General features: G+C 43.6%; 3 protein-coding genes across 4 annotated transcripts; all 3 read left to right on the top strand.

Moving 5' to 3' along the window:
* Positions 1–55226: 55226 nt before the first annotated feature.
* Positions 55227–85999, top strand: SLC22A16 (solute carrier family 22 member 16). The gene is made up of 9 exons (XM_056125451.1): positions 55227–55579; positions 63836–64309; positions 65066–65183; positions 77352–77883; positions 79350–79474; positions 80464–80573; positions 81571–81670; positions 85534–85681; positions 85974–85999. The coding sequence occupies exons 1-9, from the start codon at positions 55227–55229 to the stop codon at positions 85997–85999; spliced, it is 1986 nt and encodes a 661-aa protein (XP_055981426.1).
* A 1876-nt stretch (positions 86000–87875) lies between these two features.
* Positions 87876–117072, top strand: DDO (D-aspartate oxidase). Its single transcript, XM_056125239.1, has 5 exons — positions 87876–88004; positions 90840–91015; positions 97047–97155; positions 102682–102858; positions 115874–117072. The coding sequence occupies exons 2-5, from the start codon at positions 90844–90846 to the stop codon at positions 116439–116441; spliced, it is 1026 nt and encodes a 341-aa protein (XP_055981214.1). The 5' UTR covers positions 87876–88004; positions 90840–90843; the 3' UTR covers positions 116442–117072.
* Positions 117073–154548: 37476 nt separating this feature from the next.
* METTL24 (methyltransferase like 24) lies at positions 154549–280518 on the top strand. Of its 2 annotated transcripts, XM_056125322.1 has the most exons (5): positions 154549–154925; positions 198241–198339; positions 207864–208003; positions 216648–216876; positions 280166–280518. In XM_056125322.1, the coding sequence occupies exons 1-5, from the start codon at positions 154620–154622 to the stop codon at positions 280502–280504; spliced, it is 1113 nt and encodes a 370-aa protein (XP_055981297.1). In that variant the 5' UTR covers positions 154549–154619; the 3' UTR covers positions 280505–280518. The 2 variants fall into 2 exon arrangements, with proteins under 2 accessions (XP_055981297.1, XP_055981298.1); XM_056125323.1 differs by lacking the exons at positions 154549–154925; positions 207864–208003.
* Positions 280519–288358: the final 7840 nt, after the last annotated feature.

The raw sequence follows: 288358 nt of genomic DNA, 5'->3' as shown, positions 1-288358 counted from the left end.
CCCTTTTGTTCTCTCTTTCCTTTTGGGTGTTGTAGTTTGCACTAGAGTGGCCATTGTGTTCAATCTATAGTTTACATTTGGCACGCTTCTCCCAACCCAAGCTGGTCCTCCAAATACCCTTAACGTGCTGTTGCCTTCTCTATCTGACTGCCATTTCCCCCCAGCATTTGAGGCCGGCTTCCAAGTCAGGACCCACTAATTTTATTTTTATAAAAAAAAATGATTGTTGGGCCAGACAGATAGCTCAAGTAGTGAAGAACATTCCCGTATGTACTAGACTCTGAGTTTCATCCCACACATGGTACTACAAGCACCACTGGGCTGTCCCTGGTAGCCCCTGAATTCTGTGTCTCAGTGCTGGAGCAGTGAACCATCTGTCAGCTGAGCATCACCAAGAGTTACCCTGACCCACCTCACCACCTGCAGGTGTGATCCCATTAAACAACAACAAGAAGAAGACTACATAATTTAATATTTGAAAATAACTGTCACATGGGGCTGGAGTAATAGCACAGCGGGTAGGGCGTTTGCCTTGCACACGGCCAACCCGGGTTCGATTCCCAGCATCCTGTAGGGTCCCCTGAGCACCTTCAGGGGTAATTCCTGAGTGCAGAACCAGGGGTAACCTCTGTGCTTCGCCGGGTGTGACCCAAAAAGGGAAAAAAAAGAAAATAACTGTCACAGACAGGGGAGATACTACAGTGAGTAGAGAAGGCCCTTGCCTTGCATGTAGCCAATTCCCCAGATCTCACTATTCCATAACACTGAGCATGTCCAGGGGTCACTCCTGAGCTCAGAGCCAGGAACAGCTACCAAGCAGCCTCAGCTGTGGCTCTAAACCCCAAAAATAAACCAATAATAACTACTTAGGATCTGGATAGCTTATGGGAGCAATTTATCTTTACAAATGGCAATATTTACATCTTCATCATCTAAAACATAAGCTTCTTTCACAAATCACAAATCACAAATCATCCTGTTAATTGTCGATTGCCTCAAGCAGGCCCCAGTAACGTCTCCTTCATCCTAACCCTGAGATTATATTCAAGGCTCTTTAGGAGAATGAGACCCATCATTGTTACTGGTATTTGGCATATTGGGTACGCCACAGGGAGTTTGTCAGACTCTGCCATGTGGGCAGGCTACATTCAGTAGCCTGCCAGTTTGTCCAAAGTAGGAATGAGATAATAAAATGTTATAATAGGATGTTGCGCGGCCGCATTTGCGGCTGCGCAGTTCCGAGAGCTGGTTTTTATAGTCTCAGAGTCTTGGCCGTTGATGGGATTACACGGCGCCAGGGGACCAGTTGGTAGGTGTGACCCCCGCCTACTGGAATTTGGAGGATCTGGGTGGAGGATGCTCGGCCCAAATCCGAGTAGGCTTGGAGATCTCGGCCCCGGAACCCACGTGACTTTGTCCCTCTGCTAGTACCTTCATGTGTGCAGAGAGTGGTCTCAGCATGGTGGTGGCTGGTCCTGGAGGTCTTTGGCTGCCGGAGTCCTGGTCGGGGCGGGGAGGAAAGCTCAACCCGCTCCCCTCCAAGCTTCTTTAATTGATGAAATGAAATTTTTAAAAACTCAGCCCCGTTCCTCAATTTCAATCATCATATTTCAGTGATTCAACCTGCCCAACTGACTAAGATTATGCAGATTATGACCCTCCTCTTCTCTTTTGCTAGTAGAAAGTTCTGGCAGCACTGTTATATGTTTTATATCACAGGACTTCATGGATAGCAGCCTTATACTCAGTGCTATGATACACAGGGGTATCAAAGGGGTGAATTGAGTCACCCACGGGGTGAAGTTGGTGTCTGATGTTATCCCTAGTGTGGGGCCATGCACAGCCACATCTGAGGCTTTCATCTCTTTTTAAAAATTTCTTTAAAATGTCATTTCTATGAATTACAAAGTTACAAAGTGATTTATGATTGGATTTCAGGTATCCAATGTTTCAACACCAGTCCTTTCCACCAGTGTACACTTCAATCCACCAAGTCTTCCATCTCTTTATCTCCAAGGGTCTCTTTGATTGTGACTCTGTTCTCTGGACCCACACCCATTTCACAGGAAACTGCTTTGTTGGTTAATAATTGGCTTTCCCTCCCACTTTTGTTAACCAGTGCTATTCATAAAGACCAGCAGAAACCTCTGATAAACCTAAGTTTGACAGAATAGTTATATCAAGTTCAAGTAATTCAGCCCCAAATGTAATAATAGAATATTGTGATTAGCTTGGTCTTATCTCTGATCATTGCATGAGTTCCTGGCTTCTGAAATACTGAAAATAACGTGAGCCTTTTCTCCCTGTCTCTGTTATTGCCACTCTTAGGACTGAAGGCGTCCAAGTTAGGTATCTCTTGACTACGTTATAACTTGAGTATTTCTTTGGGTTTCAAAATGAATTTTAGGTCAGATAAAGCAATAATTACAAAAGTCTGTAAATTTAAGAAAGCAGTGGAAAGAAGCCATACTATTTATCATAAAAGTCAAACTTAAAATCCAGGACAAACTTTCAGCATAGGAAATCGGATGTGCAGTTGATTGTATTTTTCCCCAGCCTTTTTTGGGGGGTGGGTAATGGGGGAAGCGGGTGTGCTTCCTCATCTGTTCTCAGAGCTTACTCTTGCATCCTGTGATCAGGGATCTCAAGGAACCATATATGATGCCAAGAATCAAACACCAGTCAGCTATGGGCAAGGTAAACATCTTGACACTGAACTATCTTTCTGGCCCTGTGATTACATTTTAAAAGTATATATTTGTGTGAAACAGGTAAAAACTCTCAAACTCTCTCTCTCTCTCTCTCTCTCTCTCTCTCTCTCTCTCTCTCACACACACACACACACACACACACACACACACATACACACACACATTCCCAGAAATTATAAAACTGGGCAAACTAATTTTTTACAAAAGAGCAAACAAATATTAAGGCCTTGAAATCAACCTAAAGGGAGAAAAGAATTAAGAAGCATTTGATTGTGAAAAGCTGTTACATTTACATTTAAAATGAGGGTCTTTGGCCCTGTGCTGGGCCAACCCCTTCCCTATGCCCTGTTGGTATCTCCAGGGCCGGGTGGCTGTTGGGGATGAACTGAAAAGGAAGGAGGAGTTTCCCACTTCTCCCCACCCCACAGTGCTGTTGTCCCTAAAAGTAACAAACTCAGCAGGAATTGAAAATAAAAACTCAGCTCCTTTAGCCTGAGATCCCAGTCCTGGCTGGAGTGAGCAGCTGACCAGCCACAAATTTAATGGGGGAAATCCCAGAAGCTAGAGAGATGAAGAAAAGCTGTGTAAGCTCTTCACACAGCCCTGGTTGGCCAGAAAACTGCACATGGAGAGAGGAGCAAGAAAGCCTGGAAGAAAAATCTCAGGTGGACTTGACAATTGACAGAAATGCAATGTGTACCTCAGAGCACACACCGTTTCTCAGCAGATGGGCCCTGGAGGTGTCCAAGTGTGAAGTTGTGTTTGATTACAAATACTGTCCCATACCAGACTGATCGCTAAACTATGTGGGCAGGAAGATGATCTTTTGCCAATCCAGCTAAAGATCGAACAGAAGAAGGAAAAAACAGAAAAAAATATGAGCCATCAATGGTCATAACCATAGCACTGTAGCACTGTCCTCCTGTTGTTCACCGATTTGCTCGAGCAGGCACCAGAAACATCTCACAACAAATTGTGAGACTTGTTGTTACTGTTTTTGGCATATCAAATACGTCACGGGTAGCCTGCCAGGCTCTACCGTGCAGGCGAGATTCTCTTGGTAGCTTGCCGGGCTCTCCGAGAGGGACGGAGGAGTCAAACTCGGATCGGCCATGTTGGCTGCATGCAAGGCAAACGCCCTACCTGCTGTGCTATCGCTCCAGCCCGGTCATGACCATATATGGCAGGAAACACAAAATCTGCAGATTAAATACCAACAAGTTAATAAAAACAATTACCACTTAATGAAAAGAAATCAGACTCCAGAGATTATTATATAAAATGTCATTCTTCAGGTCAGGAAGATAGTACAGAGGTTAAGGTGCTTGACTTGTATCTGACTGATCCTGATTTGAATCCCTGGCACCAAATATGGTCCCTCTGAGTGACCCTTGAGCACAGAGCCAGGAGTAATCCCTGAGTACCACGGGTGTGGCCCCAAAACCCAGAACACAACAAAAACAGCAACAAAAAAGCATGATTTTCTCAAAAAAGGTTTTAGTGCCATACCTGGCAATGCTCAGGGTTACTCCTGGCTCTACACTCAAGAATCACTCTTGGCAGTGCTCTGGGGGCCATATAGGATGCTGAGGATTGAATCCCAGGTCAGTCACTTGCAAGGCAAGTGCCCTAACTTCTGTACTATTACTCCGACCATCAGAAGCATGATTTTAAACAATAACATTAGTTTATAACAGGTGTTAGGTTTCTGATGTATGGACAGTACTAGAAATCAGCGCCACACACAATGCATCCTGCTCCTCACTGAAAACAGAAGAGTCAGCAGTCACATCATCTGATGGGAAATAGAAGATGCCAAATAGTTAATTTTCTTCTAGTCTTCCAAGGAGCTATGGTATTTGTTCTTCGGTAACTTTAATGGAACAAGTGACGAAAACAAAAAGTTGAGGAATTACATTTTATTCTTTCACTTAACAAAAACATGCCGGGCACTGTTTGAGCACTGGGAATACCACATTGAACAGACCAATTTCTTTCCTGGGGCTGAAGAGATAGCAGAGGGGGGAGGGCATTTGCCTTGCATGTGGCTGAGATACTGATTTAACTCCCAGCACCACATATGGTCTCCGGAGCACTGCCAGGAATGATCCTGAGCATAGAACAGGAATAAGTCCTGAGTGTAGGTACCCCTACTCCAGAAACATATCACCATTTTTTTTCTTTTTCTCATTAAGTTTAAATTTGGGAGTTTAGGGCAAATTAGCTGTTTGGCTTTAAGATTTTTGAATTTCACTTTCCCATATTTAAAATTGGGGCTGAACAAGATCTTATTTCTATTGATTCTGACTCTAACAGATCAATAGTATGTGTGCATTTATGTGTGTGTGTATATGTATGTATATATAGATACATACTTTTGCTTTGAGGGCCACACCCAGTAGTGCTCAAGGGCTATTCCTGGCTCTGTGCTTTATGAGTAACTTTTAGTGGCGTGGTGTTGGGGATTGAACCAGGATTGGTCATGTGCAAGACACATGCCTTCACCCCTGTACTCCAGGTCCTGACTGGCAATCTTAATTCTCTCTATAACCTTAATTTTATTTTGCCATGTAATATATTTAGAGATTCTGGATATTTAGACATGCATATGTGTTAATCTTTTTTTTAAAAAAATGTAATTGTGCTCAGAAGACTATTTGATAATCAATATCATTTCAAATCATTTCAAATCAGATGTTGGAGGCCAGAGTGATAGTATAGCAAGTTACCTTGCTCCAGCTGGTGTGAGTTTAATCCCCAGCACCGGTTCTCTGAGCCAGCTAGGAATGAACCCTGAGTGCAGCTGGGTATGATCCAAAAAACAAAATCAAAGCAAAAATATTGATAATATAGCAGCGTGATAATTGTCAAAAGAGTCATTGAGATAAATAATTGACTGACATAATGAATATGAATAACGATCTAAATATGCATAGATAACCAGATGTCAACATTATTATGTTTATCATATTAATATTAGGGAATATTCAGGTACTACTAGAGGTATAGGACAAGAAATAGGATAAAATTATTAATGGTGAATGGTGCTGGAGACATCGTGCAGGAGGTCTTGAATGCAGCTGACCTGAGTTTCCTCTCCAGCATCCTATACAGTCTCCTGAGCCCTGCCAGGAGTGATCCCTGAGTGCAGCACCAGGAGTAAGCCCTGAGAACTGCTGGATATGGTCCCAAATAAAACAAAAAGTACTAATGGTGGCAATTAACGCATAATTGATATTTAAATGTAATTTGATTAATAATAAGGAACTAATGATGCATGTGGCACAGTATAACCCCTAGGTATGAGGATAGGGAGCTCCCCAGCTTTCTCTTCTTCACCCCCAAAGGAAGCCATGCACACTCAATTTCAAAGTGGCCTCACCACTGAGATCTGCCCATCCTTGGTGTTCCGGACATTGCCTCTTCCAGCTCTGTCCTCTTGTCCCCGGGTAATGCCATCTGTTTGTCTAAGTCCCCTGTTCCTCGTATGTGGCCAAGATCCTGGAGAGATTCCTGAGCACAGAGTCAGGAGTAAGCTCAAAGCACCCCTGGGTGCAGGCACCCTCACCCCATACACACACCACCAACCTTTTGTTTTTCTTTTTCTCATAGAGATTAAATTTTGAAGTCCAGGGTATGTTGACCCCTTTCAACCAGAAAGTGGAAAGAACAAATGGCAGTTCATTAAGTGGGTAAATTTGAGCTTTCTGGAGCACTCTCTGTGCCCTACTTGTTTTTCTCATTTTATCACTAGAAAACCAGGGCAAGGAGCAGGCATGAAGATGGGCTGTGGGATACCCTCCGGCTGAGACCCAGCACCTCTGGGGTTCAGACTTGTGTCCACTGCCGCCCCCTCGGCCTGGGTTGTGGCCAGATTCTCATGCCTCAGCCCCCCCCACCCCCCCGCCTTCCTTACTCAGTGCCCAGTGCCAAAGGGCTCAGGGGCAGAAGGATCTGTCTGTGGTCTGGGCTCTGCCTTGGGGCGGCTGTGATGGGGCTTTTCCTGGCAGGACCTGGCTCTCCGGCCCGAACTTGGGCTTCTTCCAATGTGGCTTTTGCTCTGTGGGCTGCACGTTCTGACTCTACAGGCCTGGACATGGCAGTGAGAGGTTGGCTGGAGGCGATGGGAAGCCTGCCCACCTGGCTGGCCTTTTCAGGGTCCTGGGGCTGGGGGCTTTTCACCAATTACAGCATCTCTTGAATCCTACGGGGCCTCTGGGTCCCACAATGAGAAAGTCTTGCTTCATCAACAAGGACCCTTTACTTATTCTCCGAACATCGGAGAGAAACGCTATTTCTATGCTTCACCCTTAGCCAGGCAGGGAAGAATCCAGGATCCAGGATCAATGTGACAGTTCTTGAAAGGGTGAATGGGAGTTCTTTTGTTTTTGCTTTTCATTTGTTTGTTTCTTGGAGAGTTTGGGGGCCACATGCGGCTGTGCTAGGGGCTTACTCCTGACTCGGTACTCAGGGATCATTCCCTAAGGTGTTCAGTGTGGTATTGAAAATGGAATATGTAAAGCAAACGCCTTACTACTATCTCTCCAAACCCTATTTTTGTTATTTATTTTTGTTTTGGGGTCACACTATTGCCCAGGGCTTACTCCTGGCTCTGTTTGATGGTCACTTCCAACAGAGCTCAGAAGCTATATGTGGTAACTGAGATTGAACCAGGGTCAGCTGTGCAAGACAAGTGTCTAAAGCCCCTCCAGCCCTAGGGTAACTTGTGTTCTAAGAGAGACTCACCTGTTCACAATCAGCTGTTCAGATGCTGGAATCAAGTCCTCCCTCCCTTCCTCCTCTTCCCTCCGTCCCTCCTTCTCTCCCTTCCTTCCTTCCTTCCTTCCTTTCTTCCTTCCTTCCTTCTTCCTTCCTCTCTTCCTCCTTCCCTCTGTCCCTTCCTTCCTTCCTTCCTTTCTTTCTTTCTTTCTTTCTTTCTTTCTTTCTTTCTTTCTTTCTTTCTCTTTCCTCCTCCCTCCCTCCCACCCTTCCTCCCTCCCTCCCTTCCTCCCTCTCTCTTTCTTTCTCTTTCTTTCTTTCTTTCTTTCTTTCTTTCTTTCTTTCTTTCTCTCTCCCTTCCTTCCTTCCTTCTTTCCTTCTTTCTTTATCTCTTTCTTCCCCTTCCTTCCTTCCTTCCTTCCTTCCTTCCTTCCTTCCTTCCTTCCTTCCTTCCTTTCTGTCTTTCTGTCTCACTCTAACACTGAGTTACTTGTCCAGCTGGAGGACGAGTTCCTTGTATCTTTCACCTGCTAAAAGAAGCACTTTCGAGGGGTAGAGTTGGATCACAGGATCTTGTTCCAGCCAGTGAGACCCACCCCTCTGGGCACCTATTGTCTCCAAGGCCACTGTATTTTGTGGAAGCGGATTCAGCTTCCATTCCACTTTCACTCCATCAGTGTCAGAGAGGAACATTTCTAAAATTCTTGCTGGGGAGGGTGGAGTCAGTGTCTATTGTTCCCCCCTCCTCCTTTTAGCTCAAAAATTTCCTGTGAGAGAAAGGACCTCAGAATAGACTTTGTGTTGCTGAGGGTGTGGTGGGAGTACATGGAATCGTCCAGTCACAAGACGCACGGTTTTTAAATGCCAGGTGTGATGGGGTTGAGTGCCGGAGATGGGGGCACCCTCCACATCCACCCGTGCACCTCAGAAACCAGGTCTGCTGCAGGAAGCCCTTTGCCTGCAATTAGCACAAAGAGCTAATTCAACAGCCCGCAAAGCTCATCCTCCATAATAGTCCTAATTAGAAACATTATCCATAAGGAGGAGGAACAATTTACACAGACTCCAGCATGAGCTCATGGCAATAGAGTTGTTTGTTTTTCAACCCTGAGGCTATAGACACACATGTCTCGGAAATAATGCGCCTGGATCGGAGAGGCTGATATTTGCAGACACTCAGGGAAGCGCAGTCTGTACTCCACGTGCTCCCTCACTCCACCTTGCCTTTTGCCTCTGTGGTCTGGGGTGGGAGTGGGGGAGCGATGTGATGATTTTGTTAGGAGCTTCATATTTCAGAACAGAGAACCTGTTCTTTCTTCTCTGCTCTCCTATCGACTTGCAATGAAAACGTCTTTCCATCTGCGTTTAGTCTGTTTCCACCCGGCAGACACCGATGATGTTTCCCTTGCTTAATGGAGCAAAAATCAGCATGCGCTTCTATTTAGCACAGAGAAGAGATGCTGCGTCTGGAGGAACAGTCAAATCAGCATGCCACATGTGTGGGGCGGGGGAGCTTTTGATTTACTTAACTACTGCTAGTGGAGCCTGGGAGAAAAGACAGACCATACACTAGGGTCTCGCTGAGTTTTGGTTTTGCTTTTTGGATCATACCCGGCAGTAATCAGGGCTTCCTCCTGCGTGCGTGCTCAGGGATCACTCCTGGTGGTGCGTGGGGGAACTATCACCAGGTGCCAGGGATTGAACTAGGATTGTCTGCGTTCGAGGCAAGCACCTTAACCTCCCCCCCATAGTATTTCTCTGCGCCCCTCCCCCAAGATGTTTAGTTACCAGCACTCCTCACCTCTCTAATGTGGAGCAGGATCTGTTTCACCCTCTCCAGTCTAAAGAAGATTCCTCCATTCTGGCTTTGGGAGATTCACAGAGAGTGTCCTCTCAGCCACGCTTTCCGTGCACACCCATCCCCCAGTTTTCCCAAGAGAGAGTCCTGAGCACAGAGCTAGGAGTGAGCCCTGATCAAGCCAGGTCACCAAAGTAAAGAAGTAAATAAACATGTCATCATATGTATGAATGGAATCAACCTAAATGCCCATCATCAGATAAACAGGGTCAGGAAGCTGTGGCCCACTCAATGGAATTTGCTGTCAAAAAGAGGAAAGGAAAAGGAGCACTGCTCCCCCCTTTTCCTGCCTCTGTCCTTGGTTCCCACAATAGCTAGTGGGCAGAGTCTGGTCTGTGAATGCGCGTCACCTAGGCTTGCATTCTGCCTCCAACTGTGTGATCTTGAGCCTGTTCTCCAACCTCTCTGAGCCCGTTTCCTCCTCTGTAAGAGCAGGGGTAGGAGAACCCCCTCCTTCTGATACTGTTTTCAGGATGAATAAGATATTTCTCATTACTGAAATAATTCAGTTAATGAGCTATTGCATTTGCAAAGTTCAGAGCCAGAGTTTCAGTATTTGACACTAATATCCTCATAGCTTTCCAGATATCTTTGATCTTCAGGGAAATTGTGATCATGAGAATTTTGCACATAGTAATGTTCAATACACACTATCTGATAAGTACCATCTTCACCATTATCCCCACCCCCCAATCCTCTGCCAAACGGGTGTGCTGAAAGCAATGAGTTACAGGTGGTTTGAAAATTCCTTAGGACCATGCTGGTTTGGGAAGGTACTGTTTTAAGAAGACAGGGTTAGTGTGTTATGGCTCTCACTAAGGTGACGACTTAGCAATGGAAAGGATCCAACCCCAGCCCCACTCTCCCCTGCTTCTCCCTTCTCACCTATATTGAGGCCCTTCCCAGGGAGATAAAAAGTTCCTGGAGGTACTGTCCAATGTTTTAGGAGGTAGTGTGGGGAGAATGGAGTAACTTTTATTAAATTTGCAGGTTTAATACTTTAATAGGGTTGCAGAGTGTACAGTGCTTTGCATGCGGCTATCTTAGGTTTAATCCCCAGCACTGAATATGGTCTCCTCAATCTTCCCAGGAATAAGCCCTAATCACAGCCAAGTATGACCCAGCACTAAAATAAATAAACGTGTCATTATAATATATGGATGGAATCAACCCAAATGCCCATCATCAGATAAACAGGGTCAGGAAACTGTGGCACACAGAATTCAGTGGAATTCTCCTCTGCTGTATTCTAACATCATTCTAGATGAGGGGCCAGAGAGATAGTATAATGGGTAGGGCACACTTGCCTTGCATGGGAATGACCTGGATTCAATCCCAGATTCCACATTTGGTCCCTTTATCTCTCCAGGAGTGATACGTAAATACAGAACCAGGAGTAAGCACTAAAGCGTCCCTGGGTGTGGCCCTTCCCCACCCACCAAAAAATGGATTGTTCCCTTTGGAAAGCCAGTGGGTGGAACTGGAGGTGATGATGCTAAGAGAAATAAGGACATGGCAATCATCTGATGGTCGCATGCACATGTGAATATAAATAACTACCGAAGACAAACTAGCAGGAACAACAAAACTAACTCCAAGATTCAGTGAAAACTGCAGTGGCTCCCAGAGGGGCAGGCAGGAGGTGAGAGGGAGGGACAGAGGGGTCTTCTGCAGGTGGGATAATACTAAACCTTGGAGGATGGGATGGAAGCACACACACACACACACACACACACACACACACACACACACACACACACACCCCGAGGTTGGAAATTGATCTTTCAGCATTTGGATACAAGGTGTGTTTTTTACCATTCCTGGGGAGCCTGTGCCCCGTTCATCTCCCTCACTCTTAGATTCACAGAAGAATGAACCACTTTCAGACTCTGCTTTATTTCATTCTCTCTGAAAATTTACAAGTTCCCGAAAGAAGTTAAAATACTGATGACCCTCATCTGTACTCAGGGGTGTTTCTGGACTTTGAGTGTTACCCCAGCTGACCTTGGCCTTGGCTTGCATTATCCTCTGTCTGGGGAGCCTGACCTTGGCTCTGGCCACTGAGAGCCGCAGGGGTGTAGGAGAGGCGGAGAGAGGTGCCTGAAGTGGCTTGATCGTTGCCCAAGCTCTGAACCCTGGGGCGCTCGCAAGTCACTACAAAACACTAACCCCGTGCTCCAGCACAAAGACTAGTTCCGCTCCTTTGTGCTGTTCCCAAGCCTGTGCCAGCTCTCTGGTCACGTTGCCCGGAACCGTGGGCTCCTGCAGTGAAAGGGCCCATTGTGATGACTGGTCAACAAACAACCAACTTTGCCCAGTGCCTTGCCGACCTGGCCTCTCCTGCCTTCCTCCGTGCAGACAGGGTCAGGCATGAACTTCTTATTGTAGCTGAATGGATGGGCAGCAGGCAATTCTCATCGAAGCCCCTGAAACAAACAAAAAAAAGGAAGTCTGTGCAATGTCCCAAATCAAAGCCTTCAAAAATGACGAGAGAAATGGTCTTCTGGTGGGAAGAGAAGGTGTGGGGGTCATACTTTGTGGTACTCAGGGCTTACTTTTGTCTTTGTGATGCTCAGGGTATCATATGGGGTGTTGGGGAATGTTGCTGCATACAAGGCAAGTGCCTGAACCTCTGTACTAGCTCTCTGGCCCAAGGTGGAAATGGTCTTATTGCTTTCATACCTCCCTTCCTTTCTTTCTCCTCCTCCTCCTCCTCCTCCTCCTCCTCCTCCTCCTCCTCCTCTTCCTCCTCCTCCTCCTCTTCCTCCTCCTCCTCCTCCTCCTCCTCCTCCTCCTCTTCCTCCTCCTCCTCCTCCTCCTCCTCCTCCTCCCTGATACTTCTCCTCTCTAGAAATTTCCTCTCAAAGAGTCCTTAGATTTCTGTTGTGTGGATTTTTTTTAATGAATCATCGTGAGATACAGTTACAGACTTACAAATTTTAGTGATTACGTTTCAATCAAACAATGTTCGAGTTCCCATCCTTCCACCAGTGCCCATTCTTGACCACCAATGTTTCCAGTGTCCCTCCTGCCACCCCACCCCCTCCCACCCCCTGCCTCTGTGGCAGACACATTCTCAAAGAGAATAGTTGAACTAATCAGCAGAGTGTCTGGCAGAGAAAGGCGGCTAGGTTCAAAACTGGGGTCTCAATTCTTCCTGGGTGGGAGAGTGAACCTGTCAGGTGCCACTTTCCTTGTTTCCAGCATGCTGATTGGTCCTAATGATCTTCATGTTTTCTTGGGCGATTATTGGAGTATGAGGTCAAATCACAGCACCATGACCTGGTATCCTGAGATCCTCTATTATACTTTATTTATCCCAAAGGATTCACTTTGTGGAGGACATACTGGGGAAGGAGAGTCTCTGCCTTGTCAGAAATTGAAGTTAGGGACTGACATCAGTGAAAGCACCAATATGGCAAATGCTGAAATGAGAAAGCGAGAAACAGAGCAATGGACCTGCTTACTCTTTGGCACAAAGAAGATGTGATAGGAAGTGTATGCGTTTTTGCTGGAAGCTCCCTTCTGTCAAACAGCTTTGTCTGAAGTCCAGAGCCAGGAGCCCCAGGCCCAGTTTATCACCTGCTACAGACTCAGGCAGTTTTTTCTTTAGTAAATGGAAGGCATGGGCAAAGTCGAGTTTTTCTGTTTGCTTGCTTGTTTGTTTTTAGAGCACACCCAGCAGTGCTCAAGGCCAACTCCTCGTTCTGTGCTGAGGTATCACTCCTGGCAGGGCTCAGAGAATCTTATGGGGATCACATAGTTGGCTATGTGCAAGGCCTGTTTCTCTACCTGCTGTACTATCTGTACAACTTGATGGGTGAGTTCAATTTGAAAGCCCATATAAGAGCTGACATTCATGATTCTGGTAATTCCATGAACCACATGCTAACAGCAGGTTTCTGAAATTAGTATTAGGTGAAAGACCTCAATTGAGGCTCTTCACACATGGACCCAGCCAGTGCATGGATTGGGAACAAACCAGTGGGGTTAGATTGCCTTCCTCCACCTCAGTCAGTGCTGGAAAGACTTTCCAGCCTCTGGAAGCATAGGATTATCTGAGTAAAAGAGATGCACGTGGCATCACAGGGAAATGCAAGGGGCTGGAATTCACAGAGGGGAACTCTTGAGAGAAGAGAGTTGAAAGGAGAAAGAGCTCTGGAGTTCAGGAGAGCATCCCTTCAGCTGAGAAGTGACTGGCACAGGCATGGAATGGAACAACAGTGATGCAGAGAAAGTGCCTCCCGAGGATCAGCGGTAACACCCCTTGGAGCTCACACAGGATAGGAAAGAGCTTCCCCTCCCACTCATCAGAAATCTTATTGATGGAGCACTGAGTAAACTACTTGGAAACCTTATCCCTCAGTAATAGTGTTTAATTAATCCCAGACTCAAGGATGTTCCTAACAGGATTTAAAAGCAAGTCTTGAAAGTTACAAACTATTTCCAAGTTTATTTTAAGTTGGAATTGTGCCCCAATTTGATCCCTGAGCACAAAGCCAGAAGTAAGCCCTGAGTATTTTGGGTTTGGCTCTCAAAAAGAAAAAAGAAAAATACACACACACACACAGAGTAAAATTCAAGCCAGCAAAACACAAAAAGTGATCCAAAACACAAAACATCAGAATCAAATCGCTCAAAAAGTGATCATTAAGATTTGCAAAATTAGTCAGAAGGAAAAAAATTGTTGTTTTGTGAAGAGAGGAATAAAATTAAGGATAAAAGCAGAGTTCTGGTCAGAAAACAAAGCTAGCAACTAGACAAAGAAACACTAGTATTCATTGATATCTGACCATAAACTGTAAGGTACATTGAGGAAAATATAGGTAGAACAGTTCAAGATTTGGACCTCAAAGGGGCCTTCAATGATCTGATACCACTGGCAAAGACAACAAAATTAAAAAAAAATGAGACTATATGAGGTAAAAGAGCTTCATCATGGCAAACAAACAAACTAACAAACAAAACTCATGGACTAAAACTAAAAGACAGTTAACTGAATGAGAAAAAGTATTTGTATTCAACACACCAGATAAATGTTTGATGTCCAGGATATATAAAATACTCACAAAAATTAACAAAAAGAAATTCAAAAATCCTATCAATAATGGGGAGAGGAAATTAATAGATACTTCTCAGAGGAAGACAGGCGGATGGCCAGTGGATACATGAAAAAATGCTCAATATCACTTATCATCAGAGAAATCCAAATCAAGATGACAATGAGATATCATCTCACACCAATGAGAATGACACATATCAAAAATAGAAGGAACAATCTGTATTGGCAGGGATGTGGTGAAAAAAGAACTTTCATTCACTGTTGGTGAGAATATTGTCTGATACAACCCCTTTGAAAACCAGTATGGAGAATTCTCAGGAAACTTAGAATTGAACTGCCATATCACCCAGCAATTCCACTTTTGGGCATCTATACTCAGGACATTAAAGCATTCTCTCAAAAAGACACATGCACACCATTATTCGTTGCTGCACTCAGTACAATAGGTAAGGTATAAAATCAGCCTAGGTGTCCAATGACAAGTAAATGGATTATGAAGATATGGTACATATACACAATGGAATACTATGTAGCTGCAAGGAATGATGGAATCATACAATTTGCAGCAACGGTTGGAACTGGAAGATATCATGTTGAGTGAAGTAAGCCAGAAGAAGAAACACAAACACAAGATGATCTCACTTATCTGTGGAATATAGAATACTGGATGAGGAAATATATTGTAGTAAGAGGGGAATGCTTAGATCATCCTTGATCCCAGTGTTTAGAGAGGAAACAGAGAAGGAAATAAATCAAGGAGGGAAAGAAAAGAACAAAAAGTAATGGGTTAACAGGCATCAGGACTTCAGTTATATCAGTGATATGAATGAGGGGTACAACCATCTACCCAAAACACAGATTCAACAGAACTGAAAACATGGAATCTAAGTGGCAACCACTGAAACTTTGTAATGTGCCTGTCAAGTTGACAGGTGAGGGTGGAGTGGGGGTTAGGATATGGAGGGAACCACAGAATACTGATGGAGGGAAGCTGACACTGGTGGAGGGATTGGTGTTGAATTATTGTATGCCTAAAATATACCTATCAGTAACTATGTAAATCATAGTTTAATAAAATTTAATAAATTTTTAATAAAAATTTTAAAAAAGAAAGTTTTCAATTGACTAGAAGTAAAGCAGCCTAACATTTTTTATATGTGGCAAAAATTCTTCCAGAAAAAAATAAATGGAGAATAAATGCTTTTTAGAGCTGGAGAGATAGTACAGAAGGGAGGAAATTTGCCTTGCATGCAACTGACCCGGGTTCAATCTCTGGCAACCCATATGGTCTTCTGAGCACTGCCAGAAGTAATTCTTGAGTGAAGAGCCAGGAATAGGCCCTGAGTATTGCCAGGTGTGTCCCCCAAACAACAAAACAAAACAAGGCAAAGAAATACTTTCTTGGTTACACAAAAATGGGGTCAGAGAGACAGTACAGTGAAGAGGGCACTTACCTTGAACGTGGCCAACTTTGGGTCTATTCCTGGCACCTCATTTGATTCCCAGGCCCCATCAGGAGTAATTTCTAAGCATAGAGCCAGGAATAATCCCTGAATGATGTTGGTTTCATCCCCAAACCAAAAACTTGAAAAATAAAGTACACAAAAATGAAAAGAATTGATACATAGCAGAACTGTGCTACAAGGAATTCTTAAAACCCTTAAGGCAGAAGGAAATTATACCAAATAAAATTCTGGCACTTCACAAAGGAATGATGAGCTCTGGAAATGGAACTTAATGTAATTTAAAAAAATTAACAAGTCATGCAATGGGACTCTTACTTTTTTTTTTTTTTTTTTTTGCTTTTTGGGTCACACCTGGCGATACTCAGTGGTTACTCCTGGCTTTGCACTCAGGAATCACTCCTGGCAGTGCTCAGGGGACCACATGGGATGCTGGGAATCGAACCCGGGACGGCCGCGCGCAAGGCAAATGCCCTACCCGCTGTGCCATTACTCCAGCCCCATGGAACTCTTACTTTTGACCTCAGATGAGCTACAAGAATTCAGAAGTGAGGACAGAGAAGTTCTCAAACCAATGTCTATAGGAGCCAGAGAACTAAAATTCTTTTGGGGTGAGGTTGAGAGCACCCCAAGTTGTGCTTTGGTAACCCGGTCCTCCTCCCCACCCCCTCGGGTGATTTTTATTTGTCTTTCAGTGCAAGTGCCGGAGGATGCTGTGCTACTCAGGACCTGGGCTACTGACGATACCCAGAGAGCCCCTGCAGTGCTCGAGCCCTAGAGGGTGACTCCCAGTGATGTTGGGGGAACACTTGATGCTGGGACCTACCTACTATCTCCTGGCCCCAAGAACTAAGAATCTATAAGAGGAGACAAATGTGACCCTGTTACTACCAACCACTAACTTTTTAACCAGCAAGCCTAGGTTATTTACATGGTTGTTTACGTAGTTGTTTATGATACATTTGTTATAGGCATTTAATATTCCAACCAGTTCCTCCATCTGAGTAACCTCCCCTCCACCATTATTCCAAATTACCCAACCATACCCCAAGCCTTCCTGCTTAGCAGCCATAAAATAATTTCTTTTATATTTCTTGTTACAATTAAGTGGCTAATGGAATTGTAGCACTGTAGCATGGACCTCCTGATGTTCATCGATTTGCTTGAGCGGGCACCACTAACATCTCCATCATGAGACTTGTTACTGTTTTTGGCATATCGAATACCCCATGGGGAACTTGCCAGGTTCTGCTGTGCCGGAGGGATACTCTGGGTAGCTTATTGGGCTCTCCGAGAGGGATGGAGGAATTGAACCTGGGTCAGCTGCATGCAAGACAAATGCCCTATCCGCTGTACTACCACTCCAGCCCGACTAATGGAATTATCAAAAAATAATTTAGTAAAAATTTTTTGAAAATTGTTCTATCTCACCATAGGGTCATTAAGTCCTTGTTTGAGGGTTTGCTAAACTGTTGTTGCCAGCTGAGGCTTCTGTGCTAATGTTTTTGTTTATTGGGCTTAGTTGGCTTCTGTGTATTTTCCCATCTAATTTGGTATGTTCCTTCTGGGATGGCAGTATTACGGAATTTGAAAGTGTCGCAAGGCCACAAATGCAGCCATATGCTCCAGCAACTCCAGGATACTTAACTGGGCCATAAGTTTACATGGCAGTGGTTGTGGGATGTGGGTGTGGCTGCCAAGGCTTCCGAAAGTACAGGGGGTGGGAGGAGGAGGCTTCCCACCCTCACTCCTAGAAGACCCCAGAATTTGCAACCTGTAGACTGGTGTACCTGGAATTCTCTGCAGCTGGGCCTTTCTGCAGAACTCAGTGGTGAGGCAGTAGAGTTGGGCCATTGGTGTGGTGGCAGTTGTGGAGCATGAGTGCAGCTGCTGGGCATGTTGGGGACACAGCTTGCTTCCCTCCTGAAGGCTCCCCAGAATTCTGAGTGGGAGATCAGATACCTGTGAATTTTTTGATGTTGCAGATTTCAGAAGTGGTTATTACTCCCCTTCCTGAGAAGACTGGAATGGAGGTCGCTGCACTTATTCCTCTAGTGAGAGATTCTAAGAAAACCATTTGTAAAGATTGGGGTATAAATGGTTCCCTGGGTGGACATTTAATTAGGAGAAAGGTTTACTGACTGACCAGGACATCACATAGAGAAGAGAAAGAAAAGGAGAAGGAAAATGAGCAGAAAGAAGGAACTCAGTTGTTCAGGACCAGGTACAGCCACCTGTGGTTCAAGAGATACTACTTGGAGAGTAGCTGAATTTATTCCATTCCCATCCCGAGGTATATTCTATACAACACGGAGTTTGAGCTATATATAAAAAAAAATCTAGATGTCTTGTGATTGGGACCAGACGGACTTACCTGAGATAAAGACCAGGTTCCTGAAAGGCTTTTGTTGTTGTTGTTAGGGTTTTTGTTTTGTTTTTGAGTCACACCTTGATTGTGCTCAGGGCTTTCTCATGGCTCTGCTCTTGGAGATCACTCCTGGTGGGCTCAATGGAGATTCAACCTGGGAAGGGTGCATGCAAGGCCACCTCCTTACCTGCTGTACTATCACCTGTCCCCTTCATTCCCTAAAAAGTCTTTTTAAAGAACTCACAGCCTACCCCGAAAAAGCAGCATAGGATTGGTCACCAGCCACCTAGAGGGCATTGCCAGTACAGTCTGTCCCCAGAAACACCGGGAAACACTAGACTCCCACAGAGTTCTGTTGTCTACAAAACGGTTGCCCTTCCAATCCTACCACTTAGCCCCAAACTTTGGAGGAACTAGTACTTTAACCCTTAGTTCTGAAAGAGAAAAATTAGGGCAGGCGGTTGTTTTGAATCAATTATCCAGGACCCAGGCACCAAGTTCAAATTGCATGATATGAAGAAAAAGAGGACAGGAGAACAAAATCAAGTTTGGAATTTATGTTTTAAATGGCCCAAATCAACATAATGGGAGAAGTGGCCCATACAATTGAATTGGAGGAAATGAAAAGCAGGGGTGTTGGAGTCCTTGGGGTGGGAGATATGTGCACTGGTGAAGGGGGTGGAATTAAAATTATGTACACGAGAAACTATTATTAATAGTATTGTAAATCATAGACTCTCAATTAAAAAAATTCAGACGGGGCCAAGTTTTATTGGATTACTTTAATTCTTAGTTCTGGCACTGATCCAGAAGCTGCATTACTGGGGCCTTTCTGCCTTCTTTGCTGTTCTAAGGGCTGGGGGCACCAGCAGGCGCTGTGATAGAACCAGATGAGTACACTGTGTCCTTAAAGGCAACACCCTGCTCGCAATTCAACACCTTCTGCTTTAACAGAGGAAGATGTTTCTTATGTTTCCTGTGTTCTTTCTGTTGCCGGTGGCTCAGCGAAGTGGAGGGAGAAAGGAGGTTGGCTGGAGAAAAGAGTGTTTCTACCTTTCTGACCCACCTCAACCACCAGCACTGAGGAAATGCCTGACCATTCTATCAGATCAGTCCCAATCTCAGCACAGGGGTTCTGGATCTGTCGCCTTCCCTCACAGGAAACAATTTCGGGTGAAGGCAAAATGGTGAAGCAAGGTAGTTTTTTGTTGTTGTTGTTTTAATTACTCTAGGAGGTGCTGGAGGACCATATGGGATGCCGGGGATCAAACTCGGGCAAAGCAAATGCCCTACCCTCTGTACTATCGCTCCAGCTCCAAGCAAGATAGTTTTTGTTGAAACTTATTTAGAATGATGTGAAGAGAGAGAGAAAAAAAAGTAGTACATGGCTCAAGAGAGAACACGGGCTTTCGCAGAGCAGAAATAAGCAAGCAAATGAGAAACAAACAAGCAAATGAGACATGTTCAAGGGAGAACGCAGGCTTGAAGAGCAAGCCTCAATTTAAAATATTTAAAATATATACATACTGAGGTTCAAAACTTACTTTATTTAAAAACTATGAATCTTCCTACTATGGTAGTAGGCACTTCACCACACCATATTTAAAAAAAAAAACTGGGGGTGTGCAGGGGGTGCCACACTTGCTGTGCCCAGGGCTTACTTACTTGTGTCAGAGCTCAGGGATGAATTCGGATTGTGTGCAAAGCAAGCACCTTCACCCATGTACTATTCCTCTGACCCCTCATTGCAAATTTTATGTCAATATTTTTGCTTTGGAAAAATGTGGGGTGTAGGAACTCCACAATTGCTGCCATGCTTCTGTCTGGAACCCACTGCTTGGATGAGCCTCATCCAGAAATTAATTTGTTGAAAAGTTCAGGTATGCAGGCTTTGTGATTGAAATCTCCAGCTTCCAAGGGATCAGGGATGGGCTACTTCCCCCCATCTCCCTGTACCTCCGGAAGCCCAGCAGTCATGCCCATGCCCCCAAGCTGTCAGTCAGTTAAGATTTTAACTCCAGCTGTATCATCCTGTTAGAAATTTTGAACACCCTGGAGTGCGCAGCTGTGATTTTGGCAGTGTGACATTTAAAACTTTGTAACACTAATAAACCAAGAGTAGCACACCATATGGGATGGGATGTAATGGAGAAGACAATCAATCTTGATTAACAAAATGTAAACACAGAAGGCTTAATCTGTAACAATTTTAGTAATCTCTTACACAAAGGCTTAAAGGCTCCATGGTGAGATGCAACAATCTTCACTAACTTCTAAGGAAACAATTTTTTGATCATTCTTTTAAAAATCATTTATAACAAACAATGTAAAATAAATTATTGCAGGCCTGCTATGGAAACGGGCTCAAGGGTTGTTGGAAAAATTAGAAATAATGGCGGTGAAAAGATACAATGGTGATGGGATTGGTGTTGGAATATTGATTGTCTATAGCTAAACTAATGACTTAATAAAGTTATTTTAAAAGAAGTGGGGCATAACCATTACATGTAGTTTTATAAAAACTAATGTACAGGTATTCTGTAAAAACAAAGTGCAAAAACAAACAACGAAGCAATGATTATGTGGTAAAATGATAGTAGAGTACATTTGGGATGTCTGTTTAAGAAAAATAAAATGGGGGCTGGGGAGATAGCACAACAGTTAGGACACTTGCCTTGCACATATTGGACTCGGACTCAGGTTCAATCCCCAGCGTCCAATATGGTTCCCCAAGCACTGCTGGGAGTAATTCTTGAGTACAGAGCCAGGAGTAACTCCCAAACATTGCTAGATATTGCCTCAACCCCCTATCCCCCCCCCCCACTCCCAAAGAAAATCCTTTCTGTATTAAAGGAAAAGAAAGAAAAAACGTTGTCTTTCTCCCACCATCTCAGACATAATTCCCTTTGTGAATCATTTTAGCATCTGGCCTCCAGCAGGCAGTGAGGTGCTAATGAGATCAAGAGAGGCTCTGAGAAGCTCCACCTCTCCCAGCCTCTCTGAACTCGCAGTGTGCCTGCTCCTGGAGTCACAGGTTCAAAAAAATTTCAAATATGGTCTGACCTCTGGAAAGGAAGGAGGCAAGAACCATGATAGGGTCCAGCACAGTTCCTGGGGGCCATGTGTCTCTTTCAGCAGAGGAGGGATTTGAGTGCCAAGCCAGATTTGGGGCAATCACTGGCTGCTGCTGCTTGGGTTGGTCCCACGGGAGGGCCACAGGCGCCTCAGGCTGAGGGTGGGGGTCAGGATGTGTCCTGGCTACCTCCGGGGAAGAGCCCTAGATTACTGGTTGGCAGCCCTGAACCCCACCCAGATGAAGCTTTGGATATTTCATTTCCTTTTTACACTACAACTGTCTATGTGCTTTGTAGAACCAATTAGAGTCCACATGCATGGATAATACCTCCTGTCATCCCACCAATACAGCCACTTATTTGTAATAGTTTTGTGTACTGCCTTTCAGATTAGGTGAGCAGAGTCTATATGCAAACATAGAGTTTGTAGATTATGTAAACATTATAACATGTTTACTTAAATTTTTTCACACTATACACTTAGTCGCACGCAAAATGGATTAATACTGTCTAAACATGTTATGGGCTGGAGCGATAGCACAGCGGGTAGGGTGTTTGCCTTGCACGCAGCTGACCCAGGTTCGATTCCATCATCCCTCTCAGAGAGCCCGGCAAACTACCAAGCGTATCTCGCATGGCAGAGCCTGGCAAGCTCCCTGTGGCGTGTTCGATATGCCAAAAACAGTAACAAGTCTCACAATGGAGACATTACTGGTGCCCACTCAAGCAAATCGATGAACAATGGGAGGACAGTGCTACAGTGCTACACATGTTATGGGACATTTCTTTTGTTTACAGCTCACTGTCATTTTAGATGACAACAGATGCCCTCACAGGAACTCTCCAAGTACATACTGTATCATTGCCTTCCCAGAAAATAGGGGGAGGAGCTGGTGCCCTGGTGGGAGGACTGGCAGCCTTTGATCTTTTTCTCCAACTGTTTCCCTGTTCAACCCCTTCCTCCCTTCTCTCTCAGGCGCCCCTTTTTACTTTCATTCCTTCATTCTTTGACCCTTCCGCCGTATTGCACCCAGGTTTTAGTTCTCAAGTCTCACCCTGAGAGCTGGGAGATAGCACAGCAGGTGAATGGGTTCCTTCACCTTGCTGAATGGGTTCCATCCCCAGCACCGTGAATGCTTCCTGAGCAGCACAGGGAGTGACCCCTGAGCACAGAACCAGGAGTAGTTCCTGGTGTAGGAAAGAAAGGGAAGGGAGAAAGAGAGAAAGAGAAGAAAAGGAGAGGAAAGGAGTGAAGGGGAAGGGAGAAGAGAGAAGCCCGCCGCCTTGACTACTTCCTCCCACAAGCGCACTGTGAGATATTGCAACAGATTTTGCAGGGAGATCAGCTCCCGCCCACTCCCGCCCTCTCCCCAGACCCACCATCAGCGGTTCTCATCAGTGCAGTTAGATCACGTGCTCTCTCTGCACCGGGGCCTGTGGCAGAAGCGTGTAACGTGATTAGGGCCTTTGGGCCATGTACTGGGGCCCTGGGGTTGGGGCGGGGCGGGACCTCAGTCAATCTACGGAAACTAAACAGAGTTGGATCCTGCCTTGAAAAAGAAAGGAGCTTCGGACACGCAAAACCCAACCACAGACTCATCTCTGGGTGGGGGTGGGCACAACTGGCTGTGTGCTCAGGGGCCACTCTTGGCGCTCAGGGGTATCAGTCGCCATAAGTTGCATGCAAAGAAAGCACATTTATCCCTATACTTTCTCTTCTGCTCAGCACTATCTTCTATTCCATGTTTTATACACTGTCTCAGTTCCCATAACTTGGCACACAACTTCTGTGTGGAGTTGAGCTGCAATTGCTTTTTGTATTTGGTGGAGGTTGGAGTGGGGGTGGGGTGAGTAAAATGAATTCAGTTTGGGGAATAATGGGTCAATCTTAGAAAAAGTGTGAGATGTTCCTTGCCAAGGACAATACAGAATGTGAAGATTTAGTTTTTATTAAAAAAAGCAAAAAGTGTTGAAGATATGCCCCAGGAGGGACTGAGGGAATATTGCATAAATAAGAAGAGTTAATGGACACAAATTCAAGGGGTTTGCACTCATTTAAAAGAAAAATCTCTCAGGTGTCCTGTAAGCACAGAGAGAACTCCAAATGAAGGAGACTTAGTCATCTAATTTACCCATATTTCATGTTGAAAGTAATTTTGTTCCCCTGAGTACCTCTGCGGTGGGCCTGGTGGTCTTGGCATGGAACCACACAAGGACCAAACCCCACATCCTCCACTGAGTGCCGGAACCACAGGAGAGTCATGCACACAAAGTGGCCCCTGGACTTCACTTGATGCCTCCCCCCAGTCCTCCCTCCACCAATCTGCTCCTCCTCTTCCTCCTCCTCCTCTTTCTCCTCCTCCTCCTTCTTCTTCCTCCTCCTCTTCCTCTTCCTCTTCTCCCTCCTGCTCTCCTCCTCCTCCTTCTCCTTCTCTCCTCCTCCTCCTTTTCCTCTCCTCCTCCTCCTCCTCTTCCTCCTTCTCCTCCTCTTCCTCTTCCTCCTCCTCCATCTTCCTCCTCCTCCTATTCCTCTTCCTCCTCCACCCCCTCCTACACCTCCTCCTCCTCCTCTTCCTCCTTCTTCTTCCTCCTCCTCCTCCTCCTCCTCCTCCTTTTTCTTCCTCCTCCTTCTCCTTCTCCTCCTCCTCCGCCGCCTCCTCCTCCTCCTCCTCCTCTGCACTCAGGGATTACTCCTGGAGAGTCATATTGCCAGGAGTGCCAGGGGTGCCAGGGATTGAACCCACGTCAGATGTATGCAAGGCAAGTGCCCTAGGGACCTGCTCTACTATCTTTCCAACCTGCCTGCCAATATTTACTTTTAGTGGCGCCTTTTCATTGCCGGATGGTGAACTGAGTTCTTTACAGTATTTATTTTCTTCTTTCGTTTTTCTGTTGTTGATTCTGGGACCATACCCACTAAGGGCTTACTCCTATATCTGTGCTCAGAAATCACTCCTAGCTGGGCTCAGGGATGGAACCAGGGTCAGTCGCATGCTTGGCAAGAGCACTCCCTGCAGTACTGTCTTTCCAGCCCCCATATTCTCATTTTCATCTTTATAACAACTCCCACTGCACACTTGTGGAAACAGAGGCTGGCAGAGGTTAAATACTGTTTTCTTTGTGGCATAACAGGTAGCTCTGACGAAAGGATTAAAATTCAGGTTGCCTATACAAAAATACATTTATCTGCTAGAAAAGCATAAAATCTCTCTCTCTTCCCTCCCCCAACACATACACAGGGTATTTGGTTAAATTCCCTCAGACTTGTAGTGCTCAAAGAGCTATTGCAACTTCAGAAGTTGCACTTCAATTGCTTTTGAATGTGTCAGTGGCTGCTGGGTCAGAAACTGCACTCCATGGAGATTTATGGAGAAATGATCCAAAAGATAAATGTGAAGTTGGGGATATGAAGCAAACAAAAGGGTAAAGCTACTTGGATCTTTTCAAATGGATCAAAGGATGGCACACCTCATTTTCCCCAAAGAACTCTTTCCTCCTGTGTGGCCGGGCTGGGAATGTATGCGATTTTCGGACAGTATCCTGATACCATCTGGTGAGGTCAAGGGTGAGGGCTAAAATGCACAGAAAATAAGTACTCAGTGAAGGGGCTTACAGCTTCTGTTCCTTGCATCTCCAGTTCTTTCTGTTGGATGGCACTTTCCCCTCTTTCTTTCTTTCTTTCTTTCTTTCTTTCTTTCTTTCTTTCTTTCTTTCTCTGCATCATATTCTTGGTGCTGTATGGGTTCTTGCAATGCTGACACATGAGATTTGGGGTATGAAGGGTGTGAATATTTGATTGCCATTCTAGTTGTGAGCAGAGTCCTTTTTACCGTTACAGAAATTCAGAGCAGAAAAGTTGATTCTCGGCCTGCCAGGTGAGTTACCAAGGATAGGTCTGACTTCTCAAAAGGGGAATGGTTCCAGGCCAACTTTGTGAATTCCCTGAGTGAACGAAGCCCTGTTTTGTAACTCTGACAGGTAAGAGAGGTGAGTGGAGGGTTAGGGGGGCTTGCTTTCTATTCGGTATGGGGAATCAGAAGTGGGTGATTTTGCTGTGTGGAATTTGGCCAATCTCCTCTTTAGTTAATAGATGCTATATTGTTATGCCTAGCTTAACAGAAAAAAAAATCTTTTAAAAGACTCTCTGAGGGGCTGGAGTGATAGCACAGCGGGTAGGGCATTTGCCTCGCACACGGCCGACCCAGGTTCGATTCCCAGAATCCCATATGGTCCCCTGAGCACCGTCAGTGATAATTCCTGAATGCAGAGCCAGGAGTGACCCCTGTGCATTGCCTTGTGTGGCCCAAAAAGCAAACTGATAATAATAATAAATAAAAATAAAAGACTCTCTGAAACCCCTGTTTGAGGTGGTACTATAAGGAAGAAAGCCTGGAGGAAGGTCTGGCTGAGTCACAGACTTTCTTCTCAAAGGGTGGGCGCCTCTGACAGTGGGTGGTAAGGGAAGAGCAGAACTGGGCTTTAGGGAGAACAATTTCTTTCTCTTTTTTTGGCAATGGGGTTCACCGTGCATTCCCAAGGGTCCCCACCTCTGTACCCCTTTTCAAGTGGTCCCTTTTGTAAGCAGCCTTGTGTGTAGTGAGCCATCTCCATCCCCTGAACCCTCACTTGCTGCAGGAGGAAGAGCCTGTCCCAGGAAGAAGCAAGAAGGGGGAATCGCCTTAAGTACTCAAGGACCAGAGAGACTGCCACACACTCTGGAGCCCAGCTCCATCTCTTGCTTTTATGGCTACGTAAGAAAACTCTTTTTATTTTAAATGACACTTGGCAGGGCTCAGGGTCTTTTCTTGGCTCTGTGCTCTAGAGTGACCCCCTGGTGGTGCTTGGGGGAACCATATAGAGTGGCAGGGATGGGGGGTGGAGGGGGGGTTGAACCAGGCTTGCCTGTGCGCAAGATTAAGTGCTCTGACCTCTCACTCTCCTCTCCTCAGAAGCAGAACTCTTTTTAAATGAGCCCATTTGCCACTCTTTTCCCCCAGGGAGGGCCCATTTCAGCATTGCAAGATTAACAAGGCAATTAAAAAAAATTTTACCCCCAAAAGTATGCTTTGCTGAAGAGAATCTAAGACCTTTGCATCTGTACCCTAGGGGGCTGCAGGGCAGGACTCCAGCGGGCTGATGTCAGACTGGCTGAGTCCTGACGTGGGTGGCGGTTGCTAGAACAGGGACTGTTTCATTTCATGAACAGAGCAAAGCATGCTGTTAGCAGGCAGGCACAGCCATGTGACAAGATATAACCAGAATCTGACTTAGAAATCTCAGGTCCTAGCCACAACAGAAAAAAATCCCTCCCCCACCCTGTTTAGGGGTTCACCAGGAGAAAGATGTAAGAGGTGAGGAGAGTGCTCCTTGAGAAGAATTAGGTTGAAGTCCATCTAATGTGTTTTGAAAATTATTCATCCTAAAACTACCCAGGGCAGTGCCGGTTGCAGAGCAGAATCCACTGTCCAGAGGCGTTATCTTGGACCAGAGATTTTGGCTTTTGAAGCACCTACAGGATTCCCGGCATTGCCGGAGGGTGAGGGGAGGTCTCCGGGTTCTGACACTCAAACTGTCTGAGCATGCTCTGCGCCCAGCTCAGCTCAAACCTAACTGAAATACAAAAGCATTCGGTGGGAGTCGATATATCTCAGAAGCAAACCTTTATTATAAGCCCCACCAATGCGCAACCTCCATCCACAACTGGATTCAATTACCTTGTGGACAGAAAGGCATTTTCTCATAAACTCACTCCGTTTCCGTGCCTGGCTGCGAGCTGGGTCAGCCGTGACAAAGACAAGTCTGTGCGTTGTTTTTGGTTGTTTTTCTTTTCAGGCTCTCCCACTGGCACTGCCAGGCCCGGAGCTGTTTGGATCCATTCTGTGGGGGCCAGCGTGCTTGTTTTTGGCTTTGGGCTCTTTGGTTCAGCACTGGGGCTCTGAGAGGAAGCTGGAGGCCCTGCTGTGGTCACACTGTGTCCACATGTCCATTTGGGCCCGAGAAGCTGTGTTTGGGAGGAAGGTCATCTCCACGGAGGAAGGGGGCACAGAAGGGGCTGTAGAGAACTTGAGAGGTGCCTAGTTTACATGGGCCCGGTCATTACTGTTCTCAACAACACCGAACATAGAGGGCTTCCTCTGCATCGTCTTGTCCTAAGCACTTAGTACATATCATTTACTTAGTCCTCTGAAACAGGTCTGTAGGGAGAAGAGGGAAGTGGAGAACTTTGCAGATGGGGAAATTACCCATGTCATAAGAGGCATGTAATGTGGATAGAAGCTATATAGAGCTCATATTCTGCGTCTGTCTAGTTCAACAAATTTTTACTTAAGCTCTACCTGATGTGTAGCAGACTAGTTCTTCAGGTGGACAGTATAATGATGATATATATATATATATATATATATATATATATATATATATATCTGAGGAAGATCCCCAAGCAGAATTATAAAATTTCTTTTTGTGTTAAAAAGTTTTGCTATTTTTTTTTTTTGGTAACCTTCAAATGTATAAGATACGCGGTGCCAGGGATAAAACCTGGGCCAGCTATGTGCAAGGTAAACCCTTTAACCCCTGTACTATCTCTCCACCCCCACAACACAATATTATTAACTATGACCACAATGCTGTATATTGCCTTCCTATGATGTATTTATTTTAGAAAAAGGAAGTTTTTAACCTTCATTTTTATGCCCGCTTCCTCCACATCTGGCAACCACCATTCTGTTCTTTGTACCTATCAATGAGCTCAATTTGTTGTTCTTAGGATTCCACGTATAAATGAGATCAGATGGTATTTGTCTTTCTCTGCTTCCTTTATTTCATTTATAACAAAACTTTCAAGTTCCCTTCATTTTGCAAATGGCAAATTTTCTCTCTTTTTTTGACGAGTAATCTTTCAAAATGCGTGTGTATCATATTTTCATTATCCTTCATCTGTGAGTACTTAGATTGCTTCTTTTTCTTTTTTGTTTTTTGTGGTCATACCTAGTAATGCTCAGGAGTTACTCCTGGCTCTGCACTCGGGAATTACTACTGGCATTGCTTGGGGACCATATGGGATGCCAGGGATTGAACCCAGGTCAGCTGCGTGCAAGGCAAATGCCTTATCCACTGTACTATCTATCACTCCAGCCTGGTTGCTTCTTTATCTTTATTATTTAGAGTAATGCTGCAATAAACGTATAGTGGTCTAAACATTTCTCAGTTGCTTTTATTTTTTATTTATTTTTATTTATTTATTGAATAACCGTGAGAGCAATTACAAAGCTTTCGGGTTTAAGGCTCGGTCATACAATAATGAAACACCCATCTTTTCACCAGTGCCCATTTCCCACCACCACCAACCCCAGTATACCCCCCATTCTACACCCTCCTGCTACCTGTGTGGCAGATGATGTCCACATTACTCTCTCTCTACTTTGATTACAGTCTATATTTTTTTCCCTTTATTTTATTTTATTTATTTTTTACAGTTGTAGATTTACAATTTTTTGTGCTTTGGTTTCAATTATACAATGATCAGATACCCATCCCTCCACCAGTGCCCATTTTCCACCACCATGGATAATATCCCTCCCACCCCATCCCCCCATCCCCCCTGTCTCTGTGGCAGGGCAATCCCCTGTGTTCTCTCTCTCCTTTTGGGTGTTGTGGTCTGCAAAAGAGGCATTGAGTGGCAAACATGTTCAGTCCATAGTCTACTTTCGCACAGTCTATATTTTGACACCAGCCCCACCATTGTTATTTGAGATTTTCCCCCCAAGACTTAGATCTGCTGAAAAAGGCAGCATTAGACATAGTTTTCTATTGCTGATTATGAATAGCATACGATTTTGGAATTCTGGGATTTTAATAATTAAATCCGAAGGGATTTCTGCCCAAAGCCTCTGGATTCCGAGATTTGTTTCTGAGTCCCTGGGATCATGGCCATTCAGGAGCCAGAGAGGCCCATCATGGGCGGCAACTCAGGGTCTCATTTGAGTGAGAAGAGGGGGAAGAGCTGGTCCCATCCCCATCCCATGAGGCCCCTGGCGCCTCCTCACTGTGAGCCCAAACCTGTCTGCCCATTGGCCTCTGGAAGATGGCAGTTTCTGAGGTGCCAGGGGGAAAAGGTGGTGGATGGGCACCTTTTCCCAAGTGAGGTGGCCTGGGGCTGAAAACCTAATTCAGAGTCCAGATGCATTTCTGCCAAAAGCCATGAGATTCTGAGATTTGTTTCTGAGTCTCTGGGATCATGGCCATTCAGCAACTCAATCAGGAGTCAGAGAGCTGCTTTTATTTTCTCTGGATAAATATCCAGAAATGGAAATGCTGAATCTCATGGTAGCTCTGTTTTTTATTTTTGAGGAATTTTAAATTTTACATTTTCCTAGAGCTTATTCTTTTTTTGGTAAAGTTCTGGAGTCACACCAGTCTGTGCTCAGTGCTTACTCCTGAATTTGTGCTCAAGTGTCACTTCTGGTGCTGCTTAGGGGACCATATATGGTGCAGGGGCCAGCCACATAAAAGGCAAGTGCCTTAATCCCTGTAGTAGCTCTCTAACTCATTATTTCTTATAATTTTCTTAAAATATTAGCCATTTCAGCATCTATGAGGTGCTGCCTTGTGGTGTTTTAAGGAGAATGTTTAACTTGCAGTTCCATGATATTTCATGATCTTAGGCATTTTCAGTGTCAGTGCTCTGTATGTCTTCTTTGGAAAAGAGTCTGATCAGATATTCTGCCCATTTCTTTAATTGGATTTTTTTCTTTTTTTTTTTGTTTGTTTGAGTTGTATGGATTTTTTTTTTATGTATTTCAGAGATTGACCCCCTTATTTAGCTCTATGCTTTTCAACTACTTTCTTCCCATCAGATCCTGGGCTCTAGATATACCCAATAAGAATAAACCAAATCAGCTAAATTCATCACAGTGATGATCAGTTTGTTGCCTCTCAACACTACATTCATCTTCATTACCTGTGGTTGAGTCTACGTTTTGTAAGCAGAGGGTCCTGTGGAGTGACATTGGGAGGGGAACATACTTCTCCTCATGGTCCAGCAGGCTTGCTTCGCTCAGCTGATGAGCCCAGTATTTCCTGCAGTGCTCAGCACCAGCAGTTCTGCTATCTTCCCCGGCAGCGTTCCCTGGCCTCTTCCTGCATGTGTCTTCTTCTGAAACCCCCGCAGGAGATGCCTACACTGCACTCCTTGCTTTGCCTGGCTTCCCTGGCACACTGTTGAGTAGTGCGGCAGCAAATTCTGGAGCATGGTGCCCACCCACTGCGTGTTCCTCAGCACTCCAGAGTGGGTTTCTAGACACTTCTGCCTGTTTAAAACCATCTGAAGTTTAATCCCACTAACCAGTGAGCCATGACTGTATCACCTTCAGTGAGTTCTCAGCCCTGGGACAAGGCGGCCTCTTCCTGAATGTTCTGTCTCAGTGCTGGGCGTGACGAACACTTTTGTTTTCTTTAGTGCTCTTTTAGCTTCTTATTAGCCAATGTCTTGTTATTGCTAGTCTCTGCTGATAACTCTTTACAGTTAGCATTCCTTGTGGGATTTTCCGTGTCCTCTTTGGACTCTAAGAATCCATGGAAGTAAGAAAAACAACATTAAGACACTTTCACCATAAGTTTACTAATGAGTAATGTATTTGCTAGTATGTTGAAAGACTAAATCCTCTTTCAATGCTTAACTCTATACCTCCACCTGCATGGTTCTTGTATAACTGTTATCTTGTGCAAAAATGTCTGGGCTCCAGTTGATCCATTCGACATTAGTTTACATGGTTTGATGTTGCCCCCATAATCCACATGTGATCCGTATCTACAGTTTCGTATTAATCTAATCTTGGCAATGTAAAATGCCACAGAAATCCATTTTTTCATATGCTAAAGTTTGTTTGGCTAGTTGCTAATTGTTGGTTAGTTTCTGCTTTTTGACATTATAAAAAAGCACAGTTTAAAACATATTCAAGTTGCACCTTCTCACCTAGTCTTACTCTTGTCTCACCCTCTTTCTGAGTTCTCTATCCCAGGGCTCACACAGGAAAGAAGAGGTTATAGGAAAAGAGCTGGGAAGTGCAGGAGGACAGGGGCCCAAGAAGGAGAAGGAAAAGGAAAAGGAAAGATGTCAAGAAGCAGGGAGTCCAGGGAACAGAAAGATAGTACAAGGATAAGGTACTTATACTTGCATAGAATTGACCCTGGGTTGATCCCTGGCACTACTAGATCTGTTTCAAACTCCACCCCCCCCCCCCCCCATCCCCAGGCGCCATCACCTAAAAAGAAGAAGAAGGATTAGGGGAAGAAGGAGGAGGAGGAGGAGGAGGAGGAGAAGGACGTTCTACTCAGCAAGTGCTTCCTGTCTAGGAGAGATTCATTGTTGGAGGCAAGGGGGTAATAATTGGCTGGTTGTAAGAGAACCAGGCATTGGGAAGAAAGTCATTCCAGAGACCAAAACAGTTTTCTTGAATTTCTCATATTGTAACTCGTGACTAATGCATGAGTCATACAGTGCACGTGGAAACTTCACAATATATACTAGAAAAACATTTTAGTTCTCAAGAATAGTCTCCATATCACACAATGCTTGAAGTAATTGAGAGTAGGAAGCCCATTGTGATTATTGCTCTCTGACATTTTAAACCCCCAATAACCCAATTGTTTCCTGAATTCCCAGAGATTTGGGGAACACGAAAAACCCTCTTTGTCAGTCAGCTAAGTAAATGATAAGCTCATACTTAAATCATTTTTTCACACACACTGATAAAGGGTTCCTGGTAAGATGCCAAGAAAGAAGCTTAAGCTTCATATTATTCTTTTGTTGTGTTTCCTATCTAGGTAATGCTTACAGATTTCCCTCACTATCTGAAAGTAGTAGAACATTTTTATTTGGTTTGATTTAATAGGTTTGGTTTCTGGTCTAGGACGGCTGTTTTAAGAACGCATCCTTCCCTTTTTATGTGTGCTCTCTGTGTTCATCAATTCTGAACATTGTAAGTCATTGCCTTGTTAAATATTGCCTTGTCAGCTGTTCTCTCTAATCTTATCTGGGTCTCCTATGATCAGTGAATCAATCTTCTCATTGTGTCCTCAATGTCTCAACTCCTTCACATCTTCTATTATCCTGCCTTTCTATGATGTTTCATGGGGAATTTTTAATTTTTATTTGTTTATTTATTTATTATTTTTTGCTTTTTTGGGGGGGGGTCACACCTGGCAATGCACAGGGGTTACTTCTGGCTCTGCACTCAGGAATTACTCCTGGTGGTGCTCAGGGGACAATATGGGATGCTGGAAATCGAACCCGGTAGGCCACGTGCAAGGCAAACGCCCTACCCGCTGTGCTATTGCTCCAGCCCCAGGGGCAATTTAAAAAAAAAAAAAACACTAGTTCAACAGTTCTTTCCAACTGTGTCTGTTTACTATCTAACTTAGCCACTGATTTCTTAATTTTAACAATGATATATTTCATATATGACTGTTCTCTTTTGGCTCTTTTTCACATCTACCTGGCCATACGTCATAGTCTCCTGGGACTTGAACACACTATTTCCTCTTGGATTAAGTTAAATATTTCCAATATAATAGTTAAACTCTTGCTATTTTATAATTCCACTACTGATGTCATATGAATATAAATATATCACTTGTTATTTGTGCTTACTCTTACACATGGGGGATGGTTTTCTTAAAGTTCTGTGATTTGCTTGATGCTGGAAAACTAATGTTAAGTTGTTTACTTTAAGAAGATGTGCTTTTGAGGGTTGCTTGTTGGACCAAAAGGGTTGATTTCACCTCCTTCAAGGGTGAGAACTGAAAGCTGAAGACTCGAGTTTGTATTTGTGGTTTGCAGCAGGCACCAAGTTTGATTCTGTTATGCCCTGACCCCTTCAGGCTTGGATTTTAGCTCACTGATCATTTATTTGGAAGTTTCTTTGCTATCTCAAACCCCAGATCCATTAAAAATCATGTTGTTTCAGATCTTTCAGATGCATGGCAGGAGGTCCTTCAGAGATGCAGCTCTGATGTGATGCCGGAAATGGATGTCCTAGGCTCTTAATGCTCTGAGCATATGGACACAGCAGTGAGACAGATGTATGTAAAGGGAAATGTAGCTTGTATTTCCAAATTTTAAAAAGAAGGAAATAGACTTGAGCGATAGTACAGTGTGTAGGGCATTTGCCTTGCATGTGGTCAACCGGGTTCCATCCTTGACATCCCATATGGTCCCCAGAACACTTCCAGGAATAATTCCTGAGTGCAGAGCCAGGAATAACCCCTGTGCTACCCCCCCCCCCCATAAAAAACCTCAGTAAAAGAAGGAAACAAAGGTAAAAAAAATTAGAAAAATTTGCACAACTCTTTCTGCTTCTTTAGCGACATATTTGTGTGTCTCTATGTGTTTAGGGCTTTTTTTTTTCTTTCTTGAAGAGGGGGAAATGGTTGGGCCACACCCTGTGGTGCTCAGGGGCTATTTATGGGCTCTCTGCTCAGGAGTGGCCCCTGGCAGTGCTCAAGGCACCATATGTGGCATCAGGGATCAAACCACGGTCAGCCACATACAAGACAAGTGTCTTACCCCTGTCTTGTCTCTCCAGCCTGTGTGTTTATTTTCATATCTATATTTAAAAGGTTAGAGATGGGTGAAGAGCTGATATTTGAAATAAGTAGGGGATTTTAAGCGGGCAAAGCTGGTATTCAGGGTGAGTGAATGACATTAATAGAGGCAGGAAGGAGTAAGTAAGGGCTTATCTTTGAGTTTCTGTTTATAGCGAACCTTGCCTCACTGTTAATTTCTCCCTCTGCCTTCATAATTATAGTGCTGCAGGTAGTCATTTTTCATACGGATATTACTTTGGAAAGTCCTCTGTAATTTCCTTATTTACAAGATGGGTTATCATTAGAGTCTTCCTGCTTCCATCAAGTGACTTTATACGCGGACAATGAATGAATTTATTCTTCTTGATGATCTTGTAGTTTATAGCACTGAACTCAGAACCTGGTACCAGAGAGGCACACCGTGTTTCCCATTATTGCATGAAGAGGGGTTTCCCCTACTCATATCTGCTTGTTGAAGAAGAGTTTGATAATGCCAGTTTTGAGGTTGGGTTTTATTTTTCATGCTAAAATCTTGTCTGATGTATAGGCACCCCCAGCTCTACCTCTCCCCCGCAACCATGGCATCTTACCTCCTGCAGTCCAGATTGTAGAGTTCATCTAAACAGAGTCATATTCATTAGTCTTCAAAACAAACCCATCCCAAACTGCAGCTAAAACTAGAGCACTGAAAACTAACCACATTGGAAAGAATATGAATTTTATTCTTCTTAAAAAAATTTTTTTTTCTCTAACCACATCGGAGTTAAAAAAAAAAAAAGCACAGGCTGAAAAAAAACAGCTCTTAGCTGTTTGTACAGTATTTTTGTTTGTTTGTTTAAATGCTAAACAATAGCTGTTTTCTTCTCCACTTAGAAGGACATGTTTTTCCCAGGGCCCTGTGAGTCTCTTTCTCTGTGTTCACAAGTATTGATATGTATACCTCCTCGGTCTCCCTAGGCTTCTGGAGAAGAGTAAGGAATTTCCCCCATCTTTCTTTCATTTATGGGTTTATTTGGTGTTTTTGTTTTGTTATTTTTTGGTTTGTTTTGGTCTGAGGCACACTCAGGTTTCTCAGAACAGATGGCTGAGTTTGCTATGAGGTCAGAACCTTGCAGGAATTTTTTGGGCCAGCTTGACACAGCTATCACACAGCCCTCCGGGGGAAGTGTCCACAGAGGTATTGCTCACGTGAACAGAATTAAGATGGGCCATGGTTCATGTCATCTCTGTGGGGCACTGACTAGTGATGGTTTCCTGTTTGACATTCAGAAGGTAATTCATCCCTCAGATCTACTACAAAGACACCCTTCATAGTCACTCACTGTCCAGAGCAAAGCAAAATCATCAGGGAAGTCTGCTAGGCAGGCGAAAATACACTCCAGAGACTTCACAAGGACCAGTCAGAACATTTTCTCGCATCTATCAAGTATTCCATAGCAATTCATATTACGCAGGATAGCAGTACTAATACCAAGTGTGAATATAGGCTTTCCTGGGACTTTACTTGTCCACAACATGGTACCTTTGAATCAACGTAATTACTTTGAGGTCATCAATTTACCCTGGCTTATATGTGGGGGACCAACCTTCTAGAAATTGAAATGTCATATATCTGTCCAAGAGTACATAACTGCTGGATCTGTGGCCCTGATATCAACATTCATAGTCTTCCAAAGTGAGTGCTAAGCTGTGTTTAATCTTTCAGCACACCTTATACCAGGCCACCTCTAAACCAGTATTCTTCAAACTTTACACTTTTTACACCAATCTGTCTACAGGTAGTAGAACAGTGGTTTCTAACTTTCCTGCACCAGTGGACAAGCACTAGTCTATAGACTCCTGGTTGAGAATCACTGTTCTAAACCAGTTTCTAGAACTTGGAAATTCTTAAAAGGTGATATCTGAGAGAAATAAAGACACAAGATTATTTTTGAGTCTATCCCTAATGGTGCTCAAACTTATTATTATTTTTTGCTCACACGTAATTTTTTATTTGATAAGAAACACTACAGAGTGATTTTGTTGTTGTTGTTGTTCTTTAATTACTGATTCAAATGAGATGATTAGAAACACAAATCTCACACATGGGACTCAGAACACAGTTCTGAATGATCTTATTTCAAGAATAGAGTTTGTGATAACATAATGTCTGCCTTTGGAAGATGCACATAATGTCTCCTAGAGGTCCTATAGCAAAGAAACTTGGTCAAATTCTATTTTTACATCTCCTAGCCTCTCAGAACAATCACTGGTGGTGGTGGTGGTGGTGGTGGTGGTGGTGGTGGGAATGGTCCTGCCCCTATGCTGTATGGAGGGGGAACCACAAAGACCCACCTGTGACTTTGCTAGAGTAGAAAGTAGACAGGGACTTTGATCCCTGAGCCACACCGCATAGCGACCAGCTTAGGACTGCAAAGCGTCTGTTCTTCAGCTCTGTGAAGAGGACGCTTTGTAAGACAGAGAGCAAGGTTCTTCCCACGGGGTATCCAGGGGCAGAGAAAGCAGGGGGCTGGGGTGGGGGACTGGCATGTTCTGCCAGTAATTCTCTTGAGCAGGGGCCAGTGGAACTCCTCCAAGGAAGGAGGTTTTCACTTGTCGATAAACTCAGCCTGCATGTCTCACCCTTGCTATGCATGCCGTAGATTGCGTGTGATTTGGGGGCAACAAGTTTATTTGATTGAGTTCATGCCCACACCCACTGTGCGGGCAGTGTCTCTGCAAAACAGAAAATACATGGCTAGAAGAGGGTTGCATAGCAATCCTTAGTTTCATAGCTGAGTAAGCTAGGTACAATGGTGCTTTTAGCTATTTTCTTACTAGTCTACCCCCAGGAGCAAGATGAAGCAGATAAAATGTTTATGGGCTAGTAAAATTTTTTCTGCTAGTTTGCAAGGCTATAATAAAACCTATGAACTTGATGGCCTACAGGAAAACATAACAAGAACTGGGAATCAACTGTCATTTGGAGCCAAAAAGCCTCTTTAAGACCCTACAGGAAATGACTCCCAGAAAGGAGATGAATCAGTATTTGATTTATTTACCTTGGGTTTTTAGGGCTGTCCTGGCATTGCTTGGGAACTATTCCCAGCTCTGTGCTAGGGAAAACCTCCAGTGGCTCTTGGGGGACTATGAGTCCTGGATGGAATGGAGTGGGGCCTAGGGGGTGGGAAGACACATGCGAAGCAAAAGCCTTAACCCTTGTATGTATTTATCTTGCCAATTCATAAATCAGGGTTCTAGTTTCTTTTTTTTTGGGGGGGGGATGGTGCTCAGTGGTGCTCAGGGATTACTCATGTACATCTCCCTGGCATTAATCAGTATTTTAATTATTATTATTATGTATTATTAAATCACTGTGAATTATAAAGTTAAATATATATAAAATTGAGTTTCATACACATATTTTTCCAACACTAATTCCTTCACCAGTGCCCACCACCCTCCACCAAGATCCCCAGTTTCCCTCCCAGCCCCCAGCCTGCCTCTGCGGCAAGCACTTTTCCCTTCCCCCATTGTCCTAGTGTTCTTTCCCAAGTTATTTCCTCCCCACACCCCTCAGCACCAGAGGAATGCTGCAAAGTTTGTCCCTGACCAGTGACCACTGCCTGATAAAAATTAATTCTATGGACCTGGAAGGATAGTACAGCAGGTAGGGAGCTCGCCTTATATGTGGCAGACTTAAGTTTGATCATCAACATCCCATATAGTCCCCTGACATGCCCTCTGTGTATTGCTGGGTGTAGCCCCAAAGCAAGAAAACAAACAAAAGTTCATTTTAGAGGAAAATAGAAGGAATTTCATGCTTTTATTTGCTTTAAAGAATAAAATTAATACAAGTATGCAGAAGTCACTTTAAGGGAAAAATCACAGGAGCATATTTTTTAAAAAACTTTAAAATTGAATCACTGTGAGAAAAAACGTTTACAAAACTATTCATGATTAGGTTTCAGTCATACAGTATTCCAATACCCATCCCTCCACCAGTGTGCATTTCCCACCAGTGTCCCTGGGTTCGCTCCCAGCACCCCCCCATAGTTGTTGTTGTTGTTGTTGTTGTTGTTGTTGTTGTTGTTCTTCTTCTTCTTCTTCTTCTTCTTCTTCTTCTTCTTCTTCTTCTTCTTCTTCTTCTTCTTTTCTTCTTTCTTCTTCTTCTTCTTCTTCTTCTTCTTCTTCTTCTTCCTCTTCCTCTTCTTCCTCTTCTTCTTCCTCTTCTTCCTCCTCCTCCTCTTCCTCTTCTTCTCTTTCTCCTCCTTCTCCTCCTTCTTCTCCTCCTCCTCTTCCTCCTCCTCTTCCTTCTCCTCCTCCCCCTCTTCTCTTCCTCCTCCTCCTCCTCCTCCTCCTCCTCCTCCTCACCCTTATCTCTTTGTGAGAGCATTGTGCTTTGCAATATTGATACTGAAAAGTTATCAAGAATATCTCATAATCTACTTTTAACCCCAGCATGATCATTTCTAGCTCTTATTGTCATACTGGTCTCTTCTCTATCTTACCTAACCTCAGCTCCACACACATTTGTGGTTAGTTCCAACTATTCACAAGTCATCCAAACCCTTGTTTTCCCTGGCCATAGATATTAGCCTTCTAATATATATAATTATATAATATACCACAAATGAATGCAGTCATTCTATTCACAGGAGCATTTTAAGTTGGCTTTAGGAATGGTGGTTTTGCATAGTATTACAGTCACATTGCGCCCTCTACTGTCAAAAATATTAGTTACGAGTTAGAATTCCGTACCTTCTGGTGGATTTTTTTTTTTTTTAATTTTTATTAGTGAGACATCATGAGGTACAGTTGTAGACTTACACATTTTTGTGCTTGGATTTCAATTATACAATGATCAAATACCCATCCCTCCACCAGTGCCCATTTCCCACCACCACGGATCCCAGTATCCCTCCCACCCCCCCATCCCCCCCAGCCCACCCTGCCTCTGTGGCAGGGCATTCCCTTTTGTTCTCTCTCTCTCTCTTATTGGGTGTTGTGGTTTGCAAAAGAGGCAATGGGTGACAATCATGTTTGGTCTATAGTCTACTTTCAGCATGCTTCTCCCATCCTGGGAGGATCCTCCCAACACCCTTTATTTGGTGCTCCTTTCTCTATCTGAGCTCCCTTTTCCCCTAGCATGTGTGGCTGGCCTCCAAGCCATGGAGTAAAATTCCTGGTACTAATCTAGGCCATTCTTGGGTGTTAGTCTCCTATTTTGTTACTTTATGTTCCCTAGATGAATGCAATCTTTCTATGTCAATCCCTTTCTTTCTGAGTCATTTCGCTTAACATGATACTTTCCATGTAGTACCACTTGTATGTAAATTTCATGACTTCATCTTTTCTAACAGCTACATAGTACTCCATTGTGTAAATGTACCAAAGTTTCTTTAACCAGTCATCTGTTCTCGGGCATTCAGGTTTTTTCCAGATTCTGGCTATTGTAAAGAGTGCTGCAATGAACAAATAATTGCAAATGTCACTTCGACTATACTTTTTTGCCTCTCTGGGTTATATTCCTAGGAGTGGTATTGCTGGGTCAAATGGAAGCTCAATTTCTAATTTTTTGAGAATCGTCCATACTGTTTTCCAGAAGGGCTGAACCATCGGCATTCCCACCAGCAGTGAAGGAGGGTCCCTTTCTCGCCATCTGCGCCAGACCGGTTGCTTTTGTTCTTGTTGATATGGGCCAGTCTCTGTGATGTGAAATGATATCTCATTGTGGTTTTGATCTGCATCTCCCTGATGATTAATGATGTGGAGCATTTTCTCATGTGCCTTTTAGCCATTAGGATTTCTTCTTTGTGAAAGTTTCTGTTCATTTCATCGCCCCAGTTTTTGATGAGGTTGGATGTTTTCTTCTTGTGGAGTTCAACCAGTACTTTGTATATCCTTGATATCAACCCCTTATTGGATGTGTATTTGGCGAATATCCTTTCCCATTCTGTAGACTGTCTTTGTATTTTGGTCACTGTTTCTTTTGAGGTGCAGAAGCTTCTTAGTTTAAGATAGTCCCATTTGTCTATCTCTGATTTCACTTGCTTGGCCGGTGGCGTGACATCTTTGAAGATTCTGGTGGATTTTAAATGTGACATTCTTTTGGAAAAGGAACTGCAGATGTGAAGAGAACCTACAGTTAAAACCCCTGGCCTTAGTTTCCCTAAAATACTCATGTTTTGAGATCAAATGTAATGTGTATAAACTGTCTGATAGTCACTAATGACTGAAACCACTATTATAGATGTGGGTCACTCTGAGATGTGACACATGAGCAAGTTTTCATACTAATCACACAATTAAAGCTCTAGTTTTCTGTCATAGCTACTTTTTTTTTTTGCATCGGTGAGAACATCAGAATTCCTTCTGACTACCTCTCCTGCTGTGTTAGACGAGGCCCAGACACAGGTTCCAGCAACATGATGTTCCGGCAACTGGCCTTGGCCAACCTCTGTTGCAAACCAGTTTTCCCCGGAATGTGTTTTCCCCATATGCAATTGGTCAAGGAGACCATGCCTGGTCATCCTTCCCACACTGTGTGGATTACAAGCAGGTGTTGTTTTAAACCACAAAGTTGGTGGTAATCTTTTCACTCAGCCTGAGAAAAATAAGTACTGTCATCTTTTAGAATTTTAGCTATTACATTTAGGTCTTTGGTTTATTTCAAGTTAAATTTGAGGGTGGGAGTATAGGAGGGTTTGGGTTAAACTTGGCAGTTGCTCTGAGGATTATAGGCAGTGCCAAGTGACTTAACTCCTGCACCATCTCTCAGATAAATCTCACAAATAAATTTTTTCAAAGGTTAATTTTATATGTAGTATGAGGTAGAGATCTGGATTGGTTTTTTTCCCTCTATTTTCAGTTTGGGGGCCTCACCCAGAAGTGGTCATCTTGGTGCTCGGGGGTCATTCTTGGTGGTGCTGGGGGACAATGCAGTGCTCTAACAAACATGGGTCACATGCACAGCATATGCTCAGGCTCTCTCTCTGCTTATTTCTTGTTTCCAGTCTCTCCATAATCAATACAGCGAGCGAATTATGTCAGTGCTAATTGTTGAAAAATATCCTTTGCTTATTGAATTGCTTCCTGATCTTTGTCACAAGACAATCCATGAGTCCATCTATGGACTTTATTGAATTGCATGTCAGTGTACACTATCTCAATTACTATATTTGTTTATCCTTTTTGGGTCACACCCAGTGATGTACAGGGGTTACTCTTGGCTCTGTACTCAGTAATTACTCCTGGCAGTGGCTTGGGGGTCCATATGAGATATAGGGACCCCTATATCCATATGGGAATAGAACCCAGGTCAGCCGTGTGCAAGGCAAATACTTTACAGGCTGTACTATCACTCCAGCCACTACTATAGTTTTTAACTCTTGTTTTTATTGGATTTTTTTTTGATTTGGGGGATTAGGGACTACTTGTGGCTCAGTGCTCAGGGACCACTTCTGGTGGTACTCAGGGAACCATGTGGTGCTGGGAGGTGATATCCAGGCCTCTTGCAGATTTGCATGCAAAGCATGTGCTCAGCCCATAGAGCACATGATTAATTACATAATTAATCTAGCCCCAGGTTTTCAATTGGAATTGGAATTTAATTGGAATCAGATATCACAGGTCCCCCAACTCTCATTTTTCCTGGCAGTTGTTTGCTTCTTGCTTCGTTTCTTTTGCCCACTCTGGGAGTGCTCAGGGAATGCATAGCACTGGAAAGTGCTCAGGGATCACTCCTTGAGATGCTTGGTGGGGGCACCATGGGGTGCCAGGGATTCCCCCAAGCCTCCTGCATGCAGCGTACATGTGGCAGTCCATGGAGCTGCCTCTGGTCCTGACAAAGGGTTTTAACATTCTAGATACTTCGCTCTTCCACATAAAGTTTAGCATGCAGAGTCCTTAAAAGGTAAGATTTCCCACTCTGCTTTCTGCTCTGATGCCCCAGGCCAAAACCATGAAGCTCATTCTTAGCCTTTTCATCCCCAAATCACCCCTCCTCAGAATATCAAAATTTCAGGGAGTAGACGTTAAGCTGTGTAGTAGGTGGAAGCCCTTGTCATAGGCCACGGGCCAGTTGCTGGTGTGTAGAAAAGTTGCAAATCACTGGTCTACTGCATTGCTCTAATTGCTGGTTCTCCTCGGACCTGAGCTCAGACAGGTGCTGTTGGCGGGTGTAAAAGGTTGAAGAATGCTGCTCTAGGCAGTTAACACAATTGGTCACTTAAAATCTCCCCTATTGGTGGGGTCAGAGATATAGTACAGCGAGCAGGTAAGGTGTTTGCCTTGCATGTGATTGATCCAGGTTTGATCCCCTGCATCCCATATAGTCCCCTGAGCCTGCCAGGAGAAATTGCTAAGCGCCAAGCCAGGAGCAGCCTCTGAGCACCACCAATGTGCCCAAAAACTGGAAGAAAAGAATAAGGGGGCAGAGGAGGAGGAGAAGAACGAGAAGAAGAAGGAGGAGGAGGAGGAGGAAGAGGAGGAGGAGGAGAAGGAGAAGGAGGAGAAGGAGAAGAAGAAAGAGGAGGAGGAGGAAGGGGAGGAGGAGGAGGAGGAAGAGGAGGAGCAGCCAGTCATGTATTAGAAATAAGCAACATATACAAGAGAAGCATAGGTCAGTCAGTTTCCCCGTGGACCCCTCAGCCACACCTGGGCAGATGGCAGGAAGACAGTTCCTACTCACATGCATACGATAGGAAAACAAAGTCAAAGGGACAATGATCAGTGACCCCCCCCCCCCTTCTCCGTTCCTGTCCCCTTCTGGAGAGGCAGGAACACAGAAGAGGACAGGACATGTGATACTAATCTGCTGAATATAAAGAAAGAGGCCTGGACCTGGGTGGAAGGTGGACCTAGAACTACCTACTTAAACTGTATAACAAGGAAACTTTAATATGAACATTGGGAGGTTTGCATGCATACATCCAGTGCTCAAGGAACCACATTGGAACTAGACCAGTTTCACATTAACAGTTTCATCCGGACTTTTCAGTTATCTCATAGAAGGAGGATTTGTTCAGATAGTCAAGTCTGCAATAGGACCAGAAAGAGGAATCTGCAGTTACTTACTTTCTAGTCTGTGAGGGTGCATCACTTCCTATCACCATTATCGTTTTAGATCATTTGCACGGGCTGTACAAATTGTTTCTCTGCTTTGCAGTTGCAGCAGAGTCTGGGAAGAGAATCTGCCTGTTTGGAGGGGCAAGAATCTTGCCACGAGAGGTGGTGGTAGTGGAGAGGACAGCTAGGATAGAGAAGGGACCACAAAGACAATGATAGTTGGAAATGACCACTCTGGACAAGGAATGCATGCTGAAAGGAGGTAAAGGGATAAAGAAGATAACCTTTCAGTGGTTGCATTGCAAACCATAATGCCCCAAAGGTGGGGGGAGGAGAGAGAGAGAGAGAGAGAGAGAGATTGGAAAAGTGCCTGTCATAGAAGCAGATGTGGGGTGGTAGCGTTGGCAGGAGGGAAGCTGGGATATTGGTGATGGGAAATGCACACTGGCAAAAGGATGGGTATTGGAACACTGTAGCACTGACCTCCGGTTGTTCATCGATTTGCTCGAGCAAGCACCAGTAACGTCTCCATTGTGAGACTTATTGTTACTGTTTTTGGCATATCAAATACACCACAGGGAGCTTGCCAGGCTCTGCCAAGCAGGCGGATGAGATACTCTAGGTAGCTTGCCTGGCTCTCTGAGAGGGATGGAGGAATCGAACTCGGGTGGGCAAGGCAAACACCCTACCTGCTGTGCTGTAACTCCCAATCATGAACAGCTTTGTAGCTGTGTATCTTAGTGTGATCCTATTTTTAAAAATCAATTAATTTTTTAAAAAGAGAGAGATACAGGAAAACCTTTTTGTCCTCGGCATATGTCATAGAGAAGAGAGGTGCTGTGAACTCACTTAAGCCTGACTTTTTCCACAGGTGGCTCCGTTCTTACGCGCAGCTCTGGTGAGCACAAGCCCATCTCCAGCTGGGGAGTGTCATGCAGCTGCATTGAGATGGGAGCCGAGCGGTTTTAATCCCACACTGACTCCAAGGCAGTTTCCTGGAGAATGACTACATAAATCCAGGTGAGTGCTTGTTAAACACACAATTATATACCCACAGAGCTGGACTAAAAGCACGGAGCAGGCAATAGCCTGGTGGATACAGTTCTCAGAATTAATAACATGCCTATAAAAAAAATAGAGTCTGTCTCTGACTTCTTTAAGGGAAGAAGTCAATATGGTGCCAGGAATTGAACCCAGGTGTGCCATGTATCCAGATATCATTCCAGTTTGAGAAACATTTTTATTAAAAGATTTTTATTTAAACAAATGCATTATTGAGATGATGTATTGACAACATGTACCTTGATTTTTGTTCTTCACCCCCTCCTCCGCACAGACACTTTTAAAAAAGAATACAATAGCATAAACCAAAGAAGAAAATGATTTTAGGCCTCCTAAACAGTGCTAGATGACTTGAGGACCACTCATGGATATCCTCAGCCAAAGGGGTTGATCACTGTCACTGTCACTGTCCTCCCATTGTTTATCGATTTGCTCGAGTGGGCCCAATAACATTATGAGACTTGTTACTGTGTTTGGCATATCGAATACGCCATGGGGAGCTTGCCAGGCTTTGCCATGTGGGCGAGATACTCTTGGTAGCTTGCTGGGTCTCCGAAAGGGGCGGGGTTTGATGGTGAACCAGAATTCTGTGGCCTTCTCCTCTCTTTCTTGCATCCAGAGGAAAAGATTTTTACTACTCAAGGATTTTCTTGGATTTTTTTTTAACCTGCTCAGAGGGGCTGGAAAGAAAGTAAAGGGGTAGGGCGCTTGCTTTGCACACAACTGACCCAAGTTAGATCCCTGGCACCACCCCTGAGCCTGCCAGGGGTGATCCCTGACCAACACTTGGTATGTCCCAACACACCAAACCAAAGGCCTGCTCCAAGCCGGCCAGAGAGTATAGTAGGTAGAACACTTGCCTTGTACTCAGCTGATTCTGGTTAAATCCATATCACTGCAGGTTTTCTGCTGATCTCGACCAGGATTGACCCCAGAGCACACAGCCAACTGTTAGACCTGACAACTGCTTGATATAGCTCAAAAACTGTACTCAGGGTGGAGAGATAATATAGGCATTTAGGTGCATATCTTCAATGTGGCTGACCTTGGTTTGGTCCCCTGCACCACCAGATTCTTTAAACACTGTTGGTTGTATCCAGATATGTAAATTAAAAAAAAATTCTCTCCTTCACCTAACCCCTATATATTCCACACCCCCCCCCCCGAGAAACCAATTAATCAGTTTCTCATATAGCCTTTAAAAAATATTGTGTATATATTTAAGCATAAGTAAAGTAAAGTAAAGTAAAGGCCCTCCCGTTGATCATTGATTTGCTCAAGCGGGCCCAGTAACATCTCCATTGGAGACTTTGTTGTTACTGTGTTTGGCATATCGAATACGTCACGGGGAGCTTGCCAGGCTCTGCCGTGCGGGCGAGATACTCTCGGTAGCTTGCCGGGCTCTCCGAGAGGGGCGGAGGAATCGAACTCGGGTCGGCCATGTTGGCTGCGTGCAAGGCAAACGCCCTACCCGCTGTGCTATCGCTCCAGCCCATATTTAAGCATAGGGACCTTTTATAAAAAAAATTTCTACTAGGCAATAGTATTGTTCTATTTACTTTTCATAACATACTTTAAGCATATTTCTATTTAGAACTTTTAATACTACTATTTAATCACTATCATTATACAGTTGTACCATATTTTCCTTAAACAATTTTATTAATTTTTTTAATATAGTAATATGTTTTTGAGATATTCCTGCATCTTCCATATGGTTCTGGGACACTTCCCCCCTGTTACATGATATTTCACTACAGGAATAGGCTACAATTTATTATCCATTGTTTTTTTTTAACAAATTTCCTCTGTTTATAAAACAATACAATTTCTAGAACATGTTATCTTGTGAGAGTTCCTATATGGTAGCAGTCTTCATATTTTCATATTCCTCCTTAGGCTCAGCTACAGAATCTTTAGTTAGTTGCTACCAGTTTGTTATCATTGGGTGCAGGAACTGACAATGTAGAACTCATTGATGTGGCTGGACTTAAGAGAATTGGAGAAGAATTGAAGACTGATTTTTATGCTTGCACCCTTTTTTTTTGTAACTGAATCATCATGAAATACAGTTACAAAACTTTCCTGTTTGAATTTCAGTCATACAATGAACACCCAACCCTCTACCAGTGCACATCTTCTACTACCAAGGTCCGCAGTATCCATCCCCCCTCCCATCCCAGTCATCCCCCTGCCTCTATGGCAGACAACCTTCCCCATACTCTCTTTTGTATTGCTTATTATGCACAATAGTGGCTGTGCACTCCTGGCATTCTAAAATTTTAGATAATAAGGGTCTGAGGCACCCCAGTGAAGTCTGCCTGGCTTAAAGTCCAGAGGCATCTCTGCAGCAAGCTGCTCGGTTCTGAGATTCTTTTGTGTGTTTCTTGATCATGACCTATAAAGATCTTAAGGAGCAGCCAGAGGAATTTGTGGACTTGACCTCCAGGGTCCCATGGAGACGGGGGGGGAGGGGATGAGAAGGACCAGCCTACCCCCCATGTCTTGAGGCCTGGATCTTGCTGTCGTTGAACCTGTGTGCCTGCACTTCTCATTGGGTTCTAGAGTTGGTGGCCACTGGGTTATTAGGGAGCAGGTGGAGGAATGACTCCTGCCCCCATTTGAGGCACCCCGGTGAAGTCAGCTTGGCTTTAAGTCTGGAGGCATCTGCAGTGATGCTGCTTGGTTTGGAGATTCTTTTATGTGTGCTTGTAACTGTTTTGAGTTGTTCTTTGCAACTGTGTGGGCCTCGACAGGTCCCTTTACTTGCATGCAAAGTGTATCCTGGATAACATGCTCCATGATCCCCATGAAGCTATGGTTCTGCCACACCACCTGCTTTCTCATTTTGAGCAGAAAATAGAGAAGTTATTTTGTCAAATTGCTGGGGAAAAAATCCATCTCCAATATGAATGGTTTTTGTAAGCCACTAAAGCACTCTCCTCCCCTCCATCATTTTTATTTGTATGGTTCCGGGTAAATCCAAGATAGTCATTATTAATGAGCAACAATTTTAGAAGATATGCCAAGACTTGGTGCTTGTCCTCTGGTCTCAAACAGGAAGTACCAATCAATGAACTCCAGCAGGAATTTGTTCAAATCATATCCTGCAATCACTTTGACTCCTTTCTCAGATTACTCCAAACAGATTCACATTGAGTTCAGACACTTTCAATGTGGCCATTTTTTCTTATTTCAGAAATTTGTGCAGAATACCTATCTTACTTCTGTTGCTCTTTCCCCATGGTACATTTATGTCTCAAAACTATATTATTTAAGACTTGTTCTTGTTATGATTTCTATTTGCTTCTTTTAAAAGCCTCTACTTAATGAATTTTTAGTCGATTAACATTTCACTACTATTTTTCTCCTCATCTTTACATATATTATTTCTTTAGTCAACTGAAAGCAAAGTTGTTCTGGGTAATGTTTATTTGTATGGGCCGTATCAAAAGAGCCACTTGGGCCAGAGCAATAATACAGTGAGTAGGGTGTTTGCCTTGCACGCAGATGACCTGGGTTCAATCCCCGGTGTCCCATATGGTTCCCCAAGCACCGCCAGGAGTAATTCCTGAGTGCAGAGCCAGGAGTAACCCCTGAGCATCGCTGGGTGTAACCCAAAAAGAAAAAACAAACAAACAAAAAAGACATATCAAAGGAACCACTTAACCATTTTTCATCAAGGGCTTAGTCTAATATTTGGTAAGGCAAAATACTCTTTTGGGGGGCATTATTCTGATTTTACACGTTTTCATTTTCCCCACTTATCTCCTTGGCAGTTTAATTATTACACAGTACTAGAAACTTAATGAGTCTAAATTCCTTCTAACATCAGAGGGGATTAGAATGTGACTACATATAAGCAACAAACACTTATTTTATGAGACATGATACTATTTTCACCTAAGCATTTCCTTGTTTATTTCTGAAGAGAATGGCAATTACCAAACTTGTATGCTAGAGATTGAACTCAGGGCCTCATATTCATGCAAGCAACTGCATACTGCTGAGCTACATCAGCAACTCCTTCCACTTTTATAGTTTGCAAACTGAGATAATTCTTTAAGTGCTTTTCTTTATGAGCCCATCTATCCTGAAGACTTATTAAAAGTTTTTTTCTTTCTTTTTGGGTCACACCCAGGGATGCTCAGGGGTTACTCCTGGCTCTGAACTCAGGAATTACTCCTACCTGTGCTTGGGGGACCACATGGGATGTTGGGAATGGAACCTGGGTTGGCTGCGTGCAATGCAAATGCCCTACCCGCTGTACTATTGCTCCAGCCCTTATCAAAAGTTTTACATATAGGGGCCAGAGCAGTAGTACAACGTGTATGGAACTTGCCTTGTATGTAGCTAACCCTGCGGTTTGATCTGCTCTGCACCCCATAGGGTTCACTAAACCCTACTTGGAGTGATCCTTTAGCACAAAGCCAGGAGTAAGCCCTGAGCATCTCAGAGTGTGGCTCACCCCCCAGATCGTTTTATATATAGGTTTGTATGAATTAAGTATCCTGTGTGTAAATAATTCCAAAGTATCCTGAACAATAAAGATGAATATTGACTTATGTAACAGAAAAATTAAGAGATGATGAAATTTGGTTAAGATTTAAGCCGGAAAAAAGTATAATTCAGGAGAAAAATATTACATTGTCAGAATATTCAGTAAAAAAATATTCGTTTTCAAGACAGTGGTATCTTTTATTTTGTTATATTCATTCCTAAAACCCTTAGAGTTAAAGGTATTGGTTTTAAAATTAGAAGCATAGATTTTAAATCATTGGTTAACTTCAAAATTTTATAATGTACTGTGTTTTTGAAAATGCTATGATTAAATCATAATTTTTGTCTTTTGAAGTGGTTTGTGTAATTTATATAAACTTCACCTTCACAAAACTTGGATTTGTTAGCTAAAGACAGGGTAGATAATTTCTCCCCAAAGAAAGTATTTTATGAATATAAGAGTTAAAGGACACTGAATGGCAAAAACAAGACATTACCAGTAATGTTGTTTTTATTTTTTAAACATTTTTGTTGTTTTTATTTTTTAAACATTTTAAACTTTCTTTGTATTCAATTCTGAGTCAGATCAATGTTTTACATTAGCAATAAGCTTGTTTACTTTTTAATGAAATAGCTTTCTCTCTCTCTCTCTATATATATATATACATATATATGTAGATATATTAGCTTTTGGACCATACCTGGTGATGCTCAGAGATTACTCCTGGCTCTAAACACAGGAATTACTCCTAGTGGTGCTCAGAGCACTATATAGGAATGCTAGGGATGGATCTTGTGTCAGCTGTGTGCAAGGAAAGTACTGTGCCTGCTCTACTATTGTTCTGGTCCTGATTATTGTAATTTTTAAGAATTTTGAATTGTCAGAACATCCTGACCCTGCGCCATGCTGTCTTCACTGGGGCAACTTGGAGGGAGACAGGTTGAGTTTCCCTCCCTGCCCCAGCAGAATCCCGCAGCCGAAAACCTCCAGAACCCAACCAGGCAGCCATGCTCAAGGCCACTCTCCACAGGCTCGGACAAGCCTCACCTATGAGGGAATCTGCAAAAAAAAAAAAAAACTAGGTATGCAGGACCCATGACTGGTATCTCCAAGCTTGCTCAGAAAAGGATTGGGCCTCTTCCCCCAGCTCCCCAGTTTTCCAGTAGCTTGACAGTCACACTGCCCCACCGCCATATAACCTCATCAACAACCAAGATCCAGAGACTATGAAATAAAGCTCTTGGAAGAGAGTGACACGGAACATCCTGGAGCTTGTGGCTGCACTTGCGGCCATGCAACCTCTTATACTCTAGCCCACTGATGTACCAAAAGTAGCACACATTTGTTTGAGTTTAACATACATGCTTATAATCTCTTATATAAGGGCTTAAATGGCTCCAGGATGAAATATGACAATCTTCACATGCTTTCCTCTTATGGTGGTGGAAAAGTGCACAGTGGTGGGACTGGTGTTTGAATATTATCTGTGATGAACTATTGTGAACAACTTTATAAAAATAAAATTAAATTTTAAAAGAATTTTGAATTATTTTTATATTTATAGAATAATTTAAAAATTGTAGTAGTAGTACTGTTGTCCCATTGTTCATCAGTTTGCTCGAGTGGGCACCAGTAATGTCTCACAACAAATTGTGAGACTTGTTGTTACTGTTTTTGGCATATCAAATATGTCACAGGTAGCTTGCCAGGCTTTGCCGTGTGGGTGAGATACTCTCAGTAGCTTGCAGGGCTCTCTGAGATTTAAGAATTAGTAAAAATAATTCTCATAATTTCACCCCAAAGTGCTAATTGTTAACATTTATCATATTTTCTTCTTCTCTGTCTTATATACACACATATAGATACATACATGACCCATTCATTCAAGCACTTATTTATGGTTTTGCCTTCAAGCACTTAATTTATAGTTTCACCTAAGTATTTTATTATTACTTTCTGGAGAGCAGAACATGCTATTATATAACAAGACTAGTATCAAAATTAGAAATGGAGATGAATTTAGTACAAAAATCTACTTTTCAGACTTTGTTAAAATTTTTTCAATTGTCTATTAATGTGGATAGCACAGCGGTAGGGCATTTGCCTTGCACGCAGCCAGCCTGGCCGAGCCAGGTTCGATTCCTCCGCCCCTCCCGGAGAGCCCGGCAAGCTACCGAGAGTATCTCGCCCGCACGGCAGAGCCTGGCAAGCTCCCCGTGACGTATTCGATATGCCAAACACAGTAACCACAAAGTCTCCAGTGGAGACGTTACTGGGCCTGCTCGAGCAATAAAAAAGGAAAAATCTTTTTTTCTTTCTGATCTTCATACATGTTTGCACATATGCTCACTGGGGGGTACACTCCTTGAACTGTACTCCCAAACATGCTGGCCTGGTGGGATGCCTGTTAGTTGTGTTGCTCACACATATCTGTGGCACTCCAGAGACTGCACACTCTGTTGTGGTGCTTAGCGGTTCCAAACAACAGAGCCAATGAGATCTTGATCAGTGCACAGGAACCAAACTAGGGATTAAACTCCTGGCCTCACACTTGCAAGCATGTATGCCATGGAACTCTTCCCAGACCTTAGGCTACCACTGAAGACCAAGAACTATTCATTGAACTTTCCTCACTTCCTTAGCAATGAAATAATTTGTTTTAAAAATTTTGTTGTGTGTGTTTTTGCTTGCTTTTCTTTTGGGGCCACATCTGGCAGTGCCCAGGGCTTACTCCCTGCAGTACTCTTGGGGACCATTTGTGGTATCAGGGATTGAACATGGGTTGACTGCATGCAAGGGCAGTGCCTTGTCTGCTGTAATTTATCTTTGGCAAAAAGTAAAATAATTTGTATATAAAACACACTGATTTGCTAATGCTAATAGTACTTTGGTTCTAAGATATTATGCTTACTTTTCACTTGAATATTCATGAAGAAAGGGGGGAATAAGTGATCCATGAATTATGCAGAAATATTTTATCTAAAAATAATATTACTACAGCAGAAAAACACGTTTATAGAACAACAACAACAAACACTGACCTAAGCCATAGCCACTGACACATTTATTTCAAATAATTATCTATTGGAAATGGCCTTGGCCCATTAAAAATAAGAAATCTTTCCTGATGGAAGGGGTTATTAATTTAAGACTCGTTAAATGAAAGTCAATATTTCCTAATGTCCCTGAAGATTTTAAAGGTTTATCTAGAATATAAATTTTAGTAAAGAATTAATGTGACTCTTGAGAGGGAAATTTTTATTCAGATTTTGGTCCACACCTGGCAATGTTCAGGGGTTACTCCTGGCTCTGCACTCAGGGATCACTCCTGGTGGTACTGGGGGAACTATATGGGATGCTAGAGATTGAACCTGGATTAACCACATGCAAGGCAAGCACCCTACCCACTGTACTATCTCTCTGGCCCAGGAAGGACATATGTATATTTACAATACTCTCTTCATTCTAGCTTTTCCAGTATTGGGATTCATATCGTGTTGTGTCACTAATTGTAATTCATTCTCAGTGAAAAAGATTGTAGAAAGAATTTGGTTAGGATTATTTAGAGACTTCTGTCATTGGTCTGGAGAACCAAAGATATCACCCCCTAGAACCTTTGACTTCTTTTAGATCATTTTCATTTTGTACTTTAAAAATTATTTATTTAGCTTTTGGGGCAAACTAGTGATGTTCAGGGATAACTCTTGGCTCTGCATTTAGGATACACTTCCGTTGGTTCTAAGGGGACCATATGGGATGCCAGGGATTGAACCCAGTTGGCTGCAAGCAAGACAAGTTCCCTACCCACTGTACTGTGTCTGTGGTCCTCTTTATTTTGTCTTACGGTGATTCTTAGTAATTATAGTTTAGGGCCTCTTGGCAACAAATATATAAAAATTAGCATCCACCTTGAGTGTGCTTTGCCAAGCCAACTCTGTTAAGAATATATCGGTTTTGGGCCAGAATGATAGTACAGGAGGTAGGGCATTTGCATTGCACACAGCTGACTTGAATTCAATTCCCGGCACCCCATATGGTCCCCCAAGCACTGCCAGGAATAATTCCTGAGTGCAGAGCCAGGAGTAACCCCTGTGCATCACCGGTGTGACCACAAAAGACAAAAAAGAATACATCGGTTTTATAAAACCTGAAGGGGGTTCCATAATGATCTCGAAGGTCTAAGTACTTATTCCATTGTTATTTTAGGATTCTGCTGCACATATGCTCATAAAAATATTTAAAGGCATAGTTAACATGGGAAATAGTTCTCTTACATTCAGGAATCTTTCCCAACTTATTGTGAAGATACCGACTTTAAACATGTCTCAAAATTTTTTGGGAACAAGAAAAGTATTGTTTTCTTCAATGACTGAGAATGGGGACCAGCTCAGTTTGATCTCCATATAGTGTCCCCTGAATTTCAGGGTGACTCATCATTGAGTTTAGGCTTTTACTTTTGTTGTTATTGTCACCAGGGATCTGTGCTCAGGGATCACTTCTGGCAGGACTGGGGGACACACAAGGGGCCAGGGATGGAACCTAGGCCGGCTGCATTAGTTGTTAAGCACCCTACCCTCTGTAATCCAGCCCTTATTCTACTCCTTGGCATCCAAAATAGAGCCCCAACACATTAATTCAAGAAGATATTTGCACTCCTATGCAACACTATTCACAATAGTCCAGATCAGAAAGTAACCCCAAGCCCAATAACAGAGGAATTATCCACGATGGAATCCTACTCAGCTATAAGAAAACTATGGAGTGCTATAGTTATGGTGTTATTCACAATGGAATACTACTCCAACTAGAAGAAAGTTATGAGAAAAAAAAGATGAAATCCTGCAATTCACTGATGTGGATGGAACTAGAGGGTATTATATTGAGCAAAATGAGTAAAAAGGAGAGGGACAAATACTAGATGAGTTCTCTTAGATGTGGAGCAAATAGTGGTTAATGGCAGCAGGCCCTGAGTGTCTGCCTAGAGAGCAGAGTTTGCTGAGAGAGTGGGAGGGTGGTTAGGGGAGAGGAAAACTAGAGAAAGGGGTAGAGGGGTCCTGACACTCTGGTGGTGGTTGTGGTGTAGTAACATTGCATGCCCGAAGCATTTCTATCAGCAGTATTGTAAATCACTGTGTCTAAATAAAAAGTTGAAAAGTTCAAGATAAAGTTGCCATATAATCCAGCAGTTACACTTTTGGATTTCTATTCATAGAAAACAAAAGCATTAACAATAAACTGTTCTTGTGACTATGGTCATGAAGTATTTTATGTCATTACCCTCTGATTTGCCTGGTGTGTTAGACCTATAACACAAATTGAAAGGAATTCTCACTGCTCTTTTATTTTTTTTCTTTTGATGGTGTTTGAGCAGGATTAGTATTCTTTCCTTCCTTAAACGTTTGGGCCCTGGCTTTTCAAACTATACAGCCCATTACATATCCTATTTCTGGTTTTCTTTTTTCTTTCTCTTGAGTAGGTATTGGTAATTTGCATCTTTCAAGGAATTTATTTGGCCTCCGTTGTGGCATTACTGATAGATATAACTTGAACAATAGATGAAAGTTCCAAAATTCTCCATTTCTTTTCCAGGCAACTCTCCCTTTGGAGAATTCTCCCTTCAGGAACGTTGCATCTGGCCAGTTTCCTCCCTGTGGCTGCCACCTGTCCTCCTAAGCTTAAAACTAGGCCAACGTTACTTCTGGGTCCTCTAACCACTCCTGCCCTAATTTTTTCTTTTCTTTCCTTTTTAAAAAACAGACATTCCAACTAGTTTATCACTGAATAGATGAATCATTCCGGAGTATCTGCCTTTCAAAAGAAAAAGGAAAATCATGCCTATGAAACTTAAATCCATTTTCAATGGTGTTATTTTAGGATGTGTGAGAAGCTGTGAGGGAAGGAGTCTGGGCGGAGAACTTGCTTCCCTCTTCCAAATTCTATTGGCGGACACTCTTGTCACACTGTGCTGAAGAATGTCTCTGTCCCTGGAATTTCCTTTGCTCTTGGTAAATATGAAATCTTGTCCAGGAGGCTGATCCGGACAGGTCTCAAGGTCATCAAAATTCTCCTTTCCTCTCTCCTCTCCCCTTTCTTCTCTTTCCTCCTCTTCTTCCTCCACTCCCCTCCCCCCACCACATACACACCTGGCAATGCTGGGGTGGGGAGGTTCCCTTCCTGGGGTGCCTGAAGGGAAGCAAATGGTGCAGGGCTACAATACAAACACAAACACGGGCCCCACCCGTCTGCCTGCAGAGAATCCCACGCTCATCCCTTTGAACTATCTCTGGGCTCCGAGAATTCACTCACTCCGCTCTGCTCTTGTGGATGCCCCCCCTCCCCACCCCGAGCCTGACTTTAAACCTGCCGGACTGCTGTCGAGAAAGCCATCCCCGTGTTCCTCAAGACCCACACGTGGCCCTGCACCCCTCGCTCCTCCCCCTGGGTGGAAGAAAAAAGGCAAGAGGGTGCTGCTTTGCACGCAGCGGACCCTGTTCCACGACCCCTAGCCAGCAGCTACGGAGCCAGGAGCCCCCCAAACTCAACTCAACGCGCTCCCAAGTACAAATCAGGCCCTGGCCTAGACACCTGGGTAGCCAAAGGGCAGGTAGGTGGCCGCGAGGGCGTTGTGACCCCACATTCTCGCCCCCGCCCCTCCCCCACCCGGAGAAGCCACTGGGCAGTTCTGCCGGTGGGCGCGTGCGCGCGGGGGCGAGGGGGCGAGGGGTCGCATCCCGAGAGACGGCGGCGGCTAGACGTGGCGGGGCGCCGCGGGGCCATGGCCGAGGTTATCGAGGTGGCCGAGCGCTGGGGCCGGGAGCGCGCCCAAAGCAAGCTCGAAGGCGCACCGGGGTCCCCGCACAGCTCCTCTCCCTTCGCGATTTCCGAGGGCCGGAGCCACCTGAGCGGGCAGCAGTCGTCCAAGATCAGGTTTGGTTCCTGGGTGTCGCAGTACGGGAAGTTCCCGAGCTGGGACCCCAGCGGCCGGCGGCAAGCAGGCGCCGAGCAGGCCGCAACTGGCGCCGGCCCCGGCCCCGGAGTTTGGGACACTCCGACCCCCGACGGCGCCAAGGACCACCCTCGCACTCCAAACGTGGAGCTGATCTTTGACCACGTGGGCCACTTCGGGAGGTAAGGGAGTTAGTTGGGACGCTGGTGGTCGCGCGCACCGGTGCCCGTTGCTGGCCGCCTCTCCTCGCGCCCGGCCTCTGGGTGAGGGGGTGCGGGGAGTCCCGCACCAGCCCAGTGCCGGGGTGGTGCCCTCAGACAACGGACACCAGCCACCAGCGACGTGGACCTCCCTCCCGCGGGCAGAGCGCGTTCCGGGCCGCCTCTTGCTCACCCAGGGCATCCTCAGGATCCACTTTTGGACAGGCACGGTCCAGGAGAGGAGTGTCTGTCCCTGGGCTGCATGGTTCTCTATTCCTGCCCACTGGCTCCTTAAAAAACAAACAAACAAACAAACAAACAAGCAAACTAACAAAAACCTCTCTGGTGTTGGAATAGTGAATGGCTTATAACAAATTATCATGACCCACTTTGTAAACTACAGTGTTTAAATAAAGTGTAAGGGGGAAGAACCTATCCCCTCCCCAACCAGGGCAGCTGCCACGTCCCACCCCTCTAAGCTGCAGAGTGCCCCGGGTTGATATGGCCCCAGGAGTAACCGTTAGATTGATGTCATTTGTGGAAGGGGACATGCAGAGCTAGTGTTGAGGCATCGTACTTTATTCGACGCCCCCAATAATATTGCAAAGACGCTGGACTCTTTAACAGACTTAATGACTGGGGAAGGAAACAGATTGCCCGTTCCTCTCCCCCCCCCCCCACCCCACCCTCCCAACCAAGGATACACAGCTACAAACTGGGTGGGACCACAGAATCGCTGTAGAATCGTGGTGCACCTGCACCCTCCTTTGCTTTATTAAATTTTAAAATGTTGAATTCTTGCATGTAGGCGTTCACATATGGAGAAAGGTCTCTCTGGCCCAGAGTGTTTGGGGCAGAGTTGGCTGGGTGAGGGTGTCTCATATCTTTCTTTATTTTTTTTTATTGAATTGCTGTAGATACAGTTATAAAACTTTCATGATTGAGTATCAGTCATACAATGATCGAGCACCCATTCCTCCACCAGTGCACATTTTCCACTATCAATGTCCTCAGTATCCCTCCTGCCACCCCTACCCCATGCCACCCCCTGCCTCTGTGGCAGGCACCTTTATTTTTATTCTTTCTCTACTTTGGGCATCATAGTTTGCAATACAGATACTGAGAAGCCATCATGTTTTGTTCTTTATCTACTTTCTGCACATATCTCCCATCCAGAGTGATTCCATCAACTGTCATTGACTTAGTGGTCCCTTCTCCATCCCAACTGCCTTCTCCCCCAGCTCATGAGGCAGGTTTCCAACCATGGAACAATCCTCCTGGCCCTTGTCTCTATTCTCCTTGGGTGTTAGTATCTTATTATGTTATTTTATTCCACAAATGAGTACAGTCATTCTATGTCTGGACATGGAGAGTATCATGCTTAATAGAGGGACACTTATAAGCAAATTTCGTGGCATCATATTTTCTAATAGCTGCGTAGTACTCCATTGTGTAGATGAACCAAAGTTTCTTTAACCAGTTGTCTGTTCTTGGGCACTCGGGTTGTTTCCAGATTCTGGCTATTGTGAACAGTGCTGCAATAAACATACAAGTGCAGGTGTCATTTCCACTGTGCTTTATTGCATCTCTGGCATATATCCCCAGAAGTGCTATTGCGGGGTCATATGGAAGCTCAATTTGTAGTTTTCTGAGTAATGTCCAGATTATTTACCAAAAGGGCTGGACCATTCAGCATCCCCACCAACAATGAATGAGAATCCCTTTCACGCCCCCCTCCGCACATCCGCACTAGCACTGGTTGTTCTTATTCCTTTTTTTTTAAAGTGTAGGAGTACTGCTATTGATTGTTCTTGTTCTTTTTGATGTGTGCCAGTTTCTGTGGTGTAAGATGATATCTTATTGTTGTTTTAATTTTAATCTCCCTGATGATTAGTGATGTAGAGCATTTTTTCACATGCCTTTTGGCCATTTGCATTTCTTTTTTGAGGAAGTTTCTGTTCATTTCTTCTCCCCATTTTCTGATGGGGTTGGAGGAGTTTTTCTTGTAAAGTTCTAACATTGTCTTATATATCCTGGATATTAACCCTTTATCAGATGGGTATTAGGTAAATAATTCTTCCAATTCAGTGGGCTCTCTCTGTATTTGGGTTACTATTTCTTTTGAGGTGCAGAAGCTTCTTAGTTTAATGTAGCCTCATTTATCTTTGTTTCCACTTGTTTGGTCAGTGGTGTTTCATCCTTAAGGGCACCTTTAGCTTCAATATCATGGAAGGTTCTGCCTACATTTTCCTCCCTGTGCCTCATAGATTCAGGACTGATATTGAGGTCTTTAATCCATTTTTATTGACTTTCGTGCTTGACATTAGACAGAGGTCTGAATTCACTTTTTTTTTCCATGTTGCTGTCCAGTTTTCCCAGCAGAGGGTGCCTTATATCTTACTGAGATTTTAAGCTTAGTCTGAAGTCCAATTGGACCTGTAAGGAGAGGGAATGGGGGGGGCCTCCCTCCTCCCCCTGCCAGGTCTGGACACCTTCATTTGTTTTTCTTTTATAAATTGAATCACTGTGAGATACACAGTTGCAAAGCTGTTTATGATTGGGTTTCGGTCATACAATGTCCCATCACTAGTAGATTCATCAGTGTACATTTCTAACCACTAATGTCCCCAGTTTTCCTCCCATCACCCCTCTGTCCCAACCCTCCCCGCCCTGCCTGCCTCAATGACAGACACTTCTCCTCTCTCTTTCTTTCTCTCTCTCAGACACACTGTGTTGTTGTGATGGGCTCTGTCATAAGAGATTTGGGTGTTATCTCTGTTGATATTCACTGCAGCTCTGACACTACAGTGGTGCCACTCATTTCACAGAGTTCTAGCCTGTAGACTGCATAGGTTGCTGGGTACCCAGCGATGCCATTCCTGCCCTGACTTGACATCCTTTGTCATGTGGGTACAAGTGCTGTATTCTCTCAGGAGAGCACAATTAGAGAACAACGCTGGGACTCAGCTGAATCACTGATAACCTGTGTCTGCTGGCAGAATAGCATGGAGGACAGCTGGGCTTGGATGCTGCAGTTTTAGTCATGGCTCTTAAAGTCTCACAGTATTTGTTTTACCCCCACTTTCTTGTCTGTAAAACAGGGGATAATGGTAAGATTAAAGACTCCACATGAAGCCTCTCATCTTCACATTAACCCTGTGAGGTAGGAGGCAATAATAACATTCCTTCTCCAATATGGGTTTCCATGATTGACTGAGATTGACAGAAGGTGGTCGGTTGGCCTAGACTAGATACCTCTGAATAGGGTTGTTAGCTATACACCTGTTGTTCCTTTACTAGAAGTTTGTTTGTCTCCAATAACAATTCACGGTCAGCTCTGTTTAATGGTGGGAGTAACCACGAACCAGGGGGTGAGGCAACCTTACCATCTTGGGACTTTCTTCCTGTGCTTGGAACATTTGCTTCCTTTTCCTTGCCCACATGGCTGCATGTAGCCAACCATAGCCTACTTTGGTGGATGATAGGGAGGATAGAATTGGGGAGACAGCTCATTTAGACATAGTATCTGCAAAAGTCTTTTTCTTCTCTGTCTCTCTTTGTCTCTCTTTTGGTTTTGGTTTTTGGGCAACACCTGGTGAGACTTAGGGGTTACTCCTGGCTCTGTATCCAAGAATTACTCCTGGTAGTGCTCGCGGGATGCCAGGGTCATCTGCATGCAAGGCAAACACCCTACCCTCATACTATTCCTCTGACCTCCAAAGTCTTATTATTCAGTAAATTTTCAGTAAAGCATGGCTGCTCTAGTGGATTCCCACCTCAGCTAGATGTGCTTCATGTGAGAGCAGCTTGGAGGAAAGCCATGGGTAATGAGCCAGTGCTTATAGGTGGAAATGGTGTGATCCTAGCAAAATACTCTGGCGTTTCACTGGTATTTGCTTGGTCTCTTCTCTGTGTTCATAAATAGGAGTATGAAGTATTATTTAGTTTTAATAAAATCTCATGAAAATATTAAAGAGAGCCCTAATTATTATTTCTCACTTCCCAATAGTCATTCTGGGCAAGGAAACACTATCCTAATCTTTAAGCGAGGAAAACAGAGCAATGTCAAGGATTTAATCCCGTGACTGCTCACAAGCCCCATAGACATACTAGGGCTGACGCAAGAAAGATGCCTTCTTTCCCAAGGTCTACCCCTGAAGCCATCTTCTTCATTTTATTATAAAATCTTTGCCCCCTTTTGGGACACAGTTAGCATGGGATACAAATATCCTTTCCTCTTTTTGTTGAGGGCCAAACCCCAGCAGTGCTCAGGGCTCACTCCTGGTTCTGCATTCAGGAATCACTCCTAGCTGGGTTCAGAGGACAATATAGGGTACTGGGGATTGAACTTGGGTTAGCTATATGTGGGTAAAATGCCCTACCTTCTGTGCTATTGCTCAGAGTCCCCTTTCTGTCCCTTCCTCTTTTTTTTTTTTTAAAAAAAACATACTCAAGTTTATTCATAGTCCATTCCCCACATTTCTTTGTCAATGAAGTTGCTTTCAAATTGCTGAGCAGACAGATCAATGGCTGCCACTCATGAATAGGCATATATAATCACATGTCTCATTATTTCTCCTGCCAATCAAGGGGCACAACCAGGTACCCTGCACAAGGTTCAGCTCACTGGGAGGGCATCTACCATTATCTCTCAGAGTATCCCAGAAGGAGACTGAAGGGTTGCAGGGATCTGCTTTTGCATATCATACAGGACATGGCTGGAGTTTTCCCTCTGTCCACTGATTATAGGGAACTCCCAGGGGGGCTATTGGTCAGATTGAAGTAGATGATAAGAGTGCAGTAGAAGATACTCACAAATCTCGAGAGAGATCAGCAAGCTGCAGAGATGCTTCAGACCCCACGCCAGGCTGAACTTCATATCCAGGGAACCCCAGGGAGGGAGAGAGTTTCCCCACCTGCCCTAACAGAGTCCCAGCAGCCAAAAACCTCCAGAACCCAATCACTGCCATTCTCATAGCCAACATCCACAGGCTCAGATTAGCCTCATCTATGAATGAATTTGTTGAAAACCTCAGGTATGTGGGTTTTGTGAATGAAATCTCCGGGTTCTTATGGAATTGGGGATGAGCGACCTTCCCCACCATCACCCTGTTCTTCAGGAACCTGGCATCATGCCCAAGAACTACTTTTGGTTCCATATAAGCTCCATAACTGCCCATGATCCAGAGGCTTATAAATAAATCTCGGGAGAATCAGCAAACTGCAGAGACGCCTCAGACCCCAAAGTCACCACCGAGTTAAAAGTTTAACTCTAGCTGTATCTTCTTATCTAAAATTTTAGAATTCTTGGAGCAACATTTCATACTCTATATCATTGAGGTACCAGGAGTAGCACACATTGAATAGGATTCAAGGTAGAAGTCAACGAATTAGAAAAATATTAGAACACAAGGCTCAGCCTGTGACAGTATGTTAACAGTCTCTTACACAAGGGCTCCAGGGTGAGATACAACAACCTTCACACACTTTGTTCTAAGGATTTTTTAAATCATTTTTAGAGATTTATTCATAACAAGCTATACAAAATAAATTATTTAGGGCCTGCTATTGGGCCCGGCTTGGGTGGTGGTTGAGAAAATTCAAAATAATGCTAGTGGATAAGGTGTAATGGTGGTGGGACTGGTGTTGGAAAATTGAGTGTTTGAATATTGAATTATTGCAAACAACCTTATAAAAATAAAATAAAAATGCAAAATGCAAACGAATAAAAGAATGCAGTGGAGAAGACTTAAATGTGAGCCCTGAAACTATAAAACTCTAAATATCAAAAGAGAGGAAAGCTTCATGACGCTGATCTTAGAAATGAGCTCATGAATAATAGGACACCAAAAGTGTAAGCAACGTGCTCCAAAGTAAACAAGTAGAACTGCATAGTCCAAACTAAAAAGCATTTCCATAGCAAGGAATCAACAGAGTGGAAAGATAACCTATGGGAGAGGAGAAAATATTTGGGAACATGTATATCTAAAAGGGGCCATTCATAATTGAAGGGAAGCATGTAAGTCAACAGCAATCTAATAACCAGATTAAAAATGAGTTGATGTTGGGGCTGGAGCAATAGCACAGCGGGTAGGGTGTTTGCCTTGCATGCGGCCAACCCGGGTTCGGTTCCCAGCATCCCATATGGTCCCCTGAGCACCACCAGGGGTAATTCCTGAACGCAGAGTCAGGAGTAACCCCTGTGCATTGCCGGGTGTGACCCAAAAAGCAAAAAAAAAAAAAAATGAGTTGATGTTTTGTTTTGTTTTGTTTGGGGGGCACACTCAGCAATGGTCAGAAGTTACTCCTGGCTCTACACTCAGGAATTACTACAGGAGGGGTTTGGGGGACCATATAGGGTGCCAGGGACCAAACCCTGGTGGGCCACATGCAAAGCAAATGCCCTACCCTCTGCATCATCACTCCAGCCTATGAGTTGACGGTTAAATGGGCATTTCTACAAAGAAAATATACAAATGGTCCTTGGATGTGTGAAAAATATTCTTCATCACTCATTGTCAGGAAAATGCAAGTCAAAACCACAATAAGGTAGCGCCTTCTACCTGACAGGGCGGTTGCTGCCCAAAACACAAATGACAATGTATTTGTGAGAAAGCAGAGAAATTGGGACACTTAATTTCTGTCAGGGTGGGGCCCAGAATATGATACAAGAGGTCAAGCACATGACCTGTATACCTGAGGCCCTGGGTTTGATGCTGCATGCTGCACCCCCACCCCACCAGGTGTGGCACTCTGCCTGGTGTACCCACCACAAAATTCTGTTCCTTGAGAATCTTTCTTGATTCAGAAAAAAAATCTGTATTCATCAGGGTCTCTAGAGTGAACCTTTTGAAATAGTGTATGTATACACTGTAGCACTATAGTACTACACTATAGTACTACACTATAGTACTCCCATTGTTCATCCATTTGCTCTAGCAGGCATCAGTAACGTCTCCATTGTGAGACTCGTGACTGTTTTTGGCATATCGAATATGCCACGGGGAGCTTGCCAGGCTCTGCCGTGTGGGTGGGATGCTCTCGGTTGGTTGCGGGGCTTTCCAAGAGGGACAGGGGAATCGAACCCAGGTCAGCCTTGTGCAAGGCAAACACCCTACCCACTGTGCTATCGCTCCAGCCTGTATGTATACACACGTGTATATATCATATAGACATTTATTATATGTATATATAGTGAATGTTTATAGTAGTGCTAGAAATTAGTACACATGGCTGTGGAATCTGAGAAGAGCCACACAGAGACATTGAGGAGCTGGAGACACAGGAAAGCTGATGGTAGACATGGGAGGTCCATATCTGAAGGAGAATCGGGGCACTGATAGTGCTCTAAGTCCAAAAGCCCAGAAGCTAGGAGTGCCCAGGCTCAAAGGCGGGGTCAGATGGGTGATTCTGCCAAGGCAGGGAGCTCCAATTTGCCTTTGCCTTCCCTTATCCTACTCTAGCCCTCAATAGGGTGGATGCTGTACACCCCTACTAGAGGGATACAATCACCTGTACCCACACAGATCATGTTTTACCAGCTAGATGGGCCTTTTTTAACCCAGAATAGCTGGCACATAAAATGGACCATCACAGAATAAACCCATATCTTTATTTTATACATTGGAAAATACAGTACTGTTCATTTTCTTCAAATTGTCACAACTTTGAACTTTGGGGGCTCTTTCTTATTGAGTCCTGTGTCCCTTTGGTATGCCCTCATCTTTTGGCATTTTAAATAATCCTGGCTTTGCCATGCTCCAAGATGCTTCAGACAGGTTTTGTGTTCTTGTCTTGGTCTTAGATCAGCCATTGTTCCTTGCTTCCTTATACTGAAGAATATTTAGAAGGCAAAAATACAACATCTGCACATGCCTGTTGATAAATAGGAAGCCGTAACTTTTAAGCCTTTTCCACATACAGAGATATATAATATACACATGCACACATAAACACACTAACCTACATGTACTCATTTCATTCTCTATTAACCTAAACATGATAGTAGCTGGAGCCATAGCATGGCGGTAGGGCACTTTCCTTGCATGTGGCTCCATATCCCCAAGTACTGCGAAGGAGTAATTCCTGAGTGCAGAGTCTGGAGTAAGCCCTGAGCACTGCTGGGTATGGTCCGAAACCCAAAACTAAATAATAAACTTAATGATAGAGATCCAGCATGTTTGCTTGTTTCCAGTTTATAGAACCCCATGTATTAACTAACTTTTCTTCCTTTTGCAGATTCCAGAAAGTCCTCTATTTCATTTGTGCCTTCCAGAACACCTCTTGTGGTATCCATTTGTTGGCTTCTGTGTTCATCATATCAACCCCTTCATTTACCTGCAAACCTCCAGGAAACGTGTCTCGGATTCTTTACCAAAATACTTCTGGTGACATGTTGAAGAACATATTCTCACAAAACACAGATGACTTCATAATAGTGCAACTAGAGAATGGTGAAATCTGGGAGCTCTCCAATTGTGGGAGAGTTCATAGGACTGACTTGGAGTTGGGTATGAAGTTTTTTCATAGAGACTCTAAGATTAGTTCAGCTTGCCCGAATGGTTTTTTCTACAACCAGTCCAATGAGAAATTCTCTGTAGTGACTGAGTGGAACCTGGTGTGTGATCGAAAACATTTAGCGCAAATGATTCAGCCTGTATTTGTATTTGGAGTCATGGTAGGATCAATGATATCTGGCTACCTTGCTGACAGGTGAGATGAAATATTTATGACTGTTACATTTGTGTGGAGGTTCTTTTTCCTCTCTGATATTTTCTTTCTTTTCTATGGGGGTTTGGGGGTGAGGGTTGGGCCACGCCCAGTAGTGTTCAGGACTTACTCCTGGTTCTGCACTCAGAGATCACTCCTGGAAGTGCTCAGGGGACTATATCAGGTGCCAAGGATCAAATCCAGGTCGGTCGTGTGCAAGGCAAGTGCCTTACCTGCTATACTATCGCCCTATCCCCTCTGATAGTGTTCTTTTACTTAGAGGACATGGAGTTGTGTTCAAAACCTTAGTCATTTCACACCTATTATTGAGATAAATGCCTCTTTGAAGATCTGTTATATAGGGACACAAAATAACCCAGGGGTAAGAAAATGGGTCCTGAAGATAGTTTGCCTTCTTAATGCTGTGTGAGTTATTTTGGGGGAAGAGGATTGAAGAGATATCAAAAAGTACTTAGGGTCCATGGCTGTGTGCTCAGGCGTCACTCCTGACAGTGCTCTGATCATATGTAGTGTTGGTGATGGAATCAATGTCAACTTCCTAGTCACATGCAAGGCAATTTTCACACCCAACAATGCTCAGAGCCTACTTCTGGCTCTACACTCAGGAATTACTCCTGACAGTGCTCAGGAGACTATATATATGGGATGGTTTTGTGCAACCCAGTTGGCCTTGTGCAAGTCAAATGCCCTCCCCAGAGTACTATCATTCCACCTCCTCATGTGTTTCTTATGTTTCAGGTTGGGGAGACGACTTATTATGTGGCCTACAAGCATAGCCATGATTCTGTTTGGTGTATTAACTACTTTCTCGGTGGACATTATCAACTTCTTTATTGTGTACTTTTTTCTTGCTATGGTAAGTTGTGTTTTTTACTTTTTTTGTGGGAGGGCTTATTTTTGGCTCTGTGCCCAAGGATCACTACAGGTGTGGCTTGGGGACCATATGCAAGGCAAGTACCCTACTCACTATACTATACTATACTATACTATACTATTAGTATGCTATAGTATTAGTATACTATATAGTATGCTACTATATTATGTAGTGTACTGTATAGTGTAGGATGACATTGGTTTGTCCTTCCTCCCTTGCCATAAGGAACTCAGGTTTATTACAGTGCTCCTGAGGCACTTCCATTCCATTGTGTTTAGCTGTAAACTCTTCCCTATGCTCTCCTCCCCAACCAGTTAATCAGCTTTTCCCCTAATCAGTATCTGTTAATTAGTAAGGTCAGATCCTTCTAGGACACTGAAATTGTATTGTAAGTTAATATTGCCTTTCTCCTCTTCTTATATCTTTTGAATAGTTTACTTTAATGCAATGTCCTTTTTGTATAGATACAGGAAGACAGTTAATATTATGCTTTGTAACTTAGGATTTAATTGGCTTTGAAAATTATTCACTTCCAGGCATCTGCTTTCTCGACTTAAGCCTCAGTTGCCCTTGGTTCCTAGCCCACCAAAAGCAGGGTCCCGATGAGGGACTGAATAGACCCAGGGCAAGCAGTGAGCTACTCTGGCATCAAAATGGGCCAGGCCAAAGTGCCACGATTCTTAACTATAAGTTAAGAGCTTGATCATAGACAAATGTTGTCATGATCCAAAAATAACGACAAGACTAGGACCCTACTAGGGATAGGAAAGACTATCTGGCCTGAGCACTGTAATCTGAGATCGAGATGGCCCTAGGAGAGCAATTCTATAAGCTTAAGGTATTTCTTACTGTATCCTTACAAAATGATTTATATTATGAATGCTTATATGTTTGTTAGACAAGGAGAGGAGAAACACACCCATGGGATTCCACTCTTGGGTGGGTCGTCCTACTGGAGGGTATCTGTTCTAGAAGAAGTACCCCCTGAGGGAAAGAACTTTATCCCTATTGATTGTGACCACACCTATGTGTAAGCCCCAACCCCTCATTCATTGGGATATAACTAGACTGTAAGAGTGGGCTGGGGGATCAGGATCCAGACTTCAGAAGGAGAAGGAGAAAGGGGGATCCAGATCCAGATTCCAGAGCCAAAAGGAGAATGAAGGGGGATTGAGGAGGAGAATGAAGTTGCATGGGGGAGGAAGAAGCAGGAGGAGAGTCAGAGGAGAATGGAGATGTGAATGGAATAAACCGCAACTAAGACCAACCAGCCTGGCCCTCGTTCCTTCCTTTGCCTACCAATCACCATTGACCTCCCCGGGGTGGGGGAACCGGCGTGAGACTACGGAACGCGGGCGGCAGGAGAGATAGAGTCACTACTGTCTTTTTGAGTTTACACATATAGTATTAGTATACTATATAGTATACTTTTACTACTATACTATACTATTACTATACTATACTATACTATACTTGATCACTTGATCACTTGACTTCCCGTTAATCGTCGATTTGCTCGAGTGGGCGCCAGTAATATCTTCGTTTGTCCCTGTCACATCGTTCTAGTGTAGCCCAAAGGCATCTGTTCGTTCTAGGAACACGAAGAGCCTCAAACCAGTTGTTCATGATCTTGATGAAGAAATCTGACCATCTGGTAGGTGGGCGGCCACGCGGTCTTTTGACATCCTGTGGAATCCAGTCAGTAACAGCTCTAGTCCAGCGATCGTCTCTAAATCTCATTACGTGACCAGCCCATCTGATTTTTGACACCTTGGCAAACAAGACAGCGTCCCTGATTCTTGATCGTCGACGGATGTCAGAACTCCGGATTCATTCTCTCATTTGAGTGAAACGTGATATTCCAAGCATAGCTCTTTCAGTTCCTCTTTGGGAGACCCGAATAGCATTCTCATCCTGTTTGCTAGGGCCCAGGTCTCTGAGGCGTATGTTAATGCAGGAAGAACAGTGGAATCAAAGAGATGTGCCCGGAGCCGGAGGTTCTTCATCCTCTTAGCTATTTCTTTGACACTCTTGAAGGCGTTCCAAGCTGCTCTCTTCCTCCTGCGCAGCTCGGGTGCCAGGTCATTTGTCATGTTGACTTCTCGACCTAGGTACACATAGCTGTTGCATTCGGAGATGGTCATTCCATTGAGAGCAAATGGGGCATCAGGAACGAGGCTGTTTCTCATAAACATTGTCTTCATAAGATTCAGCTGTGGACCGACCTTTCCACACTCACGGTCGAAGTCGGCCAGCATTTGTGCCGCTTGGCTAATATTTGGTGTTGTTAAAACAATGTCAGCAGCAAAGCGGAGATGGTGTAGTTGCTGACCTTCTATCTTCACTCCCATTCCTTCCCATTCCAGTCGTCGCATAATCTTCTTAATGCCATTTCACCGAAACTCTTCAGTGCCACTATACTATACTATACTCTTCTATACTATACTATACTATACTATACTATACTATACTATACTATACAATACTATGAGTCTCCTGCCCCCGTGCCTGGCTATCCTCACCGGGGCCCCTTGGAGGGGGGGAGGGTTGAGTTTCTCTCCCCCAGCCCCCGCCCTGAGCAGAGCCCCAGCAGCTGAGGACCTCCGGAGCCAGCCATGGCCATGCTGGGACCACTCTCCACACGTCCGGATGGGCCTCATGCATGAAAGAACTGGCAGAGGAACACAGGCATGCGGATCCCGGGGCTGAGGTCTCCAAGCCTACTCGGATTGGGACTGGGTCTTCTTCAACGAGACCCCCCCATCTTCCAGTAGGTAGGCGTCACACCCACCAGCTACCACCAGCGCCAGGTTGGTTCCATCAACGGCTAAGACGCAGAGACTATAAAACCCAGCTCCTGGAAGCACGCGGCTGCGGCATCTTATTATCTTATTTTTCCTTTGGAGAACCTGGCAGGCTACCAAAAGTATCCTGCCCGCATGGCAGAGTCTGGCAAACTTTCTGTGTCGTACTCAGTATGCCAAATACTAGTAACAATGATGGGTCTCATTCTCCTAATCCTGAAAGAGCATTGAAATGGCTCTTTTAAAATCTCAGGGCTAGGAAGAAGGAGATGTTACTGGTGCCTGCTCGAGGAAATCAACGAACAACAGGATGATGGTGATCATGATCGTGACTATTAGTATACTATATATACTATACTATATACTATACTATATAATATATATACTATATATACTATACTATATACTATATACTAATACTATACTATAGTATTGCTCCAGCCTACCTTTTTTATCTCTTTAATTTGACTGCAGTATTTACATATGAAATATTCTCTAATCTTCATTTTTCTCATTGAGAAACTACTGAGATATCAAGCACTAAATGCTGTTCACCCCACTCCAGAAGTCTCTCTGCAGACTACTGGTGTCTATATTTGAGAATGGAACTCATTACATTGAAAAATCATTACTTACTAGGCAGAACCTGTCTTTGGTTCACTCTGTGCACATGACCCAGTTACACAAAGAATATTGTGTTTCTGAGCAGTTGCATTGGTATCCTGAGGCCCTGCATGCAGGAGCCGAGCAGATGGTTAAAGTATGTGTCACGGAGAGTGAGAATGAAATCAAGGCATCAGGTGTTCTTTTGGACGAGCAGGAGAGTCCCATGTAAATAGACCTGACTAATATGCCAGCTTTGTTTTACCTTGGCTTCTTACCTCGGTAACTCTGGGCAAATATATTGTCTTCCTTGAACCTCAGTTTCTAATGTGCGAACTACAGAAAAGGGTCCCCACCTGGCTGCTTGCCAGGAGGATTCAGTGATGAAAGTGAACATCATGAGTGCAGTGCCCGGCACAGAATAGGCACTCTCCGGCTCATGGGCGGTGGGTGGACTGGCCAGTGAGGACGCTCTCTCCACCTCCAGGCCGGTGCCAAGTCCCCAGCGGTGGCAGCAGTGTGATTCTGTTTGGCGCTCTTTCGTCAAGGGCACTAGAAAAAGGATTAGGTTTTTATCTGTGTGTAGAACTGCTGGTATTGCTGAGTGCAAGGCAGGGCCTGCATCCCTCTCACTCCTCTTCCAGGCCCAGACAGGTCAGTCGCAGCAGAGGCCTCTCTCAGTGAGCAAGGAGGTGTGCTCCTCTGTGGAGTCTCCATTGATGGTTAAAGGAGAGTGTCTGGCCAAGGATGCACATAAAATCTTTTGAAAAAAATAATTGAGGTGGTTGCACCTAAAAAAAGAAGGGGAGGAGAGAGAGAGAGAGAGAGAGAGAGAAGTAAATGATGTGTATAGGATATATCCCATGTGCACTTGGGAAGGGAAATTTTTTCTTTTTTGTTTTGTTTGTGGGCCACAACCAGTGATGCTCAGGGATTTCTCCTGGCAGTGCTCAGGGGACTATACATGGGGCCAGGGATTTAACCCAGGCCAGCCACATACAAGGCAAGTGCCCTACTAGCTGTGCTATCTTTCTAGCTCAAGAATGTAAAAGATTTTTTTTTTTTTTTGCTTTTTGGGTCACACCTGATGATGCACAGGGGTTACTCCTGACGATGCATTCAGGATTCACTCCTGGCGATGCTCAGGGGGAGCATATGGGATGCTGGGAATCAAACCTGGGTCGGCCGCGTGCCAGGCAAATGCCCTATCCGCTGTGCTATCACTCCAGCCTCATAGAATGTAAAAGATTTTTTAATACAAAACAAAACCAGAAATGTTGTCTCCACTGGGAACATTTGGCTCTGCAATCGAAGAATGAGGTTTGATTTTAAAAAAGGAAGAAGAAGAAGCTGAAAAGCCCCTGATGGTGCAATCTGTGGTTTTATAGGTATCAAGAGAGCATGGAGGTCCTCTTTTTGAAGGCTTAAGAGAGTTCTGAAAATATGTTTTAGTTTTACAAACTACCCTCTGTCAGGTATCAGAAGCAAGAAAGTAAGGCATGGAATGCATCTATGAAGTGTGGCCTCAGGTTTCTGCGACACTTTCCCATGTTCCCCCTGGGAAATGTTATGTGTGGTAGAGTTCTGTGTCTGGAAGATGTCAAGGAGGCAGATTTGTACATTCAGCACATCTACCGCTTTGCCCCTGTGGGCAGAGTAAATCCGGTTGGCTGAGTAAGCCAAGTAAATCAGCCCAGACCATTTGAACAGTTTTATAGTGTAGTGGGAAGGCAAGAAATTGATTGGCCGTCTGCAAAATTCTGTACAATATTGATAACGGAGGCAGAACAGTGAAGGGCAGATCTCAATAGTCAGGAGGATTTTCAGTTCTGAGGGATGCATAATAGAATATTCCAGCTGGAGGGTGCTGCAGTGTGAAGGCCTCTGAGGTGAGAAAGAATCAAAGGGCCAGATGTCAGAAGCCTGGAGGGGAGGTAAAATATATGAATAAGACTGGGGGGGGCAGGGGATGATTCTGGAAGACTTGATAGAATGATAAAGGCATTGTTTGATGTTTTAAAGACAGTGGAATCCATCAAAATGATCATTTGACTGCTACATGGGAGTTACAAGTGTGATGGGTTCAAGGAGTCTTTTGAAATTATTTAGGAAATTGTGTTTGGATTGTCTGAACCTAATTCTAAAAGTAAGTAATAAGAGGTGAAGGTAGACTCAGAATTAGCATTAGATAAAAAAAAAAAACCATGACAGGGACTGATGTTTCAACTTTATCTAATGGGTAAATTTATGGTATTTTAAGACTAATTTGTTTTGCTGTCACTGTCACTGTTACTGTCCTCCCATTGTTCATCGATTTGCTCCAGTGGGCCCAGTAACATCTCCATTTTGAGACTTGTTGTTACTGTGTTTGGCATATCGAATACATCATGGGTAGCTTGCCAGGCTTTGCCGTGCAGGCAAAATACTCTTGGTAGCTTGCCGGGCTCTCCGAGAGGGGTGGAGGAATTGAACTCAGCTCGGCCGGGCTGGCTGCAAGGCAAACACCCTACCGCTCTGCTATTGCTCCAGCAGCAAATATTTACCAAATAACTAGATTCTTTAATTCAGGATTTCCCAGGATCCAGCTTCAGTATATGAATCTTGCAATTACAAGACTGCATAAGGAAATAAAAGCTGTTGTCACAAAAATGTTAAACTGATTCGTAGAGTAGCCTCCAAAGCATCTCCTCACGTGCTATCATGTCAGTTCTGTCTTATCATGGGAATTTCCTTACTGGCCAGCCTCTTTGTGAATCTCAGAGACAAGGTGAAATATAGAAAATGCTTGATTTTATTAAAAAAATGTCTTTGGGTAGTGGGAGAGAAGGAATGCCTGAATTCTACATGGAACAGTTGTCCAAGTGGCAGAGATAGAGCAGTTTACTTTGGAAGATATTAGCATTCCCCCATACGGATAAAGACATGATGATCTTAAAGTTTGATTTAATTGCCAAAGGATTTAGAGAGAAAATTTAGATTTTAGGGCACCTAATAATCACTTAATCACTTAACTTCCCATTAGTCGTCGATTTGCTCGAGCGGGCGCCAGTAACGTCTCCATTTGTCCCTGTCGCGTGCTAGTGTAGCCCAATGGCATCTCTTCGCTCCGGGAACATGGAGGGCCTCAAACCGATCGTTCATGATCTTGACAAAGAAGTCTGACCATCTGGTAGGTGGGCGGCCACGCGGTCTCTTGACATCCCGTGGAATCCAATCAGTAACAGCTCTAGTCCAATGGTCGTCTTTAAATCTCATTACGTGACCAGCCCATCTGATTTTCGACACCTTGGCATATGAGACAGCGTCCCTGATCCTTGATCGACGGATGTCAGAACTCCGGATTCGTTCTCTCATTTGAGTGAAACGTGATATTCCAAGCATAGCTCTTTCTATTCTTCTTTGGGAGACCTGAATGGCGTTCTCATCTTGTTTGCGTAGGGCCCAGGTCTCTGAGGCATATGTTAATGCAGGAAGAACAGTGGAATCAAAGAGATGTGCCCGGAGCCAGAGTTTCTTCGTCCTCTTAGCTATTTCTTCGACGTTCTTGAAGGCGTTCCAAGCCGCTCTCTTCCTCCTGCGCAGCTCGGGTGCCAGGTCATTTGTCATGTTGACCTCTCGACCTAGGTACACATAGCTGTTGCATTCGGAGATGGTCGTTCCATTGAGAGCAAATGGGGCGTCAGGAACAAGGCTGTTTCTCATAAACATTGTCTTCGTAAGATTCAGCTGTAGTCCTACCTTTCCACACTCACGGTCAAAGTCGGCCAGCATTTGTGCCGCTTGGCTGATGTTTGGTGTTATTAAAACAATGTCATCAGCAAAGCGGAGGTGGTGTAGTTGCCGACCATCTATCTTCACTCCCATTCCTTCCCATTCCAGTCGTCGCATGATGTTCTCGAGGGTGGCACTGAAGAGTTTCGGTGAAATGGTATCACCCTGCCGCACCCCTCTCTTGACATCAACGATCACTTCTTTGTAGAATGGTGAGATCCTGGTAGTGAATCCGCAATACAGCTCACGGAGGATCCTGATGTATTGGGCTTGAATGCCCTGATTGGCTAGGGCTTCAATGACCGCTTCCGTCTCAACAGAATCAAAGGCCTTCTTTAAATCAATGAACGTTAAGCAGAGCGGCATCTTGAACTCCCGAGAAACCTCAATGAGCTTGGTTACCGTGTGGATATGGTCGATGGTGCTGAATCCTTTGCGGAACCCTGCTTGCTCGCATGGTTGTCCTTCATCTAGTGTTCTGCCAATCCTATTCAGGATGACTCGAGTGAACAGCTTGTAGATGACAGACAATAGGCAGATCGGGCGATAGTTGCCAATGTCATGGATGTCTCCCTTCTTGAACAGTAGTACGGTCCTGCTGGTTTTCCATTGGGACGGAACCTTGCATTCAGACAGGTAGCGAGTGAAGAGCCGAGCCAGTGTATTGATGAGTACTGACGGCAGGTTCTTCAGGTGTTCAGGTCTGACCTTGTCTGGGCCGGGTGCTGTTTGCTTCTTTGGTATTCGATATGCCAAAACCAGTAACTACAACTGGTCTCATTCACCTGACCCTGAAGGCTTCACCGACATGGCAGCACTGAGAAGGATGAGAAAGGAGAGGCCGACAAAATCTCAAGGCCGACCTAGGCTGCCACAACGAAGGAAGACAAAAATGATCGTCTGTACTTTCAATGCACGTACACTAGCATCAGATGCATCCATCGAGGACCTGATGGTACAAGCGCGAATGATCAAGTACGACATCATTGGTCTGACCGAGACAAGAAGGCACGAATCTCACCATGCCGTTTTCGACACCGGAGAAGAATTGTTCCTCGGAACATGCGATAAAAGAGGTGTTGGAGGCGTCGGTGTCCTTGTCAACACAAACTTGGTCAAGAGCATTGATTCATTCGAATGCCTAACAACCCGAATCGGACGTTTACATTTGAATAGATGTGGCTCACTGCCTGCAGTTTCTATCTTCGTTGTCTATGCACCAACATCTCATTATGATGAAAGAGAAATCGAGAAGTTCTACATGGAGCTAGAGAAGTTCTATAAAGAAGACCACACCTTCTACAAGATCATTGTGGGTGATTTTAATGCCAAGATAGGACCGAGAAGATCAGCTGAAGAACTTCACATCGGGACCCATGGCCTAGAATGGAAAGAACAGGGTGAGAGACTGTCTGAGTTCATCATGTCGACCAAGACCATTCATGGTAACTCACAGTTCCAGAAGGCAGAATCTAAACGATGGATATGGGAGTCTCCCGGTGGACGATTCCACAACGAAATAGACCACATCATATTCAATCGACGGTTTTGCCTGACTGATGTCGCTGTTGTCCCAAAATTTCGAATGGGATCGGACCACCGTCTCCTTCGTGCAAAATTCTACTTCACAGAGCGGGGAGAAAGGGCTGCAAAGTTCAAAAAGAGAACTCCCAGAATGACCACCAACTGGGAACTCTTTGGTACTATTGCGGCAACATGGGAAGATGCCATTGTTGACAACATTGACGAGGAATACGATCGACTGGTTCAGCACCTCCATGAATGTGCGAGGAACGCCAAGAGAGAGATAGCCATAAAAAGTCGCCTATCTTCGAAAACTCTTGAGCTAATTCGCCAGCGTGGTTTGGCGCATGCCTCAGGCAACCACAAGCTAACGTCCGAGCTCGCAAAGCAGTGCAGAGATGCGATCAAGGAAGACCTCAAAGAGAGAAGAGCAGAAGTACTGGTAGATGCGGCAGAAGCCGGGAAAAGTATTCGTAACGCCCGCCTGTCCTTCGCCAACTATAAGACCAAGATGACTGCCCTCCGACGTCCTGATGGATCCATCACATCCTCCAGAATGGCAATGGAGAAGATTATCCATGACTTCTACTCAAATCTCTTCGATAGCCATGTCCACTTGCCGACATACCAAATTCCACAGGATGGGTATGTCGTTCCTAACGTTCTCCCTTCCGAAATCCGACACGCCATTTCGTTGGTAAAGGGCACCTAATATAAATTCTAAATTTTAGGGCACCTCTGGGAAAATCAGTAGTGCCCTAAAATATCTTTGCAAAAAAATAACTTTATGATTTGTGTTATACAAGTAAAATGTGAGATAATTGTGTAGGAATAACTCTGATTATTTCACTGTCCCCCATCACTATCATTGAATTATTTGTTTGTTTATTCCAAGAATGATAACTATTTTATTTTTAAATTTTTATTAGTGAAACACCATGAGGTACAGTTGTAGACTTACAAATTTTTGTGCATGTGTTTCAGTTATACAATGATTGAGTACCCATCCCTCCACCAGTGCCCATTCTCCACCACCAAAGATGCCAGTATCCCTCCCACCCCCCCAACCCCCCATCCCACCCCGCCTCTGTGGCAGGGCATTCCCTTTTGTTCTCTCTCTCTCCTTTTGGGTGCTGTGGTTTACAAAAGAGGCATTGAGTGGAAATCATGAAATCATGTTCGGTCTATAGCCTACTTTCAGCATGTATCACCCATCCTGGGAGGATCCTCCCAACACCCTTTGCTTGGTGCTCCCTTCTCTATCTGAGCTGCCTTTTCCCTTAGCATGTGCGGCTGGCCTCCAAGCCATGGAGTGAACCTCCTGGTACTTATCTTGGCTAGGGAATGATAACATATTTTTATAATCTACTTTTCAAAAAATAAGCTAATTTTCAAAATAAAATTTTCTTCAAAAATTGTTTTGGTAGTAAATACACATAATACAGAATTAAAATTTGTAAGCATGAGTTCAATGAGTTTTTTATTTAAAAAATATTCATTTTCTTTCTAAAATTTATTTTTTGTTTGTTTGCAGGCCACACATAGCAGTGTCCAGAGCTTACTCCTGACTCTTCACTCAGGGTTCAATCCTGGTGGAAACTTGGGTACCATAGTGAGGTTCTGGGGTTGAAACTGGGTCAACTGCATGCAAGGCAAACACTCTGCCCACTATACTATCTTTCTTACCTCTAATTACATCATTTTTAATTTAGTATAAGAGAATGTAGGAATAATAAATTAAAATAAAGTTATACATTTACTTGGATTGTTTTTGTATCATTTACCTGCATATGGGCTAGAGAGATAGCACAGCAGGTAGGGTGTTTGCCTTGCATGCAGCTGACTCAGATTTGATTCCTCCCGGGTTCGATTCCTTTGTCCCTCTCGGAGAGCCCAGCAAGCTACTGAGAGTATCCCGCCCACAGGGCAGAGCCTGGCAAGGTCCCCATGGCATATTCGATATGCCAAAAACAGTAACAAAAGTCTCACAATGAAGATGTTACTGGTGCCCACTCAAGCAAATCGATGGACAATGGGAGGACAATGCTACAGTGCTACAGAGCTCAATGAGACTGGTTCCTTTCATATTTGGGTGTAACTGCCACTACCATACATTTCCAAAACTTCTTACTCATTAAATATTCACTTTCCATTCTCTCTTACCTACAGCTACTAGTAACCCCTGTTATACTTGCTTATGACTTTGACAATTCTGTATAAGTGAATCCTGTCATCCAGTATTTGTCTTTTTGTGATTAATCTATTTCACTTAGCACAATGTACTCAAACTTTATCCCTGTGGGGCTCCGTGTCAGACTCTCCTTCCTTTTTAAAGGCTGACTATTCTTCCATCTTATGTCACAGTCACGGTCCTCCTGTTGTTCATCGATTTGCTTAAGCGGGCCCAGTAACGTCTCCATCGTGAGACTTGTTGTTACTGTGTTTGGCATATTGAATACGTCACGGGTAGCTTGCCAGACTCTCCGAGGGGGCAGAGGAATCGAACCCAGCTCAGCCAGGCCTGCTGCATGCAAGCCAAACGCCCTACCGCTGTGCTATTGCTCCAGCCCTACATTTTATGTATCTGTTACAATTTGCTTTTTTCCATGATCTGTCTACTGTTGGCTGTTTGAGTTGCTTCCACATTTTAGCTGTTGTGAACATGGATGTACCACTGTCTCATTAAGACTTTCCAATTTTGGGGGGTGTTTGGCCAGAGCAGGATAGTTGGAGCTTGTGGTAGTTATGCACCTACCACAGAGTTCTCTTGCCATGATATGATCAAAACGACCCTCTGTGTAGTCTCCTACTTGCCTGCGCTTTCCCTTTGGTAACCATAATAGTTTTCAGGGTCTAAAAGTTACTTCTGTATGTAAAATTAAGTTTTAGTCAGAATTTCTTTTTCTTCCAATTACTTTTAGAAGAAATGGGAACTACTTGCTGCTGTTTAACCATTATGGATTTAATGAGGACATTCTATAATTAATATGGAGAATTGCAAAGAACTAAAACACGAATTTCCACTAAAAAGGGCATATAAGCAAAACAAAGGACAAGAGTCTAATATTTGATAAACCTTCCAGTGTTTCCCATGGGCAAAGACTGGGAAAGATCAAAGGATTTGTTTTTTACCCTTTTTTAAGGGAGAAGTGGGGTGCTGGGGCCACACTATGGTGCTCAGGGACTACCTGTGGCTGTGTGATCAGAAGTGACCCCTGGCAGTGCTCAAGGGATTGTATGTGGTTCTGGAGTTTTTAATGGGGTTGATGGGATGCAAGGCTAGCACCTTAATCCTTGTACTAGTCTCTTGGGCCCTAAGGATGATAGGAGTTTGAGGGAACAACTCTACTTCCTCTTGGGCGTTGGTGTGCTGTCCAGGGAGATGAGGCCTCTCAAAAGTTAGGAACATGACCTTAACCCTGGCCCCCTCTCCTGCTCTGTCTCTCAGGTTACTGGTGGCTTCCTTATAGTGGCCTTCGTCTACATGGTGGAGATCATCGGCCTAAAGTACCGAGCCACAGCGGCCATCTTCCTGCACATCTCCTTTGCACTGGGGGTCATGATCGTGACTTTGGTTGGCTACCTGGTGAAGACTTGGTGGCTCTATCAGATAATCTTGTCCTTGGTGACATCTCCCTTCATCCTGTGCTGTTGGATCCTCCCAGAGACACCCTTCTGGCTTCTCTCAGAGGGAAGATACAAAGAAGCACAAGAAGTAGTTGATAAAATGGCAAAGTGGAACGGAAACTCCCCCTGTCAACTGTCAGAAGTGTTTTTATTGGATCTAAATAATCCCGTTAATTATTGCTTCATTAAGAAGAAGACTCACAGTATTCTGTATCTGTTTTATGACTGGAATGTGGGACTAATAACAGCGATTACTTGGTTGATTTGGTTCACAGCATCTTTGGGATTCTACTGCTTCTCCTTGATAACTCTTAGTTTAAGTGAAAATAAATATTTACATTTATTCCTTGCAGGTAAGTTGAAAAATTCTATGTGATTGTTGCAATGAAGTGAAATGTCTGCCATGTTTTAATTTTATTTATTTTAATTTTGGGGGGGTGATATTTATTGGGAGCACAGAATCTCGGTGGGGATGTCGTGGGAAACTTCCATTTTAAAATTTGTGGGATCGGGTTGGAATGTTTTCTTTTTCTTGGAGCCACTTTCTTTTTCTGTAGCTGAGTTGAATTTTTGATGCTCTACTAAAAATATTATTTACTCAGAAAACATGTATTTATCACTGAGATGTGTTCCAGAAGTTCAGGGAGACCTGTTGATCCAGGTTTGCCTCTGCAGGTGTATGTTTTATCCAGCCATCCCAGGGTAGGAGGGAAGAAAATGCCCTTTTCTTAGCAGATGAGGTAGGCAGTGTCTTGTAGCTGGACCAGCTGTAGCAAAAGGATGGAACACATTATAATAAATTACAATTCATGTGAAGATTTGGACTGACCAAAGCTTCCCAGAGGACACTGTAAAGTTTGCTGAGTGTGGCTGAGATTGCTCCCTGTTTGTTTCTGGCTGATATAAAGCTCCATGTTCCAGACCTAAGATTCCAATTTTGGTTCTTCAAGGGCTGGAGCGATAGCATAGTGGTTAGGGCATTTGTTTTGCACGCGGCTGACCCAGGTTTGATTCCTCCGCCCCTCTCGGAGAGCCTGGCTAGCTACCGAGAGTATATTGCCCGCACAGCAAGACCTGGCAAGCTCCCTGTGATGTATTTGATATGCCAAAAACAGTAACAAGTCTTACAATGGAGATGTTACTGGTGCCCACTCGAGCAAATCGATGAACAATGGGAGGACAGTGCTACAGTGCTACAAGAATAGGACTTCTAAGTCCTTCTAAATCATGGAACTTCTGTTTTGCTTTTCACTGGGGCAGTGGGCGGTGAGGTGGGGAGAGGCAGGTAAAAAGAGGTGCAAGGCAGGATTGAGATTGGTTTTAAAATGTTGATCTGTGGGTTTAAAGCCTAGACAGTTGTTATTTGTTTCCTTGAATTTCCAGGGTGGAAGGCCTGGATATAAAGATTTCACCTTGTTTTGTCAGGCATATGAAACCCAAATTCAGAAATGACCAATGTCCTCTCTTAGTTTACTTGTTTATGGGTTCCACAGTCAGCCTGTCCAGACACCAAGTTGCATCCTGGAGCTCTGGAGCCTGCTCAGAGCTGAGCGTCCTAGCACAGTGGGGGTGGGGAGGTGGAGGGAAGGGCATCAATACAGACTAGATTCTCTGCGCTTTAGAGCCTTTCACAGCACGTGTCCTCCTCACCTCTGTGTGGCTTCCAAGTGGTAAGACTTTCTCCTTTTCAGGCAGTCCTTAGCTTTCTTATAGGTCCCTGGAAGGAGGGGGAAAGCTGATCATTCCTTTGGGGATTGGGTTTGAAGACGTACAAAATTTGATGCCGTGGCTTATTGAATGTTCATTTGCTCCATGACAGGTATTGTGGAAATACCTGCCTACATCCTCGTGGCCCTGGGAATGCAGACTATGGGGTCAAAAAAACTTCTGTCTCTTTTTCTCTGGTTAAGTTCAGTGACCTGTGGTATACTGATCATCCCCACGGTGAGTTACTTTATGTTGCTTTATTTGTGATCAGAGAATTTTGGGGTTATTTCTGAATTCAAGATCAATTCAGATATGGACAGAAGATATACATAAAACTTTTAAAGTGCCAGAAAAAGAGTCAGGGGTAAATCACTTGCCTTGCACATGGCCAACAGCGATTAGTTCCCCGACACCACATATGTTCTCTCCTGAGCACACAGCTAGGAGTAGCCCCTGAATATCACTGTATGTGGCCCAATCCCTGTCAAGTAAACAGAAACTCTAGACAATTTTTGGGCTTGTTTTTTGACCACTTCCAGTAGTGCTGGGAGATGGCTGGTGCTGGAGATTGAACCCACGTCTCCACCTTGTTGAGCTGTCTCCTTGGCCCAGAAAAGAGAAAGAACTTTTGTTGTTGTTGTCGTTTTTGTTATTTTTCAGAAAATTGAAAAGTTTATCGGAGAGTAGAAGGGAAAGGAAAAGAAAAACTCCCCAGCTGGGGAGGAACTTTAGTACAGGACTAAATTCAGAAAAAAATGCTTTTAGCGCCTGAGAACACATGACTGATTAAAGAAACTATGGTACACCTACATACATAATGAAATACTCTGCAGTTGTTAGTGAAATAAGTTAGAAGGAAAGGGACAGATATAGAATGACTATATTCATTTGTGGGATATGAAAAAAAAAACATAGCATGAGACTAACACCCAAGGAGAGTAGAAACAAGAACCAGGGGAATTGGTCCATGCTTGGAAGCCTGCCTCAAGGACTGGGGAAGAGGGCGGTTGGAATAGAGGAGGCATAGTGTAACGTACATCTAAATTTCCGAAGGAGGCAGAGTTTCTGCAGACTATGAAAAGAGCTTACACAAAAATGCAAACAGAAAAAAATAACTCTTCATTGTTCAGAAAAGTACTGGAGAATCAAAGTATTAGATGATAATTTTAAGATACGTTTATTTTAAAATACTCATTGTAATGTTGATTTGCTATTATTTTTTCCAGGGCTACTATTATACTAAAATGCTGATAGTTTTGGTCACAAAAATATTCATATCGGCAGTTTTTAACCTCATTTTCTTTCATACTGCTAACTTCTATCCAACCACTGTAAGGTAAGAGGGACATGTTTTTCTGCTGTTTCCTATCTCTTCTGCATGATTTCATTACATCAGACCTTTGAGTATAAATTTTCCTCCAATCAATGCTACATTGGGCTCTGAAACAAGGGAAGTTGAATTTTGGATTCTGATTCTGAGACTTTGGCTCTAGTGAGCATATTAAAGAAATTTCTTTGAAAGAACACTCTATTATCTGAAAGCGGTTTTCAATCTCAGATACAATTAACTTACACTGATTCTCCATAGAACATATAGGCTGATCTTCTCAGGCTTGATTCTGATTTCAGTTTGTTAGGGTTCCTATCACAGAATCCCAAAGTTAGGGTACCTCAAGCCATGGAAATAGACTTTCTCACTACCCTGGAGGTGGAAAGGGTTGTCAGGTCTGATTTTTTCCTGGGATCTCTCTCTCCCTCCCTCCCTCCCTCCCTCCCTCCCTCTCTCTCTCTCTCTCTCTCTCCCCCTCCCCCTCCCTCCCTCTCCCCCTCCCTCTCTCCCTCTTTCTCTCTTTCCCTCTCTTTCTCTCTCCCTCTCTCTTTTTCTCCCTTCCCCCCCTGAGATGTTTAGTCTCCAAAGTAACCACATTCTTTCCTGCCTGTCAGACATGCTACTAGGTTTCTTTAACTTTGAAAGAAAAAGCATATTAAAGTATTGCTTGACTTTCTCAAATTTCTGCTCAAGAACACTGATGCTATCCTTAACATCAGAGTCTTGCACAGAAGGGCCTTGTCTGCATAGCCATGGAGGCACAGTGACCCTACCCTCCTCATTAAAAAAAATAATAATAATAATCTTCATGCTGGTCTATATCCCCTGCTTCATAATTTGTGAGTGTGAACACAAGTGATTCTTGAACCGATGGAGATTATTTCCAACTATGTTAAGGAGAGTCTAGTCATTTATCCTCTGGTGGGAGGCTGGGCAAGCCCTATGTTGCTGCTCAGAGCTGGTTGCCTTTATCCTCCTTGGTCTCATTCTTCCTTCTCTCCAGGGCGCTGGCTGTAGGCAGTGGCTGCATGGTGAGCCGCCTGGGAAGCCTGGTAGCTCCATTCTACCAAAGTTTTTCCACCTTTTCGCAGTTGGTACCACAGGTATTAATCAGTTTCTAGAATCTTATGGAACTGGTGGAGGGACAGACCGGCTCACTACTTCCTCTCTGTTTTCCTATATTGAGAGCCAATTTAGAATTCAGTTTTTATTTAATTTTTTTTTTCTGTTTACTTTGGGTCCATCCTGGCAGTGCTCAGGGCTTACTCCTGTCTTTGTGATCAAGGATGACTCCTAGAGGGCCTCAGGGGACCCAATGGAATGCCAGGAATGAAACCCTGATCAGCAAAGCAAATACCTCACCCAATGTGCTATCTCTCTGACCCTAGAATTCGGTCTTTTTCAATTTTGTTTTGAGACCACACCCAGCCTTTCAACACTTAGCATTGCCCTAAGCAGTCCTATTGGTGAAATCAAGGGTAAGTGCTAGTGATTTGTCTTTCTACAATACATGAAAGCATCTCAGAAGGAACAAAGGCAGCAATGCTTGGTGTGCCTTACAATCCCGACACACAGAGGTGGCATGCATCTGCTCTATAGGAATTGTTCACCCAGATGGCTCCTTGGTCCCAGGACTGGCCACTCAGCACATTTGCTTCTTGTGGGTATTGGGGTCCCCGCTTCTTCCACAGGTGAGATACGGGACATGGGAGGAAAGTGGAGAAATCCCACGTGGACCTGGGAGAAGAAGCACGGCCTATAGTAGGCATCCTGTGGAGAGTTCTCTTCCTCTAGCACCGTCCCTAAAAGAGCCCAAACAGTCTAACGATAGTCAAGCCCCGCTGGATAGATGTGCTATCTTAAGTGTGCTCTGAAAATTTTGTTTCTGGAAAATGCATGTCTTGTTTATGGCTGTCTCCCTTTTAGGGATGCCTGAGGAGTAGACTTCTAAGTCATATACTTTCTGTATTGCTGAACTAACCTTTTTAGGTGCTAGGCAAGCAGCACCTTCTGGAGAGGAAGGAAGGTTGGTTTCTTCCCCTTTCCCCAGTCTGCTGGTAAGGCACAAGTGCAGAGGGTGAGAACTCCGGAGGGGATACCGAGTTACAGGGTGAGGCACTATCCTGTGGGGAGCTTCTCGAGGAGAGGGGATCCAACAGGGGAGTGGAGGAGAAGAAAAGGGAATTACAGGTAGAGAGCAGAGAAAGACAGGGAAAGGCCAGTTTGGGTCTGAGAGCTGTATTATTGCTACTATCCAGCTGGACTGTGGGAATCTAGAGATAAGACCGGAAGATGGAGGCAGAGTCTCAAGGCAGGAAGAGTGGCAGAGGAATGGGACTGAAGGTGGGCTGGTGGCCAGATGGGTGTTGGTGAGAGCTGGGAGCAGGAGGATTGCAGTTGTTAGACAGTTCGGGTGGAAGCACAGCATGGGGCTCAGCCAGGCCTTCCCTGTGGCCAACCCCAGTCTGGTCCCCAGCATCACCTGGTTCCCCAAGCATCACTGGACTGCCACTCCCAGGCAAGGAATCCCATCTTAGCAAGGCCCAAGCAAGCAGCATCACAGCCTCGGGCTCCCATGCTGAGCCATGGGCCAGATTGGCCAAGAATCACCTGGATGGGCCCCTGGTTGTTTGGTGGTTGTTACAAAGCTGGAGAGAGACCTGGGAGAGGGGGTGGAGGGATAGAGATGAGGAAGGACAGTGTGCTTGGAATTAGGATGTGGGAAGGATTTAGGATGGCCTGTGAGAGTTGGGGGAATAGGAAGGAGTTGGGGGAGGGGAAACATCTTGAGGAGGTGGATGCCTTCAGGAGTCTGGACCTAGGGGACAGCACGCACACAGTGAGAGAAGGTTCAGGAAGAAGGGAAGTGTGAGGGAGGTCAAAGTGCAGAATCCCAGGAGCAGCAGCATGGAAGGGGGTGGAAGGAAGAGCAGCCGCTGGGGCAGGAGGAGACCCATTGGGTCGGGCAGAAGAACCCGTGGGCTGGAAAAGAGCAAGGCAGCAGCAGTGGCTGCCAAAGCAGAGGCGAAGCAGAAACAGGGGTGTGGGGGTGGGGGAGGGGACATGCGGGGTGGGGGGTGCGCATGGCACCTGGGCCAGGGGCTGCGTGCACATGGGCTCCTCTTAGGCTTGTTTCAAAGCTCTAACGGGACCACGGATGTGGCTTCACGATAAAGCTCATGCTGCACACATGCGTGGGCCCCAGGTTCCCTCCCTGACACTGCCCCAGTGAAGGTAGGAATGAACGACAAGATCAGACAGTGGACTGATTGCAGACAGGGGCTGGTGTCCATGTTCTTCACTGAGCAGGGTGGTGCATCCTTCCACAGTCCCTGGAGACAGGTGCTGTTCGTGTTTCCTCCACACAGATACAGGTACAGTCCACGCCACACAAAGAGCCACAGCCAGTTCCTGAGCAAAGCAGAGAAACTGCAGCAGAGAATGACAGGGAGGAGGCAGAGGGGAGGAGGGGACTGTCCCAGGTGCCAGGACTCCAGTGAGGAGGCAGAGAGAAGGGTTGTAGATTTATTTCCTGCCTCAGGGGCCTTCTTGCTACCTACCATAGTAGGATGAATAACAGGACTGTCCATTTGACTCTCCTTCACCATGAGACTTAGTCAGACCCTGCACTGGGGACTCTTCTGGGGTCTCCACGGCAAGTTTCCAGGAGCCTGAAAAGGTCTCTCTACATCCTCAGGAGTGTCACTTTAAATTCGGCAGCTTCTTCTAGGTCTGCCCATATACTTCTACATAATAGGTTCTTAGCCACCTACAAAGCAAAACAACAAACAAAAAAACAAAAACAAAAAACAACAATCTGCCTTCCTATCAATGTTTTTCCTTGATGTGACCTCACCTCATCTTCCACTTGCTCTGGGTTTGTTTCATGGTGCTCATTCTCAGAAGCTAAAACATACCAAGTCTCTATGGCTCAGAGAGTTAGGACAGTGGACAGGGTTTGCCTCGCATGCTGCCAACCTGAGTTCGAGCCCCAGGCACTGCCAGGAGTGATCCTTGAGTTCCCAGCCAGGAGTGAGCCTTGAGCACCACCCGGTGTGGTCCCAAAATCAAAACAAAAAATGCAAGATCTCTAGACTCTATCAAGAAATCACACCTTCATTGATTTTTTTTAGGTGTTTTTTCAGGCAGTGGTTGCTTGTCATTTTGGTTTTTTTGCCACAGGAATTCAAATTAAGTGAAGAGAGAGTATATTCTTTGACATTATGTAGAGATTTAGATCTAAAATCCACCTGGTAGTTCTGGAAACAGTTACTTAGACTTTTATTTTTAAAGTGATTTGCAATTTTTAGAAGTAGACACTTAGGTGGTTGTCAAAAAGGTTGGCTTTAAGGAATCAAAATTGGAAAGTAGAGGAGTCCTGACTTTTCATAGCCAAAGCAGAAATTAGTTTCCATGACTTTTATGTATGTTTCCCCCTAAATTCTGTTGCTTTGGGTTCAGCGAAGCACTGGTCAGCATGTCCCTGTCCAAGGCACAGTTCCTCCAGATTCTTAGGCTGGGAGGGTCTTTGTGTGCCGGTAGCCCTGAAGACAGCAGGGGCTGCACTGGGATTTATGTAGAAGGTTCTCAGCAGCGGTTCATGACAGAATGAATGAGTGATCAGATGAAACCTCACCTATGAACTCAAGAACTCCCAATCTAGTGTAAGTAACCAAAAGTCTCACTGAGGAATAAAAGTAACAGCATTTGGGGCCAGAGAGATGGTTCAATGGTCTGTGCTCAACTGTACCCTTTCTGGGTTTGATCCCCAGCAATGCATGATCTCCTAAGCACCGCTGGGAGCCACTTCTGAGCACTGAACTGGGAGTAGCCCCTGAGTGCTGTCAGGTGTGGCTCAAAAACCATGAGAAATTACAAAACAGGTGAAACTCAATGGTACTAAGAATCTTTCACTGGGACACATTTATTTGGTATGTCACTTACTGTTTTTTAACCTTCCTTATAGTTCTTAGTGATGGTCTTGGTCTTACTGAGTGGAGTACTAACACTCGTGCTTCCAGAAACCTTCAAAATGCCTCTGGCAAATACTTGGGAGGATTCTTTCATACTGAAGAAAGGACAGAAAACCAACTCAAAGGATACACTTCCCATAGGCAATAAAAGTCTGTTGGAAGAGAGAGATAATCAATTAGAGCATCCTGGGGCTCATGAATAAATATGCCCTATGTGCTACATGGTACCTCAGATATTGTTCATTTTAGTGCTTTTGTATTATTCTCATCTACTGTATGTTGTATTTATATGTATTTAAAAAAATTGGAATAAAATTTTGGAGCAGCTGCTTTGTAAAAGTAAATGAAATAAAAACCAAGATGAGAATTCTTATCTTTACCTGATTTCTTATTGCTGCCAAATATGTTTCTCTGTTATGTCAATGATTCTTAGCCATTACCTGCATCATGAAAGCCTAAGAGATGACCACATACTTTCAGAGGACCTTAGCTTTGCGCCCCTTCCCCAAGTGAATGTCTGCTGGGGTAAGGTTGTAAGTGGCGAGTTGTTCCTTTTGACAAAGCCCTTTGAATATACTTCTTCCTCTCTTAGGAGAATCAACACTCTCTATTTTTTTGGGTGAGGAAGGGGCACCCCCAGTTGTGCTACGGAGACTGCTCCTGGTTCAGTACTCCAGGGGAGGCTTATGACAGTGTTCTAAGGACCAAAGATTCTTGGAATCAAACTCAGGGCCTCATACATGACAGGCAAGTGTTTAACCACTGAGCCATATTTTCACCCCAATGCTACTGAATTGTTTTTTTTTTTTTTTTTTTTTTTTTTTTGCTGTTTTGAGGGGACCACATTTGCTGTACTTGGGGACTGATTCTGTTTCTGTGCATAGGAGTCCAGTGCTTAGGGGACCATGTGATGCCAGGGCTTGAACCCCAGCCTCCAGAATGCAGAGCATGCACTTAGCCCACTGAACTCTCTTTTTTAGTCCTCCTCTAGCATTTCTTTATTTTTTTTCTTTTTCTTCTTTTTAGTTTTTGGGCTACACCCAACAGTGCTCAGGGTTTACTACTGGCTCTGTACTCCTGGATCATTTCCAGTGGGGCTTAGGGGACCATATGGGGTGTCACTATTAAAACTGGGTTGTCAACGTGCAAGGCAAGTGCCTTACCTTACTATTTGCCTCCTTCTCCGGCATTTAATATTTTAGCACAGGCTTCTGACTTCACACTTGAAACCAGTAATATAATGTCTATAATATTTGGAACAAAGTTATAGCCTGGGGCTGGAGTGATAGCACAGCGGTAGGGCGTAGGGCGTTTGCCTTGCACGCATCCAACATGGCCGACCCGAGTTCGATTCCTCCGCCCCTCTCGGAGAGCCCAGCAAGCTACCAAGAGTATCTCGCCAGCGCAGCAGAGCCTGGCAAGCTCCCCGTGACGTATTCAATACGCCAAACACAGTAACAACAAAGTCTCCAATGGAGACGTTACTGGGCCTGCTCGAGCAAATCGATGAACAATGGGAGGACAGTGATACAGTTATAGCCATCAGATAGCTCTGTTTGTATTTCATAAAGTGCTTTATCTGGGGGCTGGAATGATAATATAGTGGGTAGGACATTTGGCTTGTATGAGGCCTGGTGTCCCATATGGTCCCCTAAGCCCCACCAGGAATAATTCCTAAGCACAGAGCCAGGAACAAGTCCTGAGCACTGCTGAGTATAACCCACCCATCCCCCGCACCCCCCAAAAAAAGTTTTATTAAAGCATTGGTGAGCTCAGTGAATAAGCCATATAGAGTGTGTGTATAAAGGTAGACACAGTGGATGCAGCAAATACAAATATTGGTTCCCTTCTTTGAATATGTGATCTAAAGCATCATTTGTATTTTAGCCTAGTTCATCTCCCCAGTGTCCCCCCCCACCCCTGCCCTGACCCCAACTGCTGTTAAAGCGGTTTTTAGAGACCAGTGACATTTTTCTCCCCTCATTCCTCCCTCCTCCCTAGCCCTAGGCCTTACCAGTAGACCCAGCAGAGCCAGGCACCAATGCAAGGCAGCTGCTAACTCTGGGCAGCGGAAGATAGAAAATAGGTCTTTGCTTTTGGAATTTGCTGGAAGTCAAACAAGTTTGCCAATGAGTCACATCACCCAGTCAGCTAGAGAAAACCCAGTCCGGTAGAAAATGAAGCTGGTCATTTAAAGAGGCGAGAACAGGTCTGGGAGCTGGCAGGGAGCTGCCCTTTGCAACCAGGGCAATGGCTCAATTCTCCAGGGGACTGAACAACAGCCGCAGGCTGGCGGGCCAATGGGGAGGACGCTTAGAGGGAAAAGCCTCCTCGAATTCCCCAATGGGAAGCAGCTTTGCTCTCTCTGCCTCTCAGGGCACTGCACCAACAAGTCGGTCTCTGGGAAAACAAGTGTCCGAGTCAGCGCCGGGTGTCGCTTCCACAGCTGTTTTTTCAAAGGCAGGTACTGAATCCTCCGGCTTGTAGCTCAGGGATTCTCCTGGGCTTCCTCTCGGAGTTTAAGGTGTATCTTCATGGAAGCAACTGACAGTGCTCAACAGGTCCCCGGGGACAGGCTGTGCCCACTGGGCCGTCTCTCTCCTAGAGCTGGTTATCCTTAACTACCGCTTACTTTCCTCCTCTCCTTTCATGGGGAGAGTCTGGAGAAAGCTGTTGGGCAGGGGAGGGTGATGGGAAACTTGAAAGGGGACCAGTGGTCGCCTTCCTTCCCTTCAGGAGGCCCTCAGACTTGTCCCCTGGGGCTGATGCATCCCTCCCTTCTACCCCGAGCCCCCAACTCCCGCTCAACTAGCCAGTGGCCTCAGAACAGGCAGAGGAACTAAAGGGTGAGGAAAGACACAGGCTGCTTGAGAAACAGAAAGTCTGCAGATTCTTTGGTTTTTGTTTGGGGGCCTCACCCGACAGTGCTCAGGGATCACTCTTGGCAAGCTCAGAGGACCATATGGGGGGGGGGCGGGCATCAAACCCGGATTAGCTGTGCAAGGTACTCTACCTGCTGTACTATGACTTTGGCCCCAACACCCAGATTCTCATCTCAGCAGGATGTGTGGGTGGCTATGATTATGCCCCATGTCCCTGCACTCATTCTGTTGCTGACCACCCAGGGAGGGCCAGTGTGCCAAGAACAGTTAACATTGTGCCCTAGGAATGTCTGTGCTCATGACCAAAGGATTAACTACCCTCCTCTTTCTATGAAGTGTCAGCATGAGATCTATACACACACAGAGAGAGAGAGAGAGCGAGCGCTAAGGTGGCAGGAGGAGTGGACATGCTGCAGGACTGCCACTGTGGGCAGGGACACTGACCTTGGAGTTGGGACTCCTGCTGTTCAGTAGGCATCATTCCTGCCCCAGGAGCCTGCCTAATGAGTATCTGCTTCTGGCAATTCTACAGAATTCTTGGCAAGAGCATCCTTTTGGAGACTACCTCAGGGGGTTTCTCCATCAAAACTGACCTACTAATGAGGAAATTGAGGCTTGCAGACCCCAGGCAATTCTCCAGGTTAGAGTATTAGTACCTGATGCAGCTACAAAGGAATCCAGGTTCCTCTGTCCCTGCTCTGGGAGGAGGGTAAGAGGTCTCAGGCACATGGTTGTGTGGTATGGGGGGCGGAGGGGGGTTGATGGGCACATAACTGAGAGGGAGAGGTCTGGGGATACAAAGCTGGTTTCCAATTAGAGTGAGAAAGGAGAGTAAGGTTAAGTTCAGTCCTTCAAACTTCTTGTCACTGTCTTAAAATAGTTATCATTAATTTTTTTCTATCTCTTTATATTTCTATATGGCTTACTAGGAGCCCAGCTCAGGCTCTGACACTGCATATTTCCCTGAGCACTGCTAGGAGAGACTCCCAAGCACAGAGTTGGGAGTAGCCCTTAGGTGCTGCCAGGTATGATGCAAAAAAAAATAATAATAAATGTACAAAGAAAAAAATTTACATTGACCATTAGTTTACAGAAGTTCAGTGGTCTAGTGTAATACTACAGACTGGGTATAGGGTGCACTGTACCCACCATCAGAGTTTCAGTGCCATACCACCACCAAAAGGACTCCTCCATACATTGCTCCTGGCAACCACCTCCCCTTGACTTAGGGCCACCTCCATGGTTTTCATTGAGCTTAGGGTTCTTTTTGCCAATTCATGTGCTTTCGTCACCTTGTAGTTAAAAACCAGTTTAGAGGGCCAGAGGGGTAGTACATCAGGTAAAGGGTTTGACTTGCAATCAGCTGAGGCTGGTTTAATTTTCAGTACCCAGAACCTCATCAAGAGCAATTCTGGAGGGGCTGGAGCAATAGTACAGCGGGTAGGGCATTTGCCTTGCACGCAGCTGACCCAAGTTTGATTCCCAGATTCCCAGCATCCCATATAGTCCCCTGAGCACCGCCAGGAGTAATTCCGAGAGTGCAGAGCCAGGAGTAACCCCTTGCATTTCCAGGTATGACCCAAAAAGAAAAAAAAAAAAGCAATTCTGGAGCTCAGATTCAGGAGTAAGCTCTGAGCATTGTCAGGTGTGGCTGAAAAACAAAACCTAAACCCAAACACCTGTCTGTAACAGAATGGGGGTCTCTCAAAAGCTACCTCTGAGGTGGTTTCTGGAAGCCAAGACGGGGCTCCCTTACCTGCCTCATGAACCTTCCGTAGGTGATGACCACAGTTAAGATGGCTTTGCAAAGGGAGTGTCATAGTAAATGTCACCCCCGAAATATACTGTGTATTCTAAAAGCAACCCCAGGGGCCAAAGAGATAGTACTGTGGGTAGGCACTTTCCTTGCATGTGGTCGTCCGGGGTTCAATTCCCAGCACCACAATTGGTCTCCTGAGACTGGCTAGAAGTGACCCCTGAGCACTGCCAAGTGTGACCCAAAACAAAAACAACCAAATACATAATAAAAATAAAAGCAGCTCCAGTCCAGTATTGTGCTGCGGTCTAAAACTCCCTCAAATGCATCACCCAGAGCCCAACTCATTGCTGACATCTCAACAATTGGGAAAGTCTTGCGTTTTGGGGGGGTGTGGGGTGAGGACACAGCCAATGCTACTCATGGCTTCCTCCTGGCTCTGTGCTCAGGGATCACTCCTGATGGGGCTTGGGGGATCATATGTGGTGCCAGGGTGGGCCATGCAAAAGTATCCTATCCACAGTACTATCATTGCGACCCCAGGAAAGGTCTTGTTTTGAGAGACTGGGAGCCTTAGGAGAGAATGCTAAGGTCTAGCCCTGCCCTGTCTGGACCAATTGCACGCCAGGCTCACGCCCCCACCCCCTTTCCCTCCGCACAGGCGCATGGAGACAGTACGGATTGCAGTGGTGGGCGCTGGCGTGGTGGGGCTCTCCACTGCGCTGTGCATTTCCAGGATGGTTCCGCGATGCTCCGTCACGGTCATTTCAGACAAGTTCACTCCCCATACCACGAGCGATGTGGCCGCTGGAATGCTTATTCCTCACGCCTACTCAGGTGAGAGAGGGATAGCCGCTTGGGGCCAGCTAGCACGGACGCTGGACATAAAGACGCGGCTGCGCCACGCCTGACAGCTGGGTGGGTGATTAGGTGGGGTGCAAACCTCACATCCCGATAATGTATCTGAGAAAGGGCCGGTGATGCCATGGGACACTTTAAAACCAAGGTTTGTTTCTTGCGTGCATTATAGATTGATTGAGTGAATGTTCTGCTAGTCACCCAGTGTAGTCGGGAATATCATTAAGTGTGCTTGGAGAAAGGGGAGCTTGGAGGTTCTTACTAATACAACAAAAAGCACTAGCTAAGAAACCACATCCGGGGCTGGAGCGATAGTACAGTGGGTAGGGTTAACTGGGTTCGATTCTCAGCATCCCATATGGTCCCCCCAAGCACTTCCAGTAGTAATTCCTGAGTGCAAAGCCAGAAGTAACCCATGTGCACCGCCTGGTGTGATCCAAAAAGAAAAAAAAAACAACCCCACATACTTCACTTCAGACCACAGCTCGTTGGCCAGAGCTGGTCTCATGCTCTCACCCATCAGAAGAAGCGAGAAGTGCCTTTCTACAAGAAGGTTGATAGCCTGAAGAATTTGGTTAATCAGCACCAATAGCTACCAAAATTGGTAACTGTAAGTCTTTTCATGGATACTATTAAGGGCAGAGTCAAGTAAGAAATCATTTGTAATGGGGTTGAAATTGTATTCCAAATCAGTATAAATGTAGGTAGGCCTGAAAAATGCATTGGTGGTTGTTATTATTAGGGCCAGGCATACCCTCAGTGCTCAGGGGCTAGTCCTAGCTCTGTGCTCAGGAGACCATAAAGTTTTAGAGATTGACCTGAAAAGCCTCCAGCTTTTTGAACTTTCACCCCAGCCCACTCTATTTTTTTTTCAATTTTAACACAATTCTGCATCCTTTTCATTCTGTAATCACATGAAATGGGTGAAGGAGTAACTAAAAACTCAAGGTACTTTGCAGTTACTGAAGTTTGTCTTTGCCACCTCCATTCATTAACCCTCTCATTTTCCCCGTTTTAATGTTTACTGATTCATCAAAGTTGTATGTGCACTTAAAAAGTCAAACGGATGCAAGATTTATTATAAACCTCAGCAGTCTGGGCTGAGAGAATTGCCTGGCTATTTAATCCATAGCCTACATTCTTCCCCTAAGCAGCCTCAGAGCAGCTCAGGGGTCGATGCTCCCTTTCAAGTCTCTGAAAGGGAGCATCGACCCCTGAGCTGCTCTGAGGTTGCTTAGGCAGTGCTATTAATTAGGCTGGGCCTCCGGAACTTCTCCACCAAATCCTTTAGCCTTTTCCAACCCTTCCTAGTATTCTCTCTCTCTCTCTCTCTCTCTCTCTCTCTCTCTCTCTCCTTCTGGGAAATTTCTCCATCTTGTCTTTCACCTTGTAACATTTTCTTTTCACATCTAAAAGTGTGAAATGCTTAAAATGATAAACAAAAAAGATAATAGCATGTTGACTGTTCCAAAGCTCTTTTTTTCTAACTGAATTTTCCTTTGTTAGCATGATTGTGTCCTGCAGTTGCAATGGCTTTTCTTATCTTTCACTTTTTTTGAAAGTGACTGATGATAGTTTTTGGGTCTCTGCTCCCTCTCTCCAGCAGTTTCTGTTCTCTCCCAGTTGTTTTGGGGCTGATGTTTTCATTTCCCTCGGTTTTCTTTGGCCATGTGTAAGACTATGGGGAACAGCTGGTGGGAATTTCTGAGTGCTGGAGCAAGGCTTGTTGATTTGAACTCACCAAAGTTTATTTAGTTAGGGAGCCTCTGATGTTATGTTTGAGTTTGGGGCTGTTATGTTCTTCCTGATTCCAGTTCCTGGCCAGGGAGGCCATTGACCTGGTAAGTAACACTCTAGACCTTGGGGGCAAGAGGCCTGGGGCCTTAGTATTTTGTTTGCTTCTTAAATCCTCTTGTGCTCAGAAAGATATTCCTATCTCTGCCTGGGTGGTATTTCCCAGTCCAGGCCCCACTGTTTTTTCTTGGTTTGGGGCCACATCCAATGTTTCTCAGGGCTTACTCCTGCCTCTGCACTCAGGGATCAAGCCCTGCACTCCTGGCAGGGCTTGAGGGAACATATACAGTGGTGGGGATGAAGTCCCTTTTGGCTGTCTGCAGCTCTTACCTGCTGTACTAGCTCTCCAACCTCCAGAACACTCCTGTTTTGTCTTTTTGCTGGGATGCGAAACACATTGGCTGTGGCATTCTGGAACCAGGAACTTGGCTGTGCCAGCACTCAGGGTGCCAGCTGACCACCTGGGAGAGGCGTGATAAGTATAGAAGCCCAGCACTGTTGCAGAATACTGACTCACATGGGTCTTCTGGGTTTTTGTCCTACCACAAAGGAAAGAACTTCAGGGGGAGACACAGTCAAGTAAAAAACAGATTTTATCTGAAGGCTTTAGGAAGGGGAAAGAGGGAGAGAAAGAAAGTGAGAGTAACTCAAAAGAGAACACGGACTTTTCCAAGGATGGAAAGAGCCCCAGTACACATCTCAAGAAGGGAGATGCAGGTGGACGCCACATGTGCTTGCCCACAAGGGCACAAGTGATGTAGTGGACCCCATGGGTGGTTTATGTGAAGCAGGGAGGAGAAAGAAAACCACTTTCTCCTGGTCTGCTTCTGCCACCCGGGACCCAGGGTTACTGGGTTCTTGTCTCACTTTGCAGAAAAGAATTTCAGGAGTAGGTGAGCAGTTAAGTAAAACGGATTTTCTTTGGAGGTTTTTGAAGAGGAGGAGGGAAAGAAAAGTGGGAGGGGGAACGAGAGAGAGATAGAGAGAGAGACAGAGAAAAGAAAAAAGAGAGGAGAAAAAAGAGAGAAAGAGAAAGAGAAAGAAACGTGCTCAAGACGGAACCCAGGCTTTTCCAAGGTTGGAGAGAGCCCCTACACACATCCCAGCATTAGACATGGAACCATGGAAGTACACATCTAAAGAGGAGAGATGCGGGTGACACATGTGCTCAGGCATCCCATGTACTCTGCTACATGGGCACACGCAGCTCATGGTCTTGGGCACCATATGTGCACCCTTCCTTTGTTCGAGGTGTCTTTTACAGGGTTTTTCCAAACTGCCCCCAAGTGGGGCTTCTACCTAGGTAACTTTAGGGCTATTACCTCCCAGGAATTTCATTGTAAATCCTGGTGGCCTTCATCCCTAGAAGTTTCATTGCCACGGGGCCCTTCCCTGGCTATCTGCCTACCTACATCCACAAGCAGCACTTGAGCTGGGGCAGCATATGCTGGAGCTTCATTTGTTCAAGGTGGCTTTTATAGTTTCTCTCAAGCAGCCCTATGTGGGGCTTCTAGCTAGGTAAAAGTCCATTGTGAGGGCAGTTGCCAAAGGGGTAGTTGAAAGTGGTTGATGGTCCTCTTTGAAATTCCTGGCCTTTGCTCCTGCTGAGAGAGAGGGTGGTCCATCCTCTTTCGGTCTGTTGGCTCATATGAAGTCTTATTGGGCCTTAGTTTCTATACTCACTGGTGGGCTTTTTGCAGCCTCTCGGGCTATTATTCCCCAGGAATTCCATTGCCATGGGGGGGCTCTTCCAATGGTACAGGCATAAAGACAACAGCACAAACCCTTGACGAAGATAAACATGTACTGGCTCTTTAAAGAGAGCATTGTTTTAATAGCCCTGTTACTAGAATGGCCTTCTTGACACAAAAACTTGACGTTGGAAAGCCTACCTGCCTACATCATAAGGCTACTGAGGCCTGAACTCACCTGCTGGGCCAGCTTCTGGGGGGTTGGGGTCTCTCTGGTGCTGCTAGTCTGTCCCTGGGTTTCTTTTATGGATCAACCCCATGGCAAATATCTCCTGTGCTTAAACATGGCCATTCTTCATTCATTAGGGGTGTGGAGAGGACTAAGTGAGCGAATGGATGTAAAATATTTAGAAGTACCTAGGACATAAGAGATACTTCTGCTATTGTTATCTTAATGCCGCCCCAGCTACAATTTTCTTTTACTATTACTTGAATATACATCAGGTTTGCTCAGCCCACTGTGAAATTGGCATGCTCTATTCTTTTGAGATGACGTCTGCATTGTGTAAATATCAGCACCCGTTGTTTTTTTTTTTCTTTCTTTCTTTTTAATTTTTTTTTCTTTTTGGGTCACACCCAGCAATGCACAGGGTTTACTCCTGGCTCTGCACTCAGGAATTACTCCTGGCAGTGCTCAGAGGAACATATGGGAAGCTGGGAATCGAACCTGGGGGGCCGCATGCAAGGCAAACGCCCTACCTGCTGTACTATTGCTACGGCCCTCTTTTTAAAAAATGTTAAAGGGATAAATGGGGTCTCAGACTCTAGAGATGCTGGGGTGGGAGCTGCGGCTTTCAAAGCATGTTCTTAATCCATTCAGTTATCCCTCTGCCTCCCCATCTGTTTTGTGTTTAATGTCTGACATACCAAGAGTATGATATATTTAATCTGGTCCTGTATATGTGACCTAGGTTGTTGGGGGTGTTATCCATATGATGTGTATTTTGTTTTGTTTTGGGGGCTAAACCCAGCAGGGATTATTACTCCAGGCTCTGCACTCAGGAATTTCTCCTGGTGTTGCTTGGGGGACCATATAGAATGCTGGGGATCCAAACTAAGTCATCTATATGCAAGCCAAATACCCTACCTGGTACACTGTTGCTTCAGCCCCTGAAGTCAATTTTTTGTCTCTTTTCCTGCAACTTGCTGCTGAGTTCTTTTTCTAAACCACTGGCCTCAGCTTGCAATTTTGGAATACAATGTAGGGTTCACAATGGTACGGACATTCAGACAATGGCACAAACTCATGACAAAAATAAACATCTATTGGCTCTTTAAGGAGAGCATTGTTTTAAAAGCCCTGTTACTAGAATGGTCTTCTTGACACAAAAACTTGACTTTGGGAAGCAGAATACCTCTACTTCCCTTTCCTCTGGACCATAAGTTCCAGGGATATGTCCACAAACTAAGCTGATCATCATCCTCTCTGCCTCTGTTCCTTGTCTCTGTGGTTTCCCCAGTAGAAGCCTCTCAGGGTGACCGTTCCCCAGTCCCTCACCTGACCCTGGAATCTCCTTCCTTCATGACCCTCCAACAGGGATCAGTTGTCCAGATCCTTCACTCATTCACTGTTGAATTTGTCTGTGCCAAGATGTGGGTCATACTTGTAGCTGTGTTATGCTAAATACTTATGGGGGGTGGGGGCTTGAATTTTGCCTATTTCCTCCCTGACAAACCTTCTGGAAGCTGTGTTTAGGTTCTGTCTTTTGTGCTCTGGTAGGGATTCCTGGAAAAATAGGAACCTTGAAAGACTGGACTGACAGGGAGGTGATGCTGGGGTGCTGTCCCATGACGACAATGTCATTGTAGGCTGCCCTTTACTGCATGGAGTGGAGGGAAAGGGAATAATGGCATACTCCACTGGTTAGTGCTTCTGGGGGCACCTTTGGGGAAACAGGGGGGTTGGAATCATCTCCTTAGTGTAGTCCATGCTTCTTTGAGTCAGGAGGCTGAACCCCTGAACCCCCCATTGATGTGCATTTAGTGTCTTTCCTGGTTGGCCCAGGTTCGCTGATTGCCCAAGCCACTCTCCATGTTTTCAGTCCCCAAGGAAGAGGCGCAGCGTTTTTTCTCCTGTCCTTTGTGACTAGCTGCACACTGCAGCTCCTGCCAGCTTCTGTTCAGATTGGTCATGGACCCTTTAAGATCCATGGAATATGCTCAGTGCCTAAGGCCCCTTAGGCACTGATCACCCCTTGGGAGCACTTGCCTGCGGCTCACTCCCATTCCCAGATTTTCGTCAGTAGGTGCCTTTCTCTGTGGATGAACAATTTTGTTAACAGCAGCATGCAACAACGTCCAAAACTCTAATCACTGATGGACCCTCTGGCATGAGGTGAACTTTCTCCCATTTTTCCTCCTGGTATCCTTTTGGTGGCCCCGGTTCCCAGAATGGAGTTGACTAGAAGCTCAGTCACTGTCATTGATTCCCTTTATTCCCACTTTGCTTTTCTCGGTGATTACAGACATCCCCATGCCCAGGCAGAAGCAGTGGTTCCGAGAGACCTTTGATCACCTGTTTGCAATCGCCAGTTCTGCAGAAGCTGGAGATGCTGGCGTTCACCTGGTGTCCGGGTAAGAGCAGAAGCTTTGCGTTATTTGAGAATTTAAAGCTCTCATCACAGGCTTCTGCGTTCTGCATAAAATATTCTTGAGTGATTGCTGAGAGAAAAGAGCTGACTAGAGGCAGGAGGATTTAGAGGCACTCCAAAGAGAACTCAAAAATAAATGTTATAATATACATTTGACTTTGTGGCAGTATTTCTTTTTAAAAATAGGTGCCACCCTTATCAGTGGCCCCCATCAGTGCCTGCCCACCCCCATCAGTGCTTGCCCCATTAGTCTGTAAGTTTTTCACATCTTTTGGGTGTTGTTTTGATTTGGTGGTGCTCCCAAGGGGTGATCAGGAGACCCCTTGGACCCCTTCCAGCAATTCTTGGCCAACTGGGCCAGAGGTGCGTGGGTGAGTCGCATGCAAGGCAAATGCCTTAACCCCTCAACTAACTCTCCTACCCCTGAGCTACGCTTTCCAGAAATACTTTTCCCAAAGGGCACATCAAGAAAATAACTTTAGAGACCTATACAATTTGCTTTTCTTGACCAGTTTATACACCAAGGTAAATTGATTTCTCCTAGTTCTGGGAGTTCTAATCAGGCCAGGACCCTTTGTTGTCCATCACCCAAATCATACCTGCTTCAGGTGTTCTGGGTTTTTGTTTGTTGTTGTTATTTTTTTCTTTTTTGAGGGGGAAGGGGGACCACTTCCAGAAATTCTCAGCCAACCAAGTAGGTCCCTCAGTGCAAGGACCTGAGAACGCTGTGCTGCTGGGGCCCTGAGTGCCCACCCCCATCAGTGACTGCCCTCACCCACAGTGACTGCCTCCACCCAGGAGTAACTGCCACCCCCATCAGTGACAAACTTACACACTTCTATTCAAAGCTTCACATTCTATTTTATTTCAGGAGGAATATACCAGTAAGCTAAGGAATTTGGAGTAAATGATAGCAGTACCTCAGGCTTGTGTCTAAGATCATGTGCAATATCTGATTTTGTCAGTTGAAAATAAATCCTATGTGACATTTATAATATAAATTAGTACATAAGCTATGACAATAATTTCTATCTTCTTAAATAGAGATTGCTAACCATTCTGTCTTAACTTATGCCTTTATCATTAGATGTCATCATTTGACATAATACATGTTGATGGTGTTATGTATTTGATAGCAAGAGTTATGCCCAACAATCCTTTAAAGAGTAGAGATATGTTTGTCTTTTTTTTTTTTTTTTTGCTTTTTGGGTCACATCCGGGGATCCACAGGGATTACTCCTGGCTCATGTACTCAGGAATTGCTCCTGGCGGTGCTCGGGGGACTGTATGGGATGCTGAGACTCAAACCCGGGTCAGCTGCATGCAAGGCAAATGCCCTACTCATTTTGCTATTGTTCCAGCCCTGAGATGTTTGTCTTTTTTGAGTTCTCAAAACCACCATTTTGGTTGCTGTTTTTTTTAAAAAATGTTCTTCCTAGTTTTTGTTTTATTTATTAATTTTTCAGATTTGGGATTCACACCCAGTGGCACATAGGGGCTACTCCTGGCAGTGCTCAGGAAACTTGGGATCAGGAATCAAACCCCAGGTTTTCTACATGCAAAGCATATACTCCAACCCTTTGAGCTCCTCTCCATTCATCTTTACTCTTTTTTTTCCTTTTTGCCTTTTTGGGTCACACCTAGCATTGCTCAGGGGTTACTCCTGGCTCTGCACTCAGGAATTACTCCCGGTGGTGCTTGGGGAACCATATGGGATGCTGGAGATCGAACCCAGAGCAGCTGTGTGCAAGGCAAATGCCCTATCTGCTGCACTGTCACCCTGGCCCCATATCTTTACTCTTTTTAAAAACAGTCATTTCTGGGGACCATACTTGCTGGTGCTTGAAGGCTACCAAGGATATTCCTAGTGTGCTGCAGGGAGAGAGAGAGAGAGGGCGGGGGGGGGGGGGGGGCTGAGGGTGTGGGTGTGGGTGAGTGCAGGGTTTCACACAGCACGTGCTCTACGACATGAACTATGTCCCTGTCCCTCACCCCCACCCGCCCGTCAACTGTATTTATTGAGAGCAGGCTGTCTGCTGACAATTTTCTGCTGGAGTAAAACCCTGAATCTGACAGATTCTTACCCTAATCCTCTTGTCCTTCCTCACTAGCACAAACCTGAAATGATGTTCACACTACTAAACCCCAAAGGTTCCATTCAAGACAGCAGTTCCTTTCCCTCTTCAGGGGAGTGGAGAGTTTTCTCCAGGACCAGTTGATGAACTTCATAGATAAATGGTTCTTATTAGCCTATGGCTGTACTTGGATTTTTGTTCAAATCCAACACAAATCACTCTAATTCACTGCTTTTGGTTTTGAAAAATATTTTGAAACAGCTGTGTCTGAAATTCAAATGTCCCTTCAAGAGTAAGGCTTTGTCACCATTGAGCTGAGAGTGATTTTTAATCTTACCTGGTTCCAAGAAGGATTTGAATCTGTCAAGCAAAGACAAGGGCATGAAATCTTCTGAATCTTTAATATGCATCTTTAGATTCCGTCATTATTCACTGACTCATTCTTCCAAAATAATGTAGATAGCATTCAATAGTATCAGGTATTAAGGGCCTGATACTATTAGGCCCTTAATACCTGAAACTGTTCGTGCATACAGTTTAATGCATACAAACTGACATACAGTAGATATACTATAGATACTTAGATACTTGTAAAGTGATTTTGTTCCTTTTGTTACAATTAGGGGCTGTTTATCACCAGAATCACACAACGTGAGGGTTGGTTGGGGTACTGGGATTAAACCTGAGGCCTGAAGGAAACATCTATAAATTTCTCCTTTTTACAACACACACTTTATTTAAACACCATGATTTACAAAGTTGTTCATGATAATTTATTACAGGCATTCAGTATTCTAACACTGATCTTACCACAGCTGTCACCTTCCATCAGCCATTGTCTCCATTTTCCCAACCCCCATTCAAGCCTGCCTGCGTAGCAGGTGCACAGTAATTCATTTTATATTGTTTTTACCACGAAGCATCTGCTGGAATGAAGATCTATAATTGAGACACATCCCTAGGTCTGTTGAGTGAATTTTTAAGATAGGTAGACATAGCTCTGTCTTCATGTAACTTATGGTCTGTGGGGAATGTCTTAAATCCAATGAGCTACACATGAGACACGAAGTATCAAGGGAGAAGTACAGGTATATCTATTTAGAAGGTAAACTTACTCTGAGAATTCATGAGAAGCCATCCAGAGACAAAAGTGATTCTCATGGAGATCTGTTAGATGGGTGTAGGCCTACTCCAGATGGAATCCTGGTGACCAAGAGCTTCCATAAGCAAGCCCCATCCCCCCACCCCCCAATCCCCAGTATGCGGGTTCCAGGACTAAATCTCCAGGCTGCATGACAGCAGAGGACCTGGACTTTCCCTCTCTGGGGCCCTGCCTGCCCAGCTGGCTGGCTGACATGCCCACAATTTGCCTCCAGGTGCCATCTTAGCACACCAACAGCCCTGGCCCAGAGATTCCCAATTGAATCCCAAAATAGATTAGGTGCCATACAGAGATGTCTCTGGAACCCAACCATTTACAATCTAAAGATTTACATTTATAATCACAATCACAAGGTCAGACCCAAACACCTGAAGAACCTTCCGTCACTACTCATCAATACACTGGCTTGGCTCTTCACACGCTACCTGTCTGAATGCATCCCAATGGAAAACCAGCAGGACTGTACTACTGTACAAGAAGGGGGACATCCACGACATTGGGAACTATTGCCTGATCTGCCTGTTGTCTGTAGTCTACGAGCTGTTCACTTGAGTCATCCTGAATAGAATTGGCAGAACACTAGATGGATAACCATGCGAGCAAGCTGGGTGGTGTACTCAATATGCCAAAAATAGTAACGAGTCTCACAATGAGATGTTTCTGGTGCTCGCTCGAGTAAATCGATGAACAACAGGAGGACAGTGGTACAGTGGTACTTGAACGTATACATTCTGGCACGTAATGACCACATCATTGGCAGATCATGTGTAGCACTCAAATGATTTCCATTGTTAACCTAAAGCAGCCATTATTTACAATATTATTTCCTATTGATAAGAACAATACAATACTTAGAGATTAGCAGCACAGTCACAGGCTTGTTAATGGGCATTATTATTCCAATTTTGACTCTGACTTAACAACTGAAAGCAGGTGTCCTCTTTCAGGAGGCTGTGGATCCCTGGTCTGTCATAGAGAGTCTGTCAAGATATATATCTTCACTCAGCACTTATATGCCTTCTTTCTGCATACCCACTATTGCTTATTCTCATACAGACATTTTCAGATGTCTACATGAGACATTGTTCAAAATTGAGGCTACCCTTTAAGTAAGATGGTTTGCTTCCAATTTATCTAAAGCGTTAGGCAAAACAGAACAGCGGTTTCTCAAAGATTTCATAGTCAAAGGGAGTGAGTATACTGGTGATGGGTATGGTGTTAGAATTATATACAGGAAAACCATTGTTAACAGTACTGAAAATCATAGAACCTAACAAAAAAAATTAAAAAAAATTCACAGTCATGGGGCCACAAGAAACAGTACATGGGTTAAGGCATTAATTTTCATGTAGCTAACCTGGGTTCAATCCCCAGAACCCCATATGATCCCCACCTCCCCAAGTCCCACCAGGAGTGAACCCTGAACACAGAACCAGGAGTAAGCACTGAGCACAGCTGGGTGTGCCCCCCCAAAAAACAAACAAACAAAAAAAACAGGATTTCACTGTCACAAGTAAAGAAAATCTGGCAAATAGCTCTTTTTTTTTTTCTTTTTGGGTCACACCCGGCGATGCACAGGAGTTACTCCTGGTTCAGGCACTCAGGAATTACTCCTGGCAGTGCTCGGGGGGGGGGGGAGCATATGGGATGCAGGGAATCAAACCCGGGTCGGCTGCGTGCAAGGCAAATGCCCTATCCGCTGTGCTATCGCTCCAGCCCCGCAAAAAGCTCTTTAGAAAAAAAGAGAATTAAATACACTTTTAAAAGATACACTGCTTTTTAAATGTCTTGGCTCTCCCATGATGATGATGATCAGAAATTTAGCTACAACATATCTGATCCCAAGGGAATAAAAGAATAGATCTTTATGGGAAATTCAATAGCCAAAAAAAAAAAATGCTTTCCAGGGCAGGGAGATGGCTCAGTGGTTCAGGGTAAATGCTTTGCCTCTGCAGGGACTGGAGTTCAGACCTGGGTCTTGCATAGCCCTACAGCATCACCAGGGTAGCCCTGGTGGCCCCTGGGTGCCACCAGTGTGAGCCTGGTGTCCCCCAGCACAGCAGGGTCCAAGCAGCACTGCATCCTGGGGCCCTCCTATTGCACTGCTGGTGTGGTAGGCTGAGTAGTGTCAGGAGCTGCCCCTGGGCTTCCTGAGTGCCCCTTGGGAGCCCACTCCCAGCCTAAACATGCTTTCCAGTTAATTGCATAGAAGTCTTTAGAAACTTGCTGTTTCATGAAATTTTAGCAAGTTTTTCCATCAAATGTGTTTGAGTTGGCAGATATTTCAGAGCATTCCTGCTGAAGAAGTGCCGTTCTGGGCAGACGTGGTTCTGGGTTTCCGGAAGATGAGCGAAGCTGAGCTGAAGAAATTCCCCCAACACGTGTTTGGTCAGGCTTTCACCACTCTGAAATGTGAGGGTCCATCCTACCTTCCCTGGTTGGAAAAGAGGTAGGTTGAAAGGGCTCATCACTTTTCCTTTATCATTCAGAGCCATAAATAACTTCCCAACCATTCATCAGATCTCCAGAGACATTCCCCTGGAGCCCTCTGCACTGTGTCTTGTGGCTCGCATGCCTCCAGGTCTTTGTAAATACAACCTAAAGTCACTACTGTCACTGTTGCCAAGAGTGAAGCTCCCAGCCCAGAGAGAGCCAGACCCCTTTTCTAACCCTTGTATAATTTCTCCCCACTTGTAAGACTCACTCATTGAAACAATGTATCTTAGTTTCCTCATCTATGAAAAGCAGAATTTGGGTTACTATACTTTCAGGTATAACATGGTACCACTTACTCTTATCCTTTGTGGGTTTTTCAAAAATTTTTAATTATAGTTTGGGTGATATGGTTACAATATGATTATTGTCCTTAAGGCTTCTTTAGGCATATTGCAGAAGTCTGATGTCACTGGTGTTTACCTGGGGTTTATTCTCTTGATGTCTTTCATTTTCCCATTGTCGTAGATGTTTTGTTCACCATTGTTATTCTTTGTATAAGAAAAATCTCCTATTTATGAACTAATTTGGGATATTTTTTCCTTATAAGTGAGAAAGAAAATAACTTCTTTTTTTGTTATAGACAAAAACTCTAAAACTCAGAGTTAATCTAAATTAGGGAATTGCATCCCGATCGAGATTGGTCCCCAGCCTTTTGGCTTGGTTTTCACCTCTTTGCAGCAAGTTAAGAAACATCACAAGAATCTTTATTTTTATTTATTTATTTATTTGTTTTTTGGGTCACACCCAGCGATGCTCAGGGACTACTCCTGATTCTGCACTCAGGAATTACTCCTGGTGGTGCTTGGGGGACCATATGGGATGCCGAGGATCGAACCTGGGTCGGCTGCATGTAAGGCAAATGCCCTACGTGCTGTATTATTGCTCCAGCCTGAGAATCTTTATTGAGGCACACCAGTAAATCCTTAGTCTCTAAGTTATGAGCTTCGTATGGGATCCGGAACATTGGCCCTTTCAGTTTCCAAAGCTGTGTATTTAGTAGATGAACAGCAGCAGTATCAATCACTATGGAAACATTAGAAAAGTGACTTGAAGTAAGTGGCAGTAACACTGATCTGGTCTAAGATGTAGGAGACAGGAAGACTGAGTCAAATCATTCATTAAGTCCCTAATTCCTTTTTGAAGACCAGCACACACCTAGCTCAGTACTAGATGCTGGCCAGAAAATTTTTAAAAGGCTCATTAAAATATGTTCGCTTTTCTTAAGAAAATCATAATCAATTGGGGATGGTGTGTGTGTGTGTGTGTGTGTGTGTGTGTGTGTGTGTATTGTTTCTGCATGTTGACAATCACCATCACACATATTCTGACAGGGTAGGAAGGGTGGATTGGCAGCCCTGGAGAGGGCAGTCAATCAGGCTGATGGTAGGAGCACCAGGAGGTATTTTGTAACTTTCTAACTGCTGCTACTTTGACCTCTTAGCAATTTATGTTTCTCTTATGTAAGTTCAAGTTTCATAACTCCTGCTCTCTGATGTCTGGTTCACTGGCCCATGACCATTGGTTGTTTGTGAAATTTGAACAAGGATTGACAAAGGGCCGTTTGAATCATCCCATGATGGGGTTGCCTGTCAGCCAATATTTAAGTTTCAGCCACAATCCTATGCTTTCTAGGTGGCAGTATTATATGCTGGGTCATGTTTTCTTTTCTTTTTTTTTTTTTGGCTTTTTTTTGGGGTCACACCTGGCGATGCACAGGGGTTACTCCTGGCTCTGCACTCAGAAATTACCCCTGGCGGTGCTCAGAGGACTATATGGGATGCTGGGAATCGAACCCTGGTCGACCGCTTTCATGGCAAACACCCTACCTGCTGTGCTATTGCTCCAGCCCCAATCAGTTTTCATTTTTATATAAGAAACATGATGAGACAGAAAATTAGAAGTATCAGTATCAGTATCAGCAATAGGAAGTTGAGATATTCTTTTTTGTCTGTATGCTTTTGGGCTACACCAGTGATATTCAGTGCTTACTACTAGCTCTATGCTCAGGAGTAATTATTGGTGGTGGTTAGGGTACCATATGAGATTCTAGGGATAGAACCAGGGTTAGTCTCATACAAGAAAAGTGCCTTAATCCCTGTATTATCTCTCCAACTCTCATCCTCTATTTTAATGAAACTGAGCTTGGGGAAATGATCAGACATGCCAAAAGTGGTGGAACTGTCTTGTCAGTATGGTACGTAAAGCTTTTGATGATGATAATAGAAAAACCAAAGTGGAGGAACATGTATAAAAGTTTGTATACAATATGTAAAGGGTGTTTTATAATTTTTTCCATCTTTGTTTGGGGGGAAGACTTTAATATTACACCCAAAGTCTGCTTGGTTTCCTCGTGTTGGAACTTTTTTCCTATGTTGAAATTGTCCCACTGTCTAGGAAGGTTAGAGAAAAGTTGGCTAAGGCCTTGTGGACTCTGGCAGATTCGAAAAAGGAGGATGAGAGGAGCCAAAGTAAAGGTTTTTGTCTTTTATAACCTTTACACCTGTGGGTATTACAGACCAGCGGCTTACAGAATGGCTTTTCATTGGGTTTGGTTCAGTATTTCCTCAGAAGCAGGTTCAATGTGTGCAGAGTTGGTCTCCAGGGATGTGGTGTTAACTTTTGGGTTCCTCCTATTGGGAGGCACGTGGGTCAGTTAGCCTTGATCACCTGGCCTGCCAGCAGTCTCTGCTGTGAAGTTACTCATAGAAAGTTTTCCCTTTGTTGTTCTTTGGTTTGGGGACCAAACCAGCAGTACTCAGAGCTTACTCCTAGCTCTGTGCTTAGGGTCTGCCATGTTCAATACAAGTGCCCAAACCCCTGTTCTCTATCAATGGCCCTCTAGGTTGTTCCTTTGAATGCTTTTTCAAGATATACCACAGGGTTATGTGAATATGCTGTTCCTCATTAAACTTTTACCTACCAGTTTGACCCTCCACTGATGATTCTTGCCTGGACATTACAATGATATTTGCAAAGCAATTGCTTTTCTAATTCCACCTGCATTTTATTTGTTTTCTGCTATATAAAGGAGCTTTTACTTTTCCTGTGTTGGCATATGCAGTGTGGATTCAGTTTCCTTACCTATTTATCAGTGTGGATTCATATTTTATTCAGTGGATTATAAGCTATTACTCTTACTATGGTCCAAGATTTGGCCAGTGAAAACCTCTTCAAGCTGCTGTTTACATTTTTTTAAAAAATAATCATTTCTTTGGGCTACAAAAGTAAAAAGTAATATGGTTAAAAAAAAGATTTCACACACCATAATTTGGAGAAGAAAAACATTTTCTTTCCTTGAATATTCCTCTCCATATTTTTCTTTTCTCCCTTTTTTTTAGGGGTGGGGAGGGTGTGGGGAGAATATGCCCAGCAGTGCCCAGGGCGACTCCTGGCTCTTTACTTAGGAGTGACCCCTGGGCATTCTTGGGCGGATCATATGTGGTATTGGGAATTCAACCCAGGATGGGTCTCATGCCAGGCAAGAGACTTCCTTCCAATGCTATGTCTTTCACCCTTTCCTCAGTAACGCAGCTGAGGCAAGGTCACAATTGAATAGATTTAGAGCAGAAATCAACTGTCTTTCCTCTTTCTTGATTCTTCCCCCCTCGGTTTGTGGGGGAAATAATTAGGGTTTTTCTGTGTTGTGACTCCAGTTATTCTTTATCTACTCAACCTGGTACCAGAATACAAACCAAACACATGTGGGTATGTATAAATATTTAGAAGCTCCAAATCAAGGCAACAAACTGTCAAATAAGAAAGAATTGACCTTTTTGCTTAGCAAGAATGCCAGGCAGCCCCGTGAAACTCAGATTTCCGTTTAGAATTCCCAGGATTCCCAGGAGCCCTGCATCTAGACAGGCAACCTGACACCCTCGATGCAGCCACACCAGGCCCTGATCCAACCTTTCAAGCTTCATCTGTTCCTTTCTCCTCCCTCCCTGAAAATAGCTGTCCTGCTCTTGGTCTCCCTTGGTCTTAAGGGCACACACCACGGTAGGGTCTGCCCCCTGAGGGCGCGCACGCGGGCCCTGGAGTGCAAAGGGAATATGGGGATCTTGGGACCCTGCTCATGGACTAGAAGTGAAGGGAAAAGACTATGGCTGAGCATTGGACCATTGGATTCCTCCTCATGCAGCTGAGGAAGGCTGGTGGCCTATGGACAGGTATCTGAAAGTAGATCTGTCCAAAATACCTATTTGATATGACTTGGTAGATCACTTTTGGGGGGAGAGGGGGCGGAGTATGGGATGGGGAGCTACACCCAACAATGCTTGGGGCTTACTCCTAGGTCTGTGCTCAGGGATCACTTCTATAGGTTCAGGGGACCATATGTGGAACCAGGGATCTAACCCAGTTCTTGTGCCTTACCTACTATACTGTAACTCTGACCCTTATCACCATTTAAGTGGAATCACTTTGAATTGTCTCAAAAATATTCTGAGTCCTGGGGCCAGTACAGTAAAGGTAAAGGTAAAGGCCCTCCCGTTGATCGTCGATTTGCTCGAGCGGGCCCAGTAACGTCTCCATTGGAGACTTTGTTGTTACTGTGTCTGGCATATCGAATACTCTCGGTAGCTTGCTGGGCTCTCCGAGAGGGGCGGAGGAATCGAACTCGGGTCGGCCATGTTGGCCGCTTGTAAGGCGAACGCCCTACCTGCTGTGCTATTAAGGCAATTAATTGCCTTGCACTCGGCTGACCTGGGTTCAATCTCCAGCATCCCATATGGTCCCCCAAGTACTGCTAGGAGTAATCCTGAGTACAGAGCCAGGAGTAACCCCTGAGCATTGCCGGATGTGACCCAACAAAGCAGAAAAAAAATTCTCAATCCTAGTTATAGAAATTAGGGGGCAGGACTTTAAAGGATCTATCCGAGGTTTTTCTTTTCTTTTTTTTTTCTTTTGTTTTCGGGCTACACCTGGAAATGCTCAGGCTATACTCCTGCCCCGGCCCCTCTACCCAAGTTCTTCATTGAAGCTTTGGATGGATAGTCTGGGCAGGGGCTTGAGAGAGAGTACAGAAGGTGAGATGTTTGCCTTACATGCGGCCAATCCTGGGTCAATCCACATATAGTACCCTGAGCACTGCTACGCAGGGGTCACTCCTGAGCTAAAAAGCAGGAATAGCTCCTGAGCACTGTGGAATGTGGCCCCAACACTCACTCCCCTGCCCCCCATAGCAAAGAAGGTCTGGACAGAAGACTTCAATAGAAATCTGTTCTAGGGGATAGATTGCATTGCTGTAATTTTGTTTTAATTTTTAAATAATATATGTGGGCGTTGGGAAGTGGGGCAGTTTTTTGTTGTTTGTTTGGGGGCCACACCTGATGATGCTGAGCATTTACTCTTGTCTCTACATTGAGGAATTACTCATAGTGGTACTCAGGGCACCATAGAGGATGCCTGGGATGGAACCCGATTGACCACATGTAAGGCATGCACTCTCCGCGCTGTACTGGTCCTAGTGAGGTAGATTGATGGGACAAAGAGGGATTGTGAAGGTCTAGGTACTTCCAGAGGACAAGGGTGTTGCTGTGGGAGGGGCGGATGCAGGAGTCCAGAGTCCAGTGATGAACTGTCTTCTCCTCTGAGGAGTCTTTTGGAATGTTTGTAAATCCTGCAGCTTTTCAGAGGTTGCCTGGCCAGTGGTGAGCGCTCTCCCTGCTGGCCTGGTGGTGAGGGCCAGTCCTTGGCATGCCTTGCTCCTGAGACCTCCCCATTCTGCTAGGAATGAATATTTTAGGGCTGGAACCGCCCTAACCATTTTCACTCAGAAACAATACCTGAAGGATTTGTTCTGCCCAGCCTCTATGTATCACGTTGTGGGGGGGAAAAAGATATTTCTATAATAGCCTCCTTTTTAATTTTTTTAAGATATTAATAAGATGCAATTTTTATTTTTTATTTATTTTTTAAATTTTTATTAGTGAATGAGGTACAGTTATAGACTTACAAATTTTTGTGCTTGGGTTTCAGTTATACAATGATCCAGTACCCATCCCTCCACCAGTGCCCATTCTCCATCATTTACATTTTTTAAAAAATTTTGTTAGTGAAACACCATGAGGTACAGTTGTAGATTTGCAAATTTTTGTGCTTGGGTTTCAAATGTACAATGATCAAACACCCATCCCTCCATCAGTGCCCATTTTCCACCACCACGGGTCCCAGTATCCCTCCCACCCCCATCCCCCATCCTATCCTGCCTCTGTGGCAGGGTATTCCCTTTTGTTCTCTCTCTCATTTTGGGTAATAGCCTCCTTTTCAAGCCTAACTTCTCTCTGTAGTATCAGGCCCAGAGAAATTGCCATGGTCCCCTTATTAGTTGGAAGCCTGGTGTCAGCTTTTTATTGGATTTCAAATAACCCTGAGGGAATGGAACTTTGGGGGGGAGGGGGTACTCCCAACTGTAAAGCCATGGGGGCCAGCTGACCAGGCCTAGGGGTAGGACCTTGGGCCTGTGACTGCTTTCTGTCTAGATAGGTGCCAAAGTGAGGGAGGAGGTTTAGCCTCTGGCAGGGAGACCCCTAAGGAGACCATGGTCTCCTCAGTCCTGTTCCCCTTCATCGTCTCTCGTGACACTCCAGACTCCTACTTCAGGGCTCAGGGCCTGGCGTCTGGAGTTGGAGGAAGAGCCTTGTTCCCCCCACCTTCCTGGGATTGGGGGAGTGATGTTGTAGGGCAAGGACTCCTGGAAGGCTGAGGGAAGCCTTTTAGGGATTCTAGGGCAGTTGGAGGGCAGGACAGCATCACACACCCATTCTCCCTCAGAGGGGCCCCCCACCTCCCCAAAACTGCACTTGCTGCAGTCCAGACATGTTGCAGCCCCCTGCAAGCTGCCCCGTGGCCTCCTGTGCTGCTCTCTACACAGTGCAAACGTTCAGCCTGGTGCAGGTCCTGACTCAGAGCGAAGCCAGACAGCCCCTCACACCACATGCCGCCCAACCGCCCTTTTCTGAGGCAACAGGACAGATTTGGGGAGACGGGGGCGGGGAAACAAAAATGTTTCAGCCACAGATCAGATCACTCGCATTTTTTGAAAAGTAAGAGCTCAACTCCCTCAAGTGAAAAGCAACCAAACCAGTTACTATCAAGAACCAACAAGACAACACACTGCCTCTGGTGAGTGTCTCATGGGGGTTCCTCCAGCCCTGGAGGGGAACAGACTCATATTCTGTGGAAATGATTCACCAGGAATTGTGGAGTGGGCAAGGTGGGCATGGGTATTGTGAAAGGGAGAAAATCAAAGCATCAAATCCTGGTTTTATTAGGGTAAGTTGGGGATAGATGAGGAATAAGGTCCTGTATAGAGTCTGACATATGTGTGTGTGTATATGCATATATATCACATATAACACATGTTGTATGTGTGTTATAAATGAAGGAACACAGGAACTCCCACGTGTCCTTCCTCCAGATTACCTAAATCTTAAACTTTCCATGTTTGCTCTATCTTTTTCTCTTTAAATACACTCATATTCTCCTAAACCCTTTATGGAGATAGGTAATCCCTTTATACCAAATGATTACCTCATCAGCATTATGTATTTCTAAAACCTAGAACCATTCTCTCATAGAGTTAAGGTGAAATAAAGCAAGAATACTCCAATATGATTAGAAATGTACATGGCACATTTCTGAAACCTATAGGTCTTGCTTAGAGTTTGCTGATGGTCACAATGACATGCTTTGTAGAAAAGAAAGGGTCTTGTCTTATAAAAATTGGAATACATATACATATATTTTTATGAGTAGAGTCTTTATGGTAAATGACAAGACTCAGCCCACATTCAGAGAAGGGAATTAGACTTTGAATTTAATCTTAAAGGACAGTGGTAACAAATTTGTGGATATATTTTAAATATTATATTTAAATGCACAAAGATATTTGTAATGCATATATGCATATATATACTTGCTTCTTAAGCCTAAAATTATTAAATTGTTTTTGGGCCATACCCAGTGGTGCTAAGGACTCTTCCTGGTGATACTCAAAGATATCCCTGCGGTGCTGGGGATCAAACCCTGGGCCACCTGCTTGCAAAGCACGTGCTCAGCCCATTGAACTATCTCTCTGGCACTCTACCATGATTTGCCTGCAGAAGCCCAGGTTTGATCCCCTTACCTTCATGGTCCCCGAGTGCCACCAGGAGTGACCCCTGAACACTGCTGGGTGGCCCTCTCTCTCTCCAAAACATATACAATAATGTAGACATTTTATAGGACAAAACAAATCTTTTTTACCCCAAAGTCTATGTGTTAGATTTCTAAAACAGAAGGGTTTATAGCTCAGCAGTAGAGCATGGCCTTGTATATGTGAGGCCCTGGGTTTGATTCTGGGCACCACAAAAACAAACAAGCCACATCCCAAACCAGATAGTCTTAGTTTCAGTTACACATCCCAGTTCACCAGTTTCAGGGCAATGACTTGGTTCTTCTGTACCCCTCATGCTGTCTGGTCTTCCTCCTCCACGGTCTTCTCATTACAGCTCCACCGCCCATCAAACAGGCCCATCATCTGTGCCTGTCTCCCCCTTGGGCTTCCCCCTCTCCCCACCATGGGGTTACCACGCCAAATCCCCCACATCCTTGGTTAGTGCTCTTGTGTACCTAGGGCCTTGGTCAAAAGATGGAGGGGGGAGGTTGGGCACAAAAGTCACGTTTAAGGGCTGGAATGATAGCACAGTGGGCAGGGCGTTTGCCTTGCATGCAGCCAACAGGGTTTGATTCCCAGCATCCCATATGGTCCCCTGAGCACCGCCAGGAGTGATTCCTGAGTGCAGAGCCAGGAGTAACCCCTGTGCATCACCGGGTGTGACCAAAAAAGCCAAAAAAAATCACATCTAACGGAAGGGAGGAGGGGATGAAGGGATCCCCCTCTGTTCCTAGATGGTAGAGTATGTGTGTGCACATGCACATGCAGAATAAACTTCATGGGACCACAGTCTTCCGGCGCTTGGCCAGCTCTGAAGGCTACACCCACCGGGTCTGTCGGTCAGGAGGGTGGGTCAGCAGAGGGTTATTTCATACATGGTGAAAGTAAACCTGTGGGATGTCAGGGTGATGACTGCAGGACAATGGGCTGAAACCTTTCAGTGGCATCACTTGGTTTAAAAAAACTGATTAAAAATGTTATTAAAGCTCCATGATTTACAAAGTTTTTTATAACTTGAATTTTACAATATGGTTCCAGCACTGATCCCACTGTACCAAGCGTCTTCTCTCCACCAGCATCCCCAAATTCCCTCCCACCCGCCCCTTGCTCCAGCCTCAGCCCAGCACCTTGACAAGTACATTTTTAAGTTCGGTTGTTGGAGTTTGGTTCCCTTGTTTTCAGTGTCGTTGACTCTGTGGTTTGGATATCTAGCTGTACCACTCCTTTAACAACACTGATGGACTCGGATCCCCTTGACCTCTGCCTCCCCTGACCCCCCCATCTATCTCTTCTTTCCCTTTCAATTTCTTTCCTTCTCTGCTCTTCTCCCTATACTCAGAGGTCATGGGTATTTTAGGCCTCCAAGCATATCCTCTTTTTTAAAATTTTTATTTGGCTTATTTTTTAAAAATCACCCTGAAATACACAAAGTTGAGTTTCAGATATACAGTGTTCCAAAAACCCAGCCCTTCACCAGTGTACATTTTCTACCACCAGCGTCCCCAATTTTCCCTTCTCTAACCCTTACTCCCACTCTGCCTCTATAATAGCAGGCATTTTTTTCTCTATTTATTTCTTTTTCTCTCTTTGCTTTTGGGCATTATGATTTGAAATACAGGTACTGAAAATTTATCATATAATATCCCTTTATTACTTTCAGCACTCAGTTCTTGTCCAGGGTGATCATTTCCAACTATCAATGTCATAGTTGGTCCCTTCTCTACCCTAACTGTCCTCATTCCCATCACTTGTGGCAAGCTTCCAACTGTAGACCATTCCTCCTGGCCCCTGATTCTTTCCTTGGATATTAGTTTCATACTATGTTTTTTATATCCCACAAATGAGTGCAATCATTCTATGTCTGTCTCTCACCTTCTGACTTATTTCACTCAGCATGATACTCTCCATGTTCATCCATTTGCAAGAAAATTTCATGACTTCATTTTCTTGGTGGCTGTGTAGCATTCCATTGTGTAGATATACTATAATTTCTTTATTAAGTTATTTATTCTCGGGTGCTTGGGTTGTTTACAGATTCTGGTTATTGTGAATAGTGCTGCAATGAACTTAGAAATGCAGGTGGTGTTTCTTCTAGTCTGTTTTTTTTCTTTTCTGGTTTTTGGGCTGCACCTGGCAGTGCTCAGGTGTTACTCTTGGTTCTGCACTCAGGAATCACTCCCAGTGGTGTTTGGGGGACCATATGGGATCCCAGGGATCTGGGTCATTGTGTGCAAGGAAAACACCTTACCTGCTGTACTATCGCTCTAGCCCCAGTACATGCATTTCTGCTTCACGTTTTTGGGCCCCAGGTTATATTCCCATAAGTGGTATTGCTGGGTGGTATAGAAGCTCTAATGTTTTGAGGAATTCCCACATCTTTTTCCAAAAAAGCTAGACAATTCTACATTCCCAACAATACTGACTGTTCTTGTTCTTTTTGATTCTTGTTCTTTTTGATGTTTGCCAGTTTCTGTGATATCACTTCTTTTTTTTTTGTTCCCTCCTTCCCACTACCACCTCCATGTGCCACTCCTCAAGGAGGTTTGAGGCAATGATTTTTTCCCTCTCCTTTTATTTTTCAGGGAAGGGGGAGGAGAGAGTACACTGGTGGTGCTCTAGCACTATTCCTGGCTCTCTTCCCAGGAATTACCCATGTGGTGATTCACATACAGAGATTGACTGGGGTTGGCCACATGCAAGGCATGCCCTTTACCCACTGTACTATCTCTTCAGCCCTATTTCATTTCATTCTTTTTTTTTGGGGGGGGGGGCTTTTTTTTATGGGCTAGAGCGATAGCACAGCAGTAGGGCGTTTGCCTTGCACGCAGCCAACATGGCCGACCCGAGTTCGATTCCTCTGCCCCTCTCGGAGAGCCCGGCAAGCTACCGAGAGTATCTTGCCCACACGGCAGAGCCTGGCAAGCCACCCGTGATGTATTCGATATGCCAAACACAGTAACAGTTGTCACAATGGTGACGTTGCTGGGCCCGCTCGAGCAAATCGATGAACAATGGGAGAGCAGTGAGTGAGCAGTGACCTGGTGATGTACAGGGCTTATTCCTGGTTCATGCACTTAGGAATTACTCCTGGTGGTGCTCAGGGGACCATATGGGATGCTGGGAATCGAATCCGGGTCAGCCGTGTGCAAGGCAAATGCCCTACGTGCCGTGCTATTGCTCTAGTCCCTATTTCATCCTTTCGTGGTTGAAGTTTTATTCAGTGATAGGAAGCCTCAAGAGGAATGTCACCAAGTTCCTTATACTCCCAATCTTGTCACTCAGAATATCATCATTTTTTTTTTTGAGGGGGGTCACATCCTGCAATGCTCAGGGTTTACTCCTGGTTCTGCACTCAGGGATAACTCCTGGTAATACACCGGGATTATGGGAATTTCCTGATTGTGAAAGCACTAGTAAGAGGCACATATTGACCCATTTAGTTGTAGGGGCCATGTCTGGCAGTGCTCAAGGCCAGAACTGCTTCTTATGATGCTCAGGGGACCATGCAAAGCTAGGAACTGAACCCGGGGTCTCAAGCATGCAAGGACATGCTGTACTACCTCCAGCCCTGACCCTGTTTAAGCTCTGGCTTCCAGGCACAGTTTCCTCCTCACCGGGTTGTTGATGGGATACCCAATAATGACTGGATATCACCACCACACAGTGACAGGCTGGTGGCACTCTGAGGATGCAGGGTTTCTGGGAACTTTGGAGTTTCCTCCTGGGATCAGACAGCCATTCACTGCCATAATTAAAGAAGCCTCCAGGTAAGGGGCAATTCTACCTGCAGAGTCCTGTTGAAATGGAAATGATTATATTTTCATTTATGCAAACGTAAATGAGTTCTTCTGTAACTGTCATAAAAAAAAAAAACATGAGCTTGGCACTTTTATCCCCAGGTGATAGTTGAGAAAACAAGTTCAGTGAGCTTAAAATTTTTACTCACTTCCTTTGACTGGTAAATTCCCTTGTTTCTCCAAATAAGGAAAATAATTTTAGTTTCTACTTAGGGAGATTGGAACACAGAGGATAATATTTTAGTTATTAACACATGGAATCCACATGGAATCCACAAGCTATTATAAATGGACCCAAGAGGTCGATCAAAAACATTCTTTAAACATCCAGCTGTTGCCCTTGGAGGTGGTGAGACATAATCGAATGTCAGCGATGTGAAAGCATGGAGGACAGTCACCTCCTGCATAAGGCACCCCATCTCGTGGTCATAGTAGCAACCCCCCTCCCTCCCAAGCCTTTTGCCTTCAACAAATCTTATTTTGCATCTAGAATGTGTTATGTATAAACCTTTCCCAAACGTTGTCTTTTTTACAATGAGTCTATGAAGTCAACATTATTACTTACAAGTTGGAAAAACAGGATGACATTTTTTGGGGGGCGATTTCCCCTTTCCCATGTTGAGATGGGCTGGAGCGATAGCACAGCGGTAGGGCGTTTGCCTTGCACGCAGCCAACATGGTCAACCTGAGTTCGATTCTTCAGCCCCTCTCGGAGAGCCCGGCAAGCTACCGAGAGTATCTCGCCCGCACGGCAGAGCCTGGCAAGCGACCCGTGACGTATTTGATATGCCAAACACAGTAACAACAAAGTCTCCAATGGAGACGTTACTGGGCCCGCTCGAGCAAATCGATGAACAACGGGAGGGCCTTTACCTTTACCTTTACCATGTTGAGATGCAAAGACTGGAATTCTGCCTGTCTGAGCCCTTCTTTACTCTTGTGTTCTGTCCTCACTTCCTAGAAAGGGTTGGGCAGGAAATGGCTTAGGCTCACCTCCTGTCTTTCATTCTTTCCAGGATAAGAGAAAGTGGGGGCCTGGTGCTCACCCGACAAATAGAAGACCTCTGGGAGCTGCATCCAGCCTTCGACGTCGTGGTCAACTGTGCGGGCTTGGGCAGTAGACAACTGGCAGGGGACTGGCAGGTGGTCCCCATCAGGGGCCAGGTACTCCAAGTGCAGGCCCCATGGGTAAAGCACTTTGTCCGAGATGGGAACGGACTCACCTATATTTACCCTGGTACATCTACTGTCACCCTCGGTGGAAGCAGGCAGAAGGGAGACTGGAATCTCTGCCCAGATGCAGAAATGAGCAGAGCTATTTTCTCCCGATGCTGTGCCCTGGAGCCCTCCCTCCACGCAGCCCGTGATATAAGGGAGAAGGTGGGCTTGCGACCGTGCAGGCCAGGTGTGCGGCTGCAGAGGGAGCTTTTGATCCGGGGTGACCAGAGGCTGCCCGTGGTCCACCACTATGGACATGGTGGCGGTGGCATCTCAGTGCACTGGGGCTGTGCCCTGGAGGCTACCAGGCTGGTGGAGGAGTGTGTCCAGGCCCTGAGGCCCTCTGCTTCCAAGTCAAAGCTCTAGGTGACAAGAAATGATAACAACTGGCACTTGAACTAACTGATCAAAATAGGGTGAAAACAGTTGAACATATGCAAGAAACTTTGACATTACCCGAGAGTGTAGACACAGCTTTGTTCTGCATCCCATATGGTCCCCTGTGTACCACCAGGAGTAATTCCTGAGTTCAGTCTGGAATAACTCTTGAGCATCACCGGGTGTGCCTGCAGCACCCCACTCCCAAATTCGAGATACCAGAGGAATAGCAGAGAAGTCTTGCCTTGCATGCAGCCACCGTGGTTCAAATTCTCGACATCCCAAATGGTTCCCTGTGTACACCAGGGGTCACTCCTGAGCACAGAGCCAGGAGTAGTTTGTGAGCATTGCTGGGTGTGGCCCCAATGGCCTCTCAAATAAAATGAAAAAGGATGCCATGTCTAACGGTAGAATTCAGACTATGCTAATTCAATACTAGACTTAAATCTAGCATCGTTATCCTCAGGTATAAAACTCTATTTTTGTTAAACAGACTTAGTGTACAATTTCAGACCTACTGAAAGAAATGTCTGTGCTAATATCCATAGATGCTGAAAGCTAGATTCTGACATTTAGGGACTCATAAATGCACACAAGGAAGGAGACAACATCTGGAAATGTTTAGGTCAGTGAAAGTTACAGAACTTTCTCAGCTACTGTAGATGATAGTAAAGTGAGCATTATAATCCCTTTAAATAAAATTACTCCGTGTTCATTCAGTACAGTCTGACTTTCTTTAATGAAAGACAAAGCATTCCTTTTAGCTAGTCCTTGTGGCAACTTCATTGCCTTTGGCAGTGATGGTAGAAGTCAGGGGCTGAGCTGCCTATGGGTGTGGCATCGACTCAGCAGCTGCCTGGGTCCATCCCTGGAGGTTGGTACTTCCCATTACTGCTGATGATTGAAGGCTGGTCTGTTGGCGGGTTGGCTTTGCCTCGGCATTTTTTGAAGATTGAATAACAGTATATACAGCCAAAAAGCTAATTTGCTAATTAAGACGGAACCATCGTTTTGAATGAAATATCACCAAAGCAATTTTTTTAAGTTGTGAAAAAGTGTGTGTTTGTGGGGGAGCAGGGGCTCAAGGGATGTGTCTCATGATAAAATGAGTTTCGGAATTGCTGGCTTAAATCTAACTTGATTTCTCGATGTTGGTTTGCTCAGAATTCTGATCTGTGGATTTGTGTTGTGTGCATTACAGGATATTTTGTCTTGGTTTAGGGTCACATGGAAGAGTGATTGGGGGTCACACCTGCAGTGCTCAGGGTACCTGGTGATGCCAGAAATTCAACGCAGGCTGTAAACCCAGGACTCCCACATCCAAAATAAGTGCTCTTGCCCTATTAGCCATCCTCCTAGCCCCTGGAGGGATTTGGTTTGTGCTATTTGTGGGGTTATTTATGGTAGATTGCAGAAGATTTGCAAAAAATAAATATTTAAATTTAAGTTTGTGGTGGGGGGGCAAGTTTATGTTAGTGATAAGGTTTATTTTGAACGTCCTTGGGCATGTGGGACTGGTAATCAAGATTGAGAAAGAAAAAGGCACCAGCAAAGTTCAATTTTTACCACCATAAAGTGTTGGTATATGATTTTGCTTGAAGTGAACATTCATCTGCAAAGGCGGTGAGAGGAGAGAAAGAGCACTGTATGGTCCTTTTCCTTTGAAGTATCAAAGTGTGGCTTTAAGCATGGATTTTCTGCTGTCTTTCCACCAGGGGGTGATATTGTATCAAATTCATATGTTTCAGTCCCTTTGAAAAATTTGGAAAGGACTAGAAATGAAAAAACAAAATGTATACCAGGTGTGTGAAGCAAGTGAGAGGTTTGTTGGAGGGTTGGGAGCTTCCATGGTCCAGATGCAGTTGTTCAGAATTCTGTTCAAAGCCTTTGAGGCATGCACAGGCCCAGAGCGACAAAGTATGTACAGAGCCCTCACACAATTGGTGAGGAAGAAAGCATTGTGAGGAAATGGCATTTTAAAGAGGAGAAGTACATGTTCACGTGGTTCAATGTCAAAATGAAGAATGCCGCTCCCAAGCATACTGGTGTCAATTCAATCAGCTTAATCAATGGCTGAATAAATAGCAGTACTCCTACATTTTTTTTTAAAGGGGCTGGAGCAATAGCACAGCGGGTAGGGCTTTTGCCTTGCATGCGGCCAACCTGGGTTCAATCCCCAGCTTCCCATATGGTCCCCTGAGCACCGCCAGGAGTAATTCCTAAGTGCAGAGCCAGGAGTAACCCCTGTGCATCGCCAGGTGTGACCCCCCTCCCTTCCAAAATGCTAGTGTCATTTGTAAAGTAGCTTGAAGTATCGTCCTTGTTCCTTCTGACCCAGTTGGGATTCAGCATCTTTCTCCTGCTCTCTGATCATGGTCCCTTTGCTCTTCGAGTTTCATTTTGCACTTCTGATCTCCTGTTTATTTATTTATCCTTTCTTTCTTTCTTTCTTTCTTTCTTTCTTTCTTTCTTTCTTTCTTTCTGCTTTTTGGGTCACACCCAGCAATGCTCAGGGGTTATTCCTGGCTTTGCACTTAGGAATTACTCCTGGTGGTGCTTGGAGGACCATATGGGATGCCGGGGATTGAACCCAGATGGGCCGCATGCAAGGCAAACGCCCTACCCGCTGTGCTATCACTCCGGCCCTATTTATTTATCTTTTAAACACAGTGATATGCAAAATTGTTCATAGTGCAATGTTTCAATGTTCCAACACTAATCCGGTGTGACCTTCCCTCCACCAATGGTCCCAGTTTCCCACCCCTGCCCTGCCTCCCCCAAGCCTGTTCCCTTAGCACAAATTTGTTTTACACTGCTTTTTAGAACAAAGTGGCAAATGGGATTATAAAAAGATAGATTCATAAAAGTCAATTTGTGTTGACTGTTATATCTTGCAGTGATGTTACTAAAGTCATTGTCTCAGGATTTACTGAATTGGCTGGTGCTAGTTGAGCCTTCGGAGTTATTGTTTTCACTCATTGAAGTTAGTGGGCTTCTACGCAGCTTTTCTATCAAACTTGCTGTGCTCCTGTGAGGCTGTTAGCACTGTGAGATGTGGCCACGCTCTCCAGGAGCCGTGGAGTTGAGATGATTTGGTGGCTCAGTGGCTTGATGAGATTCAGTTGTGGTGCTGGGCAATTTATACGTCAGAGGATGTCGGGGGTGGGTGGGGGATGCTGGGCCTTCCGGCAGGGAGGGGAGTCATTCCACCCCCACTCCCAGAAGGCCCCAAAGTTCTCAACCTGAGGATAGATCTGCCTGGGACAATTCAGTGTTTTGGCATCCTACCAAACACATCTATTTCTAATGTCTGAAAGATGGGAGATTGCCCGAGAACACAGTTATGGCCATATGCCCTATGTTCATCCTCACTGGTTCCTGTTTGCTCCCTCTGTCTCTCAAAGACTATGTTATTTTGGTTAATAGCTGCCAGACTGGATTGCTGGGTTGTTCAGAAGAATGATTTGGAAAGTTTGTTGGTTGGTTTGTTTTGGGGGCCACATTGAGCAGTACTCAGGGCTTACTCCTGGCTCTCTGTTCAAGGGTCAGCCCAGAGCAGCACACAGTAGATAGCCCTGAGCCCAGGATAGCATATGTGTGGTGCTTGGTATTCAACCTGTGTCAGTCACATGCAGTGCAAGCATCTTATCTACTATACTACCTTTTTGACCCTTGATCTGGAAAGTTTTGGGGAAAATACTAAAGTTTGGGGTTTAGGAGAAAACTTAGGGATCTGGGGTATATACTTCACATGTGGGAGCCCCAGGTGCAATCCTCAGCACCACATGGTCCCCTGACCACTACCAGGAAGAGCTCTTGAGCAACGTCCTGGAAGTTTCCCAAGAACACCACCTAGTGTGGGCCCCCAACCAAACCAACCAGCCAAACACAACTGATGCTCCACCCTTGCTCTCTGGAATTAAATCTTTGGTGTAAATACTGGCATCAGTATTTGTCCAACAGAGTCCACTGGTTCCTGAAGGGAATCTAGGCCAAACACCTGTGAGTGTTCTTATGGCTCCATTCCAGCCATAGCTTCTGGCCTTCTCTTCCTTTCTCTCTGTCTTGGGACATGAGGGGTGGAGAGATGGGCGGGGAGGGAGAGAGGAAAGGAGAGGAGGGGGGAGAAGGGCAGGAGGGAGAGGAGGAGGGGAGGGGAGAGAGGGAAAGGGGAGAGGAGAGAGAAGGGGAGGAGGGAGAAGAGGAGGGGGAGGGGAGAGAGGGAGAGAAAGGGAGGAGGGAGAGGAGGAGGGGGAGGGGAGAGAGGAAGAGAGGAGAGGAGAGAGAGAAAGGGAGGAGGGAGAGGAAGAGGGGAAGGAGAGAGAGGGAGAGAGAGGGAGAGAGAGGGAGAGAGGAGAGGGAGGTGTGGGGGAAGGGAGAGGGAAGAGAGAGGTGTTCATGAGGATGCATGTCCTTCCACTCTACACCAGGCAATCCTGCAATCCTGTGAAACTTTTCTCTCTCCCAAAAGGCTCTCTAGAAATACAGAGAGCAGGTCAGCTGCCCATATAGCTGCCTGAAAGATGCAAGGTGGCCTCCACAGGCAGACAATCTCCAGGCCATAAATAAAAACAGAGCTCTGACCTGGAACTTGCAGCACCCTGCTCAGGAAACAATGACCAGCAAGGGAACTGGTGCAGGTCACACATACTGCGAGTCTATTTCTAGCAACAGCTCAGAAAGTACACCATCATTCTGTGACAGTTGACCCCAAATGGCCAGGACTTGATTTGATAGCTGAGATTTCCCCTTAATTTTGTCCCATTTCCATCTGCAGATGAGGAAAAGCCAAACATGTGCCCCTTACCAAGGACCTCGAATGTCCCTTTTTGTCCCCTGCCTGCCTTCTTCCTGGTCTGTCTCCAGCTTTCCTATGGCCAACAGCTTCCACCAGGGCACACCTGAAGTCACCTGCTCCCCACAGAGTGCTTCCCCTCCATCTGCTCAGGTGCCACCCAAGCTGTAGCTCTATCTGAGCATGTGAGGCTGGCTTCTAAGCTGTGGAGTAATCCTCCTGGTACTTATCTACTTTGAGGTCTTCTTGGGGATCCATTAAAAAAAAACTGAAAATAGGCCTTTTGCTTTTTGTTGTTTTCTATTACAGGTCATTAAAAAAGGAGTAAGGAGCAGTTTCACTTCTCTCTTGTCTGGTCCTCGTTTCTAAGATTCCCTGTTCATATACTTTGAGGTCTTTTTTTTTTAATTTATTAGTGAATAACCATGAGGTACAGTTACAGACTTCCAAATTTTCATGCTTGCGTTTCAATCATACAATGATAGGGTACCCATCCTTCCACCAGTGTCCATTTTCTACCACCAATGGTCCCAGCATCCCCACCACCCCACCACCACCTCGTCACCTCCACTCCACCCCGCCTCTGTGGCAGGGCATTCCCTTTTGCTCTCTCTCTCTCCTTTTGGATTACCAGTAATGCTCCTGGTACTTTTGCTTTTGGGTGTTGTGGTTTGCAGTAGAGGTATTAAGTGGTCATCATGTTTGGTCTATAGTCTACTTTCAGCCCGCATCTCCCATCCTGAGCGGGCCCTCCTAGCACCCTTTTCTTGGTGGTCCCTTCTCTATCTGAGCTGCCTTTTCCCCCCAGCATGTGAGGCTGGCTTCTAAGCTGTGGAGTAATCCTCCTGGTACTTATCTACTTTGAGGTCTTCTTGGGGATCCATTTAAAAAAAACTGAAAATAGACCTTTTGCTTTTTGTTGTTTTCTATTACAGGTCATTAAAAAATTATTTCTGGGCTGTAGAGATAATATAGATGATAAGGCACTCAATCCCTGGCATCCCTTATGGTCCCCCAAGCACCACCAGGAGTGGTCCCTGAGTACAGAGCCAGGAGTAAATCCTGAGCACGAGAGGGTGTCATTTCCCCCTAACTTCCCCCCACCTTTTTTTTTACAAACAGAGTATGAGGGGTAAGGCACTTGGGGCTTATTCTAGCACCATATGTGGTCCCCAAGAACCCCCAGGAGTGACCCCCCCTGAGTACAGAGACAGGATAAGCCCTGAGCAGCATTAACTGGGGCCCTTAACTTCTTATCCCCCAATCCTCGCAAAACAAACAAAACCCAACTGAACAAAAATGACAGACTTCTTTCTGAACCTGGAGAAAGGCTGATTCTGACATCCCTGCTTTCAGGTGTGTGACATTTGAGGCTGAGCTGAGACCTGCCATGCCTATGACTTTGAGGGCACAGCAGTGTGGTGAGTGCTTGCTTGGCCTCCTAGAGCATCTTCAGCTAACAGATCTGGGCAATTTTATTCGCTTGGAGAAAAAAGTGAAACAGAAAGGCCACATAACCCAGCAGGCCACCATTGTGTAGAGGAAAGGCTATTTTTAAAGTGACCTATATAATATTCTTCCTCTTGTTGCCCAGATGCACTCATACCAGTTGGAATTTGAACCAATTATTCTCCACCCATGATGAGCTTTCAGAGGAAAGGAAGGAAAGGAAAGGACTGGGGTGGGGGGTGGGGGCGACCCTTGTCCCTGGGAAGTCAGGATTCTGAGAAACCAGCTCCAGGGCTGCATACCTTGTCAGAGACATGAAGAGTGTGGCACTCATGGTTCATTCCTCTTGCTACCTCTCATCTTTCTTCTTGAGGGTGTAAATGATGGAGACACATTGGAAATCCATTTCCCAGGGGATCACTCACTATTGAGATATTTAAGTGGTTCCCTTCTCCTTGAAAAATCTCAGCAGTTTGCTACTAGGCCTCGGGGTTTATTAGCGTAAGTGACTTTACCACCTATAAATCACTAAGTAGCCAGAGGGAATGAGTTAACCAGGTCTGTGAAGCCAAAAAAAAAATGTAACCCACAGTTTTTTCAATTATGAGCAGAACAATTGAATTCCTTCTGCTCAGGGAACCCAATGGGACTGGCCTGCAGCTTGGTAACAAATCCACAGTTAGGAGCTGAGAACCTATTTCTCTAGAATTTTTATTTTGACCTTGGTGCTGATGTCATATTAGGCCCCTTCTGAAGTCTTCATGCATCCTGCTATTTTTACCTTCATCCAGACCCAGGGGGGCCTGCAATGGTAAATTCTGCCATTGTGGTAAGTAGTTCAGGCGACTTGCATGCATGCTGTATCCTGGGAGTGTGGGGCTTGCTTGGGAGTTCCGTTCAGTCCCTGGGTCTCACCACTAGAGCACTAACCCCCCACTCCCCCGTGTTCATCCCCAGGACTGGGGAAAAAAGATCAGCAACAAAGAAATAAAAGCACAAGGGCACTATTCTTCTCACAGCCAAGAAGCCTGGCAGGTAGGATTGGCAGGAGGACTCGGTAAGTGGCCCAGCTCTTGCACGCTCTCTCTCTCTCTCTCTCTCTCTCTCTCTCTCTCTATCTCTATCTCTATCTCTCTCTTCCTCTTCTCTCCCCTCTCTCCCCTCTCTCTCCCTCCCTCTCCCTCCTTTCTCCCCTCTCTCTCCCTCCCTCTCCCTCCTTTCTCCCCTCTCTCTCCCTCCCTCTCCCTCCTCTCTCCCCTCTCTCTCTCTCTCCCCCCTCTCTCTTCCTCCTCTCTCTTCTCTGGCACTGGGAGTCCAGCTGGAGCTCCAGCCCTCCCATCATCGCATCCTCCCCCAAGGAAACATACCAGAAGATCAGAAGATGCACACACATTTTTTTCTTATACATCATCGCACAGAATTTATCTTCAAGCTCACATGGAAGTGAGGGTTAGGGATGAGGGGGCTGGATTCTTTTGACTTAAGGAAAATGAAAGCTGAAGGTTTGAGCAGACCTCATGAAATGTACCGAATTGTTCGTTTGTCTTAAGTCAGACACATTCCTAAGAATTTGTACTTTGGGAAGCTAAAACTGTCTTCTGGTAATGAATGACAGATTCTGAAAACTGGCAGACGTGGGCTAACCATCCAGGTGGTTCCAGTTTATACAGAGGAAGTCAGGCAAGAGATGAAGCCCAGACCCCATGGGCTTTCAGGGCATCCCTGGGAATGAGTCAAGTCCTCACCCTGTTCCTCTGCTCATGACATCTGGCTGCTCAGTCAAATCATAGAAACCTGGATCAGAGTCACAGTACGGATAGGGCGTTTGCCTTGCATGTGGCCAGCCAGGGTTCAATCCCCATCATCTCATAATGTCCCTGAGCACCGCCGGAAGTGATTCCTAAGTGCAGATCTGGGAATAACTCCTGGGCGTCATGGGATGTGGTCCCCAAATAAACAAAAACAAACAGAACAAAAAAGATCGGAGAAGCAAAACCTGTGTATGAACCTCCTGGCAATGTCATTGTGCTCAGGAGACCATGGGGTGCTGGGGCTGGAACCCAGAGGGATCCTGTATGTAACACATCCACTCTAGTCCATTGAGCCATCTCTCCAGCCTCAGAAACCTCACACCAAAAATGTAAATGACCACTTCTTTATAGGGGCATAGAGATGGCTAGGGGTAGGACACAGGCCTGGCCCGCATGCAAGGTCCCAAGTTCCATCGCAGGGCTTGAACACAGCTCCTTGAACATCTCTGACGATGTCCCAATTGTAAAATCAAACCCACAAACCCAGCTTTTAAAGAATGATTGTATTAAAGTGGAGAAGGGGGCGCTGGCAATAACTTCTCAGAAAGTAATCAGACCAAGCATATCTCCCTATGTCTTTTATTATTGTGCATCGTTAGGGGGAGCAGTCAGAACCAACCAAGCTAAGCTCTTGTGTTACTCAAGCAACATTTTTTTCCCTTTCTACTGGCTATCCCGTAGTCCCCCTTCTTTCCTCACCAGTTCCCGAGTAGACCTGTCTAAAAAAAGCCAATCTAGTGCATTCCACATCTGAATTAACCTTCCCAATACTGTGCTTCACTTAGAGTCCCTGACCTGTGGTGCCATGGGGTCATTTGTTTTCACTTCCCTCCACTATTTTTTTCTTCCCAAATTGATCAAATGTCAGTTTCTACTAGTTATAATCTATCTTGATCCCTTCCCTTCCCTTCCCTTCCCTTCCCTTCCCTTCCCTTCCCTTCCCTTCCCTTCCCTTCCCTTCCCTTCCCTTCCCTTCCTCTCCCTTCCCCTCCCCTCTCCTCCCTTCCCCTCCCCTCTCCTCACTTCCCCTCCCTCTCCTCCCTTCCCCTCCCCTCTCCTCCCTTCCCCCTTCTTCTTTACTGTTTTTAAGCAGTTAACCTAAAATATTGTGCATGCATGTGGTAATATAAAGTTAACCCCCCAATTTCTAGAAGAATCTTAGACCGTTGTAACTCCAAGCATCTCTTCCCCGTATTCTATATTGTTGCTGTCTTTCAGTGTTTCTCTTGAAGTTCCTTCTCTTTGCAATTTTTACTAATAATGTTTAAAATAGGTAGATATGCAGATGTAACTGTACATCTTCCTCAGCAAATGGATTCCCCCTTCTCTGAGAGAGCCCCCATTCTGAGCATTTGCCAACTGGAGCCACATTTCCAACACCTCCTGTATGGGATTTAAACTCTTTTCTCTTAAATCCTTTGTGGACACTGAAACCCAAACTCAACCTTCTAGCCAGAAGGCTGGTATGGCCCATATATACTCATTTAGGGAGTGAAGCCACCGGAATTTCAGATCTAGAAAGAAAACAAGCTCTTTAATTCTGCAAGAGCTTAGCTCCCATAAGCTGTACTACTTATTCTCTGAGCCACAATGCTTACATGACACTAGTGAGCCTTTTTGCATTTGCTAGAATTCAGCTCATCCATTTGCTCCTGTAGAGAAAGAAAAGCTTTTCTGCCATGTTCACCTGTGTGACCACAATGTCTGGTTCAAAGCTGGAGCATGGCAAGTAGCTCAACAATTGTTGTTGGATCAACACTGAGCAACATAAATATTCCTGAGATTGAGAGAGCCTTCACAAGTCAACAGGAGGAAAATGAGTAAACTAGTTAAGGGGTGAGAGTTGTGGGGAGGACAAATAACGGGAATGGGAAAAGCAGAAAACTGGTCAAATAGCTGAGAAACCTGTGAAAATCTATTCAGTCTTGTTTGCCTTAAATCATTACAGCTTGATAGTGATGCTTAATTTTTTACTTAGTAAGGAAAGAGTGATTAAGGGAGAGTTAATATCTAGTCTTGGCAAAAAAATATAGATATTTATAAGCAGCACGTGAAGGTATAAATGATTTTTCAGGAAGAAAGATTCTTAATTAAAAAATAAATTTCCTTTGATTTCTCTTCTAGTAATTTATCCTATAAAAGATAAGTTAGGAGCCAGATAGACAATACAGGAGGTAAGACACTTACTTGCCTGTGGCTGAGGTAGCCTTGACCCTGGCTTGAATCTCCAGCACCACGTATGGTCCCCTGAGCACCACCAGGGGTCACTTTTGAGCATGGAATGAGGGCTAGCTCTCAAGAACTGCTGGGTGTGGCTTAAAAACCCCATTCCCCAAAGAAAAAGATAAATTAGGGGCCTGGGAGATGACTCAGTGGCTAAAAGTGCCTGCCTTACAAGTGTGAGGTCTTGAGCTCAATCCTTGATGTCACCCACATGTGCTGTTGTGAATTTCAATAAGATTGCCTAGCAGGGGGCTATAGGAAAAGAAGATTCTTGAGGACTAAGAATCTGAGACCAGTCAGCTTTGAGGAAGTGGGCAAATGAGAAGAGGAACTAGCAAAGAAATTCTGAGAAGGAATAACCCGAAAGAACAATAACCTGGGAATATGGTATCTCCAAAACATGGTGTGTCTGAACAAAGTGTGTTAGGAGGGTGTGAATCTAATGTACCTAATGTTATTGTTAATGATTTTAATGTATCTTATGTTACTGAGAAGTGAAAAAAAGGCAGGCTTAGGAACTGGTCATGAATTTGTCAATGATCAATGTAGAAATCACCAAGAACCCTGCCCAAAGCAGTGTCTCTGAAAGGTGAGGGGGAAAATAGGATGGAAAAGGCTCAAGAGACAGAACAGAGAGGATATGGAACTTGTGGGTAGCAGCATGTCCTTTTAAAGAGTTTTGCAGAAAAGTGGAAAGGGCGATGGCTGGGTGGGACTGCAGTGAGTCACTGAGCCCAGTGCTCAGCAACATCGGATATGGGGGAGGGTGACAGGAGCATCCAAGGATTGGGACTGTAGAGTAGGCATAATTTGGGGACTGGAGGCCAGTCTATTTATGATACGTCTCAGAGCCAGCAGCATGAAGCCCTTTGGGGCTGGGCTGGACAGCAAAGAGGTGAAAGCATGATCCTTGGGAGGCAAGAAATGACAGAACCAGAGCAACTGTGCTCTGTGATCAGAGAGGAGAGTTGGGTAATTGAGGCTCGAAGCAGAAAAGTGATTATTGTTCAAATCCATGCTGCATACTGAGAATGGATTTTTTGCATTTTATTTATTTTTATAAAGTTGTTCATGATGATTTGTTACATTTGTTATACTTCCAACATAAATCCCACCACCATTGCACCTTCCCACCACCATTATTTCCAATTTTCCCAATCACCCCTCGAGCTTGCCCCTATAGCAGACCATCAATAATTTATCTTATATTGCTTGTTGTAAATAATTCACCAAAAATGATCACAAAATGTTTCCCTTGAAGAAATTTTATGAATAATGCTGTATCTCACCATGAAGCCATTAAGTCCTTGTATAAGAGATTACTAATACTTTGTTACAGGTTAAGAATTGTGAGTTTAACCCAAGAACAGCTTAAATCAGCACCAGGAGGATTACTCCATAGCTTAGAGCCAGCTGGGCATTCTAGGGGAAAGGGCAGCTCAGATAGAGAAGGGAGCACCAAATAAAGAGTGTTTGGAGGATCCTCCCAGGAGGAGAGATGCATGTCAAAAGTAGACTATGGACTGAGCATGTTTGCCACTCAATGCCTCTTTTGCAGACCACAACACCCAAAAGGAGAGAGAGAACAAAAGGGAATGCCCTGCCACAGAGGCAGGGTGGGATGGGGGGGATGGAGGTGGGGGGGATATTATCCATGGTGGTGGAAAATGGGCACTGGTGGAGGGATGGGTATTTGATCATTGTATAATCGAAACCCAAGCACAAAAAAATTGTAAATCTACAACTGTACCTCATGGTGTTTCACTAATAAAAATAATAATAATAAAAATAAAATTTAAGAAAAGAATTGTGAGTTTATATTTTGTTAATCAAGAGTAGTTGCCTTCTATTTTACAACCCATCCAATGTGGTGTGCTCTTCCTGGTTTATCAGTGATAGACTTTGAGATATTGTGCAGCTGTGAATGCTCCAGGAATTCTAAAATTTTTAATGGGGTGATATAGCTGGAGTTAAAATTTTAACTGGATGGTGACTTTGGGTGCTTCAGACGACTCATCCTGGCACAGGGTCCAGAAGAATCTCTTCAACTTGTTAATTTCTTTGGAGATTTATTTATGAATCTCTGGATTATGACTGGTTAATAAGCTTACTTGGTACCAGAGGCAGTTCATGGTGTGATTGCTAAGGCTTCAGGAAGTATAGGGAAATGGGGGAAGGTAGTCTATCCCTAACTCCATGAGAACCTGGAGATTTTTGTCACAAAATCCACATACCTGAGTTATTCAAGAGATTAATTTCTGGATGAGGCTTGTCCCAAGCAGTTGGAGTCTAGCTATGAGCATGGCAGCAATTGTGGAGTGTGGAGGTTTTCAGCTGCAGGGTCTCTGTTTGGGTGGGGATCACCGTTCCACCTCCAAGTTGCCCCCCAGATGACTCAGCCTGGTTGAGGTCTGGAAGCATCTCTGCCTGAGAATAGATTTTAATTTTTTGTTTTTGGCTTTTGGGGTCATACTTGGCATTTCTCAGGGGTTACTTCTGGGTCTGCTCTCAGGAATTACTCCTGGTGGTGCTCTGGGGACCATATAGGATGCCGGGGATCAAACCCAGGTCCACCACATGCAAGGCAAATGCGCTACCCACTGTATTATTGCTCTGGCCCTGAGAATGGATTTTTAAATCAAAATGAGATCCCTAGATGAAGAAAGACAACCATGAAGCAAGTTCAAAAGAAAAGATCATCTGGATGAAAAGTGATAAAAAAAAGTAAAACTATTGAACACTTACTATGGACTTGGTGCCTTGTTTTTTGGTTTTTTGTTGTTGCTGTTGTTTTGTCGTTGTTGTTGTTGTTTTGAGAGAACACAGGCTTCTCCAGAGTGGAAAAGCAAGCAGAAAGAGATCTGTGCTCATGAGAGAACACGGGCTTGAGAGAGTAGTCTAGGCTAGATACCTCTTATATGTACATTTCTTTAAAATTTAACAAAATTGAGATTTTGAAATCCTTATTTTACACCTGAGAAGGTTGCAGTTTGTGGGTTAAATATCACACCCAATGTCACATGATAAGATGATGGTCAGGAGTGGTGCCAGTGCTACCTGACTCTGAAACCTTCCCACTTTCATTCTTCCTTCCCTGCCCACTCCCTCCCTCCTGAGATATAATTTATATAAAGTACATAAATTATAAGTCTCCAACATACCGGCTACACCCATCTGTAATTATCACCCAGATCAAGACATCAGATACTTACAACATTCCAGGAGGCTTTGTCGTGGCTCACAATTGACATCCCTCTATAAGTAACCATTTATGGAAGTTAATTGTACATGTCAACTTGAGTGGCTCCTGGGATGACCAGAGAGCTGGTTAGGTGTGTCTGGGTGTGTCTGTGAGGGTGTTTCTGGGAGAGAAAATCAGAATCAGAATCAGTAGACCGCCCTCCCTAATGTGGGTGAGCATGATACAGGTAAGAAGGGGGGGGGGGAAAGGCAGAGGAAAGAGGAATGATTCTCTCCCTGCATTGCTGTTTATCTGGGATAGTCATATTATTCAAGCTTTGGTACTCCTGCTTCTCTGTCTGGAGGACTGAGACTGGAATCTATTACAGCACCTCTCAGTCCTTCAAACTCTACCAGGTGCAGAATGCAGACCAGGGGACCTCTCAGCTTTGTAATCAGACAACTCCCTATTGGAGTAGAGATGTATGCAGATGCAGGGCAGTGACCATGAAGAACTAGCTAGCTTAGAAGTTTCTCAGTATGTTTCAAGACCCATTCTGTGATTCTATACCATGTTCTGAGAGTGTGTTGTTGTGATAGATATATTCAGTAGTTGGCAAAATCCATATAGTGGTTTGCTGGTATATGTAGAGATGGTACTTGAATTGGCAGCAGCAGATATCGATGCTACTCTAAGCTTGGGCAGGCCCCCAATTGGTGCATTGGACTTTGGAACTAAAACCTGCCCTCTGCAGTGAAAGTTTGAACATGGGTCACAGCTGGTGTGTGGTGGGGAAGGACAAAGAGAAGTCACTAGAGAGCTCCTCTACCTCAATAAATAGTCTATCAAAAGCAACACCATATTCCTGGAGGGAGGGAGAGTTCAGCACTCCCACTCTGAGCCTTAAAGATGCCAGGGTGGGGATTCCCACCACATTCCCAACCTGCCTGTCTATTTGACCTGAGCAGGAGACAGATGGGATCTTGGAAGAAGGCAGTGAAGAATGACAAAATTAGCCAGTGGCTGACAGCAATTGCAGCTTTTTTTTGTTTTTGTTTTTTTTTTTTTTTGCTTTTTGGGTCACACCCAGCGATGCTCAGGGGTTACTCCTAGCTCATGCACTCAGGAATCACTCCTGGCGTTGCTCAGGGGACCATATGGGATGCTGGGAATCGAACCTGTGTTGGCCATGTTGGCTGCGTGCAAGGCAAACGCCCTACCCACTGTGCTATCGCTCCAGCCCCAGCAATTGCAGCTTTTATTATTTACACAAATTAGTGCATTCCTTCTTACTTGGTATATAGCTATGAAACTTGGTATATAGCTATGAAATATTTACATTATCCCTTTTCGGTAATATATATTACATCTGAACCTTCACAAACCAAGAAGTTCAATGACTAGTGAGCCATTTCGGATTTTTGGATATTCCTCATTTAGAGGTTATTTTGTCCCATTCCTTCGCCCCTCTCAGAGAGCCCGGCAAGCTACCGAGAGTATTCGATATGCCAGACACAGTAACAACAAAGTCTCCAATGGAGACGTCACTGGGCCCGCTGGAGCAAATCGACGATCAACGGGAGGGCCTTTACCTTTACCTTTACCTTTTGTCCCATTTATGAAGTGACCCAAAAGATTCCAGTTTTAAGGGGGCCTCAGGGCAAAAGAAGTTTCTGCAACAGTACAGGCTGCTCTGCCCTTGATCATAAGACCCAGTAGAAGTGATGGTGAGGGCTGGAGTGATAGTATAGCTGTTAGGGCATTTGTCTTCCATGCGTACGACATGAGTTCACTCCCCGGCATTCCATATGGTCCTCCAACACTGCCAGGAGTGATTCCTGAGTGCAGAGCCAGAGGTAGCCCCTAAGCATTGCTGGATGTGACCTAAAAGCAATAAATAAATAAACATTTTTTAAAAAGTGGTGGTGCTTGAATTGGCAATAGCAGATACTGATGCTATTTGGAGCTCTGGGCAGTCCCCCCATTTGGTACATCACCACCAGGGCTTTAGGATTTGGGAACTAAAACCTGCCCTCTCTGCATTGAAAGTCTGAACATGGGCCACTGATTTCCCCTGCGATCTGAGCTGCCCTGTGTGAAATGGTATGATCTGGCTCCTGTGGTCAGCCAGCCTCCTCACCAAGCACAGGTACCAAGTATGATCAATTTCTAGACAGTCATGTGAAGGCACAAGTATTGCCCTGAACTGTGGCCTAGATTATTGTGGCTCCTTGTGCCAGGATGCTTCTCTCCCACAGCCTGTGGCCTTGTGGAGAGTTCCCTGTGATCAGCTGACTGAGGAAGAGAAAACTCAGCTCTGGGTTTATAACTGGGCTTTACACTCTTCAGGTAGACCCCACCCAGAAATATGGATTCCTTCAGCACACAACTTGGTTCTGGGGACATCCCTGAAGATCACTGGTGGAGACAACTTATCCTTTTGGGCAGCACTTTGAGCAATATACCTGGTGTTGATTCTGGTTGGGAGAAGTAAAGGCCAGGAAAGCAGCCATTATATGTGAATTTATGGGCCACAGCTAATGGTTTGGCTGGATGGTAAGGGGCTTAGAAAGAAGAGATCGGAAAATGGGTGACAAAGCCATCTGGGAAAATGTGTGGCTAGACTTCTCTGAATAAGTCTAGCATTAAAAATATTTGTATCCTGTGTGACCTGAGCAGAGCAGAGTTTTATTGATTTGGGGCATTTGGGGCCATTCCTGACTCTGTGCTCAGGAGACGCCCCTGACAGAGCTGGGGATCAAGCTAGGGTTGTTGCAGGTGAAGAAAGTGCCTTATTCCCTGTACTATGCCTCCAGTCCCCAAGGGTGGATTGTAATAATCAAGTTTATAGGATGATCCATTGTGATGCTGTGGACCATCTTCTTTCTCCCTGTGACCAGCTTCTTCTCCCTGTGGGATCACGCAACAAATGACCAAGGCAGCAGGGGCAGAGAATGTGCTAGGGTTCAACACAAACTTGCACTTTACAGGCCAACCCCTGCTGAGTGCAGTCAGGCAGCCCCAGAGGCCAATGCCAAGTTTGCAGAGAGACACCAGCCCCTGGGGCCATCAGCCAGACACCTGGTGGCAGGGTGTACATTGGGATTGCTTCTATCAGGGAGAGGCACATTTTGTTCTTTCTGGAAGAGACACTTGCTCTGAATATGGGTTTGTTCTTGCTTGCACATAATGCTTATGCCAAAACCACCATCTGTGTACTTGCAGAATGCTTTATTCACTGTCGTGTTATTCCACACAGCATCGCTTCTGATCAAAGAACTTGCTTCACAGTATAAAAAACAGAAGTCCCAAAACCAAAAAAAAAAAAACCCAGTGTGGAATGGATCCATGCATGCCTGCATGCTCCCACTGTCCTTGCCCACTGCTCCTCACTCTCCCAAAGCAGTGAAGAGACAGAAGAGAGGGATGAACTTTTGAAGAATCAGTTTTGTAGCCCATAATGTGGCTCTGCCCTATAGAACTGGAACAAGGGGCTCCTGCAAGCTGCCCATGATCTATATCAGCATCCTAAATTGGACTCATCAGAAAGAGAGGGACAGAGAGAATGACTGCACTCATTTGTGGGAAATAAGATATCATAATATGAGACTGACACCCAAGGACAGTAGAGACAAGGGCCAGGAAGATTGCCCCATGGTTGGAAGCCTGCTAATGAGCTGGGGGAGAAGGCAGCTGGAATAGAGAAGGGATCACTAAGTCAGTGACTGTTGGAGAGATTGCTCAGGATGGGAGATGTGTGCTGAAAGTAGATAAAGGACCAAATATGATAGCCTCTCAGTATATTGCAAACCATAGTGCCCAAAAGTAGAGATGAGAGCATGGGGGAAATTGTCTGCCATAGAGGCAGGGGGGGAGGGGTTGGAAAGTGGGAGGGGGGATGATACTGGGGACATTGGTGGTAGAAAATGTACACTGGTGGAGGGATGGGTGTTCGATCATTGTAGCACTGAAACTCAAACATGAAAGTTTTGTAACTATATTTCATGGTAATTCAATAAAAATAAAATTTAAAAGAAAACAAAAAACAAAATAGGACTCATTTTTCTCCTAGCCAGAGATCACAGAGCCAGGAATCTAGGAGTAGACAGGAGAGTGGAACCCTCATGATCACATCAGATGACCATTAGCACAATGTCTATTCCCAATCACACAGCTGTAAGGTCTGGCTCAGGAGCTTTTTTCCAGAGGGAGTGAACTGCTCCCTGGTCTCACAGAGTTGGAAGCCAAGACTTCTCTGACCACTTTGGGCTTCTCATACCTCTGAATCAACAGGCAAGGAGAAGAGTTGAATATCTTTGCTGTGTTGACTGCAAAATTGATCATGACTAATAAGGGGGCTTTGTACCACTTTGCCATGATGGGGGATAAGGAGGAGGTCAGGACAGAGAATGTGTGGGGAGTACAGGAGATTCTTTGGGAATTTAGGTCAATGGTAAACTACAATAAACCCACCAATGTAGGATGAAAGATGGCTCCTGTCCTACAGAAATGACCATTCAGTTTAAAGAACCACAGCCAGATGAGGTATTAACTGAAGGCAAAGAATATATAGTATGAATAACAAAATGAGGTTGTTATGAGCGTACTTTGAGCACGTGGCCAACTATGAAAATGAGGACCATTGTCAGTTTTTCCTTCCTACTTTACAATGGGTGTGTCGGCACACACAGATGTGTGTATATGAATTTATGGCAAACAAAATTTTCTTCCCACATTATTCTCTGTAAGACTATTAGTCTTAATGAGTATACTTAAGGATCCCCCCCCCCCCGCCCAGGTTTTTGTTTGTTTGGGTTTTGGGCCACACATCGTAGTGCTCAGGGCTTACTCTTGGCTCTGTACTCAGGGATCTCTGCATGTGGTGCTTGAGGGACCTAATGCAGTGCTAGGGCTTGAACTGGGGTCAACTGCCTGCAAGATGAGCACTTGAACCTCTGTACTGTCTCTCTGACCACAGGATTATGCACATTCACCTTGTAGTACTTAAGAGATATCAAGGAGAAGAGTGAACAGTCACTCAAGAACTTCGCCTCCTCATCTGGGGAGGGGTTAGTGTGTCTTGGGTGAAAAAATGGCTGGATCATGTTATATAGAATTACAAATTTGTTCTTATTTTCTTAGGAATTCCACACAGTTTAAGAGTTTAAGCAGTGTTTCTCAAGCTCTTCCTGACCATAGGTCTCTTCCTATCCTATTTCTTCCTGTGTTCCCCTCATTACACTGGCCCACTATTGACTTCCTGGACTTGTGCCATGGTCCTCACCCATTCGTGTGGTTTTCACCTGAGACTTCCGTATAATATTCTGGAGGCTCAATTGAAGGCATATGACCCCCAGTTGAGGAATTTTGCTTTAAAAAATGCATACCAATACCAATATCAAACTAACAACTGAGAGGCTTGTGATTAATTTTATGTCAACTAGACTGGGCCATGGACACCTGTTATTTGATTAAATATTATTTCTGGGTGTGTCTATGAGGATGTTTCTCAGTGGAATTAGCATTTGAAATGGATAGACTGAGTAAAGCAGAAAGTGGGCTCCAGATAATCCACTGGAGACCTTGCATCAAACAAAACATAAGGTAAAGGAGTATTTATTCTGTTTTCTCTCCGGGCCATTAGTCTTCCCCTATCGTCAGAGCCAGACGGGAACTGGAAGTGCACCATCAGCTCTTTTGCATCTTTATGCTTGTCAACTTCAGTCCTTAGAAACTTTCATCTTTCATAACCAATCGAGACAATTCCTTATAATAAGTATCTTTCATTTTCTCTCTCTTTCTATAGCTCGATAGAGAGACAGAGAGGCATATACCAGGCATCTCCAGAAGAATAGAATTGTATGACACTGATTATCCATCCGTTATCTAGCTATCTCTGTATCTATCATCCATCCTTTCACTCTTCTCAGAGACTGTGTTCCTTTGGAGAGCCCAGACTAATACACCTGTTTGTGCATCTAGGTCATTAAAAATTACATAGGGTTTTCTTAGTTGTTTTACAATATTTGTATATATTAAATTTCATCTTTTCCTTTTCTCTTAGACTTTTGGTTTAAATTCTTGTATATCCTCTTTATCAGTTGCCTAAGAGATTACCATATGTGTCTTTGATTTATTGAAACATACCTAAAACTAGTACTCTTACTGTCTTTCAGTCAACATGAGATCCTGATGATAAATTTTCCCTCTTCCACTTACTCCCTCTTCCATACTTGGCGATATTGCAGCTATCTATTTTTCTCCTATATATGTTAAAAGTTTATCTTTTTAGTATTAATATTGTTATTTTACACAATAAATCCCCTTCATCCTCTGTCCATTTTCTTCTCTGGTGCTCTGCATTTCTTCTTGCAGTCTACACTCATAGCTTGAATGATTCTTGTCAACCTGAAAGACTTTTAGTCATAGTTCTCGTATTACAGTCTGTTGAAAACATCTTCTCTCAATTTTGTTCATCTGAAAATGTATTCAGTTCCCCTTTAGTTTCGAAGGATATTTTAACTGACTCCAGAATTTAAGATTTTTTTCCTGTGTTCAGGACTTTCAAAAATAATCACTGTCTTTTGGCTTTCATAGTTTTTGTTGAAAAGTTCAGAGCTATTGTTACCCTGAAAACTATATGTTCCCTTTCCCTACCTGTGTCATGGGTTTTTCTTTTCTTTTTTCTTGTTTTTGTTTTGGATTCACACTCGGTGGTACTCCTGGTGGATGGTGCTTGGGGGATCATACAAGGTGCCAAGTATTAAATCAGAGTTGGTGGCCTCCATGTATTAGCTATTCAGCTCAAGAGTTTTTCTTTGACTTGCTTTTCAACAGTTGATCTAAGGGTAATTTTCTTTGTATCTATTGTGCTTGCTGTTTTTTTTTCCACTTCCAGGAAATGTTACTTCTTGAACTGTGGGTTTATATTTTTCTGAAGTTTTGGGAAATTCTTGGCAATTATCTCTTCAAAACTTACTTCTGCCCCAATCTCTCATTTATTTTTTTCCCTGAGACTCCAAGTGCACATCTTAATACCTTTTGACACTATCCCCACTTCTTTCAAGTTCCATCTTGTACTTTATTTCTTTTATTACTTTTTCATTTTTCTTTTTGGATGAGTGACGGGGGAGGGAGTGAAGTGGTGAGGTAAAGGGTGGCACACCTGGCAGTCCTCAGGGCTTACTTATGGCTCAGCACTCAGAAATTTCTCCTGGTGGTGCCAGGAATTGAACCTTAGTCAGCTATGTGCAAGGCAAATGCCCTACCTGCTGTACAATCTCTCCAGTCCTTGTTCCTTTTTTGTGTGTGTGCCAGAGATCAAACCCAGGGGGTCATACATGTGACACTGAAAAAAATCCCTAGCATGTGTCTTTTAAAAAAATTAGGTCAGTTACCTGCCACTTATCAAAGATGATCATATTTCATTCTATGGCTGACATTAGGTACAAATCACCACAGATTATGCGTGATTTCCTCACAGGAGAAGGTCTTCCCCTAACTGTTGGCCTAGAGGTGAGCACATAAATTTTCTCATGAATTGACAGGGACTGGGCTTGTATTTCAGTTTTAGTCAAACACCATCTACCTGTTGTTCATCACTGTTCCCTGAGGGTGCTCCTCCTGGCTTTTGGTTGCCAGCCTGGAGGTTCATGTATCTTCTGTGTCTTCTGATGATGTCCCCTACACATCAGAAACTGTACCCTTTGGAGTTACTTGGTAGAGAAGGTTTTGAGCATATACACATTTATCCTCATGCTCCCTACTGTTCAAAAAACCCTAAAAAACTGGAGGGGAGATTGTGGAGAAATAGTATGCTTGGGGGGAACTCCCCTTTAATGCTTTGACTTCTAAACACCCCATGATTACAAGATCCTGTGCATTGCCTTTGAGAAGTCGTCAGCCCATCTCTCTCCTGTGCAGAACTTCAGAATTCAGCAATCTTGCTGTGGGGACACAGCTGCAGCTTCCTTCAATTACTTAGTTTAATTTAGTCCCCTAAGGCTGTCAAAAGCTTTACTTGTTGATCTCGGAGTTCAAGTTCCTCTGTATTAACCCCAATTGGCAAATGCCCTCAAAGAAAGACAAGCTCAGAAGGGTTTTTGTTTCTCTGGAATCTCATTCACCCAGTCCTCATTTCTCCTCAGGTTTACATGTCCTCAAAAAATAAGGCTTTTGTAATTTTCCCATGTTTTTTCCTTAGTTGTTGCAGCTCTTGACTGCCAGGATCTACTATGGTTTATGCATCAGAAAAGAATAAAGTTAATGGACAAAAATAGAATAAATGTGCAGAAAAGAAAATTAGCAACAGGATAGTCAAAGGAGCATAGAAATAATTTCCTTCTTCCTGCCTCTGAGTTCTTTTGTTCTGTTCTTGGGCCACACCTGAAGTTGCTCAGGGATCACACCTGGCAGTATTTGAAGACCCATATGCAGTGCTGGGAATTGAACCTGAGTCAGCCGAGTACAAGGGAAGTGCCTTACCCACTGAACCATTTCTCTAACCCTCTGCAACAGAGTGCTAACTGCAGTATGATTCATAGACAGCTTCAATGATGGACATAGGCATTGAATGAAAAATCCATTGAAGTTATCAGGGATAACCTCCCTACAATATATCTGACAAAGTACAGATTTGCCTCGCTAAGCCACAGCCATGCTTAAGACCACTCTCCACATGTTCAAACGAACTCACACATGAAGGAACCGGCAGAGGAATCCAGGTGTCTGGGACCCAGGGCTGAGATCTCCAAGCCTGCTCAGATTAGGACTGGGCCTCCTCCACCCAGATCCCCCATCTTCCAGTAGCTAGACAGTTACACTCACCAACTGCCCTCAGTGCCATGTAATCAGTGCCATGTAATCCCACCAACAGCCAAGATCCAGAGACTATGAAACCAAGCTAGACCTCTTACTGTCTAGTTCTCGCTCTCAGAGAACCTGGCAGGCTACAGAGAGTATCCTGCCCGCACAGCAGAGTCTGACAAGCTCCCTGTGGCGTATTCAATATGACAAAACCCAGTAACAATGATGGGTCTCATTCCCCTAAGCCTGAAAGAGCCTCCAATGTGGAACTTGCTAAAATCTCAGGGCTAGGATGAATGGAGACGTTACTGGTGCCTGCTCGAGGAAATGGATGAACAACATGACGGACAGTGACAGTGACAGCCTAGGGAGTTGACTTTTTATGACTTGTTTTGTTTTTCTTTTGGGGCCACACCCAGTGGTACTCAGGGGTCACACCCAATAGTGCTCAAGGGACCAGGTAGTGATGGAGATCAAGCCCAGGTCTCATACTTGTAGAATAGGTGCTTTCCCGCTAAGCCCCACCCCTGCCCCTGTATTTAATAGGACTGGAATTTCCCCTTAAACTCACTAGGGGTAATACATAAAGGGGGAGGGGGAAGAGAAGGGATATCAGATTATGAAGAAGAGTAAAGGTATTTAGGAGGGCTGAGGTCTTTCAGCAGAAGCTAGAGACTGATAACTCCATGTGACCGTGTTGCAGACCTCAGGTAGTTGAGGACTTTGAGCCTGCAGCACTAGGGGTGTGGAGGATATAGAGTAAAGGGTGTTTTACTTTAAAATGCACATGTTTCCGGTCTCTGTTGGAGTCAAATGTTATCAGTGACCACGGCGGTGGTATGTGGAGCCTGTGGGTAGGTCTTGCAGTGTGGGTGATGCCTTTACTTTATGTGGGTGGTTGGGCTTAAGTGAAAGAGCAGTTGATGCAGACAGGCGTAAATTCGAGGAGAGCACGCACACCTGGGGAATGCATCTGCAGCCTCTTACATTTGGAAGGAGCAAAAGGAAAGTGGGTTTCGAGGATTGGAAGGGAGTAGAGGAAGGGATTTCCAAATCGCCTAAAATAAGGCAGGGCTGCTGGAATTCTCCCCTGACTAATCTGGAAAGGGTTTGGATTGGTGAGGCGGGTGGGGTGAATGGGGTGCAACTCTGTTTTGTCCTTCTGATACTGCATATTTTTCTGCTTAAAGCAGAATGATAAGAGAGGTGGAATGGGGTTTGAGTTTGGGGGCCACACTAGGCAGTACTCAAACTGGGATCCACTGCATGTAAGGCAACTCTGTACTGTTTTGCCTCTCACATAAAATGACTTTATTTGTGGGCGGGGAGGGGCACACCTAGTGGTGCTTAGTCCTGTTGGCTCAGAGGACCATATGGTGTGTCAGGGATCAAATCTTGCATATGGGCTATATACAAGGCAAGCATCCTACCTGCTGTTCTGTCACTCTGACCCCAGTAGACTGAGTTTAACAATTTCTTCAGACTAGAGAACTGATTGCTTGATCAGCAGAATCCTAGGCTGTAAATGGAAGGCTTTAAATAAGATGGATCATTGCAACTCCTTAAACTTCCAACCAAAAAGTGTATCCATAAAGCCTTTCTCTGGGCTTTCCTGGGAGAATTAGGAACACTTTCACAGCTATCTAATTTTAATCTTCCCAACATCCTTGTGAGGTAGGCCAAAAGAAAATTTCTTACACTTTTTTTTTTTAAACAAACAGGCTCTAAAATTCCATGACACGTAGTTTCTAGTGAAGCCATGTGGGGCTAAAGTGTGAAGACAGTGAGAGCAGTCTGGCTTCTGAAATCAGAAGAGCTGCTTGCTGATTCTTTCTGCATTATCAGATGACTATTGATGGCCTTGAGTGTAGTAATGCAGGGCTTAGCAATGACCTAGAATGGATTCAGAGGAGACTTAATTAGGCAGGCTTGCCTATGGTTTGGGGAGCAGACTGTGGGTAAAATGTGTGTGTGTGTGTGTGTGTGTGTGTGTGTGTCTGTGTGTGTATGTGTATTGGCTAGCAATCAGACAGCCTTCAGAATTACACAAATTTCTTGATATCCAAAGCTGCTGAGCCTTCAGTGCTATCTTTTGATCTGCAATGCAAAAAGTCTTTTCAAAAACATGAACTGCAAATGAAAGGCAGATTTAGAAGAAGAGAAAAGATATTGTTAACCACTATCTTCCTACTTTCTATTGTCTAAGGAGAGACTATTGATCTGCAGCTAAATTATACCTCTACCGGTAACAAAGACTTAATTTCTAAAAATAATGAATAAATAATAGACGAACAGCCAATTTGTCGTGGGATGCTAAGCCTGCAAGATAATGGAACGTCTGTCCTTTGTTTAATATGAGATTTGAAACAGGCTACATAGAGATGTAGTATTTCATTAAAGTATGGTTGGTAACAAGATAAAAACTGCTGTATTAGAATTTCCTTGTTTTAAAGAGATCTGTTTGGGACAGAGTGTGACTTTGGTTTTGATTTTTATTTCTTATCAGTGAAACTGTAAGGCATTTCCGCTTCATATTGAATTTTACTATTAGAAAAGCATTGGGCTGGAAGACTTGTGAAACCAACACCCTTTTGCCTTTAAAGCAGAAATAGGAAAAATAAAGGGTTGGATTGGTTACATGTAGTGTCCCATGTTCTCAAGTGTCCCCTTTATGTTGAAACTGAATACTGGAAAGCAGTTGCATGACTTACAAATGATTTTAATTATTGCCTACAACATTTAGGAAGATTCTAATCTAAGAAACTAAAATTTCAAAGTCAGGATTCCCTTAAAATTTCATCAGTGTGAGACTGGAGAGATAGTACAGTGGGTGAAATGCTTGCCTTAACCTACGGCTAACTCGGGTTTGATGCCCAGCACCGCATATAGTCCCCCAAACCCTACCAGGAGTGACCCCTCAGCACAGAGCCAGGATTAAGCCCTGAGCACTGCTGGCGGTGACTTCTCTTACCCCTCCCACCCCCCCCCCAAAAAAAATCATCAGTGTAACTTTTCAGGGGCGTCAAGAAAGACACATTTGAAGTACTGTAAGAGTGCTGAATTTATGCTTAGTTCATTTTGTGATGTTATAACAAAAGAGAGAGGATTTATTTTTAAATAATTATGCAACACAATTATCTAGTTTTATGTGAAGTAAAATGCATAGTTGGGTGATGGACCTTTTTGGATTGCTCTTTGGGTTCAAATCTAACTACATTCTATACATTTCTGGGAGACCCTTTCATCATGAAACATCTGTTTCAGTCTTGGGTTGTAAGAGGAGATAGAGAAAGGCCTGGAAGGGGATTCTCATTTTGAGATCATATTTATACCTGAGCTTCTTTGTCAGTATCAACATATCTGATGCCTTTCTTCCCTCTGCTTTGTTAGTGTATTTACTCTGAAGTGCTTCTGTTCAGGGATTGGGAGTAGCACAGTTTGCATTCAGCTCTCCCTGAACCATACTTGTGTCTTCTTTTCAAAACCCTCCCTAGACTCCCCACACATTACCCATCAAATAAAGTTACTGCTCAGCCTGCTCTGTCCCACACCTGCTTTGGGCCCTCTGATTTCTGGACAGGGCTGTAAATGTTCCTTTCAGGCAGGCATAATAGCTTGAGCAAAAGCCCAGAAGCATGACTGGACTGTGGTCAGTGGCCAAATCCCAGTGGTGCCTGCCTAGTAAATGGCCATAAATGAGTGGCGTATGTTTGGTGTACAGCCGCATACCAGTGCAATATGTTTGGTAAAAGGGCCAATGTAGTGAACCATAATGCAGAGAGAGGAGAGAGAGAGAGAGAGAGAGAGAGAGAGAGAGAGAGAGAGAGAGAGGAAAGAAATGTGCCTGTCATAGAGGCAGGTGGGTGCGGGGAGTGGGAGGGAAACTGGGGACATGTACACTGGTGAAGGGATGGGTGTTGGAATACTGTATGACTGAAACCCAATCATGAATGACTTTGTAACTGTGAAAAAAAAAGATAATTGAACTTTTTTTAAAAAAATGGGAGGGAGGGCATGGGTAGAGCAATAGTACAGTGAGTAGGGTGTTTGCCTTTCCCACGACTGACCCAGGTTCAATTCCCGGCATCCCATATGATCCCGTGAGCAACAACAGGAGTAATTTTTGAGTGCAGAACCAGAAGTAACCCCTGAGCATTGTTGGGTGTGACCCAAAAATCAAAAAAAAAAAAAGGGACGGGTGGTCAATGTGGGTATCTGGCTGGAAGGTGAGGCCCCTGAAGATGCCAAGTCTGGCCTGACAGGGCTCTTAAAATCTGCAGTTGCACACATTATACTGAGCTCCTCTTCATGCCAAAGACTGGTTCTTGCAGGGAGGCAAAAATTAATAATTTACTGTCTACTCCCCAAGCCTGGCTTCGCCTGCTTCAGGTCTCAGGCTGGTAAACCAGAGAAGCAGCTGCTGTTAGTGGTGTGACCGCTGATGGGCCAAAGTTAGAGCCACAATGGGAATTTGTTTCCTGATTCTTTTTTTTTTCAACATACAACTTCCCTCCTTCCTCCACTTTAGCGGGCGAGTTAAAAACCCCACAAAGATATTAAAATAAGAACTGCAGCTATTAAAAATCTGCGTCAGTGATCTCATACTTGGTGGTCAAAGCAGCTAATGGCATCCACATACCCGCACAATTAGCAACACACGGAAACTTGTCTTCACTTCTAGACGTCCAGCCTAGAACTGCTGTTTTTCCCCCTGGCTGCCCTTTGCGACAAGAAACTATGTCTCCTGCTTCCTAGCAACAGCAATGATATTCTTATAAAGAGCTGACGTCTCCTCCCGTCTCCTCCAGCAACCAGTCTAGTCACTGGAGAAGGTGACACTGGGTGGGGGTTGAGAGGTGGGGCAGGAACTAGAGCAGCTTCTGCCTCTCAGTTCCCCTGGAGAGAGAGAGATGCTCTCAGGAGATTCTCAACCCTTTTCTGCTCTGGGAACATTCCTGCAGGAGGTGTCAGGGGATGTGTGATCCCAGACTAGTTTGATCTACTACTCACGGTGCAGACTCCAGTGATCAGTGCTGTGGATCTTTTCAGAGATGGTGAATAGGAATCAGTGGAGCTGGTACAGTGTGAAGAGCATGGTTGAGAAGGTGGGGGGACGTGTCAAAGCACAGCAAGTGGGCTGAGAATGGTAAAGAGGAGAAACATGGTGTGGTGACTTGGCATACAGAACCCAGGGGAATCAGAAATAAAAGGAAGGTCATGATGGAGGCCAGTAGATTTCAACATTTTTACCCCTGAGGACGGGCAGTGTTGAGTCTGGATTCGAATGATAGGGTCTCCGGGGAACAGGCAGGGTGAGATTAGGAATGTGGCCATAAAGGAAGGAAATCAAAGGTATGGAATATCACAAGGAGTGACCTAGGATGTACCTGGTAACCTGGATGACCTAGGCCCTGCCTAACTGGACACTGGAAGAGATTTATCTCAGCTTGTTTTAATGACCCACATTCTTGGAGCATAATATAGAAGTGCTCACTCTCTCCCACTTTGTTAAATAGGTATGAAAGGGGAAAGGCTTCTGCCTTTCTTTGGAATCTGATTCCTCCGTCCCTCTCGGAGAACTGGGCAAGCTATCGAGAGTATCTTGCCCACACGGCAAAGTTTAGCAAGCTACCCGTGACGTATTTGATATGCCAAACACAGTAACAACAAAGTCTCACAATAGAGATGTTACTGGGCCCACTCGAGCAAATCGATGAACAATGGGAGGACAGTGCTACAGTGCTACTGCTGAAGGTGCTTGGGGAATCATGTGGAGTGCCTGGGATGGAACCTGGGTTGGCCATGTGCAAGGCAAATACCCTGTGTTGTATTGTTTCTCCAGCCCCACTTCCCTGTATTCTTTTCCCTTCCCTTAAAAACTTTTTGGCTACTTGATCTCTGTGGTCCCTTGTTTTCCCATCTTGAATGCATGAGGACAAGAACCGGAGAATCTGTCTATAAGAGGAGCACAGGCTGGTAATGACAATAATGGCAATGGAATAAACCAGTGGCCCCCAAAGACTGGTGGCAGATAACCTCTATTTTGGCATACTGCAGGTCAAAAGGACAAGACCCATGAGTCAATGAACTTTCCCAGAAAGGTGGGAAACCTTAGCAAGCTGCTCCTTGGCATGTGATAATTCTAAGGAAAAAGATAAGAGGGTGGGCTTGGTATTACATTAAAGCAGAGAAGTGCCTTTCATTTCCTTCCTGTTGTCTGTCCAGGCAGGATGCAGTAAACCCAGGACCCAAGCAATCAACCTGAAGGCAAAAGGAACATAAATTAGTGCAAAACATAAATGGCCTTTCTGATATGTGATTAAAAAAACAAACACACATTAATAACACAAGACACTTACACTACTTATGGGCCAGCACACTGCTCTGAGATCTTTAATTTGTATGAATTCATTTCATTATGACAGGAGCTTTAAGGAATGCTTACTAATACTATCCCCATTTCATAGTTGAGGAAGGAAAGGCACAGAAAGGTAACTTGTGCAAGTGTATACCATATCAGGGAAGAGAGAGTTTCCTTTTCTCCTTTCTCTGGCAGATAATCAAGTGAACATCAGTTGAATTAACAGGAGAAAAATTCCAATGTAATACTGTCTAATGACTAACTCTGCATAAACATGGAAATTCCCAAGGCAGTTTAGCAAAATGGGGGTCTAGCTGTTATCCTGGGTGAAGGAGATGGGGGCAATGGCCTGGGACTTCAAATAGAAGGAAGGTAACTCACCAGAAAATTAAAAATCATGTGGTAGCCAACATGTGCTTTGGACAACCTGGCAGGCTACCGAATGTAACCTGCCCACACGGCAGAGTCTGGCAAACTCCCCGTGGCATACCCAATATGCCAAATACCAGTAACAACAATCGGTCTCATTCTCCTAACCCTGAAAGAGCCTTGAATCTGGCACTTTTAAAAAAATCTCAGGGCCAGGATGAAGGAGACGTTACTGGGGCCTGCTCGATGCAATCGACGAACAACAGGATGGTCATGATCGTGATCATCATGGTAGCCAAGCGGTGTTAGCAGGGCCTTACAAAAGAGCCAGGATGGAGCTGGAGAGAGAGCACAGAGGATAAGGCACTTCCCTTGTGTGCAGCTGACCTGGTTTCCATCCTTGATATGACATTTGGTCCCCTGAGCACCACCAGGAGTGATCCCTGAGCACAGAGCTAGGAATAGCCCCTGAGCACTGCCGGGTGTGGCCTAAAACCCCCATTCTGCTGCCCCCCAACCAAAATATAGAATAAAGAAGAATTAAACAGGTATTGCTTGCTTCCTTCTTGTCCACCACACCTAGTTCATAGGCATTAAAATTGAAGACAGTTTTCTTCCCAATACAAGCCTTCTATCTAAATTCCTTTAGTTAAGAAAAAATGAAGGGGAAACATACAAAAAGTTCTAGCTGAGTATTGCCAATTTGGGGCTTGCTTGCTTTTCACTTAAAAACAATCCACATGCCAAATGGGCATACTATGGTTAGGCCAGTTCTGGGCCCCCTTCACCTGCTAGTGAGAAGTTACAGAAGTAGAGTTTCTTCTAGTAGTCTTTAGCTTAATGTTGACCTTTGGGTTTTGTTTCCCTAACCTCCCTTCCCAAGTCCTTGTTTCCTTAACCCTCTGGGGTCTTTGGAGGAGCAGAAGGTCCTTTTCATATCACTAGTACTGCAGATTTTAGCCCTTGGAATATTGCAGAATCCAGGTGCTGCCTTCCTTGGCGACCTAGGAGCAATCAAGGAGCAGCTTTGCCAATACAAAACACCTGGGGAGAACACGCTTTGTTCCAGAACTCTGAGAAAACAGTAAAAGAAAGATGGAAGGAAGGAAAGGGGAAGGGGATGCAGAGATAAGGAAGTGCTTCTTTTTGTACTCTCATCCACTTGTCTGTCATGGAGAAGACAATGAGTGCCAAAGGACTTCTGAACACAAGCACCCCTTAAGGCCAGCAATGTTGTTAGTACTTGCACTCTGGGTCAAGGGAGAACATTTAAACACACACACACACACACACACACACACACACACACACACACACACACACCCCTACACCCCACCCCTGGGTAATAATTACTCTGTGTCTAGGCTCCTAGAAGTTTAATCACCATGGACCCCCCTGAAACTGCTAAAGATTTGGAGGATTCCCCTGTGAATTCTCTCTTGGACATGGTGCTTCTGAATCTACACTTAAACAATGTTCTCAAGTTTTATGACCTATTGAGTTTCTGGGCTCTTGCTTTGTGATCCCAAAACAGTTACTTTCTTATGCTTTCCCTAGGGCCCCCAGAGCAATAACTCGAAGAAAGTTAAATGACTTTTGACCTCAGGCTTTTTAATATATGCACAAGCTAAACTGAAATGACAGCACCCTGAGATTTTGCCTACGGGCCTGCTGTGTGCTTTGCTTCACCCTGTCATTCCCGCACTGATCTTTCCTGACCTTAAAAGGTTTTTTTAAGCTCTTGACTTTGGGAAAGTTTCAACCAGGAATGCTTTTGACTTCAAAGTGATCCGTAGCTGGGGGACGGCTTCTGCCACAATAGGATGGGGGGAGAGGGAGGGGAAATTCTCTATGGGTGGTCCCATGAACCAGGCAATGTTTTCATCATTTTTAACCTAAGCAGCTTTCTCTCATCATACAACCCAGGAATATCTCATTGTGGGAGTTGTTGTGTGTGACTAAACCTCTTATCCATATCTTCGAGGTGAAGGAAAGTGTGGTGAAGGAGAGGTGGCTTTTAAGAACTTCCTGTGCAGGTCAGGGTTTCCAAGGCACCAGAGTTTCCACCATGTCCTGTCCTTTCTCTACTTCTTCCATTTTTACCTTCACCTCTGTCGCTGTGGAACACAGATTCTTCCCTCCTCCCTTAAGAACCAAGTAGCTGTGTGAAGCTATTGAGTGTCATCCAGTCAGATTCTAGTGATGACGGCAGGCCCCACGGGTGACTTATGTGAAGCAGGGAGGAGAGAAAGACGGTCACTTTCTCCTCAACCGCCTCTGCAACCCGGGACTCAGGGTTACTGGATTTTTGCCTCGCAGAAAGGAATTTCAGGTGTAGACAAGCAGTGAAGCAAATAGATTTTATTTGGAGGGTCTTTAAGGTGTGGAGGGGGAGAGAGTGAGAGAGAGGAACACATTCAAGAGAGAACATGGGCTTCTCCAAGGGCGGAGAGAGCCCCTACACACATCCTAGCATTAGACACAAAAGCATGAAAGTATACATCTCAAGAGGGGAGATGCGGGTGACATATGTGCTTGGGCGACCCAGGTGCTCAGCCACGTGGACACAAGCACCACTTGGGCTCTGCAGCATATGCACGCCCTGCCCTTCCTTTGTTCAAGGTGGCCTTTATAAGGTTTCTCCAACCTGCCCCCATGTGGGGCTTCTACCTAGGTCAAAGTCCGTTGCTAAGGTTAGGGGGTGGCTTGGGAATGATGATGGTCTTCTTTGAAATTCCTTTCTTGGCCTTTTGTTCCTGCTGGAGCTTCTTTGGGTCTGTTGCTGAAGCCAGGTGAGGGTGTTATCAGGCCTTAGTTCCTGTTTTCTGCAGGGCTGGCCTTGGCCATTGACTTGGGAGGGGCCTTCCCTGTCTACCTGCCTACATCACTGGGAGGCTTAGGAGGAAAGGGCACCATAGTTTGCCAGAAGAAACACACTTTCTTCTGCCAGAATTGAGCAGGATTGAAGGTGATGCCTATTACTTGTCATCAGTTTTGGAAACATGGTGGAGATCTGGCCCAAGCACAGCACAGTGGAAGATGCAGAAATGAATTGTACTTCACCGCTCCCTGCCCCAATTTTTGGCCCTTAGTGTTAAGAAATAGCCATATCCAGGAAGAATAAAGCTAGTCCCTCGATGTAAGAGTAGGATAAACATGAAGCATTGGATAACACCAGGAAATTGAAGGAAAGTTTCATGTTCTCTCTCCCAGGCAGGTCAGGACATTAAGCCATTCCCCAGGCATTTTCCATCGGACTAACCCTGAGCCAGCCTCATTAACTGTGGAATAGGAGTGGTGTGATTTTAGGCAGGTCTCCCAGACCCAAATAACACTTGTTGTGTCTGTCATTCTATTATAATTTTGTTCTTCTAGGTGCTGAAAGCTTTCATTTTGGCAAGTTCTGCCTCAAATACAGACACTTTATGGGGGCCTTAAGTCAAGCTAAACTAGTAGCTTAATATTTGGCTCTGACTTTAGGGTGGAAAGAGAAAATGATTGACAGTCCAGTGGGCACAAATCCCAGCTGGGAGGGGGGCTTAGAATGGGCACTTCAGGGGACTTGAAGTGTGGGACCCAGTACAGTGACAGGAGGAGGAGAAGGCAACTGACGATAAACTACTTCTCAACTACCTGACTGAGAAGCTAGTTCACTCAGGCTACCACTTCGAGGTTTCCCACTGAGAACAAAAGAATATTTGATATGCTTTAAATGGGATTACCACAGTGGACTTAAAATTTGTAATAGTACTTCACATCAAAGTACTATCATTTTACATTATTGTAGCAACCTTAAGATTTTAACAGAGAAATAATTAATGGTCACACAATACCAAAGAAGGATTTCATTTATTCTTTCCTCTCTAACAACTATTAATCGAGCACCTACTACAGAACAGGTGTTGTTTTGGGAACTGGGTTCATAGCAACAATCAGAGGCCCCTGGCCTCTCATAGAATTTCAGATCTAATAAGGATTAGAATCTAGTTCTACATAAACAAGGTACTTTTTCCCCAAATCTCACAAGCAGCTTTTTAACCTACATTTTATTAGACTTCCCAGTCTCTTCTAGAATTATTTTCTTTCCTTGTTTTTTGGACACTGTATACTCAGACCTTAATGCCTGTCTTCAGATCCTCTCCATCCTCATGACTTTACATTCAGTGATTCCACAGCTAAACATTTAAACACTTCTTTTCTCCTTACTGTAACATCTAACTGCTGATGATCCAGATGTTTATTTCCATCTCTCAGTGCTCCCATAAATTCTATCCTTCAATGCAGCTGCTGACTTCACATCTTCCTTGTGCTTCTCCTCAAACTTGAATGGCTCCTTCACCTTGAGCACCCAAATCAAACTCTTGATTTTCCAACCAAACTTCCTCTAACTTTTGTTGCTTTCTTCAAGCTAAAGGAAACTTCATTCCTCCAGTAACTCAGGTAAAACCAGAGTCATCTTTGACTTCTTTCTCATATAGTCCACATTTGACCCATCAGATTAAATTATAATAATGCCTATCACAGCATTGTTTACAAAGTGAAAACTTGAAAAAAATCTAATTGTTCATCAGAAGAAGACTGATTGAATTATGATCCTACATGCAAACATTAAAAATTATATTGGAGGGGAAGAGAAGATGGCTCAAAGAGCTGGGGTGCATGCTTTGCATGCAGAAGCCCTTGGTTTGAGCTCTGGCACTGCATATGCTGGGAATAACCCTTGAGCACTTCTGGATGTGGCCCCCAAACAAAGTGATATTGTAGATTAACTGGGTAACTGTCTGGAGTCAGTGAGATAGTACAGGAAGGAAGGCACTTGCCTTGCATGATACTCTGGTTCAAATCGCCTGCACCACGTATTGTGCCCTGAGTACCACCAGGGGTCACTCCTGATACTAAACCAAGAATATCCCCAAGTACCATAGACTGTGACCCAAATAAACAACACATGATACCCTCTAACAATATTTTTATGGCCAACCCGAGTTTGATTTCTCCACCCCTCTTGGAGAGCCTGGCAAGCTACCAAGTATCTTGCCGGCATGGCAAAGCCTGGCAAGCTACACGTGACGTATTCAGTATGCCAAACACAGTAACAATTGTCACAATGGAGATGTTACTGGGCCCACTCGAGCAAATCGATGAACAACGGGAGGACAGACACAGTGACATTTATTTTACTGAATCACCATGAGATACAGAGATACATAACTGTTGATGATCGGGTTTTAGTCCAACATCCATTCCTACATATGTACATCCCAAAACTAATGTACCTGGTTTCCCTCCCAACCCATCCCCCAGCCTGCCTCTATAGCAGACACTTTTCTCTCTCTCTCTCTCTCTCTCTCTCTCTCTCATTCCCTCCATCCATTCTCCCCGCCCCCTTTTGGGAAATATGGTTTGCAATCCAGATACTGAGAGGTTATCAGTATCTACTTTCTTTATCTACTTTCAGCACGCATCTAATAATATTTTAATAGGGGGCTTTTCAAGTATTCTCAATAACAATTAGCAACTTAGAGCCATGCGTGCTCACCATCTCTCACCTCCTCCATTGACTTGTTAAGCAAATTGTAGACATCACAATATTTAGTATGTGTAGGACTAATGATATATTTGAGTGTAATTAAATAGTATTTAATAATATATAAATGCTTTAATATATGGAAATTATATAACATGCTCCCAAGGCAGAGTATAAATATATAATTTTATTTTCAAAGTAAAACTCCAAATTTGAATATTTCATACATATGTATATATCTCAGGATTGTGATCTCTAAATCATGATGCTATGAATCATTATTTATATTTTCTTTTATATATATATTTTCCACAATTCATTAGTATTACATGGAGAAAAAGATGATTGTGATTGGAAGAAGTTGTGGATGACAATCTAGCGCTACTCCTTTCTAAATCTAATTACTTGAATTCAGGTTGAGTATTATCTCACATTGCAAAACACCAATGGCCACTTTGCGGAGGTAAGATTCTATCTGTGGACCCCCCCAAACCTCATCCTCTCTGGATTAAAAGCTGTTACACCAATTTTGGTTATAGCATGCTGTTTCAACATCAGCTCTATGAGCATTTGGGACTGGATAATTCTTTCTTGTAGAAAGCTGATCTTGGCATTCAAAGATGTTTTACAACATGCCTGTTCCCTGCCAGTTAGTTGCCTTCCCCAGAACTCACCTGTTGTAACAACCACAAATGTGCCCAGAAATTGCCAAATGTCCCAAGAGGCAAGATTGCCTCTGAGAAACATTGTCCCAGATGATGTGTACAAATGGAAATGAAGCATCTAGGAGCTGAGCAGAAGGAATGTTCTGCCTTACTCTTTGGTAGCTGAAACCTCAAAGACAGTATAATTTGTGATCAGATGAAAGCTGCTTTTGTGATTTACTGACCTGCATTGTTAAATTAAGCATCTCTGGCTCAGTGGTTAATGACTCTTTGCATTTTTGAAACTTATCCAGAAATGATTGAGACAAGTTCAACTTTGTAAAAAAAAATCAACAAAAAATGGCAAAGATCATGAATAAAAGGTTGATTGTCAACTGTGACAGCAATTAGTTAGATTTGCTGCTCTAGCCTACTAACTGACCCATATCACTATTCATCATCATCATCTAGGACACAGGGAAATGTATGCAAGTTAAAAATGGGAGAGTTCCTCCTGGGAGATGAATAGTACTACATACATATACATTCCTTTTTATTAACAAAAATACATTTAAGACAGTTGTAAAAGAAAAGCAAAAAGTACAATTTAAATATTGCATTTTAATTTGGATTTTTTCCCCAAATGGAAACATCCTTCAAGATCCATAGAAATGAAACAAGGGAAAATATGAGGTCATTTTGCTCGTGCTCTTCAAGAGCGACACTGTTCTGTATGCCCCTTCTCTGCAACCCATCCAGAGTTTTATTCAATAACACTCTTTTAATACTATGGGACAGATGAGCAAAGGGTGTAAGCTATGATATTCTAATTTTTGAAGGATTACTGGCATCGTGTTGATTTAATAAAAGAGAAAATTTCTACAAAGTCTCCATTAGAAATCAGTGATCCAAGTTTATCAAGTATAATCCAAATTCTCTCATAAATAGCCTTAGACAATTATACAATTTAATAGAGAACATCTGTGGGAATCTTGAATCTTACTTGCTGTTTCTTGCAAATAGGGTTACTTTTAATTCTAGAGAATACTATATAAGATAATTTAAAATTTTCCTTATATTTATGTTTTCCTTTCAGGGATTCAATGGTTACATTTTGTTTTTCCAAATATAGGGGTCTGGAGAGGTAGTACTATGAAAAGGACACTTGCCTTCTATGGGGCCCACTGGAGATTAATCCCTGGCATCCAATATGGTCCCCCAAGCCCACCATGAGTGATCCTTGAGCACAGAGCAAGGAGTAAGCCCTGAGTAATGCCAGGAGTGTCCCATAAAACAAGCAAAAAAAAAAAAACCCAGGATTTTCTTTAATGGCAAATAATAAACATAATTACAATCAATTACATAAGTCCCCTAGGCTGACTTATTTCTATGTGCAACATAAAATATTTTATGCAATCTATGTAATCCTAGTAATATTGAGGTTCACTGACATTCAAGAAAACATAAGCTCAGAGAGGTTTGTCCAAAATCTCATGCTCCTGAAAGGTAGGGCCCCAGTTCAACACACAATTGAAGTGTGACCCTACAGCTCCGGCTATTTAAGTAGTCATAGCATACAAGGTTTTTTCTTTGAGTCTGTGTAGGAAGACATGTCCTTCCTTGGATTCTTTAAAACAGAGCCCATCTGAGATACTGTAATGGATGCGCCTGTAGGGACCACCACCACCAGTAACCTCTAAAGTTAATGGCAAGGAGGACCTGGGAATTGTCTAGACTGGTTTAAGGTGTTGAGATGTTTTGTTCTAACCTAGAGACAATGCCCAGGCATCTTGAACAGTGGTGAAAAATAAATTGGGTCTTCCTTAAGCCTGGGGTATTTTACAGAGCAGGACTCCCCATGGAAAAATAACAGACATTCATAGGGAGTGGCTCTATATTTTTGGTCTCTAGTTTAGGCTGTAGGCTGTTCAGGGGAGAAGCCAGACCAGCAGGGGCAATCTCATGGAAGCATGGAAAATGCAAGCATAAAGCTTGAAAAAAAAAAAAAAGATATGTGGCCACAGCTAAAGAAAACAAACCCAAACCTCCAACGGGCTGTGGGAAAGTATTCCAACAATTGAAAATGGAACAGCGAACACTGGACTTCAGGCTGTGAGCGTTCAGCCTGATTAATTAAGGTCAAGGTGGTGATGGAAATACCAGCTGGGGAGCATTTTGCCGAAAGATAAATTTGTCCCTCTGTATCTCTGCAAGACAGCAGGGAGGTGTGTGTTTGGAGCTAAATTAATTTGATTTACATCATGCCATGGTAACTTCTGTTCTCTCTCCCTGCTGTCAGATGTCTTAGCGAGCTTTCTCCCTCTCCTGCACCCCCACACATTTCATAACAACGGAGAGAAAAAACACGGATTGGCTTCAGGCAGATTTAGAACTGGAAATAACTCTAATTTGATTATTCTGCATTGAGTCCCCCCCCCCCCCCCACCCCCCCGCCCGTCCCGCAGTCTTTCTTGAGGGAGAGAAGTTGTAAACTCGAACAGCAGCGAAGTGTCTTTTTATATTGTTTCAGGGCACAAACTGCTCGACAATCAGAACTTGTCGGGGGAACCCTGGCAGCTCACCTCTCCTCCTCCCGTGTTTCTTCAACAATGCTAATCCTTTGGAAATGAAGTTCCAGCCCGGGGTTCTCCCTTGAGGAATGTGCTTTTCCTGGGCATGTAGTTTTTCCACTCCACGCCAGGGGCTCTGTCTTGGAAGCCGCCTGGGGAGGTCTCCTGTGTTGTAAAGACCCCCGCCCTGGGTTAGGGAGCTCAGGGCTTCTGCCCCGGCGCCCCTCGACCCCTCGCAGCGGGCCCGGGCGTTGCAGGGCTGGGCAGGATAAGGTTACACCGAGGCTTCCTTGGACGGGAGGAAGGGAGGCGGGTCCGAGCCCGCGCCCCGGCCCGAGGTGGGGGCAGTTCCCGCTGGCGGTGGTGGCGGCGGCGGCGGCGGTGGCGCGGGCCCACCGGGCCAGATCCCCCACCGCGGGCCGGTCCCCGGGATGGCGCGGGAGAGGCCGCCCCTCAGGGGCTGCGGCGGCGCCCTGCGCCGGTGTCTGCTCGGAGCCGCGCTGCTGCTCGGCCTGCGGCTCTGCGCCGAGCTCCGGCCCCAGGGCCGCGGAGCCCCGTCGGGGCGGGCGCCCCCGCCACCCGGGCCGCACCTGCAGCCGGCGCCCGGGCCGCCGCGCGGGGCCAGCAGGAGGCAGGTGACCTACGTGCGCAGCGGGCGCCGAGCGCCGCCGGGGGGCGGCGGGAGCGGGACGGCGGAGCCGGGCTGCTGCGCTCCGCGCGGGCATCCCCGCAGGAAGGTTAGTTGCGAACGACTTGGGGCCCTGTTCAGACCCGAACCGAATCCTCCGAACCCTTCTCTGATCTTGCCGGGGAGCCCGCTCTACTCTCCAAAGGCCGCCGCGCTGGGACCCCCCCAAGAAAAGACTGAACCTTCACGTGGCCCTGTGTCGTCCTTTTTTAAAAAAAAATTTGTATTTTAGGTCCACCTAAAGCTTTGATGCACAGGTACAAAGGAGAAGCACTGGATACTCGGTATCCAGCAGACTGTGCCGAGCAGCCACTGTGTGCTACGACCTCCCCAGTCCCCGGGCATCCCGCAGGGAAGGACAAAGCCCGCTCTGGGCTCTTGCCTCTCCGCAAGGGAAGCAGAGAAAGGACTTTTGTGGGTTTTGTGTGTGTCCTCGGCTTCTCCCAGTTTCCTCCCTGAGGCCTGGGCAGGGGCTGGGGGCTTGTCCTCTGTGAATTGCTTGGCTCCAACACTTTCACCCGCGCGAGGAAGGTCCGCTGTGCGGCAGTCGAATTTCCCTCGAATTCCCTCGCAGACCGAGACAGGGCTGCTAAGGCGGGGTGAGAAGTGAAGCCCCCAGCACCACTAAGTGGGGAGTTAATTGGAACCTCGAGGTCTAAAGGAATCACCCGGTTTTGTCTTACAACACTCGACAGTGTTGCTCTTCCTACCTCATTAACTTCTTGGCTCGCACCTCACTGAATCGTCCAAATTTTAACCTCTGATTGTTAAGCCTCTGGCCTCCAGCCCTCCTACTGGAGCTCAGTAATTTACAGGGTAACTGGCAGAGAAACCATTCAGCGCTGCAGGTCTGGGCTTGCCCAATCCGTGTGTCCATCACCCCCAAGCACATCCTCCGGGACTTCTGGTTGCTTTTCCTCTGTCCTCCCCTCTCCTCCCCCCCCCCCCCCCCAACATTCCCACATCCTCTTCCACCAATCCATCTCTTCGGGGAGAGAAAAACCTTTTCGAAGCTGCTTTTTTTTGTTTGTTTGTTTTTTAAATTAAGTTTACCAGTTCTAAACAATAGTACCCACCCCACCCCTGCTCTTCCACTGTTGTCCTTTCCACTTCCTCTTCCTGGCCCTACTTCTTTTGACTCATTGCTCTTCTTATCAGTGTTGTCTTCATAGGCAAACTCAAATTATTCTCTGAAACCCCACTTCCTTTGTAAAATCGTGATTTGCTCTATCCAAAGGAGGCATCAGTTCTTTCTGCTCCCACTTTTCAGGCTGCCATGTCTGCATTCAGCCTCCCTGCATGGATGGTTTCCTGGGTGGGAGATGTGCCATGTTGCAGAAGGCAAGAAGTGAGTTCAAGTCTAGTGGGGGTAGGCACTGGGCACAAACTCTCAGTAATATGCCTGTGTCTCCTGCTTTGAGGAAGCTCTTGGGCGCTGCAAAATCAGGACCCATTAAACCAAGAGGAAATATTTGACCTTAAATTTGATATTTCCTAAGAGTTCAGGGTCTTTTATCCCACTGGATGTCTTTAAACCAGCCTTGACACCCTCAACTCTATACTGGTATCTATTGTCTATTGTTCCTTTTGTAACTTGTACGAGAATTGAATCTTAGTCTCCATCTCAGCAGTAAAACCTACAGTAATCTAACAGTCTTAATCTGGGGCCAAGCTGCACATGGAACACCTTGGAATTTACAGACTTGGAATCTGGGAGGGGAAGTATCCCTGGACCCCCTTGTTGCAGTCTGGAGTTGATGGTGGTTTATGTAGGGTGGCAGAGTGGAGGCATGGGAAGTGTGTGTGTCTGAGAATTTTGTTTTGTTTGGGGGCCAGCCCCAGTGTGTGCGGGGCTTACTTTGGGTTCTGCACTTAGGAATCACTCTTGATAAACTTGGGGGACCATATGGGATGTGGGGGATTGAACTGAAGTTGGGCGTGTGCAAGGCAAGTGTCCTACCCGCTGTACTACGTCTCCAGCTCCTGTGCCTGAAGATTTTTTTAATGAATTATTTTTAAAAATTGAATCACCATGAGATACAGTTACAAAGTTTTCCTGACCAGGTTTCAGTCATACAATGTTCCAACACCCTTCCCTCCACCAGTGTACATTTCCCACCACCAATATCTCCTGTATCCCTCCTGCCACTCCCCCACCTCCCTAGCCTGCCTCTATAACAGGCCTTTTTCTTCTCTCCCTCTCTCTCTCTTCCCCACCCCCCATTTTGGGCATTGTAGTTTGCAATATAGATACAGATACTGAGAGGTCATAATGTTTGGTCGTTTACCCACTTGCTTGAAGATTTTTAAGGAAGATGACAGAGGAGAAATTTTTCTATTGTGGTTTCATTTTTTGTTTTGAGAGGAATAAGTAGAAATCAGGGGTTTGCGACATCATTTAACTCTTAAACCCAGCTGTAGAAAGCAAATCATTTCACAACGCTTTTTCAGCATGTCTGATTTGGGGGGGGGGGGGTCGTAAACTCTAAATAATAATGGTGCATCCTTTATCGAAACAATGAATCTAGTCAAAGTAGATAGAGTGTTAACTATAACTCATCTGCCTCACAGGAATTGGGAGGGCTGGGAAGTGGGGTTCTATTGGGGTTCGCGGTAAAAAATAAGTATTGGTAAAGGGAAATGTGTTTGATATTTACATGACTGAGACCTAAACCTGAAAGCTCTGTAACTTTTCCCACAGTGATTCAATAAATAAATAAATAAATTTAAAAAAAAAAAAGAAATCAGGGGTTTGATTTCCCCTGATTGTTAGTTGGTTCTGGGAGTATCCTTTGGATACCCAGATGAAAATGTCAAATAGGCAGTTGGACATAAGAGTTTGGAGGAAAATAAAGATAAAAATGTGCGCGTCTTCAGTACACAGTGGTTGTAAAGCCGTGAGATTGGAGATGAACTGGGGAGTAAGGATGGTTAATGAAGAGACTTGAGTCTGAGCCCTGAGCTGTGCATTATTACTAAAATTTAAATTTAAAAAGGGAAATAGAGTATGGTGAGAGTGATCCTATAATGGCAGCTTTCATTTTCATTCCTCTGTCCCTGATCTTTAATTTTAACCGTTTTCCCAAGTAGACTTCATTACAACCTATTTCTGTTCCTCGAGATTTGCTAATTCTTTCACCTGCTGAACTCCTATCTTTCTTTTCTGTGACCCATGTTCCTTCCGCCCTTGGATGTCCAGGTCAAAGATCATTGCCTGGATTCCTTCTGGCATCAGTCCTAGTTCTAGAGCAGATCTTCCCCAAGGCTGAGATGGCAACATATCTGGGTCTGTATTCTGAATTGTGAGTTGCTTTGTGCTTGACTGGCAATCCATTTCAGATCAAACCTTTTTGTCTCCTGTGGTTGTTGATAGAGAAGATCACTTTGCCCACAATGTCTTCTAATAAATACTTCTGAGAAAAAAAGATGAAAAAAAATTTAAATCTTATCTCAATATATTTATCTGTAAACTCTTGCTAACCTAAAAATGCATGAAATCCTTAAAAAGGTAAAGCATGCTTATTTGGTTTCAAAGAATTATGGTTTAGAGTATATAAATGTGGATAGTACCTAAAATATCCTCAAGGAAGCTAAATTTTGAGAGAGAATTTATGGGAAGATGAATGAACAGTTAAAGAGAAGAGGGGGAAAGAGAGGTATCTGGGGCTCTCCAAATGCCCACACCCAGCATAATAAATTTTGATTATAATTTTATTCAAAATTATTATTATTATTATTATTATTATTATTGGTTTGGGGGCCATGCTCTGTGGCCCTCAGGGATTACTCCTGGTTCTGTGCTCTCCAATGTCCCAGCACCATTGGATGTAGCCTTGGAGATTCCCAGCATCACATCTCAGGGCCAAGCACTGATCCTTCTGTAAAGTACTACCTGTTGTGAGTTTCATGGGTGGGGGTGGGGGTAGGGGAGGAGTCGGGGTTGCTTGGGAGCCATCTACCAAAAAAAGTTAATGTAAATACATTTACACATTCTTGATAACCGATTCCATTATTGGCCAAGAAATAAGAAGTCAATCATCAGTCCTGTTATCCAGATGACTTCCTAAACAATTATTTGGTGATTCTTAAGACAGCAGCTCTTTTGGCCTGGTACAAACTACTAATCCAGTTTCTCTATAATTGGTTATTTGCTCCATTTAAAAAAATGGTCCCACAAATTTCAATATTTTATATTTTAAGTGTCTTGACTTAAAAATAGATAGTACAGGGGATTCAGACACTTGCCTTGCACACAGTCAATCCTGTTTCATTTTCCAACACTGCATCTGGTTCCCTGAGCACTGCCAGGAGTGTCCTCAAGTACTACCAGGAGTGGTCCAAAAACAAAAACAAACAATATATATGTGTATGTGTGTGTATGTATATATATATATGTGTGTGTATATACAAATTTATACACACACATATACACACACACTCTTACTCTTGGCTCTGCACTCAGGAATTACTTTTGGCAGTTCTGGGGAACCATATGGCATGCTAGGGTTCAAAACTGGGTCTTCCATGTGCAGGGCAAATGCCCTACCTGCTGTACTACTGCTGTAGCCTCATGGTTGTTATTTTTATGGTTTAAGTTTTTAGCCTGCAAAAGGAAAAAAAAAATCCCTGAATTTCCTTTCCCTTAGCTATTTATTTCCAGGATGTACATTTTAACTTTTTGAAACTCCTAGATAGTGGAATCTTGAAATTTTTTTAAAGACTTTATCTTCCCACTTAAATTACAATTAAATGAAAAGTTTCCTCAGAAGTGGAAAGATAAAGATTATTTTGGGACTAGAATTCAGTATCTCTTTGCCCATTAAACTAACTGAAGGCACGAGTAAGTAATTAATAGAAAATGTGAAAGTTATGTTTAAAATAGCTTGGAACTTCACTTGCCACTGTCACTGTCCTCCCGTTGTACATCGATTTGCTCAAGCGGGCCCAGTAACATTGTGAGACTTCTTCCTGTGTTTGGCATATCGAATACGACATGGGTAGCTTGCCAGGCTTTGCCATGTGGGCCAGATACTCTCGGTAGCTTGCTGGAAATTTATTATTATTGTATTATTATTGTTATTATTTGGTTTGGGAGTCATACTCCATGGTGCACAGGGTTTACTCCTGGCTCTGTGCTTAAGAGCCTGGGAAACCATATGGGGTGCCTGGGCTCGAACCCAGATTGGCCACGTGTGTGATACTACCTCTCTAGTCCCTCAAATTTTGTTTGCTGAGAATAATAAACAGTGTTCATTGGGTCCTTAGTAATGTAGTCCTCAGCACCTAGCACATTGGTGAGAGAGCAACAGTTCTGTGCTATTTTGAGGATGGCTTTCTGGATGGATGAAAACCTGTATGAAATAATTGGGTTGCCGAGTGTTTCTTGTCACCGTGCTTCCTTTGCAGGTGTTAGAGGCACAAAATTTCAGCAATTATATTGCCACTTTAATCATAGCTTATGCCTCTTTTAAAGAAAATGATCTGTTCCTCTAAAAAAGAGAGAGAGAGAGAGAGAGAAAGGAAGGAAGCACAGTCCTTGTCTTATTCTCTGCCTCTCTCCTCTCCCCTTGCTTTCACTGAACCGTGCACCACCTAGCTCTTAGTATTGCAATCCTCCTGCACAGCAGGGTTGCTAATCTTAGAGCATTGTGAAATGAAGGCGAATGATACATGATGGGTAAATACTGCCCGCTTTGATCAGCACTCCCTTGGAATCCATACCTTTTGGCATACGATGGCGATTTTAAAGGTTCCATTAGTGCTCTTAGTCTCCAACTCTTACACACACATAATACATTGCATTGGAATTCTTTTTTTCCTTCCTTTCTCTGCTCTATTTTCTGTCTTTCTTTCCTGGTTTTCTGTTTTAACTTGAATGGATGTTTCCTCTGCTTACCTGGGTAACATTCTTTGGGAGATTTATAAAAGACTGAGATACTCTCTCCCTGATTGATGCCTCTCTGCGCACTTTTGGATGGGCGCATGCCTGTAGGTTGGCAACCCACCTAAAAACAGTGAAGTAGAGGTCTTGTTGGCACAGGAGAGGTATTCAACAAAGGAGCCAAACTTCCTGAGAGAAATTTTTCTCTCTTATTGGAGATATTTTATGTGACATTTAGGACGTTGGAGAGGAAAAGTGAGGGCTGAGTCATGGAGCTACAGAACCCAGCAATGTGCTGGTTTGTGACGTTCCTTCCAGTTCCTTTGGAACAATGTGTCAGGGGGGGAAAAATCCATTTCTTTCCCTGAAAAAACCAGATGGCAAAATTTGGTCATTTTTTGCAACACTTCTGGTTGTCCTCTAATTGTAGTTTTCTGATTCTGTGATTTCCATCAAGAAGGAAAATGGCATAGTCTGCTTCTGGATACATCCAGCTGCCTGGAAAGCCCTTATTCTTTACAAAATACCCAAAGGTCTATTTGAATTGCTTGTAAAAAAATATAACCCAGCAGTAGCTCCCAGCTCCTTTGGTTTTCACTGTGTACCTACCCTCCTGTTCCTCTCACACAGTCCTCAGGAGGCATTTTTGCATTTTCATTTTTAACAAAGTCTTTGAGGGTAATTAAATGCGCTCCAGTAATATGTGGGTGTGAAATAGCAGTTGCTATTTCACAAAGAAAAGCAGGTTTTGATGAAAACTTTGATGTGCCTTAGGCGGGATGAGGCCTCTGTACTCCTTTCCAACCCTGCTGCTCCTCTGGGAGCTGAGGTGGGCAAAGAAACTGCTAATGGAGGTGCCATTGTTTTTCCACAATTGGTGGGACTGAGTGTAGGCTTTTGCATGCAATTGGCCTGCTCCATTTTCTCCAAGGAATAGAGAACCTTATCAGTTTTCTCATTGAATTTCCTTCTGCATCTGTAAAGAGAATCAGAGCTGCGCAGTTAAGCTGGAGATTGTCAAGAGGGGCTGCATTTGAGTTTTCCCAACTGTTCTAGGATATCTTCAGAGGCCTTGTGCTCCTCAGGAGTTTGGCTCTTTAGTCTGCCATTCGCAGGCAGACTAGAGCCTGTTTCATTTACACAGAGATGCACACACACACCGAGGCATGAATCCACCAGTGTTAAGTTTCTTTTCAAAGCAGCTCTTTAGTTCTCTGGATATCTCATACCGGCCCCATTAGTGGTTTGTGGTCTTTTTCTGCTAGAAGGAGGACAGGAAAATTTGTTGACTGAGAAGCATTTTTATCCTGTCCAGATGATTGAAACATAAATGGGTTTCATAAACTTTATTGTCTAGGATCGTTTGTAACATAAGCTTTATTGTCTAGGATCGTTTGTAACTTAAACTCAGTGCACATAAGGTTGTTGCTGGATCAAGGAGTTATTTGACCTGTGAAGAACTTTGAGCTCTTGGTTTTCTTTTGGGATTAGAGCCTGCCAGTGCTCAAGGTTTACTCCTGGTTCTGTGCTCAGGGTCACTCCTGGCAGTGCTGGGGGACTATTTGTGGTGCTGGCCAGAGTTGGCTGCATGCAAGCCAAGTGTCTTATCTTACCTCCTGTGCCATTGTATTTCTGGCCCAATAGTCTTTTAAGTATTTGAACATCAGTGTCTTTAGTGGGGTCTAAGGTGTCCAGGTGAGTCCAGCTCAGCGTTCTCTCCACTGAAATCTCATATTTGAAGGCACTAGAACCTGAAGTCAAAATGGTCCTGAAGTCAAAATTAACTTTGCTTTTCTCTCTTGTGAACTTAATGCTGCTGATGTGGCAAATCAGGACTAGCTTCTGAGTGGGAAAGTCCTTAAGAGAGGTCTGTAAAATTAGCAGACAAAATCCCAGATGCTTGTGATGCTAGTTTTTGTCAAGAGGGGGGCTTGTTTTGGGGTGATAGCTGGCCATCCTCAGGGCTTACTCCTGTTTCTACACTCAGGAATCACTGCTGGTGTGCTCAGGGACCATATGGGATGCTGGGAATTGAACCCTGGTTGGCTGCATGCAAGGCAAGCACTCTACCTGCTATACTTTCACTCTGGCCCTGATATTGTTTTTTTTTTTTAATTTATAATTTAAGAAGATAGCGTGATGTCTGTGTATGAAGTCCTGGTCTGTCCCTTGATGATGCTCCTCTCCCAAGGTGCTCACACTGGATGGGTTCCATGCTGTCCCTCACTGGTTTTGTTGCTCAATCCTTGGTGCTTGGAGGCCAGCTGATCTGTCTCTGGTGCTCTGTGGTTTGTTCCACCCTGTTAGTGTCCAATGCTCTTGTCCCTTTGGCTTTTCTTTTATTTTCAGGCCACTTGTGTGAAAACTGCTGCTTTTCTGCCATCACTACCCTGACCCCTGACCCCTGCCTGCCCACCACTGGTGAGGGTCAAAGAGAAGCTGCTGTTAGTCTGGGCGAGTGAGGGTCAAAGAGGAAGTTACCTGACCTGCACCCTCTTTGAAGTGTTTGCTCTTTCGCCCCTGACCATTTCCCTTATCTCACTGGCTATCTTTCATGTGACTTAAAATGACTAGTAATGTCCACTAGATTTCCTGGTGCCCCTCGTCTCCCTCTCCCTCCCACTAATACTGCATAAGATACTTATATCCCAGGGCCCCGGATGCTGAAGGCATCCTGTAAAGATGAGTTGCCTGTGGCCAGGCATACCGGGGAAAGTTTAGCTTATATGTGAGTGCATTTAGTGAATGTCATTTTAGGGTGACAGTTTTTAAAAAAAAAGTGTGGTGGCCTTATTTAAAAAAAAATCAGAGACATTCATGGGTAAAGTTGGAAAGTTCTTAGTGGAGTGGAGTATGAGCTCATTGACCACCTGGGGGAGGAGGAAAGGAACAGGGATGCTCTGGAATTGAAACTTTCCGGGTTCCAGCTTCTCTTTCAAGTGCTGCTATAGTGGGATTCACCTTCGTTCTCCAGGCTGTGTCCTGGGCATCATCATTCTAGCTGTACCCAGAGCACCTGCACCACCCTCCTATCTCAGAAACCATTTTTCAAGAAGGGGAAATCTCCAAGTTTGCCCAAGAAGGAAGATTACTGCCCAGTTTTGCTTTTAGGTTTACAGTTTTCTCATATTCTTCTTTTTTTTTTTTTTTTTTGCTTTTTTTGGGATCACACTCGGCGATGCACAAGGGTTACTCCTGGCTCTGCACTCAGGAATTACCCCTGGTAGTGCTCAGGGGACCATATGGGATGCTGGGAATCGAACCCAGGTTGGCTGCTTACAAGGCAAACGCCTTACCTGTTGTGCTATTGTTCCAGCCCCCTCTCATATTCTTTTGTCTTCCTCCTCCTCCTCCTCCTCTTCCTCCTCCTCTTCCTCCTCCTTCTCCCTCCTCCTCCATCCTTCTCCTCCCTTCTCCTCCTCCTTCTCCTCTACCTCCAGCTCCTTCCTCCTCCTTCCTCCTTCCTCCTCCTTCTCCTTTTCCTCTTCCTCCTCTTCCTGCTCCTCCTCCTCCACTTCCACCTCTTTCCTCCTCCTCCTCCTCCTCTTCCTCTTCTTTTTTTTTTCTTTGCTAGTCTATTAAGGGATCTTAGACCTTCTTAGCATCTCAAGGTAAAATGTAGGGCTTTTGTTTATGGAAGAAATGAAACTAGCACATAGCGTCTTTTTAGGAGCCTTCCTCATTTGTATATATGGAGTGAGTTCTTTCATACCATGTTGAATATACCAGATTGAGATCATCTTCCATCTTTGAATTTGTTAAGGCAAAAGCTAAAGGAAAAAACTATACTATACAAGTAAGGTTAAAACCCTACGGAACAGACTAATTGTACTTCTTTTAGAATATAAGCATTTTTGGAAATGAAACATAGGCACTCCTTAAGAAATACCTCTGTTTATAGATTTCTTTATAGCACACTATTTTTTATAGTTAGATATATTCCTCTATATGACTTCACTCCAGGTAGCATTTGTTGCCAATAAGTTCTGACATTTTTGTTTTGGGACCAATTCAGTGGAGATCAGGGGTTACTCCTGACTGTGCTCAGGAATTTTCTCCTGATGGGTGCTCTGGGGAACATATGCAGTGCCAAGAATTGAACCTGGGTCATCTACGTGCAAGTCAAATGCTTTACTCACTGTACTGTCTTTCCAGCTCCAGATAGATCTACCATTAAAATTCTGTTCTTTCTGTTCTTTTTCACCACACCTGGCAGTTCTTAGAGCTTACTCCTGGCTCTGTGCTCAGGGATCACTCCTGGCAGTGCTTGGGGAATCATATATGCTGCCAAGGTCAACCATATACAAGGTGAGCATCTTAATCCTTGGACCATCTTTCTGGCCCAAATTCTGATTTTTTTTTTTGTCAGTTGGGAGTATGTACAGGAGATCTGTGTATGTATGCCTGTGAGAAATTCCCCTGGCTGGTGGACTCCTTTGTTGTGACAGGGAATGAATGGCGCAGTAGGGCTAGGGCTGGAGTAACGCTGCCTTATTTCTCCGTGAGGGAACTGCACGTGAATGACAGGGAAGGCAGACTGCCCAGCATAGCAGTTGAGTGAGCTCTGACAGTTTTCTGGTTCTGGAGTGGGTGCAGTCTGTGACATGGAGTCTCAGTCTGGCATCTTGTCTTGTAATTTGGAGAAAAACATTAGCTTCAAAGTCTTTTTTTGAGGAGTGAGGTGGTTTGAGGACACAGCCAGCAGTGCTCAGGGGCAGTCCTAGAAGAAGTCTGGTCCTAGTTCTCAAGGAACAGAAAGTAAGGGTTGGCCACATGCAAGGCGAGCTCCTTACCCCCATATGATTTTTTACGGCCCTTTCTTTGGCTTCTTGCCCTGTGGCCTGCTCAGCTAACAGCCTTGTATCGTGGCAGCAGGAACTGCAGCCAATCCTCCCAAGATTCCTGCATCAATTCTTCATAAGACAGGGATAATAAAACATAATGGTGCTAATATCTGCAATATTTCAATTATTTTTTGTTTCTTATGGGTCACACCTGGTGATGCACAGGGGTTACTCCTGGCTCATGCACTCAGAAATTACTCCTGGCAGTGCTCAAAGGACCATATGGGATGCTGGGAATCGAACCCAGGTGGGCCACGTGCAAGGCGAAAGCCCTACCCGCTGTGCTATCACTCCAGTCCATATATTTCAATTTTTTAAGTAAAAATATATTCATAAAGAACTTTTAGTAAACAAAGTGAGTAGAGTTAGTAGTTCTGTGCTTAGGGATTACTCCTTGCTGGCTTGAGAGATCGTATGAGGTGCCAGGGATTGAACTGCATACAAGGCAAGCACCCTCTCCACTGGACTATCTCTCTGAGTCTTATGCTCTTTGACTTTTCTTCTGTCAGTGTAGTAACTTTGCCAAAAAAAGAAAATCCAAAAACTTAAGCTGTAGTTGAGCATGTGTCTCCCCTGCCTTGCTTGAGTGAGGTCCTGGGTTTGATCCCCCCAGTACCACAAAACAATGGCAACAACAACAACAAATCAACTTGGGGCCAGGAATAGCTGGAAGGGCTGGAGCACCATGCTCTGCATATGGGAGCCCTGGCTTTGATCCCTGATTCAAAGTCGCCAAAGCATTGCTGGGAATGACCTCTGAGCAGGAAGCTTGCAGTAGCCTCTTAAATAACTCTAGGTGTGACCAAAAAACCCAAAATGTAAAAATCTGAAAATTTCTTTAGGGCACTTGAATATTCAAGTCCCTTTTGAGAGCTAGCTTGAGATTCTTTAGTATCTAGGGAGCTTCTCTATCAAAAGCACCTGGGTTGCAAGTGACAGAACCCAACAAAACCCAACCAACACAGAGATTCAAGGGTAGGAGATGCCGTGAAAAGTAAAGGAAAAAGCTGCAGAAGCTAGGGGAACTTGGGGAATATGATTACAGAGGAACGGGAGTATGAAGATGCGGTTATCCATGCCCTGGCCCCATAGGTGGAGGGGGGGTTTATCATTCTCTTATTACTACAACTTTGAAGTTCTTTTTTGTGTTTGAGGGATTATTTTTTTTTTTCAAAAAAATATTTTTTTTCAAAAAAAAACACAAAACACTTAAATAATTTTCTCTCTTATCCTTTCTCTCTTATCCTTTGCACATGTACCCAAAGTGCAGTAGTGTGACCCTGGCTTCACCCTTCAAAGACATTTACATACAAGTCTGGGCTGTAGCTTAGATTTTTGCGGACCTCACTGGCGCAAATACCACCAAGCATGAAGTGGCTGAGGTGCTGGTGAAGCATGGAGCGGGGTGAGAGATGAGCTGTACCCAGTGGTGTGGCTATGCAGGCGTTACAGCAGCTAGGCCATCAGTTATGCGAGTGTTTCTGTCCTCAACAGTCTGTGAACTGATTTTTATTTTCTTTGTTTTTAATTTTATTTTTTTAATTTTAGTTATTTTGTGGGGCTAGAGCGGTAGCACAGCAGGTAGGGCGTTTGTCTTGCACGTGGTCAACCCGGGTTCGATTCCTCTGCCCCTCTCAGAGAGCCCAGCAAGCTACCAAGAGTATCCCACCCGCACGGCAGAGCCTGCAAGCTCCCTGTGGCGTATTCGATATGCCAAAAACATAACAAGTCTCACAATGGAGACATTACTGGTGCCGCTCGAGCAAATAGATGAACAATGTAAGGACAGTGCTACAGTGCAGTTATTTTGTGAGTTATTTTATTTTAGTTTACTTTAGTCATTTTAATTTTAACTATTTATCTTGGAGCACAGGCCTGGGAGACCCACTGGTTACTCTCTGACAAGCTGTTGGTTCAACGCCAGCAACTGAAGATGGCAATGATCCTTGTGCTCTGTGGTGCCAGTGGTACTCGGGCCACCCCAGACGTACTGGAGGCCTCCAGGGTGATGCTCAGGGGTCCTTCAGAGTTTTACTGGGAGATGCTTGGGGGGCCTTGTGGCACATGGAATCAAATCGGTTTGGGCACTTGCTAGATAAGCAACTTAAGCTTCTACTATCTTTCAGCCCTGACTCATACATTTTCGATCAATTCTTTTTCTACTTAACTAGCTGGCCAGAATGGCTCTTCCTGTCTACTACTAACAACCTCAACAGATCAATAAATTAGGTCCGGCAGTTTGGAAGCATCCAGCTGCAACTTTCCCTCTTCAGTTTTGTTTGAGCCCATTTCAGATTTGAGCATGATGATTGGGCTTCAAGTGAACTAGGGGTCAAGGGACCTTTTCCTGACAAGATAATAGCATTCAGACACTAAATTCCATAAATCTGCTAACTTCTTCTGGGAGACTCTGTGCATGGCACCATTTGTCTGGGGGTATCAGGCCGGAAGAGCCTGTCTATGCTTGCAGTCACAGAAAACCCTTAGGTTTCAGTTTCATGCCAGGAAGGACTCATTTCTTCTTTCTTTAAAAAAAAAACAACAGAATCACCATATGAAGAGAAAGGGCCCCTCATTCACTACTGCTGGGAATGCCAATTGGTCCAGTTTTTCTGGAAAATAAAATGAACATTCCTCAAAAAAATTAGAAATTGAGCTTCCATAGACTTAGCAATACCTCTCCTTGGAATATACCCAGGACTCATTTCTTGCTCAGGCTGGGCAGCCATTGTCTGTGGGCCAGCCATGGGATGCAACTCTGAGCAGTCTTGGTTTCTCAGGACTCCAGGCTGGTGCCCAGCCACCAACCATCTCAGTGGAGGCAACTCCCTTGGCAGAGAGGCAAGTACTCCCGGGGGTCTTAAAAGCCCTTGGAAGACACACAGATCACTCCTCTCACAAATCCAATGGCAAGAACAGGCCACTTGGCTCCACTAGTTCAGGAGGCCAGAGGTCTGCCTTATGCTCTCTAGCCAGGGAGCCAAAATGCTGGAATCATAACTCTTATGGCCACCACCAGCTTGGTGACACTGCAGACATCTGTATCAAAATGGACATTTTCTGGATCAGGCTTCACATGTGCCATTGTGAATGCCTGGCTGACTCTGTTGATGGTATTGAATAAAGCATGGATGAATTTTTTCAGGGGACCTGGATCTAAAATGAAGCAGACATCTGAATTTAGCAGAACAGTGAGGTAGAATGAGGCTTGATTTACATCTTATAAACAGTGTTCTGGCACGTCCTGGAGTCTGTTAGATGCAGTGATTCTTGTTGACATTGCTTATGCTAGATTCTTTGCACCAAGCTGTTTTGGGTAATGGTCTGCAGGCCTTTTTTTCCTGGGGTGGAGTGGAGTTGGGGAAGACCAGTTATGTGAATAAATAAAGCCATGCGTAAATGAGCTGCAGAGCTCTGGTGAGATGAATCAGGCTCTGTGTTTCAATCCATCTTCATGGCGATCACTTACTCATTTTTACTTGGAGCAAGTTGAAAGACTTCCAAATGTGTTCTCAGGATCTGGCTACAAATCAGAGGCAAAATTCATGTCATATAGCCTTTGCTATTGTGCATAATATATCAGCCAGTGATTTTAGTTTATTTTTCCTTCACTCTGAGTAGAACACAACAAATGATGTAAAAAGCCTAATTAGCAACATGCTTGCCCAGAGTGATTAGGTAGCAGGAAAAGGGCCTCTTCCATTCAACAGTTTTGGGGTTAGAACATGGAGAAGCCAGAAAAGGGAGCACCTGATGTCCTTGGATAAAGTCCTATTTATGTATTTTTTGCCAATATCATGGAAATACTTCATGATGCTATAGCAGCAGTCATACCACGGGCTGGCTTTTTGTTTTTCTTTGTTTTTGTTTGTGGACAACACCTGGTGTTGTTCAGGTTTTACTCCTGGCTCTGCATTCAGGAATCACTCCTGGCAGTGCTCAGGGACCATATGGGATGCTGGGGATTGAACTCATGTGCAAGGCAACTGCCCTACCTGCTGTACTATCCTTCCAGCCCCTGTGCTGACATTTTTTTTTAAACTTGAGATCAAACGTTAATTTTTTAATTAAGATTTAAAAAAATTATTATTTTTGTTTGTTTGGGCCATACTGATAGTACTCAAGGCTACTTCCTGCGTGGTGCTCAGGTGATGTTCCCGGTAGTGCTCAGGAGACCACATGGAGGTAGAATTTGAACCTGGGACTCTCACGAACATGTTCTGCTTACTGAGCATCTGCCCAGCCCCTTGAGTTAGAAGGTTTAACTTCTCTTTGCCTCCCTGCTGGATGTGGCCCTGTGGAGTACCTGCCTAAACTGTGTCAGACTCTAGCACCCTCCTCTGTGAAGCACTCACAGCACTTAAGGGCCGGGGCATTGTGAAGGTCACACAAGAATGAGTGCGGTTTGTGTGGGGGGGGACTCTGGATGGTCCTTAAACAATCAGGGATTAGGAGCTTCAACCCCTCATAAAACTCTCGTTCTCCTGAAAGTTGACTATAGTCATCCATTAGTCTCCTCAGGGAGATGGTTTAAGGATCTCCCTCCATGGACTCAGCTCAATACCCACATATGCGGCTGCACCGATCATTTATTACTGACTCTCTGGGTTCCACATCCTTGTTTTCAGCCAAACAACATCCAAGGATGGTTGAACCCTGGTTCTGTGGGTAGAAAGAAATGTGATCACCAGAGAAGTGGACTCTCATAGTTCAAACTCCTGAACTTTAGTTCCCTAAATGAAAATGGTCTTTAATGCTGGCCCCTAACCATCTGAAAGAATATCAACCCAATATTCACTGGGACTTTTCATATTTCTTTTGTTATTTTGATAGTTAGTAAAGGTAAAGGCCCTCCCGTTGATCATCGATTTGCTCGAGTGGGCCCAGTAACGTCTCCATTGGAGACTTTGTTGTTACTGTGTCTGGCATATCGAATAGATAGTTAGAGGTCAATATAATGCTCAGCCATCAAAGGTGTCTAAATATCCATACATATCCATTTTTACACATTCCCCCCACTTCTGTTTATTGTTGATGTTGTTACATAGTCTGGTGTCATATGCATGTCCGGCTGTGGTGCTCATACTTTTCCTTGTGACACTCTCTGGGGTCATGCTCCTGAGCTGGGTGCTCATATACATTCTGGCTGTACCACTGGGTGGGGTTGCTTAGTACTCATATGTGTGCTTGCTCCCTTGGAAGGGCTCCCCCTTCCAAGGCTGTTTTTTGCACACCTTTTCCCTTTAGTTACTGTCCCTCATTGAAGGTTTCCGAAACACCTTCTAGTGTGGCTGGAAGTGGATTGTGGTACCTTGGGCCACAGACAACAGAGGTGCCAGGATCACTCTGTTGAGGCACTGGGGCTGAAACTCGAGATTGTAGGTGTGTGAGGCAGAAGCCATCAAGTCCCCAATATAAAATAAAGTGAGCAGCAACTAGAAAGTTTTGATTAGCTTTTTTATTGTACATTTATTTCCCACAGAACTCATTGTGAAAGCCTTCCCTGTTCTCAGTGGTTTGTGATGTTTTTCTCCTCTCCAGGAATTATTGCAAATATCTCTTGCAACATGCTGGTAAATCATTTTGGTCTGTATGAAGGTTGTTTGGTCTGTATGAAGGTTGCTGTATAAATCTGTTTCCAAGCGTTTGAAATACAACTTTTTCCCTGAAAAGACTGTCTACAAGTTTCTTATTAAATGGTGGCACTCACTATAACTGCTACTCTTTTCTACATATTTTAACTTAGTTCCAGGTCATTTCTTTGTTGTCATCATTGGTGGCCAAGCATGGAACATACAGGATGCAAAACTGCAGCTGGACGGGATCATCCTCAGGCAGGGCCTGTGGGGTGCTCAGGGCCCAAACAGCAGCCTCAGAGACCTCAGGCCTCATGTGCCAGGCAGGCATTTTTGCCCCTGAGCTATCTCTGGGCCTCCTAACTCTGCTATGTTTTTAACTCAGTAGAGTAATTATAGGTTAGAGAACTAGTCACTTAAAGTTTTTTTTTTTCAGGTTTCCCAGCCCTCCTTTTAGTCAATTAAGTGCATAAAGATTATATTTGGTATTTGTACATTAAAGACAAACTCAGGTTGAAAGACAGTACAGCAGGTAGGGCACTTGCCTTGAAGGTTGATCCCCAGTACCCCATAAAATACCTGAGCCCCAACAGGAGTAATTCCTGAGTGCAGAGCCTGGAATAAGCCCTGAGCACCACCAAATGTGGCCCAAATGCCTCCCCACCAATTTTTTAAATTAAAAAATAAACTCAGTTTTAAAAACAAAATAAGAAAATCAAATACTAGCTCTGAATATGACTATTAAAAAGAACATGAGGTCTTCAAGAAACTCACAGTTTAAGAGTAGACTGCGAGGGCTGAAGAGATAGAATCTCAGACAACCTGGGTTTGATCTCTGGCATCACATACAGTCCCCTGAGTCTTGCCAGGAGTGATCCCTGAGCACTGCCAGGTATGGCCTCCAAAGCAAGCAAACAAGCTAACAAACCCCACAATATATTAGTGCCTATCACAGAGGCAGGCAGGGAGGGTTGGGAGGGTAACTGTGAATGCTGGTGAAGGGACTGGTGTTGGAACATTGTATGCCTGAAACTCAACCATGAATAACTTCATAACTTTGTAATTCATGATGATTTAATATATATATTTATATGTGTGTACATATATAAATATACAAATATATAAATACATGTATATTTATATAGTGCATATAAATGTATAGTATATGTATAAATATATACATATATAATATATAAATATATATGTATTTATAAATAAAGGTAGACTTAGAGGGGAATCATTGTGTTGGGGGAATTGCATGTAATCTTTAATTCTCACAATAAAGCTCTGAAGTAGGACTTTTCTATTTAGCAAATGAGGAAACTGAGATAATTGTAAGTTTAGGGAAGATTATGGAATGAAGGCTTAAGTACACAATCTATGGATTTTTCAGTTTTTCTTTAGAAAGCTAATGATCATTTTTCATATAAAGTGCATTATTACCAGTTAAGAAAATATCTGGTAAACAAAAGACACAGGAAGTTAAAAGACAAATTATGGGGTGGGAGAGGTATTTTCAGTGCATATCACCAATAAGGATTAATATTCAAAATTTTAAAAGGGTATCAATAAAATAATAAGAAAAATTCAACTTTGAATTTGTGGAAGTATACTTTCTTTCTTATTATGTAAGGATCCACTTAATATCTTTGATTTTGTATCTTGGATTCAGAGATTGAAATATTTACTGTCTGGTTCTTACAGGAAACTTTTGCCAACCCCTACTGTAAAAGTGACCCCAGGATCCCCTAAAATGTGACTGTTTCAGATGTGAGTGGTCACTGATCTCTAGTAAACTCAGTTAAATCCAGCAGACTCTTTCGGGCCCATCCATCTGATGCCTTAGAAGGATGCTCCTAAGACTAATCCATTGTTTCTCAACCAGGGGCTCTATGCTCACTCTGTGGACCTGAGGATATTGCAAGGGACCATCGATAAAAATTTCCTCAATGCAGGGACTGCAGAAAGTTGGGGGCCAGCTGGTAGGAGAGGGAGGCCACAGCAAGGAAACACGGTCAGAATGGGGGACACAGTGGGATAAAGGCTGAGAGACACTGCTCTAAGCTTTCATGGAAGGACACCCTGAAGTCTTGGTAGGAGGTGATTGACAGGCAAAACTTGATGTTTCCTCCTCCTGCCTGTTTCCCTCCTCTAACACAAGTACAGATTTATTGGGCACATTATATTATAAAAATCAGATGCCCCTGTCTTTTCAAATATCTATGATCATCCCACCCTTCGGTATTTAAAAGGACTTGATATTTAAAAATGAGGTGGGGTGGGGGCCACCCCTGGTGATGCTCAGGAGCCATTCCTGGCTCTGTGCTCAGGGACTACTCTGGTGGTACTCAGGGGACCATATGCATTGCTGGAAATTCAGAATGAGCTTGGCTGCATACAAGGCAGATTTGCAAAGTGACTTCACCCCTGCACTACTTCTTTGGCCCCATTAAAAAAAATGGAATGAATTGAGAATAAGTCCAGAACTTTTTCTCACTGCCCATATCAAGGACTTCCAAACCTTTTATTTTCAGCTCTCTCTCGCTCTATGTTGAAAATTCCAACTTCTCGCTCAGACTTCCACCTCTGGCCACTGCTTCCTCCTCTTCGCTCTGCACTGCTCCCTCCTCTCTCATTCCCTGCAATGATACCCTACCTGGACAGGTCTTCATGAAGGCCTCAAGGCATTAGAGGGAAGAACCAACAGAGTTTAAAACTGGTTCCATAATGATATCTTGCCCACTGGGGATTTTTAGCTAGCAGTATTTACTCCCTGGGCTGCTACTTACTCCTGGAGTCCTGCATTCTTTTATTCTCTTTACACCAATCCCTTCCCCCTCCCCCCTCCCCCCACCCCTATCTCTTGAGCTTCCAGGAAACAAATCCCAAATCCCGGTCCTTTTCTTTCTCAGGCAGTTGAACTTTGTTTCTCTTTCTCCTTCCTGGCGTGGCCTCCAGATGAACAGCCACTCTGGCAAGAAGCAGAACTGGCCGCAATCAGTGTTTGTTTTCATCAATCAGGTTCCCCCCATTCTTGAGACTGAGACAGTCCGTATAGTGCACTCAGCGCAGGGTCAGAGGCAGGGGGTGTCTGTGTCAAGCAGATTGTTCTTATCAGGAGGATTGTGTCAACATAGGTGCCTGGCAGGTCCCTCATTCTTGCTCTGGTGTCCACTGTTTATGTTGGAGAGGAAATGCACGATTGGTACCTTTCTAGGAGCTGCAATTTATTGCTTCAATCACACCCCTTCTTTCCCCCTTCATACATGTCTTCATTTCCTCCTTTGACTTTGAACTACATTTCTTTCTGTCCTGGAAAGGAGCTCATGCAGGGGGTGTTAGCTGACAAGACCATTCGCATTTCAGAGAGCCCCAAACGACCCAGCAATTCAGTTCCAAGGTATAGACTCAAGAAAATGGGAAACATATGTTCACACAAAACTTGTACATTTATTGCAGCATTATTCATAACATCCAGAGTTTGGAAGTGACCCAAGGAGCCATCAACCTATGAAGGAATACACAAAATGTGGTGTATCCATCTGATGAATAAAATTTGGTTATGAAAAGGAACAAAGTCCTCATCCATACTGCAGCGTGGATGGACCCTGAAGACATTATGCTCTGTGAAGAGAAACAGTTACCAAAGGCCACATGTTGTATCACTCAGCTTTAATGAATAATGAGAGGAGGCAAGTCCAGGGGGGCAGGAAGTCACTTAGTGGTTGCTGGGGCTGGGTGGGAGGATGCAATGATAGCTGCCAGAAGCACAGTTCCTTTTTGAAGTGAGACAAATATTCTGGAATTAGGGAGCAGTGACAATTGCCCAATCTGTGTATATGTTGAAGTGTTCACTTGAAAATGTGCATTTTGGAATATGCCAATTATATTTGTTTTTTTTTAAAATTTTTGGGGGCCATACTCAGGGGTTCCTCCTGACTCTGCACTTAGGAATTACTCCTGGAAGTGCTCAGGAGACCATCTGGGTTGCTGGGGATCAAACCCAGTTTGGCTGCATTTAAGGTAAACAACCTACCTGCTGTACTATCACTCCAGCCCTTATCTCTCAGTTTTTAAAAAATGCTCAGAAGTCCACTGAGTGAATGGCAGGATGAAACTGTAGACTTTGCTGTATACTTTGCCTGGCCCAGCACCTGGCCTGACAAGACTTACTGATAGGCACCAGAGCGTTCTACAAAGTCGGGAGTCCAAGCCTTGCGTCTGTCAGGACAGATTACCTTGCTTCCATGATATGCTCAGATATATTCAGCCAGGCTTCCAAGAACCCAGGAGCTGGCTGCTTGCTATGTAAGAGACCCTCCAGTTGGTATTGCTGTGAGCTGGTTGGAAATTTCTTGCATAGCTTTTTTTTGCTCATTTGTTTTTATTTGTGTTTGGGGACTGTGTCTGGCATATCGAATACTCTCGGTAGCTTGCCGGGCTCTCCGAGAGGGGCGGAGGAATCGAACTCGGGTCAGCCATGTTGGCTGCATGCAAGGCAAACGCCCTACCCGCTGTGCTATCGTTTGGGGACCACACCTGTCAGTGATCAGGGATTGCGGCTGCCTCTGTGCTTAGGGATCACTCCTGGTGGGGCTTACGGGACCAGATACTGTGCTACGGATTGAATCAGGGGGTCAGTGGCATGCAAAACAAATATTTCACCCTGTACTATCTTTCTGAAGCTTCTCCCATCCACTTTTGCATAAAGCACTACATGGAGCTCCCAGACTTGGTCAGAAGATGCGACTGTGGCCTTGTCAGCTATTATACCTCTTGTGGGAGTGAGTTCATCTCTTAGACTTCAGCCAACGTGACTCTGCCATTTTGTTTTCATCCTCACCCAAGGATGACTCTTGTCTTCTCGTTTGCAATAACTTGCCTGCAGGGTGTAGCTATGCATTTTGGGAGGGCATGTGTGTGAAAGGGAAGAGCAGTTATGCGAATCTCTTGCTTCTATACAACGTGCCGGCTCCCAAAATCTGGCTCTGTGGTTATCCCAAGTGGTTCTCATCATAGCAGTGAAATAGATGTTACTTCCTTTTTACTGGAGGGAATCTGCTAATTAACTGATTCAAGGTCAATAGAGATTACATAGCCTAGGGTTGACTAAGGTCGTAATTAATGTTGTTTCTTTCCTCTCGTGCGGGTACCTCCATGCAGAAATCTGGATCCCAGAAAAATATGATGATTACTATAGATTTTTGTTTCACTACTAAGGCCTCCTTAGATCCTTTCCAAGTCAACTAATGTATTTTAAAACTTAATTTTAGTTATATTGTCAGGTTGGAATTTCAAGCATGCCTTAAATTGCTTAGGAACAAATTTAAACTGATTATATAATTATGATAGGGAATGTAGTTTTGAATAGTGAATATTCATTTTGTGCAGAAATAGTAAAAAATGGCTTATCTAACTAATGTGCACTTAAGAGGACATTAACCTCAATCAGGAACAGACAGCTCCATCAGTTCTGAAACTGAAGTGCTTGAACTTATTTGGGTACCCTGGATACTGACAACTGTTTTGGAAAATCTGCATGCCTTGGTCTGAGGCCTGGGCAGGGATTGTTCTTATTTATAAAAGGAAACCACTAGGGCAGATTGGAGCCTGTTTAACACATAGGATATTGTAGGCTTTCTGGTATGGTGATGCTTTGAGACAAGGATGGGGCACCATCTCTTACAGATCATTTGGTACCTTAAATATATAGGTAGGCAGGATGCTGATAATTTAAATAAAAGTACATACATTTGACCATCACTAACGTAAGAGTAAAAGCAGATATTTAAAAAAATAGTTCTTAACTTAAAAAAAAAGATTTAATAACAAAAACATACAGTACCAGAAGTGTGGTAAGGGAAAATGGAAATTAAATTTTCTGTGTCTCTGAATTGAGCCTGAGAGTTGTTTTGAAACAAAAAATCCTGTTTAAAAATAGAAGTGAAGAAATAGGAACAGATTGGAGTCTGGGAGGGAACGAGAGAGAAGAGAGAAGCACAATAGGAAGGCTCTGTCTGAAAAGGGCACGAAAGCTTCTCCTGACAGCGTCACACCGCTCGCTGTTCCGGAGTCTTGACTGGCATCCAGAGAGTAAACAGGGATTCTCTCTCTCAAGGTAGAAAAATGGGTTGAAAATTTTTTGATGGAAACTTGGACAAACCTTCTAGCGCGCTGACCAGCTGTTTGTACAGACTTCATTGGAAGCTGATTTCAGAGAGTGCCACACATGCCACCAAGTCTTTAGTTTTGAATCAGCCCTGTACTATGCTGGGAAGTTCATGGGCGCTTAGGGGATGCGTGTGGTGCGGTGACGTGGCCCCTGTAAAACATAAACACGTACACCCCTGTAAACCAATGTACCCAATAAAAGAAGAATTTAGAAAACATAGTTAAACATAATAAACAGGGAAGAAGAGATAGTTCAGGGGTTAAGGTGCTTTACTTGCATTCAGCCAATCCAGGTTCTATCCCTGACACCCCAGCATGTGGTGGTCCCCGCCCCCCTCCCACCGCCTTGAGTCTTGCCAGGAATGATTCCTGAGCACGGAGTCAGGAGTAAGCACTGTGCACCACTGGGTGGGGTTCACCCACCTCTCCAAAAGACAATCACAAGAGGGATCAGAATCACTTGTCTGAGTTTTGCAAAACTCAGAAATCTCCCTAAGTACCTCCTATGAAGGACCTCTGCTAACCTCCTGTTTCCCTGGGGTTCACATGCCTTCAGAGACGAGGGGATGCTTGATACCTGCAGTGGGGTGGGCGCTTCCCTACCTCCCACCCTTCGCCTGACTGTTCCCACACAGTGATGTCACTGCTGTCTGCTATGCCCTCAGCAGACAACCAGGGTGTGGGGCCCCGACTTGTGGAGTTGGGATCCTTTTGGGGACCTGGCCAGGCATGGAGACTGGGACCCCCTACTGGCAAGCCAAGATTCAGTCCTTGGTCTCATTAAGCTGCTCTTGGGAGAAGAGCTGAGTTGATTTTGACAAGAAATAGCTCCTGATAATGATTTGTGTGTTACTTCACTTGGAAACAAGTGCTTGCTCTATGTTGTGAAAATGTCCGATGCTAAAAAGAAAAACGTTTTAAAATAAGGTAATTTGAAAGGCAATTTTCTCTTCAAAAAAAAAAAGCATTAGTAATAAAATTGCTTCAGGTACACTTTATGTTACTTTGCTGCAAATATTTGTGTTGTTTCTCCTCCCCACATTTACTGCCCTTCAAAATGAGCCTTATTTAAAATAAACCTATTTTTAAATTTCTTATATGAAAAGAAAAAGTTCGTTGCCAAATAAACACAGCAATACTTCCCAGTATATTTACTTTATCTCACTTGGTTTTAAATTAAAAAAAAAACTCTAGCTATATTTTATTTTATTGGGGTACTTCCTAGTTGTAGGGGATCTGGGGCCACCAGGGCTACATTTAGTGGTGCCCAGGAGGCTGTGTAGTGTTGGGGGCTGAACCCTGGGCCCTGCATGTGCCCTTACACCCCAATTTAAGCTAGCTCCTTGGCCCCTCTTCATTTCAAATAATTGGTTGAATTTAACTATAATATCCATTAGATTGTAAGTATGGGGTTACATGTAAATATTTAAGACTAAACAGTTTGCAAATCAATTTTGAGATGTTGGAATTTTTTAATCCCCCTCCAACCAGCTCTCATATTCCCATACCATCTTTTCCTGGGATAACCTTGGACAAATGAGTGTCTACTAGTGTGTCTCTTTCAGTTTGTTTCATCTGTTCATCTATGCTTATATACTTACATTGTATACATAGATGAAATCATCCAACAATTGCCTTTTTTCTTCTGATTTATTTCACTTTACATAATTCTCTCACACTATGTCATTTTATTGTGAACAGCAAGATTTTAATCTTTTTCACAGCTATGTAATACTCCAATGTATAAGTGGACCACCTTTTTAATCCAAGTAGCAATTGACTATTCTGCTTTTTTCATATTTTATCTGTTATAAATAATAATTCAATAAGCATTGGGGGTGGGTATAACTTTTGGGGTTAATGTTTTTATATTCTCTGGAAAGATACACAAATGTGGGCTTGCTAATTATGTGTAGTTCTAACTTTAGGCTCTTTTTAAAAAAATTATTTTTTGGTTTTGGAGCCACATCCCACAGTTTTTAGGACTTCTGACTCTGTACTCAGGAATCATTTCTGGTGGTGATGCACAGGGGTTACTCCTGGCTCTGCACTCAGGAGTTACTCCTGGCAGTGCTCAGGGGACCATATGGGATGCTGGGAATTGAACCCAGGTCAGCTGCGTGCAAGGCAAGCACCCTACCCACTGTGCTATCTCTCCAACCCAATAATAGACAATTTTTATATGCTTGTTGGCTATTATGATCTGAATTTGCATTACTGTAATAATAGCACTTTTTCATATGCTTATTAGCTATCTGCATTTACTCGTTTTAAAATTCCTTTGGGGGGCATATCCAGTGGTACTCAGGGCTTATTTCTGACTCTGTACACAGGAATAACTCCTGGCAGTGCTTGGGGAACCATTTGGGGTGCCAGGAAGGGAACCCAGGTTGGCCACATGCAAAGCAAGTGCCTTACCCACTGTACTATCTCTCTGACCTCTTCATCTACTCTCTAGAGAAGTATTGATTTCAGTCTTTGCTCATTAAAATATTTGGTTGCTTATTTGTTGATAATAAGCTGTATGAGTTCTTTATATACCTTGGATTAGCTTCTTTTCAGATGTAGGATGTGTAAATATCTTCGCCCATTCAGTAGGTTGTTTATTCATTCCTTTTATATTTTCCTTTTCAAAAACTTTCAATTTAATATAGTTCCAATTGTTTACTTTCATTTCCCTTCCTGTTGTGGTAAAGAATGTTTAAACCATAGTATTTATACGTATCAAACCATAATATGTATGTGTATGTGTGTGTGTGTGTGTTAGTCCTTCTGCCTGTTCCACAATTCTACTCCCCCAGCATTTCTTCACGATGCACCAACATTAGTTTAGCATTTTTTCTATTCATAATTGCACTGTTGTAACCTGCATTTGTGCAATCTACATTATAGGTACATACAGATTGCACCTATAATGAGCAAGTTGAGTAGAAACCTCATATACAAAGTAACGGATTGCAGTAATTGGTCACTGCTAGTCCTAGAGAAAGTAATTAAGACTGGGAATCATGAAAGGTACAGCTACACAGTCAAATCAATGCATATGCGTGTACATTTGTTGGCCAGTCTTGTCAGAGTAAGTAAAATCCTGGACTGTAATTTAGTCTCCTCCTAAAGCAGTAGAACAAAGCACATAAGAAATGAAGATGATTTTATGTCTTTGTCAATGTATCTGTGAATGATAGACTGATTCAACTGGTCCAGCACCACACACACACATACGTGTGTGTGTGTGTGTGTGTGTGTTTATTTTTCTTTTGGGAAGGTGTGTGGCTGCCAAGCGCATTTCTCAGGTCACATACCCAAGGCACACACTCAGGTATGTCACTGAGCTGCATCCCCAGCCCCAGTTAAGTTTTGTGCTCTGTCCTGCAAAAACACATCTCGGTTGCGTCACCCACCACTTCTGGTTTTGGTTTCTTCAAAGTGGAACAAGAACTTGACACTTGTGAAGTGCTCTGTATGCAGGACACCTCTAGATTTCAGTGACTTAGTTTTTCTCTTTTACAGTTATCTCACCCATACCTCATGTATTTAAAAATAGCAGCTAGCTTTGAATTGACTATTTTAAATAGAAAGCTAAATGTTTTAATTCAGCATACAGATTTTCTTGGTTTACCTTAGCTGAAATGATCTTACTAAGTAGCTTTACACTGATTTACACTGGTTTGGGAAACACTAAATGATTGCCAGTGATACTACAAGTAAACTGGTAGGAGCTGGAGAGTGTAGGTTGTGAAAAGGCTGAGAACCTGTTAACCAGTGGGTTTTGTAGAGACAGGTTAATGTACTTTTACTGTAATAGACACTCTGAAGAAAATCACACTGTGCATCATGTTTTAAAGAATGTTGGAGTTGGGCCTGAGGGAAAGTACAGCAGGTAAGGCACTTGCCTTGTACACACCAGACCCGAGTTGGATCTCTGGAACCACATATGATACCCCAAGCCCACCAGGAGTGATTTCTGAGTACAGAGCCAGGAGTAAGCCCTGAGCACAGCTGGGTGTGGCCTAAAAATAAAGGTAAAGGTAAAGGCCCTCCCGTTGATCATCGATTTGCTCGAGCAGGCCCAGTAACAAATAAAAAGAATATTGGAGTTATTTCACTTTACTTGTAAAATAATTTCCTACAAGGAGAAATGCATTCAATTACCTTAATAAGAATTTGCACAGCTTTCTTCTACTGGTTGAATGAGTAAAAATAGCTCAGAAGATCAATTGCTAAGATTTTTTTGGGATCAACCTCTTAAAACTAACATATTCTTCACCATTACTAGAACAATTACTTTTTCTGTATTTAACAAATAACTTCATAGCAATAAATATTTTTAGTGCCAAGATACCACACTAGTATTCTTTGGAATGATGAAGACAAACTTTCAGTATTATTAAAAAAACTGTGCTCTTCTTAGCAAGTATATTTGGATAAATCTAGCTTTAGGATTTTGCTCAACTTTATAATTTTAATGTAAAGAATATATACAGAGTCAGAGATAGTTCACTGGGCTGGAGTGCATGCATTGATTCTTAGCACCACATGGTCACCCAAATATCAGCAGAATTTCAGATCCAAACCACAGCTGGATATGACCTCCAAACCAAAAACAGTAACATATGCAATTTCAGCTTTAAAAAATTTAGGTTGGGAAGACTACCGAGGCAGTGCTCAGGGGTTATTCCTGGCCCTGCCCTCAGGAATTACTCCTGGTGGCCTTCAGGGACCATATGGGATGTCAACAGTACACAAAGCAAGTGCCCTACCACTGTACTATCTCTGTGGCCTCTTAAGCTTAAATTTTATGATGATTGGTGTGTAAATTTTCATTAAAATTTTTTTCATCCATTGAATCACTTTTAATGAATTGTTTTAAATCCTTAAAAATGCTTTCTCTCATTTCTCACAGGATTCTTGCTAAATTACTTGTAATATTTGAACAAAGTACAATCACAGACATTTAGTAGTATAATTTATTTTATTAAGTGAAAATAATTTTTATAATATATAATTACATAGTATTTGTACTAGTTAGGTAAAGCCCAGCTAGTGATCTACCTTCTTCCAAAATAATGAAAATATTGTCATCGATCCCAAGAACTATGCAATTTTCTCTCCCTCCTAGCCTAGATATCAGTGTAAATAAAACTATCTCAGAATCATTTCTGTGGGGCACTGTAAGAGAACTTAAGCACATTATGTCTTCACAAGGCTGAGAGAAGCAAGGTTCACACCCATGAAACAGGCTTACCAAACATTTGATACATTTGATGCAGTATAAAATGGGCATTATAGATCATAACCACTGAAGCACCTGCTTTAGTTTATTATGCACAGTGAAGAGGTTTCAGGGCTGGAGAGAAAGTATAGTGGGTAGGGTGCTTCCCCTGTAGACACCCTACCTAGTTTGATCCCAAGAACCCCATAGGGTCTCCTGAGACCCACTGGGAGTGACCCCAGTGTGCAGAGCCAGAAGTAACCCCTGAGCACCACCAGGTAAGGTCCCCAAGCAAAAAAAAAATTAAAAGAAGAGATTTCATGATTAGGAAATTGTGGGGAGAGGTTTGAGAAAATGGGCCTTAAAGAGTGTGTGAACTTGAAGTGAGTATTGTGTGCAGGAGAGAACTCAGGGTGGGTGGAAAAAGGCCTGAAACATCATGGTAGTGAAAGGATGCAACAGACCAGTGAGTGGGGTTTGTTTTGTATGTCCTTATGTTCTTTATCTGGATACCCCCTCCCTTCTCCAAAATCTTATCTAAGCAGTAATGCTCTTTGGTTACACTTATTTTCTCTCCTTATTCAGGAGTCACTGTCAACTGAAAGTAATCAGGCTTTAAAAGAACCAAAAGGCTGTTAATGCAAATCTAGGAAGCATGATGCAAGCCCTGGGTGTGAGTTCTGTCAGCATCAGAACACTGGGAAGTCCTAAGGGAGCAAGGCAGCACCATAGGTAGTTTTAAGTTATCATCTGTGAGAGTTCAGATTGGTCCTAAGTTTACCTGACAGTTGTTGACAGGTGGGCAGAAGTCTTCAGACAGAAGGCCGCAATGTGAGGGTTGTTTGTTTTTTCATGATTTTTTTCTCTCCCGGGGCAGAGGGAGTAGCCACTAAATTGCTGGGTCAGCACTGTAAAATCTCACCAGGAAGTTTCAATACCTAGAAATCTTGGCTTGAAATTGGGACAAGATGGAATTTGATTCAAAACTGCTTCCATATCACCCGCAACGCCCATAGCTTGTCACTTAGTGTCTTGTGGGGTAGCACAGGGGCAGTTTGGTGGGGAATCACATAATCATAACGATGACCTTTTAAAGAAAAACTAAATAAGTGCATTTTATTTTCTGTTAACTCAGTTTTATTGGAAGCACAGTGATTTAAACTACTGTTAATCATAGTTTCATGCAAACAACGTCCCAACACCACATCCCCCACCAGCGTGTGCTCCTCCCTCTCAGGGTCCCTCTCACCCACCCCTTCTCCCCTACCCTTTGGTAAGGTCAGTTCTGTACATCGTGTCTTTTACAAGGAACTATTGTCTTTGACTATTTGTCATTCTCTTACTATATTTCTTAATATCCACATTTCAGAGAGCTCATTCTGTTTCTGCCTCTCTCCTTTTGACGAACTATAAGTGCCGTGTAGGTATTTGTATCAGTCACTGTCACTGTCCTCCCATTGTTCATCGACTTGCTCAAACGGGCCCAGTAACATTGTGAGACTTGTTACTGTGTTTGGCATCTCTAATACGTCATGGGTAGCTTGCCAGGCTCTGCCATGTGGGTGAAATACTCTTGGTAGCTTGCTGGGCTCTCCAAGAGGGGCGAAGGAATTGAACTCGGGTCAGCTGTGTTGGCCGCATGCAAGGCAAACGCCCTACGTGCTGTGCTATTGCTCCAGCACCAGTAAGGGTAGGGTAATTTATGGTGCATCAATACACATCCTTAAAAGTTTCCAGGAGTAAGATAACAAAAAGTCTTAAAATTGTTTGTTTGGGGCCCCAAATGGAATAATCAGGGCTTACTCCTGGCTTTATGCTCAGAGGTCACTCCTGGCAGTGCTTAGAGGAACACATAAAAGTCTTATCCCCTGTACTATCTCTCTGGCCCCAGCAGGGCAATTTTTTTTTTCTTGGTCATGCTCCATGTCCAGCAGAGTTGTATTGAGGTGTTTTGGCAGGTGAGGTGAACAGCAAGGTCTCAACTTCTTGATGTCATTCAGGGAATGCTCACTGACCATATCTCAACTTAGGTAAACCATTGTGGTGGATTCCAAGGCCTGTATTCTCTCCCCCTGATCCATTCTAATACTCTGCAATTCACTGAGGAGTCATTTTCCATGCCATTTTCAGAACCACCAGTGAACTTCTTTTTGTTTCTGTTTTGGGGCAACATCTGGGTCTGCTCAGGTCTTATTCAAGCCTATGCACTCAGGAATTACTCTTGGTGGTGCTCAGGGGCCCATATAGGATGCCTGGATCAAATCCTGACTGGCAGTGTGCTAGGAAAGCACCCTACCTACTTGACTATTTCTCCAGCCCTGTTATCAGTGAAGTTTTTAGGGTGTTTTCCATCTTGACGATTAATTTCCTAAGTTTGTTATCCACTGCATCATTGGAAAACTAGGAAATAAAGAAGTAGGAAAACATCTGCATTTTACAGCATGATCACAGCAGATTTAAGCCAGTTTTAATTTGGGCAGGGGTGGGGTAAGTGGGGTGTGACCATTATGTGAAGCTTTTTAATTATATGCTGGTTTTCCTTAAAAACAGGGTGCGGCTATTATGCAGTGTTGACTTGGCAAACTCTGGGTCAGCTTGGAAAAGATAAAACAGAGCTGAGATACTTCAGCAGAGCAAACATGGAGGGAACTAGCAGCTGGAATCGGGGTTAGAGACCCATCCCTGCCTCTTCATACAGATTGGACTCTGGTATATCATTTTACCTGTCTGAGATTCATCTTCAAAGACACTGTAACAGAGTTACAGTTGGTTTAACTCATCCTTCAAGTCTCTTTGAACATGATACTCTACAAATATGAAGCAAGTAAAATTTAAAGCCAGAAATGGTTCTGATTGCCTGGTTTCTAGAACCTAGTTTGTTGTTGTTGTTGTTTTGTCTTCCCATTCTTCTACGTGGAAGAAAGTTGTTTTTATTTAGTGAAAGGACTGTTCATTCTACTTTTTCATAAAATTAAGAATATGGGGGCTGGAGCAATAGTACAGCAGGTAGGGTGTTTGCCTTGCATGTGGCCGACCCGGGTTCGATTCCTATCATTCCATATGGTCCCCTGAGCACCGCTAGGAGTAATTCCCGAGTGCAGAGCAAGGAGTAACCCCTGAGCATTGCCAGGTATGACCCCAAAAAGCATAATAATAATAGTAATAATAAAAATAAGAAATATGATTAAGGGTAAAGGAGAGAGCTCAAAGGACTGGAGTGTAGCCTGGCCACTCCCCAGCACTGCATGGCCTCCTGAGCACTGCTGGGTGTAGCATTGCTGGCGGACTCCCTTTCCACCCCTAAGAACATAATCAAAATTTCGTCAGCTCCCTATTTATTTTCTCAATCTATCCCTTTACTCCTGTTATTTCCAGTCTGAAATGGGGAGACTGGGTCAAGGTTAGCTGCCACTTTGGCTGCTTCTCTTTTAACGTTGGCAATCTTTACTCTCATTCACCAAAGAACTCAGTGGTCTTTGAATCTAGAGAGTTGTGCAGCAGAAAACCCAAAAGCAACCGACTTCCCCAAAGGGCTGCTTCTTTCAGCAGTTCCTCAACTCCTGAGAAGGTTCGCTCAGCGATAAGAGCGGTAGATCATTCCTTCCATTCAGGGTTTGAGACAGAAGAGCTTTTCATTCCAGAATTGTCCAGCCTGCTTTCTGCCTCCTCTTATGCTGCTGGCAGCTTCCCATGGGTGAAAATATAAAATAAAATTTTGAGGCTGCTTCTAGTTGTCCAGCATTATAACTTATTGTACATTCAGAGTGAAAAATGTTCTATAAGTGCAGAATCATGCAAGGAGGTTTCAGAATGGGAGTCTTATCTCTAATTGTCTAGACAATTCAGGCGGCCAACTGCTATATATTAGTAAAACAGACCAGAGAGTACAATATGGATAATATGAGAAGCAGAAACAATGGTAAACACAGTACTGAATGAACATGTCTTTCACACTGAGAAGTCTGTGTGTACATACACTGCATGCAGGGGTACACAGTTTTGTGTGTCCAGTGGTTTGTGCTTGCTCGAATGTGGTAGCCTCATCAGAAAGAGAGCAGGGGCCAGGGAGATAGTACAGCAGGTAGGGAACTTGTCTTGCAATGCTGGCCAACCTAAATTCGATCCCCAGTATCCTATCTAATCCCTCAAGCCCACCAAGAGTGATTCCTAAGTGCAGAGCCAGGAGTAACCCCTGAGCACTGCTGGGTGTGGGCCTTAAAACCAAAACCAAACCAAAACAAAGGAAGTAAGCAAACCCTTCGCTCTTGTTGAATGGTGTGACTGAGCTGGAGACATACTTGGTACTTTTCCTCACACCACAGTGAACTGGCCTGCTTATGGAAGAGCACCTTGATTTTGCTCATGTCCTTTCTTTAAGGAGGCCATTGAAACCATGTGCAGCTTTTACAGTGGGTTTTCAGAGTGGCTTTGGGGCCCTGTGGCTCTGGTCTTGGGGTGCTCCGAGTGGTCCCAAGGAGGAATCATTTCAGCATTGACCCCTGTTCCCTTGCACTTGGTGACTTTGGAGGGCACATTTCAATTCCATTTGGTGATACAAATTACTTCTTAATTATTGTTCAGCACTGAAACTCTTTCCTGTACATAGCTCAGCTGCACAGAGCTTTATGCTTAACATTTTGGAAAAATTTCTTGATTCAAGTAGCTGCCCGTTGGATGCTCTGGGGCATCTACATGGGTGGGACTGGCTGCCCCAGGATCCCAGAGAGGGAACCCCTGGAAGAGACTTGTGTTTGGTCTCAGGATTAAGAAGTGATGTGACCTGAGAGGCCCTGGGTTGCATGTGAACTTGAGATTGCAGTACAGGCCCTGTACTGCATTTTGCACATCTCTGTTTCATTGCATTTTACAATCCCTGTTTCATTGCTCTTCCACATCCTGGTGGTTTTCTCTCCTCCTCCTCCTCCTCCTCCTCCTCCTCCTCCTCCTCCTCCTCCTCCTCCTCCTCCTCCTCTTCCTCCTCCTCCTCCTCCTCCTCCTCCTCATCATCATCATCATTGTCATCATCATCATCATCTCCATTGCCGTTGGTAGCTACCCAGAATTCCAAGGATCCTTGAAATGGCTTTATAAGGGTGCTGGGGAGCTTCCAGCCCCATAGACCCATGTTTGGGGGAACTGGTGCATATCTGGGGGAAGATGTGAATGGGCTAAAATTTTTCTGATTGAAATGAGTCTTGAACCCTAGAAGTTGGGGTTGAGATGTTATTAAGGGCCCAGTATTCTGAGCCTCAGAAAGTTGGGGCCCCTTTTTGATTTTGAGCAGGTTCTACACGCATGTAGGGGTGGCGTGCAGGGGAGAATCCTTTGAAATGTGGTTTCTAAATTCCTATTTACTTTCATAGGCAAATATTTTTATATACACTACTTTCGAAAGATAAATAAAACTTCCTCTTTTCCTGGCTGATGTATTACCTTAGTGATAGCTGAGATTTGACATTTGATTACTTGCCGTGGATCATAGACAATGCAGTATCTTTAATCACAAAAATCTCTGCATTTCACCAGGTCTAGACATTCAAATCCCTTTTCTAGCATCTATGATAAAACCTTTAATACATTATGGGTTTTTTTCCTCCTGTGTTTTACCCTCATGTGTTTCCATCTTACCCACATGTGAACTATTTTAATACACACAAAAAATGTAAATTTAAAGATACCAGTTTAAGAACAAAGCTCTAGTCATATATATTTTTTCTATTTTTGGCATTTAAAAAATTATTGATTTTTTGCTTTTGGACCACACCAGTGGTGCTCAGGACTTACTCCTGGCTCTGTGCCCAGAGACCCTGGCTGTCCTTTGGAGCATATGCTGGGGATCAAACTCAGATTATCTGCTTGGAAGGCAAGCCCCCTACCCACTGCACTCTCCCTAGCTTAGTCTTCTTGGCATTTCTTTCCAATGCATCAGGATACCTGAGGAAATAAATCTAGAGTTCAAAGTTTATTCCTCCCTGTCCTTGATTTTCTTTCTTTCTTTCTTCTCTTTTCTTTTTCATTCCTTCCTAAAAGTGATCAGAGCCATTTTGAATGATAGTGCACTTTTTTCCTCTTCAGAGTTGATTTGATTTCTGGTTCCCTGCCTTCCAGCCTACACTCTATGTAATGATGCAGAGGCGGCAGATTGCTGGGGAAAAGATTCAAAATGCTGCTCTGGATTAGGCTTTCAGCATGCACACTGTCTGCTGCCAGAGCTACTGAGCAGATGGCCTTGGAGAGGTGGGACTGGACATAATAGGGAGCAGACCCCAGGGTAGAGGTGCCGCTGGGACTGGCTGCCTCTGCCCTTTCCCACCTGCTCATTTTGACCCTGTCTCACTTTCCAATCCTGGCAAGATTAAGAGACTCTGTTTTTCACTGCTCTTGTTCTAATTTTTTATCAGTTTGATTACAATGTGCAGAGACATAGATTTCTTTAGAACGTTTCTGATTAGAGTTTGCTGAGTTTCATGACTCTTTAAATCATGTCTGTTGTCAAATTTGATCATCTTTCAGCATTCTAACTTTTTTTTTTCTCTCCACTGCATTCTCTTCTTTTACTTCTCTGGGCAGCCAATGACTGAGTATTTGACTTTCTGATCTTGTCCCACAAGTTCATGCAGCTCATGTCATTTGAAAATAGTCATTTTTTTTCTCTTTGTTTTTCAGTTAGATCCTATATCAATCCTATCTACTGATGTGTCTTCAAGTCCACCAACTCTTTCTGTGTCATTCATCCTACTATTGGGCTGGAGTGATAGCATAGCGGTAGGGCGTTTGCCTTGTGCGCAGCCAGCCCAGCTGAGCCAGGTTCCATTCCTCCGCCCCTCTCAGAGAGCCCGGCAAGCTACCAAGAGTATGTTGCCCGCACAGCAAAGCCTGGCAAGCTACCCATGAGGTATTCAATATGCCAAACACAATAACAAGAAGTCTCACGATGGAAACGTTACTGGGCCCGCTCAAGCAAATTGATGAACAACAGGAGGACAGCGATACAGTGATTGAGTTTATCAACTGAAATTTCAATTTTGTATTTTATTCTATGTTTCAGGTTTAAAATATTTAATTTTTTCTTTTGCATCCTATTTCTTTGCTGAAACTTCCTTCTTTCCACTGGTTTTAGGAACGTACACTCTTATTACTGTGTTCTTTGCTCTTAAGTCTTTGTCAAATAATTCCAACATCTGTGTATTGCCAAAATTGGCATTTGTTGGTTATTTTTACCCCATACCAATTAAGACTTTCTTGATTCACCATATGCTCTGTAGTTTTATATTATATTTTTGACATTATATTGAGAGACTGTGAATTGTGCTTATGTGCTATAGATAACCGTGCGTTTGTTTTAATAGGCAGGTTAAGTTTAGACCTCAAGTTCAGGTAGCCTATTTGTGAACTGTGATTTCAGTATCAGTTCTGTTCAAAAACTGCTTTCAAACCCAGTGTTTTCAGCTCTGCCCCTTACGCATGCCAACCTGTGTGATTGTTCAACTTCTCGTCTTTTACATGCTTGCCAGATCAGATCTATGCATCATCATGTGGTTACCCATTTAGTCTAGGACCTCACAAGTCACTTTCAGGGGGTAACTCTCCTTTTCTGAGATTTCCCCCAGAATATTCCAGATTCTAGTTTTCTCTGGACCTCTGGCCGCGAAGGTTGGTCTCTTGTTACCCTACTCTGCATAGGATTTGCTGCTTACTTCCTGTGGTTGTGAAGTTCAAGACCAGGCTGTGGGTGGAGGCAGAAAATCCCCCAAGCTGCTCACCTCACCCTCTTGGTGCTACAGCCTCAGACAGGAAAGGAAGCTTTGCTCTGCTCAGAGCTTCGATGCTCCTGTTGCAGCTTCTCTCATCACAGCAGCAGGGGAATTAGGCAGGAGGTGCAAGAATGAACCAAAGGAGAAGGGAGAGCACCGAGGGGATTCTCAGGGCTCTCTCTCAGCATTAGGAGCTCCAGCACATCCTTAAGCCTTCACTCTCTTGTGAAGCTGCCCTCCCCCTGCTTCTTTGAATCCTTGTCTTCCCCTCGTCTGCTGCTAGTATTTACTTTGCAGAATCCTCAAAGAGCGCCTCTGTGCATTCTGGCCAGATGTCACGGCCGCGATCAATGTTTGATACCGGGTGGGTGTGAGCACCCATTTTAATCAGAGATGAAACTGGTATTCTTTTGTGAAGTTTCCATTGTGATTTTTTTCCATGGGGTAGTGAAAATTTGCAGGGGTGGAGGTAGGGGTGGGGTGCTCACAGCTGGTGGTGCTCAGAGGCTTTTTTTAACCCTGTGCTCGGGAGTGACCCCTTGGACCTTATGTGGTGCTGGGGATTCCACCCGGGTCAGCAGAATGCAAGGCAAGCACCTTCATTCCTGTACGATCTGTCACCCAGTGTTCCTGAATTTTAAAGGCCATCATGACCCATGTAGCTGACCTCTGCTCCTTGTGAAACAGGATTGAGACAAAGGCTGATGGCATAAGATTCCTCAGGGGAAGATGAGCTGATCTTTAAGCCCTTGATCTTTAAGCCTCTCTAAGCCCTTGGCCACATTCCTCCAAAGCCTGTAAAGGATGATTCCTAGGGGGCGCCCCAGGAAGGTGGTGGGTGCAGACACACCTCATCGCATCTGGATTTAGGGTCTGTGCAGGGACCGGTTGGTTTACACCCCTCCCCCACCCCTCCCTCAAACCCCTTCTCCTTCTAAAAGGAATCAACAGTTTCTTTCAATCATTGGTTCCTGCCCACTAACAGCTGCTCTTAATTAGCACAAAATTGCAGCAAAATTGCTAAATAAATATATTTTACTTGTTTGGGGTTTGTTTCTCCCAGAAAGCCCAGGCTTCCCTGACATCAACATATGCTCTGCGTATTATTTAGTTTGAATCAAAGACTCAAACTCGCGCTTTTCCACGGACACAGAATCTTTAGCCATGTTTCTTCACAGAAAATTGCTGGTTCAAAAGTCCTTCCAGAGCTTCCTCACTGCAGGAATGTGAATTTGAGAGGATGACTTCATAAAAATGTCCCTAAACACTCTAGCAATTATTCATCATGATAAACTGATCACTTAAATCATTCATCATATACTTTCATCACCAAAGAATTGTGGCATCAAAATATATAGGAATGGGCATTTAGGGGCCCTTTTTGGGCTTATTAGATACTTTTTGTTTATACAAGAAATGTATGAAACTTGCTTTTACCATCAGTATGTATTCTTGTTCGTTCTTGCTCATTTGGCAATTCCCCCAGTGCTGCATGAGATATGGGGGGAAAGCTGCCTATGAAGAGGGGCAGCCATTAATCCGAATTTCAAAGCTAAGGAAGGTCTTATACAGGCAGAATAGATCATTCTTTTCTTGTCCTGGGTGGATTTGATTTTTTTTCCTTTACTTCCTGAATGAATATATTTGTGTTATGTGCAAGTGGACTGGAGCGATAGCACAGTGGCAGGGTGTTTGCCTTGCGCGCAGCCAGCCTGGCCGAGCCGGGTTCGATTCCTCTGCCCCTCTCAGAGAGACTGGCAAGCTACCGAGAGTATCTCGCCCTCATGTCGCGGGTAGCTTTGCCAAAGCCCGGCAAGCTACCTGCGACCGTATTCAATATGCCAAACACAGTAACAACAGGTTTCAAAATGGAGACGTTACTGGGCCCGCTTGAGCAAATCGATGAACAACGGGAGGACCATGACAGTGACAGTGACAGTGTAAGTGTGTAGGGAATTAGGCAGATGAGTATTTTATTTTATTTTGCTAGAAGAGTATTTTATTTTATATATTTTTTAAACTGAGTAGTTCATTTTAAAAAATTGTTGTTAAAGCACTGTGATATACAAAATTATTCATAGTTGAGTTTTAGTCATGCAATATTGTAGCACTTATCCCTCTACCAGTGTCAACTTCCCTCCACCAATATTCCCAGATTTCCTCCTACATCCCAACCCTCAGACTGCCCTCTTTTTGCTTTTTTTTTCCTTTTGAGCCACGGGGTTATTCCTGGTTCATGCACTCAGGAATTACTCTGGCAGTGCTCCGGAGACCATATGGGATACTGGGAATCGAACCTGGGTTGCCGTGTGCGAGGCAAATACCCTACTCACTGTGCTATCACTCCAGCCCCCAGCCTGCCTTCTTGACAGGCACACCCAGATGTACTCAGGGCTTACTCTAGGCTCTGCACTGAAGAGCAGTGCTGGTGGAGCTGCTCCGGGTGGAGCTGGGGGGCCACATTGGGTACCTTTGCATTACCTTTGCATTACCCACTACTATTGCTCCATCCCCGAAGGAGTCACTTCTTAATTTTTTGTGATGTAGAATCTCGGAGAGCTGCAGAAACCAACCCCCAGCAATGCAAATTAGCAAGGGCTTTGCTGTCCTTAATCATAATATTTGGAATTTTTCCCCCCTAGATAATCAAAACCTAGAAATCAGATTACCTTTTAGTGAAGATTTCCTGGAAAAGGCACCAGATAATATCTGCACACATGCAAAAGGGGCTGTTTTCTTTCCTCAGAAATCAGAACACTTTCTTCTTGGATATTTTTTCATATTGAGTGAGGGGCCCTGTTGTGGAGGGGGGACAGATTCTAATGATTTAGAGGACAGGACTTCAGATTTCAAAGCAGTAGAGGAGCTCCATCTCTGCAGCCTGGCCACTTCTCTGTGTCATTCACTGGGTCTGCTCTATTTGACATTTTTACTCAAGAATGTTGGGGAGGGGGCTGGAGCAATAGCACAGTGGGGAGGGTGTTTGCCTTGCATGCGGCCAACCTGGGTTCGATTCCCACCATCCCATGCATTTGTTTTCTGGCATTTTTTTTGGGAGTAATACTTGTCTCTCCCATCCCTTTGAACTTACTTTGCCCCCTGCAGAGGTTTTTGCCAGAGCATCCCATATGGTCCCCTTAGTAATTCCTGAGTGCAGAGCCAGGAGTAACCCCTGTGTATCTCCGGGTGTGACCCAAAAAGCAAATAATAATAATAATAATAATAATAATAATAATAATAATAATGCTGGGGAGTAGCCGAGCCCCAAACAACAGCACCTGGACCATCTTCAGCTTCAGCTGCTCCTTTAACTATCTGAAGAGGAAGTGGGGGTGGTACCCTTTGTGCCACCTCAGGACTGATGGGATAGCAGCCAGTTTCACCACTTGATATGGAGCATGTGAATAATGGTGTGTATCCTGGCATTTGGGAAATTATTTGGGGTAAAATTATCATAACAACTATTTTTTCTTTCCCCAAGAAAACCATAATTCTTTTTCCTCTCGATCTACTAAACACCAACCATTGGTGCCTTCAGTGCTCAGAGAATTCTGTTCGTGGGTTTTTTGAAGGACAAATATTGATGTGTGCACTGGAGAATTAAGACAAATGATAATTGAAAGAGATGATAAAAGCTAGTGGTTTCCTCGGGGAAATAATCACGAACTGCTGTCAGACCGATTCCAATAAGAACATTGCTTTATGTGAAATGTTTTTTAAACAGCTCAACCAAAAGCTCTGAGCCAGAGTACCTCGGAGGGCATCTGTTTGCTGGATGTTTCTATTATATCCCTACCCGAGACCTCTCCACTCAGTATTTACTGTTCCAGCTGCTATGTTTAATTTCTTCCTGGTCAACAGTGAGTCAGAAACAAGACCCATCAGATTGCAGGTGAATCCTTGTTTGTGGAACCTTTAAGATAATTCTAGAGTTTTACCCTATTGATTCACCATCATTGACTGGGGATATTATTTTTGTGTTAGTCCAGGTGAATTGTTTGTGCTTAAGGTTGCTATTTAATGACGCTCTAGGGCTCCTGACAGCGGAGACTGCTTCCCAAGGTCTGCATTTGTTTTCTGGCGTTTTTTTGGGAGTAATACTTGTCTCTCCCATCCCTTTGAACTTACTTTGCCCCCTGCAGAGGTTTTTGCCAGAGTCCCTTGTCTATTGATTGGTTTACCCTGCTGTGCCCAATTCAGTTATAACATAGAGGTGAGCAGGAGGTCCAAAGGCCACAGAATAAATGCATCACCTGCTGATCAAGTCTGTTGCCTCTTTCTAGAGGATTCTGTAGGCGGCCTTCTGTTTGCTCCTTGAGATCCCTCTTGCTCCCTGTTTCTTCTGCTTTGCTCCCCAGGAAGCTGACCTGTGTGAATCCAACATGGCTTCCTTTGTTTCTCCCTTCCCAGTGGGTAGGACTTGGGTGGGGATTGCCATAGAACAGATGTGACAGGATTGACTGGACTCCTGAATCAAAGACTGAGTCCAGTTCCTCTCATCCCTCTCCTTCGCTCCTTGAGGATTTGGGTTAATTAGGCCTCTCTGGGTTGTCAAGCACAGGTGGTTTCTGCACAACCTCCCCACGCCTTGGAAGATCGTTTCACAAAATTCCTCTGTTATTTACCCAAATGATAAAACGGGTATTATCTAGATCTGACCTGTTTGATTTCCATTCTTTCAAGTCAACATTCTCTTCAGGGCTGGTCTGCCTCTGAATCAGGATCGAGGAGAGCCTGACTGGTGGATCAGCCTCGGCCTGGTTTGCATATCCCTGGAACCCAGCCAGGCCGTTTGTTGACTTACTGTCTGTGGCTCTCACAGGAGAGGAATCACCACAGAAACCAAATGGCTGCAACGCTAAAATATTTGCTCTTTGACCCCCTCAAGGAAAAGTTTACTGATTTACAGGCAAACCATGGTATGTGAACTTTATCATTTCCATCAAGAAACTCCGGGACCAAATGCTGAGGCTTTGCGGGGGTGGATGGAGAGGTGGTGTAGGTCTTAGACAAAGAGATGGGAAATTCTCAACCCCAGGCCTGGAAAAGCTGACATGGGCCAGGCCAGGCCGGGAGATACTACAGGGGTTAAGGTGCTGCCTTGCAGGCCACTGAGAACAGACCGGCAGCCCTGACACCTCACCCCCACCCCCAAAGCTGGCTGAGCCCAGTAGCCTCAGCACCCTGGGAAGCAGGAGCTCTTGATCTTTCAACACACACAAAAATGTGAACAAGCAAAAGCGAAGAAGCCTTTGTGTGGAAATATGCTTCAGTTTATGGCTTCATCATGACGTTGCTCACCTGAAAAAATGGGCTCCCTGCAACATCCCAGCATTTTCCTATCAAAGTGACTGGGGCCCCCCTGGGCCAGTCTGGGTTTCATTCCTATCTGCACTTGGCACGGAGTGGCCGGCGCTCAGTAAATATTGTCGGGGCAAATGGCCATCAACATCTCGAGCAGAGAAGGTAGACAGAGCCAGGGTGGGAGCAGGCGGTGGTGACTGGGAAGATAAATTGGTCTGTGTGCACGGCTGTCTCTGATTAGCGTCTGCCTGCTCAGTGTTCACAGAACAAGAACTGCAGGAAGAAAAGGCTGGTTTCCCTGAAGAGGTGCCCCTCAGGGCAGCCTGACAACATAATTTGCAGGGCTTGATGCAAGATGAAAATGCAGAGGCCCTTTGTTCAAAAAAAAATTATTGAATTTCAAGACGATGTCAGCAAGCATTGACTCAAGGAGGTTTTCCTAAGACCGGGGTTGTCGAACCACCCCTCACCCCCCCCCCCCCACCCCCCCAGTCCCATGCAAACTGATCCTGTGGGAGGATTCCCCAGGAAAAGGCAGCCAGCAGGAAATGATTTGGGGGTGTTTTTTGAAGCCAGAGAATTGCAGGGAGTTCAGCCACTGCCAGGTGGCAAGGCCCGGTCTGAATGCTTAGACTGAGCAAAAATGCTTCCTTCCTTCCTTGCAAAGGGTTTCTGCTGATCTCAGACCCATGAGCCAGTGCTTGCCCCTTCCTCAAACCCACACCCCAGGCTTCCTTGCTTGGTCCACATTCTTCTTGCTGTCAGTTTAACCCAAATTCTAAGTGCACTCCCTTCCCAGTTAGGAGTCACCCATCATACTGGTAATAAAGGCTCCAGCCTATCCTGTAGAAGGTTGCTTTTTGGGGGGTGCTAGATGGTTCCTACTTGAATCATTATCTATTCGGACCGTCATAAAATTGAATCCTACAGAAGACTGGGGGTAGGTGGGGTGACATAGATGTCCACAAAAAATGTAGATGACTTCCAGCGTGACCCCCAGGCTGAGGTCTCAGGGAAATATCAGCAGGCAGGAGTGCTTCTATGTTGACATCTTGAGTTTTCATACATAGAGTCAGCCACTAGGGAGTTCTGTGGTATCAGTCTGAGAAGAGCATAATTCCAAGAATGTGGGCCCCACCTCTCCCCTCCCAGAGGCCCTGCCTCCCAATATCTTACCACTGGGCATTAGAATTTTGACATCCAGATCTGGGGGTTAGGGCCAATGTGTGTACATAGCACCCCCACACATGTCTGTTTGGGGGCGATACCCAACAGTGCTCAGGGCTTACTCCTGCTTCTGTGGTCAGGGACCACTCCCGGTAGGCTCAGGGGACCATATGTGGTACCTGAATGGAACCCAGGTGGTCTGTGTGCAAGCAAGTGCCTTCCCCGCTGTGCTCAGTCTGGCTCATTTTCTTCTGGAGCCTCCCTGCAACCTTCATTCTTGCTACTGATGAGGTGGCACATTTACCCCTAACAGTCACTCCTGGGAGCACCGTCATGTCCCTCCCTTCCTTCCTTCCTTCCTTCCTTCCTTCCTTCCTTCCTTCCTTCCTTCCTTCCTTCCTTTCTGCCCGCCCTCCCTCCCTCCCTCCATCCGTCTTTCCTTCCTTCCTTCCTTCCTTCCTCCATCTTTTCTTCTTCCCTTCTTCCATCCTCCCTCCCTCCCTCCCTCCTTCCTTCCTTCCTTCCTTCCTTCCTTCCTTCCTTCTTTCCTTCCTTCCCTCCCTCCCTTCCTCCCTCCTCCCCACTCCTTCCTTCCTCCCTTCTTCCATCTTTCCTTCTTCCCTTCTTTCATCCTCCCTCCCTCCCTTCCTTCCTCCCTTCTTCCCTTCTTCCCTCCCTCCCTCCTCCCTCCTTCTTTCCTCCCTCCCTCCCTTCCTTCTTCCCTCCTTCCTTCCTTCCCTCCCTCCCTACTCCCTCCCTCCCTCCTTCCTCCCTCCCTTCTTTCCTTCCTCCCTTCTTCCCTCCCTCCCTCCCTCCTTCCTTCCTTCCTTCCTTCCTTTCTTGCTTTCTTCTTCCTTCCCTCCCTCCCTCTCTTCCTTCCTTCCTTCCTTCCTTCCTTCCTCTTTTCCTTTTTTCTTCTTCCTTCCCTTCTTTTTTCCTTTTCCTTCTCCTTCCTTCCCATTTTTTCATACCTAGCATGGACTTGTCATGGTTCCATGCTCAGGAGTAAACCCTGGAGGCTAGAGGAATGCAAGGCAAGAGCCCTACCCCTCTACTCTCTCCATGGGTCCTATGGGCAAGTTTCTGAGGCTCATAGCTGTGGACATAGTAGAAGACAGAGGTTTTGTTCTTGCTCAAGGGGCTACACAGTATGATACAGAACTGTAGCTGAACGAGCCGGATAGCATCAGTGGAGTTCTCCTTCCACCCCAAGTTCAGTTGGCCCCAGGTCTTTGCTGTCTCTGGCTTAACCTGGTAGCTGGGCTCAGGTCCTGTTTGTCACCCTGATGGGGTAAGGGCAGCAGCAACAGGAGCCCCACCTTCTGGGTGCAGAAGTCTCTACTGGCAGACTGCAGCCGTGCACCCTACTTGATACCATGTCCTACCATGCCCTCACATCCCCCCTCTCAGACAAGTGGGCCCTCACACATGGTCCTGTGCCTTCTTTCCCCGCAGGGGTCCCGGTGGCACATTGACCTGCAGCCGTGGGCAGGCCCTGCACAGTCCCTGGAGGAAGAAGCCTCGAGGTTCCTGAAGTACATCAGCACCACCCAGGTAGAGTGGTGGGCTAGAGGGTTTGGAGCGGGTGTGGGGTCCCATCGCTCCTTTCAAGGAAGGACTTGTCAGTTGGGTGTGGGGAGCTTCTCAGAGATTCCTGAGAGGGACCCCGTTTTCCCTCACTTAGAGATGGCTAAGATGCTTTCCATTTGCCTCAGCACCCTCCTGAAATATTGGCGCCATTCACCTGATGAGCTTTAAAGACCCACTCTAGAGAAATGCTTTGGGGGTGGAGGTGTGGGAAATCGCCTGAAGTGACAGAGTCGTACCCAGGAGTAGGCACTCAAGCGTGTCACAAAACCAAACTATCCTCTGGAGGTCCAGGTGTCAGTTTTGTATTTGGAGGAATCTTGCCTCTTCAATTCTCCTCTGCAGACACAGGGCCTGTGGGACAAACCACAAAGCAGAGAGCACTTTGCATTTTGCAGGCAGCTCTGGGGAGACCAATAACCCCACAGGCTCTCTGGGTTTCAGGCTCTTAAAATCGCTATGGGCAGCGGTGGTCTTTATTGGCAACTTGACACCCTGTGGCAGCTCCGGCCCTGATCCATGGACTGGGTCAGAGCCCAGAGCAGGCAGACACGGTCCCCAAGGAAAGTTGTGGCTCCTGACACATTAAGCAGGATGCTCCGTTCACAAATAAACTCATGTCGACAAAAGACAGACATGGTGAAAGAAATCAAGGCCCAAGGGAAACTTTTCCCCCAGATGGAGAGACACTAGCATCTTAGACACTGAGGAACTGAGACTGTCTGAGGGGTCCCTCCCCACCCCAACCCGGAAACTGCTTCGTGGGGCCGGGGTGCCTCTTATTCTGGGGAAACATGATTCCGTGGTTCTTTTTAATCTCCCTTCGACCCTCTGGAGGAAGATTGATTCCTCATCCTCCACCAATGGGCTGGAGAGATGGGTCAGATTTAAAGTGAAGGTCTTGCATATATACCAACCCCACTTCCATCCCCAGCACTGACAGGAGTGACACCTGAACACAAAGCCAGGAGTTGCCTTTGTGTTCTGCTGGGGTAGCCTATGACATCTCCCTGTACCAAAAAACAAAACAAAAGCAAAAAACTATCACTGACAGCAAAAGGCAGTTTTTCTTCTGGGAGTAGGGGAAACACTCACCTGTGCTCAAGGCTTACTCCTGGCTCTGTGCTCAGGGATCACTTGGCAGGCTCAGAAGAGGACCATATGCGGTTCCTGGGATTGAACCCGGTTTGGTTGCATGCAAGGCAAGCACCCTACATGCTGTGTTCTCACTCTGAACCCACAAAGGCTATTTTCACCTGTGGGATAAAATACATTTCTAGATTTTAAAAATTATTATTGTGTATTTTTTTCCTAACAGTTCTGGGGCTCTAACTCAGGGCCTCTAAAACCCAGGATTTTACCACTGAACTGCATCCCCAGCCCACATTTCTAGATCTTTAGAAAAAGAATTTAGAGGTAAGGGAAATGAAATTTCTCATGCCATGCAGTTTCTCAGGAGTTTTATATTTGTCACCTATACCTGGAAGTAAAATCTTGTTGACTTCCTCCTGAGTAATGGGATGATAAATTGGTCCCTGTGCTGTACATAATTTCATCTTGTTTTGCTGTTGCAAATGAATTTGGTGAACTTACATGGTGACTTAATTAAAATGCTAAAATTTTAATGTTGTAGCTTGGTTTTACAAAAAGGGAGCTAGACCGCTGAACTGTGACTAGTGAGACACTCTGAAAGGCTCCAGAAAAAAATGAGAAGTGTTCAGTTTGAGTTGAACCTGAGAACTCTGCGTTCCACTGCTCCCTCCCAATAAACTGACCAAGTGAAAGACTCTAAATTCCATTTTATTTGTACTTCAGGTTAATGTTCCATAACTTAGAACAGACATATTTACTTAAAAGAAGCTTTTGGAGCATGAAGGGTCACTTTGGCCACTTTGAGTTCCTCTTGGACCTTTTCCTTGAGGGAGGGAGGGAGGGAGGGAGGGAGGGAGGAAGGAAGGAAGGAAGGAAAGAAGGAAGGAAGGAAGGAAGGAAGGAAGGAAGGAAGGAAGGTTGTATCTCAGGGTTCTTTGGATGCTCTGAGCCAGTTTTTTGGGGTTTTTTGCTTCTGCGGTTCTCACTGACTTGAAAGGAAGGAATTCTATTCAATAACTTTTCATAAGAAACAAACCTCACACTTCTGTGAAATTGTACTGTGCTGAGTAGGGTCACATGGTTTCTAAGGAAGTATTTGGGGGTGGAGGGGGGTTTGGGGTCACATTGGGGTCTGCTCAAGGCTTGCTTCTCGCTTTGCTCAGGGATTATTTGTAGAGATGCCCATTTTTGAATAGGGCCAACCATGTGTAAGGCTAGCAAAATATATTCGAGCTGAGTCTTGGGGATACTGTGCACAGAGACAGTGACATACACATTTAGAAGGGGGACAAATGGCCATATAACTATAACTCGGCTGTATGAATACAGGAATTGGAACTTGGTGGTTGAAGCTCCATAGAACAGTTTTTTTTTCCTTTCTGTCTTTTTTTCACAGATTTACAAACTTTCATGATTATGTTTCTGTCATACAATGATTGAGTACCCATCCCTCCACCAGTGCCCATTCTCCACCACAAATTTTCCCAGTATCCCTCCCGCCATCCCCCATGCCCTCCTCCCAAAATCCTGCTTCAGTCATAGGTACATTCCCTCTTACTCTCTCTTTCTCCTTTTGGGTGTTATGGTTTGCAATACAGGTAGTAAGTGGCCATCATGTTTGGTCTATAGTCTACTTTCAGCATACATCTCCCATCCTGCTTGAGCCCTCCAGGCATCATTCACTTAGTTGTCCCTCTCTATCCCAGCTGCTCCCCCCCCCCCCCCCCCCCCAGTATGCGAGGCTGGCTTCTAAGCCCCAATCCTCCTGGCTCTTATCTCATTTTTTTTTTAACCTCAGAGAGAATGAGGTGAAGTTTCAGACCTCTTAATGGTTTCCTAACGAGGACCCATTTTAGTCAAGCAAAGTCCTTTGTTTCTGTGTGCTCTGGGTCATGGGGAGGACTCATCAGAGATGATCTAACTGGTTCCTTATCATAATCTTTTACCAAACAGTGCACAGTGCTCTCCTCCCACTTCTCTCTGGGGACTACAGATCTTTGGGGGCTGATGCTCATTTAGAACTCAACACGAGAGCCTACAAAGCTGGCAGAATATTAGAGTCACTATTACCTAAATTCACAGCACTAGTGAGTCATAATGGGCAAGGGAGAGGGGGAAAAAAAGCTTCAAATCTCTGAAAGTCCTAAGCAAATTCCACCTCCAGCTTTTTATGCAACTTAAAAAAAAATACTGCCAGAGATCTGTGTTGAGGTTTGCACTACATGGTTCAGCATTGGCTATGTTTGTTGTTGATTTATCTGTGCTGTGACACATGTTAGTTGAGCAACTTATCTGTAGCTGGCACTGACTAGAACCTCAAATCAAGCACCTACGTGTTGGTGTAGAGCTGGGGTGTGAGAAGAGTTCTGTGTTTTCCAACAGGATGGAGAGAGAGAAGTCCACCAGGGAACACTTCCACTGGCCAAGGGAGATCTGGAACAGAAACTCAGAGACTGGGGCAGCATGGCTTGAGGCTGCCAGAGGAAGTCACCTGGTCTGGGGAGCTCCCAGGCAGGGTTCCAACCCTGCATTGCATTTCCAGAATGAAACCTGAGAGGTTAGGGCTCTTTTAATTAGGTATTGTTTTCTAATGAGGGAGACCTTGACTGCATGTTAGAGGGCCCCACACTGCTGGCTGCTAATCAGAAATGGTTAAATCATAAGCTCAGTGCTCTGTTCTGAGTCTCCTGAGCCAGCTTTTGTGGCAACCCCCAAACCATATGCCTGCAGGAAGCAAGCCTTGTACTACAAAATTAATCTAAGCAACAGTTGCTGTTTAGAACAAAAATGTTTCAAAATCTAGCTGTCCATCCATGTACCCATCCATCTATTTATAAGAATAACATAGGAATATAGGCTCTGGAGACACAGATGTCACAACTTTTGGGTATCTATTATAATTTACACACACACACAAATTGACATAAAAACCACAGCAATGTAGATATTACCTTGAGCTTTAATCTTCCCAAATAGTTGTATTATATAATCATTTAGTAGATCATTGAAGTGGTTCTTGCCAAAAGTTCCCAAATTTTAAGGGTTCCTTTTGCCAAATTTTACGTATGGGTTGGCAGGAAGTGCAAATCAAGCTTTTGGGACACAAAATGAAATGAAAATAAATTAGATTCTTTTAAGTTAAATAACTGAAAGGCATTTCAGAGAATAATTTTTCCCCTTGAATCTAGTTTCCTTCGTCCGGTTCTAATTTGCTTTGTGTGGCTAAAATTACAAGGGAATTAGAGAGGTGAACATAATTACTGGAGTTAAAGCTTAGTTAGGAGTTACTGCCCTCCGTTCTTTTGCTTGTTGGAGTGTTTATTGAGGTTCTAGCCATAAATCTTAACAAGAAAATTTGAAAAATCAATATTTAATTAATTTTTGGAGTAGAATTTTACTGAGTATTCTTAATTGCTTTCAAAAGCTAACGTCTATCAATGAGATTCTTAATAAGTGATGAAAACAGAAAAATGCTAAAACTCCTGTGTTTTCTTTTTTTGCACTTGGAGAAGAGAGGGGAACATTAGCAGAGATTGAAAGAAAATGAACGTCTTGCCTACAGGGATATATGCATGTAGCAGGAAATCTGTGAGAACAAAGAAATGTTTAAATTGTCATCTTTGCTTAGAGTAGCGCCCTACTCACCATTGTTGACAAAGGAGGAACAATTGAATCTCAAAGTCCTGATTCTGGAACTGCAAAGATAGTTTAGGGGTTAAGGCACTTGCCTTGCAGGTAGCTAGTCCTGGTTTAATTCCTGACAGCACCCTAAGCATTGTCAGGCACTGTACCAGGCTCAGCCCTGGAGGCTCCCAATCACTGTCAGGTATGGACCTGGACATTCCTGAGCACTGCTGGCATGGCCCAAGTAATCCCTGGTGCCTCAGGACCTAAGCAGCAGAGCAACTTTTTTTTTTTTTTTTGTGACACCTGGTAATGCACAGGCAGGATTTACACTCAGGCATTATTCCTGGAAGTGCTTGGGGGACCATATGGGATGCTGTTGAATTGAACCCGGGTCGGCCGCATGCACTCTACCCACTGTACTATCGCTCCAGCCCCAGCAGCAGAGCATCTTTTGACCCTTGCATGGAACCAACAGCTCAACATGCTGAGACGACTCCTGAAGGTCCCTGTGAGCACTGCTTGGGATCTCCTTCCCCTCTACACATAAAGCCCTGATTCTTCTCTAGCTCAGATTATAAAACTGAGGTATCAATCGCTAATATTAGACATGATTAATATTATTACTGCTATTTTTGTTGTTGTTTGAGGTTTTGAGGTCATCCCTGGCAGTTCTCTGGGGGCTATTCTACCCTCTTTGCTCAGGGGGTTGCTCCTGATGGTATTCAAAGGTCCATGTAGTGCTGGGGACTGAACATTCAAGGCAAGTGTCTTATCCCCTGACCTGTCTCTTCAGCTCCAATATTATTGTTTCATGCTTACAATCATAGTCCTGATTCTGTGTGTGTGTGTGTGTGTTGTGTGGGTGGGTAGGTGGGTGGTGAGGGGGTGGAGCTCGTGGGGAGAGAGGGGGCACTGTGTTGGGCTACACCTTGCATCCTTTGCTAAGACACAGATGAGACCAAGTTGGACCATGTCAGTGGGGCATTACAAAAGAATTCTAGTAAACTCACAGCTTCCAACAAACTTTGCATGAAGATCACTGGCAGCTATTAAATGCATGTTTCCAGGTGTCTGTGCCCACCATTTGTTTTTATTTATTTATTTAAATTTATTTTTTTAATTGAATCATAGTGAGATATACAAAGTTGTTCATGACTGGGTGTCAGTTATAGAATGTTCCAGCACTGTCCTTCAGTGTGCTTCCACCATTTGGATCTAGATTAAGACCCAGGAACTTTTCTCTCCTCTGATTTCAAATTTTTTTATTTTATAATAACTTGTGGGTTTTTAAAAAAATGTTTTTATTTTATGTTCTTTTATCGGTTTTTGGTTTTGGTAATTTTTAAATTTAGGGACCTCAGAGATAACTCAGTAGAAAAGCTTCTCCTTTATAATTTTGAGGCTGTGAATTTGATAATTGGTTGCCTACCTGAGCCCAGTGCTACCTCAGCATCTCTGCTATTTGGCCCCCTGGTACCACAGCAGAGTATGTAAGCTCTGGAGCCCTGCAACCCACTGTGTGAACAGCACAATTAAAGAGTGCAAGCCCTGGCGAACAGCACAGCTGAAGCATATGAGCACTGAAACTAGGAGTGCAACACCTGCCGAATATGTGTGAGCAGCATAGGGACCCCTGGCAAGGACCAGGACCAGAATGTGTGAGCACTCGTTGTGCTTGTAACCCCCAGCGATCACAACCACAACTACAAAGAGAAAGGAAGGAACGGTTTCTTCTTTAATTTTAGCTTTTTTTCTATTTTAAATTTGGATTTATTTACTTGCTTCTTTCTTATGTATTTATTTTTTGGTTTAGGGGCCATACCTGGTAAGTACTCAGGACTTACACCTGGCTCTGTGCTCTGGCAATTGCTCCTTTGTTTTTTCTTTCTTTCTTTTTGTGTTTGGGCCATACCTGGTGGTGCTCAGGACTCAATCCTGGATCTGTGCTAAGGGATCACTCCTGGCAGGCTCAGGGAATGATATGGGATATCTGCAATTGAACATGGATCTTATGTGTGCAAGGCAACTGTCCTACTTGTATATTGCTATGATCCAAGGGGTCACTCCTGCTGATACTAAAGGAACCATATATGATGCTGGAGATTGAACCAGAGTCAGCCATGTACAAGGCAAGTCCTGAACTCCTGCACTATCTTTCTAGGAATATTAATTTTTCAGTGCCTACTAAGTCCATCAGAATGTAGATAAACTTTATTCTGAGAGATAATGTGCAGAGTCTGGAATTAAGTTTCGATGGTCTCAAAGGCTATTAGAAACGAGAACGGATCCTTAGGCAGAAAAACAGAACCATATGGCTATGGATCCTTAGGCAGAAAAACAGAACCATAGCAAACGCGAACCATCATTCCATCTTTCTTTTTTTCTGGGTTTACACCTGGTGGTGTTCAGGGTCTACTCCTGGGTCTATGGTTGGGATTGGTCCCAGCAGTAGTTGGGGTACCTTGTGATGATGGAGAGGGAGCATGGATCTCCTGCATGAAAGTACACACTTAGTCCTTGGAGCCATCTCTATGGCCCCATCATTTCATTTAATAAAAATATTCCAGGATGCTGCACTGGGGTAAAGGGACTCAGGATTAGGAAGACTAGGCAAACTCTGGGGAGGCCAGAGTGTACATAGAACCTTCCATTAACTTCCTACAGGAGACAGGCCTGGAGCAGAGAGCAAGGAAGGTACTGAAGTAACACAGCTGCTTAAAGCACAGTAACTGGCCAACTAGCAAAACAGACCCAGTGAACATGCCACACTGACATCTGGTTAATGAAATTCAATGTCTCTCCTTGGGTGCATGAGCAGGGACTAGGAATGGGTCGGCAAGGGCATCCTTTCCATTTATCTATGGAAGATTAGAAGAAAACAAATTATACAAACTAGCATGTTGATGCACCCAGTTAATGTGTTCTGTACTAGTTACTGGAGTGAAGATTCAGTTCTGTTTTCTATTATGATTATTTCCTTTAGTGTTGTGAAGAGAAAAGTAGTAAGATACCGAGGCAAAGAAAAATAATAAATATCTAGGGTTTTGCTTGCCTCTAAAATGTCCAATTCCTGGCAAAAGACTCTAGTCTCTGATAAATGTACCGGGATAACTTTGCCAGGCCAGCCCTCGATTCCAGCAGGAGTAAGGGAGGTTTAAATAAGCTATAAATAAATCCATATGCTGTGTAGATAAGCTCCATATAACATGTTTTTTTCAGATGGAAATTTTGGAAAACCAGTTGAATGAAGGGATCAAACATTTCTAGAATCTCTTAAAAAGAAATTTGTTTGTGGTTACGTTTCCCAATGACTGAAGACAGTGGCCCCGAAAACATTCTCTGCAACTGGAGTTGCCGTCTTGGATGAAAAGAGCTGCTTTAGATTGAAAGATGGCTGTGAGAGTTTGAATCATTAGGTGGGGACAGCCAGTTGCTCCTTAAGAATTCATTCGCCTTGGTTCTCTTGGGTTCCCGCAGCCTTGACTGCACGTATACCGAGTCTCAGCCACAGTCAGCACCTTAACCAAGTCGACACACGCCACGTGCATTTGCAATCAGAGAATTGCATCCACTTGCCATAACTACAAGTTCTTTCCTGGTTTTCTAATCTAATTTTGATAGATGAGTTCAGAGAAGAGCTTCATTCGGTGAGCCCAGGAAGAGCCTCCTTTCTAACTGGGGTGCTTGCTTGCACTTCTGCTCTGGGACATACATCCTGAGAACTCTGTTTGAGAGGAAGATAGTCAACAGAGACTGCAGGGCAAGGTGTTCATTTTCCTGGGCCTTTGGCCTCTGTGTTCTGTGGATTACATGGTGCTTCCTTTCTGAACTTTGGTGGCCCCATAACCTGCTTGAGATATGGGATGTCTAGTCCTCTGTCCTTCTGTGGGACATGCCCATGGTACTGATAATTAGGACTTTTAATTTTTGCACACACTGTTGTTTGTGTTTGGACTGCCCTGCTGGCTCTCAGCCTTGGAGTCAACTTATGTTTATCCCTAAAGACGGATACACCTCTTCAAAGTCTTTCCTGAGTGGGTTGGAGAAATGATTCAATAACCAAGTATCTGCTTTGCATGCAGGAGACCCTGGCTCAATCCTTGGTCCCCTGACCACCTCCAGGAGCAATTTCTTTCTTTCTTTCTTCCTTCCTTCCTTCCTTCCTTCCTTCCTTCCTTCCTTCCTTCCTTCCTTCCTTCCTTTGTCACATCCAGCAATGCACAGGGGTCACTCCTAGCTCATGCACTCAGGAATCACTCCTGGCAGTGCTTGAGGGACCACATGGGATGCTGGGAATCGAACCTGGGTTGGCTGTGTGCAAAGCAAACGCCCTACCTGCTGTGATATCGCTCCAGCCCCTCCAGGAGCAATTTCTGAGCACAGACTTGGGAGTATCCCCCAAGCTCTGTGGTATATGACCCCCAAACAATAACAAAACAACAATAATGTCTTTCCTGACTCCTCCTTCCTCCCACCTCAACTTTTAAACTTTGTCCCCCTTCCCCCCACCCCGTACCCTGGCACAGAGCTACAGGGGCTCTTTCTTTACTTTGCTTTCAACCTGCCTGTAAAGGTTGCCTAAAAGCTGGGACTTGAGATTCCTCCAAACATTTCCCAGCTGTCTTGTGTTTCCCCAAGGAGAGGCATAGTTAGCAGTGGAGAACATAACTCTCCCGACTGGATTTTTCAAGGACCAGGGAAGCAGAAAGTTTCTACCTGCAATTTATCATCCAGCATTTTAAATTATTCACATTGATTTCCTATCCTTACAGATTGCGTGTGATCACATGAGCACAGGCAGCCTGGCTGCGGGCTCCAGCCCCACAAAGAAGCCCTGGTCTGTCTGTCTTGATGACAGATTCGGCTTAGCTCATCAAATCCGCAGCAAGCAGTGCCGCCTCTATTCTTTAGGGTAAGTAATGTTTGCATCCAAAGAAAACAGGTAGGCAGTCAAGGTTTTCTCAGTAACACGAAGCTGTGAAGGGCTGCAGTGTGTCATGGGGGCTGTTCCTTGCCTCCTGTCCTTGCCAATCTGCAGAGTAACAACAGGCACTGACAGTTCACCCAATGTGACTTGGCTCTGCTCACTTCCATTCTGCTGGTGGCAAGTTGGTGATTTCCATCTTCACTGCGAGAATGGGTATATATGGGGCCGGATCAGTAGGGATCATCCCTTGTCTTGCATTAGGCAGACCTGGGTTCAATCCCCAGCATCCTGTATGGCCCCCTAAGTACTGCCAGGAATAATTTCTGAGAGCAGAGCCAGGAGAAACCCCTGAGCATCAATAAGTATGTCTTCCCCACCCACCACACATATGTAGATGAGTCCATAGGTGAAGTCATATGCCATACAATTTAATACATTTCTTTTTGTTTCAGGTTTTTTGTTTGTTTTGATTTGGAGCTGTACCTGGTTGTGCTCAGGGCTTATTTCTGCCTCTGTGCTCAGGGATCACATCTGGTGGTATGGGGATCATATAGAGTGCTGGAGATCAAACCTGGATCAGCTGTGTGCAAGGCAAATGCCCTACTCATTGTACTATAGCTCCAACCCCTTGATATGTAGTTTGGATATGACAGTGGTCACTGCTGGGCTAGTGTGTTTTCTGTCACCAGTGAATCTGCGTATACTTTTTTTTTATTAAGAGAGAGAGGGAAGGAGAGAGATGTCAAAATTGTGGGTGGAAATTGATATTCAATTATTCAGTCTGCAGCTGACCTAAATTTTACAAATGGATTTAGAGAGCTTTTTATAAAAGGGTGAGTATAAAGTAATGAGACTATTTCACAAAAAATAAAGCACTCATATAAACAGTCCTAACTTACAAGTGATGTATAACTCAAAAAAAAAAAAAGAAAAGAAAAAGGCAAGTAAAGAGAATTATTTCTGTTTGGAACACTGTGTCCCTTAGACTGTGTAGAAGCTATGTGGCAAGGGTCTTGGGCAAGATTCTTGGAGTCATTACAAAGTCCTGGAGACTCTAATATGTGCCTGTTTCTCTCTAAGAGGTCCTTTACCTCTGTGATTTGTACTAAGAAGGACAGAGTGCCATTTGTGGGGATATTAAAAAAAAATAACAGCACCAACGACCCATGTATGTGAATAATACCCAAAGATATCAAAACAAGAGCCAGGGGAACTGGTTCATAGTAGAAAACTCGCTGAAAGTTAGGGGATACTGAGGGGAGTGCAGTTAGGACAGAAGGGACCATGACGACAATGATAGTTGGAAATGATCTCTCTGACAAGAACTGAGTACTGGAAGGAGGAAAAGTGATATGCATGATACCCTTTCAGTGACAATATTGCATACCACAGTGCCTTAAAAAAAAAGAGGGGGTGGGGGAAAGAGAAGAGGAGCTGCTATAGAGGCTGGCCTGGTGATGGGGAGGGAAACTGAGGACGTTGGTGGAGGGAAATGTACACTGGTAAAGGGATGGGTGTTGGAACATTGTATGACTGAAAATCATGAAAAGTTGGCAACTGTGTATCTCAGTGGTGATTCAGTTAAGAAAAAAAGAAAAAAGGACAGAGTGCTCCCCTGCCCCCCCTCACCCGGTTCCTATGTTTAGGACAGGAGTGCTCCTGGAGGTGCTCAGGGATTGAACCTGGGCCTCCTGCATATAAAGCATGCACTCTGCTGCTGAGCTGCCTCTCTGGCCTGGTCAGGAATCCTGAGTAGAGCTGTCTTTAGGATGATGCTAAGTGCCTGTCTCCTAAAGGTAAGGCCAAAGAGACTGCCATTCATGTCAGATTGTACTCAACTTGGATTATTATTCTAATTGATAGTTAAGAAAATATCAATTCTTAAATTGATATTTAAGAAAAGTGTGTGTGTGTGTGAGTGTGTGTGTGTATGTGATTTGGAGAGCTCACCCAGTACTCAATGCTTACTCCTGACTCCTGATGGGGCTCCAAAGGCCATATGGGTGCTGGGGACCAAATCTGGATCAGCCACAGGAAAGGCCAGTACCTTACCCCCAAAACTATCAGTCTGTTCTCTGCTTTTTCGTTTGTTTGGTTCTGCCTTTTTTTTTCAACAAAAGTTTTAAATGAGAAAAATTTTAGGACAATAAAAACAGTCTTGTATTAGTAAACAAAGGTTGAGGATATTTATCACAGGCTCTTAGTACAAAGTAAGCAGATGTTTGCTACAAGGGCCAGGGAAGATGACAGAAAAGGCTAGTTAGTGTTTTGCATTGCAGTGTTTTTTACCAGGTTGATCCCTGGCATTGCAGAGTCTCCTGAATATTGGGAATTAACCCCCAAGCATCACACCAGGAGTAGCCTCTAATAACCCCCAGGTATGGCCCCCAACCCAGAAAAAAAAATGTTACCCAATGAATGATGCTTGAGGGAGCTGAAGGAGGAAGCTGTTATGTAAGACTTAAGAAGGTTGAGATTAGGAAATGAGTTGCTCATCAGTTGATTAGAATAGAGCTCTTCCTGTTTTTGTTCAGAGCCCATCAGCTATAGAGCCCATTGAGCATGTAGAAAGAATGCGAAGTTGTGACAGTGGAGTTTGTTTTATCTCATATTAAAAATGTATGAAAGTAGGTCATAAAAATAATTGCATAGTACCACATGCAAATTGGAGATCTCAGCTTGGTCCAATTTTCTTGCTCTAAACTGCCTTTATAATTTGCATAATATTTTGCACCCAGAAACAATTTCATTTAAAGCATATAATGGACTAAAATGAAACCGGAGTGCCATTTTATTTGGAGTGATTTTTTAAAAATTCCTTTTTGCTTTTACTTCAGAGTTTTTATACAGAATGGTTCAGCTGTAATACTTCAGACTATTGATTATTTGCAAGAATATAGTACTTTGATTTTAATGTTCACTATTCCAAATCAAGTTTGTAAAGGGCAGATAGAACAGTGAATCCCACAGAGTAAAGAAATGAATCGATTACAGGGGTTAACACTTGATTAAAATCATGAAAATGCTTCATTGAAAGCTGGAAACTAGAGACAATCTTCTGGCTAGCAGCTAGAGAGATAGAATAACCCAATCTTTCCAGCCTCCAGCCAACATGCAAATTTCCTTGCGTGCTGCTATTCCTGGTCCAATCCCTGGTACCACATATAGTCCCTGAGCAATACTAGAAGTTATTCCTGAGCACAGAACCAGGAATAGTCCCTGATCATCCCCAGCCACTGCCCCCCCACCTTAAAAATGCTTTGGATTTTAGACACATTGTTGATTGTGCTGTTACTCAGTACTTTCCTCTTCTGGGGTGAATTTCTTGCCTCGGAGGAAGAGAATGGTCAGTGGAAAACATTTCAGTTGATGCTGAGAAATGGAGACTCAGGCTGGATATAGAAGTCCTGAAAATGAAACACAAGGGAGAAGGCAGGACCTGAATTCTCAGCCTTTGGCAATGTTGGGGTAGTGGTGGGATAGTGGGGAAGACAGGAAGCAGAGAGGTCATGGGAAGTAGAAAGACCCTGCCCTGCTGTGCCTGGTCCTTCCCATCCCAACTGCACAGAGGACACTGCAACCACAGAGGGTGACCAGGGAGGAGAGAAAGACGTGAGGGCTGCAGGAGCCAGAAGGTGAAGGCTGCCCAGCCCTTCCTCATCTGTGCAACCCTCCTGCCCTGCTCCCCAGCTCCGAAGCCGGCATCTTCTACCTTCTCTCTGATGTTTAAAGATTCTTCTCCAGGAGACAAAACTTTTACTGCTGAATTAATATAAAGACATTTTTTTCTGGGATTATGTGCTCCATGAACTTCAGTTTCATGACATTAAAATCACAGCCTTTTCATTTTTGAAATGGGGTAGAATAGACCAGTTAAAAGTTTTTTTAAGATGGAGCTGAAGCAATAGCACAGCAGGTAGGGCTTTTGCCTTGGACGTGGCCAACCCGGGTTCGATTCCCAGCATCCTGTATGGTCCCCAAGCACCACCAGGAGTAATTCCTGAGTGTATGAGTCATGAGTGATCTCTGTGCATTGCCAGGTATGACCCATAAAGCAAAAAAAAGTTTTAAAAAGAGGTCAGGAAATGTCTGCCATAGAGGTAGACTAGAGGGAGAAATATGGCAGGAGGGATAAGGGGGATATTGGTTGGAGGAAATATAGCTGGTGGAGGCATGGGTATTGGAACATTGTATGACTGAAACCCAATCATGAAAGCTTTGGAACTATTTAATGGTGATTCAGTTTCAAAAATTAAATTAAAAGTTAATCTAAAAATTTTTTTAAAAAGAGGTCAGGAGAGATAGTACTGCAGGTAGGGCATTTGCCTTGCACAATCTGACACTCTATATAGTCCCCTGAACCCTGCCAGCAGTAATTCCTGAGCTCAGAGACAGGAGTAAGCCCTGAGCACTGCTGGATGTGGCCCCAAAACTCAAAAAACAAAAACAATTAAAAAAGATAAGAAAAGGAGAGGGATATTGTATATATTACCAACAAGAGGAAAGAAAAGAGAAACAAAGAGAGTCTGTGGGTTCATAACACAGATAATACAAATTTCTCCCAATATCTGAAAAATAGAACATGGCTGCTGGTTTGATTTGTTAGGTAGTTTTGTTTATTTATTTGTTTATTATTGGGGGGGGCAAAATCTGGGAATGTGATTACCATAATGTAGGTGGAAAAAAACCTTGAATATTCCCAAGTTGCTTTTCTCCTCCCCCTCTCTCACTGGGAAAGCATGTTTAGTTAAGGATAGTTCTGTGAATCTTCCGAAGTAGAGGTGTTATGTGAGGAGATAGTGGATGGGATGAAGGGTGGGGCATGGGGATGGGAGTACAAGTGAAGCATAAAATAATGTCACAATTATTTGCAAACCTAGGAATTGAACTCAGTGTTTCACATGGGTAAGTCCTGGGCTCACCCACTAAACTCATCTCTAGCTTTTGGCAAAATCACCTATTTTATTCTTCATGCCAAAGGTTGTTTTTCAGAGTGAGGGTTGGGCATAAAAGAGAAAACTTGGGGCTGAAGAGATAGTACAGTGAGTAACATGTTTGTCTTGCACACAGCCAAACCGGGTTCAATCCCTGGCATATGGTCCCCTGAGCACCACCAGGAGTAATTTCTGAGTTTGGAGCCTGGAGTAACCTCTGAACATCTCTGGGTATGACCCCCACCCCCACCAAAGAGAGAGAGAGAGAGAGAGAGAGATTAAAATTTAAGACGGTATAATGGTAGATAAATATTTTCTATCTCCTTTTGGTAGGTTGCAAGATACTAATTCTCAGTGTAAGGCAGAGTAAAACTTGGTAGGCAACACATAACACATATTCAGGCTACAAATCCAATATTTGATTAAAAAAAAGAAATCTAGGACATTCAGTTGCCATAGGCATTTCAATAGGAATGGAGGCACTCCAGAGCCAACAATTTTTAATTATAATGGTTTAATTAACACAGCATGAACTCAAAGTAGATATGACCGAGAAATCAAAAAAAGTCATAGATCCTTTTAAAAAATTTTGTTCTAGCCCCTCATCCCCATAAAATCCTTAATAGAATATCTTCCATAATAATATAACATCTTTCACAGAACCGGGTGACTGGTCTCTGAAATGTTAGAAGGGCGAGACAGCTCTTCTGGTACCTTTGGAAATTAATCCCCCTTCTATTTCTTCAACAACATTCAGATTTGATAGCTTGTCTATGCCAAATTGTTCATTGTGATCTCAAATCCTTAACATATTAGGATGATATCACAAGAATCAGTTATATGATTTTTTATTTCTTCCCTCATTGAAGGATTGGTTATAGTCTTCAGGAAACCTTTGGCTATACATATTTAACTGCTAACCTGTTTTAAAAGTGGTTGACAAGCAAAAGAGATAGTACAGGGGTTAAGGCCATTCTTGGTTTGATCCCTGACATGTCATATGTCTCCTGAGCACCATCAGTAGTGATCCCTGAGTAGAGTACAGAGCTAGGAGTAAGCCCTGATCTCAGCCAGATGGGAACCATCCCTCCCCCCAAAACAAAGTGAAAAGAAAAATAAATGGCTATGGTAGGATTGCTAGTTGCTCACCAGTATTCACTCTCCCCTTCTTTCTTTGTCAACTCCCAAGGTTACAGCAAAAGGCCCACTTTATGAAGTTGATATTGCCTAGGCAAAGGTTTAGGTTTCAGCAACAAGACAAGCATCCAAATGCTGTGTGTAACTTTGGGAACTTGTCCCTAAGAGTACAGGCACTTTACCTTCTACCTTCCCTAACTCTGGAATACAGATTTGATAGCAGGAAGGGAACAATTGATTTAGACCTGCAGAAACTAGACCTATGATCTATATTTCTTGCTTCATGGTATAACCACAATATCAAAATTTCTGTAAAGTAACATTTTCTACAGAGAATTCTCATTTATATCAGGTGAGCAAAAGAAAAAAAAAGATTTTCTTATAAATTGTCCTTTGGCAATAAAATTCTATCTAGTTATTTGTCCTGTTTGTTATTTGTTCTAAAATCTTGTTTCTAGCTATGAGCTTCTTCTGATCAAAGATAGTGTCTCTGATGTTTAGTGTACAGCCTCATTCACAGAAAGTGTTCTAAAAAGATTCATTTATACAGGAAGAAGTCATTTATACAAAAGAGAGCCCACTTCACTCCTGGCTGACTATGGTGTGATCTCTTCTGGGAATTCCAGACCCCCCTGAATAACATTCTCATTTCAAGCAGCATTTTGTAGGTTTTTGGCCATCAGCTACTTCCCAGCACTTACAATTTAGAAATTGAGCAAGATTGGGCCCTTTACTTCATCCTTAAAAAAAAAATTGGATTGATGCTGGAGTGGGAAAGGGGGACATGACAAATCCAGAACTCACACATTTTCTCCCCCTTGAGTTGTATCTCTGGCCCTTAACCTTTTTCTTCAAGGAGGTTTACTGTCCAGTAAATGGATAATTTCCTACACTCCCATGACCTCAAAGATTCCATTTTTGTTCCTATATCTGGTGTTCATGCTTTGGAATTTTATGAATCAAATTTAACTCCTGACTTTCCAGTGTTTGGTAAAGTTTTATACCACTACATGCATCTTACATTTGGTTTTCCTCTTGCTTTTTATATCTATCATATGCTTGACTAGTTTAAACTAACCTTGAAGAAGAACTATTTTGAGGGCATGAATTAATTTTATGAGATGGCTATTTTCTGTACTATTTATACGGATGTATGCACATAGAAAACCAACTGAATTATAACCTTCATATCTTTGTGGTGCAGTATACTGCTTGCATGCAAGTTATCTTCTAAAAGAACCATAAAAAATTGAAAAAAGATACTATTTTGAGCCGAGAAAAGTAAAAATTACAGCTGTTATCCAAATGCAGTTTATTACTTTATTCAGTGTGATTAAATATATTGTTTAAAAAAAGGAATATTTCTGAGTAAATAAGAAAGTTTTAAGTATATGAATTCCCCAGATGATGTGCTATCTACTGGATACTGAAGTACAAGTAATTCACAATATTTCCCCCCTACTGATGTGAATGTTGGTGAGGTAACTCTTTGGCTTCCTAAGTCCGACATCCAGTAAGACCACTTTCATTTACCTTTTATCGAAAACTATAAATAACTATATCGAAAAATAAATTCTATTTCTGTTATTTTTGTGAGAGAGTTGGGGTTTGGGCTATATATAGCAGTACTCAGCCTCTCTTCCTGGCCCTGTGCTCAGGAGATCATAAGCAGTGCGGAGGATTGAATTGGGATTGGCAGGGTGGAAGAAAAACCTTAACACCTGTACTCTCTCTTTAGTTCATTGGATTCTCTTTATATTTCTCTCTATTTAGAACAAAGATTGCATTTAACTATTTTTTCATTATTATTGGTGGGGGAAGCCCAGTAACGCTCAGGGGTCCAACTCCCCTTACTATCATTCTCTGTCAGTCGGGCCGGCAGTTCAATGCAAGTGCCTGAGAATACAGTGCTGCTCAGGTCTTGTGGTGCTGGGGATTACCTGGGTCACCTGGCACTGCTCAGAGACCTCCAAAGCCATGCCTGGTGATGCTTGGGGGACTATATTGTGCCAGGGATCAAAATGGGGTCAGATACATGCAAAGCCTTAATCCTGGTAGTAAAGATTTATATCTCTAAAAATTAACTTTCAAAAGCTTCAAAGGGCTCTACATGCATGAACGTGTAATTCTCTGGTCTGTACATAACAGCAGATACTTCTACTTTTTTTTACCCAGAAGAATTTTTTTAGTTAATCGTGCTTTTTTTGTTAAAGCAAATTACTTTTTATTTATTTGCTTTTTGGTCACTCCTGGTGATCCTCAGGGGTTACTTCTGGCTGTGTACTTGAAAGTCATACCTGGCAGTGTACAGGGGACCATATGGGAAGTCAGGGATCGAACCCAGGTTGGCCACAAGCTAAGCAAGCATCTTATCCACTATACTATTTCTCTTTCCCTTAAAGCAAATTTATTTCATGTCTGTAGTTAGTCATGTGTTAAAACAGGAGAAGGCATGGCGTGACAAAGAAGATTTTTCTAGCTACTCTCATTTTGTCAGGCCAACACTTTTTGTTTCTGCCTGTTCTTTGTTATTTGAGTTTCACTTGCTTTCTTTATAGGCTGGGCAGTGATGACACCCAGTTTGAGGTGAACATGGCCAATGATGGATGTGAAGTGCACCGTTTTGACCCAAGTGTTAAATCAGCTCACAGTTTGGAAAGTCAGCGCCTTTGGTACCATCGCTTGTCTGTTGACTGGCGTGACCCCCATCCAGCTATTGCTGCCCAGAAACTGCATAGCAACACTAGAAAATTGGGAACGATTTTGAATGAATTTGGGCATCACAAGGTAAGATTTTAAACTTTCATTTTATAACCAAGTAAATTCCACAAACTTATGAACTGTTTCTTTTTTTCCAATGCAAACCAAGATTTGGCTAGTTGAAGGTCCAGTTTTAACCTTACTGATGACTCATCCTTATTTATAGAGTCAGTTCTGTCTGCAAATCATTTTGGCAAGGATAGATATATTGAAATTACTTGAAGATTTTGGTTGTTTTTGAGTAGTACCAAGGTTTTAGCCAAGACTGGGCAAAGGAGATGAAGAAACCAAATTTTGGCATGGACTCAAGAGTACCATTTCCATTTGGCAACGGATTGGTTTAAACAAGTAAACTACTTAAGTTTGTCTCATACAAAAAATAATCAAAGTTTATGTTTGATAAGATATTGCTTGTGTATTATGTTTCTCACTATTGCAATAACTGTTTTGACTTTCTGAATGATTAGAAGTCAGAAAAAGTCAACATGGCTTTCATTAAAATGTACTTTGTAAAATTGAACGGATATAACGGATATGCTATGTGTTGCAACTGACATCATGTCAAAGGATGTCAAATCTCTGTAAATATCTTTTGTTGTGAATGAATAGCAAAAAAAAGGACTGAATCTTTGATGGTTTTCCTTGGAAACAGTTTATAGCTGAGATCTGAGCTCACTGGAGTTTGTAGACAGATACTAGGGAAATTCTCCTGAGTGTACATGGTTGGCTGTGTTTGATCATCAGTTCTTCTTGAGTTTGGCCTGTGTTGGTTTGTTCCTGGCTAGAATTGCTGTGTAATTTAGAACATGCCAGAATGGTTGTTTTTATCTGACAAACAGTACACAATGACTCAATTTTAAGCTAAGTTGACTTCTTGATATGTAATAAAAGGGCCTTACCCCTGCATTGTTCTTCTACACCTTCTCTATTCTTTAATCCTCCCTTTAATTGTAGCACTGTAGCACTGTCTTCCGGTTCTTCATCGATTTGCTCGAGGGTGCACCAGTAACATCTCCATTGCGAGACTTGTTGTTACTCTTACATATCGAATACACCACAGGGAGCTTGCCAGGCTCTGCTGTGTGGGCTGGATACTCTCAGTAGCTTGCGAGGCTCTCCGAGAGGGATAGAGGAATTGAACCCTGGTTGGCCGCGTGTAAGGCAAATGCCCTACCCACTGTGCTATTGCTCCAGCCTTTAATTAGAGGAGGAAATTCTCCAAGAACAACTTCAAGGAATTTGGTGCTGTTTTAACACGTTTAATGATTGATTTGTATTTTACTTTGGCATCGAGGGTAAGTAGCATTTAATAGTTAGAACCTTTAACGAATCAGGTATGTATTTGGTAATATCTCTGAACAGAACTCATAGAGGTAGAAACACATTTTAGAACTGTATTTTGTTTGTGCCACTTGTTACTTTCATAGTACTATGTTTTTTAGAGTCCAAAGTTGTAGGCTTTATTCTCTAGTATGTCAGCTTTTGAGGCTTCAAAGAGCTAACTCTGGATGCTTTGCATCTAGTCTTGCTTCCCCTCCTAACATTGTTTGCATCCTGGTTCTATCTACTCCCCACTCTTCAAAGACAAGATGAGTAAAGAGGTGAAACTCCGTCATCTTTCTGTAGCGGGTAACATTTTAGCAAAAGATTTGGCAAATGTAGTGATTTTGGTGGGGAGGGTAGTAAATTTACCAAGTGTATTACTTTTGGTAAAATTAGACCTTGACATATAATTTGAGAGACCAGAGAGAGAGAGTACTCGCCAGGGGTATGATTGCTTGGCATAAGGCAGATCCTGGTTTGATGCTCTGCACCACTTACAGTCCTTGAGAACCAGGTGTTAGGATAGTCCAGGGCACTGCTGGGTGTGCTCCAACCTTCAGTGAATTTTAGGTACTAGGTACACAAGTGAATTGGCTTTTTTTAATTATGAAATCATATATATTTCAAAATATCTTTGTTGCTTTACCATTGGTTTACAACACTCTATGTTTGGAAGCAAAATATAGACCCTACTCCAATCTCCACATTACTTCTAGTGCATTTACCATATCAAATCCATCCCCTCTACTATTTCCTCCCACCCACAACTCCTTCCCCTATGGTAATCATTCAGTTTGTTTTTCAAAGTCTCAGAGTAATGTTTGTTCTTTATTTTTCTTATTTATAGCCTGTAAATGAGTGGAACCACTTGGGCATTTACATTTGCCTTTCTGACTTTTTTTCCCTCACAAAATCACCTTGAATCTCTAACCCTATTGTTGGAAAAGGCAATATTTAATCTTATTTGTTTGATTTTTGGGCCACTTCCAGGTGTTCTCCAAGCTTACTTTTGGCTCTGCACTCAGGAATCACTCCTGGCAGAGTTGGGATACCATATGGGGCGTCAGGGCTATAACCCAGGTGAAGTGCATGCAAGTCAAGTGTCCTATACATTGTATTATCTTTATCCAGTCCCCAGGATTTCATCTTTTTAACAATTACTGAGCACCATTCCCTTGAGAATCTATTTCACAGTTTCTTTATTGTTATCCATGATGCAGTGAACAAAGGGTGCAGATACCTTTTCAAATTTGTGTTTTTCTATCCTTTAGAGTAATATGTAGGATGAAACATGCTGGGTTGTATAGAATTTCTGATTTTAGTGTTTCAAGAAAAATCTATTCTGTTTTTCTTAACGGTGACTCCAAATGACTGAACTGTGTTTTTTTTTTTTTTAAAAAAAAAACTCCACAGGCACTGCAGTGGGCAAATATTTATGCTGAGGATGAAGCATACAACCTTTTACAACATTGCTCCTGAGACAGTAGAATAATTTAACAGCGATACTTAAAAAGCAGTAGTATTTTGATAGATTTTTTGCTATTCCTAAGGTTACTAATATTTATTAAAAATACTATTAACACTCTAAAATGTTCAAGATTGTAAGCTTTATGAATTTCATGTTTATCACAATAAAAATAATTGGAGAAAACTAACAAAGAAAGGGAGCTGACTCAGAATTGCCAGAGATGTATTTGCTGCTTTAAAAATCCCCTTGTTGCAGAATTTAAAAGATACTGATATTCTTTCATAGAGATTTTGGTGACTGCCTTCAAACAAAACCAGCAGAAGAGAAAGAAACCTTCCAGTGACTGATTGCTTCCATTAGGAACATACCTCTAGGAGCGAAGACCTAAGGAAATCTAGTTTTTGGCCTTTAGCAAGCAGGGTCCCTATTTTCATTTTTCTGCATGTGAACAGATTCTGGTAATAGAATGCATCTCGTGCAGGGGAAGCAAGTAGAAATGTCCGTGCACACTAAAACAATGTTCGTGCATTTTCTACATCTTGTTTCCTGAATGTGATTATAGAAACCAAAGGGTTATTCCCCACCCCCACCCCACCCCCCAGTTGTGTCATTTTCGAATCATGACTTTAAAATGCCTCACATAGTTTGGTGATGTTTTGCACATTAAAGCTGTGTTTTCTCCCCCCCCCCCCCCCCTTTTAGTCCATACCTTGATTCCAGACACGCAGGCAAAAATGTAGGCAGAAATCAAAAGCAGAATCTGAGATGATGACAGAAAGAGGCATATGGCTTTTGTGCTGCTTTAAAAACTCTTGGGTAATTTTAAATTTTAACTATAAATCAAAAAGCCTTTCTAAAGCGTCAGGCAAGAGCAGCTGCATCAGCAAAAGCTCGGGAACCAGGAGCCCAGTCTGCCCTGGAATGCTGTTGCCTGGATCTCGCCTTACTTGAAATGATGGAGCGTCTTCTCTTTGCTGTAGTGCTTGTTGCTATAACTAGACATAAACTTTTTCCACAGTGTGACTTAGAAATATTGAATCCGAGGGTTGGAGAGATAGCACACGGGTCAAAGTTCTTGCCTGACATGTGGCTGCGCCTGGGTACCACATGAACCAAAGGGAATTTCCCTGAACACCTCAGGAGTGACTCCTGAACACAGAACCAGGAGCAGCCAGCCAAATGCAGCTTAAACCTAACCCTACCCACCAAAAGAAAAAGAAACATTGAATCTGAATTTTTTGCTCATATTAATCACAATGATTTGGGTTTTAGTTTTCTAAAGTCTTTATTACATAAAGCATCCTAAATGAGAAATTACTACTGTTTTCAGCCCTTACCATTCTGTTAATATGAACTTCAGGCTTTATCTCTGTTAGCTCACTAATCTAAGTTTAAGGCCTCTGACTAGAATTCTCTAAAGAACTTCATCAAAATACCATGTGGGAGGCACCCATATATGTTTTTTCTCTTTTCAGAAATAATATAACAAGAGTTTCTCTAGAAAATCACTTGCTTTATCTAATTCCCCAACAAGTGTTTGTTTTATTTTATTTGGGGGCAGTGCCAGGAATTGAACCCAGGGTTTTACACATTAAGGGAAGCCTATTAAGCCCTGTTATATCATCTCTCTTGTGGAGACACAGCCCACACTGCCAGCTATTCTGGAGGATGAGAGGCGAGGGAGAGGCGGGTGGGGAGGAAGCCATACTTGGTGCTCAGGGACCGGGGGCGCGTGATGCTGGAATCAAACAAGGGTTGGCTGCATGCAGGACATGTCCCTTAAGCCCTGTGCTCGCTCTTCCATCCCAGACACAGACATGTTTCTAATAAAAAATTAGTGTGAAACAAGGGCAGTTGGTCCCTCGTAGTGGTCATAGAGAACTTCTATTGTTTGTGGTCCCTGGGCCCAGCAATTTGCAGGCAATTATATGGAAAGTAAATACTGTGCCATATGGAAATTAAATAAACTGAAGAATTAATAGACAGCAGCTGTGGCCCGTTGTTGGGGCTCAGCTCAGACCCGGGCAGAGCTGCATTTCCTGCCTGCTCAATGCAGGGACAGGTCCTGCTCCTTGGGGGCTGCCCGCTGGCTGAGGAACCCCCATCCAGGAGCTCTGGGTTCCTCTGGCTGTGGGGACTTGCCCTTTCATCACAAAACCTCTGCTCAGTTGTGTACTCCCTGCTGTGTTTGAAGAGAATATAGATCTTGACATTACACTACGAACGATTCTTTATCTTTGCTTATTCAAATGGCAAATAAAAACAAGAATATAAACAGGATTCTGCCCACACTGGAATGCTTGCTGGGAATAACGTCCCTGCATTGCTGCCAGAAACAGATTCTCTATTTTAGGAAGACAATTCGGCCCTCTGTATAAATTATATCACCCTTTCTATTTCCTAGATGATTTCTAGAAATCATCTTTGCTTTAAATTCTTTTCTTCGTGGTTTTTGGACCACGTTCGGCTGTGCTTAGGGCTTACTCCTGGCTCTGTGTTCAGGAATCACTTCTAGAAGCCCTCAAGGATCATATGTGGTGCCAGGGATCAAAATGGGTCAGCCATAAGCAAAGAAAGTGTCTTAACCCTGGTACTGTCTCTCTGACCCTTTATTTTGTTTTTGGGCCACACCTGGCAATGCTCAGGGGTTATTCCTGGCTCTGTGCTCTGGGATCACTCCTGATGGGGCTCGGGAGACCATCTGTGGTGTCAAGGATCAAATTTGGGCAAGGCAAGTAAGTGCCCTACCTTCTGTATTATCTCTCCAGCCCCATCGCCCTTTAAATTCTGTTTTGACTGCTGTTCGCCTTTCAGCCTTTTCCCTCCCTGATAAGTGTTGTATGAAATACTATTCTAGTTTTCTTCTTTATTATTATAGTTTCAAACTTTGTCACCTGAGTGACATAATTGGTATTTTCTTGGATTGTGCTTCAAAGGCCAATCTAATAATCTGCCTTTAAAAAAACAGGTATGTTTAATTCATTTGTGTTTATATTTATTGTGGATTGCTGGCATTTTTGACTAATTAATATTCTTTCGAAGCAGGCAATTTGGATTTATTTTTTTCTGTACTTTTTATTTGTCTTTGTTTTGGGACCTCACTCTGTAGCACTTAGAACTCAGGCTCTGTTCAGGGATCACTTCTGGAGTGGCTTGAGGGACCATATGTGCTTTAGGAGGTGCTAGGATTGAATGAGGATGGCCACATACAAGTCAAGTGCCCTTTCTGCCATAGTACATCTCTGGCCCTATAATTTGCTGTAGTTTTTTTTTTTGTCTTTTATCAAAGTTAAAAAAAATTTTTTTCCCCTCTCTTGGCATTCCTCGCATATTCATGGAGGTGCTGAACCAGTCGATCATATTCCTCGTCAATGTTGTCAACAATGGCATCTTCCCATGTTGCCGCAATAGTGCCAAAGAGTTCCCAGTTGGTGGTCGTTCTGGGAGTTCTCTTTTTGAACTTTGCAGCCCTTTCTCCCTGCTCTGTGAAGTAGAATTTTGCACGAAGGAGACGGTGGTCTGATCCCATTCGAAATTTTGGGACAACAGCGACATCGGTCAGGCAAAACCTTCGATTGAATATGATGTGGTCTATTTCGTTGTGGAATCGTCCACCGGGGGACTCCCATGTCCAACGTTTAGATTCTGCCTTCTGGAACTGTGAGTTACCAGGGATGGTCCTGGTCGACATGATGAACTCAGACAGTCTCTCACCCTGTTCGTTCCATTCTAGGCCATGGGTCCCGATGTGAAGTTCTTCAGCTGATCTTCTCGGTCCTATCTTGGCATTAAAATCACCCACAATGATCTTGTAGAAGATGTGGTCTTCTTTATAGAACTTTTCCAGCTCCATGTAGAACTTCTCGATTTCTCTTTCATCATAATGAGATGTTGGTGCGTAGACAACGAAGATAGAAACTGCAGGCAGTGAGCCAAATCTATTCAAATGTAAACGTCCGATTCGGGTTGTTAGGCATTCAAATGAATCAATGCTCATGGCCAAGTTTGTGTTGACAAGGACACCGACGCCTTCGACACCTCTTTTATTGCATGTTCCGAGGAACAATTCTTCTCCAGTGCCGAAAACGGCATGGTGAGATTCGTGCCTTCTTGTCTTGGTCAGACCAATGATGTCGTACTTGATCATTGGAACGCCAAGAGAGAGATAGCCACAAAAAAACACCTGTCTTCGAAAACTCTTGAGCTAATTCGCCAGCGTGGTTTGGCGCATGCCTCAGGCAACCGCAAGCTAACGTCCGAGCTCGCAAAGCAGTGCAGAGATGCGATCAAGGAAGACCTCAAAGACTACAAGACCAAGATGACTGCCCTCCGATGTCCTGATGGATCCATCACATCCTCCAGAATGGCAATGGAGAAGATTATCCATGACTTCTACTCAGATCTCTTTGATAGGCATGTCCACTTGCCGACATACCAAATTCCACAGGATGGATATGTCGTTCCCAATGTTCTCCCTTCTGAAATCTGACACACCATTTCGTCGGTAAAGAAACAAACAGCACCTGGCCCAGACAAGGTCAGACCTGAACACCTGAAGAACCTGCCGTCAGTACTCATCAATACACTGGCTCGGCTCTTCACTCGCTACCTGTCTGAATGCAAGGTTCCGTCCCAATGGAAAACCAGCAGGACCATAATACTGTTCTAGAAGGGAGACATCCATGACATTGGCAACTATCGCCCCATCTGCCTATTGTCTGTCATCTACAAGTTGTTCACTTGAGTCATCCTGAATAGGATTGGCAGAACACTAGATGAAGGACAACCATGCAAGCAAGCCAGGTTCCACAAAGGATTCAGCACCGTCGACCATATCCACACAATAACCAAGCTCATTGAGGTTTCTCGGGAGTTCAAGATGCCACTCTGTTTAACCTTCATTGATTTAAAGAAGGCCTTTGGTTCTGTTGAGACGGAAGCGGTCATTGAAGCCCTAGCCAATCAGGGCATTCAAGCCCAATACATCAAGATCCTCCATGAGCTGTATTGCGGATTCACTACCAGGATCTCACCATTCTACAGAGAAGTAATCATTGATGTCGAGAGGGGTTCGGCAGGGTGATACCATTTCACCGAAACTCTTCAGTGCCACCCTCGAAAACATCATGCGACAACTGGAATGGGAAGGAATGGGAGTGAAGATAGATGGTCGGCAACTACACCACGTCCGCTTTGCTGATGACATTGTTTTAATAACACCAAACATCAGCCAAGTGGCACAAATGCCGGACGACTTTGACCGTGAGTGTGGAAAGGTCAGACTACAGCTGAATCTTACGAAGACAATGTTTATGAGAAACAGCCTCGTTCCTGATGCCCCATTCGCTCTCAATGGAACGACCATCTCCGAATGCAACAGCTATGTGTACCTAGGTCGAGAAGTCAACATGACAAATGACCTGGCACCCGAGCTGCGCAGGAGGAAGAGAGCGGCTTGGAACGCCTTCAAGAACGTCGAAGCAATAGCTAAGAGGATGAAGAACCTCTGGCTCTGGGCACATCTCTTTGATTCCACTGTTCTTCCTGCATTAACATATGCCTCAGAGACCTGGGCCCTAGCAAACAGGATGAGAACGCTATTCAGGTCTCCCAAAGAAGAATAGAAAGAGCTATGCTTGGAATATCACGTTTCACTCAAATGAGAGAAAGAATCCGGAGTTCTGACATCCGTCGACGATTAAGAATCAGGGACGCTGTCTCATTTGCCAAGGTGTCAAAAATCAGATGGGCTGGTCACGTAATGAGATTTAAAGACGACCGCTGGACTAGAGCTGTTACCGACTGGATTCCACGGGATGTCAAAAGACCGCGTGGCCGCCCACCTACCAGATGGTCAGACTTCTTCGTCAAGATCATGAACGATCGGTTTGAGGCTCTTCTTGTTCCCAGAGCGAACAGATGCCATTGGGCTACACTAGCACGCTACAGGGACAAATGGAGACGTTACTGGCGCCCGCTCAAGCAAATCGACGACTAATGGGAAGTTAAGTGATTAAGTGATTTTTTCCCATGTGGCTGGAGAGAGACTTCAGTGGGTAAGGCAATTCCCTTGCATGCAGTCAATCCAGGTTCAATCCCCGGTATCCCATGTGGTCCCCCAAGCACCAATAGGAGTAATTCCTGAGTACAGAGCCAGGAGTGACCCAAAATCTAAAAGGAAAAAAAACACCTCTTATTCATAGTTACTTTTGCATTTAAAATCTAGATAAGTACAAAACTTTAAAATGTAAAATTGTGTTGTGTTTTTATATCCCTCCTACATAAAGAATAATCGAAGCAGGTTAACTACTTATTGAATATAGGCTCTCAAGTGGTCATTATCTAGTGTTTATTTTGAATTAACAAGCAAAAATAGCCAAAGTCTGGTAAAGACAAGTAATAAAGGGAGTTCAATAATTTGAGCAAAGCATTTGTGACGCCCGCCTGTCCTTCGCCAACTACAAGACCAAGATGACTGTCCTCCAGCGTCCTGATGGACCTATCACATCTTCCAGAATGGCAATGGAGAAAATTATCCATGACTACTACTCAGATCTTTTCAATAGCTATGTCCACCTGCCCACGTACCAAATTCCACAGGATGGATATGTCGTTCCCAATGTTCTCCCTTCCGAAATCCGACACACCATATCCTCGGTTAAGAAATGAACAGCACCCAGCCCAGACAAGGTCAGACCTGAATACCTGAAGAACTTGCCATCAGCACTCATCAATACGCTGGCTCGGCTCTTCACACGCTACCTGTCTGAATGCAAGGTTCTGTCCCAATGGAAAACCAGCAGAACTGTACTAGTGTACAAGAAGGGAGACATCCACGACATTGGCAACTATTGCCTGATCTTCTTATTTTCTGTTGTCTACAAGTTGTTTGCTTGAGTCATCCTGAATAGGATTGGCAGAACACTAGATGATGGACAACCATGCGAGCAAGCCGGGTTCCACAAAGGATTCAGCACCATCGACCATATCCACACAATAACCAAGCTCATTGAGGTTTCTCGGGAGTTCAAGATGCCGCTCTGTTTAATGTTCATTGATTTAAAGAAGGCCTTTGGTTCTGTTGAGACGGAAGCGGTCATTGAAGCCCTAGCCAATCAGGGCATTCAAGCCCAATACATCAAGATCCTCCATGAGCTGTATTGCGGATTCACTACCAGGATCTCACCATTCTACAGAGAAGTAATCATTGATGTCAAGAGAGGGGTTCGGCAGGGTGATACCATTTCACCGAAACTCTTCAGTGCCACCCTCGAAAACATCATGCGACAACTGGAATGGGAAGGAATGGGGGTGAAGATAGATGGTCGGCAACTACACCACGTCCGCTTTGCTGATGACATTGTTTTAATAACACCAAACATCAGCCAAGTGTCACAAATGCCGGCTGACTTTGACTGTGAGTGTGGAAAGGTCAGACTACAGCTGAATCTTACGAAGACAATGTTTATGAGAAACAGCCTTGTTCCTGATTCTTCATTCGCTCTCAACGGAATGACCATCTCCGAATGCAACAGTTATGTGTACCTAGGTCGAGAAGTCAACATGATGAATGACCTGGCACCTGAGTTGCACAGGAGGAAGAGAGCGGCTTGAACACCTTCAAGAACGTCGAAGAAATAGATAAGAGGATGAAGAACCTCCGGCTCCGGGCACATCTCTTTGATTCCACTGTTCTTCCTGCATTAACATACACCTCAGAGACCTGGGCCCTACGGAAACAGGATGAGAACGCTATTCAGGTCTCCCAAAGAGGAATTGAAAGAGCTATGCTTGGAGTATCACATTCACTCAAACGAAAGAATCCGGACCTCCGTCAATGGTCAAGAATCAGGATGCTGTTTTGTTTGCCAAGGCGTCAAAAATCAGATGGGCTGGACACATAATGAGATTTGGAGATGACCACTGGACTAGAGCCGTTACTGACTGGATTCCATGGGATGTCAAAAGACCGTGTGGCCGCCCACCTACCAGATGGTCAGACTTCTTCATCAAGAACCTGAACGGTCGGTTTGAGGCTCTTCCTATTCCTAGAGCGAACAGATGCCATTGGGCTACACTAGCACTAGGACAAATGGAGACGTTACTGGCACCTGCTCGAGCAAATCGCCGATTAACAGGAAGTCAAGTGATCAAAGTGATCAATAATCTGAGCAGAGTAAACATTCTTATAAATATGTACTCATTAATGAAAAATTTACAATTGCATTAATAAGTAGATGCACAGAATTAAAAAATCCACAAGGAGATTCAAATATATGCAGATTTGATATAGTAATTAAGAGGTCATGTCAAATGGGAAAAGGTGGATATTTCAGTAAAATATATAGGAAAACTTGTTTGGGATTTATACAAAATTTATGATTCATGTTAATTGCCATCAGAACAGAATGGGGATTTTTTTTTAAAAAAAGAGAGGTATCAAGCCAATGATGTAATAAGTATTTTGAAAATGATACTGTAAAATGCCTTCCCCACCACTTTATATTTAAACACTGTGTTTACAAAGCAGTTCATGATAGTTTGTTACAGGCATTCAATATTCCAACCCCAATCCCACCACCACTATCACCTTCCCTCCACCACTGTCTCTATTTTCCCAACCACCCAAGTTTCCCCCCAGAGCAGGCCCACAATAATTTATTTCATATTGCTCATTACCACTAAATGGCTAACAGGATGATCAAAAAATACTTCCATAGAAGAAAATTTGTGAAAATTGTTGTATCTCTTCATGGGACATTAAGAGATACAACATGTCCTGTTCTTAAACTGTTATGGCAAATTAAGCCTTTTGTATTAACATTTTTGTTAGTCAAGCTCAGTTCACTTTTACTTTACATTCCATCCAATCTGGTGTACTACTAATGGAACGTCAGTGTTTTAGAGTTTGGAGATGTTGCTTCAGAAAATCCAGAATATTTTACTGGGCAGTCCAGCTGAAGGCATGAGTGTGGCTCTGGGGTATGGGAGTGGTTGCCAGGGCTTTTTTTAGGGTGGGAGTTATAGCCACTTGGCTCTGAGATTGTCCTGGAGGTCTCAGATGGAATGAGTGTCCGAGAAATTTTTGTGGCTATAAAAATACTTTTTAAACAGAATGGGGATCTTTAAAAATATAATCAAAGTAAGGAATTAAAAAGAAAAAATTATTATTTTATGTCACATTTTTGGTTGTGAAATTACGAAAACCAAAATGAAAAGGCAATAAATAAACTGGAAAAATATTTACAATTTGTATTATAGGCAGTGAATTAATTTCAGCTATATATAAAGAACTTCAACAAAAAAGTCAACCACTTTAATTTTAATTTTTTTTGAGAGGATGCACACCTAGTGGTGCTCAGGGCTCACTCCTAGCTCTTGGTCCACGGGTCACTTCTAGTGGTGCTCCAGGAACCATAAAAGGTGCCAAACATCAGACCCAGGTCAGCCACATGCAAGACAAACACCTTACCTGCTGTGCTATCTCTCTGGTCCCAAGCCAACCACTTTAACAAAACAATTTATAGAAAAGGAAATGCAGATGACATAAAAAATTACTCAAATCTGTTCATAGTAATAAAAATGAAAAAAATTATATTTAGTATATTTTCACTCATCAAAATTGAAAAGTGATCTAATGTAAATGGTATAATCTTTGTGTGGAACAGTTTGACAAAAATGCAAATACCCTTTAATCCATCAGTTCTAATGCAGATTTATATTCCCACATGTGTGAACTTATAGATGGAAAAGGCCATTGTTTGTAATAGCAAAGGATAGGAAATAGTCTGCATATCCATCATTGTGAAAGTGTTTAAATTATTATGAAACTCCTTTTCTGGAATGCGTACACCATGGAAAACAAGGAAAAATTAAGTTGTAATGTACTAATGGGAAGCAATTTGGAAGATACATTTTCTAGATTAAAAACTTAAAAAAGGGGCTGGAGTGATAGCACAGTGGGTAGGGCGTTTGCCTTGCATGTGGCCGACATGGGTTGGATTCCCAGCATTCCATATGGTCCCCCAGCACTTCCAGGGATAATTCTTGAGTGCAGAGCCAGGAGTAATCTCTGAGCATCACCAGGTGTGACTCAAAAAGCAAAAAAGAAAACAAAAATAAAATTCAAAAGAAAAAAAAAGCTTAAAAAAAACTTATGATGCAGAGCAAATGAAACACTTTTGAATAATAAAAGACTTCTGCCTGATTTCAAGGCTTAATATAAGTGTGATAATATTCAATACTACACAGTATTGGAATAGAGAGAGCTTACTAGACTATCAAGAGAATTAAAGTAAGCACAGATACATTATTAACTTATTTGGGGAGATTGGGCCATGCCCAGCAGTGCCAGGGATCAGTCACATGCAAGACAAATGCCTTACCTCCTATTCTGTCTCTCCAAACTCCTGATTTATTGCTTACAAAGGCAGTAAAAAACATAATTGGAAAGGAGAAATGACAATCTTTTCAACAAATGGTGTTGAAATAATGCCTATATGTGGTGGGGAAAACGAATGTTGCCTTTCACCTCATATCAGTACATAAATTAATTTGAAGTGGAATATAGACTTAAATATCACTGTATCACTGTCATCCCATTGATCTTTGAATTACTCGAGCGGGCACCAGCAATGTCTCTATTCCTCCCAGCCCTGAGATTATAGCAGCCTCTTCTTTTTTTTTAAATTTTATTGAATCACCATGAGATAGTTACAAGCTTTCATGTTTGGGTTACAATCACACAATGTTCAAACACCCATCCCTCCACCAGTGCACATTCCCCACCACCAATATCCCCGGTATACCCCCCCTTCCCACCCTCCCCCTGCCTCCATGGCAGACATGATTCCCCATAATCTCTCTGTACTTTTGGGCATTATGGTTTGCAATACAGACCCTGAGAGGCTATCATGTTAGTTCCTTTATTTACTTTCTGCACACATCTCCCATCCAATTCCTCCAGCTATCGTTTTCTTAGTGATCCCTTCTCTATTCCAGCTGCCTTCTCCCCTTTGTTCATGAGGCAGGCTTCCAGCTATGGAGCAGTCTGTCTGTCCCGTGTATCTACTATCCTTAGGTGTCAGCCTCATGTTATGTTGTTTTATACTCCACAAATGAGTGCAGTCCCTCTATGTCTGTCCTTCTCTTTCTGATTCATTTCACTTAGCATGATACTCTCCACGTCTATCCATTTATAAGCAAAGTTCATGACTTCATCTCTCCTGACAGATTGCAGCCTCTTCTTACTCATCTTTTCCCAATGATTGGAGACTCTTTCAGGGTCAGGGGAATGAGACCTGTTGTTGTTACTGGTTTTGGCATATCGAATATGCCACAGGGAGCTTGCCAGGCTCTGCCCGTGTGGGTGGGATACTCTTGGTAACTTGCCGGGTTCTCCGAGAGGCATATATTTATATATTTTTCTCTATGATTTGTTGCCTACTGTCTGAATGCCATCAGATATGGTGTAGTAATAGACTTAAATACAAACCCCCAAATGATAGAATCTTAAACCATAAGATAAAGATAAATTGAACTTTATAAACACTTAAGCAGTTGTTATCAAGAGATATTGTTAAGAAGTGAAATTGGGGGAAAATATAAACCAAGAACAACAGATAAAGGATTTATATTTAGAATTATAAAAAGCTTATAACTTAAAATGTAACAAATAACTAGAAGAATGGGGAGATTTGAATGGACAGTTCACCAAAGAATATTTTTCAGTTGCAAACATAAAAGGATATTAAATAATATTAATAATTGGGAAAATGAAAATGAAAGAAACCCATGTGCTTCCATTTTATAAATACCATAGTGACTAGAATTGAAAAAAATTATGATCCTCAGTCATGGTGAGGATGCAGAGTAACTGGAGGCATTATCAAGAAAATGGAACATGTTATGTCCATATTAAGACTTGAGTGTTCATAGAACCTTTATTCATGGTAATCTCAGCTTGAAATAACCCCAGTGTTCCCTAATGGGTGAATGGGTAAGGAAATTAAGGTATAAATATACCATACAGAATGTATGTATACCATTCCATCTGTCTGTGGTGGAGTGTTATTCAGAAATATAGAGGATTAAGCTGGGAGATACATACAACATGAGGAATCTCACATGACTAAATTTCACAGACTTTCTACCACTGAAGTATTTCCAATGATGGAAATACTATCTGTTGAAACTGAGGCATGTGGTAGGGAAATGAGCAGGAGATTTAGTGAAATGCTTTCAAGGGACCTTGGGTGGGTTGTGAATGATTACATATTGTAGATACATGTAAAAAAGTCATAGATACTTATGCTTAGGAGATAATATTTTCTAAACATAAATCATAACTCAAAAGAGTTAAATTACAGAATTTAATTTCATTGAATTAAATTACAGAATTTAAAAGGGTAGCCATCTACCCTTCTATTCACATACTTGTTTTTCTGAGTAAAGAATCTCTGAAAATAAACATGGAAAATTGCTGATGCTGGTTGATGCCAGAGAGTACTGGATGGCCAAAGAAGAGTGTCTAATTTCTGTTTCTTTTGAATTGTATACTTATGAATATAGATTTTTAATTTAATTTTGAGGGGGGTCACACCTGGTGATGCACAGGGATTGCTCTTGGCTCTACTCTCCAGAATCACTACTGGTGGTACTCAGGGGACCATATGAGGTACTATCGAATAACCTTGGTTTGGCTACATGCAAGACAAGTGCCTAACCACTGTACTATCTCTCTAGTCCTGAATGTAGACTTTTAATTAAGATATTTCTCCCTCATTCCTCCCTTTATAGTAGGTGAGTGGGGAGGAGGTGCTCATGGGTGCCAGAGATTCAAAAATGTTTTTGTTTTTATTTTTTGGCTTATATAAACTGTTTGTGGAAGAAGGTACTTAAAATAATGCCGTATTCAATCATTCTAAAATACTTATTTTAAACTTTTGTTAGATTGGTCTACACAATTAATTGAATCTCAGATGGAAACAGTGTTATTGCTCAGTTATTGCTCTCCTTGGCATTATTTAATTTTTTTCACTTGTTTTGGGGCCACACCCAGTGATGCACAAGGCTTATTCCTGGCTCTGTGCTCAGGGATCACACCTAGTGGGCTTAGGGCACAATATGGGATGCTGAGGACCAAACTCCAGTAGGCCACAGGCAAGGCAAGTTTCCTGCCTGCTATACTATCTCTCTGGCCCTTCAATATTTGATTTCTACATGCAATTTGTAATTTTTCTTTGCTGATTCATTTTCAGTTAATGGATTTTGGTTGGTTTTGTATTCTTCTATCCTTATTTGTTTTTCCTTTCACAGCCTGGTGATTTTATAGTAGCCTTAGGGTTGCTCTTATACCAGCACTTGGAAAATTCTGTCATCCTAGTGACTTGGGGGAGTATTCAGTCACAGAACCATTTGAGGTCTGACTTGTTTGCTATTTGCTATAGTGAGTCTCTGTTTTTCCAGCACTCTAGACCAGAGCCTAATTTTAGCCAGTGGTACCTGCAGTTTATTTCAGGTTCCTTTCAGACCCAGGGAAGTTACTAGAAACTTTGCCTCTAAATAATAAATGTGGTTCTCTCCTGGGAAGAATTTCAGTTCCTGTTCCTGACAAGAAAAGTACCCTCCCACCCGACACTATTCAGTTTGTTTTTTCTCTTTCTCTTTGTGTTTGGCTTAGTAGGCAGTGCATGCATTTTACCCACATACATTTTCATAAATCAGCTTTAAATGAATTGTCTCTTGTTGTTTTTAGGCACACCTGCCATATGGGTGTGGGGAGGTGGGTGTGCTCCTAGTGATGCTTGGGAGACCACATAGTATCAGGGATCAAATAGGTGGCTCCTGCATGCAAAGCATACACTGCCCATCTCTGAATCATCTCCCCGGCTCTTGATTCACCTTCCTTATTTAGAATTCTGTGGAGAAACAGTATCCATGGAATCATGAGTTAACTGTCCTTGTTATGTTTTCTAATCATATTTAAAATACCCAAGAAGGGTTTAAGAGATAGTAAAGGGGTTAAGGTGTAGCCTTACATGTGGCTAACCCTGGTTCAATCCTGGGCACCACATGGTAACCCAAGCATTGCTGGGTACAACCCTCGAGGCTCCTAATCAGTGCCAGGTGCCTGGAGTCCCCCACCCCCAGAACCACAAGGATGTCCTGGGCCATTCCCAGAACCATAGGACTTGAGCATCCTCTGGACCTTGTATTGAACTGCCTGCTCAGCTGATTGAGAATTACTGGGAGGGCCCCCAGCTTCCTGCTCTCCTCCTGGGAGGCTTCCTTCCAAGAAATTATCCAACAAGTGAACGATTTTTTTGTTTAATCACATTGTCCCAAATGATAATCTATAGCAATATTTTTATACTTTACACCCACAATTTATTATTTGTTTCTTCAAAAAAATTAAGACCAGCATTTGGAAAATTCTGGAAAAAAGACCAGCACTTGGAAAATTTCCCCCTATTAAATCACCATGAATTGCAAAGTTGTAAAGATATTTACAATTGAGTTTAGGCATATATTATTCCAATGCCAGTCCCTTCACCAATGCCCACTACTCAGCACCCATGTCCCCAGCTTCCCTCCCACTCCAAAGCCTGCTTCTGTGGCAGGCATTTCCCTTCCCCCATAGGCCTAGTGCTTCCTTCCTCCTCCCCCCTGCCCTAGTGCCAAGCCTCCTACTGAAGACCAGTTCTGCTCTTTGTTTCTCTTGCCATTGACTGTTTGAAACTCTACAAGGTTTCTTTATATCCCACATATGAGAGAGATCATTCTGAATGTGTTCCTCTCCCCTGACTGATTTCACTCAACATAGATGATCTGTATTTAAAGTTTTGTGGGGTTTTTTTTTTTTTTTGGCTCAGGAGGAAGGGCACATACGGTTGTGCTCAGGCCTTCTCATTCTGTGTACTCTGGCAGTGCTCAGGGACCATATGCAGTGCCAGGGATTAAACCAGGATTGACCATGAGGAAGGCAAGCTCCTGATTCATTGTACTATCTTTCTGGTCCCAGTATTTAATGTTTACGTGAACCACTTAGGGTATTTAATTGAAATGTAGATATTGATTTCGAAGATCTGGGATGGGGTAGCAAGCTCCCAGGGGGTGCTATGCTGCTGGGCTGGGAAACTGTATTAGGAGGAGCAAGATCTGTACCACAGGCAGCTAGAGAGATAATACAGCAGGTAAGGTGCTTATCTTGTATGCAGCGAACCCGGATTTGATCCTCAGCACCATGGATGGTCCCCTGAGTGATTCACCAGGAGTGATTCCTGAGCACAGAGCCATGAGTAAACTCTGAGCACCACTGGGTGTATCTCCCAAACCAAAACAAAGCAAAATAAATCTGTACCGCACATTGGAAACACAAGAGCCAAAGAATCTGACAGGAACTAACAACCTCCAGAGGCCCGGCACTAAGCCACGTGGTGTTCTGCTGGTGCCACGCTGCTGGAAGTGGTATGACACAGAGCTCTGCTGGGCACTGTAGTTTCCCATGGCTGTGCCAACCTATTGCACCAGATTTCTGGTGCCACGCTAGACTTGCTGTTTTTCTGAGATAATTTCCCTCCTTTTTCCTAAAATGTGTCCCAGCGGTCTGTTTTTCAGTTCTAGGTGCAGGATTCATGCCCTAGTCCTGGGTAATGAATGGTTTCTCCTCCAGCTGTGTATACCTACTGAGCTCTGTAAAATTCATGGTCTCACATGCTTTGTTATCTGGATCTTACCCCTAACTCCCTACTGAAATGCTCAGCAAACAGATCAGAGACTTGTCCATTTGATGTTTCCCCCAGCACCTTCCGAAATAAATGGGCAACTAGCAAAGTTAGATGAGATTATCTTTTTATACCATGTACCTTGGAATTAATCTAGCATCCAGAGGCGAGGTGCTCAGTCTCTGATGTTTCAGAAGAACTTTGGGGGTGGAAACTCCAGGGAAATGGGAGGTTGCTTGTGAAGAGTGTGGTCCAGGTTATAGTTCAGGATGCTGGGCAGTCTTCTGTCTAGATTTGTTTAGTCCCTTTTTAAAGAAAGTGTGCGTCTCTGTATATTTGAAGACAACACCATATTGCACAGTTGCTGTTGTATCCTGACCAAGCTGTGTATCTGTGTGGTAAGCCAGTGGCAATTTAGGTGAAATGAGTTCTGAATTGCAATTTAAATGCAGAGCCATCTTCCCATCTCCATCCATTTGCAACGTTCCCTAAGGACGAGCCATCTTAAGAAAGTACACGGAGAATTTCCACACTCAACATTTAGGAAACAAATCTTGGATTTTCACCAATCTATAATGATGATGTTTGCTGTGAAGGAAAATAGCCTGCTTGTGTCTAGCTTGCCTGCCTGCCCTCTCTCCTTCCCTTTCCATTCCCTCCCTGTCTCCGTCTCTCCCTCCCTTCTGTTTTAGGGCCACATCCAGTAGTGCTAGGGCTTACTTCTGGCTCTGCACTCGGGGGTTACTAATGGAGGATAGTATAGGGTGCCAGGGATTGAATGCCAGTCAGTCATACGCAAGGCAAATGCCCTGGTCACTGTCCTATCACTCCAGACCCAGATTGCTTTCTTTAAAAAATTTTTCCCTTAGTTTTGGAGATTGTGACCTCCTTGTCAAACTTATTTCCTGTCCTAAAATTTTTATTTTTTATGTAGGAGTACTGCTATTTATTCAGCCACTGATTAGCTGATTGAATTGGGCATGAACTCCACCTTACTTTATTTTCATTTTTTATAATTTTATTTATTGAATCACCATGAGAGCAGTTACAAAGCTTTCGGGTCTAAGTCTCGGTCATACAATGAAACCTGTCCTAAACCTGTCCTAAAATTTTAAATTTTTTTAAAAAAATTAAAACATTTTTAGATTGTGCTAGGAAATAAATTTGACAAAGAGGTCTATGAGAACCCTGTCAGCCCCTAGCATCAAAGGTGGAGAAGTGGGTGTCACTAATAAAGTGGCAGGAGACACCTTGGTCCTTCATCCCGGGTCCCCTTTGAGACCTAAAAGGGTCAACATCCTGAAGAAGAGATGTGGTTTGGGGTATGCTATCCTGTCATGTACTGTCAATCAAGCACACTGTAAACACCCCCCCTTCATTTTAATTTGTTTTTTTATTTAGGCACTATAGTTTGCAGTACTAATAATAACAACTTTGGGCACTGTCTGATTCAATTCCAAACCACCATTGTCATATCTTCCTCCACCAATGACCCAAGGCCCCCTTCCTTGCCCTGCTCTACCTGATGAGCAAACCCATTAAGAAAAAATTTTTTAAAAAAATTCTTCTTAATGATTTTCAAACCATTCAGTGTTTATCATGTAGGTATAAAGGACTGTAAACACCCTCTGACAGAGGCAGGTGCTTCTGAATTTAGCATGCCCCTCCCTTCCTCCTTCCCTCCCTTCCTTCCTTTCTTCCCTGTTCATTGCTCTGGTTTCCTTGGGCAGAAACCCTGGTTGTGTCAGGGTGTGTGTGACTGGTGTTCTGCAATCCGGAGATCCCCCACTTTCACCTGGGCAACTAAGTATTCCTCAGATTTCAGGGTCAGAAAACAAACCAAAACTTAACAGCAACACTTTACAAGAAAAGAATCCTCTTGCCTAGGGGCTCCTGATTAAAATGGCAATGCCACCGGGTCAGAAGGATAGTAGAGATACCCCCATTACCCCATATGGTCCCTCAAGCAACGCCAGGAGTGATCCCTGAACACAGAGTAAGAATTAAGCCCCCCAAACAAAACCAAATAAAGTCAATGCCAGGACCAACTGTGGGGTCCTAGTAGAGCTGATCCAGCATACAGCCCAGAAATCTGCATTTTAATGACCTCCACCCCAACCCTGTTCTAACCCAAGGCAAGTAAAGATCTCCCTTTGAGGAACTTTGTGTGGAGAGGATCATGGCTAAACCTTCCATTTACAGACTGCAGTCAGCTACAGCTCTGCCCCTCCTTGGCTCCTCCCACTTCTCCACGCCCCAACCACGTGGCCCCTCTTGCCCTGCCCTTGGTGGCTTCTCCAGTGACTGTGCGTCTCTCTGGCCTCGGTCCAGTTATGGGGCAGTTTGGCTGTGAACCCCTGTCATTTGAGAATGCAAGGAAACAGGTCAGAACAGTGAGGATTTTCGTGAGGCCCATAGTTTGTCTTGTAAAGCTTTCTGACGCATTTGAGTTTCAAAGAAAAGCAGATGATGAATTTTTATAAAAAGGACATTCTGGGGCTGGAGAGATAAGTAAGGCACTTGCCTTGCATCGGGCCATCAAGGGTTCAGCATCTTTTATGGACCCAGATCCCCACCAGGAGTGATCCCTGAGTGCAGAGCCTGGAGTAAGTCTGTGCACCTTAAGAAAGAAGGGGTGGGCGGGAGAGGAGAGAGAGAGAGAGAATAGTGAGACGGAGAGAGAGAGAGAGAAGAGAGGGAGAGAGGCAAGAAAGGGAAGGAGGGGAGAGAGAGAGGGGAGGGTGGGAAGGAGAGCGGGGAGAGAGAGGGAGGGGGAGGGGAGACAGACAGATAGACAGACAGACAGACTGACTCTGACTTCCCCCATATAGAGAATATTAAAAATTAGCTGCCAGGAAGACAGAGGTGGACTGGGAGGAGGCGTGATTGTCAGAGAAGCTTGCCATTTGTCATAATTTTTGGAATGACGGCCAAACAAATCCAGTGGGGTCTGCAAGGGACCCTAGAGGCTTCAGGGTAGGGATTCCCTTTGGAGTCTCCTCTTTTCAAAAAATTCTGTGAGTGGGCAGACGAATGTGAAGTACAGCCCGCACAGGCTCACGGCACTCTGGGCAAGTTCCTTTACGTGTTTAACAAAGTGCTTAATGCTTTTTTGCAAGCAAGAGCCCCGAGAACCTTTATGGCATTTGTGATTCCACTGAAGTCAGTTTCTCACAAATCCTTGAGGTCACCCCCCCCCCCCCGCCCTCCACTTCAAACACACAAACACAAACACACACACACACACGCATGCACGCATATATACACCACAGCACACACAAGTCCTTTTTGCCTTGAGCTCCTGAACCATGCCAACTTGGAGGTGCCCAAGCAGAACCAGCCCTGAAATAGGCTCTGCCTGCTCGGGGGGAAAGCGGTCATCATTTTTATTTGGGAGGTAAAACCTGATTTATTTTCCAGCCAGTGAAAATATCAAGAAAGACAAGGTTTCCGTTGCCACTTTGTAGTGAAAAACATAAGGACCTTTTCAAAAAACACAAGTTTTGCAGCCTCGAGTGGCATTCGGCAGTTTTGCCATTTAAGATGATAATGAAGCATTTCTTACAAGACTTTCTCTTTAAAAATCAGTGCGATGGGTTCACAGCACGCCATTAGAAGGAATTATGTAAAGCAGCCTCTCTGTTCCAAGTTTTATTTTAAGATTTAATTTATTCCAGATTCGGCAAGAAAAAACCGTGCATGTGACAAGCCTGCTAACAGATGTCAATTTAGTTTTATAGCACAGGCCCACACTTTAGAGTCGGAAAATGGAGATTATTCGTTCTGCCTGCTGTTTATTACATGAACAGCCCCATAACTCCATGCCCCAGAAGACAGCTGATTAATAACCTCCAGGCAAGCAACTCATCACCTGCGTTCCTCTTCTTTGGGATAGAGTGTGAGCTTTCGCTCACATTACCCATTTGGATTAAAAGAGGTGCTGGAGAGAGCAAAGTTGACAGGAAATGGATTTTTCTCTTCTAATTTCTAGGTTGGAAGATGGATGATCCTGAAGTAATGAGAAACAATATACAAACTTAAGAATTATTCAACTAGCAAGAATAAAATCTTCATTAAGATATTCTATGGGGGTGGTGTTGATAGGAGAGGCAAAGGCATGCTTTATGATACATACTCTGTTAGAATCGAGGTTAGCAAGCTCTTCCTCTCTTCATATTACTAGGGCACATGTCTCTGTTCACTGAGCATAGTAGATGTTGCACTTGTGTTCCCATCTGTATCTGTGTCTGGTCTATCCCTTCTTCCTTCCTTTCATCCACTCAACTATCCATCTAATACACATTTGTCAAGCATCTTTTCTTAACCAGTCTTATGCTAGAATAATAAAAGAAGCAGATAAGTAAGTCTTTTTGTAATAAAGTGTTTTAAATTGTGGTAAAATACACTTAATACAAGATTTTCTGCCTCAGTGATTTTTAAGCAGACAGTTCAGTAGTATTAGTGTGTCCACTCGCCAGAACTTTTTAATTGGCAAAACTGGTATCTTTGTGCCCATTAAGTACAATCCCCCTCCTCACAACTGTTATTCTAATTATGTTTCAGTGAATTTGGCTTCTCTAGATAAAAAGGAATCAGGGAATGGAGATATCATCCAGGGGTAAGGCACTTGCCTTATGTGTGGCCAACCACAATTTCATCTCCAGCACCATATATTGATCCTCAAGTTCCATCAGGAATCACTCCTGAGCACCAATGGACATAGCCCCCAAAAGTGAAATTAAATTGGGATTATGTTGTATTTGTCTGTTTCTTTCTTATTTTATTCAGCACAATGAGCTCAAGGGTTTTACTATTGTAGCCTGTGTTAGGATTTTCTTTCTTTTTAAGTCTAAATACTATTGCCTTCATCTACCTAGAGACTTGGATTGCTTCTACCCTCTTGCCTAAAGATTCCTGAGTGCATGAGCCAGGAGTAATCCCTGTGCATTGCCGGATGTGACCCAAAATGCAAAAATAAATAAATAAATAAATAAATAAAAGTCTACTGTTTACAATAGCCAGACTCTGAAAAAAATTGAGTACCCGAGAACGGATGACTGGTTAAAGAAACTCTGGCACATTTACAAAATGGAATACTATACAGCTGTAGAAAAGATGAAGTCATGAAATTTGCATATAAGTAGATCAAAATGGAGAGTATCATGCTAAGTGAAATGAGTGAGAAAAAGAGGGACAGACATAGAATGACTGCACTCATTTGTGGAATAAAAAGTAGCATAAGGGAAGACTAACACGCAAGGATAGTAGAGGTAAGGACCAGGAGGATTGCTCCATGGCGTGGAAGCTGGCCTCACATGTTGGGGGAAAAGGCAGCTGAAATAGAGAAAAGACCACCAAGTAAAGAATGCTTGGATGGATCGCTTGGGATGGGAGATGCTTACTGAAAGTAGACTATAGACCGAATATGATGGCCACTTAATACCTGTATTGCAAAACATAACACCCAAAAGGGGGGAGAGAGAGAGAGAGAGAGAGAGAGAGAGAGAGAAAGAGAGAGAGAGAGTAAAAGGGAATGTACCTGCCTGCCACAGAGGCGGGGGGGGGGGGATGGAGGGAGGGTGGCGGTAGGGATACCGGGAACATTCGTGGTGGAAAATGGACACTGGTGGAGGGATGGGTACTCGATCATTGTATGACTGAAACGTAAGCACAAACATTTGTAAGTCTGTAACTATACCTTAAGGTGATTCATTAAAACTAAAAAAAAAAAATAAAGTGGGTGCTGCTTCTGTGAGTTTGAGTATGCAAATGTCTGTCCAAGACCTTTGGATATATAGACCCAGAATGGAGTTGCTGAATCATATGGCAAGGCTATTTTTAATTTTCTGAGGCATGACCATACAGTTTTTCATAGTGCTTGCAGCATTTTACATTCTCATAAACAAGATTCATGTGCTGGAACGTGTAGCTAAAAAGACACACATGTGATCTTGCAGTGAATGATATAAACAAGAAATAAGGCATGCTCTGAGTGTCCGTAGAACTCTCTACCCCACCCTATATTTTTACTATTTCTGATGCCTCCTCCATTAGTGTTTGTGGGGGCCATTAGTGTTTGTGGGGGAGATGAATGAGCCATGCAGACCCTTGGTTATTAGGTCCCTTTGTTTTCTTCCCACTATTCATTCAGCTGCTCTCAGCTCTACAGGAATGCCTGGGGAGAGTGGGGAGAGCACTTGGGAATAAATGTTAACAGATGATCAGTCTTCCCTGAATTGTCTATTGATCTCTGGTGAGATTACAGAAAACATTTCTCAGTGCTCTTTTAATTTTTCAGGTTACCTCCTAATACTCACAGATGTTGAGCTCGTTCTACCAAATATGTTCCTGCCTTTTCTTTGCAAGGGAAGAGGCTGCTTATGGATGTGAGATGAAAGTGCAGTCAGCTTAGGGACCAACTGGGAGGGTATTCAAGAAGAAAGTTGTTTTTTTTCCTAATCTTAGAATCCAACTTCTATTCCCTAAAGGATTTTGTTCTATAAACATAGCAAAAGGTCCTCTTGCTCACTTTTCTCATTTGGCTTAAATCAGTAACATTTTGCTCAGTTGAATGCTATTTATAGATATCTGAAAACTGAGATTTCATTCTTGGGCTTTGGATTGCAGATACTACTTAAAATATATAGGAATTCTTTATGGAGAATTAAGGTTCTGAGTTTTGTTTTATAAAAGGAACCTATTTTTTTCTGATTCCCAAACTAGTGAGATGGTTATCATTTTTTCTTTCTTTTTTATTATTTTGCGAGCACTTGAGGCAAAGAGAGAGGCAGCCATTGAAATATTTGGCACAGCTCTTTCCTTAGCTTTATTAGTTAGCATTTGCCTTGGCATTATTATTCTGATCAGCTAGAGTGCTGCAGTTATCTGTGCGAAATGAATCCTGAGGGCTTCTCACAGCTACTCAGATCATGGTATTGGCAACAGGATGAAAATGTTAATGGCATTTTCAGATGCTGTTTTGGGTGTTGACGCCAGGTATGGGCTCTGTTGCCCAATAAAAGGATCACTTACTTGCTTTTAGTCAGAAAGACCCAACACCAGTTTTTGTTAGTTGTGTGAAACACACAGTTGCATAAAGATCTCTACTTTACTCTTGATTTTTCTGTAAGATGTGGATAATAATACTTTCTGTATAAAACTTAAAGACAAAAAGAACCTTAGTACACTGCCTGGCCATTTTCTCTCCAGATGGAAGCTGCTGATTAAATATTGGACTGATTAAAATTGTTTTAAGCCAAATTTAAATACTTGAAATGGAGTATATGGTATGAACCAGTTGGTATATTTTATTGCTCTTTTATTTGCTTAGTGATTGTTGGGAACTACTATTAGACCAGCTATTTAATCCAGAAAAAAAATTTAAATGTCATTCTTGGAGCCAGAGAAATACTTTAATAGATGAAGTATATGCTTTGTGTGTAGGTGTGATCCCCAGTACCACATGTGGTTTCCCAAACACCAGCTTTCAAACACAGAGCTAGGGGTAGCCCCTAAGCATTAAGGGATGGCCCAAAACACAAAAGAAAAAAAATTCTGAATTGGATTTTGGAAATGTTTAGAACAGTAGCAGAGTGAATCTGATGTCCAGATACCTGTTCAGTGTCCTTGGTATTGATTTTTCTGCAGCAGTAGTCATAAATATCATTAGTGTGTCTCTCAAAGGCACTATTTCATTGCATTGGTAGAAATCTTGCAATTCAGTGATTTTTCCCATGACTCTCTCCTAGGTACAACTATTTAATGCCCCACCAGTTTTATGATTATTTTATTATGAAGTCATTTGGGTGGGGAGGATGAGTATTGATGTATTTGAAGGCATTTTATACAGCAACAATTCTTTGATTTTTTTTTGTGATAATTGCTCTCAACACTGCATTTCCTTTAAGTTAACCTTTTTTGTTCCCTCTTTCTGAAACCCTCTGTTAGAACATTTTGGCTTCTTTTATGGGATATATCAAATATAAATCCAACTGTTGTCTAGTCTAAGTGCTCAGAAATCTTCTTAGATAGTGAAGTTTTAAATTAATAGAAGAGAGGCTGCGGCCCACATCTGTCTTGATCATTCCTTCCTCTGCAGTGCTCCCTACCATGTTAAGTATATACCCTGTATCACCTATGCAGTCCCAGTTCTATATTCCAACGTCTTTATTTTCCACTACTTTTCTATAGACGTTCTGTGCACTAATATAACCAAACAATTTTGCTTCCAGCTTGTCTAAATGTCTCACCCCATGTACTCATGATTCTTCTTATCATGAATATTTTTCTCTGTAACTGAACAAGTGGAAATTTTGCTCAGCTTTCAAGTCCTTTTCCAAGTGCTGTCTCATCCACAAAGCTGTTCTCAAAACTATTTATTTTAATGGGTTTTAATTATATAAGAGACATATGTTCCCTGCAGAAAATAAGATAATAGAGAACATTAAAAAGTAAAAACGATGAAAATTAAAGTCCCCCATAATTTTGCACTACAATAGTTGACATAAATATGTATAGTTTTTCCTTCCCTGCAGGCAATGCATCTTAACCAAAATCAAATGGAATCATACTGTATGTGCTTCCTTAGGAACCTATTGTTACTGATTTTATTTTTTAGAGCAGTTTTAGGTTCTTCACGGAATTCAGAAGAATGTGCGCTCAGTATGCCCTCCCCCGCCCCCCCCCCCACACACACACACAAAGCCTGCACCATGAGCCTTCACTGGGGTGCTGCATATGTCACAGCGGACAAACCTCTCTTGACACAGATGTTATAATCACCTAAAGTCATAGTCTGCATTATGGTTCACTCTTGATGTGAGAGTCTATGATTTCAGACAAACGTGCAGTGACAATATCTATCATTATGTATCATACAGCCCTTTTACTGCCACGAAAGTCTTCTATCTCTGCCTCTTCATTATTTTTCTCCTCCCCAAACTGCTGGCAGTCACTTTGTGTGTGTGTGTGTGTGTGTGTGTGTGTGTGTGTGTGTGGCAGGATGTTTTTGCAGGATTGAACCCAGGGCCTCACATATGTGAAGTTCAGCTCTATCACTAAAACACGTATCAGGTCTACTCACTCACTGTTTTATTAGCTCCTTTATTTTGCCTTTTTCACAATGTCATGAAGTTGGAATCACAGAGTATGTAACCTTTTTAGATGGACTGATTTTACTAAATAATATGCATTTAAAGTTCCTCCATATTTGACATGACTTAAGAGCTTCTTTCTTTTTAGCATTAAATAACATTGTCTGTATGTATTTTACTTAATGAAGGAGATCTTGGTTTCCCTAAGTTTTAACAAATAAGGATCTAGGTTGTAAACACTCATATGCATATTTTTTGGAGTGGATATGTTTCAACTCCTATGGATTGTTTGGCAATAGTACATTTAGTTTTGTATAAGTCACCAAACTCTTTCAAGAGCCTCTTTCAGTACATTTCCAATTTCTATTAGTCATCATCATCCTCTGATATCATCAGTGTTACAAATCTGAACTATTCAAATGGTTGTATAGTGGTGGTACTCTGTTGTTTTAACTTGTGTTTCTTTGACTGCATCTGATGAGTATGTTTATTTGTCATCAATATATCTTCTTTGACAAGCAGCCTTTTAGAGTCTTTGATTTGTTTTAACCAAGTTGCTTGTTTTCTTACTATTAAATTTTAAAAGCTCTTTGTATATTTTATTTTTTTTATCTTTCCCTTTTTTTGGCTTTTTAAGTTTTATTAGTGAAACACCATGAGGTACAGTTGTAGACTTACAAATTTTTGTGCTTGGGTTTCAGTTATACAGTGATCGAGTACCCATCCCTCCACCAGTGCTCATTCTTTACCACCACTGATCCCAGTATCCCTCCCACCCCCCATCCCTCCACTCACCCTGCCTCTGTGGCAGGGCATTCCCTTTTGTTCTCTCTCTCCTTTTGGGTGCTGTGGTTTGCAAAAGAGACATTGAGTGGCAATCATGTTTGGTCTATAGTCTACTCTCAGCATGCATTTCCCATTCTGGGAGGATCCTTCCAATACCCTTTATTTGGTGCTCCCTTCTCTATCTGAGCTGCCTTTTCCACAGAGCGTGTGCGGCTGGCCTACAAGACCTGGAGTAAACCTCCTGGTACTTATCTCGGCTATTCTTAGGTGTTAGACTCCAATTTTGTTACTTTATGTTCCACAGATGAATGCAATCTTTCTATGTCTGTCCCTCTCTTTCTGACTCATTTCACTTAGCATGATACTTTCCATGTAGTACCACTTGTATGTAAATTTCATGACTTCATCTTTTCTAACAGCTACATAGTACTCCATTGTATAGATGTATCAGAGCTTCTTTAACCAGTCATCTGCTCTTGGGCACTCAGGTTTTTTCCAGATTCTAGCTATTGTAAACAGTGCTGCAAAAAGCTCTTTGTATATTTTAGGTAGAATTCCCTTATATGTCTTTTTTATTATGATACAATCATTTTTTATGATACAATCATTTACTTTTAGTTTATTTGGTGGGTGGAGGTTCTCTCAAGCAGTGGTAAGGGACTCCCATAGATACTTGGCTATTTGACTAGGCATATTAATGCTAAGCTTGAGGATGCAGTGCTTCCCTCGGTGCTGTGGTGCTGTGATCACTAGTGCCCAACCTGGTGGTATTGAGGAATGAGACCATATGAGGCCAGGAATCTAACTGGGGTCCAGTGTATGTGGCCCTGACCATATGCTATTTCCATGACCCGTATAATACTATTTGAGGGGCTCCCAAGTGGTGCTCAAGAGGCCCTGGGTTTCCATCAGCAAGTCTTGGCTAACCAGACCAACAGTTCAACCAAGGGTCTGTGGATGCAGTACTGATTGAGCCTTCGGTGCTGCGGGTGATCAGAGGACTCCAGCGCTACACCTGGCAGTATTCAAGGTCCTCCAGGACTGCACCCATTGATGCATAGGGGACCGTATGTTGATAGGAACCAAACCCAGGTTGGGTCCTACATATGTGCTCTAACTGTTATACTCTCTCCCTGCCTTGTAATACTACTTTTAATAATAATACAAATATATTCTCTGCAGTTTTTTCCCAGTTTCCCTCCCCTTGTCCCCTCTTTTTTTATTTTTTCTGGTCTAATTGATACTGCTAGAACTTATACTACTATTATGAAAGGTACTTTCAATAAGTCTGACAAAGACTCAACTCCCTTGCTGATGGACCTATTAAGGTAAACCTTGAAGAAAAGTCATCATGTAAAGTTAGCCAAACATCATTTACATAGCTTCTTATTATACATTCTGCTACCAAGGATATTTCATTAATATTTTGGGGAAGCTAGAATAATTTTGTCTGACTTCCTTCATACTAAATAGACTACAGTATTTAAAATTATTCAAACTAGAATACTTTTATGTATAATCTTTGACAAAGATAAGTGTATTTGAATCAAGGTGTATTCATTTATAAGATTCCACATTCAGTAATTTAAGTGAAGAATTAAGATGTTATGGATAAGAAAATTCTCTTTGGACAAAAGGGAATGCCCTGCCACAGAGGCAGGTGGGATGGGGGGGATGGGGAGTGGGAGGGATACTGGGATCAGTGGTGGTGGAGAGAATTGGCATTGGTGGAGGGATGGGTACTCAGTCATTGTATAACTGAAACCTAAGCACAAAAATTTGTAAGTGTACAACTGTACTGCATGGTGTTTCACTAATAAAAATTTTTAAAAATTCTTAGTGGAAGAATATTAATTTTTCAGGATACCAAGAGATATTAAAGGTGCTTTAGCTTTATCTAACATTCTCCTCATAAAGATTCTTCATCTACAATCTAAACTACACTTTTTTGAGGGTCTTTTACACTTGAAGTGAATTTAACAACCATAGATACAATGTAAGGTAGCAATTTTCAAGGAATTATTGGATAGCAAAGGATAAATAAATCCCGTTCCCCAGGCAACCACATAGAGGGTATGACATCCCTCAAGCTCCTAAAATGAAGTTTAAAGCCACTGCTATTTTGGGTATCGGTTTCCTCTGGAAATGATATTTATCCCTTTAAATTATTCTGTTATATAATGTCTGAGCCCTTTCCAACTCTTGTCTCTGTACCATCAGTCTGGTAGGTAACAGCCTCTCCACCCTTTGATCTCAGCCTGTGTGGCTGGAAGAGAAGTGGCTGCCCTAGAAATTGGATCTAATTGGAGATGGGAGCTGTTCTGAGAGGTGAAAGTAGAACAGCAACATCACCACTCAGTTGGCTTTCATATTTTCATGAAGAAAAGTGATCTGGGTTTCCAGACCCACTAAATCTCTGGTGACTTCTTTTGGATAATATAACTTGATTTCTTTAGAGAAAAATATTTCAAGTATACAGAAAGCTCTGAGAAGAGTGCAATTTACACTTTTTTTTTTAGTAGATTTTCTGTATGAGGTCTAGTGCCCTTTGGGCATTGTATCTTCTCTGTGTGTGGAGGGTGGGGGTAGGTAAAGCAAGAGCGAAGAGGAGGAAGGGCTCCCAAATGGTGTTCAGGAGCCCAAGGATGGTAGTTCTTGGCCTACCTGGCCTGTGTTTCAATGCAAGGGATGGAGGATACTGTGCTGCTCGTACTCTGTGGTGCTGGGGATATCCAGGCCACATTTGGTAGTTCTGTGGCCTCCAGAACTGTCCTTAGCCATGCTCGGGGGACCATGTGGTGCCTGGGATCAACCCAACATACACCCTGACTACTGTACTATCTCCCAGCTCCCAAGGGCACTGTATCTTTTACATGGTTTCTCCAATATTGACAGATTTGTTCATCTCTCACTCTTCACTCCTACCATTGTCTTCTCATTCTCTTCATTCTATATGTTTTCTTTTATTCTTAATAATTCTTTCCTTGGGGTCCAAAGTTTAGATGTTGTGTGATTGTGATCTTTTGAGCACTGATGATCTCAGGAAGGTAGTGGGACATTCTGGCACATGGTACCAGGTGTGGGCAGCCTTTCAGAAATGGGCTTCTGCTTATTCACAGCATTTATCTCTTTTTGGGGCTGGTGATAGTGACCCAGAAAGTCTGAGAGGTATCTGAAAGACCTTCCAGTAAAAAATATCTTGATATGGGTACAAAGAGATAGTACAGCAAGTAGGAGTCTTGCTTTGTATGCAGCTGGCCTGGGTTTGATCCCTGGCATCTCATGTGGCCCCCTGAGCTCCACCAGAAGTAATTCCTGAGTGCAGAGCCAAGAGTAACCCCTGAGCATTGATGGGTATGGCCCCCAAATAAAACAACGACAACAACAAAATCTTAGGGATATCCTGATATCTCGTTGGTTAGATTCCTGGAGTTATTTCGGCAAAGCTTTTTGAAAGATCTTCCTTTCTAGAAGATTATTACGCCTGAGTATTATCTACTCCCATCCCTCCTATTTATTAGTTAATCTTATTTTTACCCTGAGTAGGCATCGTAAGATACTTGGCTATGGAGATAGAGGTTGGCTGAGGTAGAGAATGGGGAATGTTGTGTGTGTGGTATGAATTTAATAAGGATCTTTAAGCAGCCAGGGAGCACTTGAGAATAGGTGCTGAGGATAAAGTCACAGAGGCTTTTAAATGCCTTCTGGGTTATTTCAAGGCTATTAAAGAGCCCACATCTGTGCATGGGGCCCACTTTCCCTGTGTCAGTCACAGATTAGCAATGTTTATTATGTACTAAGTCCTGGCTGATAACTCATTCCATGCTATCAGTGAAGAAGAGATTCCATTTTTGACGCTGTTTGCTTTAGCTGGACATGATAGAACACTCTTTAGGCACTCAGTAAATCCTTTTGGAGGGCCTCCTATAAACCAGAAACTGAACCAATGACAGGGAAGTCATGATCAGAGCCCTTGCCTTCAAAGACTTCATGCTCGAGAGGAGGCAGAGAGGGTCAGAGAGATAGTTCACCAGGGTGAGTGCATGTTCACATGCTGGAGGCCCGGGTTTGGTCCCAGGAAATGTGTGGTTCCCTGAGCACCAGCTTGAACTATCCCCAAGACAACAGCTGGGAATAGTCCCTGAGCACTTGCAGGTATGCCCGTTCAGAAAAAAATTCACTCTATAGGAGAAGATCAAGATTGGAACAATAATTGTATGGTCATGAACTAAGTGCTACCACCAGAAAAGTTGTTGGGAGTATTTCTTCTGCTACTGTCACCTGCTTTTCTGCTGTAGCGCTTGGTGTCAGGGAGAGAGCAAGGAGATTTCAGCTGGTCTTTCAATATTGAACAACAATGCCAGAGGTATGTCTCAGAGGCAGAAGGAACAGGAAATAGTAAATGCAAGGGTGTGGATGTGAGAGAAAGAATCACAGAGGCCAAAAGGGAAAAAAAAAATCAGGGTGGTTAGAATCTTGTAGTACAAAATGTGATTGGTGTAGCAACCACAGGCAAAACACAACAGGGAAGTTAGGCCCAGGTTAGGAGGGACCTTGAGCCCTCTCAAGTTTGGAGATTTATTTGGTAGCTGCACAGGACCCTCTGAGGTCCAGAAACAAAGGATTTACATAATTAGATGTTAAATTAGGTAGATCATTCCAGAAATAAGGTGAAAAATGGATAATTGAAGGGTAAGATCTCTTGAGAAGAGACAGTTTATTAGAAATATTGGGCAAGCAAGCATTAAAAGGATTGAGAAGAGCTAGTGCTGGTAAAGGGGACATTAGTCAGCCTTGACATTTTAGCAGACATCACATATATCAATCTTCACCAAGATTGAAAAAGTAGACAGAAATACAATATACATTAGATCTTTTTTCTTATGTTTTTTCCCCAGTTGCATTTTTACAGCCAGATTTTTAATAAAACAAATTTGTTTTTGAAAAAAAAGTCAAATCCCATGGCAATAGTGTAAAAACGACAATACAAGACATTTTAAAGGTCTATTTAATAATTCATTTTAAGAAGAAATATTCATTACTAAAACGTTTTACAGTTCCTCTGGGGCTTGCTATAAACAAATTTGAATTGGTTTTTTGTTTATGAAGAAAAGAGAAATATGTCAGTTTCTCCATAAACAATGAGTGCTGCTTTTGTACATTCAGCAATTTATTATTTTCCTCTTAGGATCCTGTTAATATAAATTTTAAATAAATTAAAATAAATATTTAGGTATGAACTATGTACTTATAACTGCTTTGTATATGGGTTTGGAAACTGTCTTGTGGATCACCATGAATTTTAAAAACATAGGCGTATAGACTTTCTGCATGAACCATGGAGATTTTTTTTTTGTTTATCCTTCCTTAGGAACTACTTTTTCATGTTCACATGTGTATCTGGATGACAATTTCCAGCACACAGATCAAGAAACTAACAATTAATGTTGTCTATTTTAACATACATTTTTTCTTTTGGAAAGTTCAAATTGAATCTTCTGTCACTAAAGAGATAAAAAAGCTGTTTCCAGCATGACTTCATTAGTTCACAGCCAATTACTGAGTAACACAAGCAAGCTTGATAACTCACTTCAGAAGAGCCAAGATGGTACTACTCTTCCCTTTTCCTCAGGAGAAACAAGACAATTAGAACATTTTTTTCTCTTTTAATATATTTATGGAAAAGCATTTGCGTGAGGATTGCTAGTAACCAAAGAAGTTAAAGAAACTTAAACTCGAAGTGGCTTTTCAGGCATATGCATGTGTCATTTACATTTTTCAGAGTATAGTTGTTCAGTTCAGAGATAATGATTTCCATTTTATATGGCATGATTCAGAGATATCTTTGGTGCATTGAACATGTCTGCCTGAAGCCATACGCTCTCTGAGCTATGGAGCACGCATTCTGGGGAGGTGTTGTTGGTGATAGGCTAACAGCAGACCAGCTTCCAAGCCCCATGTGCAGACTGTGTTTGTTAGGGAATCAATGTTCTGCCCCTCGTTTGTATTAAAAAAATGCCATCTGGAAAATTCTCACTCCAATAGAACTGTATTGTCTCGTGGTTGAAGGCCCCAAGCATCAATATTCATCTACCTTTTAAAGAAGGAAGATGAATTAGAGGATTGCGAATCCTGGGAACTTCAATTTCAAAGTATAAAAACAGCCACTAGAAATCAAGCAGGATGATGAAGTCCCTTGTTGAGAACCCATAAAAATTTCATGATTATCTTCATTCTCTCTGTTCTGAGCCAACACAGGGACTTTTAAAAAAATCCATTATATGTATTGATTGCTTTGATTCAGTTAGAAGTATATGAATTTGGATGATTTTCAAAGATAATCATGTGCCAAATCTCCCACATGTCGATTCCTATCAAGCACAGTCGTAAACTATCTCTTTGCTTAACTTTTAGGCATCCGTCCTACTGTTCACCTTTCTGTGAGACTGAGAATTTTGAAAGATTTTACAACAGTCAGAGCAGAGAAATCTCCACCAGAAATCCTCTGTCAGACACATGGCAGCTGGTGGAATAGATGAGTCTTCTCTTCCCCTTCCTCCTCCTCCATGCCCTCCTCTTCCACCTCCTTCTTGTCAAACACTCAAGGCACTTAAATGCTTTTATCTTCAAAAATGTTCAACTGACTCCTCCATGCTTCCATATGTGCTACGTCCCTTCTTTTATTCTGAATTTGTAATTTTTCTTGCTCAGGCAGTTTAGATGCCCGGTATAAATCAGTAGATGTGAACAATGACTAAGAAACCTTATTAAATTCATATTAGCGTGAAATGACAATTTTTTTTTTCAGGAATATCAGCTAGCTAGCTCTGTGTGATTTTATGTGAGTGGCTGTGTTTTCACTACTGTGGGATCAAAAAGTTCTAGGACTGTCTGGGAGATACGTTTTACTTCTAAGAGAAACTCAGGTCTGTAGATATCTCAGGAATGAATGCTCAAGTCAGGATGTTGAAATGGGTTTGGTCTGGAAGATGAGAGAATTGTGCATTGAGGTTTTACTTGTATTTATTGTACAGGAATACAATAAAAAAATATAGCCATTTCCTACTGGGACTAGAATTTTGATAATTTTCTTTTTACCTATCTCTGTTGGGCCTGTGCCATTTTTAGCAACTCAATGCCTCTCTCTTTTTCTTTTATGGTGCTAGTGATTGAACACAGGACTTCAAAAAATATAGAGCAAGTGCTGTACAGTAGTCTACTACCTTGGCCCTCCATATATAATTTTTATAAGAAAGAAGCTAATAATCAGAATCCCCAAATATTGTCTCCATCTAGGAAATAAAAAGGCCTGAGATAGAGTTAAGATATCCTGTATTGAAAGAATAGTAGAGAGAAGGACCCTGACGTTTACTCCATGGCTTGGAAGCCAGCCTCAAAGGCTATGGGAAAAGGCAGCTCAGATGGAGAAGGGAACACCAAGTAAAGGGTGTTTGGAGGACCTGCTTGGGTTGGGAGATGCATGCCAAATGTAGACTATAGATCTATAGATCGAACACAATGGCCACTCAATGCCTCTATTGCAAACTACAACACCCAAAAGGAAAGAGAGAACAAAAGGGAATGCCCTGCCACAGAGGCAGGGAGGAGAGAGGGGGCATGGGGTGGTGGTTGTGGGACGGATACTGGGATAATTGGTGGTAGAGAATGGGCACTTGTGGACGGCTGGGTACTCTATCATTGTATGACTGAAATACAAGTATGAAAGTTTGTACGTCACAGGTAGCTTGCCAGGCTTTGCTGTGCAGGCAAGATACTCTTGGTAGCAAAAAAAAAAAAAATCCTGTATTTGTTTCTTTTATGTTAGGTGTCGAGCTGGAGCAATAGCACAGCGGTAGGGCATTTGCCTTGCGCGCAGCCGGCCAGGCCGAGCTGGGTTTGATTGCTTCGCCCCTCTCAGAGAAGGTGGCAAGCTGTCCCTCTTGGAGAGCCCGGAAAGCTACGGAGAGTATCTTGCCTGCATGGCAAAGCCTGACAAGCTACCTGTGACATATTCAATATGCCAAACACAGTAACAACAAGTCTCACGATAGAGACATTACTGGGCCCGCTTGAGCAAATCGATGAACAACGGGAGAACGGAAGGACCCCGACCGTGATGTTAGGTGTCAATTTTGTGGGGTGTGTGTGTGTGTGTGTGTGTGTGTGTGTGTGTGTGTGTGTGTCTTGGGGGCAAGGCCAGAAGCAGGATGCTTCCAGAAGTGCTCAGGGCTTTCTAGTGACTCTGCACTCTGAGATTACTCCTGGTGGGGTTGGGGCTTCCAGGTTGGTCACATACAAGGCAAGCTCCCAACCCATGGTACTGTCTCTCTGGCTCCTCAACTTTAAAAAATATGGGGCCAGAGTGGTAGGGTGTTTGCCTTGCAAGCAGCTGACCTGGGTTCTATCTTCCACATCCCATATGCTCCTTAGAGCACTGCCAGGAGTGATTCCTTGGTGTAGAGATAGAAGGAACCCTTTAACTCCTCCAGGTGTGACCCAGAAACAAATAAAAAAAACTGAACACATGATGTGCTGTTGATTTGTCTGATCGAATTGGACCTGAACCTGAATTAAAAATGGGAGGAAATGGCATCAACAATTTTTTGGTGGTGAGAAGACCGATTAGTGCGAAGAAACTTTTCTTTAGGCATTTCTTTTATTCCTGGCCCCTGAAGATAACAAATGATTTTCTCATTTTTTATTTTTGTGTGGATTTTTATCCTACATAAAGTTACAAGAAATATGCCCCTGCCCCATATTACATCTTTTGGTCATAGGGAAGTTATAAAATGAATATAAATTATACATTTTTATTTTTTAAAAATATATTGCATACCGGGGAAAGTGCCCAAGTACCAATGAAAAAATAACTTACAATTGCCATATTGCCTTTGCTTAGAGAGATAGGACAGTAGTTAAAGTACTTACTTGCTGTGTACGCAGGTAACCTGAGTCAAATCCCTGGCACTATATATGGAACCGTCACCCTTCATGATGTTCATCAAGTGTCTTTGAGTCTAGTGGTCCTTTATCCAGCAGCAGCTCCATCAGGTGGGTTGCTGGTGAGATGCAAACACTTATACCCTGCTCCAGATCTACTGTTCACAAAAGTGGAAGTCCGGGACCACATATTACAGCAGATAGGACGTTTGCCTTGCATGTGTCACTGACCTGGGTTTGATCTCTTGTACCATGTGGTCCCCTAAGCACCACCAGGAGTGATCTCTGAGCTTAGTTCAGGAGTAAGCCCTGAGCACAGCCAGGTGTGGATCCCACACTCAAACCAAAACAAAGCCAACAATAGAATGTGGGTGCCTTGTCTGAAGTCAGTCCTGATTGTTGCATTTGCACTCAAGAACAATGGCAAGTGGGCCAGGTAGACATTAGAAGCCAAACAAAGACGTATTAAATTAACAAATGCGCCACATTTGTTTGTCGCTTGTCTTAACTTTTTTTTAAATTTCTATATCACTCTTAGTAGTGTTCAGGGACTATTCTGGGCTCACTGCTTGGGAATCACTCTCAATGGTACATGGGGACTATACAGTGCTAGGAATTGAGCCCAGACCGCCTCCTGTATGCAGGAATGTACTTTAAACTATTGAACTCTCTCTCTCTCTCTCTCTCTCTCTATTATTTTTGCTAATGGAACTTAAAGTCAGAACCCTCCCCCCAATAAAGTCATATTTTGTGCATGGATCTTTAAGTATTGTGAGGGTATTAGTACCTGGTGTAATCTGCCTTGAAATCAGATCCAGTTAGAATCCTGAATCTGCTGCTGAATAGCTGTGTGATCTTTATTAGTTGTTTAACTTCTCTGAGTGTCAGGTTTCTATGGAAACCGCTTGGAATCTATCTGGGCTTCAGTTCTCACAGATAGTGACCTTCCTAGACTTGTTTATCCATCTGTGATATGAAGATATAAAAGCCCTGATTTCATTTGTTGGTTGGAGAATTGGGACATTCCATGTAAAATATTTAGCACCCTGCTTGACTGAACACGTAGCAGGTGCTTAATTGAAAGATGACAACTTGTTTTGTTTTGTTGCCAAGTAGATATGATATAAAAGGAGGAGTTTGTATTTTTAGGAATGGCGCATATAAAGCTAATGATCAGGGATTTTGCACAATAACCATCAGTAAACAATAAAAGGTTATTTATGTAAGTTGTTGGCTTCACATTTTTAGATATAACCTTGTCACTGTCACTGTCCTCCCATTGTTCATCAATTTTTCTCGAGCAGTCCCAGTAACGTCTCCATCGTGAAACTTGTTGTTACTGTGTTTGGCATATCAAATACATCATGGGTAGCTTGCCAGGCTTTGCTGTGCAGGCGAGATACTCTCAGTAGCTTGCTGGGCTCTCCGAGAGGGGTGGAGGAATCAAACCCGGCTCAGCCGGGTCGGCCGCGTGCAAGGCAAGCAAATGCCCTACCTGCTCTGCAATTGCTCTAGCCTATATAATCTTTTTTTTAATTGAACCATCGTGAGAACAGTCACAAAGCCTTTCAGTGCAAGTCTCAGTTAGTCATACAATGATCAAACACCTGTCCCTTCACCAATGCACATTTTTCACCACCAAGAACCCCAGTATATGCCCTCCACCCACCCACACCCTGTCTGTGTGGCAGATTTCCACTTTACTCTCTCTCTCTACATTGATCACATTCAATATTACGACAAAAGACCCAACATTATTATTTGGAATTTTCTCCAACATTCAGACCTGCCAAAAAGACATCATTAGATAATTTGTTTTCTATTGCTGATTATGAAGAGCATATGATGCCATGTGGCCACAATAGCCGCCATGCGAATTTGGATTTCTGATATTTTAGTAATAAACCTAGAGGGATTACTACCAAAGGACCCTGCGTTCCGAGATTAGTTTGTGTGCCTCTGGGATCATGGTCATTCAGAAGTCAGAGGAGGCGTTTGAGAGTGGCAACCTGGAACATTGTCATGGCATGGAGCAGGGCCGATTCCATCCCCCATCCCACGAGGCCCCATGTGCCTCATCAATGCAGTCTCATACATGGCTGTTCATTAGGCTCTAAAAGATGCAGGCCACCATGCCGCCACCACAAGGGGGAACAGGAGCAGAGGGACAGACACCCTTCCCCTCCCAGGGTGGCAGAGCACCATAGTTAAATGTACAGTCCAGATGCATTTCAGCTGGGCATTATATTTTGCTCAGATTTTCCCACCACCATTCAAGCCTGTTTTTCAGGGACAAATGCTAGATCATTTACTTTCCATTGATCACTTTGCATATCAGGAAATGTCACGTGGCCACATAAGTGGCCCCGTGGTTTGGAAAATAGTCCTGGTACCCACAAACCGGAGCCATGCTTGTAGAAGCTCATGGTCTCCGGGATTCCACCTGGGGAAGGTGGGGAGACAGCACCTACCCCATCTGGGACCTCCCGGTGATATCAGCTCAATATGGGGCCCGGAGAATTCTCCGGGAGTTGTGGAGCCCGTCAGCTGGTTCTCTTCGCTGCTATGTGCTGTAAGATGGCGCTGGGGGTGGGTTGTGCAGCCCATATAATGTTGTTTGTACATAAATAGTATGTTTTAATATTATGGTAACATCTATATTTGATGATCTGGTACTGATCTTTTAGTGTACCTGAAAGTAGTGTATCTTTTAATATAAGATATTTTTATCCCCCTTGTAGTACGTTGTATAAGTTAATGGGTGCTGCAAAACTAGTGCTGCTTGTATTTTTTCCTTTTTCTTATAAGTTTTCTTTAAAAAAATTTTTGTTTTTGGCATTTAGCCATACATCTGTTTGTAGTTTACTTTCACATAATCTTTTCTTTTTCTCTTCAGCTGGGACTTGCACATATGTCTTGATTATAAGCTGAAGTGATTTTACCTAATTCTGTACTTACAATTACGTATCTTTTCCTTAAAGAAGTTCCTCAAATTAAATAAGCTTCAAGCTCCACAAATCTTGGATCTATCCCAATTATAAGTCACATTTGTTTTGCAGGTAAAAGATGACATATTCAACCGAAAATTTTCTAAAATGAATATTCTAATGTCTCATAATGGGAACATTATGAGACTAAAATGATATATTTATTTTCTTGTTCTATTTGATGGTCTGATTGCTTTTTTACTCACTTCAAGAACAAACATCTGTACTTTGATGAAAATATGAAAGTGAGCTGGAGTGAGAATACTTTGGGTAGGGCGCTTGCCTTGCACGTGGCTGACCCAGGTTCGATTCCCAGCATTCCGTATGGTCCCCTAAACATTTCCAGGAGTAATTCCTGAGTGCAGAGCCAGAAATAACCCTTGTGCATCGCCATGTGTGACCCCCAAAGCAAAATAAATAAATAAAAATAAAAGAAAGAAAATATGAAAGTACTTGGAACTCATTGTTTGGTCAAAGAAATAAATAAGTCTTTAGTATATATTAGAATTTCAATTTTATAGACCAGATAAAGAAGAGATCTAACTTTATTAACATGAATCTACAAGTCTAAATTTTTCAGGCTAAGAAATTGATGAAGTAAGATTTTGCAGCCCTAGTCTGGCAGCAGCTGAGTGGCAAAACTTGCTTTGCATGTGTGAAGCCCTGATTTCAATCTCCTACTCTGCAAAATCTCTCACTCTCGTGTGTGTGTGTGTGTGTGTATGTGTGTGTGTGTATGTGTGTGTGTGTATGTGTTGCAGCATTATTTTGTTAACGTGTAGTAAATTTATGGATTAAAAGCAGAAGAGAAGGGTCAGGGAGATAACAGAGGGGTTAGGCCCTTGCTTTGCATGCAGTCAGTTATGGTCTTATTACTGGCACCATATATCTATACCTGGCTCCTGAGCACCACTAGGAGTGATGTTTGAGCACAGAACCAGAAGTAAGACCTGAGCACTGCTGAATGTGGCCCCAGCAATAGGGAGGGAGGGAGAGAGAAAAAAAAAGAGAGGGAGATACAGAGATACAGAGATACAGAGAGATACAGATACAGCATGGTAATAATGAGGATTCTAGCAGGAGAATTATCATGGTTTTGGAGAAAAGGAGGAGGCCAACAGAAAATATTAAGGGAATCTGGAGAAATTCCAGAATTATAAATTTGTTTACCTGTTCATTAAGTGCTAAGTAGAATAGTAAATTTTGAAATGGGTACTTTTAGTTCCAGTTGATATGTATTACTGGTTTATTGCACTCACTAATCATGGTCATACACTGCATAATAATATAATCAGCCAATAATGGTGGTCCTGAGACTATGGCCTTGGTGAGCAGAAGATTGTATCAGTTCAGATTATGGGATTACATGCCATGATTGTACAAAGATGACATTGCTTTATTGGTGCATGTCTCAGAACTTACCCCCATTGTTATGTGATAAATGACTACTTCACAGAAGGCTTTAACACTAAATAACATACTAGAAAATGTTAAATATTTTTAAAATTAGGTTGACTTACATCTGAAAATATTGACAGTGGCTTTGTTAATAGAAAAATGTCCTTTGTTTCACAAAAAGAAATCTAGAGGGAATAAAATTCTTACACAGAAACTCCCTAGTCAACAAATGTCATGCAGAACTCATCTCTTCTATCCATAGGGAATAATCCTTCTGTTCTATGTCCAGCATTGCTGCTGGAGCTCCAGCCATCACATCTTCACTCTAAGCATATGGTTGGAGAAAGCATAAGTATCACCTTTTCTTGAAGAAGACTTCCTGGAAACCCCCACGCTATACTTCTACTTATATATTATTGGTAAAAGTTTAGTCATATGCCCTTAGGGCCATAAGAGACTAGAGGTTAGTTTCTTAAATCATGGGCCATTGCCCCGCATGACATTGGATAACTGAATGTATGTCTAAAATATATCATTTAAAAATAAATTTGCGATGTATTATAAACCAATGTTTGATTTGCATAACTATCTTCTATGCCTAAGATCATGTAAAAGATGTTGAGGCATAAAGGAGTTGTGGGTAGTAATAGTTCCAATGGAGTAGATGTGTCCTTTCATCTAAGAAGCAATGTGGTCAGCTCAAAATCAGGGCTTTGCTATTAAGGAAGAAGGAAGCATGGATATGTAGGCAAGCAACTGCTCTGCCCTGCTATATTTATATTTAAACTTTAGTATATGTTGCTATTTTTATCAACCTAAGAACTAAGCATTTAATAGGAACTGAATTTGTATTAATGTGCTTCGTGGTAAAAACAGTATTGATCAGGAGTAAATTTAGAAGACTCAAGATTGTGCTTTTCTGGGCACTTTTCTGGGAACTTCTGATCCAAAGAGATTCTGGGCAGAGAGGGATGTGGAAACAAGAATGGGATTATATATTACTCTTAAATATTAAAACAGTCCTTAAACTAAACATCTCCTGCATCCTTAAAAAGATGAAATGTGGACTTGTATATGTGCCTCAAAACTTTGCTAACATGTGATGATCACTTGATCACTTGACATCCCGTTACTCATCGATTTGCTCAAGTGGGCGCCAGTAACATCTTCATCCGTCCCTGTTGCATGCTAGTGTAGCCCAATGGTGTCTGCTCACTCCAGGAACAGGAAGAGCCTCGAACTGATCATTCAGGGTCTTGTAGAAGAAGTCTAACCATCTTATAGGTGGGCGGCCACATGATCTTTTGATGTCCCGTGGAATCCAGTCAGCAATGACTCTAGTCCAGCAGTCATCACAAAATCGCATTATGTGTCCAACCCATCTGATTTTCGACACCTTGGCAAACCAGACAGCTTACCTGATTCTGGATCGTCGATGGAGGTCAGAACTCCGGATTCTTTCTCTCATTTGAGTGAAGCATGATACTCCAAGCATGCTCTTTCGATTCCTCTTTGGGAGACCCGAATAGCATTCTCATCCTGTTTTTGTAGGGTCCAGGTCTCTGAGGCGTATGTTAATGCAGGAAGAACAGTGGAATCGAAGAGATGTGCCCGGAGTCGGAGGTTCTTTGTCCTATTAGTTATTTCTTCAATGCTCTTGAAGGTGTTTCAAGCCTCTGTCTTCCTCCTGTGCAACTCAGGTACCAGGTCATTCGTCATGTTGACTTCTCAACCTAGGTACACATAACTGTTGCATTCGAGATGTTTGTTCCATTAAGAGCAAATGGAACATCAGGAACAAGACTGTTTCTCGTAAACATTGTATTCATGAGATTCAGCTGTAGTCCAAACTTTCCACACTCATGGTCGAAGTCAGCCAGCATTTGTGCCACTTGGCTAATGTTTGTTGTTATTAGAAAGATGTCATCAGCAAAGCGGAGGTGGTGTAGTTGCCGACCGTCTATCATCACTCCCATTCCTTCCCATCCCAGTCATCACTTGACATTCTCGAGGGTGGCACTGAAGAGTTTTGGTGAAATGGTATCACCCTGCCGAACCCCTCTCTTGACATGGATGATCACTTCTTTGTAGAATGGTGAGATCCTGGTAGTGAATAAATAATACAGCTCACAGAGGATCCTGATGTACTGAGTTTGAACACCCTTTTTGACTAGGGCTTCGATGACTGCTTCAATCTCAACAGAATCAAAGGCCTTCTTTAAATCAATGAACATTAGACAGAGCAGCATCCTGAACTCCTAAGAAACCTCAATGAGCTTGGTTACCATGTGGATATGGTCTATCGTGCTGAATCCTTTTCAGAACCCAGCTTGCTCACATGGTTGTCCTTCATTTAGTGTTCTGCCAATCCTATTCAAGATGACTTGAGTAAAAAGCTTGTAGACGACAGACAACAGGCAGATTGGGTGATAGTTGCCAATGTCATGGATGTTTCCCTTATTGTACAGTAGAACAGTCCTGCTGGTTTTCAACTGGGACGGAACCTTGCATTCAGATGGGTAGCATGTGAAGAGCTGAGCCAGTGTACTGATAAGTACTGATGACAGATTCTTCAGGTGTTTGGGTCTGACCTTGTCTGGGCCGGGTGCTGTTCGCTTCTTTACCGACAAAATGGTGTGTCGGATTTCTGAAGGGAGAACATTGGGAATGACATATCCATCCTGCGGAATTTGCAATGTGAGCAGGTAGACGTGGCTATCAAAGAGATCCGAGTAGAAGTCATGGATAATTTTCTCCATTGCCCTTCTGGAAGAAGTGATAGATCTATTGGGATGTTGGAGGGCATTAATTTTGGTCTTCTAGTTGGCGAAGAACAGGTGGGCATGGCGAATGCTTTTCCTGGCTTCTGCCACATCTGCCAGCACTGCTGCTCTTCTCTCTTTGAGGTCTTCCTTTATCATTTCTCTGCACTGCTTTGTGAGCTCAGATGTTTGCCTGTGGTTGCCTGAGGCTTGTGCCAAACCACAATGGCAAATGAGCTCCAGAGTTTTCGAAGACAGGCATCTTTTTGTGGATTTCTCTCTCTCGGCGTTCCTTGCACAATCATGGAGGTGCTGAACCAGTTGATCGTATTATTCGTCAATGTTGTCGAAGATGGCATCATCCCATGTTGCAGCAATAGTGCCAAAGAGCTCCCAGTTGGTGGTTGTTCTGGTAGTTCTTTTCTTAAACTTTGCAGCCCTTTCTCCCTGCTCTGTGAAGTAGAATTTTGCACGAAAGAGATGGTGGTCTGATCACGTTTGGAATTTTGGGACAACAGTGACATCGGTCAGGCAAAACTCTCAATTCAATATGGTGTGGTCAATTTCATTGTGGAACTGTCCACTGGGAGACTCCCATGTCCAACTTTTAGATTCAGCCTTCTGGAACTGTGAGTTACCATGGATGGTCTTGGTTGACATGATGAAATCAGACAGTCTCTCATCCTGTTTGTTCCATGGGTCTAGGTCATGGGTCCTGATGTGGAGTTCTTCGGCTGATCTTCTCAGTCCTATCTTGGCATTAGAATCACCGACAGTGATCTTGTAGAAGATGTGGTCTTCTTTATAGAACTTCTCCAGATCCATGTAGAACTTCTCAATTTCTTCTTCAGCATAATTGGATGTTGGTACGTAGACAACAAAAATAGAAACTGCTGGCAGTGAGCCACATCTATTCAAGTGTAATCATCCGATTTGGGTTGTTAGGCATTTGAATGAATCAGTGCTCATGGCCAAGTTCATGTTGAGAAGGACACAGACACCACCTACACCTCTTTTGTCACATGATCTGAGGAAGAGTTCTCCAGTGTTGAAAATAGCGTGATGTGATCAATGCCTTCTTGTCTCAGTCAGACCAATGGTGTCATACTTGGTCTTTCTCACTTGCTCCATCAGGTCCTCTATGGATGCATCCGATGCCAGCATACATGCATTGAAAGTATAGACAGTCATTTTAGTCCTTCTTCATTTTGGCATCCTCGTTTGACCTTGAGATTTTATCAGCCTCTCCTTCCTCATCCTTCTTAACACTGCCATATTGGTGGCTCTTACAGAGTCAGGGGAATGAGACCCAGTGTATTTACTGTTTTTTGGCATATCGAATATGCCATGGATAGCTTGCTAGGCTCTGCCACGTAGGCGGGATACTCTCGGTAGCTTGCCAGGCTCTTTGAGAGGGATAGAGGCTTTTAGGGTGGTCTAATCGCCCTTGCAGGTGTTCCCATAGTTCAAACCATATTTGAACCCCCTTCAAATATGGTGCAGTAATCTTGGAAAATGGGTATTTAGTGTCTTATGATGTGCTTTGTGGCTGCGTGGTCCAGAAAGCGGCCTGGATTGTGATAGCAGCTGAGTAGTGGAGGTAGTGGAAGTAGTGGAGGTTGGCTGATGATGAGGTATTTATTTGGTACTGGCAGGGTGGGGCTTCTGGGTCTGATCCCTGGGTCACTGGAGATTGGTGGAAGCAGGCAGAGGATCTCTGTTTCTGGGTCCCATTAAGCCTGGAGTCCAAGTTCACAACGTTCCGCTTACCTGGTGCTATGGGGCTTCACTCATGCGTGAGGCTCTTCCTGAGCGGTCCAAAAAGCAGCCTGGAACGTGGTGGCGGCTGGGTAGTTGAGGTAGTGGAGGCATGTGACAAATGAATGTTAATACTCAAACAAGCAATGGTATTTTGACATATAGAATATCTTTCATGAATTAATTTGAGACCCTGGTTAAATCATTTAGCGTAGTTAGGCCTCAGTTTTCCTTGTCTATGAAATGAGTGAGTGTATCAGATGTTTACCAAGTTCTATTGGCCCGAGTTTTCCATTACCTGGAAACTTGGAAAATCTATCTAACTCTATTCCCACTGACCTATCCTCCTATAAGCTACCTTTGATGGTAGTTGAGTGTTCTAGGGACTAGAGGTTAAAAAATGAATAAGTCATAGATATTCATGGAGCTTTTAGTCTAGCCTAAAGCAGAGGCAAAGCCTCTTGACAGATAGCAGTGTTGCTGGGAAAAAAATCTTTCTGATTTCACCTGTTCTTGGTGAAAGAACATCATTTTGAAATACCTTTGTATATTTCCTGTAACAAATCTTAATTCCTCCCCTGAGTCATTTCCTAAAACATAGCTGCAGTGATACAGAGAAAGCATATTTGGATATTAGCTTAAACTATACTATCTTTTGGGGGAAAAGAGTGGTTATATCCCTCACCATGAGCTGGTAAAAAATACCAGTTGATGCTGAGTACACATTCTCTCTGCAGGGTCCCATACATGATAACTTCTGCACATTTTTCTTTCTATTCTTATTGGAAAAATATTTTTGTTTGGTTTGGTTTTGGGGCCACATCCGGTGGTGCTCAGGGCTTACTTCTAGTTATCCACTCAGGAATCATTCTTGGTAGTGCTCCAAAGACCATAGGGGGAGCAGGGAATAGAACCAGGGTTACACGTGTGCAAATCTAGCACCTTACCCACTCTCCTATCTCTGTGGTCCAAGCATACTTTTCTAAGAGGCTGAAAACCTATCCCAAGTTCCCAGTGACCAGAATGTTCTTAGAAAAGTGCACATGTACAGTTTAAATAGCATCCATAAGCATGCAGTGTGTCTGTCTTTACAGAAATATATTATGTCTGCCTTTACATTTGAACAGTTCACTGTATGAGACACAACACAGCACACCAGAAACAGAATACCCTTTAAAGAAGTGTGTGCAGATATGCTCTATTTTCTTATTCCAATGTTGATATCATTTAACTTGAAAATGTATGAGATGGGAGACTTGCAGTTTAATCCTGGCAAAATATTCCATAAGAGGAAAGCAATTTGTCTTGTCAGAATTGATGGGAAGCAGTGCTTTCATATATAATTGTCTCTGTTTTTGATCCTGAGTGTAAGAATTCTAAAATAACCTCAATAGCTCAGGTTCCTAAAGAGAACTGAATTCAGGTTGCACTTGAAGAACTATTGTGATACTCTGTATGGTAGCAGAGAGGGATGTGGTGACCTGCAGCATTTAGGGGGGTTCTTTGAAGAGGAAACAGCATGCATAAAGGAAATAGACAGGAAATTTCTTGGCATTTTGAGGAATAGCAAAGAATTACATTTGACTAAAGAATAACGTTCATATAGTCTTAAACTTATCACCATTTGTATGAGGTGGGATGAGGGTACAAATAGGTTCCTTCATTCCTTACATCCAGCCCTTGACTCCTATTTCCTCTTTTTTTTAATTAGCATGGTCCTAAGTACAGACGAGCACAGAAGTAGAGATGGAGAGGTTATAAAAAGGGAACCATATGTAAGATGTTATAATAGAAAAGTGGAAAATGGATAGCACTTGTGCTCTGATAGGATATCACACCTGCATATGTCAGAAACACCCAGTGGATATTGGAAAGAGGGGGTAGGTCCTGCCCTGGATGAACAGTCTTACTAGGTATGGTTCACAAATCAAAAAGTCAACCAATGAGTGGAAACCCTGCTATATGTATACATAACACTACATCACATAATATCACATTACATGTTACATGCATTAGATGACATTTGGAAAGTATAATATATACTTACCTAGAAGTCTTTATGAGGCCCATTGTTTTATTGGAATAGAATAAACATCTCTGACTGCAACAGTTATGTGTACCTGGGTTGAGAACTCAACACGAGGAACAACTTGGCACCAGAACTTTGCAGGAGGAAGAGAGCAGTGTGGGACGCCTTCAAGAGTGTTGAAGAAGTTAAGAGGATGAAGTACCTCCAGCTCCAGGCACATCTTTTCGACTCCACCTTCTTTCTGCACTAACATACACCTCAGAGACCTGGGCCCTATGAAAATAGGACGAGAATGCTATTCGGATCACCCAAAGAGGAATCAAAAGAGTATCATGCTTCACTCAAGTGAGAGAAAGAATCCAGGGTTCCTACCTCCATCGACGATGGAAGATCAGGGATGCTGCCTCGTTTGCCAAGGTGTCAAAAATCAGATGGGCTGGACACGTAATGTGATTTTGAGTGACTGCTGGACTAGAGCTGTTACCAACTGGATTCCATAGGACGTCAAAAGAACACCTGGCCACCCACCTATTAGATGGTCAGACTTCTTCATCAAGACCCTGAACAAATGGTTTGATACTCTTCGTGTTCCTGGAATGAGCAGATATTGATAATCTTCATGTTCCTGGAGTGAGCAGATGTCATTGGGCTACACTGGCACATGACAGGGTCGAATGGAGATGTTACTGGCGCCCACTCGAGCAAATCCACCAACAGTGGGATGACAAGTGATTATAAGAAGTCTATAGGATCAAAAAATGGAACACACAGGGGTGACCCTGAAATATATCACATACCACATTATCATCTCCTCTCATTTCTAAAGCTTAAATCTGGACTTTACTCACTGGCTTTTGTGATTCTCACCTCAGCTAAGAGATTTTTCCCATTCATATTTCAGTATATTTAGTCTGCGGCCATACCACCCTGAATGCTCCCAATCTCATCTGATATTTCAGTATATTTAATTAAATAGATAAATAAGTCAGTGGTTTTATTCCTTTTACTCCTACATTGATGTTTGTATTTTGCATTTGGATCATTATGTAGCAGAAATCACATTGCTGACCCCACCATACTCTGAGATTAATTTAGTTTCACATATAATGATAAAGATGCTTCTTTAGATTTTTCAAGAACAACTCTTCCTGAAAAGAATCTTTGAGGTATTAACTTGAGTATTAGTTTGTACATCTATTTGTTTTATACATCTTTTTGTGTCTCTAAGTTTTACATCCTATGTAATCTCTTTTTGGAAACACTTGAGAATGCTTACATGAATATTATTAGGCAAGAAAGAGAAATTAGCCAGATGACACAGGTTTGGGTCTGGGTTCATTGAAGACAATGGCAGGCTTGTTTTCAACTATTCAGGGTAAAGGTAAGGTAAAGGCCCTCCCGTTGATCGTCAATTTGCTCGAGCGGGCCCAGTAACGTCTCCATTGGAGACTTTTGTTGTTACTGTGTCTGGCATATCGAATACTCTACCGGTAGGTAGGGTGTTCGCCTTACAAGCGGCCAACCTGGCCGACCCGAGTTCGATTCCTCCGCCCCTCTCGGAGAGCCCGGCAAGCTACTGAGAGTATCTCACCCGCACAGCAGAGCCTGGCAAGCCACCCGTGATGTATTCGATATGCCAGACACAGTAACAACAAAGTCTCCAATGGAGACGTTACTGGGCCCGCTCAAGCCTTTATTCAGGGTACTGAGGTCAAAAGTAATGAAAGCAGCTAGCTAACTGTTGCTGTCCTTGGTACTGCCTGATTCTGACCTGGCCAAAGTTCCTTGCTGTTCTGTCAATCCTACCTAAATTTGCAATTTTGGTTTCTCACTATTTCATGTCACTAATAGCCTTGCTACTTCTGAATTCCTGACTTGGAACCAGCTCACCTCTTACCTGGGTTCTCACAACCTCACCTACGCTAGATTTTTCACCTAGCAGCCTCAAATTGAAGTCCTTGCTAAAAGCTAGAGAGCTGTCAAAAAAGTCTTTGTAAGTGGTTCCCTTGGTTTTTTTGAAACTCATTTGTAGAGTGTTGCTCTTTACAGAGGTCATTTCTGTGAATTGATTGTTACACAAAAATCATTTTCTTTATTATTAGTTCAGAATTGGTCCGCATTAGATGGAGTGACCCTTCATATTTCTCATAATACAAAAGGCAAACCCTATCTCTCCCTTGTAATAGCAGAAATCTTGTAATGTTACATTTCTGCTAGCCAACAAAGATAATTGAATCTTGTTTGCTGTGTTTAAAGTATAATATTCTTAAAGAAATTTTTAATCTTCTATTCATTTAAGATAGATTAATAATTTTTCTACAAAATATCCTCTTTTCAATTGTTCAACTCTTAGTTTTATAGGTACAGATGTATTTTGCATTGGTTATACTTTATATGTAAAATGTTATTAATTTGGTAATTCAAATACATCTTTTAATAATTAAAAAATAGGAAGGAGTTATATTGGAGTAATTATTTTTAAATTGCAGTTGACATTGACCTAAACAATGACAATGACTGTGATTGCTTGATAATTAAAATTTTTAAATATTTATAAATACATATATGAGTAGTCACATTTTTAAGATAAATTACAAAACTTAATTTCAACCCTTTCTTTCTAGAAACATTCTTCTATGAAATATGATCTGTATTTGCAAAGGCCATATAGTGTATGATTCTGGCCCCCAAACCTGACAACTGACATTCAGACAAGCAACTGTGTGCAAGTCAGTTACAGACTGAGTGGAAAGTCTTTTGTTCCCTGTTAGTTTACTGATATGTTGTATAGCTAATATTGGCATTTTACTGTTGTTTCATAGCTTGGCCATTCGACAAATTTGTGGTTTATATAATGATTAATTGTTTTTAAAATGGATGGTGATAGCCAGGTTTAAGCTTGTGTTTTCTAGGTAAGGAAACTATATCCTTTTAAAGATAGCAGCTCAGAGATAAAGCACTTTTAATTAAGATGGTCTAAAATACAAATTCTTTAAAGGTAGTTAATATGTACCTAGTTAAAAGGGGTTTCTCTTGCTTTCTTATTAAGTGGCATATATAGTTTTTCTCTTAATGAATTATTCTGACATGAAGGTAGTTAGAGATGTTAGAGCGCTTTGGCTCTGGAGTTTAAGAAAGACAAAAAAAAGTTAAGTGGGTTGATGCCACAGAATGCCTCTCATGGTCCTTTGCCCAGGGCTTCAGCCTTAGTACAACCTGGCTGGTTTTCAGTTTCTCAAGAGCTGGGATGGGAAGAGGCTACCAGGGAGCAAAATCTTTAGAAGTTTCCCACCCTGCCTCTTCTTTGACCCTGGTACTCTGCTCAGGGGAGTGTTCTAAGAAAATAATAGACTACATTTGAGTATTTTGCTGTAACTTAAACCACATCAATTTGTAATATTGATCAATTAAAAAGATTTTAAATGTCTTTCAGAGGGAAGTTGATTAAATAAACGCGTATGAAAGTTATTTAAAAAGTAAGTTATAGATGAAGGCTTTTGAACCTTTTTTTAACTTTCCTTTTTTATGGGGAAATTAGGACACACCTGTCAGTGCTCAAGGCTACTTTTGGATGTACCAAGGTTTAAATGGGTTGGACAATGCAAGGCAGGAGCTTTAATATGTTTATTCTCCCTCAAACACTGCATACAGGGGTAATGCATTGAGAAGAGTAATTTTGGTTCCATCTCCAGCACCATATATGGTCCCCTGAGCACTACTAGGGGGCACTCCTAAGCACAGAGCTAGGAGTAAGCTCTGAGCGCGTTGGGTGTGACTCCAAAATAAAATAATGATGACGATAATAATAATATTCTTGGATATTTTAAACATAAGGAAAAGGAAATCTCTTATAGAGGAGGACCCTTTCAAATTGTCTGAAATTATTCCCAGTCAGCCTTCTTTGAGACTCTTCTACCAAGAATATGTATTCAGTCATTAGTTTACAGAGTCAACACTTAGTTGTTTTTCTTAAGAGTCCTGATTTAACTGAATTGTATTAGGATTGGCACCTACTTATGCCAATAAAATCATTTGCATGATTTTTAGTATGGTAATTGTTGAAAGCTGATAATAGAATCTTCAAAGTGGCTTATCTTTTTCAGAGATGTTTCATGCTTTATAACACTAATCTTTGTGCATTATGCAGTAATAATGAAAATTACATCTGCAAGATAGTTTTGGTAATAGAACATTGGAAAATGCAAGAAATGGAAAGAGCACCCTGGAAGAGATCATGTTTTATTCACATCATTCTGGCTGGCGGTGCTTTCAGGCTGGAAGGCAGCTGATATTCTCCTCTGGTGCAGTGCCCTGGGACCTGTGCCTTAGACAAACTGTCCAGTTATGATGGAGCACAATATTTCATCTGTGGAAACAAAAGGGAGTGGGGGTGTTGTGTCAGTCAGGATTGTAAGAAATTCTCGACTATGTAAATGATTCAGTTATTGATTTCTTTGAGTTGTGGCTATTTTCTAATAAGAAAATTTTGTGAGGTTTTGAATAAATATTTCTTTTGTCAGATTAATTACCCTAACTCAGTTAGGTTTAAATTTCAAAATAAATAAAGACATGAATGTACTAGGGTAGCAGTGATGGTGGGAAAACTTACCTATTGTGTCCAGTTGATAAGTATTATTTTAGCTCTGTGTAAGCTAACACAAGAACTTGACATCACATAGTTCCTTTCAGAAAATAAAGGGTTCTTTCTCCTTCCTTCCTTCCTTCCTTCCTTCCTTCCTTCCTTCCTTCCTCTCTCTCACTTTAAAGAAGGGTGCATTGCCAGGTGCATGGCTGACGTTGTGGGGGGCTAAATGTGCTATATCTAGCTTTGCTTAGGGGTGGAGCCAGGCCTGCAGTGACTGGAGTCAATCCAAGGCCTCGTTTGAGCCAGGCATGCAGGCATGTGCTCTACCATGGGAGCCATATCCCAGCGCAGACAATAAAGTTTTTTCTAAAAACACATTTTCTCTTTGCTTTTGGAACTGCTGAACCACTCAGTTGCTTTGTGGAGTCTTACTCTTCTACGGCCTTGCAAGATCCCCAGGTTGTTACTCCATCTCTCCATTGTGAGCCAGGGGGTACTATCCCAGACAAGGGAGTGAAAGCATCTCCCACAAGGAGAACATCAGAGACCATTTTCTTGAAAGAATTATGTCTAAATAATTCTACTCCTTCACGCAGCTCTGAAATCACAGGGAGAAATTTCCATGGCTTGGAGAGCTTGGAGAGCTTTTACTTCTCAGCTACTTATGAGAAATCCATCAAACATGGTGTCAGGCTAGAGGAAAGGCCAGGGCAGGACTAATCTTTGGTTTTTAATGTATTTCATTGCAGAATTTTCTTGGATATTAAAAAAAATTGGGGGTCACACTGGGCTGTGCTCAGGGCTTACTCCTGACATTGTGCTCAGGGCTGACTCCTGGTAGTCCTCAGGGGAACAGATTGGGTCCTTGCCAAACAAGCACCTTCAACCCTTTACTATCAACCCTATACTAATTGCCATATTATACTTGAAAAAATTTAGCATAGTATTACTAAGTATAGACTTTGAGAATTGAATCTTCAGTGTTTGAAGGTTCTGTACTACTATTATTGATTTCGTTACCTGACAGGCAGTGATACTCATATTAGACATGTTTTCTTCATTGTCGGCCACAGTGCATCATCTTCAGATCTACTATGTTCGAAATTCCATGTTTTTAAGCTTTTGTGATTGTTTTTTGTAATTATTTAATTTGTTATTATTCGAGTAAATATACTTAACATTTAATTTAGAATTTTTAAAATTTCATTTTAGGCACTAAAATAAAACTTATTTTAGTGATTTACAGTAGGCTGGAGCTATAGCATAACAGTTGGGCGTTTGCCTTGTACGCGGCCAACCCGGGCTGATGCTGGTTCAATTCCTCCGCCCCTCTCAGAGAGCCCTGCAAGCTACCGAGAGTATTGCGTCTGCACGGCAAAGCCTGGCAAGCTGCCTGTAATGTATTTGAAATGCCAAAAACAGTAACAACAAGTCTCACAATGGAGACATTACTGGACCCGCTTGAGCAAATCAGTGAACAACGGGAGGACAGTGCTACAGTGATTTACAGTACTGATAATAGCAGGGCTTCCTGCAAAAAAAACCATTCCAACATCACATCTTCCACTGGAGTGTCAGTTTCCCTCCACCATGTCTCAGTGTTCATGTCTCAGTGTTCCTATCCCTCTCTCTCTTCAATGCCCCCCACAACAATATGCTTCCTATTAAAGATCAGTTCTCAGTTTCTGTTGTCTGTGGGCATTTGTTGCTCCCCTACTTTGTTTCTTTATATGCTGCATCACTTAATCACTTAATCACTGAACTTCCCGTTAGTCGTCGATTTGCTCGAGCAGGCACCAGTAACGTCTCCATTTGTCCCTGTCGCGTGCTAGTGTAGCCCAATGGCATCTGTTCGCTCCGGGAACATGAAGGGCCTCAAACCGATCGTTCATAATCTTGACGAAGAAGTCTGACCATCTGGTAGGTGGGCGGCCACGCGGTCTTTTGACATCCCGTGGAATCCAATCAGTAACAGCTCTAGTCCAACGGTCGTCTTTAAATCTTATTACATGACCAGCCCATCTGATTTTCGACACGTTGGCAAATGAGACAGCGTCCCTGATTATTGATCGTCGACGGATGTCAGAACTCCGGATTCGTTCTCTCATTTGAGTGAAACGTGATATTCCAAGCATAGCTCTTTCTATTCTTCTTTGGGAGACCTGAATAGCGTTCTCATCTTGTTTGCGTAGGGCCAAGGTCTCTGAGGCATATGTTAATGCAGGAAGAACAGTGGAATCAAAGAGATGTGCCCGGAGCCGGAGGTTCTTTGTCCTCTTAGCTATTTCTTCGACGTTGTGGAAGGCGTTCCAAGCCACTCTCTTCCTCCTGCGCAGCTCGGGTGCCAGGTCATTTGTCATGTTGACCTCTCGACCTAGGTACACATAGCTGTTGCATTCGGAGATGGTTGTTCCATTGAGAGCGAATGGGGCGTCAGGAACAAGGCCGTTTCTCATAAACATTGTCTTCGTAAGATTTAGCTGTAGTCCTACCTTTCCACACTCACGGTCAAAGTCGGCCAGCATTTGTGCCGCTTGGCTGATGTTTGGTGTTATTAAAACAATGTCATCAGCAAAGTGGAGGTGGTGTAGTTGCCGACCATCTATCTTCACTCCCATTCCTTCCCATTCCAGTCATCACATGATGTTCTCGAGGGTGGCACTGAAGAGTTTTGGTGAAATGGTATCACCCTGCCGCACCCCTCTCTTGACATCAACGATCACTTCTTTGTAGAATGGTGAGATCCTGGTAGTGAATCCGCAATACAGCTCACGGAGGATCCTGATGTATTGGGCTTGAATGCCCTGATTGGCTAGGGCTTCAATGACCGCTTCCGTCTCAACAGAATCAAAGGCCTTCTTTAAATCAATGAACGTTAAGCAGAGCGGCATCTTGAACTCTCGAGAAACCTCAATGAGCTTGGTTACCGTGTGGATATGGTCGATGGTGCTGAATCCTTTGCGGAACCCTGCTTGCTCGCATGGTTGTCCTTCATCTAGTGTTCTGCCAATCCTATTGAGGATGACTCGAGTGAACAACTTGTAGATGACAGACAATAGGCAGATGGGGCAATAGTTGCCAATGTCATGGATGTCTCCCTTCTTGAACAGTAGTAGGGTCCTGCTGGTTTTCCATTGGGACGGAACCTTGCATTTAGACAGGTAGCGAGTGAAGAGCCGAGTCAGTGTATTGATGAGTACTGATGGCAGGTTCTTCAGGTGTTCAGGTCTGACCTTGTCTGGGCCGGGTGCTGTTTGTTTCTTTACCGACGAAATGGCATGTCGGATTTCGGAAGGGAGAACGTTGGGAATGACATATCCATCCTGTGGAATTTGGTATGTCGGCAAGTGGACATGGCTATCGAAGAGATTTGAGTAGAAGTCATGGATAATCTTCTCCTTTGCCGTTCTGGAGGATGTGATGGATCCATCAGAATGTCGGAGGGCAGTCATCTTGGTCTTATAGTTGGCGAAGGACAGGCAGGCGTTACGAATACTTTTCCCGGCTTCTGCCGCATCTACCAGTACTTCTGCTCTTCTCTCTTTGAGGTCTTCCTTGATCGCATCTCTGCACTGCTTTGCGAGCTGGACGTTAGCTTGCGGTTGCCTGAAGCATGCGCCAAACCCGCTGGTGAATTAGCTCAAGAGTTTTCGAAGATAGGCGATTTTTTGTGGCTATCTCTCTCTTGGCGTTCCTCGTACATTCATGGAGGTGCTGAACCAGTCGATCGTATTCCTCATCAATGTTGTCAACAATGGCATCTTCCCATGTTGCCGCAATAGTACCAAAGAGTTCCCAGTTGGTGGTCATTCTGGGAGTTCTCTTTTTGAACTTTGCAGCCCTTTCTCCCTGCTCTGTGAAGTAGAATTTTGCACGAAGGAGACGGTGGTCCGATCTCGTTAGAAATTTTGGGACAACAGCGACATCAGTCAGGCAAAACCGTCGATTGAATATGATGTGGTCTATTTCGTTTTGGAATCGTCCACTGGGAGACTCCCATGTCCATCGTTTAGATTCTGCCTTCTGGAACTGTGAGTTACCATGAATGGTCTTGGTCGACATGATGAACTCAGTCTCTCACCCTGTTCGTTCCATTCTAGGCCATGGGTCCCGATGTGAAGTTCTTCAGCTGATCTTCTCGGTCCTATCTTGGCATTAAAATTACCCACAATGATCTTGTAGAAGGTGTGGTCTTCTTTATAGAACTTCTCTATTTCTCTTTCATCATAATGAGATGTTGGTGCGTAGACAACGAAGATAGAAACTGCAGGCAGTGAGTCACATCTATTCAAATGTAAACGTCCGATTTGGGTTGTTAGGCATTCGAATGAATCAATGCTCTTGGCCAAGTTTGTGTTGACAAGGACACTGACGCCTCCAACACCTCTTTTATCGCATGTTCCAAGGAACAATTCTTCTCCAGTGTCGAAAACGGCATGGTGAGATTCGTGCCTTCTTGTCTCGGTCAGACCAATGATGTCGTACTTGATCATTCGCGCCTGTACCATCAGGTCCTCCATGGATGCATCTGATGCTAGCGTACGTGCATTGAAAGTACAGACGGTCATTTTTGTCTTCCTTCGTTGTGGCAGCCTAGGTCGGCCTTGAGATTTTGTTGGCCTCTCCTTTCTCATCCTTCTCAGTGCTGCCATGTCGGTGAAGCCTTCAGGGTCAGGTGAATGAGACCAGTTGTAGTTACTGGTTTTGGCATATCGAATACACAGTGGATAGCTTGCCAGGCTCTTCTGTGCGGGCGGAATACTCTCGGTAGCTTGCCAGTCTTTCCGAGAGGGATAGAGGCTTTTGGGGTGGCCTCTAATCACCCTTGTAGGTGTTACCATATTTGAACCGTATCAAATATGGTACGACAATTCCAGAAGATGCGTATTTAGTGTCTTATGATGTGTCGCACGGCCGCAAGCAGCCGCGCGGGTCCAGAAAGCATCCTGGAGTGTGGCGATGGCTGGGTAGTGGAAGTATATATGCTATACTATGCTATGCTATATGCTGCATATGAGACATCATTTCTTATCTGCCCCCTCCCCAACTTCACTCAGCATGAAACTCCAGATCCATCCACGTAGTAGCAAATTGCATTATTTTATCTTTGAACTGAGTAGTATTCTATTGTGTATATGTACCACAGTTTCTTTATGCAGTCATCTGTTCTTAGACACTTGGACTGTTTCCAGATTTTTGCTATTGTTAATAGTGCTGCAATGAACATAGGAGAGCATATGTCTTTTTTTTTTTTGCATATGTCTTTTCTGAAGAGTTTTTGGGACTTGGGGTAAATTCCAAAAAGGGAAATTACTACAACATATAGGAGATCAATTCCTAGTTTTTTGACAAGTGTCTGTATTATTTTCCAAAAAGGTTGAACTAGTTAACATTGCCACCAGCAGTGGATGAGGATTCCTTTTATCTATAACCACAAACATTGGTTGTTTTTAATCTTTGTAATAGTATGCACCAGCCTCATTGATGTGAGGTGATATCTCATTGATGTTTGGATTTGCATTTCTCTGATGATTAGTGGTGAAGAGCAATTTTTACAAGCCTCTTGGCCATCTGTATCTCTTCATAAGGAAGTTTCTCTTCATCTCTCCTACCTCCCTCATCCTAACTCCTTGAGAAATACATTTTCATGCAGAATTATTGTAGTTTAAATCCCATGCTTTCGTTCAAGTAGGGTTTAGTGGTCATATAGAGTTTATCTATCTAAAGATACCTTGCCTCTAAACCACAGAGGTCCCTGATTTCCCTTGTACTTGCCTCTATGTTACTTCCAGGCCTCCCCAACTTAACACTGAAGAAAGAAATAGAATAGGGCCTTAGAAAATGGGATAAGAGGGGGTATGGTGCCGCCAGCAGGTCAATCTGTACCTGTGAAGCGAGTGCATCAGCAGCCTCATGGCGCCTTCAGACTTCCAGATACCCCAAAATTGCTGCTGTGCCTTTGGCAGACCCCAAAAACTTGGGGCAAAGTTTACCAAGAAAGTAAACGGCCAAAAGTTAGGTATGTGGGAAACACACCCACAAACCACCTCCGGCTCAGCTATATAAATGGAGGCAAGGCCTCTTTGGTTCCTGATTGAACTGCTTAATGGACATGATCCCAGAGACTCAGAAACGAATCTCAGAACCCAGTGGCTTTAGGTAGAAATGCGTCTGGTCTCTGCAGTAAGCTACCAGTGCTGGGCCAATCCAGGTGGGAATAGGTTTCGTGCCTTGGCCTGTTCTCCCTGGTGGCCCAGTGGCCGCCATCCGTCTGAGGCCACTGGATAGTCACATTTGGGCCCCCAGTGACGAGACACACAGGGCCTCACGGGATGGGGGTGGAGCCGGGCTTGTCCTTCCCACCCCACCGAGACCCCAAGTCATCACCCATGAATAGCCTCTCTGGCTCCTGATCAAGCTGCTTAATGGCCATGATCCCAGAGACTCAGAAACAAACCTCAAAACCCAGTGGCTTTTGGCAGAAATGCATCCGGACTCCACAGTACGTTACTGTCGCTGGGCCACCCCAGGGAGGAAAGGGTGTTGTCCCTCCGCCTGCTCCCTCTTGGCAACTTGGTGGCTGTCATCCTCCAGAGGCCACTGGACAGTCAGGCTTGGGTGCGCAGTGACGAAACTTGTTGGGCATCACGGAATGGGGGGGTGGAGCCGGGCCTGTTCTCCCCACCCCAACGAGACCCCAAGTCATCGCCAACCAACAGCCTCTCTGGCTCCTCATCAAGCTGCTCAATGGCCTTGATCCCAGAGACTCAGAAACAAATCTCGAAACCCAGCGGCTTTTGGCAGAAGAGTGTCCGGACCCTGCAGTAGGTTACTGTTGCTGGGCCACCCGAGTGGGGAATGGGTGCTGTCCCTCTGCCTGCTCCCTCTTGGCAACTTTGTGGCTGTCATCCTCCAGAGGCCATTGGACAGTCAGGCTTGGGCTCGCAGTGACGAAACTTGTTGGGCCTCACGAGATGGGGGAGGGGGGGGGAGCCGGGCCTGTCCTCCCCACCCCAACGAGACCCCAAGTCATCGCCCATGAATGGCCTCTCTGGCTTCTCATCAAGCTGCTTAATGGCCATGATCCCAGAGACTCAGGAGCAGATCTCTAAACCCAGTGGCTTTTGGCAGAAATTCCTCCAGATTTAAGTGTTAAAATTTCGGAATTTCAAAACCACATGGCCCTACTGCAGCCACACGACAACATATGTTATTCATAACCAGCAATAGAACACAAATTGTCTATTGTTGTCTTTTCAGCAGATCTGAGTGTTGGGGTAAAATCTCAAATAATGGTGGGTCTGGTGTCGAAATAGTGAATGTGATCAAAGTAGAGAGAGAGTAATGTGGAAATCATCTGCCCCACAGGTAGGGAGAGGGTGTGGGATGGGAGTATATTGGGGTTTTTGGTGGTGGAGAATGGACACTGGTGAAGGTACGGGTGTTTCATTGTATGACTGAGACTTAGACCCAAAAGCTTTGTAACTGCTCTCACCGTGATTCAATAAATAAAATTATAAAAGGTAAAGGTAAAGGCCCTCCCGTTGATCGTCGATTTGCTCGAGCAGGCCTAGTAATATCTCCATTGGAGACTTTGTTGTTACTGTGTCTGGCATATCGAAAACGAAAAAAAAAAAAGTAAGGTGGAGTTCATGCACAATTCAATCAGCTAATCAGTGGCTGAATAAATAGCAGTACTCCTACAAAAAAAAATGGTATAAGATTCCATGTTCAGCAATTGGAAGTATCAACATTGTCAAAATGATTATCCTACCTGGATTATTATATATGTTTGATGTAAACTCTATCAAAAGCCTAATGACATTTTTAAAGGACTTAGAGGGGTCATTAGTCAATTTTATATGGAGTCATAAAACACTCAGAATAGCCAAAATCAGTGTGAGAGATAAGAAATTGGGAGATACTTTATTTCCCAACTTGAAACTATATTATAAAGCTATAGTAATCAAAACATCAATATACTGGAGTAAGGATGAACTGTTAGACCAATGGTTTAGAATCAAGAACCTAATAATAAACCCCACATCCATGGAAATGGAGTAAAGATAGCCTTTTCAATAAAAGTTGGGAAAAGTGGATATGCACATGCAAAAAAACCAAAAAAACAAAAAACAAAAAACCAGATTTGTATCTATCACCTTATACAAAAGTCAACTCATAGCGCATCAAAATCTTGAGATTAGACTGATTACAACTCTGAATTACATGCATAATAGTTTTTAAGGAATGGTGCTTAATATTTTCAGCAGGTGTCAATTAGTGGTCTCCATTTATCACCCACTCACCCCTTATAGAGACAAGCAATCGCTAAAGGTTCATTTACACACTGACAATGTGCATGTGTGAAGAGTTGTAGGCTAGCAGCTCAGTGTGAGAAGACATATGCGCATTCATATGCCACTGGTGAATGCATTAGGGTGTTTACCTTTCAAGTGATTTGAGGAAGAGAATTATGCCATGCAACAGTTATGCAAGAATTGGTTAAAAGCCCATTTTTGGATGGGAGAAAAAACAGGATGCGAAGATTATGAGGTGAAATATGGTACAGTCCTTCTAAAGTTATTAGAATTAAGTTCGTAACTCCAGAGACCCAGCTTTTGTTTTGTTTGCTGTTCGGCAATCTCTTTATCCTCAGTATCCTCAATCGCTTTGAAGATGCTCATCCTTCCTTTGAGAAGCCAGACTGTTCGCTTCAACTCTCTAGCCATTTCTTGGTAACAGAAAGTCATTTGTTCCAAATCCTTGTCTACCTACAGGGATGTTGGACTAGACGATATATGTAGGAAGCAATTCTTCACACAGAAAAACACTCTACAAGTGTGGAATGGTGAGGTTGATACCTCTTTGTATGGATCTTGTGAACACTTCAAAACAACTTATTTTCCAAACCAGGTGTCGTTTTCAGTTACCTGTGGATTAGCCCAGTGGACATCATATGAGGTTAAGAACCTGTGCTTTGAAGAGAAGCACAGTTTAAAGGTCCCTCCTGCCTTTCCAACTGTGTGACTAGGCTGTCAACCTCTGAGTGCATTTCCTAAACTTTCAAGAGGTAACAAACAGAATCAGCCTTGCAGAATTGTTCAGCGGATTAAATGAACATTACAGGATCAAGCATTTAGCATTGTGCCAGACACATGGAACTAATCAGCTTTCATTGCTTGCTAGAGGAATTTGGAGTTCGGCTATTCTAATGGACTTTGTGCAGAGCCAGCAAAACAGAGGGAATTCTGATAATTTGATTAATTGCAAAATCTCTCATCCTACACGTCTTCCTTATTCCCTCTCACCTAAATGCGAACTTGTATTGCCGACCAACCAGTCGGCAGAGCTGGTTGGTCTTAGTACACTATGCCAACATATTCTATTTATTAATTTGCTTTCCCTGGGGATACCAGACTGTGGGGGTTGTCAGGATATCCTTGACACAGTGAGACATCAGGAATTTAGCTCAGGACCTCATGATCACCCTGGGAGCTTTCTAAGTCACTGTGCAACCACCTCTGGAGACCACTGTTTTCTCAGGACTTGGCTGGGCACCTTGAATTTTGTACAGAGATCTGAGCTGCACCCACTCCACATCTAGATCCTTCTTGAGCATTCATTCTGACTGATCTGAAAACACCTGCATCTCTTGTGCCTGGCATTTGTCATTTGGAGGAGAGACCTCCCAAGTGTTGCTCAAGAGGCCTCACAACCCACCTATGATTTTGAGCTAACAGGCTGATGACTCAATACAAGGGCCCCGGGATACAATGCTACTTGGGCCCTGAAGTGCTGGGGATACCCAGGTCACCCTGGAAGTACTTGAGGGCCTCCAGGGATGTGCCTGCTGGTTCTCAATAGACCAGGTGGTTCTGGAGTTGAACCCCAAGTTGAACCCCAACCCCAGTAGAGGGGTGTTCTAACCTCTGTACTATTTCCCATCTCCCTGCCTGGTATTTTATTCTTTATATGCTCCCTACTATCTGATGTAATGTACAATCAGGATAAAAATTTGTGTCATATGTGGCCATTTTAAAAAGTCCTATAACAAAAAGATTATTTTTAATAAAATTTTTTAAAATTAAAATATTTAAAAAAATTGGGCTGGAGCCATAGTACAGAGGTAAGTCATTTGCCTTGCACACAGCCAGCCCGGCTGAACGGGGTTCAATTCCTCCGCCCCTCTTGAAGAGCCCGGCAAGCTACTGAGAGTATCTCGCTGCACGGCAAAGCCTGGCAAGCTACCCGTGACGTATTCAATATGCCAAACACAGTAATAACAAGTCTCACAATGGAGACGTTACTGTGCCCGCTCAAGCAAATCAATGAACAACGGGAGGACTATGACCGTGACCGTGACCCTTTCTTAAGAAGCAATTCTACAGTGATGCTTCTGAAACCAAAATGGTATTTTTAACATTCACAGAATCTGCTAATCTTGTGTCATCATTTTCTAACAGATTGATGTTCTCAAAGCAGATCTGGAAAGTGCAGAATGGAAAGTTTTGGAAAACCTGATCCTGGAAGATGTTCTGGAACAGATTGGACAGCTCGTCTTTGAGATTCACCTCCACTGGCCAGGGTTCGAGGTCAGCGGCAGCAGCAGCAGTGTGGTGCGGTTCTGGTACAGCCTCCTCAAGGAGTTAGAACTAAAGGATTTCAGGCTGTTTCACAGCTACAAAGACTTATCAAAACCCCAGCTGTTCCTTAAGAAAGACATTTTCAATGCGAGCAGCTGTTACACTCTGAGCTGGGTGAACATGAGGTGGAGAGAGGGCCTTGTACGAGGCGGAACATGATCAAGAACTCTTGGACCTGGTACAGCTGGTAAGGTATTTACCTTGTGTGTGGCTCAGTGGCCAACCCTGGTTTGATCCCTGGCATTCCATATGGTCCCCCGAGTCTGTCAGGAGTGATCCCCAAACAGAGCCAGGAGCAATCCCTGGGCACCATACGGTATGACCCCAAAACAAAAGAAGAAACCCAAAACAAACCTCCCCCCAAACTACAAAAACAAGCACACAACAAACTCTTGGGCCTGTTTGTGATTGGAGTGTTTCCACTACACTGTTTATGTTTACTTGTTTGTCTCTAGCTCTCTCTGAAGGCAGGGACTGTGTTCCTGTCTCAGGAGTACTGGCAGACTGGTGCTTGCTATGTAGTAGGATCACCTAGCCCTGGCTGGAGGGTGGATACAGGAGTTATCCCTGGATCCTGACTCTTCCTGGTGATCTCTCACAGAGTGGGCATCCTGAGTCCTACTTCTGCTAAACTTGGAAAAACATTTTCCACTTACCCCACTTTCTCCTAAAATTCATGTTTCCATATTATATGAATTCATCCATATTAAAATAAATTCTATATAGTTTTTCGTTGTCACAGTATTATGAGATCCTCATTTGGGGTTTGTCCTCCTGTTATACTTAAACGCAACTCTTTCAGGATTTTGTTTGGAGGTAGGGGTGGAGGATTGGACCACACCTGGAAGTGCTCTGGGCTCACTCTTGGCTCTGTGTCCAAGGTTGGGCTGGGTGGGATCATATGTGGTGCTGAGGATGGAACCCAGGTGGATCAGTCTTACTGCTATGCTCTCTCCATCGTCTTCACTGTACTTTCTCTAGCCCTCCAGGTTCTTACTTGTTTACCTTGTCAAGAAGGTGCTTTCAGAGCCTTGCAGGTTTCAATCATTCCTCCCATCCTCTGCAGAAGTGCAGCTGTGACTTACAGCATCTGGGTGCTCAGATACACAGAAATCTGTCACTGCGTTTCAAAGAGGAGACTGTCAAGAAGTTCAAGATGTTTTTCAGACTCAGCCTTAAATCTTCCGTTGTTCTTAGGAAAGAAACTACAAAGTAAAATATTGATGTTTTCACCATTACCTGACTACAGACCCAGTTTCCAAACTGCAAAACCTACCTGTGCCTTCAAGTCTTAAAATTAAGGAAACAAAAAACAAAACACAAAACATTTGATCTCAAGGATTGAATTCTTACTACTGTGAATTGGCATTCTGTGTGAAGCCACGTACTCAGGCCAGACTCTCTCTTTCCCAGGATGATTATACAGCACTTTAGCAATGTCAAACTTTATCCATTAAAAAAAATTAAATGGAAAATGCAGGGTCCTGATAATTCAAATGATATCGTTCAATTTTTATGATTAGACAGTCCCCCTTATACATGATGTTTTAAAAAATCTATTTCAAATAAATAGCAGAACAGTGGGCTGGAGCAATAGCATAGCAGATAGGGCATTTGCCTTGCACACTGCCCACCTGGCCGACCCAGGTTCGATTCCTCCGCCCCTCTTGGAGAGTCGGGCAAGCTCTCAAGAGTATCTTGCCCACACGGCAAAGCCTGGCAAGCTTCCCGTGACATTTGATATGCCAAACACAGTAATAAGTGTCACAATGGAGACGTTACTGGGTCCGCTCGAGCAAATAGATGAACAACGGAAGGACAGTGACAGTGACAGCAAAACAGTAAACCAAATTATTCTCCTATTATAAATTAATAATATTATCTGGCATTTTTTCACCTCCTGAGGAAGTCAGAAAACTATGCAAACCATTCAAGGGGAGGGACAAGAATACAGCTTGCTATTAGATTTTATTTCTTTCCCTCCCTTTTCAAAAAGGGCTGGAGCGATAGCACAGCGGTAGGGCGTTCGCCTTACAAGCGGCCAACATGGCCGACCCGAGTTCGATTCCTCCACCCCTCTCGGAGAGCCCGGCAAGCTACCGAGAGTATTCGATATGCCAGACACAGTAACGACAAAGTCTCCAATGGAGACGTTACTGGGCCCGCTCGAGCAAATCGACAATCAACGGGAGGGCCTTTACCTTTACCTTTTACCTACCATATATTCCCTGGACTGGCTTTTTGTTGCTTCCAATGGTTTGAAAAATTCCAATCCTCCAGGGAGAAACCAAAATATTTAGATTGAGATGACTTTATCAGCTTGGGTGCAAAGGGAAAATCGCTTTATGACCTAATAGTGATGGTATTTTAAAATACAAAAATTTTCCTGTTAAAACTCATTGTGTGCTAGTTCAAATCATTTAGGTGAGAAGGTCAACTTGAACAAACTAGATTTGAAAAAGCAACAAAAATCCTCAGCTTTCAACAGCCATAGGTTATTTTAAAAGCTTAAATGGTCTTTAATGTGGTTTACATCATTCATTTACACAGTGCAACCTCCAAGACAATAAGAACTGTTAGTTCAGCTCCTGTTGGTTCATATCACATATTTTTGTTTACTGGAAATTATATACTTTGAAATATAGACAATAAATCTTTTTATACAGTAAACTTTCTTGTACATTAAAGTTTGAAGTGTTTTAATCTAAGGTGTCAAGTCTGATCAGTTTTTGGATATATCTACTCCCCACACGAAGGTTTTTAGTTCGTGGGATTGAAGATTTATGGCATTACTGTGTGGAAGTCCCCTTTGCACAGGGCAAGTTACCATTTATTACAGGTTGATGGTACAGATGTTGGCTTTGTATATATGCATCTGAAGCAAGAATGGGTGTACTGTTTATTCTTTTTAAAAAGAGACAAATTCAAACACACCCACTCACACCCACCTACTAGGCAGCCTGTTCAATAGTTATTTGTACTTATTATGTTTATTTCTAAGACTGTCCTTCACTCCCTTCATGGATAGTTTGAAATTTGTGAGATATATATATATTTGTGATATATATATATATATATATATATATATATATATATTCTGGCTGTTGCTATGGTTTTCGTGTCTCTTGAATTGATCACCCTTATTGTGTTGCCTGGGCTTTTGTAACCTCTGCGTGGTCTCCACTGCAGGCTGGATTTTTCTTTGGTGGGGAAGGGAGGGCTGCAGTGGGCAATGAGGATGCTTAGTCACTTCCCTGGCTCTTCTCAGGGGAGGCCAGCATCCCCTCTCCGTGCACCACTCAGGGAGAACCATGGGCTCTGACTCCAGACCATACCCCATATACCCTTGAGGGAAAGCTACCCACCTAGGAAAATTAGGTGGAAGGTGCAAGGGAAGGTCCACACCTCACAACCCTGGGGCTTGGGAGATGTTGCTTGTGAAGAATAGATACAACCACCATCCCAGCCACAACCACCTTGAGGGCAATGTCCGCCAAATAAAACATAATAAACATAATACCAGATCAGAGGCCACTGCTAATAGTGAGCTCATTATGTGTGAGCAACCATACATCACTATCACCCTGTTGCACCGATTCGCTCGAGCGGGCCCAGTAACGTCTCCATTTGTCTCTGTCATGTGCTAGTGTAGCCCGATGACATATTGGGGGCTCCTTCAGGATCAGGGGAATGAGGACCATTCATTGTTATTGTTTTTGACATATCGAGTACACTATAGGTAGCTTGTCAGGCTCTGCCGTGCGGGTGGGATACTCTTGGTAGCTTGCCAGGCTCTCCAAGAGGGATGGAAACTTTTGGGGCAGCCTCTAATCACCTTTACAGGTGTTCCTAGTCAGGCATATAGGCGGGTATGATACTCTCAGTAGCCTGCCGGGTTCTCTGAGAGTGAGAACTTGAGAGTAAGCTTCCGGGAGCTTGGTTTTAGTCTCTGGATCCTGGCCGTTGATGGGGTTACAAGGCAGTTGGTGGGTGTAACTGTCTAGCTACTGGAAGGTGGGGGAGCTGGGTGGAGGAGGCCCAGTTCCGAATCAAGCAGGCTTGGAGATCTCAGCCCTGGGTCCTACACAGCTGGGTTCCTCTGCCGGTTCCTCTTCCAAGCGTGTGGAGAGTGGTCTCAGCATGGCTTTGGCTGGGGGTGGGGTCCAGAGGTCTTCAGCTGTTAGGGCTCTGCTCAGGGCAGAGAGGGAAACTCAATTCGCCCTCCTCCAAGGGGCCCTGGTGAGGACAGCCAGGCGTGAGGGCAGGAGACTCTGCTTTGTTCTCTTCCGGGAGCCAGTTATAATTGGCCAATTATTATATATATAACAATTATATATTAGAGTTTATCCTTAGGAAAAATGCTAGTTCTCGAGACCTATTAAACCTAATTCGTTGAAAATAAGTTTTTAAGTTTGAATTCTAATCTAGACTATCTTGATAGAGAAGCTAAGTATACGCAGTGTATAGATGTGTGGTCCAGGGTCCCTAAGTTGTCTAACTCTTCCTTCTTCCCCCGCTCCCCCCTCACCAAAATAAAAGACCATACATAGATCATTCCTAATTTTTAATTCTCCAGACAACTATACCAGAAGAATCCTTGTTTAGGGCCATACCTATCTGTGCTCAGAGATCACTCCTGGCTGTGGTCAGGGGACTATATGCAATGCTGGGGATTGAACTTGGGTTGCTGACTTGCAAGGCCAAGTCTCTTATGCACTGGATTATCTCTCTGCCCCAGGAAGTGTCATTTTCTTAGCTAGATGAGGAAAGACTGAAAGGGTTAAATAGATTCTTCAACCTGTAGGTGGTAGAGGAGGAAGCAGTAACTCAGGCTGTCAGAGTCCAAGATCCATGCTAGATGCCTGGAGTGCCTCAGTGACCTCTAAGCAGTGAAGATGCTGCATCTGGAGAACTATTTTTGCCTCCCTATTGGAAATGGAGTTGATCGGGAGAAGAGAAACTACAAATATAGTTAGACCAGACCTATGTTTGCAAGAGTTGGGATGGTTCCCATAGCAGACAGGTCTAACTTATACAATATACTTTTTTTTTTTTTAATCCCTGCCAAATGGAGGCTTACTGAAGAAATAGGGAGACTTACGAGACTTCTCTGTCAATATATTCTGGATGCCAGCTAAGCTCTTGCAACTTCTGGAAGCGACACTTGGCTCAAACTCATCCTGGCAGTTGGCATTTTACTGCTGGGTTTGAGGAAGGGCACTCACACTGAGAACTGCAGTGTGAGACTCCTTTGTTTCGAAGGAGTCTTTGACCTGAGCTCAGATATATCAGTGACATACATCTTTTAATGATCTCCTGCCACAGCAGTGATCAAAAATGATTCTGAGAATACAAAGATATAAGAATACTTTGGTGATTAAAAAAAAAACACTGTTCTTTTTGTAGGCGAAAGACACAGAAGGTTTTAAGGGACTTTTTTTTTTTTTTAAGGGACTTTTGAGTTGCCTTTTTGTACAACTTGCACACATTGAAAAACACACACACACACACACATTACCCTGCCACTTTCTTAGAGATTGTATCTGATGTAGTTGCAATAGATTATCATATAAATATTTGTAATTATTTGACATATTCAGATGAAGAACACCAGGGGAAGTAAACAGACTTTATTAGAATTGACTGAATGTTCACTAATATTTACATCAGGGAGGAATGAAAGCAAAGCCATGATTTATAGTGTTTAGTCCAAATCAGTTTTTCATGTAAGCATTTCTCCCTTGGCTAGGAAATCCCGCTGTAGAGTATAGTCACTACATAATTTGCATTTCTAAGTATTAACAATTTTGGATTTTGTAAAGCTTCACACTAGGAAACCTGTTTCATCATCATATTTTGCCAAATTATAAAATAAAGGCTTCATTTTAAAATATCATTATATTTTACAATACAATGGTTCTTTCAAGTTCAATTAATATTAATATGTGTTCATTTGCTGTGAAGATTAATTTGTTTGCTTTTTAAGCAATAATTCTGTACTAGCCAATTGCTGCTTCTTTGTGAATTTAGTAATACTTTTAACCTGTCTTTATTTGGGGGGGGGGTGATTCTTGGACTTATCACCTGAAATTATTACTCAAAGACATCATATCCAAAGATATGAATCACATCCAAAGATTTAGTATATTTCAGAGTACCCAAGTTTAAAAATTACTGAACTTCCTCAAATAATTTTATTACATTTTGGTATGAATCAGGCGACGTGCGGGGTTAAGGCACTTGATTTGCATGTGGCCAACTCAGTTTGACTCCTAAGACCCAGGCACTGTGGGCCCTGACCAGCTCCAAATTCTTGATTCCTACATTGAACCACAGGCCTGGTTGGCCAGAATCAACCAGTTGGGAGGCCCTCAAAAATTGTTAAAGAAAAAAAAGAACCAAGCCAGCTTAATGTTGTCAGAATTTATTCTTAGGAAAAATGCTAGTTCTCGAGACCCATTAAAACTAATCCTTTGAAAATAATTTTTTAAGTTTGAATTCTAATCTAGACTATCTTGTTAGAGAAGCTAAGTATACTCAGTGTATAGATATGTGGCCGAGGGTCCCTAAGTTGTCTTTCTAACTCTTCCTTCTCCCAAAGGAGCCCTGGACCTCAAGAAGGTGCACTTAATGCAAACTCTTGAGCAGGATCGTACCCTAGCATGCCATTTCCCTTCTAATATAACTGCACAATGTCTGGCATCACTGGCCACTATTTTGAATATTAACCTCTGGTGGGAAAATAAACAAGGTCCAGGAGGGTTATAATATGATACAACACAATTCTGTATCAATCAAAGCCAGTAACTACCTGCCCAAGGAAATATTTCTGAACAAATACTGTTTCCTCAGCATCACTCTATTTAAGGTCTGCAGCCACTTGTTATCACGATAACACCTTTTAACTTCATCTTTGCCTCCATATATATATATATATATATATATACATATGTATATATATACATATATCTGCTTTTTGGGTCACACCCAGTAATGCCCAGAAATTACTCCTGGCTCTGCTCTCAGGAATTACTCCTGGCAGTGCTTGGGGGACCATATGGGATGCCGGGGATTGAACCTAGGTCAGCTGCATGCAAGGCAAACACCCTACCCACTGTACTATTGCTCCAGCCCCACCTCCTTATATTTAGTGTAGTGCTTTTTAACTGGGGGCCATGGGTCGCTGATACTCCAAGGGGGCCTCAGATAAAGACTATGTAAATGGTGGGGTCACAGCCTGGTTAACCTGTAGTACAGGTTGGGGGCTCAGGAACATTGGAAGTGGGCTACAGTGGGAAAATGCTTGAGAAACATTTTGCTGTAATACTATCCCTGTGGTTTAATGGGCTCTATCCAGAGACCGACCTCCTCAAGGACCTTTTATGGAGCCTGCTTGGTAAAAGGGCTCAACAAATGTTAGACTCTAAATAAATATATTTTATGTAGAATTTCTCTGAAAACAGGGTATCATTTGTTTCTGAAGTTTGTTTTCTGGTCTTTCTTTAACAGACCTAGGGAATTTAGATGTCTTTTTGTTGATATAGTTGCTCTTTTGCATAGCGTGGGATAATCCTTTATTTATTTTTTTGGGGTCGAGGTAAGGGGGCTGTCTTCGTCAGGGCTGGGTGTCTGGTATCACTCTTGGTTGGCAATGCTTGGATAGGCTGTATGAGTCCTGCAGTTCTGTGTTTGGGAAGGTCTTATGCCTAGGACCAGTGGTTGGGGGTCACTAGTGACACACCTGGCTGTGCTCAGGGTGTACGTGGGTATTTGGTGACAAGGATTAATTCAAACTCACACGTGCCAGGCATGTGTTGCTTTATCTCCTCATGCTGCCAGTCTGTCCTCATTTTCTAACAAGTAATGCTGACATGCAGCTTTTTCTTGAAAACGACATACTAATTTGAGTTGATAATACTAACACTTGAACACTCAAATATTGATCAGGTCTCATCTAGGCTCTGTGGTTAGGAGGTCACTTCTGACAGTGCTCAGGGGAGCATGTCTCAGCAG

This window comes from Sorex fumeus, unplaced genomic scaffold (genome assembly GCF_029834395.1).
Source record: "Sorex fumeus unplaced genomic scaffold, SorFum_2.1 ptg000054l, whole genome shotgun sequence".
NCBI lineage: Eukaryota > Metazoa > Chordata > Mammalia > Eulipotyphla > Soricidae > Sorex > Sorex fumeus.
Note: the sequence above shows the minus strand (reverse complement) of the source record. Positions and strands in the feature narration are given on the sequence as shown.

What these genes read in the sequence shown, in the direction of transcription:
- METTL24 (XM_056125322.1), top strand. Translation starts at nt 154,620, where the DNA reads ATGGCGCGGGAGAGGCCGCCCCTCAGGGGCTGCGGCGGCGCCCTGCGC. An exon ending in AGTACATCAGCACCACCCAG is followed by an intron (nt 198,340 to 207,863) that starts GTAGAGTGGTGG and finishes CTATCCTTACAG; the next exon opens with ATTGCGTGTGATCACATGAG. An exon ending in TGCCGCCTCTATTCTTTAGG is followed by an intron (nt 208,004 to 216,647) that starts GTAAGTAATGTT and finishes CTTTCTTTATAG; the next exon opens with GCTGGGCAGTGATGACACCC.
- DDO (XM_056125239.1), top strand. Translation starts at nt 90,844, where the DNA reads ATGGAGACAGTACGGATTGCAGTGGTGGGCGCTGGCGTGGTGGGGCTC. An exon ending in TATTCCTCACGCCTACTCAG is followed by an intron (nt 91,016 to 97,046) that starts GTGAGAGAGGGA and finishes CGGTGATTACAG; the next exon opens with ACATCCCCATGCCCAGGCAG. An exon ending in CTTCCCTGGTTGGAAAAGAG is followed by an intron (nt 102,859 to 115,873) that starts GTAGGTTGAAAG and finishes CATTCTTTCCAG; the next exon opens with GATAAGAGAAAGTGGGGGCC.
- SLC22A16 (XM_056125451.1), top strand. Translation starts at nt 55,227, where the DNA reads ATGGCCGAGGTTATCGAGGTGGCCGAGCGCTGGGGCCGGGAGCGCGCC. An exon ending in TGTACTTTTTTCTTGCTATG is followed by an intron (nt 65,184 to 77,351) that starts GTAAGTTGTGTT and finishes TCTGTCTCTCAG; the next exon opens with GTTACTGGTGGCTTCCTTAT. An exon ending in TTTCGCAGTTGGTACCACAG is followed by an intron (nt 81,671 to 85,533) that starts GTATTAATCAGT and finishes CCTTCCTTATAG; the next exon opens with TTCTTAGTGATGGTCTTGGT.